This window comes from Balaenoptera musculus, chromosome 4, assembly GCF_009873245.2.
Source record: "Balaenoptera musculus isolate JJ_BM4_2016_0621 chromosome 4, mBalMus1.pri.v3, whole genome shotgun sequence".
NCBI classification, from domain to species: domain Eukaryota; kingdom Metazoa; phylum Chordata; class Mammalia; order Artiodactyla; family Balaenopteridae; genus Balaenoptera; species Balaenoptera musculus.
This window is the reverse complement of record NC_045788.1, coordinates 136972772-137223992: the sequence shown is the minus strand read 5'-3', so window position 1 is coordinate 137223992 and position 251221 is coordinate 136972772. Positions and strand designations below refer to the sequence as shown.

The window sequence follows — 251221 nt, the reverse complement described above, 5'->3', positions numbered from 1 at the left end:
CCACACGCACTTATCCTTCCCAATCCGTTATGAGCTGGTCCACATAAGTGAATTTCCAGAAAGCCAAAGCCATAACAATAATAATCACTTCCCCCCCGGCCCTCCCTCACCATCACTGTGATATTCTTTCTGAAATGTACCATATGCTTCCCTGAAGCCACAGGCAACGGGTCATACATATAGTAGCCTTTCTTTTCACTGGTATGTAGGAAACCTGGATTCAGTCTGAGGAGACTGGGATTCTGGTCCTGGTTCCATCCCCAGATGGGCCGTGTGATCTTGAATAAATAAATGAACTGCTTTGAAACAGTTTTCTCATCTTTTAAGAACTTAGTTAACCTTATTTTCTTAGAGCAGTTTTAGGTCCACAGCAAAACTGAGCGAAAAATATAGAGACTTCCCATATACCCCCTGTCCCCACACATGTACAACCTCCCACGTTATCAACGTCCCCCATCAGAGTGGCTACATTTGTTACAATTGATGAACCTATCTTGATTGTCGTTATCACCTAAAGTCCATAGTTTACATTAAGGTTCACTCGTGGTATTGTACATTCTATGAGTTTTGACAAATGTGTAATGTATAACGACATGTATCCACCATTGTAGAATCATACAGAATAGTTTCACTGCCTAAAAATCCTCTGTGCTCTGCCTATTCATCTCTCCCTCACCCTAAACCTTAGCAACCACTAGTCTTTTTACTGTCTCCATAGTTTTGCCTTTTCCACAATGTCATATAGTTGGAATCGTACAGTATATAACCTTTTCAGATTAGCTTCTTTCGTTTAGTAATACACATGTAAGTTCCTCCACATCTTTTCGTGGCTTGGTAGCTCATTTATTTTTAGTGCTGAATAATATTCCGTTGTCTGGATGTACCACAGTTTATTTATCCATTCACATACCAAAGGACATCTTGGTTGCTTCCAAGTTTTGACAACGATGAATAAAGCTGCTATAGATATTTGTGTGCAGGATTTTTATGTAGACATCAAGGTTTTTTTTTTTTTCATTTGGGTAAATACCAAGGAGCATGAAGGCTGGATCATATGATAAAACTATGTTTAGTTTGTTTAGTTTTGTAAGAAACTGCCAAACTGTCTTCAAAAGTGGCTGTACCATTTTGCATTGCCACCAACAGTGAATGATAATTCTTGTTGTTCCACATCCTTGCCAGCATCTGGAATTGTCAGTGTTTTGGATTTTGGCCATTCTAATAGGGGTGCACTGATATCTCATTGTTTTCATTTGCATTTCCCTGATGATATAAGATACGGAGCATCTTTTCATATGCTTATTTCCCACTGTACTTCTTCTTTGATGAGGTGCCTGTTCAGGTCTTTGCCCATTTTTAAAAAATTTTTGTTGGGCCATAGTTGTTTTACAATATTGTGTTAGTTTCTGCTGTACAGCAAAGTGAATCAGTTATACATATACATATATCTACTCTTTTTTATTTATTTAATTTTTTTCTGGAAGTTTGTACTTTTTTAAAATTAATTAATTTATTTTTATTTATTTATTTTGGCTGCATTGGATCTTCGTTGCTGCACGTGGTGCTTTCTATAGTTGCTGTGAGCGGGGGGCTACTCTTCATTGCGGTGCGCGGGCTTCTCATTGCAATGGCTTCTCTTGGTGCGGAGCATGGGTTCTAAGCACATGGGCTTCAGTAGTTGTGGCCTACGGGCTCTAGAGCGCAGGCTCAGTAGTTGTGGCACACGGGCTTAGTTGCTCCGTGGCATGTGGGATCTTCCTGGACCAGGGATCGAACCTGTGTGTGTCCCCTGCATTGGCAAGGTGCTTCTCAACCACTTGCCACCAGGGAAGCCCTCTACTCTTTTTTAGATTCTTTTCCTATATAGGTCATTACAGAGTATTGAATAGAGTTCCCTGTGCTATATAGTGGGTCCTTATCAGTTATCTATTTTATATATAGTAGTGTGTATGTGTCAATCCCAATCTCCCAATTTATCCCTCCCCCCCACTTTCCCCCCTGGTAACCATAAGATTGTTTTCTACATCTGTGATTCTATTTCTGTTTTGTAAATAAGCTCATTTGTACCATTATTTTAGATTACACATATAAGCAATATCATATATTTGCCTTTGTCTGACTTACTTCACTCAGTATGAAAATCTCTAGGCCCATCCATGTTGCTGCAAATGGCATTATTTCATTCTTTTTTATGCCTGAGTAATATGCCGTTGTATATATGTACCACATCTTCGTTATCCATTCCTCTGTCAATGGACATTTAGGTTGCTTCAGTGTCCTAGCTATTGTAAACAGTGCTGCAGTGAACATTGGGGTGCATGTATCTTTTCGAATTATGGTTTTCTCCAGGTATATGCCCAGGAGTGGGATTGCTGGAACCTATGGTAGCTCTATTTTTAGTTTTTTAAGGAACCTCCACACTGTTTTCCATAGTGACTGTACCAATTTACATTCCCACCAGCAATGTAGGAGAGTTCCCTTTTCTCCACACCCTCTCCAGCATTTATCATTTGTAGATTTTTTTAAATTAATTAATTAATTTATTTATTTATTTATTTATTATTTATTTTTGGCTGAGTTGGGTCTCCATTGTTGCGCACGGGCTTTCTCTAGTGGAGGTGAGTGGGAGCTACTCTTCCTTGTGGTGCACGAGCTTCTCATTGTGGTGGCCTCCCCCCACCACCAAGCATGGGCTCCAGGCATGCGGGCCCCAGCAGTTGCGGCACACAGGCTCAGTAGTTGTGACTCTCAGGCTCTAGAACACAGGCTCAGCAGTTGTGGCACCCGGGCTTAGTTGCTCCACAGCATGTGGGATCCTCCTGGACCAGGGCTCAAACCCGTGTCCCCTGCATTGGCAGGCAGATTCTTAACCACTGCGCCACCAGGGAAGTCCATTTGTAGATTTTTTAAGCGATGCCCATTCTGACCAGTGTGAGGTGATACCTCATTGTAGTTTTGATTTGCATTTCTCTAATAATTAGTGATGCTGAGCATCTTTTCATGTGCTTTTTGGCCATCTGTATGTCTTCTTTGGAGAAATGTCTATTTAGATCTTCTGCCCATTTTTTGATTGGATTGTTTGTTTTTTTGTTGTTGTTGTTATTGAGCTGCATGAGCTGTTTGTATACTTTGGAGATTAACCCCTTGTCGTCACTTTGTTTGCAAATATTTTCTCCCATTCTGTGGGTTGTCTTTTTGTTTTGTTGATGGTTTTCTTTGCTGTGTAAAAGTTTTTAAGTTTAATTATGTCCCATTTGTTTATTTTTGTTTTTATTTTCATTATTCTAATTTATGTCAGAAAGTGTTCTGCCTATGTTTTCCTCCAAGAGTTTTATAGTATCCAACCTTACATTTAGGTTTTTAATCCATTTTGAGTTTATTTTTGTGTATGGTGTTAGAGAGTCCTCTAATTTCATTCTTTTACATGTAGCTGCCCAGTTTTCCCAGCACCACTTACTGAAGAGACTGTATTTTCTCCATTGTATACTCTTGCCTCCTTTGTCATAGATTAATTGACCATAGGTGCATGGGTCTAATCTCTTTGCCCATTTTTTAATCAGGTTACTTTCTTATTGTTGAGTTTTAAGAGTTCTTCATATATTTTGGATAACAGTCCTTTATCAGATGAGTCTTTTGCAAATATTTTCTCCCAGTCTGTGATTTGTCTTCTCATTCTGTTGACAGTGTCTTTTGCAGAGCAGAAATTTTTAATTTTAATGAAGACCAGCTTATCAATTCTTTCCTTCATGAAATATGCCTTTGGTGTTGTATTTTAAAAGTCATTGCCATACCCAAGGTCATCTAGGTTTTCTCATATGTTCTCTTCTAGGAGTTTTCTAGTTTTGCGTTTTACATATAAATCTATGATTCATTTTGAGTTAATTTTTGTGAAAGGTGTAAAGTCTGCATCTAGATTCTTTTTTTTTTTTTTTTTTTTTAGTTCCCTGACCAGGGATCGAACCCTCATGCCCTGCATTGGAAGCACAGAGTCTCAACCACTGGACCACCAGGGAAGTCCCCTAGATTCATTTTTTAAAAATATGAATGTACTGTTTTTTCCAGCACCATTTGTTGAAATAACTATCTTTGCTCCATTGTATTGCCTTTGCTCCTTTGTCAAAGTTCAGTTGACTATTTATGTGGGTTTATTTCTGGGCTCTCTATTCTGTTCCATTGATCTGTTTGTCTGTTCTTTCACCAATACCACACCATCTTAATTACTGTAGCTTTATAATAAGCCTTGAGATTGGGTAATGTCAGTCCTCCAACTTTGTTTTTCTCCTTCAATATTGAGTTGGCTATTCTGGGTCTTCTGTTTCTCCATATAAACTTTAGAATCAGTCTGTCAATATCCACAAAATAACTTGCTGGGATTTTGACTGGAATTGCATTGAGTCTGTAGTTCAATTTAGGGAGAACTGACATCTTGGCAATATTGACTCTTCCAATCCATGAACATGGACTATCTGTCCATTTATTTAGTTCATCTTTGATACCTCTCATCAGAGTTTTGTAGTTTTCCTCATACACATTTTGTTAGATTTAAGCCTAAGTATTTCATATTGGGGAGTGCTAATGTAAATAGTGGTGTGTTTTTTATTTCAAATTCCACTTGTTCATTGCTGGTATATAGGAAAGAAAGTGATTGACTTTTTGTATATTAACCCTGTATCCTGCAACCTTGCTATAATGGCTTATTAGTTCCAGGAGTTTTTGCTTTATTCTTTCAGATTTTCTACATAGACAATTTAGACAATTATATCATCTGCAAGCAAAGACAATTTTATTTCTTCCTTCTCAATCCCTCTAAGCACTGCTTTCACTGCATCCCACAAATTATGATAAGTTGTATTTCCATTTTCATTGAGTTCAAAATATTTTTTTAATTCTCTTGAGATTTCTGCTTTAACCTATGTGTTATTTAGATGTGTGTTGTTGAATCTCTAAGTACTTTGAGATATTTCATCTATCTTTCTGTTATTGATTTCTAGTTTAATTCCACTGCGGTCTAAAACAGACATGGCATGATTTCTATTCTTTTAAGTTTGTTGAGGTGTGTTTTATGGCCCAGAATGTGATTTATCTTGGTGAATGTTTCATGTAAGCTTGAGGGAAAAAAATGTGTCTGCTGTTAGTTTCATCTTTTTCAGCAAGTATTTGAATCCCACAGTCTCTGCGTCTATGACTCAGTATCTGTTCCGGTCTACATCACCATCAGATCTGGTCTATACCATCCTTCCTTACATTAAATAGCCCAAGATGGTTTAGCTTTAAGCCTTAGCTGCTTTTAAGAGTTTCACTGATTCCTTTGCTGGCAGCAGTGAAATTTCATCACCACCCATATGCTTGTCTCCAGCATCCCCTTGCCAACCACATCCTTCTCTCCTCTCTTTTACCACCACTAAACCTGTAGCAAATAAACAAGTTGTGAGTGTGAGTTAGGTACCTTCTAGACAAATGAGGTATTACCAGAGAAGCACTATACTCTCCTCTACAGTAGAAAAAGCCCCAAGGAAGCTTAGCATCTTTGATAGAAAATAAGTGCATGCCTACATCTTAGGTTCATCCATGAACAGCTCAGTCAGCTCCAGCAGGTTATTGGCAACTTATTTTTAACCTGAATCCAACTCTACGTTTCCTGAAGCATGCACCTGGGATCCCAGGCCAGCCAAAAAAAAAAAAAAAAAAAAACTAAACCAAGCAGAACGTAATTAAGGAGGCAAAAAGCTTACACCATAATAACATTTTCATTCAACTGCTTTATTTCAACCATATCACTCTCTTCCACTATTAATTGAAAGATAATTCATTATGTTTGTCTTTCCTAATAAAATAGCACAATACTAAGGCCCCAAACATTTACTATGGCCCTATAAAATATGAGGTTGTTCTGTGAGCCATTTCCTAAGATAGAAAGAAAACTATTCTGGAAAGTTCACTAGTTCAAAAGTCCTAAGCAGTGCCTAAACTTCAATAGTCTTTTTAATCTGAATCTGTGAAATTGAGGGTAATTCTTAATCTGGTTTGAGCATTGCATGTTTGTAGACATCCATGTTTCTCTTGACCTGGAAGTTCTCATTCCTACCATCACACAGAAATGTCAGGAACTATTTAAACAAAACAAAGAACGGACGCTCCCAGGACCAGGTCATCAAGCTGGGGTGTCACTGGGGTGCATGTTGGTGTTCCAGGTCCAGTATCCATTCCTAGAGAATGCAGGTCTTCTAAAAAGAGACAAGGCTCAGACATACTTGATCTTCAATGTTTTTCCCAGAAATTCTTTTAAGAACTTGAGTTTTTGATAAATTTCTCCTACAGAGAAATAAAATATTTCATTTTCAAGGTGCACGAAGTTCACCAATGCTGGGAGCAGGCATGCACTTGTATTTCCATTCTCAGGGATCTAAACCACCAACTGAAACTAGAAAAAGAAAGAACTCTCAAAATATAGAATACTCAAAAGAAAAAGAAAGAACTCTCAAAATATAGAATACTCAAAATATTCTGAAAGCTGGCTGATGCTCCATATTTTATTATTCTATATCTACATGAGCTTGACTGAGTATTGGCCCATGAAAAGTTGTAGTACAGTGGGTGATGCCCTAGGCAAGTTACTCTGAAGACTAAGAAATGGTGACTTCTTCCTCTGCCCTCAACAAGCCTACAACCTCATGGCTACCAGCTCTCACCACGTGACAACACGTGCTGAGTGCATCAAGCCACACAAAAGCCTGGTAAGCAAATACTGACTCCCACTTTACAAATGAAGATACTGAGGCCTAAGAGGGAAATTAACATACTCTAGTTTTAGGAATAAGACAACCTAATAGAGAGGGCAAAACAACTGTTCTGAAATTTAAAGAAAGCAGATCAGCTTCCATGTAAGCCATAAGGAGTGTTTTCCTGGGAAAGGAAAGGATATTTGTCTTGACATTCCTTGAGACTAAATGGGATTTGGAAGATAGAGATCCAGGAGGGAGGGCCTTCTTTTCAGTTTGAGGAGCTAGCATGAGAGAGGGTCCAAAGATAGGCATACACAAAGCCAGACTGGGAGATGGTACCTAGGCCAGCCTAGATGGGTTGGGATGGCTTATTGTAGATTTGACGAAATATGCATTTTGAAAACTGGTGCTAAATTGTAGAAGACGGAATTCCAGGCTAAGGAACACAGACCACAGAAAGAATAGTACAGCAGCATTTATTAATAAACCCACCATCGTGCTTAAAAGGCTCTTAAGGCTTTAGGATTGAATTTTTTTAAAAGAATAACTTTCACTAGAAAAAGGCAAAATGTCCTTGACAAAACTGTCAAGCACTTTGATATGATTCAGTGAATCTGTGGAAACAGAATAAATCATTGGTGGAATTTCAAGAGCATTTAGTAGTAAATTACAAGTCCAGAAAAATCATAAAACAAGGGTTATTATAAGAGAGATTTTTAGATATTAAATAATACAATGCAAAAAATGAAGTTTTACTTGAGCAAAACCAATGATCCTTTAGTGATAAACAGAAAAAAATAAGAAAATGCATCTTTCAAATAATCTTACCAAGGCTTCTGACTTTTCCTCGTGATAAGTGATTAGACTGGCTTCTGAAGTCAGTATTGCCAACCTTCCCGCCACGCTTTCTGGAAAGGAAAGCCAGGTAGGGCTCAAGTGCTGGTTTGGCTCCTGACCCACCTTTCAGTTCTTTTGTAACTCAACTCCAAGTACATCTGTGCACAGACAATGAGGCGAAAGCATGCATAATGAGAAAGCACAAATTATGTATTGAGAAATCACTACAATGCCAAATTTTTTTAGAATAAAAAAATATATCTTTAAGAACTCGCTGTGTTAGGGAAACTGTTTACATATTGAGGTGTTCCTCTTTTTTTTGACTGGAACAATAAAAGAAAAATTTGATATGTCCTTGGTTTCTTCTTTGTGTGTGTGTGTGTGTGTGTCCAAAGAAGTCAGCCTTTTCTGTATGTGGGAACATGAACCATTTTTGAAGTGCCATATCCTTTCACAGGACCAACAGGATGTCAGATCTCCCCCCATATAAATCAAGGACGGTGTCATGGGTTTGTAATAATCCTTTCCCTCTCTCTCCTTCTGTCTGTCTCTCCATCTCTGGCTCTCTCCCCCCTCCCCTCCCCCACCCACCTCTCCCCACGCTCTGCCTATGGCCAGATCCCTGCACTGGGGCAGCCCTGCTCCTTCCCACACCTGCCCACCCAGGCAGGACCCATTCTATACCCATCTGCTGTGTGCACCTCATGAAACTTTAAAAGATGAAAGGGACCTCAGGACTCACAGAGCAGTTCACAGCTGCTTGTCACAACTCTAAGTGTCTTAACTAGAGGAGTTTAACAATACCAGACAAAGTCCAATGTTGAACTGAAGAAACGTTCCTAAGAGAGTTTTCCATGTTCTCAGTGTTCCATTTTGCATGGGGTTGGCTTTGCCCAACTCCAGCACCTCAGCTCTGACTCCAGAGGGCCTTGGCCCCCAGCCGCCTCTAGGGAGGCATGAAAGAAGCCCCTGGGTCCAGCAGAGTTTTCAAATGGCATGTTGGTCGCCTTACACTATAACATGAACAGAAGACGTTGTGTAAAAATATACCTGGGTTATATCATTTCCCAGAGCCTGCTGGATGTGAAATAAAACCCTCAGGACACCATCATTATTTCATCCCACTTTTCCTAGTGTAACCTCCCCCCAGGTCTCGCTGCTGCGCCTGGTAGAGTTACTAACCTGTCTTCTGCATCCCCCAGCCCCTTACACATCTGTCCCACTTAGCACTCACCAGGCCCAGCAGAAACCCATGGGCATGTCTCCATCCCTTCAGGTACCCAAGAGAAGAGCCCCTGTCCCTGCTTCTAGCTGACTCCCCTGGAGCCACCCTCCACATTATCCTGGAGCGATTGTCTAAAGCAACTCCCCAGCCAGAGCCATAGCTGGAGCCCCCTCATCTACTCTGGTGGTTTCCAAACTAAGCTGCGGAAACTTTTCTCTGACAGAACTCTCAAGCAGAAGCTCATTATTTGAATTAGACAAAAGATGAGTTGCCCAGTTGCAGCAAGGGTGGAGCTTACAAGCCCTGCCCCTCAAACCCAAGTGCCCTGGGCCCCTGTCCTTGGAGCCCAGGTTAATAATCACTGCTGTGCAGCATCATTTCCAAACCTCTTGCTGGGCCTTATAAGGATGGGCCAATATTCCACCCCACTAGCCCTCTTTATCAAATGTCTACATTCCCCAACAGGGCACGCCCTCCCAGGCCACCTAGACTTTGAAAACATTGCTTTTTCTTCCTGGAATGTGAATCTGGGGCCATCTGGGGAGCTCAGACATCTTGCCCAAACTCCTTCGACCCCAGCAGGCTTCCGAATTTCCATCTTCAGAGCTCATAAGCTAGCACTGCACTGTATATTAACTCTTCCTGTCTGTCGTCCCCAGTAGAGAGCAAACTCCTTACAGCCAAATATTGTCTCACTCATCTGTCCCCAGCACCTTCCACAAGGCTTGGTACTTAGTTGGTGCTTTTTTGTTGGATGGATGGATGGATGAGTAGGTGGATGGGTGGCTGGATGGATGCATGAGTGTGTGGATGGATGGGTAGATGGGTGGGTGAGTGGGTGGGTGGATGGATAGATGGATGGATGAGTGGGTGGATGGGTGGATGAGTGAATGGGTAGATAGATGGGTGGGTGAATGGGTAAATGGGTGGGTAGGTGAATGGATGGTTGGATGGATGGAGTAGAAAGAGTAGTACATTCATAGTTTGCCATTCAGGCAACTACAGCAGCCACAGAAACTCCTATTATTGCTTTCACAGTTGCAGTATATTTTGAAAATCTCACTCTTTGCCAACCAGGAATGATCTGGTGCTTCCTTCCATCTATGGTAAAATGGTTTATCCTACCAATTACATGATCTGACATTTTGACAAAACGTGCTGCACTGCTCACATCTTACCACACTCTAATGGGTAATTTCTGTGAAATTCATTAGTTTACATTTTTAAAAGAGGTCCTCCTGAGCAGAAGCAAGAAGAACTACAGTCCTGCAGCCTGTGGAACAAAAGCCACATTCACAGAAACATAGAAAAGATGAAAAGGCAGAGGGCTATGTACCAGATGAAGGAACTGATAAAACCCCAAAAAAACAACCAAATGAAGTGGAGATAAGCAACCTTCCAGAAAAAGAATTCAGAATAATGATAGTGAAGATGATCCAGGACCTCGGAAAAAGAATGGAGGCAAAGATTGAGAAGATGCAAGAAGTCTTTAACAAAGACCAAGAAGAATGAAAGAACAAACAAACAGAGATGAACAATACAATAACTGAACTGAAAACTACACTAGAAAGAATCAATAGCAGAATAACTGAGGCAGAAGAACGGATAAGTGACCTGGAAGACAGAATGGTGGAATTCACTGCTGCAGAACAGAATAAAGAAAGAAGAATGAAAAGAAATGAAGACAGTCTAAGAGACCTCTGGGACAACATTAAACACAACAACATTCGCATTATAGGGGTCCCAGAAGGAGAAGAGAGAGAAAGGACCCGAGAAAATATTTGAAGAGATTATAGTCGAAAACGTCCCTAACATGGGAAAGGAAATAGCCACCCAAGTCAAGGAAGCACAGCGAGTCCCATACAGGATAAACCCAAGGAGAAACACGCCGAGACACATAGTAATCAAATTAGCAAAAATTAAAGACAAAGAAAAATTATTGAAAGCAGCAAGGGAAAAACGACAAATAACATACAAGGGAAATCCCATAAGGTTAACAGCTGATTTCTCAGCAGAAACTCTACAAGCCAGAAGGGAGTGGCATGACACATTTAAAGTGATGAAAGGGAGAACCTACAACCAAGATTACTCTACCCGGCAAGGATCTCATTCAGATTCGATGGAGAAATCAAAAGCTTTACAGACAAGCAAAAGCTAAGAGAATTCAGCATCACCAAACCAGCTCTACAACAAATGCTAAAGAAACTTCTCTAAGTGGGAAACACAAGAGAAGAAAAGGACCTACAAAAACAAACCCAAAACAATTAAGAAAATGGTCATAGGAACATACATATCGATAATTACCTTAAACGTCAATGGATTAAATGCTCCAACCAAAAGACACAGGCTTGCTGAATGGATACAAAAACAAGACCCATATATATGCTGTCTACAAGAGACCCACTTCAGACCTAGGGACACATACAGACTGAAAGTGAGGGGATGGAAAAAGATATTCCATGCAAATGGAAATCAAAAGAAAGCTGGAGTAGCAATACTCATATCAGATAAAATAGACTTTAAAATAAAGAATGTTACAAGAGAAAAGGAAGGACACTAAATAATGATCAAGGGATCAATCCAAGAAGAAGATATAACAATTATAAATATATATGCACCCAACATAAGAGCACCTCAATACATAAGGCAACTGCTAACAGCTATAAAAGAGGAAATCGACAGTAACACAATAATAGTGGGGGACTTTAACACCTCACTTACACCAATGGACAGATCATCCAAAATGAAAATAAATAAGGAAACAGAAGCTTTAAATGACACAATAGACCAGATAGATTTAATTGATATTTATAGGACATTCCATCCAAAACAGCAGATTACACTTTCTTCTCAAGTGCGCATGGAACATTCTCCAGGATAGATCACATCTTGGGTCACAAATCAAGCCTCAATAAATTTAAGAAAATTGAAATCATATCAAGCATCTTTTCTGACCACAACGCTATGAGATTAGAAATGAATTACAGGGAAAAAAACGTAAAAAACACAAACACATGGAGGCTAAACAATATGTTACTAAATAACCAAGAGATCACTGAAGAACTCAAAGAGGAAATCAAAAAATACCTAGAGACAAATGACAATGAAAACACGATGATCCAAAACTTATGGGATGCAGCAAAAGCAGTTCTAAGAGGGAAGTTTATAGCTATACAAGCCTACCTCAAGAAACAAGAAAAATCTCAAATAAACAATCTAACCTTACACCTAAAGGAATTAGAGAAAGAAGAACAAACAAAACCCAGAGTTAGCAGAAGGAAAGAAATCATAAAGATCAGAGCAGAAATAAATGAAATAGAAACAAAGAAAACAATAGCAAAGATCAATAAAACTAAAAGCTGTTTCTTTGAGAAGATAAACAAAATTGATAAACCATTAGCCAGACTCATCAAGAAAAAGAGGGAGAGGACTCAAATCAATAAAATTAGAAATGAAAAAGGAGAAGTTACAACAGACACCACAGAAATACAAAGCATCATAAGAGACTACTACAAGCAACCCTATGCCAATAAAATGGACAACCTGAAAGAAATGGACAAATTCTTAGAAAGGTATCACCTTCCAAGACTGAACCAGGAAGAAACAGAAAATATGAACAGACCAATCACAAGTAATGAAATTGAAACTGTGATTAAAAATCTTCCAACAAACAAAAGTCCAGGACCAGATGGCTTCACAGGTGAATTCTATCAAACATTTAGAGAAGAGCTAAAACCCATCCTTCTCAAACTCTTCCCAAAAATTGCAGAGGAAGGAACACTCCCAAACTCATTCTATGAGGCCACCATCACCCTGATACCAAAACCAGACAAAGATACTACAAAAAAAGAAAATTACAGACCAATATCACTGATGAATATAGATGCAAAAATCCTCAACAAAATACTAGCAAACAGAATCCAACACACATTAAAAGGATCATACACCATGATCAAGTGGGATTTATCCCAGGGATGCAAGGATTCTTCAATATACACAAATCAATCAATGTGATACACCATATTAACAAATTGAAGAATAAAAAACATATGATCATCTCAATAGATGCAGAAAAAGCTTTCAACAAAATTCAACACCCATTTATGATAAAAACTCTCCAGAAAGTGGGTAGAGAGGGAACCTACCTCAACATAATAAAGGCCATATATGACAAACCCACAGCAAACACCATTCTCAATGGTGAAAAACTGAAAGCATTTCCTCTAAGATCAGGAACAAGACAAGGATATCCACTCTCACCACTATTATTCAACATAGTGGAGAAAAGGGAACCCTCTTGCGCTGTTGGTGGGAATGTAAATTGATACAGCCACTATGGAGAACAGTATGGAGGTTCCTTAAAAAACTAAAAATAGAATTACCATATGATCCAGCAATTCCACTACTGGGCATATACCCAGAGAAAACCATAATTCAAAAAGACACATGCACCCCAGTGTTCATTGCAGCACTATTTACAATAGCCAGGTCATGGAAGCAACCTAAATGCCCATCAACAGACAAATGGATAAAGAAGATGCGGTACATATATACAATGGAATATTACTCAGCCATAAAAAGGAACGAAATTGGGTCTTTTGTTGAGACGTGGATGGATCTAGAGACTGTCATACAGAGTGAAGTAAGTCAGAAAGAGAAAAACAAATATCGTATATTAACGCATATATGTGTAACCTAGAAAAATGGTACAGATGAACCGATTTGCAGGGCAGAAATTGAGACACAGATGCAGAGAACAAACGTATGGACACCAAGGGGGGAAAGCTGTGGGGTGGGTGGGGATGGTGGTGGGATGAATTGGGCGATTAGGATTGACATGTATACACTGATGTGTATAAAATTGATGACTAATAAGAAGCTGCTGTATTAAAAAGTAAACAAAATAAAATTCAAAAATTTAAAAAAAAAAGAAGAGGTCCTCTTGTCTGATCATCGTCCATCACTGTGACCTGGGCATTTACAACCAGTGGGCTACAATTCAGCCACCTAAGGTCAATAGATATCCTACAGAAAGGTAAGTGTTTCTCATTCATCACTTGGCAGGACCCATCAGGAGGGATGGACGTTGTATCCAGTGGGATGCAGAACAGCCAGCACCTCCCACTGCTAATGCTTTCCCGAAGCTCACCTTAGGCTTCTTTAACCAACACAATGCACACATCCTTTCACATGCTTTGATTGTATAATATGATCTTTCTTCTCTTACAAAGAAATGCATTATTTTGGGTCTTCTCAGTAATTGCTCAAGTTACAGTTTTCCTAAATCACAACATCATGTTTCTTTTTCTCAAAGCCCTGAAGTCATATCTAGAAGGAAGACTTGGGAGTTCAATTCCATCCACAAAAGATGCTTTGAGCAGACCAGGTTCTGCCTCTCTGCCCTCCAGCGTCAAGGAATCCCAAAGACAAGAAAATGAGAAGGCCAGTTCCTCAAAACACAGCTTGTCCCTACCAGAGCTGGTAAAGAGGTGACAGGGCCGCCTTGCTGAAGGCCACTGTCGATACATTGTAGCTCTCCATTCCAGCTTCTTTTCCACAGGCCAGTCTCAAAAAACATGGTTTTTCTACTTTTATAGACTCAAGGCAAGCCGATGATTCTTCCCTTTTTGGACTCTGATTGTTTGATTGTTTGATGGCAGAACCACAGAAAAAACCCACCGCTTGTTAGCACATTTACATACAGGTGCAAGGAATTCCATATCCTGATAGCCCTGCAAAATCAGTAATATTAGTCCATTCTCTAGCTGAGAAGATAAAGGCTCAAAGATTATAACACTTAGTCCAAAATGACATGGCAAGCTGCAGTGATAATATTGAATTGAAAGCTATACTGCCAATTATGTGTTAAACATTCAGAGATGACTCAGCGAATACACAGATTCGTGCTGAGAGGAAGAAATGGAAACCAGGACCAACCATCTTTACCCACGTGGTGACGGGGTCATTAGGCTCGAGCCAGGAGGGGGCAGCAGAATGTTAGCCAGGGAGCCAAGACCAGCAGGGGCCCAGCGCTGGCTGGTGATGAAGGAAACTAGCTGATGGCGTGCCCGTGACCTCCTCAGCAGGGTCTTGCCACTAACGCCACGCCTGGCTGGGTCTCTCCCCAAACCGGCCGTCAGGGAGGGCATCCAGCAGTACCGCATCAGCAGGCAGAGATGGGGCAGGCCGACCAGGACATAACAGGTCTGAGGACACTGGTCAGCTGCCTAATCAAGGAGCCCAAACTCCCAGCGAGCCCACTCCCTCTCCACAGTAACCTCACAGGAACTCCGTCCCACCGAGGACAGGCAGGGATTTCTTGGGACCAGAGTCGTGTCTGTCGACTCCTCCTGTCTCGTGTGCCAAGCAGGTGTGAGCTCAGTAGGCATTTGCTAAGTGATGGAACAATGGACTTGGGGATCGCATGTGTTTACTGTTCCAGCTGCCCAGCCCCACCAAGAGGCGGGGTGATGGGACCTCATCCAGGCCTGCGCAGTGATCGTGTACCCTCGCTGGTCCCCAATAGACGCCCCTCTTCACCTGCACCTGAGAGAGGAGCTGAAATCTTTACCTACCAGTTTATTGGGCCACTTTTCAAAGAGCTTCCTCCCCGACCCAGCTGGGTGACCAATCTTGTCTTGACAAAATGCCCCAGGTATGTGTTTCTCCACGTGAAGCCACCCATAGAGGCTTCAAACAACCATTTATTTTGCTCACAGTTTTGTGGGCGGGGGAGCGCGTGCGGGGATGGTGTGTCTCGGATCCGTGAGCCGTCAGCTGGGCGCCTTGGTTTCCTCGCCCAGCTCTGTCTCCACGTGGCTGCTCATGGCCCAGGAAGCTCACAGCCACCAGACTCAGGTTTTGCCCAGCGTGGATGTCTCCAGGTGTCCCACTCCTCCCAGGACAGCGCTTCCAAGAGGCAAGAAGCCCACACCGCTCAGTGAAGGGCAGCGCCAATGCTACTGACCAGGGTTCTAGGATTCTTGAATCAACAGAAATTGATCAGAGGCCAGGCTAGGAACACGGGCAAGGCTGTACTGGGACTCGTGCTGCATCACGAGGGAGAAAAAACAAGTAACAGGTTCCCTTGCTCATTCCCCGAGTGTGGGCGAGCTGGTTCCTTAAATGGGGTGGAGGTAGGGACGGATCGGTGGGTTGCGCCCAGAGGGACGGCTTAGGTGGACTGCCCACCCCCTGGGTTGTGCTGTGTGCAAGGATCATACGTAGTCCCCTGCTTTTGCTCCTGGCACATCAGAAATGGCAGTTGGTTTGTGGCCTTTTTGTATCTTACTGTTCATACATTGCCCCAGCTGTGCATGCACGCAGTTATTTTTAGTCCCTTATAGTTTCTTTGTATCTGTTGCTGGAGGAGATGTTTGTCCAGGTGCAAGCCCTGCAGTAAAGGCCCCCAGGTCCCAGCCTGTCTCACCAGGAACTGAGCCATTTGTCACCACGCTCCGCTGGCCCAAACAATCACAGTGCCCACCCTAACCCCAGATCCAAGGAGGCAGAGACTCTACTCCACCATGGGGGAGGGGCAAGTTCACTACCCATTGCCCTTGTAGTAGAAAAACCCGGCCTGCCCGCATTGCAGTGCACTGCAATTGCCTTCTAATCCTCCCGACAATAGATCTGGAAGGGCCCGGTGAAAGGTTTAACTCCCTCAGCCCAGGTTGGACACTGTCCCCACCCCCTCCCACGTCCTTCCAGACAACATGCACTGAGGCCCTCCTTAACTTCCTCCCCCATAATTCACACATTCCTTCTATCACAAAAAAAAAAAAGAAAGAAAAAATAGCAACAAGGAAAATAGAACCGTATCATATTCATTCCATTCCTGTTAGAGCATTATAGTGGCTCTCTGATGACAACACAACAGCCAAGACCTACTCAGGTCTTTCCTGAGTTTCTACCTGTGCTGGAATCACAAAGAGCTGCCTTATAAAATGATCCTTATGACAAAAAAAGAAGCAGACTCACAGACATAGAGAACAAACTAGTGGTTACAGTGGGGAGAGGGAAGGAGAGAGGGGCAAAGTAGGGGTAGGGGATTAGGAGGCACAAACTATTATGTATAAAATAAGTTATATATACTGTACAAGGATATATTGAACAACTCAAGGAATATAGCCAATATTTTATAATAACTATAAATGGAGTATAACCTTTAAAATTTTTGAATCACTATACTGTACACCTGTAACATATAATATTGTACATCAACTATAGTTCAATTTTAAATTTTTTTTAAATAATAAATTAAGCTGAATCACAAAAAAAAAAAAGATCTTTACTCATATGAGATGCACGACTGGCTAATGGGCCTTAACAAGCCCTAGATGGGAGAAGCCCAAGATGAGAAATGCAGTCAGACAGCTGCCCTGATGGCCCTAGGACACAGCTTGACCAAGGTAATTGATGTCAAACAGAGTCCAAACAAACAGTCTCTGGGGTCTTGTCCACTCCGGGAAATGCTAGAGGGAGACTGCCAGGGCCAAAGATGCACGAGAAACAAATTAGCTGGAACCACCACCCCCATCACTACCCCGCCCCGCAACCATATCGCCAGCTACTGGAGGAGGACCAAACCTTGGGCTGTGCCTTCACCCACCATGGGCCAAAGAGGTCACTCATCCACTTGCAACTAACATCTCTGTGCACAAAGAGATGACAAAATTCTGCCTCTAAGCAGTGAAGTGCTGCATAAGCCCATTAGGGCATACGAACAAAATACCACTAGTTCCTAAAAGGAAAGGAGTCTTGTCCATAATTGCCTGCCAGAACCTGCTCCCTAAGGGCTGCCAAGACCTGGAGATCTGTTATGTGTGCACAAAGCCAGCAGAATGAAATCCCCGCAAAGCCCAAGATGGGCGCAGAAACAGACAACAGAGCTGAGGGGGGCAGAACAGACAGACTTTGGTTTGGGCGTTTTTGCAGCCCTGCCAGTTTCTTGATTTATATATGGTGGTTATCTCTGTGTTCTTTTCAAATTTAAAATGTTTTGTTTTTAAACATTTTAGCATTTTAAAAAATTATTTACCCTCTCAGAAGCCACAGCATTCAGACACAGCTTTGGTTTCATTGTAGGGTACTTGGGATGAAAGAAAAATAGGAAGATTTCAAAAGATAAGTCTGCAAGAAGAGTCAGGGAAATGCCAGTGGAGAGCAAGAGGGAATTTCTGAGCTGCTTTAGGCTCTGGAGAAAGAAAGTAGAGGAACATTCTCCAGTCTGGTCAGCCTGTCTCAGGGCCTGGAGGAAGGAGCTTCCAGGCCACCGGGGCATGAATGTGTGGTTACCCCATGCTGTTAATAACTGTAGTAGATTGAATAGTATTTCCCAGAAATTCATGTCCACCCAGAAACTCAGAAGGTGACCTTATTTGGAAATAGACTCTTTGCAGACATAATTAGTTAAGGTTGAGATGAGATCATAAGGTGGGCCCTCAATCCGATGACTAGTGTCCTTCTACAAAGAGGAAAAGGCAGACACAGAGGTGAAGGCCAAGTGAAGACAGAAACAGAGGTTGGAGTGATGTGGCCACAAGCCAAGGAATGCCAGGAGCCACCAGAGGCTGGAAAAGACAAGACGGATCCTCCCCTGGAGCCTTCAAAGGAAGCCGGGGCCTGTCGACACCTCGATGTCAGACTTCTGGCCTCCAGAACTGTGAGATAATACAGGTCTGTTGTTTTAAGCCGCCCCGTCCATGGTAACTTGCTACAGCAGCGCTGGGAACTGAAGATAAAGCCCAACCCCCAGGTGTCCAATCGGCAGAGAAAGGGAAATCCAGAAATAGAACCACACACACAAGGAAAGGCAGCCGCACTGTCATGTCAGGAACCCCTCGTGTTTCCCCTGATCTTGGGAGACCTGAGGTTTGTGATTCTCCAATCTGAACAGGAGTGATTTGATCGGTGTCTGGGCTCCACCAAGAAGACACTGCGGGGGCACCCTGATGGCATCATGACAATGACAGTTCACCTTGATAGTTTTCTATATGACAGGCACTGTCCTCAATTTCATGGGAAAAGAATGAAAGAGCACACACTGTCTCTCTTCCGCCCACAACACCCGAGTGGGTGGGAGCTACTGGTACCTCATGGAACGGCTCAGAGGAGATGGGAGCTCAGAGGGGTTAAGTGACCTGTCCACTTAGAGGTTTGCTGGAGGCTATGCCAGGGTCAAACCCAAGTTGTCAGACTCTGGGGTAGGAGGCTTTTCTTTTACTGTCCAGGTTACTGTCACCAAAGCAGAGGGCATTAACAAGGAAGCAGGGGCTGAAACCCATGTATGAATCCCCAATGGCCACCAGGAGAGAAGGACATCCCAGGTGGAGTCTTCTCTATTAACCAGGAGAGGGCAGCGGGCAGAGAGGGAGGGGGCGAGGGAGGGACAGAAGGGACAGGAGACAAGGGATTCAGGGACCTGCCATTATCCACCGGAGGGGATGTCTTGCATAACTTGGAACACGGTCTAAACATAAACCACTTGTAGAGCACTCGGCAATCTCCACCATTCAGCCGATAAAAGGCGCTAAACTTTGCAGGCTGCCACCCTTCAGAGGAGATAATGAGATGACTAGAAAGGTCAACCGCGCTCTGAAATGCGTCGTGGAAGAACAGAAGCGAGCCCGAGGAACGGTATTCGCTTTTCCTGCATGTCTCTGTGTTTAGTTACACTTTCCTGGTGCATTTTTTAAAAGGAAAAATACACAGTGTTGAGGTTTGTTTTGCCTTCCCTTCAGGCTACAACCCATCCTCCGGGGGTCACGGTCTGTCTGCATGAAGCCAGAGCACAGGCTTAGGAGGGGTCTCTGTGGGATGCAATCCCCCCCTTCTCATCCACTGATATCAGGGGGTCCCACAAGGGAGAAGGGAGTCTGGGGTCCCTCTGGAGTTCTTCATTCCCAGGAGGAAGGAGGGCAAGGGGAGCAGCTCCTCTAAGAGGGAGGCAAAGGTATCCAGACTCTGTGACTCTGTGACCCTGGGCATCCAGGGCTGGTTCTGTGGGATTGCTGGACCAACTCACCTGCTTAGGTGGCACTGGGACACGCCAGGCTTGCACACATTCCCCAAGGGCAGTGCAAGGCTTGGGACCAGGGCTCAACCAGGTAAGTATCAGGGTTGATGCAGGGCAAAGCCAGGGCTCACCTGGGGGAGGACCAGGACTGCCTGGGAGCAGTGCAAAGCCCGGATCAGTCTGGAAAGCACATCATGCAGCCTACAGCTTGGCAGAGAGCACCAGTGCATCCCTGGCTCCATCTAGCCACGTACGGCTTCCTTTTTTCCTAAAATCCTACAGCACACAGAGACCTAGAATTGTAAGGATTTACATCAGAAGGACATAGCCCCATTCCTCAGGCCAGAAGAAGATGCAGATGGCTGAATGTCCCCTTTCCAGTGGTGACAGTCAGAAGCAGGACCCAGACCTCCGGCCATCAGTCCACCAACCCCGCTTGCATGCACCGCGCACTCCCACCCGGGATGGCGCTGTTCTATGTTACCTGTGCCTGTCGACTTTGCCAGCTCCTTGAACACAAGGTCCAGGTGGGCTCACAGCCCAGCAAGCAAGCCTAGCTCTGTGTCTGCTCTGAGTTTACAGAGGCCGCAGTGGGAATTGACCATGGCAGAAAGCCCTGGAGGACAGAGCAGCACAGTGTTTACACGCACCTGCTCTGGACTCAGGTGTGTATCTGCCATACTCTGTGCATCTCTGGGCAAGTCACTCAACCTCCCTGAACCTCAGCACCCTCGGCAGGACCTATCTTGAATGGTATTGCCAGGATGGATGAGTCACTGTGAGCGAAAGCTTAGCTAAGTGCCTGGACCATACCAGGATTCAACAATCACAGTCAAGAAGTATTATCATCAATTACCTTTCAAGTTACTGCACTGGAAAAATCCAAGATCCCTACTGAACTTTCCACCCAAGAGAACTGAAGCAGGGAACCCCAGAGAAGGGACGGGAGAGTGACCCATGGCTACCATCCCAGCCCAGGACCTGCATTCCACGACCCACCCTTCTACCCTCATTGAGCAATTGAGACCAAGTCAAATCATGCTTGGTGTCATCTCCCCGGTCCTCCCCGGCGCCACCCCAGCCTGAGGGGCCAACCTCAGCACTGCACAGCATGGAGAAGGAAGACTGCCCAGCTACAAATTCACTTTTTTCCTGACCCTGAAAAATTTGGGAACACATCCCCAGAGCCTAAATAGGCCCTCCCGGAACATGCAAAAGGAGAAAGCCAATCACAGCACCCCCTGACCTTCTAGGCTTTCCAGACTGTAATATCATCAGTCTCCAGGAGGCCCTGCTTTGAGCAAGCAGCTTCCTCTAAGTCTAGAGTCTTAAGCCCTTTTCTCATCCATCCTTCAAAGAAAGAATTTGAACGAAGAAAAGCAGGCTGCCCACGTGATCATGGTCGACACGGAAAGTTCTGCTTGTGAGCACCTGATCACAGAGTAAAAATAGAAGCTACTTGGCCTCCAAATACTGGGCACTGGGCTAAGTGCTTCACGTACATCAATTCGTGAGATTCCCCACAACCCCTGATGAGCTAGGTTTGATTACCCCCATTTTAGAGATGAGGAAACTGAGGCTCAGAACCTTTCAGTAACCTGCCCTGGCTTCATAGCTAGCAAGAGGGGGAGCCAACATGCTACCCAGCTCCAGATCCAGCATCCACACAAAGCATCCTGGGTGCCCTCCCCATGGATGTTCAGACCCCTCCGATGTCTGAAACTAGATTTCTAGGAACCCACGGTCCATGAGCTAACAGAAATTTCTGGAAGCTTTGAAGGTTGTAATGGCCATAATCTGTCTGTAAAATAATTGTTTCAGGTGGATCTGGCTGTCCAAATGCCTGTCAGCCTCATCTGTCACCCCTAATTAGGAATGTCCGCTTTATTAAAACTGAGGAAACTTCAAGCAGCCGCTTCTAATTATTTCATTAGCAACCCACCACCACTTCTCACCACCCTGAAACAAATATTTGGGGCATAATTGAAAGTTATCATTTCTTCCATAAAGTTGCTCTCATGTTAGCTAATTCAGCACCTAAAATAAGAAGATTATGCATATTAGGTTAAAAATGGAGAATCTTATAGCAAAAAAAGAAGCGAAAGTCTGCTTTCTAGAAGAGTTCTCTTCTCAGAAAGGTGGACCCCTAGCTCTGCGGATGGAGCATGAGACGGCATGCAGCTGAGAACCAAAGGGCTCACCATTTCATCACCGCGTTCCATCCAGATTGCCCAACACCCCAAATCCTGGCAACGTTACAACACCGTGGCTAGTGCGTGATGGTGCACCCCCTAAGAACCTAAAAGTGAAAGAAGTAAGACTGCTCCCTGAGCTTTGAACTGTGGTGTCAGCGGGAGGGGAGAGGAGGGCAAAGCCACCCAAGACACTTGGCATCCTTACCCGACGTTATAGGGTTGAGTCAGCAAGATCCCCCCAGCGACACCTTTAGCCAACTCGGCTAAAGTACTATGGGGTTCAGAGAGCCGCAATATGGGGATGCAGGGCTGTGTGTCTCCACCCTCCACTTACCCTCTGAGGCCAGGCTGAAGGGTTGGGGCCACTGACCATCCTTACGGAAGGGCTGACATGCTTGTGCTAGGTTTTGAGAAGATTCCTCTAAGAGCAGAGGGGTCTGGGAGGCTAGTCAAGGCTGGTGCCGTCATCCAGAAATGGGTATAAGGGACGATTTGGGGTTGTGGCTGGGGGAGGATAAGGAGTGATGTACACAGGAGGTGCTGAAGGAGGACTCACCGGGACGTGGGAGGGAACAAAGAAGCAGGATTTGGGGTGACACAGAGTGGGCAGATGGGGGGCGGGTAATGTGACCGGTGTGGTCAGTCTAAGGGTGATTTGAGGTCAATTCAGCACAGTCTCAACCTACAGATTCCATTAGCTGTCCCTCCCTCTCGGACTTCTAAATGCAAACGCTGTGTTCAACTGAATCATTAGGAAGCGTGTGGTTTCAACTCTCCACAAAGAAAGCCCTCCTTGGATTCAGAGATAATACGATGCTTTCAGCTTTCCGAAACAGGATGCTGCACGCCCTCAGCCGGTCCCCAAAATGCGGACTTCCGGGCCAAGGGGAGAGAGGATCAGGACAGGAAACAGGTGCTGGGGACGTTTCCCCGACGTCGCCAAACTAGCTGCAGACCTTTGTCATCACACTAACCTATGGCTTTTATGTTGTATTTTAAAAATAAGGCATTTATGGGCTTCCCTGGTGGTGCAGTGGTTGAGAATCCGCCTGCCGATGCAGGGGACACGGGTTCGAGCCCTGGTCTGGGAAGATCCCACATGCCGCGGAGCAACTGGGCCCGTGAGCCACAACTACTGAGCCTGCACATCTGGAGCTTGTGCTCTGCAGCAAGAGAGGCCGCGACAGTGAGAGGCCCGCGCACCGCGATGAAGAGTGGCCCCCGCCCGCCGCAACTGGAGAAAGCCCTCGCACAGAAACGAAGACCCAACACAGCCAAAAAATAATTAATTAATTAATTTTTTAAAAAAAATAAGGCATTTATGGAACTAAACCAATTTCTCCCTTTTGCCTTTGCTGCCAGTGAATTCAGTCCTCGATGCATTCCTGGGGCCAGAATATAGTTATTTCTCAGTCTTGTCATTAGAAATTTTTCCTTTCTTTTGTAATTGTCCTATTACCTATGCATTTACCTTTATAAGCTGCATCCAAGCTTTTCTGAAAGTAGGCAAGGAATGTGTCGCTAAAAAGATGCTCTATTCCGTGCAGCTGCTTCCATGCATCAAAGAGCCCTGAGCAGAGTATCAGACACACAGGAACCCCTACTGTCTAGTGGCCCCACCTCACGTACAAGGTCCTTGTGTGGGTTATATTGTGTCCCTCCAACAGGTATGTTGAGGCCTTAACTCCTGGGTACCTGCGAAAGTGACCTTATATGGAAATGGGCTCTTTAAAGATAAAATTAAGATGTACATTAGGGTGAAGTCATACTGGAGTAGGGTGGGCTCTTCATCTGATAAGACTGGTGTCTTTATAAGATGAGGAGAAGAGACACAGAGACAGGGATGCAAAGAGAAGGACACCAAGTGATGACCAGACACACAGAGGGATAATGGCCATGAGATGATGGGGGAGGGGGGAGCGGAGGTGGGAAGATGTTAAAATTATGCTGCTGTGAGCCAAGAAATGCCAAAGATGGCTGGCAACCACCAGGGGAGAGAACATGGCCCTGGCGGCCCCTTGATTTCAGACTTTCAGTCTCCAAAATTGTGACAGAATACATTTCTGTTGTTTTAAGCCACCCAGTTTGTGGTCTTTTGTTACAGCAGCCTCAGGAAACTGATACAGCCCTTCATACTAGAGCAGACGCTGCCATGACCCTCTCCACCAGCTCCATCCTGGCCCCATTTGCCTGCTTGCTGCTCCTCAAACCCTCAGCAAGGGTCTCAGGGCCCCCCCCACAAACCTGCCTTGGCAGCTCTTCCCCCAACATCCCAACATCTGTGGGACTTGTTCCCTAGTATCTTTCAGGTCTCTGCTCAGACATCACCTTCTAAGGGAAGCCCTCCTTGACCACTCTCTATATACAAACGTACCCAATCCTGCCCTCTGTATTCTCTAATACCTACCTGTTAGAGGTGGAATTGTCTCCTCTCCGGCAAAATATGTTGGAATCCTAACCCCCACTTACCTCGGAACCTTATTTGGTGATAGACACTTCACAGAAGTAATCAAGTTAAAATGAGACCATTAGGGTCCCAATCTCATATGACTGTGTCCTTGTGAAAAAGGGAAATTTGGACGCAGAGACAGACACACACAAAGGGAAGATGATGTAAAAACGATGAAACAGAATGACCACGAAGCCTGGAGCAGATTCTCCTTCACAGCCTCAGAAGGAACCAACCCTGCTGGCACCTTGATCTCCGACTTCCGGCCTCCAGAACAGAGAGACAGTACATTTCTATTGTTTAAGCTGCCCAGTCTGTGTATCTGGTTAAGGCAGCCCTAGCAAACTAATACACTTCCTGATCTGCTACATGTTGATTTCTTTTTTTTTTTTTTTCTTTGCTCCCTATTAGAATCCAATCCCACGTGGGCAGGGATTTTTTATATTTTATTCACCACCCAAGTGCCTGGAACAGTGTCTGGTGTGAAGCAGTTGTGCAATAAATATTTGTGGAATAAGTGAATTAATTTGTTAATTGCTCCCTCCATGATGGCACCACACATACACTACGTACAATCCTGAGAGATTTTTTTCCTCCTGATCCCAAATATGTGGTGTCTTTTCCAACACCACTTCTCCAACTCTCCAACACCAGCTGGATGGCCAACAATTCAATTCAGTTCTGACACTCTCTACCTGAAGTCAGTTAAAGGGGTCATTCGGTCCCTCAAGACTGCCCTCCCTTCAGACATCATTCACAAATCCTGGGCCACCCAATCTTCTGACCAAACAGCTATAAATCAGAAGTTCCCAAGACCCCCTCCTCAGGTTTGAGAATCCTCTAGCACAACTCACAGAACTTCAGGAAAGCACTTCACTTACTATATTACCAGTTTATCATAGGGGATACAACTCAACAATGGCCAAATGGAAGAGAAGCATGGGGGTTGGGGGTGGGATATAGAACTTCCATGCCTTCTCTAGGGAGGCCACCCTCCAGCACCTCAATGTGTTCAGCAACGTGGAAGCTCCCTGAATCCCATTGTTCAGGAGTTTTTATAGAAGTTCCATTACATAGATGTGATTGATTCAATCACTGGTCATTGGTGATGACCTCCAGCCCCTCTTCTCTCCCCAGAGGTTGGGGGGGGTGAGGCTGAAAGTTCCAGGCTTCTATTTCTGGTGTGGTCTCTCTGGAAACCAGCCCCCATCCTGAAGAGGTAAATACAAGACCAAGAAATATATAAAAAGATGGCCAGTATGATTAGCAGATGCAAACTTTTATATATAGGATGGATAAACAACAAGGTCCTACTGTATAGGACAGGGAACTATATTCAATATCCCGTGATAAACCATAATGGAAAAGAATATTTATATGTATAACTGAGTCACTTTGCTATACAGTAGAAATTAACACAACATTATAAATCAACTATTTTTCAACAAAAAAATTTTTTAAAAGATGTTCAATATACATACTAATTAAGGAAAGGTAAATTAAAACACTGAAATATTTTATAACCACCCAATTGGAAAATATTCAAAAGCCTAACAATTTCAGTATCAGCGCAGATATAAAGCCATGGGATCACTTACACATGGGTATTTGAAGGGAAATTTGCTACAATCACTCTGGAAAGAAAAGACTTGCTCTTCAATCCAGCGGTTCCGTTTCTAGGAAAAGAATAGAAAAACTCTTACAGAAGTTCCATAGGGAAAATGGCACAAGAGAGTTTATTGCATTATTTGTTTGTCATAGAAAAAATATACACAGTATGACATCAATAAAATACATTTTGACAACACAAAAAAAATAGGGATTCACATATAGGATGTTAATAGAATTTTCAAATGCCATTCTAGGTAAACACCAAATTCGAGATGACAGTTCCCCTCTGGGTGAGGGACGGGGAAAAGAAAGGGATCATGGAAGGATATACTGGGAGCTTTGCCACCATGTATGTTCTTTCGGTTCTTAAAGAAATAGGAAGCAAGTATGACAAAATGTTGGAACTCGCTAGAGCTGGGTGGTAAATGTGCTGTGTTTGTCATGAACTTTTCTGTGTATTTGAAATCATTCATATTTTAAGAAAACCATTCAAAAGTGTGCCTTTTAATGTAGTGACTCTTTTTCTCTTGAGCAGGACCTCTTTTATCAGTCCCACGGTTGCCACGGCAGCTGCACACGTACTACGCCCCCTGCCACCCTCACATAGTGGGCTTTACACTGCCCGGGCCTCTGTAAATGGGGAGAAAAGGATGAACTGATAGTTCTACAGACTTCTGAAGATCGTATGAAACGTCTTCTCATCTCTTTTCAAAATGGGCTACCTCCTGCTGACCACTAGGTAGGACACCGGCTTGCCAGTTGCTGAATAAAAACGATACATAGAGAATCCTTGAAGCAGCCTCTGTTTCTGCAGAGAGGACCACGCTCAGAGAGCTGTTCGTGGTGTGCTTCCCGAGTTTGTAAGCAACACCCCTCTGGACTCCCGATGATGACAGCTCATTTGGAGCGCAGGGAGTAATAGGTTGCTAATTTGCGCACATTTAAACATATACTCAATTAACTGAAATTTTCTTTGATCCATGATTGTTTTTTTTTTCTGGCTAACTGTGGTTGGGAGAAGGAAGAGGAAAAAAAATGGAAAATAGCACTGATTTGATGTCCATTATGTGCCAGGAAGCAAATGACAGCTTTGTCTCCTGTGACCCTTGGGCCTCTCCTTGAAGGAGGAGCATCATTTCAGTTTCAAAAGGAGGAAGCAAAGGCTCCGAGATGTTAGGTGCCTCACCCAGTATCCCACACAGGAGCAACAGACAGAAGGTCTGAACCCACCTCTCTCTTCCAACAAAGCTTGCCCTCTTTCTGTCATACTCCTTCTCCAGAAAGCCTTTGCAGTGAAAGTCTGAGAGAGAGAAGGCAGAGAATATATTTAGTGTAATTTAAACATCTGTAGGTACAGCTATAAGAGAACAGATTATAAGAAAACAGACAAAAGGTCAGTCACCTCCGAGTTCTGCCTGAACCAAGATCACAAAATAAAATGAAAAATATTGTAGCTTATTCTTCCCACAAAATGAGTTTTTTAAGGGAGTAAAAGGTCTAGGGAGCTATTCTTATGTATCAAGAGGGAAAATAAGGTCCTGGTATGGTCTTTTGACTCCAGACATGGTGAACTGGGGACAGATTCTCACACGCAGTGTGCGCATTTGTTTGTTGGGTGGGGGCGGGGTTGGGGGGAGCGGGTTGAATCACACTAGGGCTGCCATAGCAAAGTACCACAGACTGGGAGGCTTTAAATTGATTTATTCTCTCACAGTCTGGAGGCCAGAAGTTTGAGATCAAGGTGTCAGCAGGGTTGGTTTCCTCTGAGTGCCTCTCTCCTTGGCGTGTAGACGGCCACCTTCTCCTTGTGTCTTCACATGGTTGCCCTCTGTACTTCTCTGTGTCTGAGTCTCCTCTTCTAATAAGGACAGCAGGCCTATTGGATTAGGGCCCACTCATATAACCTCATGTAAACTTAATGACCTCTTTAAAGATCCTATCTCCAAATACAGTCACATTCTGAGGTACCAGGGATTAGGACGTCAAAACATAAATCTAGGGGAAACACAATTCAGCCCAAAACAGGGAAAATACAAGGTGTGAAGGAATCAGATCAGAGTTTGTGGGATTCTGTGAAAACAGTCATAGATGGTGACATAGCCTTGTTTAGCCACCAAACCAGAACAGAACCATCTTCTCTAGAAATATCCCAGTTGACTGGCATCAGAGGTGAATCATCAGTAACACCTTTTTTTTCTTTTAGAATCATTTGAAAATAATTATGACAAGGATTCTGGGGAGATTGTGAGGCATAATATTTCCATCTCTTCAAATTCCTCCATCAAATCAGACCAAGCAATCAGTGTATCAAAATCAAAGACCTTGAACTTCTACAACAAAATAATTAACAAGGTATTCCAATGAATCTTGCAGAATGAGCATGTGGGGTAAATCACCAACAGCTACAAGACCCGTATGGTTGAGGATCTGTGTGGGAGGAAAGAAAGGGATTCCAACAGTACAGAGAACAGAAAAGCCACAACATTGCTCACCTGTATTCACTGACGGCACAGAGGTCCAATTTGAAAATGGTAGCATCCAATTCACAGAGGAGCACAAGGGGACCATGACACACCATTCTGACCATGAAGGAGCAGTCTAGAAGCCTTCAAAAATAGCACAGGGAAGCTACCTGTCAAGACAAACTCCACAAGGAAGAGATCAGGAATAAAGGGTGCAGGGAAGAGAGGTGGTGCAGGAAAAAAGTGGGGGAGGGGATCAGAAAGTCAGATCTCAGAAAATATTGAATACAATATTTTTTGTCACTTTGCAAAAGCAGCAGAAGAGGGAGCACTAGAGCCAGGAAGCTACAAAACCTATTTTGCTGTATCCCTCACTCCTGTAAATACAGAGAAACTCATTTCACTTAAAACCAAAAAACAAAACACAATAGAAAAGGATCATGGCCAATTCTCATATAAAGTTGTTATAAGAGAAAAGAGGAAAAGAACATAATATTGTCCCTACAAACAACGAAAGCAAAACAGAAAGCTATGCTGCACAATGCAGATGAAAATGTAACCTAATATTTGAAATGAGGTGAAAGGAATTAAGCAAATGATAGATGTTATTAAAGTGTAACTTAGGGAATTCCCTGCCGGTCCAGTGGTTAGGACTTGGCACTTTCACTGCGATGGCCGAGGTTCAATCCCTTGTAGGGGAACTAAGACCCACAAGCCGAGCAGTGCGGTTAAAAAAAAAAAAAAGTGTAACAAATCAAAACTAGAAACATTTAGAAGTACAAGGTTTGAAAGGACAGGTGACAGAACGCAGAACAGGATTAGAAATACAAGGAAAATTTTTCAGAAAAAAAATAACTAAATTAGAAGAGACATCAAAAGCAATAAACAAAACAAATAATGGCTTAAAAGAAACAAAATATAAAAGAGCAGATTTTCCAAAATCAAAACAAAATGAAGAGGTTCCACTTCTGGTTAAGATGTAAAAGATCACAAAAGACCACCACTACACCATAGCAATGAGAAAGCACTAGATAAGCTTGAAATTGTATTTTTCTTTAACACCATTGAAGAATTGCAGATTCAAAAGAAGTCTGAATAAACTAAAATCCAGAGAGGGATGAGTCCTTCTTTGTTGAGCATGGCCTCTTCCATGACTGGGGTAAGTTGTCAAGTATGGGAGCCTGGATGGGCTGAAAAGCAAGTTTGCTACTGGTAGAGAAAAACTGGGGGGATAAGGAGAAACTGAGTGTTTAACAGCTGATGTGTAGACTTGAATCTGGTGGAGTCCCAAACACAGAGTCAGATGTCGCTGTCTGCCAACCCTCTCTCACAGAAATTTACTGAGTAAATGGTGGCCAGGAAGATGATACAAGAAAGAGAAATTTTGTGGTATCAGATCTCACAGCACTGCTGGAAGGAGGGTAATCCCACACTCAAGATATTTAGGAGCAGAGGTGAATTAAGTTAACCAGAGTGACAACCCCAGTGCTAATTCAGCTCAACTAATGATTAGATTGAAGAGACCAGATCCTAGACCAAGATACCTGACTCAAAAAAGAGCAAGCACTTCCTGGAAAATATTATAATTTCTGTCTGATTTCACTGCTCTGTTATACTCAAACTGTAGTATTTAATTAAAAAACAAACAAACAACAACAAGAAAAAAAACCTAAAGTACATGTGAATAAACCTGAAAATATGACCCATAAATAGAAAACATAGTCAGTAGAAACAGACCCAGAGATGATCCAGAACTGTCACGTGCAAATAAAGACTTTAAATGTATTAATATATATGTTAACATTTTTAGAGTGAAAAATCGGCAAAATTCGTGAAAATATAAGGAATTGTAGCAGAGAAATAAAATGAGAAACTAGTCTAGTGCAGAAATGATTTCCAGGAACACTCTTTCTGCCCTCTGTTCCAATTCACCTGGCTTGGTGACACAAATATCACAATATATTTGCCTTGAGCATCTCATTTCTTTAATTTCATAGGAGAAAAAACTGCCTTCATAAGACCTAAAGTTGTTAACTACTGTGATATTTTGCAGTAATTATATGTGTTTTTTTTCAGGTTCAAGTGATTGGGTAATTTAAGCACACATTATCAACTGGATTTTTATTTGAAGAGTCTATTTGTAGAGAGATGCTACTATAAATTCATTCAAGCCTTGTAACTTGGATATAACAATATTTTAAGGACTTTAATATATGTTTTTAAAGATACAAGAGAGAAACCCAAACACAGCAGGAATGAGAAAAAGAATTATTCCAAAAAGTTGATAAAACTTGAATATGCCAGTTTAACTGCAATTTGAAAATGTGCTTTGGAATGTTTCAATAAAACAAATGAGAAACTATAGACTCGTATGGACTTGTATAAAAAGTGCCTTTTTTGACACTAAAATTTGTTAAAGCACTGAAAGAAAATACACATAAAAATTAATAGAATATTTTAAAAGCAACAAAGATGAGAAATGAACAACAGAAATCATTCTGCTATCAAAGAGAGAACGTTCATAATGAAAAAGTTTAGATGATCCTAAAAGTAGTCAATCATTAAGACAAGGAAAAAAATTTCTAATAGAAATAATTGTTTCTTGAATGATGTGGTATCCAATTAATAATGAGAAGTGAGTCATAGGATCACACTTAAATAAGATTTCAGTTTTTTGCCTCTGTGACACTGAATACTGACACTGATGAAGATAATGTAAAACTCCTAACACACCACTACAACAAGGACGTTGATGACCATCTGGTTAAAGAGGATCGGTTCAAAGAATACTTAAGAATAGTGAATCACAAGAAAGTTGAAATGCCTTGCAATCTTAAAGCTCACGGGTGACAGAAACTCAATAGAGATGGTCCCAATTTCAACAATCCTAAAACTTTACATGATATTACCAGTAATAGTTGTGAGGTTGTACTCAATAGAGATGGTCCCAATTTTAACAATCAATAGAAACTCAGTAGAGATGGTCCCAATTTTAACAATCCTAAAACTTTACATGATAGTACCAGTAATTAGTTGTGAGGTTGTAATTAATTAACTAATCTTTGCCAAACTATCAATAACAAATATTGATCACAGATGCCGGAGGAAAGACCGACTGACCAACCTATTCTTTCTTTTTAAATATAGTTTAAAATCATTGTCATATGAAGAGGAAAGCAAAGAATATGCAGCCCAAAAAATAGAGAGAGGGGAAAAGAGGTGGTTCGGGCAGCTAACTAATAATATAGTGTGTTACTTCTCTGGACTTTTTAATGGGTGTGTTATTAAATTTATGATCGATGGTGATTTTTTCTCTCCTAAATAAATATTCACCATCAAACCTAACTCCATATTCATAATTTCATGTTATTTGTTATTAAAATGGACCCTCCAATAATACAAGCTTCAGGCCTCGGAAAACCTAGCTCCACCCACACAGAGCACTGGCCAGTCTCCGTGGGCACTGGCCACGTTCCCTGGACAGTGGGGGTTGGGGGATGCAAGGACATACCCTTCAGGTTCTTCTTTTTTGGCATGCGTGGCCTGTGGGATTTAGTTCCCCAGCCAGGGATCAAACCCGTGCCCCCTATATTGGAAGTGCGGAGTCTTAACCACTGGACCGCCAGGAAAGTCCCCAGGTTCTTTTAAATAAGTCACCAATGTCTCTTATTTTTCGTTTGCTGGGTTTGTTTTTATGATTTGTCTTTTTCCCCCTTAAGGAAGGTTGTCGGTCATGTTAATGAAAGTGACAGCATCTCCAAGTGGGAAGCATCCTGGGACCATTTCACCCACCAAGACCACTTCTGAAGCAGAAGGTAATAGTGGTTCCACCACCAAGCCAAAGGGCCCCATGGAAAGACAGAACAAAAAACACGTGCTCCCTAAGAGAAATAAGACAGGCTGACCAGAGAAGGGGTGACAGTAGCCCAGGAGAGGTTCCAACCCCTGGGGCTTCCTGGGCAGGTGGCAGGACCCAGAAGTGTGGGAAGCTAATCTCTGTGAAGGGAACTTTGACAATGGAAGATGGAACAGGAGGATCCAGTGGATGAATTCTACCTGCCTCCCTCCTGAAGGATGGTTCTGAGCAGCTGCACCTTCATACAGCCAGCCCGGAGACAGTGCATGGGACCGAACAACCAGCCAGACTGTCTGGCAAGGCTGGGACAGGTAAGTAACACACCCGCTTGTCTGCTTTCCCTCCTTCTCTGCTCAATCAATTACCCCTACTTCTGGCTTCTCAGGGATTTTCACACACACATACACATATACCCCCAATAAAGTGTTAGCTCATTGTATCTGTTCTTCAATTTTAAAAAAGTGTATCAAGAAAACTGACCTAGAAGCCCAGATATAAAGTTTAGTCAATTCTCCAATCACTTAGCCATGGAAAGCATGATGATTATATAATCAGAAAACAGCCCCTTCCTGTCCTCATGCCCCAGTTGAAAATGGAAAGCAAGATGCCCAGATGTGATAAAGGCTTGGGATAAAGGCCAGTGTCCTAGAGGGGCAAGAGTTACCACAGAGAGGAAATGACCCGGGAGCATCTGACAGCACGTGGGTGAGTTGGATTAAAGATGGAACCCAGTGAGTGATGAGCAAAGAGTTTTGCAAACCTGAATGTAAGTGATATGAAAGTAAGTTTCAAGCAAATGTTGAAATTAGGTTTGGCTGCAAATGACAGAAAATTGTCAAAAGCAACTTTTTCAGTACTCTGAAAATTAACCAAAGACTTGCAACAATTTGAGGAGATTTATTCAAGAAAAATGACTAAATCTTGGTAAGAAATGTGAACTTTGTAGCATTTTCACTTGCCCTGGGCCCATCTGCCTTTTCCCAGCTGGGGCAGTTAGGGCAAGTTGCTTCCCCAAAAAGCCCCATTCCCAGACTCTGCCATTATTGTCCTGTCTGTGAGTTCTCTTGAAATCCCAGTGGCCACACACGATGAAGAAAATAGACTATACACATTTAGTTCGGAAAGTTCGTAAACAAACAGCAGCTGTTGCTAACAGAGCCTGGGAGATGTGATTTCCAGAGTTTCCACAGCATATGATTTAATATGTCCGGTTTGCAACAAAAAAGTTATTAGACCTGTAAAACACAGGAAATATGGCCCACAGGAAGAAAACGCTGTCAGAAACTACCCCTGAGGAAGCCCAGATGTTGAACTTACTAAATAAAGACGTTAAATCAGCTATTATAAATAGATTCAAAGAACTAAAGGAGGCCAAGCCTGAGAACAAAAAGAAAGCATGAGAACTATGTCCCACCAAACAGATAATATCACTAAAGAGATGAGACTTATTTTTTTAAATAAACAAATATAAATTCTGGAGCTAAACAGTACAGTAATTGCAAAGAAAAATTGAAGAGTGGGGCTCAACAGCAGATTTGAAGACAGGTCGGTTGAGATTACACAGGCTGAGGAAGAGAAAGTATCTTAGTCAGCTCGAGCTGCTGTAACAAATACCAAAGACTGAGTGGCTCAAAAAACAGACATTCATCTCTCCCAGTTCTGGAGGCTGAAAGTCCGAGATCAGGGTGCTAGCATGTTTGGGTTCTTGGTGAGTTCTCTCTTCTTTGTTCTCACATGGCAGAGAGAGAGAGAGAGAGAGAAATCTCTGGTCCCTTCATCCCCTTATTAGGACACCAATCCCATCATGGGGCTCCACCTCCATGACCTCATCCAAGCCTAATCACCTCCCAAAGGCTCTACCTCCAAATACCATCACACTAGGGATTAGGGCTTCAACATATGAATTTGGTTGTGTGGGGGGAGAGGAACACAAACTTTCAGTCCACAGCAGAAAGAAAAAAGAATTTTTTAAAAAATTAACAGTGTCTCAGGAGAGCTGTGGGACATCGTCAAGTGTACCAACATGCACTTAATGGAAGTCTCTGAAGGGGACACACAAGACATTTGCACCTACAGCTCCTCTGAGTTGTCCTTCCCTTATCTATCAGCATGGCTCACTCACTTTCCTCTTCCAGGTCTCCACTCAAATATCTCCTCAACATGGAGGTCTTTCCTGACCTCCCTGTGTAAAACAGCAACTCCCTACCCCTCCTCACCATCCCCCAACCAGGCACTTCCAGGCCTCCTACTCTGCGTTGTTTTTCTCTATGGTGGTCATCTACCTGATTGTCTATCTATCTATTTGTTTATTTGTTTGTGGTCTTCTCTCTCTACTTGTGGTAAGTTCAAGGAAGGCTGACAGTTTGCTGTTTCACCACCAGCTGCTGGCCCAGTCCTGGCACCCCACAGCTGCTCAACAAATATTTTTTGAATGAATGAATTCTGTCAGCCATAAAAATATCTGTCTGCTTTGATCCAGTAAACTCAGTCCTGGGAATTTAAGCAAATAATTCAAGAGAAGAGAAAAGTTATGTGAATGCAAATGTCTATTGCCATAGAGTCGTTGGTCAAACTTCATCTTATCAAGGGCATGGGGTAGGTCAATGATGAAAATATGGAGTCAGGTTTTTAGGAAAGTTTCCTCGGAAGAGAGAGTCTTGAGCAGAATCTTGAAGGAAGTGGCAGGTTTGGTTTAGCAGAAGAAAGACTCTGGCCAAAGACCCAGGAGGAGGAGTGGGTCCTGGAGCATGAAGCCTAAAGGACACCAGTCAGTCATCAGCACCAGGGGTCCCAGGGGAGTGGAGTTAGAGAACCAGAGAGAAGTTGGTGGGTGAGGGGGGCTGGAGGTCATAGAGTGCACCCAAAATTCAGTATAAACACCACTGAGCTCTTCGTGCAATAAACATGGGAGAACCCCAAGATATTGTACATGTAAAGTTTGCATCTTACAAAAACTATTTTAAAATACCTGCAAATGGGTAAAATATGTGAGATTCACTCTTCCAGATCAGGAAAGTCATCCTGCAGTTCCTGGCAGATCTGTCAAACAAACTCCCACCTGGTTTTCTAATCCAGAACCAGCACCATCAGCGAGGGCGGGACTTCTTGTCTGGAGAACACCTCCACGCCTATTTAGGATCCCATATCAGATCATTTGGGGGTTGTCGGCATGTTTGCAACTCTGTCAGAAGAGATGTGAGAGTAATTTCAACAGAAAGACTGAAAAGCCATTCCTCTAGGGGAGGTTCCATCATGCTATTCAGAACGGTGCACAATTTAAAACTTATGGATTATTTCTGGAATTTTCCATTTAATATTTTTGAACCACAGAGAGTAATTTCAACAGAAAGACTGAAAAGCCATTCCTCTAGGGGAGGTTCCATCATGCTATTCAGAACGGTGCACAATTTAAAACTTATGGATTGTTATTTCTGGAATTTTCCATTTAATATTTTTGAACCACAGAGAGTAATTTCAACAGAAAGACTGAAAAGCCATTCTGAAAAGCTCAGAATCCGATGTGATTCAGGGAAGGCAGAGCCAGTCGTCAGTAACTTGTTGGTCCCCCAGTAAAGACGCCACCACTTCTAACTATATGGAAGGCCAGTGCACCCAGAACTCTCGGGCCTTTTGCATCTTGGTAAGGACATCCCTTGCCTTTCCTCCTCCTCCACACTGCCCCCTCCCCCCCCACCAGAGGCATGGCACAGAGCAGGTACCCACTGACTGTCCCCTGAGTAAGCACCAGCATCCACAGCTGGGGTGGCAGGGAAGAGAGGCCCCTGATGCGGGAAGAGCGAGCCACCACCTCGGGCCCCAGCCCCACCCTCCCTTATTGGCTCTTCCCACCTTCTAGGGCACGGACTCTGCCTGGTATTTCTTCGAGATCTAAGCGATCACATCAGGGATCCAGGCACAGGTCAGGAGGACAAAGGAGGTAGCAACACTTTATATTCGCACAGCACTTTACAGTCTGCAAAGTACTTTCACATAATTTCCTTTAAGAAGGTTAGCATTACAAGCCCTAGATCAGGACGCTGGGGCACAGTGTTCTAGGCTGAATTGTTTCCCCCTACAAATTCATATGTTGTTCTAACCCCCAGTATTTGGAGAGAGGGTCTTTAAAGAGGTAATTAAGGTTAAATGAGGTCATTAGGGAGAGGCCCTAATCCAATATGACCAGTCTTTGTCTTCCTGAGAAAAGAAGATTAGGACACAGACACACACAGAGGAAAGACCATGTGAACATTTGGAGAACACGGCCATCTACACACCCAGGGGAGAGGCCTCAGAGGAAACTAACCCCGCTGACACCTCGATCTCAGGCTTCTAGCCTCCAGGGCTGTGAGAAAATAATAATGTTTAAGCCCCCCAGTCTGTGGTACTTTGTCATGGCAACCTGAGCAGACTAGTACTCAGAGGACAGTCACACAGCCGTGGAGCGGAAGAGGTACGGTTATCCCCCAATTCACTGATTCCAGTCACAGTATTCCTTCGCCTCCCAGGCAGCATGCACCTCTGCACCAATTAGGAAAAGGCACCCCTTCCTCAAGATACTGCTGACTGCCAGAAAACTGACCTAAGATGAGTGTGACGAGAATGGTGCCCCTGGAGTTGCTCAGTGCATGACATGCACCGCCATACAAGGCAGCCTAGAGTGGAAAACACACTCGGACACCCTCCATGGCAGAGGCTCGCACAGGCCATTGAGCAGGCTGAGGCTTCCCAAGCACCAAACACAATCTACTCTGTGATCAGGACCTAAGATAAAAAAAGCCACTGAGGTCTCACGAAGGTCCAAGCAGCCCCTGCATCAGTAGAGCTCAAAGAAGTAAGGCTTCCTTGTGTGAGTGACCTCAGGGGCACTCACAATACAAAATCGCAGAGGGGCTTGCAGGCAGCCCCGGCTTGCTATGGCATGATGGTTTTAATATCATACATACCGTGAAATCCACACGTACTTTATTAGGTTTGCTTTTTGCCTAAATAATCGGAGGTTTCGATTTAATGTTGATTTGGGTCAACTGGCCCAAACGTTATATATCATATTGTAATTAAAATTGTATCATATTGTTGCTTAAAATTATTTTCAAAAGAATGGTTTTTGAAATAAGAACAAGCTGGGGACGGGGGTGTGGCGGGGGGGGGGGGACATGGTGTGGTCACAGTTTGCATGGCCATTGTCCTAACATCAGCCTTCTCATGAAACAAAAATCTGTCAAAACACCTTATATTTTCTCAGATAAATTACTGAAGGACTTTTAGGAAGTACAACTGTTTCCGGATGTATCCTTTGAAAGAAAATGATTACTTATTTTAAAAGCAATTTTTCTAACAGTGAGCAAAGAAAAATGATTATATAAAATGAAAAAAAACAAGGAGATGCAAATAGCATGAGAGAAAGTTCTCTTAAAAGCTCATGACAGGGCTTCCCTGGTGGCACAGTGGTTGAGAATCCACCTGCCAATGCAGGGGACACGGGTTCGAGCCCTGGTCCGGGAAGATCCCACATGCCGCGGAGCAACTAAGCCCATGCGCCACAACTACTGAGCCTGCACTCTAGAGCTCGTGAGCCACAACTACTGAAGCCTGCATGCTAGAGATCGTGCTCTGCAACAAGAGAAGCCACTGCAATGAGAAGCCCGCACACCACAACGAAGAGTAGCCCCCGCTCGCCACAGCTAGAGTAAGCCCACGCACAGCAACAAAGACCCAACACAGCCAAAAATAAATAAATTAATTAAAAAAAAAAAAAAAAAAAAAAAAAGGGCTTCCCTGGTGGCGCAGTGGTTGAGAATCTGCCTGCCAATGCAGGGGACACGGGTTCGAACCCTGGTCTGGGAAGATCCCACATGCCGCGGAGCAACTAGGCCCGTGAGCCACAATTACTGAGCCTGCGCGTCTGGAGCCTGTGCTCCGCAACAAGAGAGGCCGCGATAGTGAGAGGCCCGCGCACCGCGATGAAGAGTGGCCCCCGCTTGCCGCAACTAGAGAAAGCCCTCGCACAGAAACGAAGACCCAACACAGCCATAAATAAATAAAATAGTGTTTAAAAAAAAAAAAAAAAAAAGCTCATGACAATATGGTTTGTGCACACAAGGAAACAGAAGCTGTATTTTGGGTGTACAGTGCAAAGCAAGTGGAGTGGAGTAAAAAATATTTTTTATTCATCTGGCACCAGTCTCTTAGAGAACAAATTTCTTGTTTGAGAAAAAAAAAAAAAAAAACTGTTACACTGTATGGTAGGTTAATATTTTCTAAGATTGTCAACTGTAATATTTCTGGTCTCACATATCCTTCCAGGAGGTAGCCATACGCCCTTTAGGAGATGGTGTCTATCCCCTGCCCCCCTTGAAACTCAGAGGGTCTTTGGGAATAGAAAGTGAGGACTAGAATGCAGCAGAAGCAACACTGCTGACTTCAAGGCCAGGTCCAAGGGCAGGGGGTTCCCCTTGGTGTTCCCACTTTTCCCAGTGTTCTCTCTCCACCATCCCCCCGGACACATCATCTCCCCCACCTCTCTCTCCACCTCTCTCCTCCTTCTCTCTGTCTCTCCCTCTCTGTCTCTCTCTCGGAATGCACATGCTTAAAACCCAACCACCATGCTGTGCGGTGCCCAGAAACCCTATGGGACCTGAGGTCAGAAGGCTCTCACAGGGAGCGTTCCGGGAGAAGCACGGGAATATGACCATACTAAATTGTAGGACAGAGATCAAGGCAAGTAGAAGTCCAGGGGAGAAAATGCTCTACAAGAAAGGAAATGAAATCACAGTATATGAGTTGGCTCAGCAGGGAACAATTGTTACATTGTCATAATAACACACTGAGAATATAAGGGGAGGAGGTGGGATAAAGATGTTAAGAGTGAAATCCTCCAGTCTAGTAATAAGAAATCAACAGATAATGTGGAAAAGATGGGCGTCAGGAAATGACAGTATCAGCACATATGGACATGTGATCAGCAGAGTAATGGTCCCCAAAAATCCTGGAGCCTGTGACTATGGTGCCTTATGTGATAAAAGGGACTTTGCTGATGTGGTGAAATTCACCACCTTGAGATGGGGAGATGATCCCGGATCATCCCAGTGGGCCCAGTGTAATCACAAGGGCTCTTAAAAGATGGACGAGGGAGGCGGGAGGGTCAAGAATGAGGTGAGACCATGGAAGCAGAGGTCAGAGTGATGTGACTATGGCTGTGAGGTCATAGGAAGGGCCACACTCCAAGGACTGTGGATGGACTTCCGAGGCTGGAAAAGGTGAGGAAACAGGTTCTCCCCCGGCCTCTCCAGGAGGAACACAGCCCAGCCGACACCTTGATGTTCGCCCAGTGAGACTCATTGCAGACTTCTGACCTCCAGAACTGTAAGATAACAGATTTGTGTTGTCGCCACTAAGTTTGTGGTAGTTTTTAAAGCAACCATAGGAAATTAACACAGGAGGTAATGCCCAGAAGCAACAGCTCAAAGGGTGAAACGGTTTTCTGGGAAGCATGGCTATGGGGGAAAGGACTGGCTCGAGGGACAGCCCTCACCGTCTGTGCCTTTCAGTTCTAGATAATTCTTCAAGTATATGCATCTGTTTGATAAACATTTCTTGGCTCAACAAGGGATCCCTCACATCCTAGTCACTTAAAGAGAGGAAGATGTGAGAAAAGGACTGTGGTACCTCCAGGGATGGAGGCTGAACAATTAAACAACCAACAGTGGCTCCACGTGCACCTCTATGGGCCCCCCACCTACAAGGTGGTCTGAGGGATTTTAAAAGATGCCCAGGGACTTCCCTGGTGGTTCAGCGGCAAAGAAGCCACCTTCCAATGCAGGGGACGCGGGTTCGATCCCTTGTTGGGGAACAAAGATCCCACATGCCGTGGGGCAAGTAAGCCCGCGTGCCACAGCTACTGAGCTCAAGCACCTCAATGAGAGAGCCCACGAGCCACAAACTAAGACCCAATGCAGCCAAAAACATAAAGAAAATAAATAAATAAAATTTAAAAAATGATAAAAGATGCCCATACCCTGCACCCAGGGGTCCATCAATCCCACTTGCTTCTCACCTCACAAGACCCAGAGCCAGGCAGAGCTGCCCTGGGTGGCACGGCCCCAAGGCCATGGGCACTGGGAGTCAGCAAAGATCAGCATGGGTTGGTGACGTCACAAGGAACTGTGCTCCCTGGAGGGCCGGCCTCGAGCTGGCCTTAAAGAATTGGAGCCTTCTGATACATGGCAGGTACGAGGGGCAGGTGAGTGCCGTGTGTGTTGGGGGACACTGTCAAGACCACCTGGGGTTCCACATGGATGGGATTCAGCCCGAGGATGAGGCCTAGGAGTGTACAATCCACAGCTGCAGATTTACACCCCTCCCGTATCCAGCCAGCTTTGCCAGACACACTGCTCAGTTTCATTCACAGCGTTGACTTGGAGATTTCCTGCTGCAGTGGGCAGGTATCACTCAGAGGGGCGAGAAGGAGCCCACGGCTCTTCCTCTGAGCATCTTGTCCACCACTCATTCATTCAACAAACACTGTTCCAGCACCTCCACGTGCCAGGAGCACTCTAGGCACCGGGGATCCTGTGACGACCAGGACAGCCTGGGAGCCTGCCCTCGGGGCCCACCGTCCAGTGAGGGAGTGATGCGGAGCACGTGCGTTTATGCGGGGTGGGGTGGAGGAGCGCTTTGAGGAAACGTAAAGCAGCGCGAGGGAAGAGAGGGTGTGCCCTTTCAGAGGGAGGAGTCAAGATATGACTAAGAAGGTGACATCTGGGAAGAGGGAGTGGCAGGGGGTGGGACTGACCTCGACTTACCTATCCTGGCACCGCTGCCGGATCTCCTGCAGGACCTAATGAGATTCTGTGGTTTCTCCCCTGCCTCTGTCGGTAAGACCAGCGACGGTCCCACTGCCACAAGAAACCATTCCAGATGTTTGCTCCCATTTGCAGATGGCTCGGCTGCCCAGCTCTGCTTGCTACAAGCATGTATCAGCTGTTCACCACACCGGGCTGGGCGCTCTCCAAAGACAGACGCAGACACATGGTGACACTGTGGACACGGCGCCTTCAGGAGCGCCGCTCGGTCTGTTCCCGCCCATAGATCCTTCCCGGGGCCTCCGCGCTCTGTATAAGGCACACGGCTAGACACACAGAGTCATCAGCAGGGTTTAGTGTCGCTCTCTTTGGAAACGCCACGTCTTCTGAGTCCCACCCAGGGCATGTCCACCTGTTGTTCTCTTTCGGCTGGGCCTTAGCCTTAAAAAGGCGCACACGTGCCCACGCCACTTAGGCGGAAGGAATCGGGGCACGTGGCCTTGGCGCTCCGAAAGCGTCCTCCCCTTTAAGGGGCTGCGGAGTTTAGGCTAGGTTCAGAGTTCAGCTGGACTTGCTGAGATTTTGCAGCAGAGGTTCCTAAACTTCGGTGTGTGTTGAAAATGCAGATCCCCAGGCCCAGAGACCCAGAGACTCAGATTCAGACGTTCAGTCTGAAGAGGAAGCTGGAATTCTGCCAGTTACAGGCCCCCAGGAGCTTCCCATGCTGTTGGTCCACACAGCACACGTTGAGAAATGGTTTTACTGTTTTACAAACCAAAAGTAGTGTTGGAGGTGAGTTTTTTGAGATGCCACCTCCTAGGGCGGCACACAGTCAGAACACAGAACAGCTTCCTTCTAAAACCAAAGTGCAAACCCCTCAAAACTTCGAGCAGAGAAGCACTCGAGAGGGATCCCGCATAGACAAAAGGTGCATTTTTCAGCTCACCTCCAGGGCTCCCAGGCTCTTCCCTCCAAGATTAATTTTCCCCTTGGAGTGTGGTTGTTGTTGTTTTTGTTAACTCTGATTTCCATGATGCCCATCAAAATTCCAGTCCTAGATCAAAGTCTCTTTCCTCTTATTCCCTGAGGATAACCAAATTAGCTGATATTTGCAAAAGAATGTTAATATAACTAAGAGTGCAGAAAACTAAGGGGAATCCTTATTGAAAATACAAATAGCAACAAACATGCAAGTTTCCAAAATGGAGATTTCTGGTGCTAAGATGAGCATCCACCAGCGGTGAGTGGGTGCCTCCCACCCGCACCCCCAGTGTCCTCGCCTCCCAGACTCCTGCGGTGCTGTATCCCCCTCCCACCACCGGCCAACACCGCCATCACCTCCTCTGAGAACCGAGGCAGGAAATGGAAAGATGGTTTCCTACGCTCTGTCCATAGAGTGACCCCACCCATGCTGCTGCCACCCGAGGGGCTCTGGTCTCTTTAGCCCCAAGCTCCAGGCTCTGGGCTTTGCAGGGACGCATTCGTGCAAACCCCATTCATCGCACACCCGTCCCTTCATGGGTAAGCACAGCATACGTGCCATGATAAACCACACCCAGAGCAGCTCACACGCACGTCCCCTGCAGAACCACTCTGGAATTCCATGAGACACAACTTTCAGAACAGAGCAAAGACTTGAAAAGTGGCCCCTTGAATTTACGTCCAATAAAATACGTCCAGATCGCCAACCAAGAAGTTTAAGCCTAACTCCCCACTTCACACCTTATCAGCAGCCCCACGTCTGACACACACCCTCCTGGATTCTTATCTTCGTAACTAGTTCTTAACCTATAGGAAAAGACCACAGCTACTATGCCTATATTTCCATAACCAAAAAAAAAAAGAAAGAAATTGAGTGATGACACGACAGAGTGTTTGGTTTGGATTTGTGAATTCATGTGTGTGTAACGTCGTACAACTCCATAACAGTAAGCTGCATTTAGACATTTAACAGATCACCTTAACTGAAAAGAATCCAATTCCACAGAATGAAGGCTGTCCTGGAGAAAGTGGGATGTGTGGTTGCCGTAGTAATCGATATCTTCTAGAACGAACCCGTGCTTGGCTAATTACAGCCTTCTATTTTTAAACTCATCTGCATTCTTCTCCCCCCAAGCCCAACATTTCTCACACGACTTCGGCAATAAAATACTATTACTGTTATCCGTACAGACTGTGCTGGTCTCAAAATAACTTGTTTCCAGTCGGCCTCCGCGCGCCATGTGAGGCGAGAGGCCCTTGTCCCCCACGCACATGGAAGGCCAAACGGACGCCTTTGAATGAGCCCAAATGCTTTACAAAAGGGGAGTGAAACAGCAGCACGGAACTCCAGGGCTCCAGCTGTCTCGTGAGCACCCGGGGCCTGGGGTCGAGGCGCGGCCAGCTGGGAAGCCAGCCTACCACCGCCCTGAGCCAAGGCCCAGGCCTCTCACTGTCTCATGGGAAGCTCTTTGCTAACAAACCGCAGAGGTGATGGAACAGGAGCACTGACGGTCAGTCCAGAGCCTATGGGACCATCTCAGGTCATCCCCCGGGCTGTGTCAAGGCCCAGGACCCCTAGCCTGAGAAACGGCTTCTAGCAGCCTTCGACCCTTTGAAGGCCTGGCTGCCTGGGGTCCTGCTAACTCCATCTGAAGACCTGTCCTCCCCAGCAGGGATGTGGGGCTGTGGAAATAGATGAAGACCACCCAGTGACAGCAGGCAAAGGCTCTCGTTTCTTCCCAGCTTGCTATAGCAAGGGAGCTGTATTGGTTTGCTAAGGCTCCTGTAACAAGGCGCCCGCCACTGAGGGTCTGAGACAGCAGAAATGCGTTCTCTCACGGTTCTAGAGGCCAGAAGTCCGAGAGCATGGAATCAGAAGAGTCGTGCTCCCTCTGAAGGGGTTAGGGAGAAGGTTCCCAAGCGTCTCTCCTGGCTTCCTGTGGCTTGCTGGCAACCTTTGGTGTTCCTTGACTAGTAAATGCATCCCCGGGTCTCGGTGCAGATCTCTACGCAGATCCATTTCCAAACGTCTCTGTTTTCTAAGGACACCAGTCGTATTGCGTTAGGGGCCCACCCTGTTCCAGTGTGATGTCATCTTAACTAATTACACCTGCAATGATCCTCTCTCCAAATAAGGTCACATTCTGAGCTGCTGAGGATCAGGACTACAACATATGAATTTCTGGGAACTCCCTGGCGGTCCAGTGGTTAGGACTCAGCACTTTCATTGTCGAGGGCCCGGGGTTCAATCCCTGGTCGGGGAACTAAGGTCCCGCAAGCCATGCGTCAAGGCAAAAAAAAAAAAAAAAAGTGAATTTCTCGGGGACACAATTCAACCCATAACACTTGCCTCTGGCAGAGACTCAAAGGCAAGCAAAGCAGGAAGTGGGAAAGCTTCAGCGTGAACGAGAGGGGAGGCTTCAGGGGGCCCTGATGGGAGGCTGCTGGCACGGGGAGTCTGGAAGCGGCTGACTAGAAGTGGGCATCCCATGTGGCTGGTTAAGAACAAGCGCACGTTTAGCTTTCTCTGGCTGGTCCTGAGCTGGAAGTCAGGGCAAAATTTAGGGAAGGTGGCAGTCACTGACCAAGTCCTGGGCGTTTTGGGCCCGTAGCTGCAGAGGTTCTATTTATATCTACATGGTCTCTCCATGCTATATTCAGTCTCTCAGTGCAAATGACACCTCCTGAGGTTCTCAGGATGCTTCTGGGGCCGGAGTCGGGGGCAGGTGGTCTGGAAGGCCCAGCCCTGGAAAGGCTCAGTGCCCACGAGAGCAGACCCACGATGGGCAATCCCACAGGGCAGACTGGCTCAGACCCTTGTCCAGAGAAGAGGCAAAACGCCCAGGGGCCCCGTCTGCAACCTTCTCTTTTTATTCCCACAAGGCTGAGCACAGACGTACAGTGAGGAAGTGTAGATACTCTGACCCTAGAGCAGCGGTCCTCCGGCTTTTGGGTTTAGCTCCTCCCTTTAAGGACCCCAAAGAGCTTTTGCTGATGGGGAGAATAGCTGTCAATATTCACCACATTAGAACTAAGAGATTTTTAAAACATTAAGCCCATTACATGTTCATGGAAATAACATATTTTATGAAAAATAATTATATTTTCATAAAAGAAAAACATGGCAAGAGTGGCATTATTTTAAATTTTTGCAGATCTCTTAAATGTCAGCTGGAATCTCATGTCCGCTTCTGCGTTCAATCTGTTGGGATATCACACATCATGTGACCTCTGGAAAACCCCACATTACATCCATGAGAATGAACAAAAGCTAATAACGTGGTAGAATCATCATGAAAAGTAGTTTTGACCTTGCAGGCCCTCTGCAGTATCTCGGGGACCCCCAGGAGTCCCCAGATCACAGCCATAGATCCACGCATGTGGACCAAAGTAGAAACCAGACCCGCAGTGAGCCCGGGCGCACTGTGATGTGGGAGGAGGAGGGTTATAACCCGCCCTAGTCAGACTCATCTCACAAGTGAGGAAAATGCCGCAAGCCCGAAAGGAAGGTAAGAAGTGTAAGACGGGTCAATGTCAATGACTGCCAGGATCTTCACCTCCCACCTGAAGATGCAAAGGCAAAAAAGCAGAAATGAAAAATAAATAACCCCTCATTGCTTGTTAGTTCCATTTTTCCTCCACTACTTCCAAAATTACAGTTGTCACTCAGGGTCCAAGGGGGATTGGTTCTAGGACGACATCCCACCCCCAGGATACCAAAACCCGAGGATGCTCAAGTCTCATACAAAACAAAACGGCATGGTATTTGCATGTAACCTACACACATCCTCCCGTATACTTTAAATCAGCTCTAGATTACTTATAATACTGAGTACAATGTAAACGCGATGTAAATAGTTGTAAATACAGTATAAATGCTATGTAAATAGTTGCCGGTGTGTGGCAAATTCAAGTTTTGCTTTTTGTAACTTTCTGGAATTTTTTTCCAAATATTTTTGATCTGCGGTTGGTTGAATTCAAGGGTGCAGAATCCTTGGATGCTGTACGTGCAATTAGAAACTGATTGAACTGATGGATGTTGGGAAGCATTAGTGCCCCCACCCTCCCGACCACACACACACACACACACACACACACACACACGAGTCCTTATTAGACCCACCCCAGCCAGGGAACCCAGTCCAGGAGCCGAAGGGCAGTGATGATGCAGGAGCTCCTTTCTTTTCCAGTCTTCTCCCTCAGTCCCACCCCCTTTTTCTCTAACTGCGCTGGGCTCCTTCTTCCTCCTCCTTCCCCTTCTGACTCTGGCATAGCCTGAATTACACTTTACCATAACATTTAAGATGAAAGAAGTAGCTGGCTGGCCACTTACTAGAGTAGATTAAGACTAGTGGATGAAAAAGTAAAAAGAAAAAAAAATTAATTAAAACTTTTTTGAAAAAACGCAGTTGCTGGAATTCTAATCCTTACCTCATACTGTTCCATCCAGTGGAAGAGAGAGGGTCTCTCCTAGTGGATTTACAGAACGAGGAGAGACTGTCTCCAAGCCCACCAGCCCCAGGAAGATCTCTTTGCATCTCCTTGGCTCTGACTAGTTTATGTGTCCTTCCTTGAACTAGTTATTGATGGCCAGAGGCTTGGGATTCCCTGATTGACTTAGGGATCCTTTCCTGGAGCTGGGGATGGGTTTCAACCTCTTCAAATCATGTGGCTAAGAATGGGGAGGGAAACAAAGGGTTCTGTCCATGAAAGGAGGGGGCTTAAAGAAAAAGAAGACTAACGCCCTTCTTTAAAGTGGTTGATTTTATGTAATGTGAATTTCACTTCATTTCGGTAATAATAATACCCTTATTTTAAGTCTTGTTTAATTTAAAAATTTTTTTAATCCTATTTAAAATGTTTATTTCAGCCATTGATTTAATAAGGAGGAGGAACCTGGAAATTCTGATTCCATAAAATGTGATTAAAAAAAAAGTGTTAATTTTTAAAGAAAATTTAGTGAATCATGTAAAGTTTCCTTACGTTATACTCCAAACGTAAAGAACAACAAATTAAATATGGACACAATGATAGAGAATCAGAGATACTCAGCTCAGTTCTCAAAATGAAGGCTTGAAACTCCAGAAGCCACCTGCTTGATGGACCTCTATCTACCAAAAAGTAGACGTCCAAGCAGGGCTTCTAACTCTATCCCCAAAGGCACAAAGACAGACATGATGGAAAAGCTGGGGGAAAGTAAACCATACAAGGACGAAACTAGAAATTGGAAGTATTGTATGTTAACCAAAATTTCAGAATCGGGGATCTGATTGAAATAAAGAGGCATTTATTTGGGGTTTGTTAGGACTGCAGCCAGGAGGCACGGATTCCAGGGGCACCTGAACTGTGTTCCATAGGACTACAAAATGGAGAAAGTTTGTAAAGCAAAAACTGCAAGGCCATTGTTAGTTACATGAGTTGTTTATCAAGAATTCTAATGGGAGCTGGCAGGAAGGATTGGTTGGGGTCCAAGATGGTTACATAGTTATAAGGGAGAACAGCCTTGAGACCACAAGGCTGCAGTTGGCAGGTGTTGTTTTAAAAATGGCTGATGGTGTCCTTGAGTTTGGTACAGTTCACAGAAAGTCCAAGTTCCCAGGGGTGCAGGGCGTGTCTGAGACCAGATCCTCATGGCCCTGACTCCTTTTTGTATGCCTGAGCTATAATTACTCCATTATGACATCAATCTGTCATCGAGGTCCTATCGCTGCAATACCGTTGCCTAACACACAACCCCAGCACTCTGTATCTTGTTGACTTTTAGATGGTGTGGCAGGTTGGTTGCACTTTGGTGGATCTAGGCTGCAGTGTGGCTTCTGGTCTATTCCCCATGTTCTTTTTATGGTAAATAGCAGGAGCACCAGAGGCGAGGAAAAGCACACATTCAAGACCTCTGCTTGCAAGGGGCGGAGTCAAGATGGCGGTGTGGGAAGACGTGGAGTTTGGGTCTCCCCACAACTAGGGCACCTGCCAGATGCTGGTGGGGGACCTCGATGCCCAAGGAGATGGGAGGAGCCCCCAAGCAACCGGGTAGGAGGGGGGACTGAGGCGGGAGGAGAAGTGGAGGCCAGACAGGACAGGAGCCCCTGAGGGGTGGCTGGGTGGGGGGACATGTCCCCATGCCTGGAGGGACCCTCGGGGGCTCAGATCAGGGGGTAGCAAGCCTAGCATTTTCCCTGCCCAATCAGCGTGGGAAGCCTTCCCAGCTCTTGAGCCAGGTCCTACACCCTCAGAGGCCCACTCTGGGCCATGTTGGTCCTGGGGCATAGGAAGGAGGCTGGCGGAGAAGAGGATAGGCAGGCGGGAGGGGCCCTCCAGGACCGGAGGAGTGGGAGAGGAGCAGAGGGCATATGCCTCACCCACTCGAGCCTGGGAAGCCTGCTGGGCTCCCAGGCCGGGTCCTCCCACCCTCAGAGACTAGAGGCACACCTGGGCCCCTTCTGTAGGGTTGAGCCTAAGCCCCCACCCCCACAGGGCCTTTTCCAGCCCTGTGAGTCCTAAGCATAGGCCCCAGCCACTGCCTAAACCCCACCCCTCCTAAGACCCGCCCCCTCACAGCCAAAGCCTTTTCTGCCTTTTTTTTTTTCTCCTCTTTTTTACTATTGTGGTTCTGTTTTACCTTCCAGTTGTTGTTTCATCTTCCAGTTGTTGTTTCATCTATATTTTTATTTTTATATTTTTTCTAACATATCTCTTAGTTTCCTATCTAATTTTATTTTTTATTCTTTGTTATTGTTCTGCTCTTTTTTTTCTTATTTCTTTTTTTCTTTTTTTTGTTTTGCCACCCTGCACAGCTTGTGGGATCTTGGTTCATGAGCCAGGGGTCGGGCTGAAGCTCCTGCGGTGGGAGCTCCAAGTTCAAACCACTGGACTAACAGAGAACCTCAGACCCCAGGGAATATTCATCGGAGTGAGGTCTCCCAGAGGTCCTCATCTCGGCACCAAGACCCAGCTCTACCCAACAGCCTACAAACTCCAGTGCTGGAAGCCTCAAGCCAAACAACCAATAAGACAGGAACACAATCCCACCCATCAAAAAAAAAAAAAAATGAGATGGCAAAAAAATATGTCACAGATGAAGGAGCAAGGTAAAAACCTACAAGACCAAAGAAATAAAAAGGAAATAGGCAACCTACCTGAAAAGAATTCAGAGTAATGATAGTAAAGGTGATCCAGAATCACAGAAATAAAATGGAGGCACGGATTGAGAAAGTACAAGAAATGTTTAACAAAGATCTAGAAGAACTAAAGAACAAACAAAAGAGATGAACAACACAATAACTGAAGTGAAAAATATACTAGAAGGAATCAATAACAGAATAACTGAGGCAGAAGAACGAATAGGTGAGCTGGAAGACAGAATGGTGGAAATAACTGCTGAGGAGCAGAATAAAGAAAAAAGAATGAAAAGAATTGAAGACAATCTCAGAGACCTCTGGGACAACACTGAATGTACCAACATTCGAATTATAGGGGTCCCAGAAGAAGAAGAGAAAAAGAAAGGGTCTGAGAAAATATTTGAAGAGATTATAGTGGAAAAATTCCCTAACATGGGAAAGGAAATAGTCACCCAAGTCCAGGAAACACAGAGAGTCCCATACAGGATAAACACTAGGAGAAACACACCAAGGCACATATTTATCAAACTAACAAAAATTAAATTCAAATAAAAAATATTAAAAGCAGCAACAGACAAGAAAAAATAACATGCAAAGGAATCCCCATAAGGTTATCAGCTGATTTTTCAGCAGAAACTCTGCAGGCCAGAAGGGAGTAGCAGATATACTTAAAGTGATGAAAGAGAAAAACCTACAACCAAGATTACTCTACCCAGCAAGGATCTCATTCAGATTCAATGGAGAAATCAAAAGCTTTTCAAACAAGCAAAAGCTAAGAGAATTCAGCACCACCATACCAGCTTTACAACAAATGCTAAAGGAACATCTCTAGGCAGGAAACACAAGAGAAGAAAAGACCCACAAAAACAAAGCCAAAACAATTAAGAAAATGGTAATAGGAACATGCATATCGATAATAACCTTGAATGTAAATGGATTAAATGCCCCAACTAAAAGACACAGATTGGCTGAAGAGATACAAAAACAAGACCCATATATATGCTGCCTACAAGAGACCCACTCCACACCTAGGGACACATACAGACTGAAAGTGAGGGGATGGAAAAAGATATTCTGTGAAACTGGAAATCAAAAGAAAGCTGGAGTAGCAATACTCATATCAGATAAAATAGACTTTAAAATAAAGACTGTTACAAGAGATAAGGGAGGACACTACATAATGACCAAGGGATAAATCCAAGAAGAAGATATAACAAGTATAAATCTTCATGCACCCAACATAGGAGCACCTCAATACATAAGGCAAATGCTAACAACCATGAAAGGGGAAATCAACAGTAACACAATAATAGTAGGGACTTTAACACACCACTTACACCAATGGACAAATCATCCAAACATAATATAAATAAGGAAACACAAGCTTTAAATGACACAATAGACCTGATAGATTTAATTGACATTTATAGGACATTCCACCCGAAAGTGGCAGAATATACTTTCTTCTCAAGTGCACACAGAACATTCTCCAGGGTAGATCATATCTTGGGTCACAAATCAAGCCTCGGTAAATTTAAGAAAATTGAAATCGTATCAAGCATCTTTTCTGACCACAACGCTATGAGATTGGAAATCAATTACAGGGGAAAAAAAACTGTAAAAAACACAAATACGTGGAGGCTAAACAGTGTGCTACTAAATAACCAAGAGATCACTGAAGAAATCAAAGAAGAAATTTTTAAAATACATAGAAACAAATGACAATGAAAACACAGCAACTCAAAACCTATGGGACGCAGCAAAAGCAGTTCTAAGAGAGAATAGCAATTCAATCTCACCTCAAGAAACAAGAAAAATCTCAAATAAACCATCTAACCCTACACTTAAAGCAACTGGAGAAAGAAGAACAAAGAAAACCCAAAACAATAGAAGGAAAGAAATCATAAAGATAAGACCAGAAATAAATGAAATAGAAATGAAGAAAACAATAGCAGAGATCAATAAAACTAAAAGTTGGTTTTTGAGAAGATAAAATTGATAAACCCTTAGCCAGACTCATCAAGAAAAAAAGGGAGAGGACACAAATCAGTAAAATGAGAAATGAAAAAGGAGAAATCACAACTGACACCGCAGAAATACAAAGGATTATAGGAGACTACTACAAAGAGCTATGTGTCAATAAAATGGACAACCACGAAGAAATGGACAGATTCTTGGAAAGGTACAATTTTCCAAGACTGAAACAGGAAGAATTAGAAAATATAAACAGACCTATCACAAGTAATGAAATTGAAACTGTAATTAAAAATCGTCCAACAAACAAAAGTCCAGGACCAGATGGCTTCACAAGCGAATTCTATCGAACATTTAGAGAAGAGCTAACACCCATCCTTCTCAAACTCTTCCAAAAAATTGCAGAGAGAGGAACACTCCCAAATTCGTTCTGCAAAGCAACCATCACCCTGATACCAAAACCAGAAAAAGATATCACAAAAAAAGAAAATTATAGACCAATATCACTGATGAACATAGATACAAAAATCCTGAACAAAATACTAGCAAACAGAATCCAACAACATATTAAAAGGATCATACACCATGATCAAGTTGGATTTATCCCACGAATGCAAGGATTCTTCAATATATGCAAATCAATCAATGTGATACACCATATTAACAAATTAAGGAATAAAAACCACATGATCATCTCAACAGATGCAGAAAGAGCTTTTGACAAAATTCAACACCCATTTATGATAAAAATCTATCCAGAAAATGGGCATAGAGGGAACCTACTTCAACATAATAAAGGCCATATATGACAAACCCACAGCAAACATCATACTCAATTGTGAAAACTGAAAGCATTTCCACTAAGATCAGGAACAAGACAAGGTTGTCCACTCTCTCCACTCTTATTCATCATAGTTTTGGAAGTCCTAGCCATGGCAATCAGAGAAGAAAAAGAAACAAAAGGAATACAAATTGGAAAGGAAGAAGTAAAACTGTCACTGTTTGCAGATGACATGATATTATACATAGGAAGCCCTAAAGATGCCACCAGAAAACAACTAGAACTAATCAATGAATTTGGTAAAGTTGCAAGACACAAAGTTAATGCACAGAAATCTCTGGCACTCTTATACACTAACAACAAAAAATCAGAAAGAGAATTTAAGGAAACAAACCCATTTAACATTGCAACAAAAAGAATAAAATACCTAGGAATAAACCTACCTAAGGAGGTGAAAGATTTGTACTCAGAAAACTATAAAACACTGATGAAAGAAATCAAAGATGACATAAACAGATGGAGAAATATATCATGTTCTTGGATTGGAAGAATCAATATTGTAAAAATGACTATACTACCCAAAGCAGGTTACAGATTGAATGCAATCCCTATCAAACTACCAATGGCATTCTCCACAGAATTAGAACAAAAATTTTACAATTTATATGGAAACACAAAAGACCCTGAATAGCCAAAGCAATCTTGAGAAAGAAAAATGGAGCTGGAGGAATCAGGCTCCCCGACTTCAAACTATACTACAAAGCTACAATAATCAAGACAGTATGGTACTGGCACAAAAACAGGAATATAGATCAATGGTACAGGATAGAAAGCCCAGAGATAAACTCATGCATATATGAGCACCTAATTTACAACAAAGGAGGAAAGAACATACAATGGAGAAAAGGCAGCCTCTTCAATAAGTGGTGCTGAGAAAACTGGACAGCAACATGTGAAAGAATGAAATTAGATCACTACCTAACACCATCCACAAAAATAAACTCCAAATGGATTAAAGACCTAAATGTAAGACCAGACACTATAAAACTCTTAGAGGAAAAAGGAAAAACACCCTTTGACATAAACCACAGCAAGATCATTTTTGACCCACTTCCTAGAGTAATGGAAATAAAAACAAAAATAAACAAATGGGACCTAATTAAACTTCAAAGCTTTTGCACAACAAAGGAAACCATAAACAAGATGAAAAGACAACCCTCAGAATGGGAGAAAATATTTGCAAATGAAACAACTGACCAAGGATTAATCTCCAAAATATACAAAACAGCTCATGGAGCTCAATATCAAAAAAACAAACAACCCAATTAAAAAATGGGTGGAAGACCTAAATAGACATTTCATCAAAGAAGACTTACAGGTGGGCAAGAAGCACATGAAAAGATGCTCAACATCACTAATTATTAGAGAAATGCAAATTAAAACTACAATGAGGGAGGAGGAACCAAGATGGCGGAATAGAAGGACATGCTCTCACTCCCTCTTGCGAGAACACCAGAATCACAACTAGCTGCTGGACAATCATCGACAGGAAGACACTGGAACTCACCAAAAAAGATACCCCACATCCAAAGACAAAGGAGAAGCCACAATGAGATGGTAGGAGGGGCGCAATCACAGTAAAATCAAATCCCATAACTCCTGGGTGGGTGACTCACAGACTGGAGAACACTTATACCACAGAAGTCCACCCACTGGAGTGAAGGTTCTGAGCCCCATGTCAGGGTTCCCAACCTGGGGGTCCAGCAATGGGAGGAGGAATTCCTAGAGAATCATACTTTGAAGGCTAGTGGGATTTGATTGCAGGACTTCGACAGGACTGGGGGAAACAGAGACTCCACTCTTGGAGGGCACACACAAAGTAGTGTGCACATCAGGACCCAGGGGAAGGAGGAGTGACCCCAGGGGAGACTGAACCAGACATACCTGCTAGTATTGGAGGGTCTCCTACAGAGGCATGGGGTGGCTGTGGCTCACCGTGGGGACAAGGACACTGGCAGCAGAAGTTCTGGGAAGTACTCCTTGGCATGAGCCCTCCCAGAGTCTGTCATTAGCCCCACCAAAGAGCCCAGGTAGTCTCCAGTGTTGGGTTGCCTCAGGCCAAACAACCAACAGGAAGGGAACCAAGCCCTACCCATCAACAGTCAAGCGGATTAAACTTTTACTGAGCTCTGCCAACCAGAGCAACAGTCAGCTCTACCCACCACCAGTCTCTCCCATCAGGAAACTTACACAAGCCTCTTAGATAGCCTCATCCACCAGAGGGCAGACAGCAGAAGCAAGAAGACTACAATCCTGCAGCCTGTGGAACAAAAACCACATTCACAGAAAGATAGACAAGATGAAAAGGCAGAGGGCTATGTACCAGATGAAGGAACAAGATAAAACCCCAGAAAAACAACTAAATGAAGTGGAGATAGGCAAACTTCCAGAAAAAGAATTCAGAATAATGATAGTGAAGATGATCCAGGACCTCGGGAAAACAATGGAGGCAAAGATCGACAAGATGCAAGAAATGTTTAACAAAGACATAGAAGAATTAAAGAACAAACAAACAGAGATAAACAATACAATAACTGAAATGAAAACGACACTAGAAGGAATCAATAGCAGAATAACTGAGGCAGAAAAACGGACAAGTGACCTGGAAGACAGAATGGTGGAATTCACTGCTGCAGAACAGAATAAAGAAAAAAGAATGAAAAGAAATGAAGACAGCCTAAGTGACCTCTGGGACAACATTAACACAACAACATTCGCATTATAGGGGTCCCAGAAGGAGAAGAGAGAGAAAGGACCCGAGAAAATATTTGAAGAGATTATAGTCGAAAACTTCCCTAACATGGGAAAGGAAATAGCCACCCAAGTCCAGGAAGCGCAGAGAGTCCCAGGCAGGATAAACCCAAGAAGAAACACACCAAGACACATAGTAATCAAACTGGCAAAACTTAAAGACAAAGAAAAATTATTGAAAGCAGCAAGGGAAAAACGACAAATAACATACAAGGGAACTCCCATAAGGTTAACAGCTGATTTCTCAGCAGAAACTCTACAAGCCAGAAGGGAGTGGCATGATATACTTAAAGTGATGAAAGGGAAGAACCTACAACCAAGATTACTCTACCCGGCAAGGATCTCATTCAGATTCGATGGAGAAATCAAAAGCTTTACAGACAAGCAAAAGCTAAGAGAATTCAGCACCACCAAACCAGCTCTACAACAAATGCAAAAGGAACTTCTCTAAGTGGGAAACACAAGAGAAGAAAAGGACCTACAAAAACAAACCCAAAACAATTAAGAACATGGTCATAGGAACATACATATTGATAATTACCTTTAAGGTGAATGGATTAAATGCTCCAACCAGAAGACACAGGCTTGCTGAATGGATGCAAAAACAAGACCCATATATATGCTGTCTGCAAGAGGCCCACTTCAGACCTAGGGACACATACAGACTGAAAGTGAGGGGATGGTAAAAGATATTCCATGCAAATGGAAATCAAAAGAAAGCTGGAGTAGCTATACTCATATCAGATAAAATAGACTTTAAAATAAAGAATGTTACAAGAGATAAGGAAGGACACTACATAATGATCAAGGGATCAATCCAAGAAGAAGACATAACAATTATAAATATATATGCTCCCAACATAGGAGCACTTCAATACATAAGGCAACTGCTAACAGCTATAAAAGAGGAAATCGAAAGTAATACAATAATAGTGGGGGACTTTAACACCTCACTTACACCAATGGACAGATCATCCAAAATGAAAATAAATAAGGAAACAGAAGCTTTAAATGACACAATAGACCAGATAGATTTAATTGATATTTATAGGACATTCCATCCAGAAACAGCAGATTACACTTTCTTCTCAAGTGTGCACGGAACATTCTCCAGGATAGATCACATCTTGGATCACAAATCAAGCCTCATTAAATTTAAGAAAATTGGAATCATATCAAGCATCTTTTCTGACCACAACGCTATGAGATTAGGAATGAATTACAGGGGAAAAAATGTAAAAAACACAAACACATGGAGGCTAAACAATACGTTACTAAATAACCAAGAGATCACTGAAGAAATCAAAGAGGAAATCAAAAAATACCTAGAGACAAATGACAATGAAAACACAACGATCCAAAACCTATGGGATGCAGCAAAAGCAGTTCTAAGAGGGAAGTTTATAGCTATACAAGCCTACCTCAAGAAAAAAGAAAAATCTCAAATAAACAATCTAACCTTACACCTAAAGGAACTAGAGAAAGAAGAACAAACGAAACCCAAAGTTAGCAGAAGGAAAGAAATCATAAAGTTCAGAGCGGAAATAAATGAAATAGAAACAAAGAAAACAATAGCAAAGATCAATAAAACTAAAAGCTGGTTCTTTGAGAAGATAAACAAAATTGATAAACCATTAGCCAGACTCATCAAGAAAAAGAGGGAGAGGACTCAAATCAATAAAATTAGAAATGAAAAAGGAGAATTTACAACAGACACCACAGAAATACAAAGCATCTTAAGAGACTACTACAAGCAACTTTATGCCAATAAAATGGACAACCTGGAAGAAATGGACAAATCTTTAGAAAGGTATAACGTTCCAAGACTGAACCAGAAAGAAATAGAAAATATGAACAGACCAATCACAAGTAATGAAATTGAAACTGTGATTAAAAATCTTCCAGCAAGCAAAAGTCCAGGACCAGATGGCTTCACAGGTGAATTCTATCAAACATTTAGAGAAGAGCTAACACCCATCCTTCTCAAACTCTTCCAAAAAATTGCAGAGGGAGGAACACTCCCAAACTCATTCTATGAGGCCACCATCATCCTGATACCAAAACCAGACAAAGATACTACAAAAAAAGAAAATTACAGACCAATATCACTGATGAATATAGATGCAAAAATCCTCAACAAAATACTAGCAAACAGAATCCAACAACACATTAAAAGGATCATACACCGTGATCAAGTGGGGTTTATCCCAGGGATGCAAGGATTCTTCAATATATGCAAATCAATCAATGTGATACACCATATTAACAAACTGAAGAATAAAAACCATATGATCATCTCAATAGATGCAGAAAAAGCTTTTGAAAAAATTCAACACCCATTTATGATAAAAACTCTCCAGAAAGTGGGTAGAGAGGGAACCTACCTCAACATAATAAAGGCCATATATGACAAACCCACAGCAAACATCATTCTCAATGGTGAAAAACTGAAAGCATTTCCTCTAAGATCAGGAACAAGACAAGGATATCCACTCTCACCACTATTATTTAACATAGTGGAGAAAAGGGAACCCTCTTGCACTGTTGGTGGGAATGTAAATTGATACAGCCACTATGGAGAACAGTATGGAGGTTCCTTATAAAACTAAAAATAGAATTACCATATGATCCAGCAATCCCACTATTGGGCATATACCCAGAGAAAACCATAATTCAAAAAGACACATGCACCCCAGTGTTCATTGCAGCACTATTAACAATAGCCAGGTCATGGAAGCAACCTAAATGTCCATCGACAGATGAATGGATAAAGAAGATGTGGTACATATATACAATGGAATATTACTCAGCCATAAAGAGGAACAAAACTGAGTCATTTGTTGAGACGTGGATGGATCTAGAGACTGTCATACAGAGTGAAGTAAGTCAGAAAGAGAAAAACAAGTATCGTATATTAACGCATATATGTGGAACCTAGAAAAATGGTACAGATGAAGCGGTTTGCAGGGCAGAAGTTGAGACACAGATGTAGAGAACAAACCTATGGACACCAAGGGGGGAAAGCCGCGGGGCGGGTGGGGATGGTGGTGTGCTGAATTGGGCGATAGGGGTTGACATGTATACACTGATGTGTATAAAATTGATGACTAATAAGAATCTGCTGTATAAAAAAATAAATAAAATTCAAAAATTAAATAAATAAATAAGTAAAAACTACAATGAGGTATCACCTCACACCAGTCAGAATGGCCATGATCAAAAAATCTAGAAACAATAAATGCTGGAGAGGGTGTGGTGAAAAGGGAACCCTCCTGCTCTGTTGGTGGGAATGTAAATTGATACAGCCACTGTGGAGAACAGTATGGAGGTTCCTTAAAAAACTAAAAATAGGGGCTTCCCTGGTGGCGCAGTGGTTGAGAGTCTGCCTGCCAACGCAGGGGACACGGGTTCGAGCCCTGGTCTGGGAGGATCCCACATGCCGCGGAGCAACGAGGCCCGTGAGCCACAATTACTGAGCCTGCGCGTCTGGAGCCTGTGCTCCCCAACGGGAGAGGCCGCGATGGTGAGAGGCCCACGCACTGCGATGAAGAGTGGCCCCCACTTGCCGCAATTAGAGAAAGCCCTCGCACAGAAACGAAGACCTAACACAGCCATAAATATAAATAAATAAAATTAAAAAAAAAAAAAAAAACTAAAAATAGAACTACCATCTGACCCAGCAATCCCACTACTGGGCATATACCCTGAGGAAAACATAATTCAAAAAGAGTCATGTACCACAATGTTCATTGCACCTCTATTTACAATAACCAGGACATGGAAGCAACCTAAATGTCCATCGACAGACGAATGGATAAAGAAGATGTGGCACATATATACAATGGAATATTACTCAGCCATAAAAAAGAAACGAAATTGAGTTATTTGTAGTGAGGTGGATGGACCTAGCTCTGAGTGAAGTAAGTCAGAAAGAGAAAAACAGATACCATATGCTAACACATATATATGGAATCTGAAAAAATAAATGGTACTGATGAATCTAGTGGCAGGGCAGGAATAAACACAGACATAGAGAATGGACTTGAGGACATGGGGAGGGGGAAGGGTAAGCTGGGACGAAGTGAGAGAGTGGCATGGACATATATACACTACCAAATGTAAAATAGATAGCTAGTGGGAAGCAGCCGCATAGCACAGGGAGATCAGCTCAGTGCTTTGTGACCACCTAGAGGGGTGGGATTGGGAGGGTGGGAGGGAGGCTGAAGAGGGAGGGGATATGGGGATATATGTATACATATGGCTGATTCACTTTGTTGTACAACAGAAACTAACGCAGCATTGTGAAGCAATTTTACTCCAATAAAGGTGTATTAAAAAAAAAAAAAAAGACCTCTGCTTGTACCACATTTGCTAACGTTCCATTGCCAAAGCCAGCCAACCTGGTCAGACCCAACATCAATGGGTATATCGTGTCCACAGTGACAGGGGGAATTATTGCTCAACAATAATTCACGTGATCAATTTGGGGCAGAGAGGAGAGAGTGGCCACGATGAAATTTGTGGAGCAGCATCTTCCAGAAAACACGAAAAACATGGTGCTTTGATTTAAAGTCTGCAATAGAAAAGACTCATTTTAATGAGTCTTCTAAAATAATAGTATCTTACAAAAATGAAATGTATTTCTAACTCTGCATTTTGAAACACACATATTAAAATTTATCAAATAGAAAGAATGTACTTTTTATAAGAAGAATGTACTTTTTATAAATCAAGTTGATAGGGACAGAGTAAAGGGACAAAGTAGGTGATGAAATAGTTAATCCCACTAGGGGATTGTAAATAGAGAAAAAAGTATGGGAGCCCCCTGTAAGTTAATGATCACTCAAGAAAGCAGGTTTGCTTAACCACAAAACCCAGCAGGCTCACTTAGCAACAAAACCATGCACAGAAGCATGAGACATGCCCCCAAACAATAAAACAATGGTGGCATGAGACCCACATCCTGCCCAGTGAGCTAAGTCAACGATTCCTAGGACATGGTCCTCTGTGCACACTAAAAAGAAAAATATAAGGAAAGAGTGACATTATACTAAAACCTGAGATGATTTACCATTTTTAGCATATACCACCCTTCTGCTAATTTGAATAGTGCCATGATAGGCCCAGTTTGACCATGTAGGGCCAAGAAAACTCCCCCACCCAACGTGGAGGAGGAGCTGATGATGGAAGCTTGATGTCTACTCAAGAATGAGGAAGAAGGTGGTCTTCTCCCCGTCCCCACTTTTCCTTGGATTATAAAACTGTAGCCCACTAAGTCCTGGGCACGGCATCCTCTTGCCCGCCTGCTTGTACTTGTCACAAGTGTCCTATACTAATAAACTCTTTCCTTACCTGTCACTCTGCCTCTCACTGAATTCTTTCTGCGCCGAGACAGGGGAACCTACACTCGACTAGGTACCGAGATGCGCTTCTGTCGGTTTCAAAGTCATCCGACCTCAGGACAAACAGTGAGTAGAGGCCATCTTCAATTATTCATTCATTTTCATTCACACCAGAGGGTTACTGGGTGACAATGTGCCACGCGGGGGCTGGGAGGGGTCCAAGGGGGAAAAAGACAGCTCGCCCGAAGCACTCAGAGTCCAGGCGGGAGGGGAAAAAGGAAAGAAATGCCCATAAATAATTAGAACTTGAGATGAAAAGTGATAAACACTTAGAGAAAATGCTTCCGGGGGTTTAGCAGAGGGAGCGCGTTAATTCCAGATGCTGAATGATAATACTGTGGGTTTTCATGATTGCAAGAAATTCACAGAACTTTCAAACTAGGGAGGATGATGGGTCCAGACTCTTCATTTTACAGAAAAGGAAACTGAGGCCCAGAGAGATGAAGTGCCCTCTCCAAACTCACGTCGTAAAAGGGGCAGGACTCGAATTACCGGGACTCTTCCACTCTGTCTTCTGTAGCTCCGTTTCCACAATCCCCGAATCCACTTTCCTGGCAGCATTTCAATTCTATTCAATGAAAAGTTACTGGGCTCAGAGAGTGGCATTCACAAGGTGTGGGGAGAGGCATAAAGAGCAAGCATGTGGCTGAATAAATGCCAAGCCGGCCAGAAAATAACAAAGGAACCATCAGCCAGAAATGTACGACCTGCAAGTAGTTTCCTTACGTTTTCTGCCATGCATATTCATCCAGACTCCCTGTTCTTTGACCGAAATACCCAGAAACACACCCGTCTTTTTTGGCCCGAGGAGCAGAGATGTCTTCAGTGATCCAACGTGTCTCTTGTTCTAAGAGCCCTTAAAGGATGTGAGTTATGAGGCCTTTCCTCCTGCCATGGTTCCTTTAAATTATGCTCATAGCTTGGCAAAGAACTCTGAACTGCCTGGCCCATTAATCAGGCGGAGCCATAAATTTCTTGCCTCATTGCCCAGTGAAGAATCCTTCTGGAAGATTTTCATGCTGGAGTAGTTCCTGAAGCTCCCGCCAGATCAATGGCCTTGTCAGGCCAGGGCCCCCGTGTGCCCTAAGAGAACACAGGGCAGCCCCAGAACGCACTCCTGAGGAGTTCCCCAACCTGGGTTGAGCCTCGGTCCTCCTTGGCTGTATGATCTAGGACCAGCCACTTCATCACTCTGGGCTCCTCATCTGTAAAGCGGGAATTATCTGACTTATCCCCCAGACTGTTCTGAAGGTTAATGAGATTAAGTGTGTGAACCAGAGGCTATGAGATTAAAAGATTAGAAAATAACAATAGAATATCCTGGAACATAGCACAGGCTTTCCACAAAGACTCCTTACTCTTGGCTCCAGCTCCATGGGAGAAGCCCCTCCTTTCTTACCCCCCAAGCTACCCACAACTTCCCACCCTTGTCATTCAAAATACTGCTGGACCGGGAGCCCCTGCACTGCAATAGCTGAAGAAATAGGCCTGGAATTTGCTGTGGACCAAGCCTATTTCATTCTCTTCCTTTCTCTCTGAAATGCAAAACAGGCAGGGCACACACCACTCAGAGGACCATCCAAGTTGCAAACCCCAGCGTGAGAGGCCGGATCCTGGTTTATTAGGGCACCTTCCTGCAGGAGCTCCAGGCCATCCTTGCAGCCCGGGGCCACTGTTTTTCCTTTTATAATGCTTTTCCTCCCTTAATTTTGGCCACAGCCCAGGGTTTCTCCTTCCGGGGCACTTCTCAGGGTGAGCCGTCCATGGCTGCGGCATCTTTGCTCGGTTTGATTGTGAAATAGTAACACAAGAATGTCACTCCAGATGTAGAGTGTGTATGAGCTGAGACTTGAAATCTCAGTCCCAGCCACAGCTCCTGATGGGTACCAACTACAAGAGCTGCCTTCTTCCAGGGAAGGCAGTCACATCTATCAGGATGTGTAAGTGGCTATTCTACAAGTAGATGGCTGGGGAAAGCAGGGCCAGAATCAGCAGGCATCATGCCCGCAACCGACAGATTGGGGTTGACTGAATATATAATGTCTGTGCTTTCAGAGCCCCCCAGGACTTGCCTCCCTGCAGGAAGGCTGTAGTGGTCCCTGTACTCTCTGGACACTTGTAGGTCTCGTCTTCAGCCGGAAGCTCTGGATCTCTGAGGAGGGTCCTGGGACAGGATCCGACCCCCAGCATCCAATCTGATACAAAGTCATCCTGGAAAGAGACTCCATAAGCGCCCACCTGAAGGTTAAGGTACTTTGGATTCTTAACCCTGCCTCAAAGAAAAGGGTGTGTGGTAAAAAAAAAAAGAAAAAAAAAAAGTTTAGTTTAGGTAGATTCATTGTATGTTTTACGTTTGTTGTGTTAGATAATTCTATAATAAATATAAGTAATGTGAAGACTCCCTTCACTTTATTACGTGTCTGAAGTCAGTAGTGTGAACGTAATGTGGTTGGCTGTAGACCTTTGACCTCCGCAAATCTTTCTCAGAAACTACTCATAGCCCTATATCTTTTCTCAAATTAACTCCTGCTTCCTCCCATAATCACTGTATAATTCAGTGGTAATGCTTTTTGAAAAGCATTTTTGGTGCCCCTTGCATCTCAAAGGTGGCCTTGCCAAGGATTGTACATTTGGGAATTAACCCTTCATCTTCTTTTAAATGTGTTAGGTCTGTTCCTTTAGATTTTATTCCTTTTCTTCCTGTTTTGTTAAGGCAAAATTCACATAACGTGGAATGAACAGATCCTAAGTATACCACTCAACAAGTTTTGACAAATGGATAAACCCGTGTGACTCTAGCCCCAGTAGTAATACAGAGCATTTCCATCACCACGGAAAGTTTACTCACGTCCTTCCTATTAATCTTTCTGCCCCAGAGAAAACCACTGTTGTGGTTTCTATCAGCATAGACTAGTCTGTCATGTCCTAGAACATCATATACAGGACCAAATAGTGTGTATTCTTTTGCATCTGGCTTGTTTTACTCAACAGAATGTTCTTAAGATGCATACGGTTTCATATATCAGCAGTTTGTTCTTTTCTGTAGTTGAGTAGTATTCCATCATATAAATACACCACAATCCACTCTCCTGGGGATGGAAATGTAGGTTGTTTTCAGTTTTTAACTAGTAGAAACAAAGCTGTTATGAAGATCCTTGCACGACTGTTTTAGTGGACATACATTTTTATTTCTTGTGGGTAAACAAGTGGAAATGCTTAGTCATAGGAGAGGTGAATTCTTCACTTGATAAGAAACTGCCATTTTCCCAAAGTGATTGTACCGTTTTATATGCTCATGACAACATATGAGAGTTGTGGTGACTTCATGTCCTGAACAAGCATTTGGTGTTTTGGGTCTTTAATTTTAGCCATTCTCCTGGGGCGTAGGAGTATCTCATTATGATTTTAATTTGCATATTACTGATGAATACTGAACACTTTCTTATGAGCTTATTGACAATTAATGTTTCCTTTGTGAAGTATATGTTCAAATATCTTGCCCCCTTTTCTTTCTTTTTTTTTAATTTTTATTTTTGGCTGCGTTGGGTCTTTGTTGCTGCGTGCAGGCTTTCTCTAGTTGTGGCGAGCAGAGGCTACTCTTCGTTGTGATGCGTGGGCTTCTCATTGCGGTGGCTTCTCTTGTTGCGGAGCACGGGCTCTAGACTCACGGGCTTCAGTAGTTGTGGCTCGCGGGCTCTAGAGTGCAAGCTCAGTAGTTGTGGCACACGGGCTTCGTTGCTCCGTGGCATGTGGGATCTTCCCCGACCAGGGCTTGAACCTGCATCCCCTGCACTGGCAGGCGGATTCTTAACCACTGCACCACCAGAGAAGTCCCTGATTGGAATGTTTTAGTGACCTTGAATTCCTAGAATAAATCTTAGTTGGTCATGATTACCCTTTTTATATGTTGTTGGATTCTAATACCCAATCTTTTGGTAAGAATTTTTACATCTATGTTTTAAAGGACAACCTTCTGTAATTTTCCTTTCTTGAAATGTTCTTGCCTGGTTTGATGTCAGGGGATTCCTTGTCCATTTTCCAAACAATATGCATAAGATGCACATTATTATTTCTTAAATACTTGGTAGAATTGACAAGTGAGCAATCTGGGCCCTGAGTTTCCTTATGGGAAAGTTTATAATTACAAATTCAATTTCTTCAACAGATATAGAGTGATTCAGAGTTTCTATTTTTCTTTGACTGTATTATAAATTTGCATCTTTCAAGAATTTGGCCATTTTAATTAAGTTATTGAACTTATTAGCAGAAAGCTGTTCATATTTCCTTATCTTTTTCATGCCTTTCAAATCTATAGTGATGCCTCTCTTTTATTCCTGATATTAATAATTTGTGGTTTTTTTCTCCAGTCTTTTGAGGCATTTATGAATTTTACTAATCTTTCCAAAAAGCCAACTTTTTGTTTTATTGATTTTCTGTACAGTCTCTCCATTTTTCATTTCACCAATTTCTGCTCATATTGCCTTCTTTCTACTTTTTTGGATTTAATTTTTTTCTTCATTTTTAGCTTTATGGATCATTGATGTTAAACTTTTCTTCTTATCTAATATATGTATTTAAAGCCATAAGTTTCCTTCTATGCATTACTTTACCTGAATTTCACAAATTTTAAAATCCTTTTTAAAGTATTTTTAAAATACTTTCTAATTTTATTTTGATTTCTTCTTTAATCCATGAGTTATTTAAAAGTATGTTGCCTAGCTTTCAAATATTTGGGGACTTTCTAAGTATTTCTTAATTAATCCTATTGAGACCAGAAAGTATTATTTCAATACTTTTTGAAGTGTTGAGTTTTATTCTGTGGTCTGTTCTAGTGACTGTTCAATATGTACTTAGAAATAAGAAGTGTTTTGCTTTTGTTAGGTGTAGAATTTTGTTAATGATAAACAGGTTAAGTGGATCAAAAGGGTTATTTAAATCTTTTTTACCTTTACTAAATATTTTGACTACTGGTTGTATCAATTATGGAAAGAGAATTTCTAAAATCTCCAACTATAATTGTAGATTTGTAAATTCCTCCCTATAATTCATTGAGTTTCGCTTCATATACTCTGAAGCAATTCTTAGGTACATACATTTTTAGGATTGTTAAGTCTTCTTGTTGTAGTGCCCTTTATCATTATAAAATGCCTCCTCATCATTTGTGTTAATATTTATGTCTGGCACTCCACTATTAATATAGCCATTCTGGTTTTCCTATAGTTACTGTTTGTGTGATATACTTTTTTCTTTCATTTAACTCTTAACCTGACTCTGTCTTTATGATAAAAGCATGTCTCCTATAAACAGTTTATCACTGACTCTTATTTTTTTTAATCTAGTCTAACAATCTCTACCTTTCAAATGGAATTTTTATTTCATTTATATTTAGTGTAATTAGTGAAATGTTTGGGTTTAAATCTATTGTAATGCTCTTTGTGTTCTATTTGTCCTATATGTTCTTTGTTCCCTTTTCCTCTTTCTGCCCTCTTTTTTATTAATCAAGTATGTTTTCTTGCTTCATTTTTTCTCTTCTATGCATATTTAGCTGTTCATGAATTAGATGTTTTAATGGTTGCTGTAGAATTATGATATACATCCTTAACTTATCATAATCTACATGAATTAATATTATACTACTTCTGATATAATACAAGAAATTTACAAAAGTACACTTACATTTTCTCCTTCCCTTCGTGTCATACTGTTTCAGAAATTTTACATCCACATTTGTTATAAGCCCTACAAGATGTTAATATTGTTAATTTTAAGCAAATTGGCTTTCAAAGAAATTAGGAAATGGGGAAAATATTTTATACTTTTCCCATATTCACCATTCTTGTACTTTTCATTTTTGTGTGTTAATTCATATTTCCTTCAGTACAATTTCCCTTGAGCCTAAAGAATTTTCTTTAACATTTCTTGTAGAGCAAGCATGCTGTCTACAAATTTTCCTAACTCTTTTGTTTCTGAATATGAATCATTTCACTTTTGTTTTTAAAGGCTATTTTCTCTGAAAATGGGACTCTAGATTCACAATTTTGCCTTTTAGCACTTAAAAAAATGTGCCATTATGCTGCCTCACATTGTTTCTAATGAGAAGTCAGAATCATTCTTATTGTTCCTGTGTATGTAATATGAGGAGTTTTTCTAGCTACTTTTAATATTTTTCTCTCCATCTTTGATTTTTAGCAATTTAAATATGGTACACCTAGATGTGGTTTTTCTTTGTGTTTATCCTACTTAGGTTTTGTTGAACTTTTTGGGAGGATATTTCTCATCAAGACTGGAAAATGTGGGGACTTCCCTGGTGGTCCAGTGGTTAGGACTCCGAGCTTCTATTGCAGGAAGCACAGGTTCAATTTCTGGTCAAGAAACTAAGATACCACAAGCCGTGTGGCATGGCCAAAAAAAAATCTTCATCTTCTATTTCTCTTCTACAATTTCTCCTCTTAGGTATGGATCACATTTTCCTGCTTTTTTTGTTTTTAATATTTGTATTTGGGCTTTTTAAAATATTTATTTACTTATTTGGCTACACTGGGTCTTAGTTGCAACACACGGGATCTTTAGTTGTGGCACATGGGATCTTTTTTAGTTGCGGCATGTGGGATCTTTTTTAGTTGTGGCATGCGGGATCTTTTAGTTCAGGCATGCAAACTCTTAGTTGTGGTATGTGGGATCTAGTTCCCTGACTAGGGATCGAACCTGGGCCCTCCGCACTGGGAGCATGGAGTTAGCCACTGGACCACCAGGGAAGTCCCTCCTGCCTTTTTTGGATGCCTCATAATTTTGTAGTGTTTGCTGGATATTGTTCATGTTGTTATTGAGACTCTGAGTTTTATTGTCTCTCTTTAGATTGTGTTGTATTTTGTCTGACTTAGCAGTTAATGACTGGCAAATCATATATCCACCTGGTGTAACCAATAAGACATATCTAGAACACACAACTAACTCTTACAGCTCAGTAATGAGAAAACAAACAACCCAATAAAAAAAAACACAGGGGCTTCCCTGGTGGCGCAGTGGTTGAGAATCTGCCTGCCAATGCAGGGGACACGGGTTCGAGCCCTGGTCTGGGAAGATCCCACATGCCACGGAGCAACTAGGCCCGTGAGCCACAACTACTGAGCCTGTGTGTCTGGAGCCTGTGCTCCGCAACAAGAGAGGCCACGACAGTGAGAGGCCCGCGCACCGTGATGAAGAGTGGCCCCCGCTTGCCGCAACTGGAGAAAGCCCTCGCACAGAAACGAAGACCCAACACAGCCAAAAATAAATAAATAAAAAATAAATAAAGAATTATTAAAAAGAAAACACAATATTTTAATAGACACTGCACTAAAGAAGGTATACAAATAACAAGTAAGCACTTGAAAAGTTGTTCCACATCATTAGTCATCAGGGAAGTGAAAATTAAAACCACAATGAGGGACTTCTCCGGCAGTCCAGTGGTTAAGACTCCACGCTTCCACTTCAGGGGGAATGGGTTCAACCCCTGGTCAGGAAACTAAGATCCCACATGCCACATGGCGCAGCCAAAAACAAACAAACAAAAAAACAATGAAATACGATTATATGCCTAGTAGAATAGCTAAAATCGAAGGACTGAAAATTCCAAACATTAGTGAGGATGTGAAGAAACTGGAACACTCATATATTGCTGGTGGGAATGTAAAATGGTACTGCCACTTTCAAAAACCACCTGGCAATTTCCTGAAATGTTAAACAAACATTTATCATATGACCTAGTAATTGTACTCCATTTCCTATGAGAAATGAAAATATATGTCCACACAAAGACTTGCACACAAACATTCACAGCAGCATTCATGATGGCCATATCCATCAACTGATGAAGCAACAAATAAAATTTGGTATATCTATAAATAGAATACAACTTAGCAGTAAAAAAGAATTAACTACTGATATGTGTAACAACATAAATGGACATTAAAACCACTTAAGATGTTAAACAACAAAGATATACTGTATAGCACAAGGAATTATACCCATTATCTTGTAATAACCTAAAATGGAGTATAATCTGCAAAAATACTGAATCACTATGCTGTACAGCTGAAATTAACACAATATTATAAATCAACTATACTTCCATAAAAAATAGATAAATAAAAGACATATACCAAAATAGAAAATAAAATATAGCTATGAATACACATTTGAAATCACGTTAAAAAAAGAGATACATCGATCTTAAAAAAAAAAAAACTTAAGTGGAAGAATTCAGACACATATGTCTATACAACTATAGAGACAGAAGGAAGACCAATGGTTGCCTGGAATGAAAGTAGGGATGGATTGCAAATGGGCAAGAGGGAATTTTTGGGGGTAATGGAAGTGTTCTAAAAGCTGGATTCTGAATTTACTGACTCATCAAACTAGGCACTTAAAATCAGTGAAATTCATGGTAAAGCCAAATTACACCTCAAAAAAGCTATTAAAATGTATTATGTTGAGCGAAAGAAAATTTAATTAAAAGAAAGTATTCAATATATACTGTATTATTCTATTCTATGAGGTTTCAGAAGAAGTAAAGTTAATCTGTAGTGAAATATCATAACAATAGTTACCTCTGAGTATTGTAGGTGGGGATTGATTAGAAGGGGTAATCAGGAACCTTTCTGGAGTGATGGTGATTTCCATAACTTGACAGATGTTTGGTTACACAGTTGTATGCATTTGTCAAAACTCATTAAATACGCATTTAATATTTGTGCATTTCACTCTATATAAATTTTACCTAAAAATAAAGACTATAAATAAATATTGAACTCTAATTAATATTATGCATGTTGCAGCTCCCATGCCTGGCTGTGCACTTGAGGCACCTGGGCACCCTTCCCCTACAAGAAACGCCAATGCCTGAAGGAAACTCCAAACCATCTTAGGTTTACATTGACTTGTAACCTACCAGAGTCTACCTAACACATAACATCAAATGAAGGAAGGGTTCTTAATACCAAGGATCCTTATTTTTATTGCTCGTCTTAATGTTTTTTCCCCTTGTCACACTTGACTTATTCCCTCAGTTTGAAAAAAGCACACTATTTATTTGCATTACAATGATTCAAATATTAGAACAAATCCCACAATCAGTGGGTCCCTTTATGTCATGGTGTTTCCCCTCATTCTTCCCGCATGGCTGTTATAAATGAACGGTCCATCTTACCACTGACAATGTCTGACACTCAAAGACATATGGCAGTAGGCACTAAATCATTGTTTGCTGTACCAAACAAAATTACTACCCTGAAATCATAAATGGCTAATACTTTTGAGTAAGGAAGCAAATAAAAAGCCAATCCCAATGAACTCAATTTCTCAGTGTCCCCCTTCTAACAGCCTTGTCATTGCTCACCAAACTCCTGAAGCCACGTCTTCACCTTCCCTTCAAAGGCAAACTGGCTGCAAGTCTGGTCTGTGTTGAACCAAAGGCAACAAGTCAATGAGTCTTTGGGAAGGATGCTCGGTCCCCCCAGCACACTGAGCACAGGCTGGGGAGGTGATGGACCACAGGCTCGACGGGAGAGTCCGGTTTAGAGGACCAGAGAGGAGGCCTTTATACGCACCTCTGCGTTCACAGTGCAGCCAGGGCAACACTGACGACAGTAACACTTAGTAAGAATGAGGTGCCACCACCTTGTCCACTGACATGGAAGAGCTTTGTTAACCTTGTTTTGCCTGTTTGTTTCTCAGCTTCCCTCCCGGGTACTCAGGATGACAGGACAGAACCTCAGGCTGCCTGTGAAAACATCCTGCCCGCAGGGGGACCCTCAAACCATACACATGAGCAAACCGTCCCCACCTACAGCCCCTTCCTGTTCCTTCAGCTTCTCCCCCCTTTTCACCTCCACCCCCCAGTTCTAACTACTCTTGATGGGAATGACCCACAGGCCACAGAGGTTGACACAAAATCCTCAATTCTTGCATTTTCTCAAAAGACACCCAGAAACGCATTGGGAGGAAGGGAAATGTACATTCTTGATCATCTAACAGATCGCAGATGGCAACACAGAAATCCTAATTTGTTATCTTATAAATGTTTTTCCCTTCTCATCTATCAAGAGAATCTGAAGGTCTGGGCAGCATAGGCTGTTTCCCCACCACGTGCTTCAGAACCTACAAGGACACCGCTGCGCCCGTCTCAGTGCCCGGCAGTCACCAAGGCTGCCTGGAGGGCGTCAGGAGGGACGGGATGGGGGCGCCTCGTGTCCAGTGGACTCAGATCTCACCATGCACAGGGGAGCGTAGTGGGAATTCGGCTTCGCTTAAAGACAGCAACCTCTTAACAAGCGTGGGCCCTTGTCCACCACGACTGGCCGAATGACCCTTGTGCAAAACAGCCACTCGTGAAAGTGACAGGGCTTTTAATCAAGCTCCGTTTGTCACCAAATAGCAAACACTCATGTTGCTTGCCGTCTGCAAGAAACACCCTTTTGAGCAAACACAAAAATAACCATGTGTTGACCTGAGTCCTGGAATTAATGAAACTGGGTCAGATGAACTTTAGATGAGAGATTTACATATAATGATTATTATAACAATAATAACTAACGATAATCAGAATGTTTTCAGCTCTTTTGGTCACAAGACCCCCTGGGCTACCTCAGTAAAGGGGTTTCCATGCACAGAAACCCTGGACGACAGCAGAGGTGACGGCCATAGAACAGCCCCCAGAGGAGCCAGGCATGGCCTTCCGACCAAGACGGGCAGCAAGTGTCACAGATGATGTGTCTAGGGGCCCCTCAGTCCCTCTTGCGTGGCCTCTGCTGTTCCCGGTGTCACCCTCCACCTGAATCCTCCTCTCCTCCTGGCGGCTTGACTCACCTGGAGCTCCCTCTTGCCCACAGCTCTTCTGCCTCGTGACGCCTGCATGAATCAACCAGCCTGTCAAAGGGGGAGGTCAAGAGAAACTTGGCAGAAACCCTGAAACAGAAGAAAACATGTGACCTTTCGCGTACCGTGACAGTGATACCCACTAACACGGCCCCTGAGAGGCTGTTCTCAAGAGTGAGGTCACCAAGGTGCAAACGCCATCTGTGTAGAGCAAAGAGTACACCCCCTTGCTGCCTGCCTCCAAACCCTCCTGCCAGCGTGATGATCCGAAAACGGGAGTCACTGCCACCCCGTCACGTAAGCCCCTTGTTCTTGCCCCAAACCCCAGTCTGCCTCCCCGCCTCCATCTTCCCCTCGGACCTGAGGTACCACCAACCTGATCTACTTGGCCTGCCTGGGCTCCTGTGGCTACTGCAACATATGACCACACCTTCACTGGCTTTAACAAACACAGGTGGATCGTCTTACGGTTCTGGAGGTCAGAAGTCTAAAATGAGACTTCCTTGTCCCCTGAACAAACTCGTTTCTCATTCAAAATCCTTCTTAAGTGTTACATCCCCTGTTACCCACTTTGTTCCTCCTCTGATCCTGTAAATCCTTGAGCTGTGTCCATGCTGTGTTAAAATAACTACGTATGTCAGCCCCTGAGACTGAGAACACACACGCGTCAGGAAACCTTTTCCACTGAAGAGAACTGCCTTTGTCACGTCTTAAATTCTATCCATAGACAGTGGGCCGTGTTTCAGGCTTGTGTGTTCTTCCTCGGATCTCGTGGTCTGTCCCTAGACCCTGACTTGGTTTCAGTGGCTTTACAGAACCTTCTGACACCTGGTAAAGCAAGTCTCTCCAGTCCCTATGACTCTTGCTCATTGTGCCTTTCTTGTCTGTCCTCTCAGGAACTGATTCTCCTATATACACTTTAAGGTTGTTTTAACCGATTAAACGCTCTGGGCAAATCAGCGGTTGAGGCAGATGGAAGGAGGGATCACACTGGGAATTGGGGTTTTGGAGGAGATGGAACTGTTATCCGACAACGGTGGTGGTTACACATGTGTATACATAGGTTGAAACTAATCAAACTGTACACTTTTTTTTTTTAATCTCTGTCCACGCTGTGAGGCATGCAAGATCTTAGTTCCCCAACCAGGGGTAGAACCCACGCCCCCTGCATTGGGAGCACGGAGTCTTTACCACTGGACCGCCAGGGAAGTCCCAAACACTTTAAATGTATCCATCCATACCCCGGGGCTGTTGCTGAGAGTTGATGCTGAACGCAGCTAGGACCTTGGCAACTTGGCAAATGAGGGGGCGGTTGGATTGGAACTAAGAAGCTTTGTTTTCCCTCCTTACAAAAGGAAATAAACGCTTGACCTCATATTAATCATTTAGTTCGTTCGGTATGAATTAGTGCTGCTGACTAGTCACGTCTCCTTGGACGGCTGGCAGCAAGTCGCCCACAGGTGGATGGCTTCCGCGGGTGGCTCAGGGCAGAGAGCCGGCAGGTGAGGCGGCCGGGAGCCCCGTGCCCTGGACACACCCGCTCGGCGCTTCGCAGAGGTGCCTTCGCTCAGGATGGCGGCCAGCCAGACCCTCTTCTTGCGGCGCCTCGGCAGCACCTCCTGAGGCAGCCGCTAGGGTTCCGAGACGTGGTACCTCCTTTTGCAGGGTGGAAGGCAAGCACATCCTGCCTGGGGAAGTCCCTGTAATCCCCTGAACTGTGCCTGCACAGCGGGGTCTGGATCTCAGCCCTGGGAGGGGCTTGTCTCAGTCCCAGGTGCGGTGCCGGCTACCTGTGCCTGTTCTTTCTTTTATTATTTTTTTCTTTTTTTGGCCCCAGTGCGCGGCATGCAGGATCTTAGCTCCCCGACCAGGGCCTGAACCCGCGCCCCCTGCATTGGGAGGGTGGAGTCTTAACCCCTGGACCTCCAGGGAAGCCTCTGTGCCTGTATTCTTTAGCGTCCTCTTATTAGCCAGTTCCCTGGTACTCCTGTTCGTATCTCTTTATACTAAGCTTTCCCTGTACACATTTCTCTGTGGTTTCTGTCTTCTGGATGGACCCTGACTGACACACAGGCTAAGCAAACAATTCCGCAGCAAACATCAGCTACCTTTCATGGAGAAGGAAGGACGCCTGAGAAGGTGGGGTCAAAAGCCCAGAGGAACCCAGGTCCACGGAGATGGCCAACGATGATCCCCGGGCCCCAGGACTCCTGCTGCTGTGTAGACCCCTCCCCATTTAGGGACGACCAATAAGATACCGAGGAAATGACAGGGTGAGGAGATAAGTCATAGAGACTTTGTAGCTTCTGCCTAAAGCTCTTGGCATACTGGACTTGGTGGAAGCTAGGTGCTATGTGAGGATGCTATAGGGATCATACCCAGAGATCCCCATGGTGAGGAAATGAAGCTTCTGCCTGAATTCAGTGACTACCTAAAGCCTCTTACCAACAGTCTGGAAGGGAGATATCTTGGCAGGAGAGCCTCCAGGCCCAGTCGAACCTTCAGATGACTGCAGCCCTGATGGACATCTTGACTACAACCTCAGCTCTAGTGACCCCAAGCCAAACTATCCCATTGAGCTTCTCCCAAATCCCTCACCCAAGGAGACTGTGAGATAATAAATGGTTATTATTTTAAAGCCACTAACTTTGGGGGTAACTTGTTATACGGTATTAAATAATGTATACACATAGTCTCAAAGTATCTCCCATCAAATGCTTATGACTTACAAAGGGAAAGCTAATAACCTTACAGTGAAGAAAACTGAAAAATACCACTTTAACCAAGGGATCAAAGTTAACATCACCAGTAATAAGATATAACAAAATCCTATGCCTCCTGGTGTGATGTAATGAGAAGAGCACAATATCACTTCTTGGTATTCTTACCAAAAATGCATAACCCTAATTTAATCACAAAAAAAATCAGAAAAGACAAATCCAATGGAAATTCTATAAAATACCTGGGTGGAACTCTTCAAAAGTGTGAAGGTCCTGAAAGACAAAGACTGGGGAATTGTCCTAGAGTATAGGAGACAGAAGAGACATGACAACTAAATGCGACGCATGATTCTGGTCCAGAAAAACAACGTTAGTGGGACAGCTGATGAAATCTGAATAAGGACTGTAGATCAGTGAATAGTATAGTATTAGTGTTAACCTCCTGATTTTCATAGTTGTATTATGGCTACAGAACATGGTTACTTTAGAGGAAACTGGATGAAAAGTATCCGAGAACCCTCTGCACTATGTTTGTAACTTTTTAATAATCCTGAAATTATTTAAAAATTAAAAGTTAAAACTAATATTCCTTTAAAATGAAGGTAAGGAATAGTTTCAAATATCAAAAACTAAAGTAATTCACTACCAGTAGACTGCAATGAAAAAAACCCGAAAACTTAAAAGGTGTCCTTCAAGCAGAATGAAAACAATCCTAGTTGGAAGCTCAGAGATGCAGGAAGGAATGAAGAGTATGAAAAAGGGTGAATCTTACTGTGGGTAAATCCTACTGACTGCTGACTTCATAGAAAGCAATAAAATCTACTGTGGGCTGAAAATAGACAGAGTTCAGATATGATAATCATATCATGTAAATTGAGAAATATGTACAGTTAAAAATATTCTAAGATCCTTGCATTGTCTAGAAAGAGGGTGAAGTGCTTTAATAATAGTAGCCTTAGATAAATGAGTGTCACACTTTTTAATCTCTATGGTTACCACTAAAAGACAAGTGGAGTGTTGGATAACTTCCAGACTAATGGGGAAAATAGAATGATAATTGAAAAATATACAATCAACCCAAAAGAAGAAGAAAATGACATAGAAGTAGAAATCACTGGGGAAAAAAAGAGTACGTAATATAATTCTAAATAATGTATAATTCCAAATATATTCTTACTTATATTAAATCTAAAATCTAACATATAATTATTATGGAATCAATGTACAATTCCAAATATATCAGCAATTATATTAAATCTAAGTGGATTGAAAGTCCAATTAAAAACAAAAAGACTGGGCTTCCCTGGTGGCGCAGTGGTTGGGAATCTGCCTGCTAGTGCAGGGTACACGGGTTCGAGCCCTGGTCTGGGAGGATCCCACATGCCGCGGAGCGGCTGGGCCCGTGGGCCACAACTGCTGAGCCTGCGCGTCTGGAGCCTGTGCCCCGCGGCGGGAGGGGCCGCGATGGTGAGAGGCCCGCGCACCGCGATGAAGAGCGGTCCCCGCACCGCGATGAAGAGTGGCCCCCGCTTGCCGCAACTGGAGAAAGCCCTCGCACGAACCGAAGACCCAACACAGCCAAAAATAAATAATAAATAAATAAATAAAGTAGCTATAAAATTAAAAAAAAAAAAAAAACACAAACAAAAAGACTTTCAGAGTGGATAAAAATATGTCCAGTCTGACTCTATGCTGTTGACAAAAGACAAATAAAAAACCAAAGGATACAGAAAGGCTGAAAGTAAAAGGATAGTAAAAGATATATTATGCAAACACTAATCAAAAGATAACTGGTACAACTGTACGAATTATAAAGAAAGTCAGGAGTAAGACAAGGAGGTCCACTATGTTTTCTACCACTCCAATAACTGCACTGGAATTATTAGCTAATGTCACTAGATGAGAGAACAACAAAATGATAATCACTGGAAGGAAAATATAAAACATCCCTGTTTGCAGATGATTTTATTGCGTACTAGAAAAGTACAAAAGAGTCCATGGACAATATACTAAAAAAAAAAAAATTTAGTAAGGATATAAAATTAACATTAAAATACCATAAAATAAATAGCCTTCCTATATTCATATAATAACCAATTAGAAGATATAAGGGAAGAGAAGAATCCCACTTACAGTACAAACAAAAAAGGAAAAATACCTCAGTGTAAAATTTAAAAGAATTGTGTAAAACTTTTATGAGAAAATTTTAAAACACTCCTGAAAGACACAAAAGTGGATTTAACCAATGAAGACAGACCATGTCCTTGGATAAGATGACTCAACATCAAAGGGAATCAATTCTTCCCAAGTCAATTCATCATTCACAGAATTTTCTTCTGAAATTAGATATATTTATTTGAAAGGTCATATGGAAAAAAATAAACCAGCAAGAATAACCGGGAAAACTGTGAGGAAAAGAGTGATAAATTGGGGGTACTGGCCTGCCAGATACTAAACCGTGCCACAGAACCTCTGCAATGAAAACAGTGTGCTTGTGGCATATGGATAGGCTTACACACTATGCAACACGTTAGAAGGTACGAAAGACCCAAGCAATTATGACAGTTAACATATGACAAAGATACATTTGAAATCTTTAATTAATGGGAGAAAGATGGACTTTTTAATAAAAGGTGTTGAAACACCCACATAGCCATTTGGGGAAATACAAAATCGAATCCTTGCCTCACGAGATACAATAGAATAAATTACAAATGGATCAAAGATTTAAATGTAAAAAATGAAACTATTAAACATATTAGAGTGGGGAAAACTGTTCTATCACCCAAAATATAGAGAACAAACTTCTGGATCTAAGGAGATTTAAGAAACAGAACAACTAAATGCAATGTCTGGACCTTGATTGAATCCTAGTTTGAACAAATCAGCAGTGAAATATATTTGGGGGACAATGGGGAAATTTGACTATGGACCTGGTATTGGATGACAGTAAGGAATTACTGTTAATTTTGCTTGGTTAAGCAGGAAATTGTCATTTTTTACAGATGCAAATTACTGAAGTAATTTGGGGTGAAATATCATGTTTTCAGCAAAAAAAAAAAAAAAAAAGTAAGTTGAAGTGATTTTGGCATATTATCATAGAAACTCAAAAAGTCTCTGAATGCTTCTAGTTTGGGAAGCTCATTGCCTTTTTGTCCTTACCGCAGTTAGAAACTATAGCTGGAATTTTGTCATAAAAATTATCATTCTAGAAAATGCCCCAAATGGCACCCCAATCAAACTCTAACCAGTGGACATTCACATTCAGCTGTGCCTGATGTGGCTTAGTACCTAAGGATTGCCGTGGCCCCAAAGGCCAGCCAGGGCAGCTGCCAGGGGGATTTGCAAAAGGGAAAGAGGAAATAATTCCTCCCAAGGACATAGAGGCCCAGGAGCCAGATGTGAGGACAGCAAACCAGTGGAATTGTCTGGAAGGAGTCCTGCAGTGGGGCGTGCCCAGAGCTTTCCCAGCCCCCCAGCACTGGGGGCCCAGGGCAGCACTGGGGGCCCAGGGCATCCCTGGGAAAATGAGCTCTGGGGTGAAGGGGTTGCTCCACTTTCTCAGCTCTGCAGATCTGAGGCCAGGCCGCCAGGGAAGTGATGGGCAGCCAGTGCTTTCAGGGCCCGCTGGAGATTAGCCCAGGATGCCTGGAGACGGGCCATTCCAGCAGCAGGACTGTGACGTCACGCTCCGCAGGTCTTGGGGAGACCTAGGGCTGGGCGTGGACAGGTCAGGGCAGGGTGGGGGCGGAACTAAGGAGAGTCTCTCTTTTCACCACAGTTCCTCTTTCATCCCAAGGCTGCTGTGTCTTGGGAGAACTTGGTCACACTTGAACAAACCCTTTCTCAGGGTTGAAAGTTAGTCCAAGAAAGGAGAGAAGATGCAGACTCACCGTTTCCAGGGCAAAAGTCACCACTCAGCTTGAACGGAAGCATCACAGATGGGCAGTTAGCTGGTCCCCTGCAGCCGTGGGTCTTTCTAGAAAGACTGAGCCATCAATGCTCTAGAGGTAGTTTTAAGGTCCAAGAAGTTTCCTGTGACAGTATGTTAACACGTGCTGTCACCTCCCAGCCCGAGGTTTATAGATCTAATCTTGAATAGGGTTTATTTTCATCTTAGAAAACCCTGATGCTGCTCTTGTGACTCTGGTCTATGTGGTGACATTGGGCTTCTGTCCCATGTCTCTCAACGGAAGAGTGTCACCTGGGACCCAGATGGGCACACTTCCCAAGCCCAGACTTTTCATCATCACAGATTTTTTGCAATTTAGGCTTATAAAACATATAACCATTTATTAAATACTCAGAGACCCAAAGAAACTTGTCTATTTTTTAAAAATTGTCTTCAGGTTCAAAAAACAAAATTCCTTTGGTGCAATTCTTACCTATTTTTTTTTGTTTTCCTTCACCCCTTTCCCGGTCTTCGGTGGCGGTCCAATGTCTGTTCCAGCCCCCTTCAAGCCACCTGCACCCCTACCCTGGCCTCTTGAGAGCTGGCATGCCACCCTCACTCCAGCCCCACCCAGCCCTGCTCAGCCTGGATGCTGGATGCACAAAGGACGCCTTCGATGGCCCCCAGCCCCAAGCTTCCGATCTGTGCAAACGAAACAAAAAGAATCTGCCCCAGGGTGGTATCCACTGTAAAACAAAGAATGTTACCCACCATTCAGTTCTACAAGGATTAAGTCCTTAGTCACTGCTGTCGGGACCTGCAGTTCACCCTGAAAGAAATTCAGGACAGAAAACAGGAAGAGGCACTCTGTGCTTTGGAAAAAACATGCCCCTCAGATAGTTGGATGTATATCTATCTCAGAAAGAACTTTAATGAACCCAGATTCTTGCATCTTCCCCTGCATAGAAAAGCACTAAAATCATTAACTGAGATACCTATCCCTTGTGACTAGCAGTAGTGTTTTACCAAGATGTGTGCTTGACTGCACGTATTCCTGAGCCAAAAATCGTGTATATTCTGATTCTCCCCCCACCTCTTTGGAACAGTCCCCTCAGAGCTACTGAGAGGCTGTTTCCTGGGCTATAGTCCTCAGTGAGATCCTTGAATAAAACTTAACTCATAATTCTTACATTGTGTGTTTTTCTTTCAGTCAACACCGTGAATGGAGGTGTAGCACCCCTCTGTTTCCCTAAAGCCAGAGGGGTAGAGGTAGCTAATCCCTCTCTCTGGCCTGAGAATGTTCTGCCAGGTACAAGAGTGAGACATGGTGTCTCTCCATCCGTCATTCTGTGAGCAACTTCCTGCTTCAGGGAGTCCCAAACACACAACCTTCAAAAAGCTTGTGGAAAGAGACTTAACGGGTCCGGCCATATTCTCTTCCTTTCCGGGAAGCAAATGCTCCCATTCATTCTTTTACTCCACATGCATCCCGCATCCTGTATTGACTTTACCCTAAGCATTGGAGAGAGAGGAGGAAGGAGAAGCAGGCCCTGCCCTCCAGCTGCTGGCCAGAGAGACATTGTTAACTTTGACACATTGGTTGATGTCTGGGGTTGCACACAGGAGCCGTAGAACACAGGCAGGACCCTGGGTCATGGAGGGAGGGGGCGCTGGCGAGGACCAGGAAAGCATCACAGAAGATCAGGCTGGGAGCAAAGGCTGATGCAGGCACATTTGAGAGGCTGGTGAAGCTGGAACACAGGAGGCTGTGACTCAGTGGGGCAGGTGGGTGTCAGCTCTTGAATGAATTTTCTAGAACCTTAAATTATATCCTGGCAGTAATGGGGTAGGATTTTAAATGGAAGAGGTCAATGTTTGTCTGTGAGAATGCTATCAGGTAAGTGATGGACCGGGGGCCTAGGAGGCAAGAGACAGAGCTGGAGTTGGGGTGGAGGCTTGGATGGGAGGTGGTTTGGGGTAATGGTGAGTGAACTCGCTCAGTCTGCAAACCTAGGCTTGAAAACTGACTCCAAAATTAATAGTTCTGCGACCTTAGGCCAGTTACTGAGCTGCAGGTAACAGTCCTTACCTTCTGGGCAGCTAGAACAACTAATAAGAACTGACAGTTACTAAGCTCTGCTATGTGCCAGGCACCGTTCTAAGATTATTTATAATATAATATAAATGTATTTAATCCTATAATAACCTACAGGGTGGGTAATAGTCTCATCCCCATTTTACAGATGAAGAAACTGAGACCCAAAGAAGTTGAGTACCCTGGTCGATCAGAAGCACAGGAGTCTGAGAACTTGTGGTTGGCATCTGAAGTGGGGGCAGTCTTGCGGGACTGAACCCTTTAACATGCAGAATCCGATGCTAACTCCAGGTAGATAGTGTCAGAATTGAATTGAATTGTTGGACACCCGGTTGAAGTCTGCAGAGAACCAGAAAAGAGGTTGGCATCAGGAGGAAAAGGTAAACCTTTCAACGCCGTTGCACAGGCAAACGGATGAGTGGAGGTCAGGCATCCGAGGACAGACCTTGTCAGTAGACAAGCTTTGAGCCACAAACTGGTCTATCACTCCTTGCTGCTGGACATGGGGCTGTCCCATTGGTGGTTCTCCGCATCATGGCCTGGTCCTGTACCAACAGACCATGGCCCAAAGACTCTTTGGGGAGCAGAGATTGTTTCTGGGAGTAGGGCCAGAGGGTCCTGGACCCCCGTCCCAAACTTGCCTTTTGGTGTACTCATCTGGAGACTGAATCCACTTATTCTTTCTTTGCTCCATCTATTGTAGGAGAAGGCAGATTTTTATTTATTTATTTATTTTATTTATTTATTTTTGGCTGCATTGGTCTTTGTTGCTGCGTGCGGGCTTTCTCTAGTTGCGGCGAGTGGGGTATACTCTTCATTGTGGTGCGCGGGCTTCTCATTGCGGTGGCTTCTCTTGTTGCAGAGCATGAGCTCTAGGCATGCAGGCTCAGTAGTTGTGGCTCGTGGGCTCTAGAGCGCAGGCTCAGTAGTTGTGGTGCATGGGCTTAGTTGCTCCGCAGCATGTGGGATCTTCCCTGACCAGGGCTCAAACCCATGTCCCCTGCATTGGCAGGTGGATTCTTTAGCACTGCACCACCAGGGAAGTCCCGAAGGCAGACTTTTTAAGAGGCCAGATATTAAATGTCTTAGGTTTTCTGGGCCAAGAGGCAAAACTCTAGGATATTGTGTAGGAATTTATATAATAAACAAAAAATTTAATTGGTGAAAGCCAAATAAAATAATAATTGAGTATAATTTTTGTGTAATACAGGTCTAGTATAAGAATAATTTGAATTCTTTGGGAGGGATAACATTTCACTTAATTGAAGTTCAAAGCTAGTGATCGGTATCAAAATTAATTGTACACCTTTATATGTTAATGCTGATTTGTAATGAGATTTTACATATTTCATGTTTGAAAATGTCTTCCCACAGATAGGTACTTCCCAATACTGATATCAGTCGATGAGCACAAGATTTTTAACTGCACATATTTATCGCTTGAAAGACATTTATAGGGAATTCCCTGGTGGTCCAGTGGTTAGGACTCCACGTTTCCACTGCAGGGGACATGGGTTGGATCCCTGGTTGGGGAACTAAGATCCTACATGCTGCGTGGAGTGGCAAAAAAAAAAAGAAAGAAAGAAAGACATTTATAGAATTCTATTAGATTTTTCTCTTGATGTTTGCTTTTTAGCAGATTAATCACTTCAATTGAAGGTTATGTGGAAGCTCCTCAATTGCAGTTAATGGATTTTGAAATGTGCACATTTCTTTTGGGTTTACATTAAGGTCTAAAAACGGCTCCTGGAACTGTAGTATGAGCTCAGATAATATACCTGCTGCAAATGTGTGTGGGAATAATGGAACTCTTGCTTCTTGTTTCAACTTTTGACAACATGTTAACATTAGTTGTGATCCCAACAACGTTAGTTCTTGTTGAAATGACTTTACCATAGTGTGAATTCCATGTATAAACAGTTTTCCCTTGTGATTTTAGATAGAATTCATTAAGAAACATTATCAATCTGCAGCAAAAGCTAATTTCCAAAGCTATTCAGTGTTTGACAATAGTGGTTGAGGGCAGTTCTTCTTATTCAGAAAAGTTTCAGTCTTGGTCCTGAGGTCAAAAATTGAAATGAACTTTACGACTACTAAACCATTGAACTGCTGTGTTATAGACCAGGTCAGGACTTTCAGCTACTATTTCTGACAAGAATTCATGGAACTGTTGCCAGGTAAGTCCACAACAGCAACTGAAGTTCACTGTTGACAATATTGGTTCAATAACACATGATTCAAATATTTTCCACAACATACCCTTTGATTTAAATAATACAACAAATAACCCTACACTTTAACACCTTATATTATCGCAAGCATTGTAAGTTTGTCCTGTTAATCCTTTTTCTACTCTTCACATATTTTTTCCACCATCAGTTGTAGCACATCTTAGCAGATTCCACTTCAGGTTGTACTCAGTTTCTCAACTTTGAAAATATTTTTGCCTGTAGTTGTTACACCACAGGCTATGGACAAAGGCTAATTTCCAACTTAGCACAGGCTCCTCTAGTAAGCTAACATACATCACTCTTGTTACAAGAGTCACAGAAAAACACTCAAAATCATTTGCTTTGTTTTTTAATTGACTATTGATGTTACTCCTGTTGTCTGCAAAATCTTGGAGCAACTGTTATCATTGAAAGGCTGGTAGTTCTAAAAAGGCTTACTTTCTCTGGTGGTGTTTCTTCAGCTGCTGCATCACACACGATTGAATTAACCCACCATAGGTAAGTGGCTTTCCTTGCTTGCCTAATAAATGAGCCAATCAGAAACTGACTTTGGTTGCAGCCTCCTTTTCAATTTTTATTTCTGTGAAGGAATTCTGTGATTAGATGTTCAATTTTAAACTTTCTAATTTTCCTGACCATTGCTTTCTTGTGAGTTAGAAGTCATTTGTTGGACGTTTAGACTGGTAATGCCAACATGTATTGGTAATGCCAACATATATTGTATTCTTTGTAATGTGACAGCTACCATGTCATTGTGTGTTGCCACTTAATTCAGGAACAGAATAACCCACACTCCATCATGTCTTAAAAGCTGTGATATTTGAAATCCACTTTCCTCTTCTCTTGTTTTGACATAATGACCACACTGGTAATAAAAAATAAATGCGTGGCATGGTAAAATATGCAGCACTGAAAATGCTGTTGATTTATAACTGTCACTGCCACGTGTAGGGCACCAAACAGCAGGGCAAAATGAGTGTGCCACGCATGCTCTCTGTGGCAACTCCTCAACACTGCCAGTGTAGCAAAAAGCAACCGCAGGCAATACGCAAATTTTAAAAAGTGGCAGTGTTCCAATAAGACTTCATTTATGGGTACTGAAATTTTAAATTTCATATAATTTTCACAACGTGAAATGTTATTCATTTGATGTTTTTCAACCATTTAAAATATAAAAACCATTCTTAGCTGGGCGGGCCATACCAAAGCAGGAGGGTGGCTGTAATTTGCCAACACCTAATCTTTGGCGACAGACAGGAAGCAGAGGCCAAAGTCATCGCCGCTTTTCCAGAGTCTCCTGTTCCTGCGGGGCCCACCGCCCTGGAAAGATGTGTTGAGGGCTTGCTGCCAGCCACATGTGGGCAAATGCAAGTAACAGCAGCAAGGAGCGAGCAAGCTGAAATGCTTCAGAGAGAAGAAAAAAGGGAAGGCTCCCCTGATAATCACTAACACAGAATGAATCTCCTTGTTTTGTCTTCCATTTACAACTCTATTTTTACCTTTGTTCAGAGAGTCTTCAAGAGCCTCACTGAATCCAGAGGCATGGGCTGGGGGCCTGAATTACAGTCTGGATTTGCACAATCTGTCTGGACTCGGCGGACAGCTGGGAAAGACAAGAGGGGCCTATGGCTGCCACGTGGGAGAAACAGTCTCGGTGAAGGGCTCCCGACTTTGTCACATGACACCCCAGACACCAGCCTGAAACACCGCCGGGGAAGAGGTGAAGCCGGAATAAGAATGCTGGACCCTGGAAACCAGAAGGAACAAAAATGACCTCGGGAGAAAGGAACGGGGGCTTGGAGCAGCATTTAGAGGAGGAGCAAGGGGAAGCAGCAGGATCTCCGTCTTCACGCTTCAGAGTCTCCCAGGAGCTATTTTAGTTACACAGTTAAATGAAAAGACAATCAGAGATAAACCTGTTCAACATTTCCAGGTTCAGGAAAGCCATGTCTATCGTGGTTCATGGGAATAATGCAGTCCTTCCGGAATAACTAAGCTTACTCAGCCCATAAGCCAAGAGTCTACATGAATTGATATTGGTCTCACCGGTAACTTCGCTTCGGGTGGTCCCAGCAGCTGGAGGGATCTTCCGGCTGCAGGTTGTGGTATGTGATCCCCAAAGTCGAGGTCATCGTGGTGGCCAGAGCCTGGCCTGGAAGTTGGAGGCCGTCACTGGTCAGGTGTGGCATCTTGAACAAGTTGCTTCAACTCTTAGGTTTTCTCCAAGGCTTCTCTTAGGTTTTCACCTCACCCAGCGAGGTGCCAGCCAGTGATTCTCGCCCTTGCACGTGCGTATGAATTGCCCACAGCCGTTGTTCATATGCAGGTTCTGCGCAGGTCTGGGCCGGGCCTGAGCATCTGCATTTCTAACAGGCAGAATGGGCGGTGCTGACGCTGCAATCCCCAGACTACGCCAGGTGGCGAGGGCCTAGACGAGCTCTCTGCCCTCGCTAGTCCTAAATCAGCCGAAGGCTCCAGGCAGGCGTGGGCTCTTACTGTTCCGAGTATACAGGTTTCCCTGGTGAAAGTGCCCGGGCTCTCCTCCCACCTCCCTTTACGTCATCTCAGTCACCATCACCTGCTCACAGAAGGACCAAAATCTACCACCCCAGGCCTCACCTTCACCCCTTCGACCTGTCCTTTTATATCAAATTATCTACTTGACATGCCCACTTAAATGTCCTGTGAGCCCTTAGCACTCAAAGTCCTGAACTGCAGGGAGATGGTGTAGGAGACCTGCTCTACCTCAAACGCTCCCGATACCAGTAACAGCACGGCCGCCACCAAGCTGCGCAGGCCAACGCCTCCACTCCGGCCCCCCGCCGCCCCTCCCTCTGTCCGAGCCACACCCCAGGCCTGCCAGCTCTCCTTCCTAAGCGGCTCCGGACTCCATCCGCTCATGAACAGATACCTGTAAGGCCTCTCACTTCCTCATTTCGTCAGGCTCTGAACAGACTCTTTCTTTGAGATTCTAGAACATTCCCACCACCTCCTGGCTAACTCCCATTCACCCATTAGATTAGCAGCCTAACCCTCAATTCCTCAGGGAAACCCCCTCCAGCCCCTGGACCAGAAGCGGGTCCCTGTTCACACCCTGACCCTAATAACACTCAGCTCAGCTGGAGTTGAGCCCCACCCCCAGGGACAGTGATGGACTTGGCCTCACCCCTAGGACGTAGCCAAGTGCCTTGCACAGGACAGGTGGTCATGATACATTTCTCCCGTGTAGTCCTCATGTCACCTGCCTCAAGACATACCCCCTCCCTCCAGCTAGTAAGACATTTTACTTCAGAGTAGGACTTTCCGTTTATAAATTCTACTTCCAGGGTTAGTACTGATTGCTTTCCTTGATTCGCAGTGTCTTCTGCAGGCAGCAGGGGAGATGTTTCAAGTTCACTCCGGTTTTATCCGACCAGTGAGGGGAGTCACCGCTAGCGCCCCGCTCCTCGTGAAAGCCAGGCAGGGCCCTCACCCACAGAGCAAGCCGAGCTGCGGAGAAGGACCGCAGCTGGTGACTACGGGGGAAGCCTCACGGGGCAAGTCCTAACTTGACCCCTCCTGGACCAGTACAGATGTGAAGTCATTGCCCTTACACGTGGGCAGGAGGCACCTTCAGAAAAGTGTCCACGGTCTCAGCAGCGCCCACCTCCCCACGCCGGGGGCAGGACCTGGGCGACAGTCGTACTGAGTCAGAGTGGTGGTGATGAAGGCCGTGTGAGCCCCCTGCAAGCGGCAGAGCATCTCTCAGGTCTGACAGCAGTCTTAGATTCACCCCATCCTACCCTGATCCGAGGTGTGCAGTCAGCGCCAGGGCTCCTGCTGCCCAGGCCCTCACGCCAAAGGCATGTCCGGAGGGCGGAGATGTGCCAGCAGGTCAGGGAAAGACGGAGAGCTATTAAGAGGCACAAAAGCAGCCCAGTTTGGTTTACAACAAGAAGGCTGTCTATTGTATGTGAAATTTAGGATCATGGGGAACTCTTGTCTCCCCAAAGCATTGTATCTACTTCAGGGAAACATTTAAATCCGTTATTAGATCCATCGTGAGCTCCATCCAGCTGCAGCCACAGGCCACGTTAGGCACGTGCTCCTGTGTGGTAATGTCTACCACATCCGTATGTTCTAACTCGAAGGAACAGACTTTCTGTCCTCAGACATTTCTGTCCTTATGCTTGCTCTGAGGAAATGAGGATGCCTTAGGAATGAAGAGAAAAGGGGGTCAAATTACGGGCCCGCAGGCTGGTGGAGGTACAGAGTCCTCTAACATATGAACAAAATAAAGAATAAAAACAAAAAAACACAAGCAGCAGCTAGCTCCTTAAAGCTTTTAACATGTGGGTTATAACTAAGTTCTGAAAGCTTCCCCAATTATATCGCTGTTTATGAACTTGGGAACTTGATTTTTTACTTATCCTCCTTTCTCCCTAAGTCAAATCTCTGAAGGCTAAACATGTAAGATATGCCTTCAAGTGGGAAAAGGGACGTGGCGAGAGGCCACCGGACACATGACGGCCAGGTTGAATGACAGTGCTTGTTAAAAAATGGGCCCTTTCCATAGTTAGGCCTCCAAACAGCTTCCTTTAAGTTACAGAGAAAAATCCTTTAAAAACATTTAAATATCACACATTATTATCAAAGCAAACTACAAAACACACAACCTCAAAATTCTAAAATAGATGTAGGTACTGTGCAGTAGCAAAATCAAGTAGTAAAGCAATAACATCCAGTTACAGACTCCAGAAATAAAAGTAAACTGGAAAATAATCCTATTTAATCATTCATAGAGAACACTACTCAGTTTCCCACAGGATGCTTGTTAAATTTATATAGAAGTAGATCCATTCATACTGTGGACTCAAGCTCTCTAGTTACAAACTATACTTATTGAGCACTCCCTACATTGTGCTAAGATTCTTATGTACATTATCTCAGTGAAGCCTGCGTAAAATCCCAGAGTGGATACTACAGTTATTCCCATTTTACCAAAAAAAAAAAAAGGAAAGTGAGGCTTAGAGAAGTAAAACAACTTGCCCAGGATAAGAGCAAGGATAGCAAGGATTTGAACCCGATCCTAGAGTTAATCCCAGTGGCCACTGCACTGTGGAGCCCTCCTGAATGTCTGCACCCTCAGATCAGGTGGCTCATGCTCTGGAGAATCCGCCACTGGGCCAACAAAGACCACGCGAGACTGAGGTGTGAAGCAGCATGGCCCAGCCCCATCTCTGGGAAATAAACTTAACACATGCCAGTTCTCATGGGACATCTGAGAGCTACTGATAGGATGTCACACCAACCCCTTCCAAAAGGGAAGATGACAAGAAACAAACTGTGAAAGGTTTACACACTTACATCTGCCATTTTCTGCCTTTCTTGGAGGTTTGTTTATAATATTTTATAATGCAGGCTAAGTTGTGAATTTTAATTACCCATTGATATATATTTAATTATATACACTTCAATAATGAAACTATTTTAAAACGTTCTTCAGTTCAGACTCCTGTCCGGTTAGCCAAGCCTACCTCTGGGCCCTCCGAGTCATCCTATGCAAGGGCACGGTCACCTGTAAAGCCACTTAAAAAGCAGAGACCCAGGCCCCACTCCCAACTCTCTGAATCAAAAATTCTGGAGCATGATCAGCACAGCTGTGACTTTATAAAGTTCTACGGGTGCGTCAGATGTGTGGCAGGGTTGGAAACTCGTTTTAAATTGATGAGCACTGATTTAACAGTTCGGTTAAGATCACCCAGCGCTCACCAAACACACCGTTTCTTTCCCCTAGATCTTGCTTACGGATTTGCTGGGCAATTAATGGAGCAGTGACTGAAGTCAACTACTTCACCCAGCTCAGGATCCCCTGTATCATGTCACCTCTTCAACAGACTGGGGCTTGCCTGCGATGTAGATGAAAAGACTTTCTCCTTAGGGTCACTATTTCACTGCATTGTGCTTTAGATCTTTAAAAACATAAATAATCCTTTGACACCATCAGAAGTCATCTTAGTGTCCAGGGAGCTGACAAGCCCCATCCTCACCCAGCCTGCTATTGCATTCCTATGCAACAGTGAGTCAAGGGTGACTCACCAACTCACCATCCTGGGCTCTATTTTAACCAACTCAACACTCTCCTGGCAAAGCTGTTCCTTCTTGACAGACCTCGCTGGGCCCCAGCCCTGGGCGCAGCTGCTCAGCTGGTGTCACTGGCCCTGCCTGAGGAAGAACTGCCACACACCCAGGGCCTACCCCTCTATTTTACCTTTGGCTCTGAATCCTCCCCTTTGGCTGCAGCTTCAGCTAAAGACCTCCTGAGGCAATTATAGTGATTAATGAGTAAATATTGGGAGTAAAATTTATAAGAATAAAATAAAAATTTACAGAAGTATTTTAAATAAACTGTGGTCTTTAAAACAGACGAATGTATATAATTCCTACATGGCCTTTCTACATGTTGCAACCTGAAAAATCCTCAAGTATCTTTCTAGAGCTGAGAGCACACAGTTGACCACGCCCGAGCCAGCATCACCCAAGGGCCCCACCTTCACCGGGAACAGGTGTGCGCTCACTCACGGCCCACCTCCTCCATCCTTCACCAAGAGCTTTGTCACCCATTTTTCCTGCCGCACATTTAAACTGCATTTATACCAGCCAACAAGATTCCTACCGCAGTACCTCTGTTCCTTCAGAACCCAGTTGTGACTGGACAATGACATCCAGTTAAGGCACAAGAAAGCGAACTGAAGGTTCATCTTCCCTCCTCGCTGCTCTGAAGCAGCGTCCCCAAGTCCTGCTGCAGGTGGCAGGGAATTCATGACATGCCAAGACTGAAACTTAGTCTTTCCCACCGCTCTCTTTAATAAAAGGTCATACCCTCAAGGTGTGAAATTATTTAAAAAACAAAACAAAAACCTTGTGTTTTCATGTAAAGAAGCTGATATTGAAACCTATGGGGCTCTACCTAGTTATCTGGTACACATTTAAATCATTGTGTTTTAGTTGGAAAAATACTTTCGTCTTTGAAGATCTCAGTTAAGAAACTGGAAAAAACTGATGACAAATACCTCGGGCTGCCTCTGTGTTAAGGTGAATGTTATCCCCAAAAGTTATGATGCAAGAACACCTTAGCTCTTTTATCATGTTTTCCTGTGAGCAGCTGAAACCAGGGACCTTGGCTGTACATAATGCCAAAGAGAAAGAAAAACGCACAAACCAACAAGACCACTTACCGTCCTAAATGAGTCTTCCACAAAAAAATAACAAGTGCTTTAAACACAGGGATATGTAGGAATGACTACTAGTGCGAAAGCCCAGGTGATACCCACAAGACGGTTCTCAGGGGACGGGGAGACAGGTTACTGCTATGCATTATGAGGGATGGTGAAGAATAAGCTGTGTTCTTAGGGTTTTCTTGTTCTTTGTACTAAAAATTACTTGATGTACGTTTTCACCCTAGGAAACAAGTCTAGGGAAGGAGATCCATGGTTAAGAAAATGAGACCTTCTACTCTGCACTTCCTGACACCAAAGGCTTCCCAATGTCGAGCCATCCCAAGGATTCTAAGAAATCTGAATAGACTCAGTATACCGATCGGTTTTTCTCCTAACCCTAATCTTAAGATTTCAACCTTTTTTTTCCATATATGGCACTAAGACCAAGTTCTGTATCTGGAAGGAACCATCTGATCTGTTAGCTTTGGTCACCACTACAAAAATGGATATAAAAATGAGTACTGAACTTGTATTCTTAGAGCTAACAAAGGCAGGCCAAAAGGAAACTGGAGAACTAATCTAGAAGAAATTTAGCATTTACTATCTCATCATTGTATTGCCTTATTATAAGACTTATTATAACAATAAGTTCAACAACACAGGAGCTGGGAAAGACGATACAGCAGTAAACAGAGCAGTCATCTTGTGGGCCTTATATAATTATTGTAGCCTTAATGATTCTTCACATGTATCAATAGTTCTAATATTCATTAAATAAAAATAAGCCTACGTTTTTTGGAGTCTGATATACAAAATGTGCCACTTACTTATCAAATGCTCATTACCCTAAGAAAAACACTAAAGGAAGTTTCTTTCATACATGTGGTAAGTGCACTTTATGTAGACAATCTGAACTTTACAAAATCACATTTAAATTTGCAGTAAGTTTTTTGCTTTCTGAAAGCCACCTTAATGTATACTTACGCAGGCTAACTTATAAAAAAGAGGAGACTTTAGGTTAGGATTAATGCACTGTGGCAGGAATTCTAGACTTCCTTGTATAAAGTCCCTGATAGGCCCCCTCAAGGATCTGGGGAAAGAGGAACGATACTATTTGTATTTCCTCTTGCTTCCAAGCAGGTCAAATCCTAGAGAAAATCATCTAACTCTCACATCCATCCTAAACATGACAGACTATGAGCACTTTGAATCAAAGAGAAACTGTGAGTATCAAGTAAAGAAACAATTTAAAAAAATCAAAATGGTCTGTTAAACCTCCAATGTTTACTTTCCAAGATTTCTGAAGCCTACGTTGATGTAACTACTGTTCTCCTTTCCACACATTTGACTAAACTTATAGTCAGTATACCTACCAGACCATTACCTGGACCAGGTTAACTGCATAGGAAGATTTCGACTATGTTTACATTTTTCTTAAATTAATTTTAAAAAAGCATAGTAAAGAGTCTGAGGACAAATTATTCAACTGTTTATCATACATAAGACCGCATGACTATAATACAAAGGGGGGTTCTTTTTCATTTAACGTTACAATATACACAGCAAGTCCGGACCAGATCTTACAATCTGCACACAGGTATTTAACCTTTTCCATGCTGTTTATGTTTACAATGCACAGAAGTCCTGTAACCAAACCGTGTAGTAAAGCACACAAAACTGGACTGTAACGTAACACACGATGCAGAAGCATTGGATTTCATGACTTCCTTTATGTAAAGAGCGGCTTAAAAACTGCTTTCGTTTTTTGGTGCTTGCTAAGATGTGGCAACCAGCACAGAAAAAAATGACCTGACCCATGTATCTTCACCTTATATTCCTAAACAGCAGTAACTACTGAATTCCTTTTGATATTGCTAGACTCAAGAAGATGTTCTTTTATTCACTGTAAACTTTATGAACTACCGAGTTCAAAAATCCATCCACAGGCTTGACATTTAATTACAAAATAAATATGGATTTCCTGATTAACAACAAAAAAAATTTTTGTGGTTTATAAAAACGGATATTCCCAAGTTTCCATTCACATTCACATAGTTTTAAGCCTTTTTTCTTTTGTCACTGTTTACATATAAAAACCTGCTTTTGTTCAGAAAAAATTGACCTAGTCAGCCACATGGAATTGACCAATAAAAAGTAATGTGGTGTTTCTGCTGAGTTGTTCTGAACAGGGTTATCGGCAGAGGTAGATTACTGCTTCTTTTCTAGGCTTCTTTGATCCCGGACAGGTAAATTCCTTAATCTTCATTCTCCCAACTCAACCGCTCAAAAGCTTAACACCGTAAAATTGGTCAATTTAAAATGGGAACACAAATTTAGCAACTGCCAGACCGTGTTACATTAAGGCAGCATAATCTCAAAACTAGGCACCTGTTACACACCAGCCTGTTCCTTTCAGGTCATGCATGGAAGTTTTGCTTTACTCGTGATCATATTTTGGACCTGTTGGTGCAACCAAGGTCTTGCTTTCAAGTTTACAAGTAGGTTAATCAGGAATACAAGAATCAACTGCTGGTTCCACAGCTTCTGGATCCAGTGTCCCTTTACCTTCAGAAGCCTGAACACATTTAGGATGTAACAGCTGTTGTAATCTTGAGTTAGATGTCAATCTATTATGTTCAGTACACAGATTGCTGTAAATGTATTGGCTATGGATTCAACAACAGTTCCAGTTTTGTTTAAGCAATAGTACAGCCATAATTTTCAACTGACATTTAAAAATGGTCTAGTTACACCTTGTGTCAAAGTGCAGAACTGCTACATTATTGGTTACAGACATCTATGTGCTATAAAAACAGCTTTGGTACAATAAATTATCAAAAAAGAAAATAAATTTTTGTAAAATTCACAGCATAATTGTGAGGCAAAAAAGCAGTCACATAAAATTCTGCATTTTTTTAAAAATGTTCAGGATGAACAGAAGACATCTTTGTGCAGAAGAAATGGTGGAGATACCACGTGCCGAGAAAAAGCAAAAGAAAAAGTAAAAAGCATGAAGGGACACAGCTGTAGCTATTTCCATCAAAGCAAACCACTACTTCTGTGACCTTCAACCAATAAGGAAGTCAACTTTATGACACACGCAAAGTGACCTTGCAATACCTTACAATTAGTGGGTCACAAAAGTCTATTTGAAAAGAAAGGCCTCTTGAATTACCCATTCTCTGTGTTTTCAGCATTAAGGACTGTCTGCAAAAGCATGTCCAAAAGTGATTGCATCTGAAATGGTAGGCTCTTCTAATTTCGAGTCCAAATCCATAAGGCCAAAGGTTATCCCAAAGACCACCACTCAGACCTCCCCAGGACTGGCCACAACTGACCCGTTGATTGCTTCTCAGTGCACCTTGGTTAGGAGACCAGTCACGTTCCGTTACTATCTCACTGTGGCCTCGACAACGGGAGACCCACAGGATCCCAGGCAATTGCTGCTTTGCTCCTCAGTAGGTTCAGACAGGAGAGTTCTGATCCCGCCACTTAGCATGCTTACTGCGCCTTACAAACTCCAATACAACCGTCCCTTCCATACAGCTGAAGGTGATGTTTGTGTGAGCTGGAGGTCCCTCTTCCTTACAGTACTGCATTTCCGTGCCCAAGTGTGTTTAGAGGACTTAAAAACCCAAATTTCCCACCCCCCACCCTAAACAAAATGAAAACAAAACAAAAACGGGAAGGAAAAAAGGAAAGACAAAAAATGAAGGAAAAACACCCTCATGGGGCCCTTTATGCAAATTATGTGCAGTGCCTTTTATTTTAAAATTAGTTGGCAAATGATTAAGACCAACATCTGAACAACAACTTCTGTGGAACAGAAAGACAAAAACCCCACTATGACTGGGATGTGGCGAGTTAAAATGGGGGAGGCAGAAAGAGGACACCTCTGAGCTATCCGCGAAGATGGGTTTGGACATGGCTCTTTTAAAAACTTCATTGTCCCTTTGCAATCTTTTCAAGTTAAAAAAAAAAAAAAAGTCAGCTTTGCCCTCTTGTAGCGGTTCAGTGTGTTAATCTCCTTCTGATTCAAGCAGCTTTGCACTTTGTTTTTTTGGAAAAAAACACCACTTCTATAAAAACACACAAGAAACAAACTCAAGTTTCAATTTAGTCACGAGCTAGCTACAGGACTCTGTTGCACACAAACTCCTGTCATGGGGGACTCTTCTCTATCAGCCCCTTGCCTCATTGTCAGATGTCCTTCAGTCATGTAATGTGCAGGACCTGTATTAGCAGAAAATTGGTATGTTGGATGTCCAGCTATGCCAGTCTCTTGGCGGGGATTGGAGTAGACGGTTAAATTAACGTCCATAGCTCCATTCTGTCCAAAGTCCAAGGTATTAGCAGCCACTGGGCGATTCTGGTAGGCCTGATTGCCTTGATTACCAGTAGAGGAGGAAGATGTAGAGGAAGAAGTAGTTGAGGAAGACAGGGATGTCATGGAGTGGTGACTATGGCCAACCTCCATAGAATCCTGGGTAGAGGAGCTATTTGTTGGAGAATTGTAGACCCTTGGCCTGGTCCGGTTGCCCAAGGCTTGTTGTCCATGGTGGTGGTGGTGATGGTGGTGGTGGTGATGGTGATGGGAACTGTTTCCATGGTGATGATGCAATGCATTCTGTTGAGGGGCTACATGAAAGGTTGTTTCTTGAACGGGATGAGTTTCAACAGTGACTTGTGTAGGAGCTTCAGTGCCTGACCAACCAATGGGAGCAGGAAATTGCTGACGCACCTGTAAGAACAGATTTTAAAACCATTTATTAGAACTGCAGACAGTTCTATAACACAAACTTCCAAATGTGTTCAAGAGTGAAAAATATTTTATTATCAAAGCTTCAATTTTTAGCAAGTTACACCCATGCTCATATATTTTACTCGCCACTTTCTTTCCTTGGGAGCACTGTTTATGCCAGGGGTCAGCAAACTTCTTCTGGAAAGGGCCAGATAGTAAATATTTCTGACAGGTCAAAAGGCATTCTTTACTTCCCCCCTAAAGCTCCTCCTCTCTCCAATCTTTCCTGTTTTAATAGAACCACTAGTACCCATCTAGCTGCTCAACCATTCCTCCATCCAAACAATCAGCAAGTACTACTAAAGCTACCTCCAAAATAGAACCCAAATCTGGCCTCTTTTCTCCATCTCCACCACGACTACTCTATCCTAGGTCACTATCATCTCTTGCCTAGACTAATACAACAGCCTCCTAAATCAACTCCCATCTTCCATCTTTGCCTTTTTCCAAACCATTCTCCAAAGAGTAGCAAGAACAGTCTTTTTAAAACACAAATCCAAATTAGGCAAGAAAAAGAAAAGTCATCCACATTGGAAATAAAGAAGTAAAATGGTCACTACCTGCAGATGATGTAACATTATATATGGAAAACCCTAAAGACTCCGTTAGAAAAACTGTCAGAACTAATAAATGAATTCAATAAGGTTGCAGGATATAAAATCAATACACAAAAATCGACTGCATTTCTATACACTAATAATGAAACAGAAAAAGAAAACAGTCCCATATACAACTGTATCAAAAAGAATAAAATATCAAGAAATAACTTTAACCAAGGAGGTAAAAGACCTATAGAAGAAGAAGGTCTGGAAGAAGAAGACACAAATAAATGGAAAGACAGTCCATGCTCACAGACTGGAAGAGTGTAAGAATCAATGTTGTTAAAATGTCCAAACTACCCAAAGCAATCTACAGATTCAATGCAATCCCCCACAAAATTCCAATGTCATTTTTCAAAAAAAAAAAAAATAGAATAATCCTAAAATTTGTAATCCACAAAGAAACCCAAATAGCCAAAGCAATCTTGAGACAGAAGAACAAAGATGGAGGCATCATGCTCCCTGATATCTAACTATACTACAAAGCTATAGCAATTAAAACAGTATAGTACTGACATAAAAACAGGCACATAGATCAATGGAACGAAAGAGAGAGCCCAGAAATAAATCTACGCGTATATGGTCAATTAATTTATGACAAAGGAACCAAGAATATACAATGGAGAAAGGACAGTCTCTTCAATAAATGGTGTTGGGAAAACTAGATAGCCACATACCAAAGAATGAAACTCAACCACACTATCTTACATCAAACAAAAATTAACTCAAAATGGATTAAAGACTTGAATGTAAGACCTGAAACCATAAAACTCCTAGAAGAAAGCACAGGCAGTAATAAGCTCCTTGACATAGGTCTTGGTGATGATTTTTTGAAGCTGACACCACAGCAAAAGCAACAAAAGCAAAAATAAATAAATGGGACGACATCATACTAAAAAGCTACTGCCCAGTAAAGGAAACCATCAACAAAATGAAAAGGCAACTTACTGAATGGGAGAAAATATTTGTCAATCATATTATCTGGTAACAGGCTAATATCCAAAATATATAAAGAACGGATAAAACTCAACAGCAAAAATCCAAACAATCTGATTGAAAAATGGGCAGAAGATCTGGCTAGACTTGTTTCCAAAGAAGACATACAGATGGCCAATAGGTACAGGAAAAGCAGCTCAACATCATGAACCATCAGGGAAATTCAAATCAAAACCACAACGAGATATCACTTCACACCCGTGAGAATGGCTATTATCAAAAAGACAACAAATAGCAAGTGTTGGTGAGGATGTGGAAAAAAGGGAACCCTCATGCACTGCTTGGTGAGAATATAAATTAGTGCAGCCACTATGGAAAACAGTATGGAGGAGGTTCTTCAAAAAATTAAAAACAGAACTACCATATGATCCTGCAGTTCCACTTCTGGGTATTTATATGAAGAAAACAACAACACTATCCTGAAAAGATATATGTACCCCCATGTTCATTCACTTCAGCATTATTTGCAATAGCCAAAATACGGAAACAACCTAAGTGTCCATTGATGGATGAATGGATAAACAAAATAATCCAAAATCCATAAACAATCTGGCCAATGCTCATTTCTCCAACCTTCTCCTCTAGCCATCCTTCCTCTTGCTGCCTAAGTTCCTACTACACAGGATCTTCCTTCTATTCCTCTACCTAGTCAACATCTTTCAAAAGCCTCAGGGTGTTTGTACTTACTGTTCCCTTCTGCCTAGAATGCTCTGATTTCTAATTTCTGCTTGGATGCTTCTTTCTCATCATTTCAGTTCCAGAGTCTTCCCTCACCACTCTGGCTAATGCTCCCCCAATTTCTGTGGCAGAGGTTCCGAACTGTCCTCAAAAAACATACTCTTCTTCCTGAGCAAAGGCTGCACCCCGCTTACTCCCCGGCCTCCCCTGTACAGACACGGCCATACGACTGTTTCAGTCAATGGAATATGAATGAAGGTTCCTATGTTACAGCCAGATCTGGCCCACAAAATACATCCCAAGTCCTTCTGCCTGCCAGATGCAGCAGACAACTAGGCTCTTGGGGATGGGGCAGTCATAAGATGGTAGGAACCCAGGATGTGGAAGAGAGCCACACCACTAACCTGAATACCCACTCTGGACTACTACATAAAAAAGAAACTGCACATTCTTTAAGCTACCATATTTTGGGGGGGTCTACCTGTTATCAGTTCGGCCTATCTGAATTAATACATCCCACCCAACAAATCACTATTCTCTATTACATTATCTTGTCTTATTTTCTTTTTAACAGTTAATAGTACTTGCAATTTCTATTCATTTGATTTGTTTTACTTATTTTCTGTGTCACGGTAAGCTCTAGGAAGGCAAAGCCTGTGTCTTTATCACCAGTGGCTAGCACAGATCATTAAGACCACTCAACAAAGGTGGTCTCAGAATCAAAATTCAAGAAATACTATTGAAAATAATCCGGTAGAAAAATAGGCAGAAAGTTCTCAGAAAATACTAATGGTTCTTAAACTATGAAGCTACTTAAATTCATGGAAAGAAAGAATAAGCAAAATGTAACTATACTCTGTCCAATACCAGGTTTTTCAGTTCAGACTGATCCAAAGGTGATCACACTGACTGCTTCTCCAAACTCTGTTAGTGGGAGGCTAAACTGGTAAAACTATATGGAGAGCAATTTGGCAACAGCTATCAAAATGACAAACCACATTACTCTTTGACCCAGCAATTTCACATCCAGGAATTCATACCACATATAAACTGCATGTGTGTGGATGATTTATACATAGGGTTACTTATTACAGCATTATTTGCAGTAGTAAAAAAGATTGGAAATAAGCTAAATGTCCATTAATAGGGAACTACTGCAATGACTTGGAATATCTAAAACAATGGAATACTGTGTGACTGTTAAAAACAAAACAAAAAGAATGAAAAAGCTCCCTATATAATGATACAGAAAGAGCTCCATAATATATATTTTAAAACATATGTAAAACATGTTAAAATAAAAAAACAAGATGTGAAACAGTGTGCACGGTATGCTACCATTTGTGTACAAAGGTTAGGTGAAGGATATACATTTGTATTTGCTTGCATATGTATAAAACATCTCAGAAAGACTACATAAAACTAATAACATTAATTTAGAAACTAGGAGAAAGGGACGGAAGAAGGAAGGAAGGAAGGAAGGTCGTTCTAAAGAATTAGGGAAAGCCTCTGGCAGTGATACTTAAGACCTGAAGGATATATAGTAGTTACCAAAGCAAAGACGGAGGAAAAGCTTATTCCAGGCTGAGCACGGTCAATGTGAGAAATGTGAAAGGGAACGTGGTATATAGTCTGAAAAATGAAAAAAAAAAAATTCCAGGAAGACCAGAATGAATGAAGAGGAGGAAGGATGCCTGGGTAGGGGCCAGATCACAGAAATCACTGAATCCTTTGTAAGAAGTCTCAATTTTTTTTAAGTACAAGAGAAAGCCAGAAACTGGCTGAAAGCAGGGGAAGGGCTGGATCAGACTGCTCTACTGAACATTCGCTTGGCTGCAGAGAAGAGAACAGAGGTGGACTGGTGAATGAAACTGGACGCTGGAAGTCCAGCTGGAATAATCTTTACAGTAAGATAAGCTAGAGATGATTGTACCAAGGGGGTGAAGTAGAGAGAACAGACACATATGCAGGATATTCAGAATCCATACTATTTACCATTGGATTCAAGGTCGGGGGTGAGGGAGAGAGGAGTCAAGGATGAACTCCCCAGGTGCCAGGTGTACGACCTGAGCAAATGGATAAATTCAGGGCCATTTGTATTGATACAGATAAAAGCAGATGAGCTGTGGTGGAGGAGAAAATGGTGACATCGGTTTATAGGATGCATCTGTAGGTTTGTGCTGTAGGGACTTCCAAAGCGGTATTGATAGTAAATGATTAGAAATAAAGGCGTGGGGCTCAGGAGTGAAGTCTAGATCAGAAATAAAGACGTAAAGTGACCGACATCGAGATGGTAGCTGCAGTCATTGGTAAGAGCAGGTGAGGTCACCAGGAAGTGTTTAAGGTGAAAGACAGGGCACAGACCACCCACGTTACGTGGCCGAGGGGGAGAAGAGAATCCGAAAAGGAGGCAGTGAAGGAAGGGGGTGGGCCGGGATGAGGGCCATCCTGTCCGGGAAGGCAGAGGAGAATGCTACAAAGAGCGCGGAGAAGCCAGGGCTGTGTCAATGTGAGTGAGGGCCAGAGAGAGACAAGCGACTGAGTGTCTGCCGGGCTCCTCAGTAATGACCACTGTGACTCCACAGGAACAGTTTCCTGAGTTGGGAAGTAGCCCAACTGGAGCAGCTGAAGACTTCTTAAAGGGTGAAGTAATAGTAGCAGAAATGTGGGGCGAGGAAGACAAGGGCCAGGGAAAGGTTTTGCTTCGGATGGGAGAGAGCTGGGGATGATCAGGTGCTGACGGGGAGGAGGCGAGCAGAGGACACAGGGGCCAGCGGCTGAGCAGGCCGAAGTCCTGTGCGGGGGGGAGGAGAGGGGCAGGGCCCGAGGTGGCTGGCCCCAGGCAGGAGCTGCTGCCCCTGCTGACAAGGGGCGGGGGAAAGGGGACGGGCACACATGGAGGCTGGGCGAGGTGGCTGGTGACACGCAGCGAGGCGTTCCTTTCTGAGGACTGTCCCTTACACAGTGAGGAGTGAGGGAGAACAGAGAAGGGGAGGCAAAGGTTTCCAGCAAGAGTAGAAGAGTCTGAAGCAATTATTAAACAGAATGGGAGCACGATGAGATGACCTGAGAAACATGTAAGCTTGCCGAAGTAGATGCTGGTGACTATGAATTAACAAGGGTAACAATGCATCTACAGGTATGCCTTTCTCCACCAGCACTCAGCTGCCCCAGTCCCAAGAATGGGCAGTGATACTCATCAACTTCCATTTTATTTCTCATTAGATAATATACTTGCCTCTCATTATAAACATCATAACGCAGTACTCAGTATGAATTAACTTATTATTTTACAAAGAGTGTTTAATAAATATTTTGACTGCCATCATCTGCTTCACCCCTTTAAAAAACTTACTTAATTAGATTCTCCTTAACAAAAAACCTTCAAAACAAAAAATGGAGGTGAAAATCAAACACAAACTGATTCAGAATCTAGGACTATCAGTGATAGCAGATCACGAGAGGCAGTGGAGTGCAGTAATTAAGATCACGCACCTCGGAAAGTTCCCTAAACCTTGAAGTCACAGTTCCCAAAGTAAAATGAAAATCCAAACAGGGCAAGGCTCAAAATGCTGCCAGAGTAAACGAGATAAACAAACACCTGGAGCAACAGCTGGTATGCACTCAATAAATGGCAGCTATTTCTAAACGCGGAGGGAAAAAGTTGCAAGGATGTGTAAGTTAGAATTCCTTACAACCAAGGAAGCTATGAACCTTTTAGAGTAAATGACGTTATCATTCTAAAAACACTTGGCATCCAACACTGGTACCCCCAGGTACAGTGGAGGGCGTGAACGAAGGGCTGTGTGACCGCTCACCTGGGGGCTGTGTGTCTCACAGTCCATGGCCTGGACGGCGGCCGTGAAGTGCCCGCCGCTGTGCCGATGCTGGTGCGTTGGGTCCGACCTGGCTCTCCCACTGTTGCTCGTCCCCGATGATCCACCTGAAGTATCACAACACGGTACACCTTGTGAGTGTAAAGTTAATTTTGTTCAAGTATATATCCTAAAACTATAACGAGAAGTGAGTCACCAAAAAAAATCTGTATTAACCTGAAAGTATACCAGGAAGGCTTCCAATTCTCTATGTCCTTTCACATCAACCACTGAACTAAAATATGACCAAGTTTGGTTAAGTCAGGGGAAAACTCAAGCATGTGAACCAAGTATTTCCATTTTAAAATTTGGCTAATAAAGAGTATTGTTTCCAAGCAGAATTTATTATATGCATAATTAAGTATTAAAGCTTTGGGGGAGGTGAATTTTTTTACTAGCCACAAAGAATAGATTCGGGAAAAATAATTCCTCCCACCCATTAACAAACTTTAAAAAACTTTAAAATAACCCCTACTTTGTAAAGAAAAGAGGAAACATTTCAAAGCCTAATATAATATCAAAAGAACAGACCTGAGCTTGAAGATGTACTGGAGGTGGTGCCCGAAGACTGTGACTGCTCCATGGCAGGACTCGTGGATACACTATTACTTGTATTTGTACCTTCGTCAGCTGTTTTCTTGAAAAAGCTGTGCTGCAGGGCGTAGTAAGGTTGAATCCGAGTTTTGGGGTCATAATCAAGCATCCTTAAAATGAGGTCTTTGAACTTCAAGTAGTCAGCTACCGTATGACCCGATTCCCCAGCACGACGCCCACCAGGTCCTCCTGTTTCTACTCCGAGAATATTATGAAGTTTGCGGGTTCCTGGTGGTTTATACTCCTAAAGAGAAAAAAGATAAAAAGGCTTTCTCTAAATCTGATGGAATATGTAAAAGCCTACATAATGTCACATATGCTTACATGTATGATAATATTGAGGCCTTTATTAAAAATATGCTTTATAGTTAGATCCTCTATATTTTCACAAGTACTATTCCGAACACACTGTAGTTAGGAGAAATTCAATTTTGAGACCAGAAATGACTATAAAGATCATCTAGCCCAGAGATCAACAAACTATGGCCTGGCTCAGAGCCTCTTTTTATATAGCCTCCACTATGAATGGTTTTTGTATTTTTAAAGATTGTAAAAACAAACAAAACCAAGTAAGAATACGCAACAGAAGGCCACAAAGCCAAAACCTTTACTATGGGGTCCTTTACAAAGGAAGTGTGCCAACCAGTGATTGTGAACCTCTTTTCTGCCCAGTACACCTGTGAACTCAGGGGCACTTACTCAGCAACAGTGGCTCATTAAAGCTTTAAAAGTCACTCCTAATAAAGAATCATGGGTCTAACCCTACCTGCTCATATGCAGATAAAAAAATCAAAAGTAAATTATTTATGCCTCATTTTATTGATAGAAAATATGTTTAATAATAAATTGCCTTAACATGTGCTGAGATTTTCTGGGAACTCATTTTAACAGATAACAGTATAACCTTTAAAATCCCTATGGATACTGAATTTATTCAGAATAGTATCACTGGATTGTTGCTTCTAGGTACAATGTAGAAATTCACAAGAGACCATCGCTCTTACTCTAAAATCAAGAACAAGCCAGGCAGGCAAACAACAAAATCACTGCTTTTTAAAAACCTATCAGAGAGCTGAGGACTAAAGAAACCAGATTAACTAAATTCTAGAAAATTAACAGTCTTTCCTAGGAAAGAAGAGACTTATGGTGAGAGAAGGAGCAAATGCCACAGATGTGACTAAGAAGAGTCCAGCCCAACTCCCAACCAACTTCTAACAGCCATGTGTGGCTGGGCCAAAGGATGGGACAGGCAGATGACCCAGGGAGGGTCCCCCAGGGCGCCGCAGAGCTGGGGCCAGAGCAGCAGTATGGACACAGGTCACCCCGAGGCACCAAGAGTTAGCAGCAGGTTGCTGGCTGGGCAACAATGCATAAAAGATCTCTCCAGTTTCCAAACACCGCTTACAACCTAAGAAGACAGTGGAGAACAGAATCTAAGTCAAGCAAACAAACAAAACAAACTAAGCCCAGATTCAGCTAAACTACAAATGAAATTGACTCAGTCTCATCACACTAGTAGCCTGACACAGTAAGTGGCATGCCTCTTTCTAAAGGGAAATAAGATTTACTTCCATCTCAACTGTTCTTAAATACAGCAAGTCCAACATACATATAAAAAATTACAGACACATGAAACAAACAAACAAAAAGCGTCCATGATCAAGTGAAAAAAATAGTAGAAAACCCACATATATAAATGACCCAAATGTTGAAATTGACACACAGGTATTTTAAAATAACTATGGGGTTTCCCTGGTGGCGCAGTGGTTAAGAATCTGCCTGCCAATGCAGGGGACACGGGTTCGAGCCCTGGTCCAGGAAGATCCCACATGCCGCGGAGCAACTAGGCCTGTGCGCCACAACTACTGAGCCTGCGCTCTAGAGCCCACAAGCCACAACTACTGAGCCCATGTGCCACAGCTACTGAAGCCCGCGCGCCTAGAGTCCGTGCTCCGCGACAAGAGAAGCCACCACAATGAGAAACCCGCGCATCGCGACAAAGAGTAGCCCCCGCTCGCCACGACCAGAGAAAGCCCGCACACAGCAACAAAGACCCAACGCAGCCAAAATAAATAAATAAATTAATTTTTAAAAAATAACTATGATAAAAAGAATTTAGTTCAAAAGCTAGGTAACGTGTGGATAGATTGGGGGGGGTGTTACTTAAAACTATTTTTTAAAGAAAAGATAAATTAAGTGAAAACACTAGAACTAAAAAAATGCAGAGAATCCATTTAATGGTTTTAACAGCAGACTGGGCTCAACAGAAGAAAAACAATCAGTGAACTAGAAAGAGCAAAGAAATTACCTAAACTAACACACAAAAAGAAAACAAAATGAATAAACCAAACAGAGACCTCTAATAGTAAGCACTATAACATATATTTAATTGAATAATTAGCAGGAGAAGAGAGAGTGAAGCAGAACAAATATTTGAAAGGATGATGTCTGAGCACTTTCAAAAATTGATGAAAGAGATTAACCCACAGGTCTAACAAACTCAGCAAACTCCATGGAAAATAAATACAAGGAAAACTATACATAAGAACCTAATAGTCAAACTGCTGAAAAATCAAACATTAAAAAAAAAAAGCAAAAAAAAAAAAAGAGGTTGAACGAAAAGATCTACAAAATTCATACCAGCTTTTATATGTCATGTTTGAGTGCGTCACCCAAATTGCTTGCTTCTTTACTCTTCTCTTCCACAGAAGATCCCTGTGCTAAAGGCATTTTCCTTCTTCGCTATATCCCCAACTTCTCTTTCTCAGCGTGAGAGCGTGCTAAGCGCAGCTGGAGAAGACCTGAGCTTGCTTTCTAGCCCTACCATTCCTTGCTGTGGTCGCCAAAGAATTTATTTAACACTCTTAAATCTCAGTTTTCTGATGTGTAAAAATGAAACCAAGAATATCTATTATTACTATCGTCATCTTCTTATTGTGAGAATCAAATAAAAACATCTTAAAGTACAATAATTAAAAAAAAGCATCAAAATCAGCCAGGGGGAAGAGAGAGAAATATTTCATAAAGAAAACAATGCTTAGAAAAACCACTGACTTTTCTTCAGAAACAATGTAATACAGAAAACAATGTCATTAACATATTTAAACAACTTCATTTTCTTTTGCTGAAACGTAAACCTAAAACTCTATATCAATTTGTAATTTCCATATCCATGGAAAATATCTTCCCAAAAACGAAGGTGAATAAAGATATTTTCAGATAAACAACTGCTGAGAGAATTCATCAGCAGAAGTTATTCACTATAAAATAAAAAGTTAAAGGAAGTTCTTCAAGCTGAAGGAACATAATACAAGACTGAAGTCAGGAACTGCAAAAAGAAATGAAAAATTCTATGGGTAAAATGAAAAGAACTTTTTTTTTCTTTTGGGCTTGCAGGATCTTAGTTCCCCAACCAGGGACTGAACTTGGGGCCACAGCAGTGAAAGCTCCAAGTCCTAACCACTGGAACACCAGGGAATTCCTGTTATATATAACATATAACAAGTGATATATGACGACAAGAGACAGAAGTGGTTAGACAAAAGCACGTGGTTATCACACGGTTTATCAAGTGATATAACATTTTGTTAAGCTCAACTGGTATGTTAAAGATGCATGTAGTAAAAGCAACACTAAAAATTACACACAGAAGAACAGCTAAACAGTCAATTAAGAAAAGGTGAAATAAAATACCAAAAAGTACTCAACTCAAAAGAAGGCAGTAAAGAAGGAACAGGGAACAAAGAACAGATAAAACAAATAGAATACAAATAAGGCAAGAGTCTAAAACCCAAACCCCTGAATAATTAAATAGGCTAAATATTCATTGTGAAAGAAAGATACTATTTGACTAGATTAAAAAGGATGACTCAACTACATTTTGTATACAAAAGTCATACTTTACATACAAAAGTGTGAACAGGTTTACAGTAAAAGGGTAAAAAAACAACACTATAAAAATGTTAAGAATTAAAAAGCCAGTATAGCTAGAGTAATATTAGACAAAGTAGACTTAAAGACAAAAATATTATTAGAGATAAAGAGGAATATTTCATGGTAATGAAAGACTGAATTTATCACCAAGTCCTAACAATACTAAATAGGTATACCTATTAAGAGAGCTTCAAAAAACATAAAGCAACTGAAGGAGATTAAGACAAATCCAGTATCATCACTAAAGATGAACACTCCTCTCAGTTATTGATAAAACAAATATACACAGACAGACACACACAAAGGAAGGATGTAAAGATTCTCGAAGAAAGATAAGGCCAACAGGCACATGAAAAGATGCTCAACATCGCTGATTATTAGAGAAACGCAAATCAAAACTACAATGAGGTATCACCTCACACCAGTCAGAATGGCCATTATGGAGAAGTCTATAAATAATGAATGCTGGAGAAGGTGTGGTGAAAAGGGAACCCTCCTGCACTGTTGGTGGGAATGTAATTTGGTACAACCGCTATGGAGAACAGTATGGAGGTTCCTTAAAAACTAAAAATAGAGTTACCATATGATCCTGCAATCTGACTCCTGGACATATATCCAGAGAAAACTAATTCAGAAAGATACAAACACCCTGATGTTCACTGCAAGACTATTTATTGGGTTGGCCAAAAAGTTCGTTCGGGTTTTTTCCATAACATCTTGCAGAAAAACCCGAACTTTTTGGCCAACCCAATACAATAGCCAAGACATGGAAGCAACCTAAATGTCCATCGACAGGTGAGTGGATAAAGATGATGTGGGGTGTATCTCTCTCTCTCTCTCTCTCTCTCTCTCTCTCTCTATATATATATATATATAGCAAAATATTACTCAGCCATAGAAAAGAATGAAATAATGCCATCTGCAGCAACATGGATGGACCTAGAGATTATCATACTAAGTGAAATAAGCCAAAGAAAGACAAATAGATCACTTATATGTGGAATCTAAAAAAAAAAAGAAAAGAAAGATGCAAATGAACTTACTTTCAAAACAGAAATAGACCTACAGACATAGAAAACAAATTTATGGTTACCAAAGGGGAAAGGGATGGGGGAGGGATAAATTAGGAGTTTGGGATTAACATATACACACTAGTATATATAAAACAGATAACCAACAAGGACATACTAGATATTTTGCAATAACCTAGAAGGGAAAAGAATCTGAAAAAGAATGTATGTAGGTAGGTATGTATAACTGAATTACTATGCTGTACATCTGAAACTAATACAACATTGTAAATCAACTACATACACTTCAATTTAAAAAAAACTTTTAAAGGAGAGCATCTTCATAAACTTGAGGAAGGTAAAGACTTCTTAGAATACAAAAAACACTATTCATAAAAAAAGAGATTAAATTTCCTGCTCATTAAAAACTACTAAGAAAAGAAATAGGCGAGCCGCAGTCTGAGAATAAATACTGACATATATGTGACGAAGGACTTATATCCATTACATGTTAAAAAAAAGAACTCCTACAGCTCAACAATTAAACATCCCAATAACAAACAGGCAAAAGACTGGAAAGACTATCACAAAAGAAGATACATGAATGGCTAATGAGCACATGAAAAGGTGGTCACTATCATCAGTCATGGGGAAATGCAAATGAAAACCACTATATACCCATTAGAATGGCTAAAATCAAAAAGACCAACCACATCAAATGGTGAGGATGTCATGCAACTGGAACTCTCATACCTTGTGGGGATGCAAAATGATAAAACTGTTTGCTCTTTTCTTACGAAGGTAAACACACATACACCCTATGATCTGGCAATTCTACTTCTAAGTAGTGACCCCAGAGAAATGAAAACTTAAGTGTACAAAAGTTGATACAAGAATGTTCCCAGTAGCCTTATTCATAATAGTCCTAAACTGGAAACAACCCAAACATCCACTGACAGGTAAATATAAATACAATATTTCCATTCAATGAAATACTATGAAGCAATAATATGGAGTAACTTCTGAGACACAATATGGATGAATCTCCAAAAACAATGTCTGTTAAGTGAAAGAAACAAAGTAATAAATACTATACAGATCCCATTTACATGAATTTTTCCTATGAATAGCCAAAACTAACCTATGATGACAGAAATCAGAAACTGAGGGTGAGATGACAGAAACGGATATAAGAGGTGGTGGAAGTACTCTATGCCTTGTTTTAGGTAGTGGATATATACTGTTGTATTTAAAAGCTAAAAAGTTAGAACACTTAAAATACTCATCTTACTGTATATAAATTATACTTCAACAAGATAGCATCATTTATACTCTTAATTCTTCATCCCCCTTCCCCACCAAAGGAAAAAAATAGATAGTAGGTATGGATTTCATTACTAGGAAGCTAAAATGGGCCCTTGAAACATAAAATGAGAAATTAAAAGTAAAAATAACATCACTAAGGGAATAAAGCAAACAAATATACCCAATGATAGTGCATGCACACCTGTTTATACTTAGGGTTAAAATCCCCAGTGCATCGTTATAATGTAACCATTTGGTTATGGATTTGATTTTTTTGTTGCTGAAAATTTATTTCTATTTAAAGAGAAGTAATTATTTTACACTTTAAAAAATAAAAGTTTCTTAAGTCAGTTGCTTAATTGCAGCTGAAGAAAATCTCAATCTATGGTTAATTAATATGTATTAAATGTAGGTCAAGATACTCATTTTCAATTTTAAGGGAAAAGATTTAACTACTCTTTTCTGAAATGTCCTCCCTAAACAATTTAAAATAATTATACCTGAATTTTGGAGAAATGATAGGTTACAATTCACTGTGACTTAACTGTGGTTTTATAAGGCAGAGATTAGGGAAATGGAATGAGATGAATGTTTCATTTAGAAAAAGGAAAAAAAACAGCAGAAGAAGAAGGGAAAAAAAACTTCAAACTGGAAAAAGAAGTGGCAGCCTGTATTGCAGAGAGATAAAAACATAAAGAAGGCTTCACCTCCTCCATGCCAATTAAAATCAACTGGCAGGAGCAACCCTGAATGCTGCAGAAGCTCAGGACTCCTAGGCTGTGTTTTGGTTCAATGGGAAAAGGGGCCATGACTGATAAAGCTATGTGGACAAAGGCAAAAGGATTCAGGATGTCTTGCTTGGTATTTTCCATCCCTTCCTTACGGGGAGTAGGCATAATTTAGCTGCCGGATATTACAATGCCTGGAACTTCAGAGAATAAGGCAGAATGCAGTAAGTTACAAATCAATTGTGAAAGATACAATTTTATATATATATATATATATATATTTTTTTTTTTTTAATATTCTTTAAAAAAAACCCATTTGATATTAAAAGTTAAGACTGCATAGCTGAAGGTGAATTACAGCACGTAAGCATCATCTTCAGTTCACTGGAAATGACACCTGGTGGCAGCATCGCTAAAACGCAAGGGCAAAATAAAAAGTGTGGCAAAAATAAAATCTCTTAAGTGTTGAAAATGCAAAAACTACAATCACAAGGTGTCTGGTATACGTATCACATACAATCACATATTTATAGATTATTTTCATCTTATACTAGAAACAAACTAGATTACAAAACATGATTATTTTCAGATATATAAAACAAAGATGTAAATCAAGATGCAAAACTGTTATCATTTACTCTATTAAACTGACATAGTTTAGGTATCTGAAAAAAGTTCTCAGATAAAAGAAAATTACTAAAACGTACCTAACGTGTTAAAAACCTCACTTAAATTTTAAAGATTTTGGAGATGTGAAACTCCTGTTACCCAAGCTAGGAATCTGAAATCTATCAAAGGACCATTTAGTCACTTCATATTCTTGCCACAAACTGCTTAAGTCAAAAATCCTTTTCTCTCATCTGAACTTAAAAAAAAAGAGCCATTTACTGCAATTATGACTTCCACTGTTCACAGCTGCAGTATTGTTAACTGTGACTTCACTATATACTCAAACTATGAGAAACAAAAGTCAAACTTACTAATTCTACTGTGGAAACAAGGCATGGTGATTTGATCAGCTACCTCAAAAGGCAGACATATAGTTTCAAAATGAAGCCTTAAAGAGCACTAAGCAAACACTGGTCCATACAGATAGTTCAGGTCAAACTCTATAACCAACTTATGAAGAAAATATATACCTAAGTTATCAATGGAACTACTGTTAATAACTGACTTCAGCAACACTGATTTCAAGTAAATACAAAATGCGCTATATAGAGACAGCTCAGTAAAGAAATAAAAAAGGCTCAAAAAAATTATTTCCCTATTTTACCCGTTTTCCATCTTTGGTCTTCTTTAAGTTCCAAGTGCCATCTGGCAACTTCTCAAAGAACTTTCTTGCTTTTGGTGCTTGGTCAAGAATATGAGCAGGTGGAATACCCAGAACTTCCACTATTTTATTCATCTGATCTACCTGTATTAAAAATAAAAACAAAAAACCTGTAATTTCTACTGTAGGACATCCTATCTGTGCTCATCAATTCATTCATTCATTCATTCATAAATTAGAAATAAATAAATCAAGCATCTCCTGTGTGTTGGGCACTCCTCGGGGCAGTAAGCATAGAATAATGAACACAAGAGATAAAGTCCCTGCCCTCCTTGAGCCCCACACTCCACAGAGGGGAGAGCACACAATTAAGCAAACACGTATATCCATGGGATGGCAGGTGGTCATGGATACAATGGAGAGTAAGGAAATGATTGGAGGGAGTTTTAAAGTTTAAGTTTTGGGAGAATTTTAGTTAAATAATCACACACACAGAAAAAAAAACCCAAAGGCTTAAAAGTGTGGACCCAATAAAAGTATTTTTTTTAAGTGCAGATTAATTCACTCAAATACTGAGCGTCTACTATATGCTGGAAACCATGCCCACTAGAACACAGCAATAAACAAAACAGACAAAAATCCCTGCCCAAAAGTTTGTGTTATAGAGGAAGAGATCACCAAGAAGCAAATACATAATAAGCAAATAAATATCAGATGACCACTAAGAACCATGGAGAAAATTAAAAGGGGATGGAGAGTGAGAAGGGCACTGCAACTTAAAACAGGGTGTCACGAAAGGCTTCCCCGAGAAGGTGACATGAGAGCAAAAACATGAAGGCCGCGAGGGCAGGAGCAAGAGCACTCCAGGCACGGAGGAAAGAATGAACGCAAGGGCCCTGGTACAGGCCTGTGGTTCGTAGGGACCTGAGAGAGAGTTGTGTGTGCTGGGCCGGGAGATGGAGCAGGGGACAGGGGACAGGACAGCAGGGAGAGGTGGAGGGAGAACAGGAGACAGAGGGAGTAAGGGGTGTTCAAGCTACTCAAAAGGGCTCTGGCTTTCACCGTGAGTGAGAAGGAAGCCACTGAAGTTTCAGATGCTCCTAATATTGTTTAAGCCCATGAAAAAGGTACTATTACCTTTATATTATTTATTATTAAAAGAAAACCAAAGACACACTTATGGCAGTTCTGCCGAAGAGCAGCTCACTGGCTAGAGTGAAGTGAATTAAAAGGAAGGAGGAAGGGACACGTTTCTGACACTATTTATTGACAGTTGTATAACCCAGTTCAAGTCATGAAATTTCATTAGTCTTTCTTTTCTCACGTATAAATGAATGGACTGATCACGATCTGCAATGGTTAACTTTTCTTTAAAAAACAAAACACAACAGGATCCCACAAGCAAATAGTTTTAAAACCAATGAAAGCCCATTCCTCTGACTGTAAGGGAGCTTGGCCTCCCTCTCCCTTGCCCTCCCTCTTCCCAGGCACTGCCTCTGACCTTCAAAAATCTTCTAAGAACACAGAATGAACACCTGTGGACTTGCTCTAAAATTCTATAGTCCTAATTTACCCTGAATTATTTAGATCAAATATTCATCAACCCTACTAGTCATCATTTACTTTAATTTCAAATCATACTCTCAGAATTTACACTGATGTTTACACTGTTTTTAGGGTGGTCCTCATTTCTTCATTATCATCTTTTTCTGTTCTTATACTTAAAATCTGTAAAATTTACACCAAAATACTTAACATTTTCTAATCTAATTTATTGTTCTCCTCCACTGGCAGATAGAAAGATCTCGCTTCCCATCTCGTAATTCTGAACTCACCGTTACATAATTGAAAAAAAATTAAAAATGGATAAAATAAGTTCAAAACTGACCTAACACTTGAATGATTAAAGTTGGTAAATAGACATCTTTTCCTAAAAACAACTTTCAGATTATACTGTCAGAGATTGAAAACAAAAACAGAGTTTTTCAAGCGATCCATCATATACCTCATTGGCTCCACTGAACAGAGGTTCTCCAGTGTGCATTTCAACCAAAATACACCCAAGGGACCACATGTCGATAGCAAGGTCATAAGGCATTCCCAGTAGCACCTCTGGAGACCGATAAAAGCGACTCTGAATATATTGGTATATCTGAAATATATTTCAAAATAGTATTAATTCCAAAATAAGTTTTGTTTAACTGTGGTCAACAATGAATTAAGAACACAAGTCTAATATTAACAGCAAAAAATAACTGGGTTATTAGAGTTCGATTTACTGATTTCAACATTAGACTATGAATACTGTTAAAGAACTAAACGTTTTAAGGGAGTGGTAAATCTGACTGTGAAATGCAAAAAAAAAGAAAAAAAATATATATATATATATAAATCAAGCCCTTTCATTTAGTTCAATCCTAACCGGTAAACAAGATATATCTTAAAACAATTATGCCTTATTAGAAGAAAATATTATTGAGAACAATTTATCTCCCTATTAATTATTCTTTCCTGCTATGGCTGGTACTTGGTTTACCATTAATTTAACAGCTAAATTGTATCTAAATTAACCTGAAAGACTTTTTTCAGGTTAATTCAAAGCATTAAGAAAGACTCAAACTCAGCACAATGTAATTGAAATTTCAGACATCTGTACTGTACCAGTCTCACAGATAAATCTAGAAACACTGCCACGTAAAGATTCAATTGGGAGTCGTTTCTGACTAATCACTTCTCTACCCTGTCCCCCTCCATCTCATTCTAAGACTTCTTAGAAAAAGAAATCTTGAAATGGATTATTTTCGATGAAGTAATCTGAGATGTCTTCAGAGACCAATTCATCTTCACCTGGCCATTTAAAATTTATATCTAGAAATACTACAAAAGCAAAGATAGTTTTACTTAAAAAAGGGAGAAAAACAAACAAAATCCTCCTACCCAAACTTCCTAACTTAACACTCAAACGAGGCAGCCAGCAGCATGGAGTCGCTTCTCACAAAAGCTTCTGTGACCTCCACGACTCCAGCCAAATCTGAGAACCATCCCATGCCTCCACAAGCAGGTCAGCCCAACCTTAAGGCCTGCTCAGAGTGAAGAAAGTCTAACTGAAAGGGACCAGGAAGAAGTATTACATTTCCAAGTTTTTATACGCCAACAGCATCGTGAAGCCCCAAAGACTCCCTACTACTGAGACTTATTTCCCAGCTTAGGAAAGGAAGTTTGTCACCTACCTATCCAGCTGCTTAAAGCAGTAGTTGGGCTATCTACAAGCCTGTGCGCCAGGATCGCTGCCTGAGAAACTTTTTCTGAAACATACTTGCCCTGCCACCTTCTAACACTGAGCCAGCAGACCTAGAATAGGGCCACTGTATGTCTGTTTTGGAAATGACTTCCCATGGGATTCTGATACACTCACATAGTTAAAAACTCACTGAGCTAAAGGTATAGCTGTTTCACTTTGGCTGGAGAGAGATAGTAGTGCTTGATATCAGGGCGGCATATATGATTTGGTTTAAATAGGAAAAAATTTTACAAGTCTAAAATCTACTCAAATGACTCTCAAGATGGGCACATATTTTCCATTTACAATATACTTTATCCCTATTAACAACTATGAGCATCTTTTGATTTTCAGAGGCATCCGAAACTGCAAACTTTGCTTCCTATTCCTTCCATTTTTAAAAATTATTTCATTGTAGCATTGCTACCATAAGATAATTTGCAGAAAATAACAAAAAGACAATCTTGTTAACTGACCATAAACCTTCATGATTAAATTAACTACTGTATTTAAAAGCTGGAATAAAGTTGGATAGGAAATTTCACTAATTTGGAAAAACAAGAAATGGAAAGCCAATATGAAATAGGAATATCTCCATGTTAGTTATGTTTTTACCTTTTTTTTTTTAAGAAATGCAGTTTCAATACTTAAAGTAAACAGGAACAACATTTTAAATGAATAAAGTATTATCAAATGGTGACCCTAGTTGCTTTCAAGAAGAGAACATCCTGTAACTTCTATTTTATATGCAAAACACTGTGAGAGTAGCTTTCATAATGCTAGAAAGAGCCGTAGGAAAACTTTGTTTTCCTAAAATCAGCTAAACCTAAATCTATTTATTGCTATGGACATGTCTGTTTTTAGCACTCTAAAGAAAACTAGTTCAGTGTCATAATTTATAAAACAAAAAAAGGATTTAAACTTATTTATCAAAACAAGTATGTCTATCAACCTAGTAATTTACACTGTATTGCTGTGTGTAATGTAAAATTACCTGCATTTTTTTTTACCCATCAGCTTTTGAGGAAAAACACTTATCTTGACCTATATTTAGAGAAATATTTTACAGCAAGGAGTCAATGTTCTATTATTGGAATTTCCCCAAATTTATACTAAGGACCTCTATTTGGGAAATACAGTTACAACAAATCACCTAATATTTAATATATCCATCCCCTCTTTTCTCTTAGACTTTTAGCATACACATAATTTTTTAAGATAAACTTTGAAAAACTAATACCTTCTAATTCAAAGTTTACTATTTGCATTTTAAAAGGTATTTCCCAAAATAGGTATCAACACAAGGTGATTCAAGTGCTGCATTTTAAAGATAACCATCCTGTAATTACCTCCAAATTGTATACAGATTAATAACATTTCAAGTATCTACTCACACTGTTTTAACCTAATTCTAATTTTAATTCACAAGTCCTGAAATATACTTACCCTCTGCCCCAACTGACAAGAACTGCCAAAGTCAACAATCTTGATTGCACTGCGTTTGGGGTTACACAGAAGGATATTCTCAGGTTTTAGGTCACAGTGAATGATACTAAGTTCTGGAGTCGCAAGGAAAAGCAGTGCAGTGCACATCTGCTGTGCAAACTTTCGTGTTAGGTTCAAAGAGACACCTCGAAAATTGGTGTTCCTCAACAAGTCATAGAGGTTGTAGGACAGCATTTCAAAAACTAAACAGAGGTGGTTTCGAAACATAAAGTGGCGTTTTAAATGCACTGAAAGAGAAAAAAGTTTCATTTTAAATTATACATACCAATAAAATGAGAATAACATGCATTTGAACTCTCCAACAATCTGTAACATGACAACGTCAAATGCAGAGTGAAAATCAAGTTAAAATCTGGCGATCGGCATTCTGTACTAAACAGCACATTCTTTAATCAGTTAAGAATATCTAAATTGTTCATCTGCTGAATTAATATATTAGTGTATACTGTCTGCCAGTAAGCAATATAATGCAAGAAGTACCACCAAAATGCCTTGCTTAAAAAAAAATTAAGTCAGGTATGAAAACGCAAGTAGCAAATTGACAAAGAGTACTGAGAATACTTTGATAATTTTATCGTCACTTGTAAGAGAAAACACGTTGTACTCCCTGAAAGCCCTACCTCACAACTTCATCTAAGCTCCACCCACTGGGATGTCCAGCTTGTGACGACGCTGTACTTGGCAGCCCTCTCTGGGAAGGCTTTGATACATATACACAATCTGCTTTGCTGAGCCTTAGATTTCACTAGTAATTTTTTGAAACAATTGTCAAAGGAAGACAGATTTTTTTTTTTCTTTTGGGCAAATACAGCAAAGGCTCGAAAATCACATTGTAAGGTACTAGAGTTCATAATCAAGGCATTTGATTATTATGTTCATCAAACTGGTACATGGGACACCCTGTCCAAGACTGAAGGTTTGGGAAAACTTCAAAATAAAGCTCAATCACAAGAAATTATGAGTAGGCTTATGAATGGGTAAAGACTAATAGAATACATTACTTGGTATCACTACTGATCCTCTACAAAGGCTTAACAGTCGACAAACTGCTTCGAAAAGTTGTGCTTTAAGTATTAACACTGACTTCACATCAGATGAAGTCATTCAATAAAGAACTGCCCTTCAGTATAAAAATTCTTATACACACCAAACTGAGCACCTAGAACTCAACTGGAATGATATAAAACAACCATTTGTCAAGGCTACCTTCATTTTGGTCTTTTAGTATCATGTAAAACAGAGGTTTCTCTACAGATTTATCTGGAACAACTAGGACAGTATTCAATGTCTGGTCCCTGAGAAAGGGGATACATTGTGTTGTCCTGGTAGTAGCCCTGAACTGTCTCCCTGGAAGCAGTGCATGTCAATATTGCTTTTAGATCACTCCTGATACACATGATCTAAAATTAGGATAAGTAACACAATACAACTACTACATGGCTCTCTAGGAGTCCATAGTACAACTCAACTCTCACCAACAGTTACATAAGAATGTATAACATCTGCTCTTAATCACTGAGTTCATAGGTTTAAAATTAAGAACACAGCTCCATGTGACATAAGACACCCCAGAGACATGGTCCAAACAAGCGTTTTGACCTGGTTAAGCAGCAGCCGCAAAAGGAATGCAGAAGGTAACTGGTGTCAGAATTCAAACGTGATTATGACAATCCCTCTAAGAAGCTGTGATCAGAATGTTCTTCCAATGGAAGATCAATCCACTCAATTCCACTAATTCATCATTCATTTACTGAGTATCTATAATGTGCTGAGCACTAAAGACACTGTCAAAGAAAGCTCAAACACAAGTATATACGTTCAGTTTTTTTAAACTGAACTTTGAGGAGAACGGACGGTTGGCAAGACTTTGTTCTACACTTAAACTGAATGTTCTTTTAACTAGACCATGGCAGGTACCAAATAATCCAGATAAGAAATTATGCTATGTGGTAAAAAAGTAAGAGTTTTTAGAAGTTCAAAGACTTAAAGACTATACAACTCATGAGACTAAATTATATTGATCAAATCACTTCAAAATTAAGTTATTTACGTTATAAAAGAGCAATACAACTTCCAGACACCTTAAGTTTAACGTATCAACTCGACTGCCATGGCTGTGTCTAAATCTAAAGTTCTTTTTGCTTGCTTTCCAATATAGAAAACTCAGTTTCTTAAGACACTGTGCATGAATTCACCTTCTTCCTAAATAAGAACCTTTAAAAAAAAAAAAATCATCCAAAAGAATATCTGTAATAACTGATGCAATTAATGATCATTAAAGTCAGTTTATTAAAAATAAAAATGACAGCCATTATTATAACATAACCAAGTAACTAACATTTAGTGTTTTCTTTCAACAAGGCAGAAATAAATTGTTATAGTAATGCTATCAACATTTTCTCTACTACTTAAGAAAAATTCAAAATAAAACACACAAGAGTGAGAAAGAAGAAGGGAGGTATGTTTAGAGACTGTAAGTCAAGCATCCTTAGAATGTCCTTCTTGGCCTCCTAAGCCCCTTGAATGGAAATGTGCTCACCTTACACTAAGTTGTAACTGAAAGTAAACAGCAAACATGCAGTATGAAACATGCAGTGTGAACAGACTTGAAAGACAAATGTTATTACTGTGGGTTATATCAGATATCTAACAGAGAAGGCACTAAGGAAGAAAAATTAATAGTATAAGCTCATTTTATTGCAACAATGAGGAATGAAGGGTGTTTCATAAATGAAATCTAATCTGAATATGTGAACCTTACACCTTTAAACATCAATTTTTTTGTTTCTGTTATTTTGGGGGGACTAAAGAACCATAATGCTGCCCTCCCTTCATTTCTTTTTATTTTTTTTTAAATAAATTTATTTATTTTATTTATTTTTGGCTGTGTTGGGTCTTCGTTGCTGCGCACGGGATTTCTCTAGTTGTGGAGAGCAGGGGCTACCCTTCGTTGCGATGCACGGGCTTCTCATTACTGTGGCTTCTCTTGCTGCACAGCACGGGCCCTAGGCGCACGTGCTTCAGCAGTTGCAGCATGCGGGCTCAGTAGTTGTGACTCACGGGCTCTAGAGCACAGGCTCAGTAGTTGTGGCGCACGGCCTTAGTTGCTCCGCGGCATGTGGGATCTTCCCGGACCAGGGCTCGAAGCCAGGTCCCCTGCAGTGGCAGGCGGATTCTCAACCACTGTGCCATCAGAGAAGCCCTCCCCTCATTTCTTAAAAAGGAGTTTGCTAATAAAACTTAACCTCATATGTTTTTCAGGTAAAGTTAGCATTTATGAATGTGAGTTGCTAATACATGCCTATACAAAAGTCTGTAATTAATTGATCCTAAGGTCTCTATCTTAAAATTGACATCATCTTGTTTTTACAGGTGGCAGCAATTTGTTTCTTGGTGGCACATAAAATTATGGTGTCTTAGATTTGATTAAGAATAGTATTAAAGAATGTATAATCAGAAGATGTTTTATCCATATATCAATTGGCCCTAGACTTCACTATTTTCATAATTCTTCTGTCTCCTCTTTTTGTATTCAGAAGAAACACCATATGACAATGAAATAAACACAAGCTCTGGAGTTAGGCAGAGGTAGGTTCAGACCCTAGCTCCAAGAGCCCTAGGACCTTGGGTATGTTACTCTTTGTACAAACTACCTGTAATATAAGGATTTACCACCTTCCTTTCAGGACTGCTATGATTACAGATGATGGAAGAAAAGCACAAGGAATATGGTAGGAGTTCAAGAAATGTTGGCTATTATTTCTCGAGGAAGAACCTGAGATCTTGGCTCAGACATTCCAAAAATGGTTCTGTAACCATTAACAACATATTAGCTCACTTCTAATTTCTGAGCTATATTAGAAATGGTTAAAGTTAACACAAAGTGGACTCTCTAGATAAACATGCACCATTAAAGCAAACAAATGACGCTTGTTTCAAAAAACAAACAAAAAGAAAAAAACAAACAAAAAAACCCAAGAAGACACTATTCCCATTTGTTTTTATACTATATACCACCTAGAATGCACATTCCCAGAGATTTAAAATATTACTGCCAGATCAAGTAACATATATAAATCTATGCCCTCCAACAGAAATAACTGAATTTTTACCCAATCACTTTAAGATAAAATCAACATATTTTCATACAAAAATAACAATTAACTCAAATTTGTGGTCTGGGTTAGGGCACACTGCTTTGTTTGCCTGTTTGTTTGTTTACCTATGTAGTATTTCATTTCAGTGTCATGTTTGTTCATGAGCTCAAGAAGTCGCACTTCTATCTGGGCTTGATTCAGAAAAGCCTTCTTGTTCTTTATTATTTTAATGGCAACCCATTCTTGCTCCACACGATCATATGCCTTTACAACCTAAAAGAGAAAAAAGATAAATGATACCTATTTCATTAATGAACAATTTAACAACAGTTTACAGTTCACCTTAATTGTACATTTATCTAATTACCCTTTTTCTGACCTTCCTAATTAAAAGAGATCCTGTTCGTTTCCATTCGATAGCATCCATTTACTACTTTATTGTCACTTTAAGTCATTTTTCAAATGGATTTCTTTTGCATCCTTACAGTATTTCTAAACATCCACAAAATAGATAACTTTCTTAAAATCAGATTAACTATTTTCCTCCTTCAGAAATAAATTATGAATCTTGACAAGTGCTTTGGGGTTTTTTTACCTTTCTTACTAAATAACATTATAAAACAATTCTTCTAACTATTCTTTTAATAAGAGAAAAACCTGGTTTAAAACCCAAGCATATGTGTGAGATACTTAAAAGGTTGTAAGTCATCTGAAAAATGTAGATAACTTCCTAAATTTAACTTAGATTTTCATAGATAAAAACTTAGGCATATACCAGAAGAATTAGTTTACACTTATTCAATAAAAAAAATATCAAAAACAAATAACCAGGAAAAAAGTTTAAAATGTCATAATTAGGGGATTTTGAGTTTTAAAAAGAGAAGGAAACTGAAACATTCATGTGCAAATCACCATGCACACCTCTCATTTAAAATTTTACTCATTTAAAACAAGTTTCACACTACTAATAAATTTATACAAAAATTAGGAAATATACAGATAAAACTATATCTCTACAAATCAGAAACTGCTATAAGTGATTAAATATTATTATATTTATAATATTACATATAGTCTGAATAGATAATAGTTTTAGATACATTTTCTAGCATATTCAGAAAGTACAGAGATGCAGGTAGAACTCCAAGTGATTCCAATGTGTTGGCTGAGTACCACTGGATTAGAGGAAGAGAATGGAACGCATGGTCCAAGATCACATCAGTCAAGGTTATTGTCAATCACAGATCATAAATCGTTCAGCTGAAATCAAACTTGGAATGAAAAGTGCAGTATCTCTGGTTTTACCCAATTCTAAAAAAATACTATCTATTGTCTTTTAAATCAGAGGCGACCCATGTAAACATCTGACCAAGTGCTTCTGATATTCTTCTGTTTCACTGACCATATTGACTGTACCAAGAGTTGCAGTTCAGTGCCCATATCCTAATGGTCTCCAGGACAAAGGCCACTAACATGGACTCAACTATTTACTGACTTAGCAAATAGTTCACTTGCTCAATGCTAAAGCAATGATTTGCAACCCTGAATATCACACATTCAGTAGGCTGTTTTCAAAAACACCAATGCCCAGAATCCAGTCACAGAGATTCGGATTTAATTGGTTGGAGCCTAAGTATCCATCCTCCCCTCCCCACCCCACCCCCAATCCCCAAAGCTCCCTGGAAAATTTCAATGTGCAATCAGGATTGATGACCATTGGCTTAAGAAATGAAGGAGCCGCTTCTTTGACAAGGATCTGGCAGAGAATTTAGAGGAAGTCTGACCAAGTCGGTAAGGAAGACTTTATTTGGTGAGTGACAGGTCCTGACCCTGAACACACCTCAGCCCAGGAAAAACGCATCAGTCAGTCTGATCTGGTAAAATGGATTTTGATGTCAAATAGGCCTATGTTTTCACAGGTTTACTATGCTGACTTGCTCTTAGGAGTCAGAGTATGAGAAAATTAAAGGGGAGGGGGAAACATCACAGTGAGCTCAAAGACTGAGTATTTAAGGAAAACTAAGTTTAGAGAACAGGCCGTATAGCCAGTTTTCATGGTGGACATCACAGAAGTTTGAAAGGTGTCCTGCTGAGAGCAACTGCCTAAACGTTAGTGTAATTTTGAAGGTGGAGATGACACTCAATCCAGGGTGTTCATAGCCTTACTTAAGAGGTAGGCCTCAGAACTGCCTTTCCTTAAAATTAGCTCTGAAAGAGAAGCAGAAGCTGCTTCTGACAAAAAGTAATACTTTCTTAAAGAGGGACTCCCCACACACTGAGAATCCCCTGACTCAGGAGAAAAAGAGGTTACAAATCAAGGGGAAAGGCCCTGAATTACGTATAATTACAAAAATTCTGTGAAATCACGGACAGGGGCAGACATATTATACATGGGACACCAGGGCCTGGTAGAGCCACACCAGAGTTAGGGGTCTTCTAAGAAGCTTGTTCGTATTTCCCTATAGGTTTAACAGCTTGATCTGTCTGGGTCTAGAGCTGTAGCTGCTAATGGCCTGTAGTATACTTTTTGTCCTAAGCGTGATTAAGACTGACACATGATGAATTTTTCCTCACAGGTTGAAAAGAGGCATACTTTGCTTTCTCTCAGGGCAGGAACAGGTAAGTAAGAGTACGCAGGTTCCATAGTTTTAGAAAAAACAAAAACAACCTCCAAAATCCAAAATATTGTCCAAGTCAAAAGAAGTATTTGGATCACAAGTTATTATAGTAACTGACTCGCAGCACAAAAGCTACAAGGCAAAGGAAGCTGGGATTAACAGTAAATCATACCTCAAACAAAAAGGCTCTGTGACTTGATGAGATTAAGATAGGGAGATTTATACGTGGGAACAGCTGGGGGATCCACAGCCAGAGAAAAGCTTTTTTTTTTTTTAATATGTCAAGTGTTTATTAATTAATTTACTTTTTTAAAAATTATTTTTGGCTGTGTTCGGTCTTCGTTTCTGTGCGAGGGCTTTCTCTAGTTGCGGCAAGTGGGGGCCGCTCTTCATCGCGGTGCGTGGGCCTCTCACTATCGCGGCCTCTCTTGTTGCGGAGCACAGGCTCCAGACGCGCAGGCTCAGTAGTTGTGGCTCACGGGCCCAGCTGCTCCGCGGCACGTGAGATCTTCCCAGACCAGGGCTCGAACTCGTGTCCCCTGCACTGGCAGGCAGATTCTCAACCACTGCGCCACCAGGGAAGCCCCTGAGAAAAGCTTTTTAAAAGTGCAAGGAGGAAGGTCTGACAGCTCTTGGTCTGGGCGCAGCTGATGTAAGAGGCTAATGTAGTTAGGGTTTGTGCTTTGTACTGGGATAGGGTGGGCAAGTGAGGAGAAGAGAGCTGTGGGTGGAGAGAAGAGGCTAGGAACGAAGAGAAAAAACAGGTCCACTGGAGTTCCTCCCTCACTCTTCCGGGTAGAAGCAGTCTGAACAATCCCACCATCGGAACAATGCCAATCACAATATTAGCAACGCTGATGCCGTGAGGACTTAAGAGGAGACCCTGGAGACCCTCTGCCCACTTAGAGGCCTGATGGAGCTAGAAGAGGAGCTGAGGACAAACTTAGGGCACAGCCCCTGGTGTCCCAAGTCTCCAAAGAAGCGAGAGGACACCCGCTGTGCCAGCTGAAAATGGTAATTTTTTTCTCTTTGAGGAGGAATATCAGACAGGAAGGTAATTATCTCTATCATACATAACGAAGAACCATCCAGAGACTAAAAACCCCATATGAAAGAGGCAATACTGTCTATTAGTGATTAAAATCAACCACTTAGTATTAGTAAAATAACTACTTGATAGTTACAGAAAGTTTTTTTTTTAAAAAGTCTAATGGAGTTTTTATAGCTGATGCAGTTTTCTTACCTTTAGAGAAAACTATAATAATCCAAATACTTACATATCCGTTGTTTAGATCTATCTACAAATATCAAAAGTGTACTACTGAGAAAAGGATATAGTAACATGATTCACTAAGACGTTCTTTCTAATTTAGGAAATTCAGCATCTTCCACTAAATTACCTGTCCGAAGGAACCTTTGCCTATCAAGGAGTCAATTTCGTAGCGATCCATCCACTTCTCTCCGTTTTTTACGATATAATCATAGTTATCATCGTCATAACCATCATTGTAAACCTTCCGCTCCTTCTTATGACTAGAATCGTCACCCTGGCCCTGCTGGTGTCTTCGCTTCTTTTTTGCATAGTAAACCTGAAATGAGAAAATACAGTGTCAGCTGTGCAATTAAAAATCATTGGGGACGGGGAGCAGTGAGGGCACCATATATCGAGTACATACAAGACACATCTGCTATCAGTAGGAAACTGATTAATTTTTATTCTTTATAACACACACAAAAATGAAATAAAGAATTTTCTATAGCTGCTATTGGAGTTACAGAATAACACTGATATATAACAAATGAAAAATATCTACAGTAAAATTCACTTCAGAGTTACACTGTTTATACATTTTTTTAAATAGGAGATGTTAAGTGACCACGCCAAAGTCTCCCATTCAAGAAGAGTAACAGGACCTGATTTATATTTATTGTCTAAACTAAGGTATAATTTATATACAGTGAGATGGTATAGATCTTAGAGAAATGCAAATCAAAACCACAATGAGGTATCACCTCCCACCATCATCAAAATGGCCATCATCAGAAAATCTACAAACAGCAAATGCTGGAGAGGGTGTGGAGAAAAGGGAACCCTCTTGCACTGTTGGTGGGAATGTAAATTGATACAGCCACTATGGAGGACAGTATGGAGGTTCCTTTAAAAACTAAAAATAGAATTACCATATGACCCAGCAATCCCACTACTGGGCATATACCCAGAGAAAACCATAATTCAAAAAGACACATGCACCCCAATGTTCATTGCAGCATTATTTACAATAGCCAGGTCATGGAAGCAACCTAAATGCCCATCGACAGAAGAATGGATAAAGAAGACGTGGCACATATATACAATGGAATATTATTCAGCCATAAAAAGGAACGAAATTGGGTCATTTGTAGGGACGTGGATGGACCCAGAGACTGTCACGCAGAGTGAAGTAAGTCAGAAAGAGAAAAACAAATACTGTATATTAACGCATATTTGTGGAACCTAGAAAAATGGTACAGATGAACCAGTTTGCAGGGCAGAAACTGAGACACAGAGGTAGAGAACAAACGTATGGACACCAAGTGGGGGAAGCGACGGGGGGGGGGGGGGGGGGGGGGGGGGGGGGCGGTGGTGGGATGAATTGGGCGATTGGGATTGACATGTATACACTGATGTGTATAAAATGGCTGACTAATAAGAACCTGCTGTATAAAAAAATAAAATTCAAAACAAAAAGAGTGTATAATATGAAGGACTTCGGAGAAAATGTATATGCTGATGTAATCAACATATGCTAAACGAAATAAAGAACATTTTCATCCTCCTTATATTTCGAGTTCCATCATGCCCCCTTCTAGTCAATCCCAATTTTATATTTGATCCTAAAGCAAAAGATTTTAAAAATGAAAGTTTAAATGTATAATATATGAACTGATGTGTTGCTAATATAAAAAGGGCCTGAGACACGCCTAGTTCTGAAGCCTGTAATAACATATTAATGAAAAACAGCCATGCCCCTCCCCCCACACAAAAGGTCGTAAACCTTGTGGCTGGTCACAGATTGAGTTATTTTCCTTACATCTGTTTTTCTTATAAAATAGTTTCTAAGACTAGTAAAAAAGAATAGGTGGACTAGGCAACAGTCCAGGTAACTGGTAATAACTTTGAGGAAATTATAAATTACACTGCACAGAGCAACATCAGAAAAACTAGTTTACAAGGTGCCAAAACAGTTAAAAACAAGCTTTAACAAAGCTACTGTTAACAGCTTAACGATTTATCAGATATTAACAAACTGACATTAATCAATTGTTAACAACAATTTATCAGATATTTTCAGATGATCAAAAGTTAGTTTGGTGCCTCTTTTATAACATATAAATTGCATGCAAAATCCAATTTAGAAATGTTCCTCATTGAGTTCACTTCAATTTTATCCTGCCACATTGCCACAATAATATAATACTGGCATTAAACAGCATCAAACTGCTATAAAATTTATACACACATAAGAACATCTTTTTAGTTAAATGGCTCTAAAGCTGGTAGAAGATAAGTCTTTAATGTGAAAGGATGTAGGGCCCCACTGGAAGAGGAAAGAAAGCACAGGCGTGTCCACACTTCTCCAAAAAAGCTCATTTAATAATTCATTACAGAGCTAGAGTTGGGGTTAGAAGCAAGTAACAACCAAGCCAAAGGTCTAAGACACCAGAAAAATAATTTTTGAAAGCAGAGTCAAGTTGAAAGGTGAGTAATTCAAAGGGCTGTCCATGTTTTTTATCCTACTTACTTCCACCAAAAAGGCTTTCAGATATCTTACAATGAAAAAGATACAGATTAAAAGAACACACATTAATTTAAAAAGAAAACTTTAAACCACATAAATATAGATAGATCAGATAGACTAGACCAAATGCCTGTTAACTGGGCATTAAATACATCTCAGAGTTTCCTGACATCCATGGTAAAAGTAGAAACAGATATGTAAAAATTTAAGCAAAATTCTGTAACATTTTCATACTTTTATATTATCATTATTGCCTTCCTTTCCCCTGAAGTTTTGGAGACGAGGTTATTATAGAAATGACAACTCAGCATATATTAAATATAACTTTAAAAAGAGGGGAAGTTATCCACAATTATCTTAACTTTTTGCAGTCCTTGTTAATATATCTTATTTGTTTTACACAATTATAATTTTGTTATCTATAAATCACTAACTTACCAGTCTTCATGATAATCATCAATATGACAATCCTTGGGAGTTAAAAATAATTTTAGTATGTTTAAATATGCTACAAAATAACTTTTTTTCCCTGCTCTATTGCAAAATAGATGCTGTTATAACAAATCAATAGTCTTACCTCATTAATATGCTTATATGTTTTGATCAAGTCAACAGAAAGTTTTCTCAGGGGAGCAGTAGCTGGATCACGGAAGGTTTGGGGCATCCGCCTCTGTAACATGACAATATCAGGCATCACCTTAAATAGACAGAAAAGACTAGCACTTTAACTATACTGTACTGGTATGAATTCCCTCTTCTGTAACCTGTGTATACGTATTTTAAAAAAAAAAAAAGACATCTACGTTAGAATAATATACATGCTCTCTCGGTCATCTCTTTCATCCGGAATCCACTGAAGACAACCACTGGAACAAATAAACGAAATTAGAAGATAATATGCCCAGTTACCAAGCCTTCAATTTTGCTCCCCAAATTCAACAAGAGGATTACAGATATACCCCTGGTCCAGGAGACGTGCATGATGCTGCCCAAGAGGGCTTCTCCACCATACAGTTAGCCTAAGGAAAAATGTCTTCTAAATTATTCCTAAAGCCTGACTTGGTTCACAACAGGCAGATGAAGACTAACCTACCTTTCCAGCTTCCTAATACAGGAGTTTAAGACCCAGCTGGCACCACGAAGCAAGCTGCTCATGGAGCAGAGATGGAGCTTGGTGCTGCAGAACTGCAGTTCCTAACACCCCCAGACCCTGCCCTCTGACCAGCACCTGCCTGTAAGCAAGGCTGAAATCTTCACTCACTTCTTTCACATGACTGAGTAAAATATGCCCTCCACCTTAACACATCCGACCTCACCCTCCACATTCCCTGTGCCCCCAGCCAGCAGCACTTTTCAGCACCTGACATACTGGTATACATTTACTCATTTACTGGGTTTAGTTTTTTCTCCTTCTCCTTCCACTACAAGGAAAACTCCATATGGAGCAGGGATTCTTTTCTTCAATGTTGTATTCCCTTTGCCTAAAACAGAGCAGGCATAGTGCCTTAAACACAGTAGGTATTTAATAAATATTTGTTGAATAAACAAGTGAAGCCATAGTACCAATATCCCTACCTATGATTACACTAGGAGCTGACCACAAATAAGTTCCGGAGAACACCTTAAAGCTAATGAAACTTTCTTTTAAAAAACTCATTTCAACCATACTCCCACCCCGAAACTAACCCACGTCTCTTTCATCGTCAGTAAGCAGTCAGGGTTCAACTGTGAGCTTCCTGATAGAGGGGGGATAAAGCAGGAAACAAACGTCCTCCAAACATAAATACGCCCAGGATGCTGCAACTAGCACACTCGTGATCCTGGACGGCTGTTCTCGCCCCACTCCTCAAGCCTCAGCAAAGGAGTTCCCAGAAGGGCTTCTCGCAACCAACAGATCCTCAAAACCAATTAATGACATCAAGGTACCTTCAGTCACTACCGCTAGTCATCCTTGGGCTCCTGCCTAGCTCTCCTGCAGACACTTACACCAGCAAAACAACTGAGCCAGAAGCCCCTGATGCAGCCCCTTCCAAAGGCACTGTGGTCAGTCAATCTGAGGGGCAGAGAGCCAGAAAAGACATCATACTAAGGCCTCAGAGAAATGTCTGGAATCTTGGGAAAATTAACCAAGTTAACCCACAGTAACAAAAAAAGAAGACAGAAGGGTTGTAAGGACAGAACAGAAAAGAATCCCCATCCCTGTGGCATGAAAAGATGGTGTGATCATAGCAGTTACCTAGCTGGTACTCTCTCTCTCTCTCTCTTTGTTCTATGAAAGAAGTGGAAATTTGAGCCAAATTTGAGGATTATAACCTGGGAATAGCAACTCAGCTCCGAGAACTGTTCCGACCCTGCACTTTCTCTTAAACCAGTATTAACATCAGTTTCTTCTGAATCTATACTCAAACTCTAAAAAGTTGTTATCCGGATGGTAAGTTCACTGAATTACTGTATTAAGTTAATAATTATTACCTCTTCCCATGATCCTCTCCTTCTTAAAGTTCCAAATAAGGTTTAAGGGGAAAAAAACCTTCAATGATTATAACTATTTGTCTGAAAATATAGTAAGACAATAAGATCATCTGAATTAATGTATTAAATATATATAGTTTTATTTTTCTAAATATGAACAGGTACAGTTAGGTTCACAGAATATTTGGTTCTTATACCTGTCCTTGGAGACTTAATTTAATGAATAGACAATATCAGTAATAAGCATGTCAAATACTTTTATGTGAATGAATGCTATAAGCATTTAAGGTAATGAAAGAGGTTTCCCTTAATGTATTTCCTTTTTTTATTTTTTAAGACCCTGACTGTTTTCAAGCAGGTAACGTACTTGGCAAGACCCTTCTTGGACTACTGGAGTGTAGCCTCACTGTGAGGTTTCACGAAATCTGAACCAGTGAAATACTTCTTTACCTTTGTCACAAGAGTTGATAGAAGGTATAACTATTGTTAGAAACAACTGAATTACTTAAGTAGTGAATAATAAAATAATAATTATAGCAGCAAATATTTGCTATACACTATGCTTTGAGTATGCAGATTTTTACTCTCTCATGTAATCCTCTCAACAATCTCATGAGAATAAGGAACGTAAGTTCCTGTCACTATTTTACAAATGAGAAATCTGAGTCTCGGATGTAAAGTTTACTTGACCAAGGTCCTAGAGCCAGTAAATAACAGAGATGAGAACTGAGGCAGTCTCCCACCTAAGCCTATGCTCTGAACCACAGCTCTGGGCCAGGAGCTCCCTGTTAATTTTAGGTCTCTAGTCTATCCTCTTGTTGAATCATTTTTAGGCTATTTGTTGGACAAAATAATTGAGTCATGCATAATAAATACCAATAAAATAAACATATGCATTTATTAAAATTAATTATGTTCAAAACTGTAAATATGCTTTTTTTAACTTGCCCACTTACAATTCCACGGGTACTTCAAACACTGGAAAAAATGTGACTAGTGACTACATCTTTCCATGAGTAATTATGCTCTCTTAAAACACCAAAATCCCACAATCAAAAAAAAAAAATTAAATGTATATAGGACATGCATGAAATTGGATATGAACGTAATTTTGACTGACAATCTTTTTCTGCACTCAATAAATGAGTGTGTGCTATGGTCTTGGCATGTCACACAATATTGCTAACCTCTTCCACAATTGGCCAAGCTGCCTAAAAGGCCAAATCAATTAGCTAATTCTAAATACATCACTTTTCTTATATTCTTCTGGCAACAGAAGTTACTATTTCAGGGGCATCTGTATATATAAACCAGATGAATTCTACCCACAAAAAACTGGCCTTTAGATCAGGCTGTATTTCAGTGCTTCAAATAGTGCCTTGTGCAGGCTAGGCACTCAAAATATATGGAAAGAACAAATTAATTTCGACAAACCAAACAACTCTTCCTTCACAAACTTTCATTGTGATTTCATGTTAGGTAACCAAACTTTCTGTTTTTCATTATTGTGGTGCCATAAGCACCAATCCAGAATTAGAAAATTAACTTGTCCAAATACACACTCAGTTACAAATCTATATACTAAGACTCAAGCCAGCCCTAAGCATTTGACGCTTTGTCCAATTCCAACTTCTTATGGTCACATAGTCATGAGAATGTAATGTAGCAAGCTCCCTCCTTCCCTTCCGCAGCCGGGCAGAAGTCCCACAGTGTTCAGAGGACCCAGGGGCTCCCTGAGCCACTGCAGGTAGCCAGTCCCACCACGGCCTCCACACCGCCCCCAACGCCCTCGCTGAAAAGGCAAAGTTGTTGCGCTATTCTCCTGCCGCTTCAGCCTTAAGGCTCCGGGAGCCAAAAAAAGTCACAACCCCAACGCTCCTATCTCTTGACCTTTCTGTGTGATGATGACACAAATCACAAAGCCAAAAAAAAAGAAAGAGAAAGAAAAGGAAAAAAAAAAAAAAAGGCAGTAGTTCACACCTCCTGCTTAGAGAAGTTACAAGAGCTAAAACAATCTTTTTTTCTTGAAAAGATTCCATAGTGTTAAGTACCAGGACTTTATTTAAAAATTGTTTTCTAGTTTAATAATACCTATTCCACCCATTTTATTTATGTTTACCTCATATTTTCATATATATAGTGGAGAATGAGAAACACCATGTCCTGCCATTCTTGCTATTTTGAGAGCTATTAATAAAGCTGAAGAGCATATGTAACACATCTCCAGAGTACATAGCTTAAGAACCATGAAAGGTACTGTGAAAACTGTAACAGCCCAGAGAGACTCAGCATTCTGAACATCAATCATACTTTTCTACATTTACTTTTACTGTATTTATCTTTTGAACAAAACCGTATTTAAACTCACATGAAACACACTCACACAAGAAAGATTAACTACCAGAAATAAAACGTTATCTCCTTTCAATTTACTTGTACAATAAACCTTACGTAAAAGGCACTGATAGGATGATTATGGAAACTGAATAATGAAATTACAGAAGTTCAGAGCTAGAAAGTACTCTTCTGGAGGGTCTAGTCTAAGGTCCCAATCTTACATTCAAGGAACAGAGAGAAGGGTCCATGTGACCTGACTCAAGTCACACAACCAGATGAGTCAAGACCTGGAGCCCATGTCTTATGACCGGCAGACCACGCCACATCAGTGCACAGTTTCAGTGCTTTACACTTCAGTTGTAAGTAAGCTTTTAATCTGACTGCCTTATTAGGTTCCAAAATTTCTGGAGTTTGGCAGAAGTATCTGGCTGAATACTATTACTTAAAAGACAGTCTTTTTACATCATATGAATCTTTAAAAATATTTTACAGCTTACAATGGAAATACTAAGTAACTTATCTCTTATTTGAAAATAACCCTCAAATAAGATGTTAGTTGTATCTAAAAATAGGTACTTTGCTAACTAAATTACCTACTACAATAATACAAACATAAAATAACTTGAAAGGACTGGATTTTTTTCCTAGCCTTCCTTAGACGCCAGGTGTTAGAACTGAAAAAGCACTGTATCTAAGAAGAAAGAAGCCTGGGCTGGGCCCCAGAGCCTACTGCCTCCATACTTGGAGAAGTCACAAATGGGAGCTCAGTCCCTTCAGCTGTAAAAAGAGACTAAGAACAGACACCCTACCTGATAGGCTGCTCTTGAACAAGCGGGAAAATGAATCCAAACATACTTTGTTTCTTAAAAGTACAGTGCAAAGACTGTGCTATTACTACTTTTTGGATGTCCAGAGAATTTTCTTCTGGTACACAATTAAACACTTTCCAATTCTGACCAACTGCTCCAATTCTCAAACATACAACTTCTCCATTTACTGCCTAAAACAAATTCTTATGTCCTGTCATAATTTATCTTACTATTTAACTGTGAATGTTATTCACATGCTATATAATTTTATAAATGTAAAAGTCAGTTCAACTATTCACAAGATCTTATTATAATACATATAAGGGTGTCCTCAAATAATGATGTTACTTAACTGTAGCCCATAGCTCATTAAAACCAGGTATTATTGAATTAGAGAAAACACATTTCCTTCAAATAATCCAGTATAATAAATACTTTGAAATTTTCTAAGTTTTTGTTCATATTGAAAGACCTAAACAGTGACAAACCAAATTCCTGAGTACATGGAAAAACAGCCATTTTCAGCACTCATCACACACAGTCTCAGTGGAGAAAGAAATTTTACCACAACTACAGCTAGTTAAAAAAAAAAAAAAAAACTCCCGAAATCAAAAATCAACATAGTGGACGCAGTTAATTCAGGAAGATATTAAAAATACACACACATACACACATGCATATGTGTATGTATATCAAGAGATTTCAGCATTTATTCACTTTACACTATCCATCTTATGGAAAATTGCTGAATCTCTAGTCTGAATATTAGAATGAGCAGCATGGTTAATTTACATTTTTTTCTTTTTAACTTTAAGGAGTTTCATATTTATTTTTATAAATGTGTACTAAAGTAGTTTATAACAGTGTAAAATCACCTCTTTAAGTTTCCTGTAATGGAATCTGACTTGTTTTCCTGTAACTTATATTTTTCTACTTAATCGCCTTCCCATAAAAATAAGGTTTAAGTTTTTTTATTTTAATATTCTTTAGAAGTAACTTTTCCCCCATCGCAGAATGAGAGAATGTGGTTATGTTTATAAGTGTTTTTCTAATTAAAGTGAAATACATAGAAAAAAAACAAGAAAACAAACCAAAAAAACCAACAAACTTTTAAACGCAAACTCCTTAATATCATATTCTGTCAACCCGGAATCCCATGGGACATGTAAACCGAAAACCATTAAGGCATTCTGCCTATTTACTATTTTACCATTTTAATGAATAAATTACCATTCCAACAAATCATTTCTGATACGTCATAAACTTACCTGGTTAGTTAGAGGTTGCTGAATCTGGTCAGAATAAGATAAGGCAGAAACCTGTTGGTCACTTATGTTTGGCTGGCGACGGTCACTGTACTGATGTGAATGGGGCATCTGTCCAGCCATCTGAAGGCCAGCAGCATGGAATGAAAATGACGGTGCAAGCCGAACAGATGAAGGTTTGCATGCTGAAGTCTCTCCTCCTACAAGAAGATAATAAGTGAGGTTTAAAGGATGCATTCATATCCTAATGTTTGTATCTTTTGACTTATCTGATAGTTCTTTAAATAAGGACTTTAGGATGTTCAATAATATTAAAAACCTTTAAAACTGCAAACAAGGGTATGACACTCAACACAGCTGTTGTACAATAAATGGTATAAAATATAATAGTGATTAAAATGAATATCTAAAAGTCTGTTTTAAGAGAAAATCTTAAGCAAATCCTTTTGTAAAGCAATGGAAATAACCTTTCATACTTATTTTTACATATGAGATTTTCATCAATTGAGAATCATAAGTTGCAAGAGTAATCTCTGAATTCCGGCAAAGGGCCTGTCCAATGGATCAGCTCTTTAGAAATCAATTCAAAGGAAAACTGCTGAGACGCTGCTTTGCACCTGTCAGGTGTACGGCAATCAATAGCCCTAGCATCTCCCAAACCAGGTGAAAAATTTGTCCTAATGGTGCTCACCACTGACACAGGTAATTAAAAGTTGAGCACACAATACATGGAAACAAATTCACAGGCTGCTGTATTCCTCTGGACTCTTCTGACACAGTCCTAAGAGAACCTAGACCAGGCAAGCTTGTCACAAAAACGAACAATCAATTATTATCCCACAGGTAGGCTGGGACCATGGTCATGATTTTCATAGTAGAAATGGAAAATTAACATTTTGGTCCTAAAAGTATTTGGTAGCGAGCTAATAAAAGTTAATTTTTCTTTAGGAAAAGAAAAAGACTTTTCTTCTTATATGCGACCAAATCTGCAAATTTGCAATCACAGACTAAAGCCAGAAAACAAAGCACAAAACCCTGGTCAACCAACACTGGCCCAGAATACATGTGCCTGTCTTCCTGAGTAAACCAGCAAACTCTCACCACACAACACACCACACTGTTCAGCACCAGAGTACTTTTTCTAAAGTCAGCTTGTTTTGAAACACACAACAGCGCTGGCCCCAAAGTGAAGACCACAGATTCTTAGCCAGGCTGCTGCAGTTTGAACTTTCAGCTCCACGCTTACCAGCTGTGTGGCCTTGCACACCTAATTTCCTGATAATGATAACAGTATCTGCCTCAAACAGCTGTGGTGAAGGTTAAGTGCTTTAATGCATGTAAAGTACTTAGAACGGCTCCGGCAATTAGTAGATGGCTTAATATCAACTGCAATTACTGTACTGTAATGCACAGTACAGGAGATGGGAAGGAAGATGGGGCGAGTACCCTTCTTCTGGAGCATACAGTCTCCACCTGAATGTTGCACAGATTCTGCAAACTAACGAGAACAAAGCTCAATTCCCCCCAAAAAATATAAGTTCCACTTTTATATCCTACACAGCAAATGCCACCACGCCACTGTCTTCTACCCAGTCAACCAGAATCAAAGCTCTGAGAGTCACGCTCGAGTTCTTTTCCTCCAGACGGCCTCGCGCAAATGGCAGCCCAATCTCACTGATTCTACTGCCCACAGAACGCTCAAACACAATCTCCTCTTTTCATTTCCATTACCCCATGCCTCACTTAGATGACTAAAATAGATTCCTAATAGATCTCTCTCTCTTCACTTTGCCCATGTGCAACTCCGCATTTCTTCAATAAGATGGCTAGAGTGGCCTTTCTAAGGCGCAAATCTCAAGTCTTCACCCCCTACTTAGCGTTGCTTTTAGACCTTAGCTTCTATCTCCCTCCGTTACAGCATGCGGTCCTTAACTGACCCAGAGTATATGATTCATAAATATCTGCTGGGTAAGTACAATGTTCCTACGATGACAGATGGGATAACTTCTCTAAACATTATTCATAATTAAAAAATACATTCAGTTAATCCAATTCCATAGAGCGAATTTGTTCCGTGAAAAAAAAAATTTATCCTAAGGAAATAATAGATGATGTGCACAAAAATAGTAAGGGAAGAATGTTTATCTTGGTATTATTTACAACAGCAAAAGATTGGAAACCTAACTGTCAAATAACTGGGGGTGGGTGGGTGGGGGGGTGGGTGTGTGTGTGTTAAATTTGCATGTTAAAAACACAAAAGACTGGGAAGGAATATAAATATAAATGTATATGAAAAGAATTGGGGTCCTTGATCTATAAATAACTCAAATAGTAAAAAGACTAAGGCTCTGAATGACAAACGACTTAACCATTCTGGGTCCTAGTTTCCCTACCTATAGCAGAGGTATTATTACACTAACCCTGTTCCTTTAGGACTGTTATCAAGTTTAAACGAGATACCAAAAGTTGACATACAGAATAGAACCTGGTACATAACATGCACTTTTTAAGAAACACGAGCTTCTGTTTCTATCATCAATGTCATTATTATATATTGTGTTTAAACTTGTTTGTTATAATATATAGAAAAAAGTCATTAGTATATAGCTTAAATAATTATCATCAATTGAACCTGTGGGACAAGAAAAATAAAACTTGCCATCATTCCAAAACCCCCACCACCACTCTATGACCCCTCACAATCAATACCTAACTCCCTCATCCCCAAAAGTTACTAGTATCTTGACCTCCAAAAACAGATTAGTTTTAACTTTATATAAATGAATTTGTTTGCTTAATGTTAGGCTTATGAACTGTAGCTTGTTCATTATCATTACTTTATCCACCCTACTTTTGATTGACATGGGATTATTTCCAGTTCAGAGCTATTATGCATACTGCCACTAGGAAGATTCTTAAGTGATTTTCGGTATATACAGAGATGCTGTTCTGTTGGGTTTTTCCCAGTTTTTTGTTTAATCAATCTATTTTTTCCCTAGTAGTTTATGAAAATTCCCTGCGCTCCATTCCTTCACTAACACTTAGAATCATCAGTATTTCTAATTTCAGCCACTACAGCAGGTGTGTACTCCACTGTGATTTTAATGTGTATTTTCCTTGTGACTATGAGCATCTTTTCATTTATCAGCCACTTGGGTATCCACTTAGGTGAAATGCCCATTCAGATTGTTTTTCAATTTTTCTATCAAGAGAGTCTTTTTCTTACAAATATCTAAAACCTAAAAAAATTAGATTTTTTAACATATTTTGGATATAAGCCCCTTATTGGTTATAGATGGTTTACACTGTCACTCTCTTAATGTCATTTCTTAAATTAACTAATTTATTTTATTTATTTTTTGGCTGCATTGGGTCTTCATTGCAGTGCACAGGCTTTCTCTAGTTGCAGCAAGCGGAGGCTACTCTTCGTTGCGGTGCATGGGCTTCTCATTGAGGTGGCTTCTCTTGTTGCAGAGCACGGGCTTCAGCAGTTGTGGCTCACGGGCTCAGTAGTTGTGGCTCACGGGCTTAGTTGCTCTGCAGCATGTGGGATCTTCCTGGATCAGGGCTCAAACCCATGTCCTCTGCATTGGCAGGCAGATTCTTAACCACTGCGCCACCAGGGAAGTCCCTTAATGGTATTTTTTGACGAACACAATCTTAATGTTACCAACTTTTGGTTTAAAATTAGTACTTTTGGTGTCTGTTTAAGAAATCTTTCCTTTATACCAAAGTCATGAAGAAATTCTATGTTATCTTCCAGAAGTTGGGTTTTACCATTCACATCTAAAGATGGGCAGTGCTCTTGGATCTGATTTCTGTGTGTTTTCGATAGCAATCAAGTTTCATTTCCCCCCAAAATGGACATCCAATTAACCCAGAACCAATTATTAAAAAGAAACTTTCCCCAATGCCCTGTAATGTCAAGTTTATCAAAAATCACATACTCATACATACTTGGATCTGTTTTTGGATTCTTTATTCTGTTATGCTGGATAAAGACTTACGTAGATTTCTTACATCTTTGTGTAAGAACCAAATATTGTCTAAATTATGATAGCTTCAGAAGTTTTAATATGTAGTAAAGAATTTTTTTCTTCTACAAGAATGTTTTGGCTATTCTTAGCCCTCTCTGTGTCTATGTTTTAGAATTAGCTCATCAAAGTCACCAAGACAAATAAACGCATGCTGGGATTTTGGTTGAAACTGCATTGTCTGGAACAGCGCTGTCCAACAGAAAGTTCTGCAATGACGGACTTATCTGCACTGTTTAGTAAGCAGCTACTAGCACAACTGGGCACTTGAACAGCCTTTTCCCCCCTCCAACCTTTATTCTTCACTTTGCCTCATTCTACTTGCTGCCACCTTCAGTACAGTGGTGATCGGAGGAGGAGGCACACGTTCTGCTGTCTTATTCCCAATCTCAGAGGGAAAGCTTTCTATATTTCTCCAGTATCGTGGTTGCTCTAGGTATTTAACTGATAACCACTATCAGGTTAACGAAGTTCCCTCCTAGCCCCAGTTTGCTAAAACCTTTTTCTCATGAACTGACGCTGAATTTTATTAAATGCTTTTTCTGAGCTCCACTGAAATGACATGCGTTTTCTTATTTATTTGGTTAATGTGGTGAAATACACTGATTGGTTTATGAATGTTAAATCAACTGCAGCATTCCTGGAATACAATTTGGTCATGATTATCCTTTTGTAGTAAATTCACTGGTGACATCATCTGGACGTGCAGTTTTCTTTGTGGGTAGGTTTTTCAATTAAATTTCTTAAATATGACTATTCAGATTTTACATTTTCTGGTGTGTCTATTTTGGTAGGCTATATGTTTCCAATAGTATTTACTTCGTCTAAATTTCAAATGCATCGTTATCAACTTCTTCATAATATCCTCTCTTATAAGCTTTTCAATCAATGTAGATATAACTGTAGTAACAGCCGCTTCACCCAAGACTGGTTAAAAAGTCCTTCTCTTTTCTTCTTTGTGATCAGTCTAATCAAAGGTTTATTAATTTTATTAAGTATTCCTCTTTTACTTGTATTTTCTATTTCTGTACTTATCTTATTCCTTCGGTTAGCCAGAGAGGTATATTAAAAATCTCCCATTTAGGTTATGTACTGAATTACATAAATTGGAAGGTTTTATACCTTCCTGATGAACAAGACCTTTTATCATTATAAACTGCCCCTGTTTCTTTCCAATAATGCTTTTCACCTTGTCTGACATTAGCATGACTACACCAAGTCTACCTCTTAATCTTCGCATGGTATGTCTTTTGTTCATCCTTTTACTTTCAACCTTTGTTTCCTTATATTTTAGGTTTGTTTCTTGTTAAACAGTATGTAGTTGGGTTTAATTCATGTATGAACACTAATAACCTTTCTATACTTATTCCAACTGTTTTATGTTCCTTTCTTACCTTCTGCTGGATTAAACTTTATACGCCCTCCTTGCATGCAGATTATTTTTTTTTAAGTTATCTTATACATTACAATATGGATTACATATCCTTCACTCACCAAAACCTAATTACTCCTTTAATTTGTATACTATTGTTGACTTATGTACACACACACACACACCACAAGCACACGATCACAAGACAGTGACTAATCAATCATCCAGCATGAGTAGAATCAGACTCAAGAATACATTTTGGGTGACGGATCAATAACTTTTTGATATCCAGACAGCCATGAAAGAAATACAATGAACTAGATAGCTGCTGCTTGATTATTACTGTTACAACTATCCTCCTAAAATACTTGTTTCATTTTCTGAATCTAGATCTAGTCAATTACATGCACTAAATTCAACAAGCACTCAATGAGGGGTAACTAAGGCATTGTTTTGTGGGGGTGACAATGCCACCCACGATCTATAACAGTGAGTCTCAAACTTTAACGTGCTTACAAATCGCCTTTGAATCTTGTTAAAACTGCAGACTGACTCAGTAGATCTAGAGTAGGGCTTGAGAGTCTAACAAGCCACCAGATGAGGCCAATGCTGCTCTGAATAACATCTAAAAAAATTTAACTGCTCATCTTAAGAAAGCTATCTTTCAACTAATGCAAGTAGCAGATAGTCCAAAAACAGGCTATGTTCTGACTACACAATACACCGTAAGGCTTTTCCCTCCGAATTTTGGGGTCTGTGGGTTTTTTTTTTTTTTAAAGACTAAAACACATTCCCGTCCTAAGAGTGGTATGGTAGGTGACAAAGAATCTGATTTTCCTTTAAAATTTGCTGTAGGTAATCTAAATGTGGGTCAACAAGAAATAACTATGTTTTTCACTTGTGGGATTTTTTTTTGGCTGCACTGGGTCTTCGCTGCTGAGCGTGGGCTTTTTCTAGTTGCGGCGAGCGGAGGCTACTCTTTGTGGCGGTGCATGGGCTTCTCACTGCCGTGGCTTCTCTTGTTGTGGAGGACGGGCTCTAGGCGAGTGGGCTTCAGTAGTCCAGACACAGAGGTTCAGTAGTTGTGGCGCAGGGGCTTAGCTGCTCCGTGGCCTGTAGGATCTTCCAGGACCAGGGCTTGAATCTGTGTCCCCTGCACTGGCAGGCAGATTCTTAACCACTGCACCACCAGGGAAGTCCCTGTGGGATTTTTTCTAAAGCTATTTACTATACCATCTGTTTACTATAAAATCTATTATAACTACTTAGTAACATTACCAGTTATTTAGCGAAGTGAAAGAAAGATTAAGCTTCTAGCACTAAGGCCTGGTATATAGGTGGTGTCTGCCACATGCTCACTGTCTCCTTTCTTAGTTCAACTGCTCCGTGTTAAATCCAGAAAGAGACTCAAGTTTAGTTTCCTCCCACAATGCCAGAAAGTATTTAAGGTATTCACTCATTCATTCCTCTCCTATTATAAGGCTCCAAGAAGACAAACTAATATGGGAATTTCCTGTCAACCTGATTTTATAATTAAGCAAATCACCATGGTTTTTATTCTTTCTAAAGTTTCCATCTTCCTTTTTAAATCTAAATGTTAATGAGGAAAAAGACTCCGTTCATCCTATAACAGAGATGATGATAAAGAATTAGGTTGAACTATATGAAATTGCTGATATTAGACCTCCTTTGGCCTACAACACAGCAATTTCATATGGTTTAACCTGTATCTGCCATATTATATATAACCCTTATTCAACTAAATTAAAAATAATATTTTAGCCCAAGAATGTATCATAAATACATGTCGCAATAGCAGATATTTTAATTTAATGATAAACTTATAAAACTTAATTCAAAATTATCTTCTTTTTTTTTTAACATCTTTATTGGAGTATAATTGCTTTACAATGGTGTGTTAGTTTCTGCTTCAAAATCATTTCTTGGAGTTCAACTCCAATGTAATATTTTAAATTGCTGCCAAATAGTATAAAAGGCAAGTTGGAGAAAAGTATGCATGTAAGGTCCTGTCTTCCGTTTTTACATCCTTCTGAACTCTATGGATCTTTTTTACCATAAGCATATCTTCATAAATTTTAAAAGTTCATAAAAATGTTGTTGGTAAATAGTTTATTAAAAAATGAAGCAGCTTCCTCACTATGTTCTAAAAAGAAACTTTAACAACTAGAGACCATAACACTAGTAGAGATTAGCATTGATTCTAGAGAGAAACATTCCATGAACAGATCTCAGAGATTGAGAGACGGCAAGACAGAGGCAGAAGTAGACACAGAGGAAATACCAAACAAAAAAGCCTGGGAGAAGACCCTGAGTGAAAATAACCATCATTTATATCTCTGATATAAGACCCACATGTAGCGCCACTTGTAGCTAACTTGAATTTTTTTTTATTAATATACTGATAGGAGACCATCCTTGTGACAGTATTAATCCACATTAGATTTTAAAGAGACAGAACAATATTAAAGAACAAAAATAAATGAAAACAATTCAAGTTAATTAAAACTAAGACATTCAAATGCAGAAACTTTTACGAGGCCAAGTTTCTGAGACAGAATCCCCTAAGAAATGACAGAAAGGCAACCAAGCGTAAGTGGGAAGAAACCTGCAAGGCCCCTAGCAACAAGATATACCCATAGCAAAAGAGAAGAAAAACGTTAAAGGAGTAGCCAGTTGCACTTTTAATGATGGCTGGCAAGAAAAATACACATTAAGAGGGTAACTGAATGGAAGTCCACGAGTAAGATATTAGTACTAAGAACAGTGCCTGGGACGTGGCCTGCATTCAATAAATATTTGTTCAGTGAAAGAATGAACTGAATCCAACAGGAATATTTAGAACCTGAAGAAATGGTTCAAAAAGGGAGGGAGAAAGCTGAAGGGGGTAAGGATGAAAGAAGTATTTTTAAAATGGGGGCTCGGGGCTTCCCTGGTGGCACAGTGGTTAAGAATCCGCCTGCCAATGCAGGGGACATGGGTTCGAGCCCTGGTCCGGTAAGATCCCACATGCCACAGAGCAATGAAGCCCATGTGCCACAACTACTGAGCCTGCGCTCTAGAGCCCGCATGCCCCAACTACTGAAGCCTGTGTACCTAGAGCCCGTGCTCCGCAACAAGAGAAGCCACCACAATGAGAAGCCCGTGCACCGCAATGAAGAGTAGCCCCCGCTCGCTGCAACTAGAGAAAGCCCGCACGCAGCAACAAAGACCCAACACAGCCAAAAATAAAAATAAAAATAAATAAATAAATAAATAAATAAATAAATAAATAAATAAAATGGGGGCTCATGAGCCAGAAATAAAGAACAGTCTAATCACAGCACAGGCTACATCTATTGCTGACAGTCAATTTCTCTTACTCACTTTTTTTTTTTTTTTTTTTTTTTTTTGTTTTTATAGCTACTTTATTTATTTATTTTTGGCTGTGTTGGGTCTTCGGTTCGTGCGAGGGCTTTCTCTAGTTGCGGCAAGCGGGGGCCACTCTTCATCGCGGTGCAGGGACCGCTCTTCATCGCGGTGCGCGGGCCTTTCACTATCGCGGCCCCTCCCGTTGCGGGGCACAGGCTCCAGACGCGCAGGCTCAGTAGTTGTGGCTCACGGGCCCAGCTGCTCCGTGGCATGTGGGATCTTCCCAGACCAGGGCTCGAACCCGTGTCCCCTGCATTAGCAGGCAGATTCTCAACCACTGCGCCACCAGGGAAGCCCTCTCTTACTCACTTTTATATCCCAAGCACATATGACAGTACCTGCCTCCACAGGTGTTAAATAAATATACATTAAGGTGAAACTATGTTATGATTCTATAAATTATCTAATTTTAAGAACAAATGAACTGATTTCTTATTACCCTCTAGTTAGTGGCCAATATGTATCACCACAGAATGCATGTGTACGTGTACACACACACACACACACACACACACTTTAACCTACTAGCCAAAACAGCATGTTCAATTGTCTACAAACAGGATGAAATTGCTCATATGAGACCTAAACAAATGCTCGGGTTTATCAATATGAGATGTTAAGTAAATCTGTGCATTAAATTGTTAAGAATGACAATGGGATAGGGATAAAAATATTTCTCTTTAAAGCCTATAATATCAGACTTCCACTTCTGACCATTTTAGAGCACCTGGTCCCGAACTACCTCACTCACAACAAACCACTACGCAACTGGTCAAGACAGATGAAATATCTGTTTTCAGACACTGGACGATAGGCCACACAGAACAACTTCTTTGTGTGCCTAGTGATCACCGAGAAAAGGGAAACTTGGTGAGCCCCACAATCACTTGGCTTTCTATCTGGAGACAATTTCCAGAGTACAGTGCAGGGAGGGGGGCCCAAACAGAACACAGTGGTCTTGCTGAACTGAGGAGACAGAGATGAGAGTTCAAGGCTACCGAGTTGGCTGGAATCTGTGGGGCAGGCAGTAGAAATAAGGGAGTTATGCAGAGAAGGAGCTCCATTAATCTATACCTGGGGATGCCCTTGACTGTGTGGCCAAATACTAAGCTGCACAATCGTCAGGCGAAGGTCCATGAGGCCACTCAAAGAGCAACAGGCAGGGAGCTGAAAGCTGAACAACTACTAGAACTTGCCCCGGACTGGGAGACAGTAAGTGTTCTAATCACTTAGGGTGGAGAAACCCCGACAAACACCACAGACATTCAACAGAGACGCCAGAAAATCCACACTTCAGGAGGAAAGCTATACTGGCCCTATAAAAGGCAGTCCTCCACTTGTCATAACAGAGACTGTAACAAACCTCAAAGGATCAAGATGATCAACAAGTAAGCTAACCGCCCACCAGGACAAAATTCAACACTTCTTAAAAGGAAGACAACAAAACCCAGATGCTCAACAGCCTAGCATTCTTAACGCCCATATCCAATCAAAAATCACTAGGCACACAAAGAAGCAGGAAAATGAGGTCTGTATTCAAGAAGAAAATACCTCATTAATAGACCCAGAAATGACAGAAATAATGAAATTGGCAGACAAAAAATAGATTAGAAATCTTTTAAAATATAAAGGAAATTATGGACAAAATAAAAGAACAAACAGCAAATCTTAACAGATAAATGGAAAATATAAATAGGAACCAAAAAGAAATGCTAGAAATGAAAAACAATTGAAGTGAAAAATTCACTAAATGGACCTAATAGGAGACTAGACACTGTGGAAGGAAAAAAAAAAAAAAATCAGTGAATTTAAAAACAAAGAAACAGGCCTTCCCTGGTGGCGCAGTGGTTAAGAATCCACCTGCCAATGCAGGGGACACCGGGTTCGAGCCCTGGTCCAGGAAGATGCCACATGCCGTGGAGCAACTAAGCCGGTACACCACAACTACTGAGCCTGCGCTCTAGAGCCTGCGAGCCACAACTACTGAGCTCACGTGCCACAACTACTGAAGCCCACATGCCTAGAGTACAAGACACTATAACTTAAGGATGCATGTGGTAAGCCCTCAAGCAACCACTGAGAAAGACTGGATGGATGGATGGATGGATGGATAGATGGATGGATGGACAGATGGATGGATTATCCTCAACTAGATCACAGAAAATCTTACTTAGCCCTAAGTAAGACAGTAAACGGTCCTTTACCCTTTCAGTTACTAAAGGCAAACCAAATTCTTATAGCTGAAGTAAAGTGTCAAGCACTTATTTTTAATAATAGCATCTGGAACACAAAAAGGATTAAAATAATCACTCAAGATACAGCTGCCAGACTCTATAATTATTATACTGTACATAGTATATATAACACGTAATATGTGTAAATTTATATTTCTCCCAATATTCTAAAATTATAAAATATGTTTAAATAGAAAAAAATAAATAAAACAGATAATACTACCTGGTTATTTTATGGGTTATCGGCAGCTATGAAAAAATTCCAAGTGGAAAAAAAAGAAATCCCTTTTTTCTTATACTGTCCACTAAATTAAAATGTTTAATCAGTAATAAGCCCATCTAAATAAAAAATTTCCCCCTTTAGTAGGAAACAAGGTGTCAAGCAGCCTTTGAGCCCTTAATTTTTAGGAATGGGGGGTTGGGCTGAAACAAAGGACAAGTAAACATACACAATGTCTGGAGAGAAATTTTAGAAGCGAGATTAAACCTTTCAAGAGATCAATTCCAACCACTTGAAGAAAATGAAGATCAGTGATTTTCTACCTTGGCCTGGTAGCTACTTAGTGACTGATATGGATGAGAAGCCAGTCTACCTCCCAGTGCAATAATGTTACTGAAACACACACTCCCCCTGCCCTCCTCCAGCTTTGTTCACTACTGAATCCCTAGGACTTAGAACAGTGCTCAACATGCAGTAGACATGCTGTAAGTAACTGCTGCCTAACCAACTCACTGTGCAGTATAGAAAGAGCACAGACATTTACAAATTTATAAATATGAATCTGCCATTAGGAGAAGATTTAGAAATGCCAACACAAAAGATTATGTTACAATAAATTAAGCATACAAGCTGCTGAATTTTAGGTATGATTAACTGGTAACTGATTGTAAATGACTTCAACAAAACTTTTCTAAAACTTAAAACTAAAATTTTACTGGAAAAATTACATGCTAAAGAAAGCAACATACTTAACACAGCAACCAAAATAATGGCCACTTCAACAAAATGCTCACAAACATGCTTTTGAGGCAAATTAAGTTTGAAGGAAAAACAATAAAAAAATGGTTTATCTTCATGATGGTAGCTGCATGATCCTTGTTAGCTCATAACTGTTTCAAATTTATATAGCCTCTAACCCATCCACCCCACCCTACTCCAGTCCTTTGGGGAAACAAAAAGCAAACTTGTTTCTGATAGTTTAATTTTAGATGCTGTTTCACCGGACAGCCCTGCAGAGGGGCAGAAAAAAGATGCCTGTTGAACGAGCAAAATCCAGCTCTCAGCACAAGGGAACAGCAATGAGACAACAGCTGCTGCAGCAGCCTTTTCTGGCAATATCAGTGTCTCAGTATAAAAACAGTGTCACCTATAAATATAGGACCTAATTTACATAAATTTCTTTCTAGCCACAGTATGAGAATAACATGATTTATTCAACAGGTAACTAATCAGGCTAAAGGAGACCAAGATTCTAAAAAATCTACTACCACTATGAGAATAAAAGTATTTTCAAGAATCTAGAAGATCTACACAGGACAGTGCTGATTGCTCTATCAGGCGTCCGGGTTAATACCAAAGAAAATGAGCAAATAACTGGGGTCCTGACTAGAATGCTTGTATAAGTGCTAAAACACTTGTTTAACTGAAGGATTCACATGTTCACTGCAGTCATCTGGCCTTCAGTAAGTTTAACTTTCATAAATAAATAAAGATACTTAAAGTATTACAAAAATGATGTAAGTCATTCAAACTGACAAACTATGCTGGTTAAAATCAAGAAACAATTCTTTCAAGCAAGCTAAGGAACTATCATCATTCAATTAGACGGTAAGCCAGATCTGAGAGTCTAGCGTGTCTTTCAACGAGAAGGGACGACAGTGATCATGTAGCTCAAGGCTATCAGACAGCTGTCCCTCATACTAGTACTTGTCAGATGACGTATCCTTATTTATGGTTTAGCAAATACAATCACCTGAGACAGGGTTAGCGGTAGTTGACAACGCATGAAACAGTCAGCCTAACCAGCAGTAACGTGACATGTGCATTCAATGAACGCCACTTCCTATTTTCAGTCAGAAGATGGGGTTTTCATTCACCTCCTCTCAGGTCAGAGTCATCTGTGGGACAGTTAAGGGAAAGCACTGGAACCATCCAGATGGGATAACTGTAGATCTCAAGCTGCTCATAACCACCTTTGTGAAGCTCTGCTTTCCATATCTCAGATTCCTCTGTAACAGGCAAATTTAGCATATTCATTTACAAAACAGGTAAAATGAGAAATACACCAGGAAAGTTCAAGCTTGCTACATAGAAATACACTGAACTAGGATTTAAGACTTGCTCTCACTTGCTGTAACACCCGCATAAATGCAGCATGGTAACAAATAAGTCAGTTTCCTCATACATGAAATGAGATGGTTCATCATCTTGTGCAGTCACATAAACGCAAAGTATTCCTTCCTTTGTAAAATGCCATGGATTTGAAATGTTACACAGATCATTGCCAGAGGAAAGGAAAGGCTGTGCTCAAAAGTCTCTGTTTAGAGCTTAAATGACACATTTTAATAAATGGTGGTTAGATTCTAATTTATTTCCTTTTTAAAAAAATCTACACAAAAACATAGTAAAATACTATTTATCTAAAAACAACTTTAAATGTTTTATATATACATATATATACACACACATAAAGTATATACACGTGTATACATACCCACACAATGTATGAATATGTTCATACATATAAAACCTGAATTACCCAAAGATGCTCCCTCCCCAACCCCATTCCAGGATTTTTCTTCAGATCTCTTGACCATGACTTTGCTAGGGCCCATACACACTACAGTTGCCTTCCAGAAACCTGGAAGTACAAAAGGAAGAGAAACCATATATTACAACACATCTAAAAGCTGAAACATTATGAAGCTATTAAAAAGCTGAACACTGCCTGCTTAGCTGCCTTCCCCTCCAGGAAGAAGAATCAGAACACAGAGAGAGGCCGCTAGGAATACGACACAGGCGGAAATGTCACCTACCACAGGCTGCCATCACTTCAGCTATGCCACAACCATGCCACTTTAACAAGTGTCTGGAGATGCTACTAAGTTTCAGGCACATAAAGTTTCTCTGGAAAGAAAGCTGCCCCATACGTTCCCTCATCTTTGCCTCTGCCTTCTCCCAAAGCAGGCACAGCAACAGCAGCTGAGAAAGAAAAAAACACTTTTAAAACTCTTTCCCTCTCTGACCCCAGGCGGAAAAGAGGAGAACCATACACATAACTCCTCTCCTCACTCTTTTTTCATTCTAGCTAGACAGCTGTTAAACATACAAGATATTTTTAAGTCTAGTTAAGTACTTAGTTGGGTACCTATATTGAATTGCAGCATAATACTTAAAACTATCCAATGAGGCAATCATTTGGCTTTGTGATTCCAATTAGAACACTGTATATTTACAGGGATTTTCCATTACAAAATGCCCCAAAGGCAAGATATTTATCTGACCAGAGACACTTTAAAAAGTTAAGCACTGAGCAAACTGTTAACTGTTCACAGAGGTTATAAAATGTAATAATATTAAAAAAAGGAACACTTCATTAAAAGTATATTTATGTAGCAAATAAATACTTCATTTTAGAGCTCATCATTAGTTTTCCCTCTTCCATATCTACTGTGCAAAAGTGTTTAAAATTTGCATCTGAGTTCCATGCCAAATGAAAACAGTCTGGAAAATGTTACTGTCCAAAGTGTTATACAATATCCTTAAATATATAAAGCTCTCTAACGATACAATTAAAAACACTAAAATCTGCCCCCACCCCCCGAAAAAAGGCAAAAGATGCAATTCTCACAAACCAATAATAAGCATATGAGAAAACTTTCACTCGCTAGAAGTCAAAAAGTAAGTCAACAGGTAAATAACAGTGAGATTTCATTATTTACCTCTCAAACAAGCACATTTTTCCAAACCAAAGAGAATACCCTCAGTAGTAATAGTAAGAATAAAGCAGGTTTGTATGACCCTTTACCAGAATGCTCTGTCAATAGTTTTTCACAACTAAAGAAAAAGTAATAAAAGTAAAAAATAGTAACAACATTCATTAAACTCTTCTTCCAAGCCAAGTTTTGTTCCAGTATGCCTCACATCCACGAAAGCTCCAAGAATTAGGCGGCATCATTACAGCATCTGCTACACTTTACACAGAAAGGAACTGAAGTCCAGCAGCTGCACAGGGGCCCTAAGTGTGGTGGCCCCACGCTCATGGCTGGTCAGTGGTAACACAACCCAGGCTCTGCAGAGTCCACTCTCCTCACCAGGGGACGCCTCAAAGATAGAAAGAGCGGGGAAGTGCTCAAGAGACATGAGAAACACCTCCTACAAGACGGGACTGCTAGGTCCTCCCTTGCAAAGGAGTGAAGATAAACTGAACTAGCAGGGCAAAGATATGGAGGCTGAGAAAGAGCACCCTGCTTGAGGATGTCCCTTCCCAAGTACAACCTGCTTAAAGTCAAGTGAAAATAAATGCAGCACGGATACGTCCAAATGGATGGCTGTGGCCAGAAGAGAGGGGAATTTAAAAAGGAATCTAGGAAAAACATACACTTCACATCAAGCTTTACAAAAGTACCTTCCTAAAAAAGCCAGTTCTCAGTCTCCATGAATCTTGTGAAGAGCTCACGAAAATGTCCTGTGGAAAAAGACAAGACCGGGAAGTGGGCCACAGTCCAGACCGACCTTCACCTGCAGCCTCACCCTGCGCAGGCCCGCCCTCAGGCTCCAGCCCCAGCTCTCCCAGGCGCACCCTCCGCTCCTTACTCTGCTGCTTTGCCCGACCAACTCCCACTTCTCTTCCAGACAGCGGTTCAAACGTCACTTCACGTTTGGCTGGAGAACACAGACAGAGGAGTAGGTTACAGATAGAAAGGCAGGCTGGACCAAAGGGTCTTTCTGCCAGGATAAGAGATTTGGATTTTGTAAAATAGGTAAGAGGGTGCCAGAGAAAGGGTGCCAGGAGTGACACCACTCCAGCTGTGTTTTCAGCTATAGAAATAAACACTCTGGAGCGTCTGGATTCAATTTTGCCACTTACTACCTAGCTACTGAGTGACTGGATAATTCAATCTCTGCCTCCTTTTCCAACTGCAGAATGGGTTAATAACAGTGCTTGAACCTCAAGACTATTATGAAAATTACAGACAATGTTTTAAACCAGGGGTCCCTAACCCCCAGGCCACAGACCATTATCGGTCGGCAGCCTGTTAGGAACCGGGCCGCACGGCAGGGGGTGAGCGGCGGGCCAGCAAGCGAAGCTTCACCTGCCGCTCCCCGTCGCTCGCATTACCGCCTGAACCCTGCCCCACCCACCCCACCCCCGTCCGTGGAAAAACTGTCTTCCATGAAATCGGTCCCTGGTGCCAAAAAGGTTGGGGACCTCTGTTTTAAACAATACCTGGCACATGGTAAGTGCTCAACAGATGTTCTATTACTTAAGCTTATCATAATTGATGTGTAATACGGATTGAAACAGAGAGAAACCTCAAGCAGAAATCAATTAGGGACTTATTTCAACAGTCCGAGCAAAGGACTGTGAGAGCCTTTAGGAGATTAATGTCGAAAAAAAAGGGAAGATGTATGAACAGACACCATGGGATAGAAATGACAGGACTTAAAAACTTGTTTAAAGATGCAAGATGAGAGACAAGCTGGTTTCAAAAATGGCTCAGTGGTTTTGAGCCTAGGTGACTTAGGACACAGTGGTGACAATGAGAAAGTCTGAAAAGGGCACTAGGTTGAATGAGCACATGTCCTTAAATGTAATGACTTGGTCAAAGACTGCTTCCTAGTACATCTCAGCAGTTTTCATGCTATCAAGCACATGACAGTTAAAACTTTGTTGAAAATAGAAAGGAGAAAAGGGTACAAAAACAATAAAAGGAGAAGGAAAAGAGTGTGGCAGAGAAAAAAAAAAGTTGGCCTGGGGAGGAGAAGCCCACGGTTCTGGTCCAAATTCAGAGGTTAACCACGTGACATTGGGGAAAACATGCCACCTGTACCAACAGCCCCACCCCGTCACATACCCTACTGCGTCACATACTGAGGAAGTATCACCATCTATTTGGGGCTTCTTCAAAATATACACATCACTCTCCTTTCTTCCCCATCTCTGAAGCATTTTCCTAGAAAGCCTCTGTTTTTGACAGGTGTTAACCTGCTCTGGATTCTTGGGCAGAAAAAAAAGGTTGAACACCCATGAATAACCACCTCCCCAGTCACTTCCAGCCTCGACATTATCATATTTGCCTGAGCATACCTCAGTCAGGAATATACGACTGTCCCCAAAGCAAGAAGAGCTCACATTTCCCAACCAGACCATGACTACAGGCGTGCCTTGTTCTACTGCGCTTCACTTTATTGAACTTCGCAAATATTGTGGTTTTTACAAATTGAAGGTTTGTGGCAACCCCGAGTCAAGCAAGGCTATCGGCGCCATTTTTCCAACAGCATTTGCTCACTTCACGTCTCTGTGTCACATTTTGGTAATTCTTGCAATATTCCGAACTTTTTCATTATTACTACGTTTGTTATGGTGATGTGTGATCAGTGATCTCTGATGTTACTATTGTAATTGGGGGTTTTTTTGTATTTTTTAAATCAAGGTATGTACTTTTTTAAAAGACATAATGCTATTATTGAACACTTAACAGACGACGATATAGTGTAAACATAACTTTTATATGCACTGAGAAACCAAAAACTTCATGTGATTCACTTTAATTAATGTGGTGGTCTGGAATCGAACGCACAGTATCTCTGAGGTGTGCCTGTGCATATCTATCTATATACATGGGAGGTGTCCATCACAATATAGTCAAAAGCCTACTTCCAATCTTCAATACCAGTTTCTTGTCCTCATTAGATTTCCTTTAAAGTCACCTAGGTTTCCCAGAGCACATAATCTTAACTTCTAAACTGTTTTAAAGGCAACATTTTTTGAATGACCATCTGACACTATAACTGGATATATTATCCCAAGTAACAGTAAGATTAAAAACTTTTTAAATTAGAAGAGTTGATGTTTTCCATTAATTCTACGGGTATATTCACGATTTCTACTTATTACAATACTTTAAAAAATGGTCTTTAAAAGTTTTACTTACAACATCAACACCTGAAAACATGAGATCATGACCTTAAAAATCTGTTAAATTTCTCTCCCTCACTTTGAACAGATTCGTTACATCAAACGATCTCCATAAGCATCCCAAACTACTACTGAAAGCAGTTCCCCCATGCTTACATGTCATCCTCAAACAGACCTCTATTATTCAAATAAAGTAATGAACAGTAATAGTATACCCCATAACAGAAAAGACAATATAAAAGACTGTTTAAGAACTCAAATATGTAAGGACTGAGGAATAATTTTGGGGAAATAACCTTATTTTATATTCAGACATGTACAATGCAGATAATTTTAATCCCAAATATAATCACAATGCTAAAAACTAGATTTAAGTTAATTTTAACACAGAAAATACTTCTTTTTCTAGTCGAATGACATCAAAGAAAGAATGTTGATACATGTCAATAACACTTCTTCCCACTTCCCACCTAAAAAGATGTTTTTCTTTTCCTTTCTTTTTTTAATTAAAAAAAATTTTAATTGAGGTATAATTGACATACAGCATTACATTAGTTTCAGGCGTATAACATGATTCAATATTTTTTTAAGTCATTAGGGAAACCACTTTTAAGATTTTTAAAATAACTCTCAACTATCTAATATCTAAAATGAGGGGAAGAAATAGTTATAACACAATTCCAATTAGAAATTTATGCTAAACAAACTGGATTTGGGTTTCTGAAAATATCATTGAAGAACATACCTCTTCAAAGGAGGTAAGATAGCAGAACATCTCTCATCCTTCCTACCTGGGCTGCTAGACCCCATTTCCAACCACCTCCTCAGGGGCCTTCCTCCAGGGAACTTCCTCCATCAAACTGCCCCTCTATTATCATCTACCTCTCCCTTCCAGTTCTGTCAAACATATAAATATGCTCTATTTCCTTACTGTTAAAACAAAATCCTTCCTGGATTCTACATGCCCCCTTAACAACCAATCTATCTTCTAATTCATTCATTCAACAAATATTTACTGAGCCCCTACTATGCTCTAGACCTAAGCTGTCCAATATGGCAGCCACTAATCACAGGTAGGGCTACTCAGTGCTTGAAATGCATCTGGTTGGAACTGTGATGGGCTGTAAATGTACAACAAATGTAAAACATGCAAGATTTCAAGGACTTAGTACAAAATAACAGAATGTAAACTCAATAATTTTTAACTTTAAAATAATATTTTTCAGATGTATTGGGTAAAATAAAATATATTACCAAAATTAATGTTGATTCTTTTTTCTGTTTTTTAAACTGTGACTCCTAGAAACTTAAATTACATAGGTGGCTTACATTATATTCTATTGGACAGTGCTGTTCTAGATAAAGTTCTCAGCATTAAGGCCAAAAATGTGAAGATGAAGGGCAAAGTCTCTGTCTTCCTGGAGTTCGTATTTTTTTGCTGGTGGGGGGAGGGCAGGATCCCTGAGACAATAAGTGAACTTGATAATATCAGAAAAAATGTCAGATTAGTGTTCTGAAGAAAATAAGACAAGGGAAAGAGAAACTGGGTGTGGAGGGGAGCTGTGTCTTCTCTGCACTTCCCATCCCTCACAACAGAGAGAAGGCAGCCAGGATTCCCCTCTAGTACAAACTCAAACACACGGGCAGTGGCCATCTGGAGCGCATTCGGTCACAGATTCCAAGGCTAACTAGAACCTCGGTTTACAAAGCACGGCATGCTGTGTCTGCCCAGGCTGGAGCAGAGAGGAATGCCAAGTGCAACTCACTTCTATAAACTGCACCCCCCCATCCATCCACTCAAGCTAGAGACCGCAGAGCCTTATTCACTGTCTCATTTCCCCCCCCTCCCTGTGCACGCGCATGCGTGCACACACACACACACACACACACACACACACACATATATATACACACACACACACTCACACAATCCAACTACATTCTATGAATTTGGCCTCAGGAATGTCTCACAAATCCATCTGCTTATTTCTATACTCTTTGTCAAGATCTCAATTCAGAAGAAAGTGCTGGGGAGGATTCTACAGTACCTGCGCCTTCTCCCCACGGCTGTCAAAGTTTGCTTCCTTAAAAAAGTTTCAAGATCCCAACACCTTGAGACATTCAGAGCTTCCAGGTTTAAGTGTTTACAGCTCTCATCTCATTGCCCACCATTCCCTCCATCCTGTCCCCTCATCACACAGCCTTTCTGTCAGGTGCACTGACAGTGTCTGAGCAGAAGTTTTCCCTCTATCTAGAATACTCCCTTTTCTCCTTTTTTCTGCTCCTAGAAATCTTGAACTCAAACTTCAAAACCCAGATGTAATGTCATCTTCTCTTAGAAACCTTCCCAGAATCTTACAGCGAGCTGCTCCCTGCTCCATTTCTTTTCCGACTATTCTGCTGTTAGCACAGCAAGCGTGTTCAGTGCGGGAGTAATCAGCATGCCCTCACAGTTAGCACCCTAGAGGGAGGACTGGTCTTATTTGTTCACGTATCCTCATAAATACAACAATGCAAAGGCTTAAAGTAGACACTTTAATAAATGAATGAGTGAATGAAGCGAAGAGAGATCCAGGAATCCCCTGCCCACAACCCTCTAATCTGGATAAGGGACTCCTCATGAGCTGCCATCCCACCCTAACTGCATTAGAATGATTTCTGTGCTCATCCACTGAACTACGAGAAGGCCAGGATGTCTCTCTCACTCACCTCTTTTAAGCCAGCACATAAAGGCACTCAATAAATATTTTATCCAGTGAGTGAGTGGATGAACAAATATTATCAGGCATCAAGTTCCCAACCTCAGTTTACAGAGGGGGCACCTGCAACCCAGAGAGTTTTAACGACTTGTCCAAAAAGGTCAGTGGCAAAAATCAAGACTGGAACAGTCTCCTATCTTACACCAAAATATGGGACATTTTCTCCTGATGAAAAGGTGCTAAAGTAGGGGTTTGTCACTGTTTGGTCACTTGGTCTCTGGACACCCATCACGGTTTGTGGGAATCACAGAAGACAAAAGAAGCCATGCCTCCTACTATAAAAGCTGAACAGTAGCAAAACCCTGCTCTTCCTCACTCCTTGGTAACCAGGGCTTCGCTAGCAACCCAAGTTTGAACAGTCAGAGCGAGCATCTTGAGGAGTCACTTCTGAAGGTGCACAGACGGTGAGAGCACACTCATTGTGGGGACGGGACAGACAAAGCTCACGTGGCGACTGACCGTGAAGTGCCAGGAGTGGCATCCTAACCAGACCAGGCCTGTGGCCTGACCTGGCTGCGTCCTCTGCTGCCGGCCACTCTGGTTCCTACTTATGTTTCCAGCACAGTCTCCAGCTTCCCAATCAATTCTGTGAGCTAACTTATAGCCTTCCATTAAATTCATTTTCATCCCAAATTAGGAAAGGATCAGTTTTTCTGCATCCAAGAACCCTGTCACACATAAAGGAACAATGAAGGACAATCACCCAGAATGGGGGGGGGGGCACGTGGGGGAAGTAATTTAGCAGAATCATGGGGGGAAGGAACAATGAAAGAAAAAATTACATAGACTAAATCAAGGTCTTGCTGGTCATATTTATGGTGGCTGCATTTGCCACGTGGACAAGACTGCTAATCGGTAACTAAAGGCACTTTTTTATTTTTCCTTACTGAGGCAACTAGTCACTTCCCAGCTTCTCTTGCAGCAAGCATGGCCCTGTGACTAACCTCTGACCAATGGAATGTCAACAGAAGTGATGTGTGGTACTACCAGGTCTGACCCATAAAAATCTCCCATGTAAACCTCCGTGCTCTTTCCCAATCCAACGACTGAATGCCAAAGCCCAGGGTGACCTTTAGACACCACATATAAGATAGGAAAATGTCCACAGTTTGGTCCCTGAATAACTGTACAGAGCAGAACAGTTATCCCCTGATTCAACAGTCATTGGGCTACTACATGAACAAGAAATAAACTTCTAATCTAAAATCACTGAGGGCTTCCCTGGTGGCTGAGTGGTTAAGAATCCGCCTGCCAATGCAGGGGACACGGGTTCGAGCCCTGGTCCGGGAAGATCCCACATGCCGCGGAGCAACTAAGCCCGCGCACCACAACTACTGAGCCTGCGCTCTAGAGCCCAAGAGCCACAGCTACTGAGTCCACGTGCCACAACTACCGAAGCCCACGCGCCTAGAGCCCATGCTCCACAACAAGAGAAGCCACCGCAATGAGAAGCCCGCGCACCGCAACAAAGAGTAGCCCCCGCTCACCACAACTAGAGAAAGCCCCTGTGCAGCAACGAAGACCCAACACAGCCTGAAATAAATAAAAATAAATAAGTTTTAAAAAAATTATTAAAAAAATAAAATAAAATCACTGAAATGTTGGGTATCTTTGTTATACCAGTTAGCCTACCATAATGAATACAGGAAGTAATACCTACCCAGAAAGGTTAGTAAATACTTAAAAGAAATGTTATTTCCCAGTTTGAAAACAGTGATCAGATGTATGCCACCTCCCATTAGTAAGGATCTGGGCTAATACAAAGCTACCACTCAAAGGTTAAGAAATGTGTTTTTGGTTTTGAGAAGGTAGGCTTTTTCTTGGTGAATAAGTACAAAAGCAGAGGGTGGGAGGGAGTGAATTAATGTGAATCTTCAAATCAAATGAAATAATCCCTGTCTTATATGTATTTCCCTCCTTTGTTCAATATTTCAATTCAAAGAAACTCAGTATACAGATTTCTTTTTTCCAGGATAAACCATGAACTATATATACTAGAAGCATGTAAAACCTTACCATTTTCCTATAAATTTTCATTATGAAAACAAAGTTGTATTATACAAAGTGCTACCTACTCAATAGCTCACTTGGGGGACATCCCAACCTCTAAAGATCTCGAGTCATTTAGGTCTGAAATGGGGACCAGACATCAATATTTTTCAAAGATTTCCCAGGTGATCAGATTATGGGGCGCCTCTACTAGAACGAGAATTTTGATTAAAATTTGTGAGATTTAGAACAGTGATGATATAGTACAAAGTACTTTAATATTTGGCATGAAAGCATAATTTTAAAAATCTACAATGTCAATTCATCAACTGATGGGGAGGCTTCTATTAAAATCCTTTCTAATTCTTTGCATTTTGAGATGCCAAGTCAACTAAGGGGTCACAATGTAAAAGAAGATAATCAGAAAATCAATTTTTTTAAAACTCTTGGGTAGAAGGGAATATTTAGACAGCGGTTAAAATCCATGTCTTAACAGCCCTTAAGGGACTTCCCTGGTGGTCCAGTGGTTAAGGCTTCACCTTCCAATGCAGGGGGCGTGGGTTTGATCCCTGGTCCGGGAGGTAAGACCCCACATCCCTCACAGCCAAAAACCAAAACATAAAACAGAAGCAGTATTGTAACAAATTCAGTAAAGACTTTAAAAATGGTCCACATCAAAATAGATCTTTAAAAAAAAAAAAACAGCCCTTAATAACGAATATTTCTGAAGAATGGGACTCTAGGGTAACAGGAGCAACTCCCATCATCTAATTTATATATACTTTTATTACGTCATTTTTATTTATTCATTAATTTATTTATTGATTTTTGGCTGCATTGGGTCTTCGTTGCTGCATGCAGGCTTTCTCTAGTTGCGGCAACCAGGGGCTACTCTTCGTTGCAGTGAGTGGGCTTCTCACTGCGGTGGCTTCTCTTGTCATGGAGCATGGACTCTAGGCACACGGGCTTCAGTAGTGGCAGCACGCGGGCTCAGTAGTTGTGACTCGCGGGCTCTAGAGTGCAGGCTCAGTGGTTGTGGCACACGGACTTAGCTGCTCTGCAGCACGTGGGATCTTCCCGGACCAGGGCTCGAACCCACGTCCCCTTCACTGGCAGGCGGATTCTCAACCACTGTGCCACCAGGGAAGTCCTTATTACATCATTTTAATACACATTTTTTAAATCACCACATACAATTCACACTTACTAGAAAACACCAACAATAAATGCTTTTCTGCAAGCATAATAGGTTCCCTACTTCGAAACAAGTTATTCAGTCACCTCCACCTTTGGAGCTACCACAGTGATCCCACACCTAGAGGATGGAAGCTACCCTCTCCGCCCCAAAGTTCCAACCATCTATCATCTCTGTTGGCTTCCCAAATCAAGCTTTATTTTCTAGCTCTGAAGCTGAACCAGTACCTTTGAGCACAATGGCTGGCAAGATCTTGAGCAAGCAGTGAGCCAACTTCTTCTTAAAGCCAAAGTGTGAATATTTTAGGCTTTATCAAGCACACAATCTCTGCTGCAATTAATCAACTCTGCCCTCACAGCACAAAAGCAGCAACAGACAATACATAAACCCGTGAGTGTGGCTGTGTATTATAAGAAAGAGGCAATAGGCTGGATTTGGGGTCTTGCGACTTCAGAGGCAGCAACGTTAGCGTGAGGCACCCTAAAATTATACACACACACGCTTATATATCTGTATGTTACGTATCTACATGTATAATATAAAATATTGTGTATTTATGTATTTATTTATATAGTACATGTGTTTGTGTTATTATCTGTTTTACCCCAACTATAACACAAGGCCCTGAAGGATGGAACTGCTGCTGCTTCAGTCACTGGCATATCTTCAGTGAACGGGCACATAATGGCACTCAAAAAACATCACTGCCTGGCTCGACTAACTCACCTCATGAGACTCAAACACAGATTAACAGGAAGGAAGGGGATACAAAAGAACCAGTTTCTCCTACTAGGAGTAGAGAAATGGTAAGTGCCCTCTGGTCCCCTCCCAAGCTGTCACTGTCACCGACAAGGAGGACAAGTGCTAACAAAGAGGGACAGTCATAAGACTAGTATCAACCAGAGGAGCAGTGACTTGTATCAAGAATTCCATGCAGCAGAGTTATCAAGGGGGTACTGAGGGACAACTCACTCTGCCCATCCTGGGCACGGTGCTTCAACAGCGAGGAGGAGAGCCAGCCGGGCCTTCCTAGTTGTGACGTCTACAGTGCCTGTGGCATACGACAGGCACTGAGCAAACACTGCACTAAAAAGAGTAAGCGGATTCTAGCCTCAAGCTCTACTCTCTCTCAGTGTGACCCTGGCCGCCTTCAAGGCTCGGCTGCCCTTCCTTAAAGTGGGGATGATAAGTCATGCCAACACCTATGAGAGGGTCATGTGAGCTAACACATATGAACACAGACTTTGTAAACTCTAAAACACTGCCCAAATTCAAAGATGAAGGATTTGAAAGCTGCCTTCATGCTGTGAATTCTCAAACTCCAGGATACTAATATTTTAATAGCTAGAAAATAGTACCAATTTTCCTATTAACTACTTTATTGAAAAGAAAACTAATGTCAATTAAAATGTTTTTTAAAAGTCCCCCATGGACCTGAATAGGCTATTTTCATTTCGAATTTTTGAAAAATGCAACCTGTCAGCTTTGTTTCCTGAGTTGCACCCGCTACAGTGAGTATTTAATAGTAATGCACTTAGTTCAACACGTTTTAGAAAAAAAGTTATTATGCTTATGTTTTCAGAGATATTACAATACTTAGGAGATGGTTAAAATAAGTGCAATATAATCCATTTTATGCAAAATGAGTGAATTGAGAGGCCTAGCGCTCAGGAAAACTTTTTCAAACTTTCAGTTATAAAATGTTCTTCCACGTTAACTATCAAGAAATATCGATGGTGTGTACGGGCAATAGCAAGGATTTTCCTGCACAGCGCTACATTCTTTTCTTAACGCTGAAGACGTCTGTGGTAGCAAAGTCTACTCACTGTTTTCAAAGCAGGGAAGTCCTTACCACCAAATGAGTGATGTTTAGACTGCTAACACTGACAAGAGCAGGATGCTAAGTTCCCTCCCTCCCCCGGCTCCATGAGGAGATGCACTGTGATTACGAATGACCACTCTTTTACACAGAGCTTCCTGGGCTTTCACATGGACAACTATCATTCCTCTACTCCAACTGGGAAAAAATATTAAGTTGTTCTACATACAAGAATACGTTTGCAAGATCTTATGCAGGACTGTGGTTGGAACTATAAACTAGACTATCCCACAGACACATGTTCATTTGAAACAAGTCAAATGAAACTGAAGTAAAGCACTCCCTTGGAGAGACCATCCCTGGCCTTTCTAGTAAAAACTGTACCTCCCCCAACCATCTACTTGTTTAGATGTTTACTGTGTATCTCTAGCCATTAGAACGTAAGCTCCATGACAGCAAGGACTCTCTGTCTTATCCACTAGTATATATTCAACACCAAGATGAAATGCTTGGCACAATAAATGCTCAAAAACGTATGCTGCTTATCTCACTGTTTTCTTAAACTACCTGACACCCAGCAGAATATCCCTTAGCTACTAACTGATCATATATAGTTCCATTATTTTCAGGTATGCATTCTGTAAGTTGTATAAATTTAACAGAATTGCTGGGAATTCCCTGGTGGTCCAGTGGTAAAGAATCCGCCTTACAATGCAGGGGACGAGGGTTTGACCCCTGGTCAGGGAACTAAGATCCCACATCCCGCGGGGCAACTAAGCCCGCGCGCCACAACTACTGAGCTTGCGCACCTCAACTAGAGAGCCCGCGTGCCGCAAACTACAGAGCCCACGCACTCTAGAACTCGTGCGCCACAACTACAGAGCCCACATGCCCTGGAGCCTGCGCGCCACAACTAGAAAGAAGGTCATGCACCGCAATGAAGAGCCCGTGCACCACAACGAAAAATCCCGCGCGCCTCAACAAAGAGCCCGCACACTGCAACTACGACCCAACGGAGCCAAAAAAAAATTTTTTAATAAATAATAAATAAATCTTAAAAAAAACCCAGAATTGCTTTGGTTTCCCTATATTTATTTTTACTCCCACCTTCATTAAGTGACAAGTGAGGATGATGTTCTAACTTTGTAATAGTATATTATAGTTTCCTTACGAAAAACTTTAACGTGTTAAATAAGTGAGTACATTTAAAGAAAAATATTAGAGGCAGCATGGAGTAGTGCCAGAAGCACAGATCCTTGAGCCGCGATACCCAGTTTGAATTCCAGCTCCACCACTTACTAGTTGTGTCCTTGAGCACCTTTCAACTTCCTGTGCCCTAACTCCCTCATTAGTAAAGTAGAAATGATCATCACAGTATCACCTCCCAGTTCTCCAGCCCTTTCACTCTTCCTCCAAACATTTTCAGAATATCACCCCTGCTGGCGACTCTGTCAGCCCCTCCCTTCAACTAACTGCTCATGCTCTCTCTCCTTTTCATGATAAAGCAAGACCAACATCAATGAATTCACTATTCATTTCTGAATTTTCTGCAATCTGCAATTTCTACTTAGAGGTTCTATTTATTTATCCAGAAGCAAACTAACTTATCTTTTCCCCCGAGAAAAGAATGTCCTTGCCTGACTTGAAATTTCCACTAACAATACTCTCCCATTCATCCAGGCTTGACATCATGCTTCTTTAACTCTTCTTCATCCTCCACCTTCGTGACTAATCATTCTTTAAGTTCTGTCTAGGGTTCCTTAGGAAATTCCTTCATATCCACCTTCTCTGTTCTTTTACCTCGTAATTGTTCATAGACAGTAAGTTCCATGAGAATAGTGGCAGATTCTGTAATTTTCACAGGTCTATCAATTCCTAACACCTAGTAAAGGGTTCTGTATCTAGTAAGCTCCGTAGGTATTTGTTTAATAAACTAATGTATGGCTGGCTTACTATAACCACCTCCTAAATGGCTTCCATGAGTCCAGACTCCAATCCTTCCTAAAGTTATTAATCTTTCGTAAAATGCCTCATACCTACAACTTGTCTGCTCAGACACACTCATTAATATACTCAATTCAAGTACCCACTAATTATAAGATACTACAGGCGGTACTGGGGAGGAAAGAAAGAACTGGGGCACAATTCCAAAAATGAGTCCTCTCCAGTTCTTCAAAAATGTTGCAAGTATGTGCAAGAAACAGCCATGTAAATATTTATAATAAAAGGTAAATAGACATTAATTCTGATTAGTAGGTAGTTTTTAATTAAGATAAGCAAAGGAAAGGAAAAGGAGACATTCCAATGAGGGAAGAACATAGATAAGAACGTAAGAGCATAAAAGCGTTACATTCAGGGACTTCCCTGGTGTTCCAGTGGCTAAGACTCTGCGCTCCCAATGCAGGGGGCCCGGGATGGATCCCTGGTCAGGGAACTAGATGCCAAGTGCCACAACAAAAGATCCCACATGCTGCAACTAAAAGATCCCACATGCCGCCAGGAAGATCCCTCGTATTGCAACTAAAAGATCCCGCGTGCCACAAAAAAGATCCCACGTGTCGCAACTAAGACCCGGTGCAGCCAAATAAATAAATAAATATTTTTTAAAAAAATTAAAAAATAAGAAAAAAAATTTTTAAAAGGGGGTACGTTCAAGGAAACACCACTGGGGGAGGTGGGCAGTTACAGGTTTAACTGTGTCCCCTCAAAATTCATGTTAAAGTCTAACCCCAAGCACCAGAGAATATGACTTTACTTGGAACTGACCTTATTTGAAAATAGGGTCACTGCAGATGTAGTTAGTAAAGATAAGGTCATTAGGTTGGGCCCTAATCCAGTATGGCTGATGTCCTCATAAGAGGAGAAAATTTGGACACAGAGACAGGCACACAGAGAGAACACCAGGTGAAGATGAAGCCAGAGATCAGGGTGATGCAGCAGAGGTCAAGGCATGCCAAAGACTGCCAGCAAACCACCAGAAGCTAGGCAACATACACACCAATCAGACTGGGAAACATCAAGATTCACAGAGCATTAAATAAATTACACAGGGTACTATCTTCTCAGTAGTGAGGAACAATCAGACTAAACACTGTGCTGGTCTCACATACAAAACCTTAAGTACAACTCAAAAGATCAAATTATTTCTAAGAAATCTAACTGTCCCAGAAAAAAGATCACAGAAATGTATAGGTATGTAAAACTACCCAGCACTCAACAAAGTAAAAATTCACAGATGTCTGGCACACAATCAAAATTACCAAGCATGCAAAGAAGCAGGAAATCATAACCTATAATGAGGAAAAAAAAAAAAATCAATCAATGGAAATTAATCCAGAATTGACACAGCTGTTAAAGTTAGCAGGTAAGGACATTAAAAGAGGTATTATTATAACTACATTCCACATATTCAAATAGTTAAGGAGGGTTGTGGAAAATATTTTTTAAAAGATGCAAATTGAACTTGTATAAATAAAACTGCACTGTGCAAGATTAAAAACACATTAGAGGGACTTCCCTGGTGGCACAGTGGTTAAGAATCCACCTGCCAATGCAGGAGACACGGGTTCGAGCCCTGGTCCGGGAAGATCACACGTCCCGCAGAGCAACTAAGCCCGTGCGCCACAACTACTGAGCCTGCGCTCTGGAGCCCGCAAGCCACAACTACTGAGCCTGTACGCCACAACTACCGAAGCCCGCGCTCCGCAACAAGAGAAGCCACTGCAATGAGAAGCCCGCACACCGCAATGAAGAGTCGCCCCCGTTCACCGCAACTAGAGAAAGCCCCCGTGCAGCAACGAAGACCCAACACAACCAAAAATAAATATAAATAAATTTTTAAAAAACACACATTAGACATTGCAGAAAAAAAGATGAGTGAACGTGAAGACATAGCAATAAAAAGTATTTCAGAATTCCAACTGACTATTCAACACCTGAAACTGGCTGTCAAAACAAAAAAAAATATAAAACAGATTTTAAAAAAGAGAGAAAATAAAATATAAAATTAACAGACATTCACTGAGTTCTGGGACAACCTCAAATATCATAATATACATGTAACTAGACTAGAGAGGAGAGAATGAACAGAAACAATTTTGTAAATTTTCCAAATTTGATAAAAAACCACAAACTGACAGATCCAGAAGTTCAACAAGCCCCAAGCGCAAGAAACATAAAGAAAACCACACCAACCTGCTCAAAACTAATGATAGAAAGAAAATCTTAAAAGCAGCCAGGAAAGAAAAAGGACATATTATACATAAAGGAACAAGGATAAGGATTAAAGAAGATTTCTTAGAAGAAACAATGCAAGTGAGTAGACAGTGGAGTAACATCTTAAAACTGCTGCAAGAAAAAAGTATCACCTAGAATTTCTATACCCAATGAAAATATCTGTCAAAAATGAAATAAAATGCAAACATTTTCAGATATACAAAAGGTGAGAAAATGTGTCACTAGTAGACCTGCACTACAAAAAATATTAAAGGAAGTACTGAGGATGGAGGAAAACGCGACCAGATGGAAACAGGACCTAGACAAAGAAATGAAAAGCATCAGAAAAGGTAATCACATGGGCAAATGTATAAGAATTTTTCTAATTAGTTAAGTCTCATTAAAAGAGTATTAACTGTTTAAACAAAAATAATAATGTAGTGTGGGGTTTTAACATACATACAAATAGAATCTGTGAAAAAGTAGTAAAAAGACCAGTAAAAGATAAATGAAAGTATTCTATGGTACGGTCAATATGCCAAATGTGATGTGATGTAAGTACTAGTATTTGAAAGTAGACTGTTATCAGATTAAAAGCAATCACTGAATTAAAAAACAAAGGGTTAAAATGAATAAGCCAACAAAGGAGAAAAAAATCAAATAATAAAATATATTCATTTAATCCAAAGAAGACAGAAAAAAAAGAGAAAAGGGGGAACAAAGAACAGAGGGGACAAATAGAGAATAAATAGCAGCCTGATTTAAACTGAAACATATCAATAATCAAGAGGCAGAGATTTGCAGACTTGTGGGGGGCCGGGGGGGAACAAGACTCAACTATATGCTGCCTATAAAAACACATTTCAAGGGCTTCCCTGGTGGCGCAGTGGTTGAGAATCTGCCTGCCAATGCAGGGGACACGGGTTCGAGCCCTGGTCTGGGAAGATCCCACATGCCGCGGAGCAACTCGGCCCGTGAGCCACAACTACTGAGCCTGCGCGTCTGGAGCCTGTGCTCGGCAACGAGAGGCCGCGATGGTGAGAGGCCCGCGCACCGCGATGAAGAGTGGCTCCCGCTCGCCACAACTAGAGAAAGCCCTCGCACAGAAACGAAGACCCAACACAGCCATACATACATACATAAATAAAAAGAATGTAAGCAGACAAGAATAGCATTAAAAATAATAATTAAAAAAAAAAAAAAAACACATTTCAAGGGCTTCCCTGGTGGCGCAGTGGTTGAGAATCTGCCTGCCAATGCAGGGGACACAGGTTTGAGCCCTGGTCTGGGAAGATCCCACATGCCGCGGAGCAACTAGGCCCGTGAGCCACAACTACTGAGCCTGTGCGTCTGGAGCCTGTGCTCCGCAACAAGAGAGGCTGCGACAGCGAAAGGCCCGCGCACTGTGATGAAGAGTGGCCCCCGCTCGCCGCAACTAGAGAAAGCCCTCGCACAGAAATGAAGACCCAACACAGCCAAAAATAAATAAATAAATAATTAATTTTAAAAAAAAAAAACATTTCAAAAGAGACATTAACACATTAAAAGTAAATGGTTGAAAAAAGATATATCATACTAACACTAATCAAAATTAAGACAGAACAGTTATATTAATATGAAACAAAGTATTCTGTAACCCAAGGAATATAATATATGACTAGGAATGAAGGTCATTTTATAATGATAAAGATGCCAAATCATCAAGAGGATATATTCATTCTGAATATGTATGCACCTATTAAAAGAGTTTTAAAATACACGGAGCAAAAAAAGATAGAATTGCAAGAATAGGCACAATTATATTAGAAAATTTCATATCCTTCTCTCAATAACTGATAGTACAAGTAGACAGAAAGTCAGTAAGGATATAGCAACAACACTATCCACAAACTTGACCTAACCAACACTTAGACAATACTCCACCAAAGAACAGCTGAACACACATTCTTTTCTAGCAACACAGCACATTTACCAAGACAGACCATATTATGGGTCATAAAACAAATCTCAACAAATTAAAGGGAATCAAGTCACACAAAATATGTTTTCTGACGGCAATGAAATCTGAAAGCAGTAATAGGTGTATGGAAAATCCCCAAATACTTAGAAACTAAATGACATACTTCTAAACACCTGTGGCTCAAAGAAGACATCAAAGAGCAAATTAAAAGTATTTTTTTTGAACTGAAAGAAAATGAAATACATTATACCAAAACTTGGGGGATACAGCTAAAGCAATACTTAGGTAGAAAATTATAGCACTAAACACCTCTATTAAAAAAGAAGACATTTGATAATGGAATGGACAAAAACACAGTACTGTTTCTAATATAGCAAATAATGTCCAGTAGTACCTCTGTTGTGTGAATTAAATATATAAATGGAAATAGAAAATATAATTTGAACTAAATATAAAATATTTTTTAAAAAGAAGTTCTGAAATCAATGGCTTCTGTTTTCTTGATATACAGTGAGCATGATGAATCTGAAGAATCAATATTGTTTAAGATGTCAATCCTTCCTCCAAAATTATCTACAGATTCAACACAATCCCAACCCACATCCCAGTAGGCTTGTTTGTAGAAACTGACAAAATGATGTGCCGATTCACATGGAAACTCAAAGGACCTGGAGTAATCATGACAATTCTGAAAAAGAGAAAGTTGTAGGACTAACACTACTACTAGCAGATTTCAATACTTATTATACAGCTACAGTAATAAAGGCAATATGGTATTGGTGTCAAGACAGACAAACAGATTAATGGAACAGAAAGTCCATAAACAGACCCACACACATATGGAAGACTGATTTTCAACAAAGATACAAAAGTAATTCACTGGAGAAAGGGTAGTCCTTTCTTCAAACGGCCCACTTGCAGAAAAAGTGATTTTTTAGCTACACCTTGCAGCACCATTTACAAATATTAACTTCAAATGGATCACAGACTTAAATGTAAAACCCAAAACTATAAAATCTGGAGGGGGAGAAAAAAACATAGGAAACCTTTTAGACCTTGGGACAATCAGGCAAAAGTTTTCCAAAAGCATGATCCATAGAAGACCAAATCAATGAAACAGACTTCATAAAAATTAAAAACATCTGTTCTTCAAGACAAGTTTAAGAGAATGAAAGAGTTTAAGAGAATGAAAGAGTAAGCCATGGACTAGGATAAATTATCTGCAAATCATGTATCTGCTAAAGGACTTGAATCCAAAATAGGTAAGAATTCTCAAAACTCAATAATAAGGAGAAGAAGAAAAAAAAAAAAGGTTGGACAAGGATTTGAACACTTCACCAAAGATGACATACAGAGCGCAAATAAGCATTCCTAAGACCATGTGAAACACCACTTCCACCAAGAATCTTTTCCTAGTCCCAATCGAAAAAGGATCACCCCCTCTTCTGAATTTCCACCTCTCTTGTAGCATGGATATTTCACCACTTTGCATAACTATACCATACAGTTATATAAAGACATACCTCATCCACCTCCATTAAATTATAAACTCCCTGAGAGCAGGAGCCTATGTCTCTCTGACTATGGGAACGAATAAAGAATTTCTATTCATTTGTTTTATTTTATTTATTTTTCTTCCAGCTTTATTGAGATATAATCGACATAGAGCACTGTGTACATTTGTTTTAGAATACATCTTCAAATATGCCTAGGAAAAATAATAATCAGATATTAAGGTTTAATTTTTGTTTACATTCTTTGCAAGGCTGTAAGACTGTGCAATTAGCCTGTCTAATTTAACCAGGTCCTTAAATAAAAGATATAACAATTAAAGGGGTAAACTTCTTAGAAAATTTGATATAGACATCTAAAACTCAAATGGATTATTTTTGGTGCCATCTTGTGTTTCAATGCTTTAGGGCCAAGAACAAGGGAGGAAAGAAAGTTTAAAAGCCCTATGCTTTAAGCAACAGACACAAAAGGTGAAGAGCACTGGTCGCCACAAAACCAAGTGAAGAAAAGCCAAAGAAAATTAGAGCTAGAACAGTAAAACAGCAGTTCTTATTTTAAGGGAATGACACCAGCTGGCTTAGAAATTCAGGCACTGAAACATCTAAGACACTGAAGCCTTAATCACTGTGACCACCTATACTGGATAACAATAATATCAGAATGTTACTTTTGTTCAATTGTTATCTATTCTTCACACTAAAATGTTCTTCCTTCCTATTATTCTCCGGCTATTTGAATTAAGTCATACTTAAAACCTTAACAAAGTTCTGTGGGCTTTCTCAAAAGCCTTTCCCAGACCACTCAACCCGTTTCCCATGTCCCTATCCTCAAAAAGCTTGGTGATTTCTTTTTACCTGTACTCTCCCAGATAAATACTCATGGCACTTTCTGTATGACTGCCTTATATTTTCATCTAACTTTGCATGTGTTTACTCTTCACCTCTTTAAGTTCTTTGAACAAAACACTGAGTTTTTAATTTCCTACAGAATCTCTCACCTAACTACTCAATAAAAACCTAATGTAAACCTAAGATAGTATAATACAAGCAATAGTTAAAACATCTGACTTAAATCAGAAAGGTAATAATAACAAGAGGTGGTGCGTAACAACCTGATCTTCCAAGTGAACAGAAGAACATGAACAGGGGGGTTCCAGTTATGTTCCTATTTGCTAAGATTACATGAGCAGTACAAGATAAATTCTGCCCCAAAGCTTGCACCTATTTATTAAAAACAAACATGTACCTTTACAAAAGGTCAAAATCATGAGAAATATCAAATATGCTACTTTTTGCAATGGTACTATTTCTAATCTGAAAAGAAACAGATCAATTTTACTGAACAGAGTTTTAGAAAGCCTGTGCACAGCGCTGCTCCCTGGGTTATATTTTGGCAATGCTATTCCCTTTCTGTTATAAAGTATTTAATTAGATAAAGATTTTATACAATTTAACTTCTATAATTTAATACACATATTTTGGTTACAGGTATTTAACAAAGCAATTAAATCCTTATTTCCACTTCTGTTCTAAAATCCGCCTGCCCGCAGCGAGTGGGAACTGCTGCAGATCATTAAACGCTCATTTATCAATGTCTCTCACCAGGCAACACAACGCAGCAGAACAGCACATAGAAACCATCCTGAACCCCAGCAACAGCGGCTAATTAGCATAGCCTACCACTAAACCGACGCCATATGATTGGAACTGTTAGTCGGAATGCTAGCCAATCAAACTAGGTTATGCAAATAGCCTATTTTAGTTGCCAGGGCAGAGCTACTTCCAATTGTCCAATAGGAAAACAAGCAATAAACAAGAAATGAAATTGAGCTTTGTCACATTTTCAAGTTGCTGTTAACACTTTCAGGTTTAGAGCAAAATTAACAGCAACTGTAAAGGATTAGAATCATATTCTATTTTTCACTCCAAATGAAATCCAATGGCAATACACACAGAATACAGTTAATGTAGTGTATGTGTTATAATTTTAACTTTTTACTATATAGCTATGAGTTTTTCTATCAGAAGCTGCCATCAACATTTTAACTTTTTCCCCCACCTACTCAAAGGCAGGCATTATGTAAATGTCTTTCTATACATTCAAATAGATTCTCATTTTAGAGAAATCCTATAAAGCATTTTTATTCTATTATGGAAAGCCTGAACAAAAAGGTGGGCATAACAGAACACACGGCTCAGTGGAAGTCTGAAACAAGCTTTATCAGACTGAAGAGAAAAAACATTTTGGTTTTGGTTATGATATGTGTTAATATACAGTTTCAAAATAATTTTAAAATAATAAAACCCACATTAATTGTTAACCTATAGGGCTCAGAATACACAAATTGGGACCAAGAAAATAATACTCATATCTTGGAACCAAGATCAAGATATGAGCAAAATATAAACACATTATAATCATATGTAAAATTTCTAATAATGAATAAAACATTAAAAAAAAAACTTCTACTCTGTCAGTACATACTAACAGCTACAAATATGGCCTTAAAGAGCATCAGTGTCCTGACAATTCTTAGTGGTTGAGAAAATTTCTTTAATCTCACATATTCAGAGAAATGCTTTGAAACATGTCAAGGAGACACAGTTCCCATTTGTGCCTTATAACTGTATCTTTATAAAAGATACAGTTTTATTTTAAAATAGATCAACTTGTCCCACCTATCCTAGCAATTATCTCCTTCTAAACAGGAGTACAGATTCATCCCACACCAAGAAGTCAGTGATTTTCAAATATATTTTCCCACAGAATGTCTGTAAATGTCTCCAGAAAGACTGCTAGCATTTGTAAAATACATTGAATTAAGACAAAGAGCACATTTCAAGCACCAGATTCAAAGAAAACAGCATGTTGCTCCTATCTCTACCACTGCAAACTATCTTCCCCCTTAAGAAAACTGAAGCCACTTTTCCACCATCTCCAAGCATCCATCACCCATACTTGTCTCCTAATTTCTTCTCATGTTCTCTCTACTTAGCAGTTCTGGATGAAAATAATTTAAAAAGTCCAATAAAACCACAAACCAGAGTCAGCTTGTTAGAGGGAGGAACTTTAAAGCTGGAAGAAACCTGAAAGACTGTCTAACACTAACCCCTTGTTCCATAAACAAACTATACTTTTAGAAAAATAGTGCATAAGATCCTACAGATGAAAATCAAAGCCCTCCCAAATAATCTTCTAACAGTATCTATAAATAATCAATATATCCGTCAGGTACCAGGTAAGTCTCATGGTTTGCTGTTCATATGAAAATATATTTAAATATAAATGTTCAAAAAAGATTAGCTCAGAATCATTCTCCATGCCATCATATGACAAAAGCATCTATTAACCAAGGCTTACTTAAGAAAGGGTTGAAAATCACTAACCCAAAGCATTTAATCCATTCCCTGAAAGACACAATCTCATTTCACTTCAAACTTTAGATATCATTTGGTGTGTTTTTTAAATACTTGGAACCCTTTACAAGCCTCCTTTAATTCCTAAAGACAAGGGCAAAAAAGATTTTTAAGCCAATTTCATTCATACTCTTGCTCTTGCCCATGAATCTTTAATATCTTGGTCATTTCTCCCAGGTTCAAGCTTTTCTTACTTCCATCACATTAAGTGATCTTAAATCCAGCCTGTCTTCCAATATACAGCAGTTAAAAAAAAAACAAAAACAAAAAAAGCATTTTCCATATAAACAAAGGCTGTTTCCTGGCCCACCTCTTAAACATTTTTCATAGGACAAAATTTTCCCATCCTTGAAGAAGAAAAAAAAAATTAAAACCTTGGATTCTTATTTTCCTTTGGGGCCTAGAGACACAAGGAAATATCATCTGCCTGGTGACAGATGCTCTAGGATAAAACATCCTGAATTTAAATGTTGTTTAGTTATCAGCAGTTCTTTTAAAAGTTACTTAATTTGTGGAGTTTAGGAAAACGTCAATGACTACTACTTTCAGAATCAGAAATAAAACATTTAAAAAATGTTTAAAAATAGTTAACTCACTAAATTAGAATCTTCATTACATAAAATATGTATTTTAGAATTCCTAGTAAAGAAAATGGTAAGTTTTCTAAGTATACAATTAATCATTAACTTTTTAAAAATATAGTATTCCAGTTATGTTTTCTCCCCTATATTCTAAGAAGAAACATATTTAGAATATATAACTAGTAACTTCTCATCTGCAATTAATGATGCTCAAGACATGTAAACAGCCTCTATCCTCTCAATGTGTAAGAGACCATTATTATGCCACGTAACAAATCATCCAAGATTATCTCAAATGACAAATCACACCATACCAACAATTTTGCATTTTAGGGAGAAATACAATGTAGCTTTATAGTTTTGAAAAATGGCAAGTATTTTCCTTTTTTAATTTGAAGCCATCTAATCTGGAAAAATATTCAAAAATTTCTGAGCAACTACTTTGGTCAAGTTTGTAATGCCTCATTCTATAAAGAGAGGCTGCCACCATATTGTTTAGCTGGACATCCTTTACAAAAGATTAAGTCCAGTAGATTCTCTCCAACTTAAGAGCAATCCTGATGCTTTTTTCCCCTCCTTCTCATGAGTCTGCTTATAAAAATAGAAGGTAAACTGTTATTTAAATCTGGATTATAGACATAAATTTTTAAATCTTGGACTATTCTCTACTCTTGTGGATCAACTAATTCACATTTGGGAAATGGCCCCATCTTCATCCTCCTTCCCCTCCCAAACCAAAAAAGGCACCCAAAACATTACAAATACTCACTGCTGTATATTAAATATACTTTTACTCCCTCATCAGGTATCATGGAAATATAAAAAGCTGACTGATCAAGCCTTTATTTAGCTAAATGTTATCATAATCAATGCACATTGCCAAAACAAACAACAACAACAAAAAAAGATTCTTGCAAATTAACTTTGGGGTTAAAAACTTTCTTTGTATTGTGCTTATCAAGACAATAAAATATAGTAAGTTTCATCTTTCTTAACCATCTTCACCTATACAAACTACATTAGGTATTTTCTTATCAATTTCCATGTCATATGAAAACAGGTGGACAGATTTAACACATTTAGTGGTTATATTCAGTTTGACTTTAAAAATGAACAGTATGAAAAATTCACTTTCAAGATGGTTATGTTCGAAGCACCTGAGATAAGCAGACATCCTCCCAAGCAGCTGAAACCTAGGTAACAAGGAGAGGCCACGTGGAGGTAATGGGCAAAATGTGGACAGAGAAAACAGTGCTCCCAAACAGAGCCCAAACCAAAAGTCACAAAGGCAGAAACTGAAGTACAGGTACTGACTCTCAAGAGAGCTATTTCTCACAAGGGCAACTTTAAGTGCTATACTACAGGTGGGTAGTAGAAGGAAAGTTTTACTGAGACCACGAATGCCACCTAGTTCTTAATATTTACTAACAGAACTCACTAGTAAATAGAGAACCAAGGACAGCCAGAATTGGAGTAATGCTTGAAAAATCCGTTAAGACTACCAGCAAGACTTGAAGGAACCGACGCCACACCCAGAAGCTCAGTTTCCTAAATTGAGGGTGGAAGGTGCTTTTAAAAAAAAAATCTACAGCACTAGATAGACTAAGCATACCGGTTCATATCCTCCATAATATCCGCCAACACAGCAGTCAAGAGTCACAAAAATAAAATCAATTCATTAAAGCATGGGATGGAGAAATACCAGTGAGCCAAAGGTTCTGACAGACTTCTTCAAGATAAAAGGCCAACAGGATCATACCAATAATCCAAAGAGTATCAGAAAGACCCAGAGCCGAAAGCTGACACCAAGAACCACAGCAAAAGTGGCAGGTGCCATTCTGAGTGGAAAAGGAAAACTGGAGGAGAAGGACGGGCAGAAGTGGGCTTGATCACCAGACAACTACCTGCTGCGTGGTCAGCCTGTCCCAACAGCTCCAGGAAGTGTCTACCACACGGTCAACACACTGAGACTCAGACACTCAAACACAGATGAACAGTCACCCCCAGGCTGAGGCCAAAGAAATGCCCCGGAAGACATTAAGCCACCTGCCTAGGAAGGGCTAGACAGGAGCAGCACAACTCCGTACTGCTCACTTTGGTCCCCCACCCTGGCAATGAAAGGATGAGAAACCTCTTGCCAGGACCCCAATTCACAGCCACTGAACTGAGGCCATCGGTCCAGTGTCTCACCAGAAACACCAAATCTGCATTCGTCCTCCCACTTGGGAGAAAAGGTGATAATGGCAGAGGGAGTTCAGGTTCTTGAGTTGGGCAATAGAGGTTACAAATATTTTTTATTAAAATAAAAATTACAATTACTCTGCATCTGAGATTTCAAAAAATTTTTTTCCTAGTGAAAACTGAATGCACATCATACAATGAAATCATTTTTAAAAATCATCATGACAGCAAAAACCACAGTTACAGAAAGATAGAGAAGATGAAAAGGCAGAGGGCTATGTACCAGATGAAGGAACAAGAAAAAACCCCAGAAAAACAACTAAATGAAGTGGAGATAGGCAACCTTCCAGAAAAAGAATTCAGAATAATGATAGTGAAGATGATCCAGGACCTCGGAATAAGAATGGAGGCAAAGATTGAGAAGATGCAAGAAATGATTAACAAAGACCTAGAAGAATTAAAGAACAAACAAACAGAGATCACCAATACAATAACTGAAATGAAAACTACACTAGAAGGAATCAATAGCAGAATAACTGAGGCAGAAGAACGGATAAGTGACCTGGAAGACAGAATGGTAGAATTCACTGCTGCAGAACAGACTAAAGAAAAAAGAATGAAAAGAAATGAAGACAGCCTAAGAGACCTCTGGGACAACATTAAACGCAACAACATTCGCATTATAGGGGTCCCAGAAGGAGAAGAGAGAGAGACAGGACCAGAGAAAATATTTGAAGAGATTATAGTTGAAAACTTCCCTAACATGGGAAAGGAAATAGCCACCCAAGTCCAGGAAGCGCAGAGAGTCCCATACAGGATAAACCCAAGGAGAAACACGCCGAGACACATAGTAATCAAAGTGGCAAAAATTAAAGACAAATTATTGAAAGCAGCAAGGGAAAAACGACAAATAACATACAAGGGAACTCCCATAAGGTTAACAGCTGATTTCTCAGCAGAAACTCTGCAAGCCAGAAGGGAGTGGCATGATATACTTAAAGTGATGAAAGGGAAGAACCTACAACCAAGATTACTCTACCCGGCAAGGATCTCATTTAGATTTGATGGAGAAATCAAAAGCTTTGCAGACAAGCAAAAGCTAAGAGAATTCAGCACCACCAAACCAGCTCTACAACAAATGCTAAAGGAACTTCTCTAAGTGGGAAACACAAGAGAAGAAAAGGACCTACAAAAACAAACCCAAAACAATTAAGAAAATGGTCATAGGAACATACATATCGATAATTACCTTAAACGTGAATGGATTAAATGCCCCAACCAAAAGACATAGACTGGCTGAATGGATACAAAAACAAGACCCATATATATGCTGTCTACAAGAGACCCACTTTAGACCTAGGGACACATACAGACTGAAAGTGAGGGGATGGAAAAAGATATTCCATGCAAATGGAAATCAAAAGAAAGCTGGAGTAGCTATACTCATATCAGATAAAATAGACTTTAAAATAAAGAAGGTTACAAGAGACAAGGAAGGACACTACATAATGATCCAGGGATCAATCCAAGAAGAAGATATAACAATTATAAATATATATGCACCCAACATAGGAGCACCTCAATACATAAGGCAACTGCTAACAGCTATAAAAGAGGAAATCGACAGTAACACAATAATAGTGGGGGACTTTAACACCTCACTTACACCAATGGACAGATCATCCAAAATGAAAATAAATAAGGAAACAGAAGCTTTAAATGACACAATAGACCAGATAGATTTAATTGATATATATAGGACATTCCATCCAAAAACAGCAGATTACACGTTCTTCTCAAGTGCGCACGGAACATTCTCCAGGATAGATCACATCTTGGGTCACAAATCAAGCCTCAGTAAATTTAAGAAAATTGAAATCATATCAAGCATCTTTTCTGACCACAACGCTATGAGATTAGAAATGAATTACAGGGAAAAAAACGTAAAAAGGACAAACACATGGAGGCTAAACAATACGTTACTAAATAACCAAGAGATCACTGAAGAAATCAAAGAGGAAATCAAAAAATACCTAGAGACAAATGACAATGAAAACACGACGACCCAAAACCTATGGGATGCAGCAAAAGCGGTTCTAAGAGGGAAGTTTATAGCTATACAAGCCTACCTAAAGAAACAAGAAAAATCTCAAGTAAACAATCTAACCTTACACCTAAAGAAACTAGAGAAAGAAGAACAAACAAAACCCAAAGTTAGCAGAAGGAAAGAAATCATAAAGATCAGAGCAGAAATAAATGAAATAGAAACAAAGAAAACAATAGCAAAGATCAATAAAACTAAAAGTTGGTTCTTTGAGAAGATAAACAAAATTGATAAGCCATTAGCCAGACTCATCAAGAAAAAGAGGGAGAGGACTCAAATCAATAAAATCAGAAATGAAAAAGGAGAAGTTACAACAGACACCGCAGAAATACAAAGCATCCTAAGAGACTACTACAAGCAACTTTATGCCAATAAAATGGACAACCTGGAAGAAATGGACAAATTCTTAGAAAGGTATAACCTTCCCAGACTGAATCAGGAAGAAACAGAAAATATGAACAGACCAATCACAAGTAATGAAATTGAAACTGTGATTAAAAATCTTCCAACAAACAAAAGTCCAGGACCAGATGGCTTCACAGGTGAATTCTATCAAACATTTAGAGAAGAGCTAACACCCATCCTTCTCAAACTCTTCCAAAAAATTGCAGAGGAAGGAACACTCCCAAACTCATTCTATGAGGCCACCATCACCCTGATACCAAAACCAGACAAAGACACTACAAAAAAAGAAAATTACAGACCAATATCACTGATGAATATAGATGCAAAAATCCTCAACAAAATACTAGCAAACAGAATCCAGCAACACATTAAAAGGATCATACACCACGATCAAGTGGGATTTATCCCAGGGATGCAAGGATTCTTCAATATACGCAAATCAATCAATGTGATACACCATATTAACAAATTGAAGAATAAAAACCATATGATCATCTCAATAGATGCAGAAAAAGCTTTCGACAAAATTCAACACCCATTTATGATAAAAACTCTCCAGAAAGTGGGCATAGAGGGAACCTACCTCAACATAATAAAGGCCATATATGACAAACCCACAGCAAACATCATTCTCAATGGTGAAAAACTGAAAGCATTTCCTCTAAGATCAGGAACGAGACAAGGATGTCCACTCTCACCACTATTATTCAACATAGTTCTGGAAGTCCTAGCCACGGCAATCAGAGAAGAAAAAGAAATAAAAGGAATACAAATTGGAAAAGAAGAAGTAAAACTGTCACTGTTTGCGGATGACATGATACTATACATAGAGAATCCTAAAACTGCCACCAGAAAACTGCTAGAGCTGATTAATGAATATGGTAAAGTTGCAGGATACAAAATTAATGCACAGAAATCTCTTGCATTCCTATACACTAATGATGAAAAATCTGAAAGAGAAATTATGGAAACACTCCCATTTACCATTGCAACAAAAAGAATAAAATACCTAGGAATAAACCTACCTAGGGAGACGAAAGACCTGTATGCAGAAAACTATAAGACACTGATGAAAGAAATTAAAGATGATACCAACAGATGGAGAGATATACCATGTTCTTGGATTGGAAGAATCAACATTGTGAAAATGAGTATACTACCCAAAGCAATCTACAGATTCAATGCAATCCCTATCAAATTACCAATGGCATTTTTTACGGAGCTAGAACAAATCATCTTAAAATTTGTATGGAGACACAAAAGACCCCGAATAGCCAAAGCAGTCTTGAGGGAAAAAAATGGAGCTGGAGGAATCAGACTCCCAGACTTCAGACTATACTACAAAGCTACAGTAATCAAGACAGTATGGTACTGGCACAAAAACAGAAACATAGATCAATGGAACAAGATAGAAAGCCCAGAGATTAACCCACGCACCTATGGTCAACTAATCTATGACAAAGGAGGCAAAGATATACAATGGAGAAAAGACAGTCTCTTCAATAAGTGGTGCTGGGAAAACTGGACAGCTACATGTAAAAGAATGAAATTAGAATACTCCCTAACACCATACACAAAAATAAACTCAAAATGGATTAGAGACCTAAATATAAGACTGGACACTATAAAACTCTTAGAGGAAAACATAGGAAGAACACTCTTTGACATAAATCACAGCAAGATCTTTTTTGATCCACCTCCTAGAGTAATGGAAATAAAAACAAAAATAAACAAATGGGACCTAATGAAACTTCAAAGCTTTTGCACAGCAAAGGAAACCATAAACAAGACAAAAAGACAACTCTCAGAATGGGAGAAAATATTTGCAAATGAATCAACGGACAAAGGATTAATCTCCAAAATATATAAACAGCTCATTCAGCTCAATATCAAAGAAACAAACACCCCAATCCAAAAATGGGCAGAAGACCTAAATAGACATTTCTCCAAAGAAGACATACAGATGGCCACGAAGCACATGAAAAGATGCTCAACATCACTAATTATTAGAGAAATGCAAATCAAAACTACAATGAGGTATCACCTCACTCCTGTTAGAATGGGCATCATCAGAAAATCTACAAACAACAAATGCTGGAGAGGGTGTGGAGAAAAGGGAACCCTCTTGCACTGTTGGTGGGCATGTAAATTGATACAGCCACTATGGAGAACAGTATGGAGGTTCCTTAAAAAACTAAAAATAGAATTACCATATGACCCAGCAATCCCACTACTGGGCATATACCCAGAGAAAACCGTAATTCAAAAAGACACATGCACCCGAATGTTCATTGCAGCACTATTTACAATAGCCAGGTCATGGAAGCAACCTAAATGCCCATCAACAGACGAATGGATAAAGAAGTTGTGGTACATATATACAATGGAATATTACTCAGCCATAAAAAGGAACGAAATTGAGTCATTTGTTGAGACATGGATGGATCTAGAGACTGTCATACAGAGTGAAGTAAGTCAGAAAGAGAAAAACAAATATCGTATATTAATGCATGTATGCGGAACCTAGAAAAATGGTACAGATGAGCCAGTTTGCAGGGCAGAAGTTGAGACACAAATGTAGAGAATGGTCATATGGACACCAAGGGGGGAAAACTGCAGTGAGGTGGGGATGGTGGTGTGCTGAATTGGGCAATTGGGATTGACATGTATACACTGATGTGTATAAAACTGATGCCTAATAAGAACCTGGGATTGGGATTGGGATTGGGATTGACATGTATACACTGATGTGTATAAAACTGATGCCTAATAAGAACCTGCAGTATAAAAAAACAAACAAAACAACTAATACTAAACTTTCATTGGGTTATTTGTATGGAAATATGTTAATATAAATGTTTCAGACATTACATGAAATTTCTAAAAATCTTATATTTGTATTTGTATGGAAATATGTATGGAAATATGTTAATATAAATGTTTCAGACATTAAAAAAAAAAAAAAAAAAAAAAAAATCATCATGACATTGCACTACACCTCCAATCTTTGTGTTAACATTTCTTCTATGAGTGGAAGGAGCTCAGTGACATAGTATTACATCTCCCTCTCTATAGGTCCTAATACACTATGTGGTTTTTCCAGTATAGCTTTTTCTGTTTTTAATTTTCAACAGAACCTCAAGACAAAATCATGGAATTCAACTGCAGTTAAAGAAAGATATCTAAGTGTATATTCTTATATACAATGTAAAAGTCATTCTCTGTGAGGTAAAAAGAAAGGGTACTAAAGCCCTCATTTTATATCTTGGGAAAACAAGAGAAACTGTCTAAAACTGACAGGTCGAGAAAGAGAGGTTTAAATCAATTTTATAAAATTTTAATAATAACAGAAAAACTTTAAAATAGTAATAGAAATTGGCAGAAAGAAAGGTAGCATAGAGAGCTAGCTATCTGATTTCCTCTTTCTGGGATGACAGCCATTAGTTTCTTAAATAATAAAATAGATCTATTACTCTATTTAAAGTGATGTAAGTAACTAAAGGAAGAATTTAAACACTGAAGATTAAAAGGCATTTTACCACTAAGGAGTGAGAATGAGGAAAAGGAAAACTGATATTTCATTTTTTACTTCCAGAATTGATTAAGGTTTATTAACATATGCCCATAAATTTAGTAATTAATGAGTAATTAATGCTTAATATAGAAGCAAAGTACAAATATGATTTTAACACGTCAGTTAAGCATGGGCTAAAAAATACTACTACTAGTAGGGGAAAAAAAGGTTGGTTGTAACCAGGAGGTTATAGAAAAGGCAAGCATTCAACAAATTTTTTTTAGCTTTTATAACTTTATACAAAGCAGACCTAGGTTTCTATTAACAAGATAAATATTTACATTTTCAAGTGTCTGCTTTTTGAGTACTTGATCCCATGTATATTTTGTGGACAGTGTGTAAAAATGGAAGTAAACTTATTTGTGCGTCTCTCTAATCTCTAACATAGATCCATTTAATAATATGGACCTCTACACTTTTTAATAAGACTAGCGTTTAAAGGACACCCCAGGCCTCAACCAAACTAAAGAGGGACCAGTAAATAGTAGCCTGATGTCAAACGAAAAGGGAGAAAAAGCACTTAGAAGTGCAATCTTAAATTATACCTTTGGAGTAGCTGATCTACATTGTCAAAACCTTTAGCACTAACTTTTTTTTTTTTTTTTTTTAATTTATTTATGACTGTGTTGAGTCTTCGTTTCTGTGCGAGGGCTTTCTCTAGTTGCGGCAAGTGGGGACCACTCTTCATCGCGGTGCGCGGGCCTCTCACCATCGCAGCCTCTCTTGTTGCGGAGCACAGGCTCCAGACGCGCAGGCTCAGTAATTGTGGCTCACGGGCCCAGTTGCTCCACGGCATGTGGGATCTTCCCAGACCAGGGCTCGAACCCGTGTCCCCTGCATTGGCAGGCAGATTCTCAACCGCTGCGCCACCAGGGAAGCCCGCACTAACTTTTTACATCAGCTTTTTTAGTTTGGGTTTTCCTTTTAAAGGATCTTACTGCTCAAAATAAACCAAAATTTATTCAAAAAGCCTTTTAAATAATGGCCAAGTCTATCCATTTTCTAAAACTACAAAAACCAAACTCCATCAAATTATTCCTACACTCAAAACAAATATTTCATTTCACTTGAATCTACAATTCAAATCCCTGTCGATAATATACATTCTTCACCGCTCATATTTGCTTGTTTAAGAACACATGTTCCTTTTTAAAGCAGTAATTATTTCCACAGACTTTCTAGAAAAGCTAATACAGATAAGCTTATTGTATCTTATCAAAACCAAAGAGTAAATTATTTATGAAGCCCTTGGGAATCCCTGTAAAAGAGGATATACAATACACAAAGTAAAAGGTCACCACCACCAACAGATTGTTAATGGGTTTATTCTCATTTGTTCAACAAATATTTGAGAATCGATTATGTTCCAGGCATTGACCTAGTCCCTCCATACAAAAACTTAGAGCTCCTGTATAAAATAATACTATGAATTAAATTAAAACACAAATATAAACTGCAAAATTATGACAAGTAACAAAGCAGGAATATACTGCTTAAGAGTTGGGAGTCAAGCTCCTGGGTCTGCATCCAAGCTCCATCCCTGACTAGCTGTGTGACCTGGGGCAGGCTACCTAACTTCTGGCTGGGTTAATCATCATACCTATCTGAGAGTTATCATCAAGAAAAAATGAGTTAATAAATGTAAATCGTTTAGAATGGTTCCTGGCATATCATCAGAGTCAGTGAGGAACTCTTAGAAAATGAAATTTAAAAAAAAATACCCAAGAGAAGTATCAGCAAAAAATATTAAAAGGAAATTCACAGAACATATACAAACATATTCAATCTCACTATATTCAAATAAATGCAAATTAAAATATTAAGTTACGTTTTGTCTATTAAATTGGCAAATATTTTTAAATACTCAGGATTCTAGAATGTGGTAAAATTCTGCTGTGTAGCTGGGAAAAGCATAAACTGTTCGTTAAAAGGACATTTGAAAATATGTATCTTAAAAATGAACATATCCTTGGGGCTTCCCTGGTGGTGCAGTGGTTAAGAATCCGCCTGCCAATGCAGGGGACACGGGTTTGAGCCCTGGTCTGGGAAGATCCCACATGCCGTGGGATGTTTCCCTCGGATGTAAGCCCTTGTGCCACAACTACTGAGCCTGCGCTCTAGAGCCAGTGAGCCACAACTACTGAGCCTGCGTGCTGCAACTACTGAAGCCCGCATGCCTAGAGCCCGTGCTCCACAACAAGAGAAGCCACCGCAATGAGAAGCCCACGCACCGCAACGACGAGCAGCCTCTGCTCGCCGCAACTAGAGAAAGCCCGCGCGCAGCAATGAACACCCAACACAGCCAAAAATAAACAAAATTTTTTTTGAAAAGTACATATCCTTTAACTCAATAAATGCAAGTTCTAGGAACTGGACCTAAAGCAATAAATCAAACATGAACACAAGGACTACCACAGTAACATTCACTTAAACATTATTATGAACTAATTAGCAACAATGGGGAATAGTTAACTGATTTGTAAAATACTACTCATTAAAAATGATGCTATAAAAGAATATTGATGGAGAAATGTTTAAATTTTAAAAGAAGACTAGAAAAAGTAAAATGTGACCCCATTTTGTTTCTTCAATACTGTTTGAAGGAGCCACATGCACATAAGGTATAACAGGCAAAAATATATAAACTAAAAAAATACAGTGATATTCTGATTATTTGGATTACTGCTGATTTTTATTTTCTTCTTTACAGAAGTTCTATTTGAACTTGAATTATTTTTAATTATAAATATACAAACTTGGGCTTCCCTGGTAGCGCAGTAGTTAAGAATCTGCCTGCCAACGCAGGGGACACAGGTTCGAGCCCCGGTCCAGGAAGGTCCCACGTGCCACAGAGCAACTAAGCCCGCGGGCCACAACTACTGAAGCCGGCGCGCCTAGAGCCCGTGCTCCGCAAGAAGAGAAGCCACCGCAATGAGAAGCCCGCGCACCAAAACGAAGAGTGGCCCCTGCTTGCCGCAACCAGAGAAAAGCCCGCGCGCAGCAACGAAGACCCAATGCAGCCAAAAATTAATTAATTAATTAATTAATTAATTAATTAAATACACACACACACACACACACACAAACTGGACTGTTGTGGTAATAGCTGCACAACTGTACAAATTCACTCAAAACTCAAACTTACTCCTAAGATGAATTTTATGATATGTAATTTGTGTCAGAGAATATTTACACACACAAATACACACATACTTTACTTCTATAAAAGGTGAGGGATAGGAAAAAAGTCCTTGCCCTCAAAGAGAGAAAAAAATTACATTTTGTGTTTTATTGAATGGGGAAGAGGGAAAACTAAAGTACTTCAGATCTCTTTCGACAATAAATTTTCGTTGTAACAAAATCTTTTTCTACTAGATTCATGTAAAAATGGATGTTAGATAATCATGTCAAGTATATCACTATGAAAAAACAAAATGTTATTAGCTTTTCAGGTAACTTGGTTCCCAGAAAAAACCCTTTACCCCTATTACATTTTTTTCCTATCTACCCTGCTCCTGCAAATAAATCCTTTCTGAATAATTCCAATAAGTAGGAAAAAGAATCAGCATTAATTCCAATGCCTAATAAATAAAACAGTCCTTCAACACAAATTTTAAATTATGTAAATGAGATGAATTTGAATTAACTGTAAGTCTGATAAAATTTGAGACATTAAATATGTAATTTGAGAAGACAGGCCAAATTCTCAAATAAAGAGGAAATTTAAGAAAATGCAAACCCTAAATATTCATAAATAGTATGGTAATAAAAATTGAGAGGGGAGAGAATAATAATAATTAAAATAGAGCACATCTATCAGGCATGTGCTATGTATGTGCTCAGCACTACCTTGTGAGGTTTTATTACCATTATTATGCCTCCTATTCCCCATATGAAGAAAGTGAGATTTGGAACTTTGTATTTTGTTCTCATGGTTACCCAAATCCCTTCTATTTTCCTTTCTTTTCACTATGTGTCTAGGGGTGAAGGAGTATGACCTACTGTTTCCCCTACTTAGAATACCACTGAAACTTAATTAGTAACTTTTCCCCTCTCCCTTCCCTCTTCTCCAATTTGAAGTAATATTCTTTTATTTCCCATTGGTAACAATGAAGCAATCAGAAACTTTATTCTACCTTTTTTGTTGTTGTTTGTACTGTATCTTCATTGCAGAGAATCTAGCCATTACATATTACACTCACTCATAAGCATCCTTTAAGTTCCACAAGTACCTATTTAAAGCTCCCCTTATATCAATGTCCCTGCAATCTCTCTGGTTGCCAAAGTTTAGTCTCTGGTAGATTCCTTAAGAAGTGCTCAAAGAAAGAACAGCCTCCAAATTCATACTCACGTTCATAATATTTTCTCTGTTGTCTTTATACTTCAGTCAATTTAGCTAGATATAAAACTCGTGGCTCTTATCTCCTTTCCTTGTGAATATGAGACGCGTTACTCCATTGCTTCCAGAATAAAGCATTGCTATCAAAATCAGATAATCTAATATTCTTCCTTTAAAAACTTGGGTCTTTACCTAGATACCCCGAAGAATTTTCTTTAAAGTCCAATAATGTTTAAAGAATATGTCTACATGTTGGTCGTTTCTGTATCGATTTATCCAAGTATACAACATACCCTTTTCAAATGTAGTGGCAACACTTTTTTTTTTTTTTTAATTTCAGGAAATTTACTTGAGTTATTATTATTAGAATTTATTAAGTTTCATTGCTTTGGTTCCTCTTCAGAGACTCTTATTATTTGTGTGTTGAAACTTCTTTGCCTCTCTAGTAAATGTCACTTTCTCTAGAATGCTTCTTTATTTTTCTTTAATTCTTTTTTGTCAAAATTTTTTTTCTCCTATTTATCTTCTGTTTCTCTGAAGAAATTTTCTACTGTTTTTTCACTCTTGTGTACCTTCTAGTTTAGACTTCACCTTTTAAATGATTTTTTCTTTTATTTCTCTTTCCTTAGTTATCACCACATTTCTAAGATTTCCTTATTCAGATTTATGTTGCTCTTCCATATTTGTACCATTTCCTAAATTTCTCTGAGTTCATTTAGAAACATTAGATTATATTTTTCATTTGTTTCATTAACATTTCTTTCTAGTAGTATGCTTTCACTGTCTGCAGAAATATTATTCTCTCCTTATTCCTTTCTTCTTACAAAAGCTCTGTGGGGAATTTGACTGTGATCCTAGTCAGTTGCTCTATTTCATGTAAAATAAAAAACTTTTAGGAAACTGGAGTAGCTTTTCCGGTTTCAATAAGAGTCCTCTTCTGTTTTCATGAAGAGGAAATGAAGGACACTGAAATATAGTTTCATGAATGAGGTCTCCTGTACTTTCACCTTCCCCCTACTTTATATGTCCTTTTTTCCCTTTTCCCCACTGTCTTCATCCTCCTTAATTTGGATTCTATTACCAGCAGCGTCTCCTTAGTGCAGGACTTTGACCAGGAAGGGAACTTCAACTGGTAAGTTTTGAAAATTCACAGGTACCAGATGGATCTAACCCACAGAATTCACTGTGGGCCCCTGGTATCCTGAGAACTCAAACACATCTCTTAATTTTAGCTTCTGTTCTCCAACTTGCTTGCCACACTTTCCAGGGACTTTTTGTTAGCTAGCCTGGGGTTCTCCTGTTCTCAGGTCCAACAGATTCCTGCTGCTCCCTTCTGCATCTTTCTGTACAAATGCTGACACAATGCAGGTCTTGTAGTTATTGGAGATTTGTCCCCACCTACTTCTATTAGGGTTTGTAGTAATACTGTTCACCTAGTCTTACAGAAAGAGTCCGTGAATTTTTGGTTTTGTTGTGCTGGTTACTCTGTTTTTAGGGAAAACTGTGAAGATTCAAACAACTATGCCCTGCTGTCATCTTCCCAGAACTCAAACATTGTTTTGGAGGTACATTTAGTAAGTCCCTAAAATCTAAAATAATGAATATGAATCTATTTGCTTTCGCCTAGGTCTTAAATAAAGGCACTAGGGTCTAAGAAATTCAACTTTACAACATGGCTAACCTCAGGTTTCCCATCATCTCCTCTATAAATATCGTTATGTTCTCTTATGAGATACATATATGATGTAATCATTATTAATTGCTTTCAATCAGAAATCAGAAACTTAATAAAAATATGAAACATAAAAGGATAAGGAAATGGAAAATAATACAGAACTCTTAAAACCATTTGAAGAAATTTATTAAAGTAGACATTCAGAGTAAGATATTTTTAGGCATTAGTAGCATGACAAAACGTGGTTTTTTTCTAAGTGTTCGTTGAGCACTTTCTATGTCACAGGAACCCTGCGAGACACACACAGGAAACACAAACAGGATAAGCCACGGTCCTCTAACTTTGAGAATCAGACTAGCTGGGACCAAAAACTGGTAAGCAAACATATGCAAATGCCATAAAAGCATTAAATACAACCATTTGCTAGAAAGAATCCTGGGAGGAGAATATTTACTCAACTATATTAGTTTTGTCACTTTATACATTTCTGAAGCAATTGAACTTTTTCCTCCACTGAGTACACACTATCACTTTTATATTTTCTAAAACAGAAGATTCTTCTTTTTGCCAGCTGAATTAGAAACTTGTTTTTAATTACAATACTCAATGCTCACAAATGTATATTAAAAGACCAACATTCATCTAATACTAGTGAGTATAAACTGGTACATATTACCAAACACCTTTCTGAAAGGCTGTATGAAGGGCCTTAAAATTTTCCAAGCCCTATGACCTAATACTTACGCTCCTAGGAATAAATTACAAGGAAATAATTTAACATACAACCAAACACTCATGCACAGATGTCAGTACTTTAAAATAAAGTGAAAAGGAAAAGTTTAAAAAAAAAAAAAAAAAAAGAAAATGTCTAATAAGAGAGAAACCTAACTTAACTAGGAAATGAGCATACAAAGAAATGGTTTCAACTCAGCATACTTTAAAATAAATTTCTAAAATAATTCACCTGCAAAAAGTTATAGTTCTGAATACTCTGAATTTGCTCCAAGTTCAAAGGAACAGCAGATCACTATAGTTAGTAAGTTTTTGATGACATAGGGAAATGTTCACAATATAATGCTAGGCAATAAAAGAGAAAATATAAACAATATAAAAATAGATTCTACCCAAGCACACCAACCTGAACAGATATTCAGATGATCTTAATTAATCAAAAATGGCATTGCAAACAAAATACTAGAAGGGAAAGTGCCATAGTGCAATGGGCAGTAGAACTCTGGGTATGTTTCCTTCCACTTACCTATACTCTTATAAATTTCCAAATTTTTTCACTGATGCTGTATTACTTGGTAAATACAAGTATTTACCAATTTTTTCTTGGGAGAAAAAATTAAAATCTGAGAGCAAAAATAAATCCACTAGATTTACCATTCACCAAAACCCATCAATTCATTGAATTATTAAGCACAAAATCAGACCGCTCAGGGTTAAGAAATGAATGACAGCTAAAGGAGGGAAAACACTTAACAGAAAAAGACCAGATACGCAGGACCACATGAAGAACAAGTCCAAAAGGAGGAAAATGGGCAATACACTCCCAAATATCAAAATGTACATACCCTTTTATTTCCCCCAGTGCACCCTGTATATGAATGGAATTACAGAAGTTGGTTTTATTTAAATATACAGATCTGATTTCTAATTGTTCTGTAATAGTATGCCATACTCCTGTGACCACTGAGGTATACAAACTTTGCCCTACAAAACTCACATTTTAATCTAAAATTAAAACTCTGCCACATCAAATGGTTTTAAGCACTTAAATTCATAGAAATATGGCAGACAATATGAACCAATGGCAGAATTTAAAATAAATTTCCGGGACTTCCCTGGTGGCGCAGTTGTTAAGAATCCGCCTGCCAATGCAGGACACATGGGTTCGAGCCCTGCTCCGGGAAGATCCCACATGCTGCGGAGCAACTAAGCCCACAACTACTGAGACTGCACTCTACAGCTCACGAGCCACAGCTACTGAGCCCACGTGCCACAACTGCTGAAGCCCACGCACCTAGAGCCCGTGCTCTGCAACAAGAGAAGCCACCGCAATGAGAAGCCCACACGCTGCAACAAAGAGTAGCCCCAGCTCGCCGCAACTAGAGAAACCCCGCGCGCAGCAACAAAAACCCAACGCAGCCAAAAATAAATAAATAAAATTAATTTATATTAAAAAAAAGAATTGATTTTCAAAATAAATAAATTTCCAATGTTATTCATCCTCAAAGAGTTACAGTTCTGTATGTTCTAGAACTATTTCAAGTTTTAAAATGACTAGCCTATCACTATTGTTAAAAAACAATTTCAGTTGTTAAAGAAGCCCAACAAATAAAGAACAGTATCAACTGCTGTATCCAACAGCTTTTCCCATTAATGTTCCCTTGGATGTTAACAGGTATAAACAAGAAATAAAAGGAAGGTGAGGTCCTTTTATCAAATAAACTGGAAAAATGCAAACGCCTTTATGTTAATGTCCACAGTGATCTCTGAGGCAGTGCATTTTCCAAATTTAATCTCCTAAGTGATTTCTACATTCTAAATAAACAGAATTTGGTTATCGCTTAATTCAAAGCGGTAAAAAGTAGCTCCTAGGTTCCCAAGATGACAGTGTGCTTGGGTAGAATGGTGTCACTCATCGCTAACAGGGGTAAACAGGAGAGGAGGGAGTGTGTGCAGGAGAGACATCTAGGAGGCAGTTACATGAGTCTGGAGCTCAGAAGAGAAGAGTGGGACACAAAGGTAGATTTTGACAACATCGGCATGAAGGTATCAGGTGAAGCCATTACTGCAAATGTTATTAACCAGAGAGTGCTTTCTGTTTTTACTCTAGATGGCTTGAATTCAACAGACAAGTGTTCAAAATTTATCATAAACATCCACTGCAAAATTTGTTATATACCTGCCCCCTCTTCCAATTGAAATGTGCTCCTATGTGCTCCTTGATTCTAAGTACAGGGATCCTTATGAGCAGAACACTATTACAGTACCTGGTACAAAGCAAATGTCAGCCAAATAAAATGTTTGGTCATAAATGATTTTTTTCCAACAATCAAAAAATAATCTAATTTTACCTAATTTACATTCTAACTATATTTTAAAATATGCAAAAATACCCTCAAATTAAGTAAGTACAGGAACACCTATATACACACGTACCAGAGATATATTGAAGTTTAACTTTGGCTTGCTGTTCAGTAAAAATCGATTATTAAGCTGTGGCTTTTGAAAGACAGTCAGTCAAAGCATACTTCAATGTCCTTTCTAGCATCCCTGAACCTGCACCTAAAATGAAATGGTATGAGAGAGTAAGGTATCATCACAGCTAACCAACATAAAGTCAGGACCATGAATGCCTGGGGAAACAATATTCACTTTCAAGTAGGCAAAAGCATTCTAGAAATAACTTTCAATGAAAAAGCTCCTTACAAGCTTTTATGTGTTAAAATTCTATCCGTTGAAGAATAAATGTGTGCATAGTAAAACCAGAGCAAACTTCATTAATTAATGATGATTGTGAAAGCTGTTAATTTTACATTCAAAAACAATTATTAACTTTCAAACTGTTGAAAGGGAAATATGCCAACAGCTAATATGTATATTAGAGAGAGTCAGATCTTTCTTCTTGAGTTTTTTCCTTTATAAGCCAGTAAATGTTGGTAATTTTTAAAGACTACGAGGCTGAGTAAGAGACTAGGTTATATCATAAATCTAGTATTTGTAATTTTTTTGTGTGTTCTAGCATTCATAAAATTAACTAGATAACCTTTATAAACTGGATATACTCTTTAGATATTTCATTTCATCCATAAGCCTTTCAAGAAAAAGAGTTATTTAGAAACTCTTCATATCTTGTGAAGGTAAACTAGAAATAAAATAGCAACTTTGCCACCTCAAAATTTCTTAAGGGAACATCTCCAAAATCATTAATATTCATGGTTAAATCTATGAGATGCCCCCAAAATACTCTGTCCCTCTACTGACCTCCGGTGAAAGTGGGCATCTACCTGGTAGAGCCCATGTGCAGCATGTGCCCACAGAGCAATCCGGGAGCTGACAGTGCTGAGCAACTGTTCCTGCACCAAAAGGTCAAACTTATAAAATCTGACAACAAAATTTTCATAGAATTCTATAATTTTTTCTGTAAATATTCCGATTTATTCCTCTATGACACTGACATTCAGCCTCAGCGTCATGTTGCTTTTGTCAGCCACTCAGCCAGAATGTGTACATGGTGTACCTCTAATATGTACAGGCAAATATACATGTGCACCCCGGAGAGACAGATTACAGAGATAATTACTCAAACACCTTTTACTCAAAAAAGAATTATCATCAGATTCTTTGAGTCCCTCATGAATGTAAAATATGATTTGATCTATAATTAAATTTAATATATATTCAAGCACATTTCTTCATACAAAATGGCACACCTGAGACATTATTTTTTAAAATCCCAAGCTGAAGTCAAAAAATGGTAATTTTTTCTTTTTAGAAAACAAAGATCACCTAAATAAAAAGCAATCACAAAAACCTTAACACCTTCACCAATAATGTAATTAAGCATCTATCCAAGATTTATGTGGTTACTTCTTTTCCAGTTAAAGATCACACTTTCAGTTTATAAATCAAATAAAACTATCTCTGACCAGGTCTGCAAATATAAGCCACTTGGTTCAACAAAATACCTCCTCATCGGCCTGATTTAAGAACATTCAAGTTCAAAAGTTAGTAACACTTCATCCATTAGCTACACTACATTTTCAAGAGCTCAAACACAGCCACAGATGGAACAGCCTCCATTTTTCCGTGTATAAGTTAAGATCACCTCAATTAATTATAAAGCAATCAAAAATATTCTTTCAAAAATGCCTTCTATACTGCTTCTCCTGTATAAATACAAATGACAAAAGGAGAAAAGGGAAGGAGAAAAGGGAAGGAGAAAAGGAAGAAAGAAAGGAGAAAGAGAGGAATGAAGGAAGGGATGGAGAGGCAGGAAAGAAAAAACAAAACCCCAGACCATATTTTTTAAGGAATCATACATATGGGTATAATATCCTTAACTGAATTGTCAGAGACTTAAGACACACTACTAACATCTACTCCCTATGCCTTTAAAAGATTTGCTCTCTTCTAACAGGGATCTGGGGGAACATGCATTCAACCATAAAGGTGAATATTTTATTTATTTTTAACAGAAATACTTCAATTCTCACCAAAGTATTAGCCAACACCCCTTTTGAAAAGGTCAAGTACTAGCAATCACTATGCTGTATTTGTATTAATACCACTATCTGTCACTGATTATCAAACTGATTCCCAAAGTCAAGTTTAATAAATATTCCAACTATCTTTGCATTTATTGATCAAAATAATTCTCCCCACTAATGCTGTTTATCAGAAAGCTCCCGCATTCAAAATATACCACCAGTTCCCACATTCTCTCAGACAGCCACAGTTTTACTGTATTTCAAAACTTGAGTCACCTGTATGCATCGTCTTCTTTCAAGTCTCATATCATCCTGATGGGGTGGGGGAAGGGAGGGAAGAGTCCAGCAGCAAAACTATAACACTGTGTGAAGAAAAACAGATTATGATAAGAGATAAGGATGCAAGACAATTACCCCTAATTGAGGAACATCTAATGTAAATACAATCCCCAAAACATAGAAATAAAATTACTGCAAATTCATTTCCTCACATTTATTTAAGCTTACTTGAAAATAATTTTCATTAATGAAAATCAATTATATATAAAATACTTAATTGTCAGGGAGAAAAACAGTTTTAAAATCTGACTACTACCAACAAAAATTTCACACATTTCTAGGGATGAAATAAACTGTCAATATTACACTATTCTATGTAATTTTATCCGAATAAAAAAATCTACATTTTGTAATCTACATCAATTCACAAATCAGTAAATGTGAATTCACTTTTCACCATGGCTTACTATCAGAGGTAATGAAAGTTACTTTATAGGAACTATCACATGTCAATCTACCAATGTTACTGGTAAATTAAGTTTGGAGACACTGCTTACCAACTGTTCCCCTAAGCCCACAAGCCCTCTTTTGCTCTCCGAGTGGCTTCTCGTACTTATTGTAATTCTTTCACTTTACTTCCTACTTATTACTTCCACTGCTATTTTATGATTGGCCAGCAAATTCCATGACTGATGGGAAAGCAAAAGCAACCTTGTAGCTACTGTCAACTGAGAGCACTGATGACAGACAAGACAAAGACAAGCACAGGCTGAAACCTAACTTATAAATGAGTTTGGTCTAAAAATCTATTTTTCAAATTGATGCTGTGGAACTAAGTATTATTCCTAATGAAACAATGTTGCTTATGTTGGCCAAGTTCCCAGACTAGCCAAAAGACATCTATTGAACCCAAAAGATATTACACCAGCCATGGGCACTAGGGACCCTGCAGAAGAAACATAGAAACTTAACCAACTCTAGATCCTCTCTTTATCCAGACAAATTCTGAAGTAGGTTGTTTTCCTTTGTTAGCACTCTCTCAACTCCTGATGCCTGTAATTCCCTAAATTTTACACTGACATTCCAATCATCCTGCTAATAACAATGCTCTCCCCTAAGTATGTTCCTAAATTACCACCCAAAGCTCCTATTGCCTCAGTGTAGTTCATTTCAGGTATGTGATAGGAAGAAATCAACAGGACTGAAATAATTCACTTTAATATTTGCAGTTTTCAACAAGGATGCTAGCTAGTTAGCCCAAATAAACCCCTAAATGGTAGAATTCTAACAGTGTTGCAAAATAATGTTAAAAACTACTGAGGAAAAAAAAAAAAAAAAAAAAACTACTGAGGTAGTTTGAGGAAAAACATTTTTATCCAAGTGGGTCATAATATGGATTTGACTCTATATTTATTGCCACCAAATATTTCTGCTTTTCACTTATTTCTGCTTCTACTTACTTTTGAACCCCAGAAGTTCTTTAAAAGCTCAAATTCTGTACTCCAAATAGGAGCAACTGAAAGAGCAGCTCAGGGAAGGGGTTTACATGTATGAATTACTTGTAAATTAGGAACTACCTGTGTCTGAAATCATTCCCTGGATTCCAGATTCCATTCCTGAAGAACCACTTTTCCAGCTTAGATGCTGCTGTGGTATCAAGGAGAACCCTAGGCATGTGACCAATTAGTACCCAACTTGGGGGAAAGGGGATATGGACAGATAAATGGATGAACATTAAAGTAGTGCATCAAACTAGTTTTATTTGCAAAAATAATATTTGAATCATCAAGATTCAAGATTTTTACTTCCAAGACATAGTTTTCTAATAATTTTCCCCTCATAAACGGTAAGTCTTTACAATTCTAGCATAAACTAAGGTAAAGGAAAATGTGAATTTTTAAATCTCTTGCCATGAACTGCACATTTTCAAATCCTTCAGGCTCCTGACATTATATTCTTCACCTGTAAAATGTCACAATGCTACCTATACCCTGCCAACTTCAATGGTTTCAATAGGAAAAGATGAGTGGGCCAGTGGCACAATGGATAATGCACCTGACTCTGGATTCTCAAAATGGTCTCACCCTAAAACTGACATCTTTTAGAAAAAAAATCAACCATTTAATCACACTCATTTGAAAAGCAGCCTTTAGCAAAGGGTAAAGAATTTCTGTAAGTTACAGAATCTGCTGCTGACATATGCAGCAACTAAACCATCATATACTGAGAAATGATAAACTCCTCAAGTCTTGATCTTGGATTACTTTAAATAAAGATTCTAGTGATTATTCCAATATATCCTTCAGGCTGGTCACTTTTCAAAAAATAGATGTGAGTTTTAATGACAATAAGTAGGTAACAGTGAACAACAAATGTACTTGGCCAATTATAGATACAATTTTCTTTCTAAAGAAGCTTACAAATCCAGACAGTCACATTTTAATTTTTTCTGAGAAAATCCTACACTGAATTTTTTATCTTTTCCCCCACAAATGGAGCCATTCACAAATTATGGAGCAAAATTAGATGCCAACGAAAAGCATCTACTATCCTTACCATAGGAACCTCCCATAGTCCTCAAAATCTTTTACAGTATGTTTTAGCTCACACTTTGCCCAAGGCAATACAAAGGTCTATGAACAATCTAGGAACCAAGCTTAAGTGGTTTTTGAAGCTAAACTTACAAACCAATTTTTAGTTGTCTGAAAATCACTGCATAAAATTAACCTACAGCACATCTGCAGGGATAACAGAATTTCAACAAGCTGAGTTTACGTGCATGGTATGCTCAGGAAGGTATCAGACTCGGTCTCTTTGTGTCTGTCTCTCTGTCTCAAGAGGGGTGGGGGAGATGAGAGGAGGGGAGAGAGGGTGGGAGGATATCGAGACACCTAATCAAAAGCACTGTCATGCTGAGATTTATAAAATTACTACAAATCTGAAAAAAACTAGAGTGGCAAAACTATGATTGAAATGAATGCATTAGCATGATATGGCAAATCCAGATTAACTAAAGAGTTAATAAACTAAATGGCAGGTACTGATGTATTCTCTAATGACACAATGTTTTGTACTGAGGCAAAACTAAAAACTGTACCTAGTTTTGTTTTGTTTTTTAATAATTTCATTTATTTATTTTTGGTTGTGATGGGTCTTTGTTGCTGTGCGCGGGCTTTCTCTAGTTGCGGCAAGCGGGGGCTACTCTTCGTTGTGGTGCGCGGGCTTCTCGTTGCAGTGGCTTCTCTTGTTGCGGAGCCCGGGCTCTAGGCATGAGGGCTTCAGTAGTTGTAGCACGCGGGCTCAGTAGTTGTGGCTTGCAGGCTCTAGACCGCAGGCTCAGTATTTGTGGCGCCCGGGCTTAGTTGCCCCGTGGCATGTGGGATCTTCCCGGACCTGGGCTGGAACCCATGTCCCCTGCATTGGCTGGCGGTTTCTTAACAACTGCGCTAACAGGGAAGCCCTGTATCTAGTTCCAAAATAACTAAAGTAGTAGGGAAGTATTATAAGCAGCCGGTGAAAAAAATCAGTCTGATACAAGCTTCAGAAGATACTATTTTATTTCTGGTAGATACTATTTTATTTCTCAAGCTGGGTACAAGTATACAGTTGTTTTTTAATGACCTTTTAATTTTACGTGTTATATCAATATATACTCGCATATATTCATATATTCACAATTTAAAAAAATTTAACCCACATGAAAATATAAAATATAATGCACAATGAGATTTAAAAGGACAATTCTGATAGTTCAGAAGATGCCAATTAAGAATAAGCTACAAAAAAATAAAATAACAAGCTACAAAAATGAAAACAAAGTTGAGAGAGTGGCATGGACTTATATGTACTACCAAATGTAAAATAGATAGCTAGTGGGAAGCAGCCGCATAGGACAGGGAGGTCAGCTCCGTGCTTTGTGACCACCTAGAGGAGTGGGATAGGGAGCGTGGAAGGGAGACACAAGAGGGAGGAGATACGGGGATATATGCATATGTATAGCTGATTCACTTTGTTATAAAGCAGAAACTAACACACCATTGTAAAGCAATTATACTCCAATGAAGATGTTAAAAAAAAATGAAAATGAATTTTAAATACCTAAAATTTGATTTCATGGATCAAATTACAATGTGATTATCTTAAAATTATACTCTGTGACTAGCTTTCCTTATAAACTTCTGCTCACTTACACTAACAGAGCAAGGAAGTGATAGAAGAAAATGTCTTTTTTCCAAATAATAATTTTAGAAATAGATTTTCAAGAATTATAATAACCAAAGGAGTCATGGGGGAAATGTTTTGATACCTAACACACAAGGAAAATAAAAAATCTATAACTCTAATTCCCAATAAGATGATCAAATGGCATACACAGAAAAAAGTCCTTTCACTAACTGGGGGTTTCAAGAGAAATCCTAAAAACCAAGAACATTTATGATTTCCCCCAGGATCCCTAGGAAACCGTCACAGTCTTAAAAAAAAAAAGTAAAAAGGCAAAAAGCGTAAGATGATATCAAATCAAAATTATGTGTAAAACTGCAGGGAAAAAGACATTTGCTATACACCATCAGCTGAGACACTTCACAGACGTTGACACACACCCTACAAGTAGGCACTGTTATTTCATCAGTGGGGAAATCAAGGGTCAGAGAGATTAACCCGCCTGGCCTAAGGGCACAGCTTGAGAACTCCGGTCCCACACCAAAGTTCACTACTTTCCACCACTCCAAGATGCCTCTCATTAGGGATCACTGAAATGGTTATGAGAAAATTGCAAACCTGCAAGAATCTAGGTGACTTAGTCTGATTTTAGACTCACCACTCTTCTGTCTCAACCATACCAAACATAAAATAAAGCTCATAAGCAGTAAATTAATTTGTATAAAGTATTTCACTTTAGGGGAATGGAAAAGTAACTCTCCTGAAAAGTCAGTCTAGCAGAGAAATTCTGATTATAGTATGTAACAGTTTGTTATATATTCCCTTTACCAAAAAAAACCAAAAAAATTAAGGAGACAAGCTGAAAAGAGTGTAAAAACCAATAGCAGATAAGTTGTTTTTGCACTAAAGCCTCAGGCAAGATAAAAAGAACATGAAGGACTGAAAACCTGGGTCTTGGAATATATGACTCCAATGGCACGCTGCAAGTGGAAGTAGCTGATACATGGGTTTAAGGGGAAGAAGGATGTGATTTCTCATGAAACTGTACATAAAGAACTAACACAACCCTGAGTGAGCACCAGAGAAAAGGTTCAAGAAGACAGAGCTGAGTGGATTAAATAAATATTGCCCCAATTTTTGCTACCTCAAGCACCAAGTTACCTGGCCTCTCCAGGACTATATCTGGGCTAAACTGAGACAAAATTAGGCACTGAGTATTCGTATATGGCAATAAATACAGGAAAACAGGAGGGAAATAACTCATAGGCATATTATCTGTTACAACGCATAACGCATTGACAAATATCTTTTTTAAGACTGGTGGGCAGAGACTGAAAAGTTTCTAGGAGTAAGCTATGACCAAAAAAAAGTACAGGTACCCTGCCACTAATTCAAAACATATAGGGACTTCCCTGGTGGCGCAGTGGTTAAGACTCCACCTGCCAATGCAGGGGACACGGGTTCGAGCCCTGGTCCGGGAAGATCCCACATGCCACGGAGCAACTAAGCCCGTGAGCCACAACTACTGAGCCTGCGCTCTAGAGCCCACGCACCTAGAGCTTGTGCTCCGCAACAAGAGAAGCCACCGCAATGAGAAGCCCGCGCGCCGCAATTAAGAGTAGCCCCTGCTCGCCATAACTAGAGAAAGCCCGCGCACAGCAATGAAGACCCAACACAACCAAGATAAATAAATAATTTATTTTTTTAAAAAACATATAAACTACCAGTGATACTTTATTTTGCTTGCCATCCTTTGTCTCCTTTAGTGAGTGTGAAAACAATGATTTTCACAGGTTTATTTCAACCTTCAAGTCTATCAACATATCTGCATGTATTCTCTTATACTCCAAGTTCCTCAAACATTAATATTCAGACCACAGCACTTTTCAGGAACCTAACTTCCACTACTGGAGAGTGACTACTACTATATAAAGTAGATACTAGGAAATATCCCTTATCATAAGCAGACCTAAGTTCCAGAAGGCTCATTTCTAAGATTTGGTTGAAAGGCAACATTAAGTACCCTCTTAGTTATATGTGGAATTAAGCAGACTGAAAACACCAACTTGCCTCTAGCCCACCTCTCTCCTTTAAGGTTCAGGCCCACATTTCTGAGAGTCCAGTGAACTGAGCTTGATTTTGTTTCCCAGTTATTACTGCATATGAGGTATCTTATATTTAATGTACACATAAACATTTTCCTTTAATTCACTTAATTCCCATTACATAAGTTAAGTAGCACTATTACCCGTTTTACAGGTGAGGAAACTAAGACCCAGAGAAGTGAAGTCGCCCCAAGTCACACAGGACGAATTGTAGAGAGATAAGATTCAAATCCAACCAAACAGACTCCAAAGCCGCTGATCTCAGGTCCCACATTAAACTGAATTTGTCATTTCCCCACTCTTCTCTCTTGATCAAAAAAGAAGAGGAATGACCAGGCAGGACAGGAAGAAAATCCACTTCTCCTTCCTGTAGTCTCAGTTTTGGTTAACGGGTATCACCACACCTCAATCTCCCAAAATAAAACCCTAATCATCTAGGACCTCTTTCCTATTGCTTACCCCACATCCAGTCCACACAAATTCTTGTGTTGAGAAATTCCCTGGCGGTCCAGTGGTCAGGACTCGGAGCTTTCACTGCCAGGGCCCAGGTTCGATCCCTGGTTGGGGAACTAAGATCCCACAAGCTTCGAGGCGTGGCCAAAAATGAAAAAAACAGAAAAGTGAGTTCTGTGAGCCATTCTAGGAAATGAATCAAACCTAAGGAGGAGGTCACAGGAACCTCCAGTTTGTAGCCATTCAGATGCCCAGGTAACAACCTGGGCTTGTGCTTGGTGTCAGAAGTGGAGGGTCTTACAGGACTGAGCCCTTCACCAGGTAGATAGTGTGAGAATTGGGCTGAATTCTCAGACACCCTGCTGCCATCTGAGAACTGATTGGTGTGAAAAAGCCCCTCCCCCGTGAAAAACATACACACACACACACACACACACACACCCTCACATGTTGGAACTGGGTACAGGAACCCTTCGTAAATAGGAATTAAAAGCAAAGTAATATGAACAAAACAAATTTTTTCAATCTCTTCTGCTGATGCGCTTGCTTCATATCACCTACACATAATGTACTCAAACTTTCTATTACTCAAATCGATCCTGCTCATAAGAGGAATTAAAAAGGGGTGGCCCAACGACGTCTAGGTGCTTTGAGAATCAAACAAGGTTGAGATCCAGTGCTTAGTGTCATCCCCCGTTACATTTCCCTCCCTAACCTGAACATCTGGGGTGATCTCGTGCATGCATGTATTCCAGAAACAAAGCATATCTATCAGACAGAAGACACTTAGGAAGAGTATGTTCAATCAATAATAGTCTGCGACCCCTTCTCTTAACTAGTTTCTAAGAAATGCAATAAAAAACTACTCTGCTCACTCTTTCCTTTCTGATAGTACTGACTTTTCTAAATAGGATGGTCTAAAGTATTTATATATATGTGTTTCTAAAATATTTTATATATACACAATTTTATTTATAAAATATACATTATATATAATTAATTTACATAAGTACATGCACACATATACTTAGTTGATTATCTGTACTTTAATACATATAATTAGATATAATTTTATGAACCACTGTTTTTTAATTATCCTTGAATTTCAAAAATACGGAAAAACAACAAGATCCAGAAATAATTAAAAAAACACACACTATTATTAACAGCTTACATTTTCTTCCAATAAGCTTATTACTAAGAGTAGTAAAATGAGTTTAGTTGTACTTATTTTCCCTGCTAGACTTTTGTGGAACTTAGAGAAATGCTACCTCTTAAAAAATTCTTAAAATGTGTGATCTTGTATTTCAGGGTACCAATCATCCTCCATGTCTCTTTCACCTTTGGCCCCAAACTCAGGTGTCACTCTCCAGTCCCATCGTCTGGCCCCTCCACTCATTTTTCTATACATCTTTCCCTCTAAAAGAAGCACTTCAAAGATTTACTCTGAACTAATAATTCCAGACTCTCTTCTCCACCCTGACCACTCACTCAGTATCTAGTCCAACAGCTGCTGGATGCTGCGTGCAGTGCCACATTCCCACCTCAACTCACTATGCCTAAAAGGCGTCCTCATCCCTTCCTTACACAGCTCACACTGCCACCTCTACACGTGCCCCCGACACCACAACCATGCTAGAAACTGCTGACTTCTTTAGCTACTCTAAACAGTCTCACTAAATTCTATCGATTTTCAAAATGCCTCATGCCTTTCCATTCTCGTCCATGCCTACTGTTATCACCCTGGTCCATGTCCTTATATCAGTCCCTATTTCACACGTATTACAGATGCCTCCTAAACTAAGCATCTCCTAGGCCAGACAGTATGTCAGAAACAATACGGGAGGTTGCCAAAACTAGACTGCAGACTCCACCCCCGAAGATCCTGATTCAGGAAGCGTGGAGAAGGACTCAAGAATCTGGCTGTTTTTTAAACAAGAACTTTCAGGTTACTCCTGAACACAGCCGGATTTGGGAACCGTTTTACTTAAAGACAGCGCATCCCTTGTCCCTTTTCATCGCACCTTTAGCTGCCACGCTTACATCCCTGAAGCAGACTTTCAACCTGGATTTAACCCCTCTGTAACTTAGGAACATTAGATCAAATCTTATTGCCCTGAACTCAGAGCTCAGCATGGCATTCTATAAAATGCCACTTAACCTCCTTCTGCATCAATGCTCAAATCATTCCCCCTGCCTAAAACTTGCCCTTTCTTTACCTAAATCCTATCCACTCTTCAAGAGCACCTTAATTCTCCCTCAACCAGCTTAAAGCCACTCCAATCTCTCCTCTGAACTTGTGTTTACTTACCGACCACTATATTTTAGTAATTATTTATGTTATATTCTTACTCAAGTGATAGTATCTACTGCTTGGTGAATCTCAATCTCATATTTCTACTATAGCCTAGTAGATGTTCAATAAGTACGTTAGAATGCTAGAATAACAACATGGAAAATACTGTCTTACATAGAAAAAGTGGGCTATAAAGCAGTATGCAAATATATTCATTTTAAAAAGGAGAGAATAACTGTGTGCAGAAAAAAAAAAAAAAGACAGGTTATACACAAAATGCAAATAGTAGTTATCTCCAGAGAGAGGAACTGCAGGAAATTGTTATTCTTATCTTCAGTATTTTCTAAAGTTTCTAAAATGAATGTGCATTTTGTAATGAAATGAAATCTTAAACCTAGAATCTTAAACCTTAAAATCTTAAACTAGAATTTTCTTGATCAATGGAAATTCTGTATAAATGACTGGCATTGGGTATCAGCAGTCATACTGTCACAATCCTAACACATATGACTGATTTGTTAATGTCAACATTTCCCAACATATATTTCAAATTCCGCTGGCCTCACTAGACTGGATGTTCAACTTTGGGGACCTCATTCACAGTCATGCAAATCAATTACATACACGGGCATGCTATTTTGCTAGCTGCCCGTGTGGAGTTTTATTTGTTTGTTTCTTGTTCTGGTTTGTCCTTTCAATCAAAACTGCAAACTTTAACATAGTAGTGCTGCTCTCATATTGGAATATCAAAAAAGAAACATACAACAGGTAAGAAATCTAGAACTAATATTAAACTAAATCTTAGAAATAAAGGTCTAGTTATACCTTTAAATCGTCATCTTAAGCACCCCTTCCTCCTTATGCAGAACAAAATCCTAAATGTATAGTGAAAATCTACCCATCTCCAAGAATAATTCTCATGATAAACTATACCGAGAATTTTCAATCCTGAGTCACAAACTGTATGCTAAATTCCTCTATGCTAACTTAAGTTCATGTTTTTTTATGTACTCTGAAGAAACAGAAAATAACTATACAAAGCCTACAAAACACTCTTCAGATGCACAGAGACTTATTCCTCAGCTTCTTCTCCAGCTGAACATCAAGACACTCAATCTCTCTTCTCAAATGTAATTAGCCAGTCCCAGTCTATTTTTCTTGCTCGAATCTTATGCTTTATTTCTCAGTTTATGATCTTCAAATCTATACACGGTACACTTGAACATGAGCTTCGGCAAGAGTAAGTATTATTCCCATACAGTTTTCTTCATGTAACACTGATGCACATTCTCCTTGTAGTCTATTTTGCTTCATATTCAATCTCTACTTTTAGAAATACATTTCATGATGAAACATACAAAATTTATACACAAAAGTGCATCATCAAAAATAAAAAATCAGAAACAATAAAAATGTTCAACACTTTCAAAAGAAAAGATGACAAGGATTATTGTACATTCACATGATAAAATATTATGTAATCATTTAAGTTCTTAAAACAACTATATTACATGAGGGAAAAAGTCATGCATTGTATTTTATCAGAAAGAACTCAAAATCTTCATCAAAGCATAGTCTCAAGAAAGTTAAAAAAAAAAAAAGCATAGAAAAAACTCTGGAAGAAAATACATAAAATTATTAATAATGAATGTCTTTGGCTAATAAAAGACTGGATGGTTTTTACTGTCTTCTTTACACTTTTCAGTGCATCACATCTTTTATAAATATGCACGTTTTATAATCAGGAAAAAATGGTCCAAGAAATTCAGCCTCCATCTTAACATAAAAGTCGTCATGGAATCTAGCTAAAGCCACAACTATGAAACAACCTTTAAGAACCTCCAATTTTTAAAACTCCAGTAAAGGTGAAAAGCTCATGAAAATAAACTATTAAAATTCTTTGCTTTTAAAACTCAGTTAATATACTGCTAGGTCACTGTCCATGTTAGGACCCCCAAAAAGTGCTTTGTGTTGCTTAACCTGGTGTTCAAGGCCCAAAGCCGTCAGGCTCCGGAGTCAGCCTGCCCTAGTTTAACTCCTGGCTCCACAACTTACTAGGTGGCCTCATGCAAAGTTCTAAACTAGTTGACTAAGTGCCCTCATTTACAAAGTGAAGATTACCCCATAAAATAGTGCTGTTATCGATGACACAGCACGTGTAAAGCATTTAAAGCACTGCACAGTAAATGCTCATTACCTGTTCACTTCTTCATACTGTCATATTTTATACTGTCATTATTATCTCCACCTTTCCAGTCTTATTTCCTACTATATGCTTTCCCCAAATCTACACTCTAGCCACGAGGAACAAAGCTCATTCCCCCAACATCACTTTTTTGCTCAGACTCCATGCGCCTTCCTTCCTTTTCCACCTGTCAACACCAATGCCTTCTCCTCCAGAAAGTCTCCCACCAGCAACCTCTACAGTAGACACCACTTCCCCTCAACCCTGTCACAGTATTTATACCATGATTAAGGCCCTAATCCCACTCTGCCTTCAACTGCAGCTAACAAACTATATGCTTGACAGCACCTAGCCCCAGGAAGTGGGAACAGCCTGTTCAACTCACCCTCCAGATGGCCAGCTTCCTCAACTATAGCTGACTCTCAATACAGGAGGGAAAGGAAACCAGTATCATCAAACTATATCATCTCCAAAAAAATATCTGCTTTTGGTTGCTTTGTTGAAACAAATGAGTTAATTTTTTTAAATGTTTAAGACAAGATTATAAGCACAGTTAAGTCATACCTGCAATCTAATGATGGAACAAATGACTTCGCTAATTCATTTCAATGCGAAAGGCACAAAATTGAGTATTTCTGATACAAAGAATGGTATATGAACTAAAAAAATATTTTATATAATTATCAATTCTCTATAAATAGCCATAATCAGATAAAGCTTGGGCATAGTTTTTGTTTCTTGTTTTGAGTTTGTTTTTTTTTTTTCCTCTTAAACACCAAGCCTCTTTTCTAAAGAGAATATTTTTAAATGTGGTATTATTTATATTGAAAATGTTAGCAAACCAGGTGGGCAAAATAGTGATGACTGTGGAAGCAGGAGGACAGGGACATGAGGGTTCATTATATTCTCCACTTTTATGTATGCTGGAAGTTTTCCATAATTAAAAAAAATTTTAAATAGAAGTGGTGATATATGAAAGAAGTATTAGAAATACAATTCTTTAAACTATAAAATGAGTGAGATACTTGACAAAAGCAGCTAACTAAAAGAAATTTAAAGATTTGATATTCTATGACAGAGAACTTAAAAACATACCATGACTAAACAAAATTTGCTTTTTTTTATCTTTTGTTTGTTTCTCTTTTGGGAGAGGAGATAGGGGTTAAAATTGCTTGGGAAACTATTTTACATAAAATGCTTTATATAAATCACTAACAAAGATTTACCTATGTAAACTTCGATTCCTATAAAATTTTTCACAGGGACATTTATTGTGTTAATAAATGTACAGCTGTGATGTGAAAATTCAGGGAGTTGGGGTGAAATTCCTTTTAGGGTGCCATCAGCTAGCTCTGAGGGATCAATAAAGCACAAACTTCCTAGTGCCAAAGTCCACAAGACAGATAGATCCCACTACTAGTTTTAGCAGCTAACATTCTCTAGCCACTCTTGGAGAAAAAAAAAAATTGAACATTTTAACAACTTGCCCCAAAATTTCCTCTTGCTACCCAAAGTCATAACTGATGTTTGACCTTCCTGTTTTTTCAATATTACAAAGAATAACATGTTTTTTTGTGGTAACTAATACATGTGAATTATACAATAACATTGAATTTAGTATCAGATTGAGAGCAAGAGGTCTTCAATTTCATTTAATTCAAATCAATCCTTTAGTAGATGTGGAAACTCAGGTCTAGAGGTTATGTGCCTTACTTAGAGTATGTGAAAGTAAAATAAACAGATCAGAAAAGATCTGATTATCAAACCAATAATAGCAAAATAATACTTAATTGCCATTTTAATTGAGCATTCAAATTCCACTGCTACAAAGAAATATGGGCAAACATATATCTGTACAACAACAACATAAGCATACTCGTTTCTTTTCATATAAATGGAAATACACAGGAAAATGTCCAGAAAGATACCTGCAAACCTTCAACAGCAGTATCTGTCGTCAGGACAATGGGACTGAGAAGGTGGCTGGGTAGGAATGGACAGGAATGGACAAAGTCGAAAGAGGGACAGCCATACATACTTCTGCATACAATTCAGAAGTGCCATCACTTACGCCTACTGAAACAACCGAAAAATAATTTTAAATAACTGCACGCACACAAATAATATCTTAAAAATCAGATGATGTCATGACATGATGAGTTTCAAATTTATCATTCATTTCTTCAACAAATATGTGCTGAGAACTGGAGACATAAGGGTGAGAGTTACTGCCACTGTGTCTGCCCTCAGGGAACTCACAGTCCAACGTGGGAAACAGGCAAAATCACACTAATATATAACTACAAACCATGCTCACGATTATGAGGGGGAAGTACAGATTGCTAAAAGAGAAAATTAACGAGAGGAACCAATTTAGATTTGAGGAAGAGGGAGTATCAGAAAAATCTTTCCAAGAATTTGACAGGTGAGACCTGGATTTGTAGTCTTAGTATGTGTAAGGCTTCTGAAGCTCACAATTCTTTCAATTTCTAGATCTACATAAGAGAGGCGGTGAAAATTCAGAACTTCTGAGAAAGTAATTAGGTGAGTGGGGATCTGGAAGCACCAAGGACGTTCAGCCAAGACAATGAAAGATTAAAGGACCAGTGACTAGACATCTCCATATAATTTAGCAAGTCTCAAGGATGGAATGAACTGACTTTGACTCGCTCCCCGTAAAGAAGATAAGACTAAGAGTAAGAAGAATGTTACAGGAGAACAAGTGGCAAATGAAGGAAAGAATGAAGGCATCCATTAATGGGAGAGTTGTTTCATGAGTGACAGCCCCTAGTCATTGCACCTGCAGAGCTTGCAACCCATGGCATCTGCCTTGGCTATGGTTCCAACACTAAGAGGGAAGCGGGGTACAATTTACTCTAGAGCCCACCCCTCTGTCCTGACCTTCATCCAAAGGTCCACATCACTACAACATTATTTAAAAGTCTGCCTACTCCATGAAATATAATCAGGGAAACAGAATTTTTAAAGAAAACTGTCTCCTCCACCTACCCTATTTTTTTGCCCTGGTTCTCTGGGGACAACTTCCCAACATGGTGGAGGGAGCTAGAATCCAAGCAAAGCATGGGGGTCCTACTGAGATGTGAAGGTAAAGATTAGAGTTCCAAACAGCTGAAGCACCTGGAATCTTTGGGGGACAGGGTAACAGAGAGAGAAGAGCTATGCAGAAAGGGGTCTCCAAAAGTCTGTAGAGGGGTCCCAAGAAGACCAGAATGTACATGGGGCAAGGTGAGACAAGCTTAGAGCAGAGTGACTGCTAAGAGGTTGAGAGCAGAACAGAAATGAAAGAGAATGGGAAATTTTGGAGTCTTTGCCCAGCCACAGTGGAGAGATCTCTTTAACAGAGGTTTACTGTGTCAACTTGACTGAGCCATGGGCTGCCCAGACAATTGGTCAAACATTATTCTGGGTGTGTCTGTGAGGGTGTTTCTGGATAATATTAACATTTGAATCTGCAGACTGACTGCCCTACCTAATATGGGTGGTCCTCATCCAGTTGGTTGAGGGCCCGAGTAGAATAAAAAGGCTGACCCTTCCACAGGTAAGAGAGAACTCCTGTCTGACTGCTTTGAGCTGAGACTTCAACCTTTTTCCTGCCTTTGGACTCAAACTGAAACATCAGCTCCTGAATCTTGAGCCTGCTGGTTTTCAGACTAGAACTTAAACCATCAGCTCTTACGGTTCTCAGGCTTCAGACTCCGACCGGAACCACACCATCAGCTCTCTGGGTCTCCAACGTGCAAAGTGCAGATGTGGGGACTTCTCAGCCTCCATAACCACACGAGCCAATTTCTTACACTAAATCATATGCCTCCTATTGGGTCTGTTTCTCTGGAGAACCCTTACTAATACACATCTTAACATCCTTTCCCCCTTTCAAGACTTAAGGACCACACTTTTAGAGTACAGCCTACTCCAGACCAAAACTAATAATGTCTAAAACCAAACCCAGACAAGATCCACAGGAAGACCCAGTTTGGAAGTCATGTCCCACCATATTAGAGGGGCCAGGCATGACCTTGAGCTTTCTATAGATCTTGAGTAATAAAATACAAAACCAAACATAAATAAATTCGAGGTGACCAACCAGCTTTGTAGAACAAACATTAACATTCTCAAGAAGAAAAAAACAGTATTCAATCAAAATTCAGTAAACAAGAAACAGAAAAATGTGATCCACAGTCAAGGGGAAAAAAGAGTCAATAGAACACCAACCCCAGGTTGGACAAGACGTTAGATATAGCAAACAACAACAGACAAAATATCTTTAAAACAGGTATTTTATACAAAGAATTAGAGGAAAATGTGTTCAAAAACTTTAAGGAACAATTTCCTCTTTAATGTGTGAACGGACAAGAGTATCTCAGCAGAAAAATTGAAACTACAAAAAAAAAAAAAAGGAAATTATAAAATCACAGAAGACAGTGAGAAAACAGTAGAAAAATATTTGAAGAAATCATGGCTAAAAAAACCTCTCAAACTATAAGCACACCCAGGCATGTCATAGGCAAACAGCTTAAAACCAAAGATAAAGAGAGAAATCTTGAAAGCAGCCAGAGAGAAAAAAGACAGTATACACAGAGAAAAGAACAAAACAGTAATTATCACTAACATCTCACCAGACACAAGGAAGCCAGGAGACAGTGGAAAACCACCATTAATACACTCAATGACAACAAGTATCAATCTGGAATTCTATATCCAGTTAAAATAACCTTCAAGCACAAAGATGAAATAAAGACAGAATTTTTTACCAGCATACCTGAACTACAAAAACCGCTAAAGAATGTTCTTCAGACTGAGAGGAAATTATACTGGATGGAAACACAAATCTATGGAATGAAGAGTGCCAGAAATGGTAAATAAGTAGGTAAATTTTCATAAATGAGTATTTTTTCCTTCTTGTAATTAAATTAAAAGATTTTTTAAAACAAAAATTAATCATAAATTGGAGCTTAAAATGTGCTTAAAGCGAAAATCATAAAATTGTAACATATGTAGGAGTAACACATGTAGGAGGAAAAAAATGTGGCAACAACTGCACCAAGTGGGAGGCAGGTAAACAGCATGATAGTGTTTACCGTTATTACACTTGGGAAATGGGAAATGGGGAATGGGAAGTGGAAAGTGTCACTGACTCTAAATATTTAAACACAGATATGAACTTCCCTCGATACACACAACACCTTCAGAAGTTCCTGTGAAGAAGAGCTCACACAAAGTAATTACAAACACACAAAGAAACCCTCCTTCACAAGAGAAACTCAGCTACATGCCCTTACAAGTGTGCTATGAGAGAGGCAGAAGGACACGCGACACACCGGCAGAAGAGCAGAAGGCAGAGCGACCATGGAGGCAGAGGTTGGAGGGATGCAGCCGCAAGTCAAAGAATGCTGGCAGCCGCCAGAAGCTAGGCGAGGCAGGGAAGAGACTGTCTCTTGGAGACCCCCTGGGCCTGCTGACACTTTCATCTCGTTTCAATGGTACTGATTTTAGACTCCTGGCCTCCAGAACAAGGAGAGAATAAATTTCTGTTGCTTTACGTCACTAAGTCTGTGATGTTTTTACAGTGGCCACAGGAAACTAATACAAAGAGGTAAGAAAGACAGTTTCAAATCTTCTTAAAATACGTACATTTACAAATGTCACCTATGAAAAACGCTCCAATCTGTACTTGTATTCTTGGAGGATGTGGAAAAGTACGCTTGATTTATGTCAACATCTCATTTGGAATGATTTGCAATCTTACTGCTTTTTTGTGAGTTCCTTCAAGATTTAAAAAGACATAACCACTGGAAAACATATAGTGTAAAATCCCCACCACTTTCATGCTCAGTGAAACCCAATACTGAGCTATCCAATCTGTAACAGTTCAAGAAAGCTTCCACATGTTCTATCACAAACAGCAAATGTTAAAATGTCAAACCTAGGCTGTCAATGACGTGAGGGCACAAACTGTATTTGTGTTTTTCACTACTTTATCCCCAACTTTTGGTACATTATCAGATAAATCAGCCTTTGTATTTCCTGTCACGATTCCCTACCACCATATACTGCATGTCTTCTATACCACTCTTCCCCTTCCTTTACTCTGCGGCTTAACAATGAGCCCCCAGACCTCCACCCGTAACATCTCAGTGGGTTAAGCAGCAGCCATGCCCTCGTCAAAGCCAAGGCAAACCTAACATGCTGAAAGGAAGGAACAGTCTGACATGTCCTGTCAAGTTGTTTCACCAGGAAGAAGCCACTTACTTGAACATCTATGCATAAGCCAGATTTGGCTCCAACATTACCAACTGCTTCTAGGCTTTAAAGTCCCAGGCTCCTTCCACTAAAGGACATGGCCTCTCTCAACTCACAGAACTGTTGGAAGTGATTAAGGTGATATACGTAAGTGCCTAGCACATGGTTTGCATTATCACGTTTAGTTCCACTTCCCTTTACTTCAGAGAAGGGAACGTATCCTTAACCTTCACAAGCTTCTCAATGATGTTACTTGCCTTACAAGGTCCAGGCAACTGCAAATGGGGAGAGAGAAGAGTCCTCCTAGTACCTGACAGAGGCTGGTCCCTCTGGGGTAGAAAGAAAAAGGGAAGTCACTCCTCCTGTCTCAAGCTGTGCTCTTCACCTTACGTGACCTCTCCCATCCTCTGAACCTGAATATCATATTCAGAACCTGCCTTGTAACAGTTGTAGAATTCATCCCTTCAGAAGAAAATGTTCTTAATAATGGTATTGTGATTTGTTTATAAGTCTTGTCTTCTCTACCAGGTTGTGACTTCCTTATGGGCAGAGATTATATCATACTCAAGGCCAAAGTACAAAGCACAGTTTCCCACACAGATGACAATGAAGTCATCAAGTCGATATACAGTATCTTAACACTACGTCTAAACAAAAGTATGTAAATTATCTGGCTTGTTCTGCTATTGGTAGTCATGCTGAGCAGATAACTTTTCCAGAATCCCTGTTCAATTAGGCAAGGATCAAGAAGTCTAGATTTCTATCTCACAGTAATTTCCCAGCTTACTTCTAAAGAGAGATATGAGCACTTAACTTTATTTACCAAATAAATTAGCACAATACCTGGCACAGACTTAACTTATAATGCCACCTAACATTTTTTAAGATACTTTTTAATTTATGAAACAATTTCAAGTACAACTCATGTCATGCTCCCTGAACCCTGTGAAACCAGGTAGGTATAATTTTGCACTTTTACATGTGAGGCAACTGAGGTGCAGACTATCCAAAGCAGTGGACATCCCGTACCACTGACAGCTGCATCAGAGTCACCCTGAGGGGCTTGTTAAAAATTCAGATTCAGAGACATAACCATCAGAACCTCCAGAGGATAGGGCCTGAACCTATATTTTGAACAAGGGCCCCAGGCGATTTTGACACATGGCCAAATTTACAAACTTGCAAGAATTCAGAGCCCAAGAGGCCTGATGGTATTTAAGAAGGAGCTTCCTTCTGTTGGGCTAGTTTACCGAAGTGAACTATGGACTACTCCTCTGGAAAACTGAGATGTCACTTGTGACTGAATGTGCACCTAGGTGTTTCTAGGAACACAGAATGCAGCAAAGATTAAACGACTCTTTACCTGGCTTGTACTCTGAGGACACAAAGGTATAATCCGTTAGAGCTGGTTAGTTTTATGTTCCTAATTAATTTCAAAACTTGTCTTTTAATATACTCTATTTAGCATTTTAATCCAAGGGCCAAAATAATTTCCTCTTTGTGTTAATTGTAAGATTTTTCCTAAACAAAAACATTAAGTAAACAGCTTCCCCCAAAAGGGTACTACTAAGAAAGCTGAACAGTTTCATCCACACTACGTGTGGCAGACAGTCATCTCCTTCCTCCATAAATAGAGTCAAGCACACAACTGCCCTGCTAGGTTACACTTCCCAGCTTCCCTTGCAGCTGGGTATGGCCAAGCAACTAAGTTTTCATGGACAGAATGCGAAAAAAAAGCGTGGGGTGACACTTTTGGTCTTTTAAGACAAGGAGTGAACACTTCTCTGTCTCTTCACCTGCCTGTGAGTTGGGGCAAGGACAACACAGATGAGGACCGTCCCCTAGGGTACTGTGAATGATCAAGGCGGAAGAAACGTGTCTCCGGATGACCCACTGAGGTAGCACCCCCCGCAACCTGGCCATTCACCTCGAGATGATTCTGTGTTCTCAGAGCCATCAAAGTGCTGGCTCCCACTTACAGCAGCTTAACCGTGGACCCTAATACGCTACTGTGTGTGTGACAACTAGAACTAATCCCCTCTAACAACTATTCAATACATCAGCTGAGGACGTTTCTAAGGTGTTTGATAATAAAATTTTGGATGCTGAAGGGCTCTTAGAAGATCATCTATGAAAGTCTAGAGATTAAAAGACATGGCAGGAAGAACACTGGACCCTGGGACTCCTAACTTCCCAGGTCACTCTCCCTTTAACATTATGTTAAGCCTGGATTCTAAAATCATAGAAAATAGAACTGCATTTTTTAAAATAACCTTTGGATTAATTTTATTCATTGATTCAACAAATAATCTACCCCAGCATCTGCCAGTTGCCAAGCGATGTGTTTTCAGGTGAATGCAGATTTACAGAGGGCTTTCGTTTTCTGGCTGTACTATGCCTTTAACCCTCCTGAGCCTGGATCAATTACACAGAAAACAAGTACAAAGACATTAACACTACCCTGAAGGACCCAGAAATACTCAAATCAAAATTTGAAGTTTTCCTTATAGAAAGTAATATATTAGAAACGTCTCTTCTACTTCTGCTACTGCCCTGTAATAGCCCCCATCCCAAAAAAGCATTTTCATTTGTACCCAGTCCAAAGCAAAGAAAGAAGTCAGTAAACCCAAGTAACAGTATTTGGCCTACACTCCTTCCCAGAGAACAGGGGCACTGGGGTCCTGCCTTCTCACCCACCCTGACCCCCCAGGGCCTGCACCATACAGGAGACAGAGGCATGGGAACAGGCCTCACTCCCAGGAGAGACAGGAACGCCTCCTTTCCCGTGGCATAGAAGAGATCCTGGTGAGCTATGTGATAAAAAGCTGAAGAACAGGAAGAGCTTTTGTTAGAAAGCTAAAAGGTTTCCAAATCCCAGAACAGAGTCCATTCCAACAGTGCTTTGTCCATAAGGATAAGATCGATCTGCCTGGATGCAAAACTCCATAGAGTAAAATGCTTTCCCCCTCTGGATTTTTAAAAGAAAATCTATATGGTGTAGGTAAAACCTCAGTATTAAAAAAAATTATCCAGATCACATACTAAGGTTTTCCAGGATGGGGGAGGTGGCTCAAGTCCTGTGGGGCAGGCACTATGTAGGAATAATTCTTACAGAGTAATGTTTCTCAACCTTTTTTCCTTCATTCCCACCACCAGGAAGAAAAGTTTAAATTAAACTTCTCCTTAATGAGAGAAATTAAATATTATGGAATAAGACTCTGTCAGGTAAGGCTGACTTACTGTAACATCTAAGATTTTTTTCACTCCCTCACGCCCAAGAACAAGTTTTCCCCCTTGGGGAGTGATATCACCCCCATGGAGAATGCGTGTCACAGGACCTAAAAATGTGATCCTCAAACTTTACACATCACCCAGACCCTTTCTCAGACATTTGGATATGCTAAGTCTGGGGGTAGACCCAAAAATCTGCATTTCTTTTAAGCTTTCCAGAGGACTCCAATGTATATGGTCAATGAGCCACAATGTTTCTGACAAATTTCCATTGTTACACCCAAGCCCAGTAACAGGATGACCTCAATATGAGAACTATTTAAATGAAATGAAACACTGTCACATTCCCGGCATTAAGGAGATCTGTTCAGGGGCAAAAAAGAAAAGACTTGAGCTACAATTACAGGAGATGTGATTATCTATTTCTTCTTTCTCCTGTACAAAGGACAATCGCAGGATTACTGGAGAAATACTTGAGATATTTTATGGACTGTAACATGTGACCCAAAAGGAGGTTTACATCACTTATTTCACAAAGTACATATTCAGAGTTCTTATCTAGTACTTTGGTACTTTAACTTAGGTGTAATTTGGAGCTGAGAAGACCATAACGTACTCATTATCTCTTTTACCCAATCTCCAAATCTGTATTTATAAACCCTACCAAAATTATCAAACCACAGTTTAACTGAATAAGACAAATTATGTTAATATTATACAGCTATCTGAATGTAGTTACAGCAAAAAGGCATACAATCACATCAGTGCATTATAAAATGCATAAACTGGTCAGATTAGATAATAAAAAAACAAAACAGAAAAGTCACCTTTTTCCCCTTCAGAAAAATACTTGGTTCGTGTAGTGGGATGTTCCTTGGTGGTCCCAATAAACCACTCTTGCCAGTGTCCACACCTTGTACAGTCCCCTCTGCTTGAATCTGGACAGGCCTGTGACTTGCTTTTGGCCTAAAGAATCTGGTGAAGATGACATTATGCCAGTTCCAGGCATAAGTCTTAAGATGGCCCAGTGGCTTCTGCTGTTGGCACCTCCAGAATCCAGTCACCACCTCTGGAATCCACCACCACGTACGAAGTTCAACTACCCCAAGACGATGCTGTGAGAAAGCCCACGGTAACCAGATGAAAAAGTCACAAGGAGGAAGATGTCTCAGACACCACACATGTGCCGGAATCCAACATCTCAGACTTTCCAGTCCCAGGAGACACCATGTGGAATGGAGGCAAGGCCTGCCCAAATTGGAGAATTGTGAGCAAAGAAAAGAGTATTGGTTGTTTTAAGCCACTCAGATTTGACATGGTTCATTAAATAAATATAGATAACCTCAACATTTTGTATGCAAACAAACATGGAAGAAAAGTTACAATGTACATGTTTGGAAAATGTATGAAAGTAAACACTCTACATCTGAAATCATTTATCTTCTTGAACTGGAAAAAGGCTGGTAAACTCTGACACCTTATATTGTATCAGCACACTTCTTTAACAAGTAACTCAGGACTCCTACGAGATGGTCAAAACTGAGGAGAAAAGGGAGTCAAGACACCATCTCCAGACTAGAGACGTATACATACCCACAAACAAACTAGTTTATTAAACTTCAGTAAAAAACTTGCCTATAGATAATCTCTTTGAGAATATGTCCTCCTGGCTAAGATACAGAGTGGAGTTTTTTAAACTGGTTTGTATCCTTACACAGAGGCATTAATGAGTACTGAAAAGTATTGTTACCTGCTATCAGTAAACGACAACCATGGATAAGTCTTAATATTAATGGGTTCAAACACTTATTGAGAATATTAGATATACTATGGGCCAGGCATCCTGGATACCAGAAAAAAAACAATCCCTGCCCATAGCTGCTCAATCTAGCAAAGGCCCCAAATACAAATAATGATTTTATAAATGCTACCTAGAATAAAACTGTGCACAAAAAGGAACTAACGAGAACACAGAAGACACAGCTATTCTTTCTACCCCATTCCTGCCTCCTTCCAGAAGCGCTAGGAGAAACTAAAAGAGATGACATCTGAGATGAGTAACTAAGGTTATGGAAGACTTTCCCCAAAACCCACCCCACAAGGAGAACTTTCTAATATTGGTTCTATTAAGGGCACATTTGTCTGCTTTGTCCCCCAAGTGTCTCGAGCATCTAAATCAGGGCCTGTCACAAAATAGGTACACAAACATCTGTTAAATGTAATTTAACTCCTACAGTTATGACCTTGGACATTTCACTCAGCATCATTTATAAAAGATGAATAATGGCTTACAGAGTTGCTTTGAGAATTAAATGAGATACTGTATGGTAGTATTTGGAAAATGATAATAGGTCAATAAAAAGTTTGGGTGGTATTATTATTTCAGAGGAAGCAGCATTTGTTTATGTATTTAATGCCTCCAGTGCCCACTATATGCCAAGCTCTGTGCTCTATAGAAAATGCTGTAAAACTAGCACAGACAATGTGCCTCAAAGGAAAACTGAGAGGAAAGGAGCAGAAAGCGTAACACACGTGGGGAAATGAAAGCTACTTAGAATAGCTCTGGAGTGGAGCAAACACGGCAGGGTTACAGATAAAAAGACTGGAAAAGTAAGCTGAGGTCCAACTATAAAGAGAACCTGAATATTTTAATAAACTTGGTCTTCATTACATGGAAACGAGAATCACGGATGATTACAGGCTGTGGCGAAACAGCACAATCAGGGTGAAAGCAGCTATAGTAGGAGGAGGGTAAGGCTGACAAGTGTAAAAAAAAAATAAAGACAGAAAAAAAGATCTGAAAAGGAAATACTACAGCTTCAACAAGTACACATTCAACACAGTGTATAGTCCATGCATTTACAATTATTCTCTCACAAAGCTCCACTGAAAATAAAATCAGAATAGAAGTCAAAAAATAATAATAATAAAAGAAAGTAATGGACAAATGTTTAGATAACGAAATAAAACATAGACAGTGGTAGTAGACTTAGGAGAATGAAGGAAGGCACAGAGTAAGTGTCTACACTTGGAGATACCAAAGAAAATAGTTAATGTACCCTGAAACCTGGAAAGGCTTAGGACACACACATATTCTCTATGTCCACTGAGACCTGGAGAAGATCCACACCCTAAGAGCAACAAGCACACCTAATGCTCAGGTTTTGGTTTCTAATACCATTCTCCATAAAAAAGAACCAGAGCTCTAGGCAAAGAGCTCTCACACTTGACACCATATGCATGATCCATAAAGGAAAGATTTAATAAACTGGACTTCATCAAAATTCAAACCTTTTGCTCTGAAAGACTCTTTTAAGAGGATGAAAAGACAAGCTATGGACAGGGAGAAAGTATTTTCGAACCACATATCCAACAAAGACCTTGTATCTAGAATACATAAAGAACCCTCATAACTCAGCAGTTAAAATTTTTTTAAAAAATCCAATCAGAAAATGGGCAAGACATGAACAGATATTTCACCAAAGAGGAGACACAGATGGCAAGCAAGCAAATAAAAAAATGTTCAACATCATTAGTCATTAAAGAAATGCAAATTAAAACCATAACAGGGTATCACCACACCTATTAGAACAGCTATAAGTAAAAAACAGTGATAACACTAAATGGTGGGGAGGATGCTGAGAAACAGCATCCCTCATATAGTGCTGGTGAGAACAATAAAGTGGTACAGACACTATGGAAAATAGTCCGGTGGTTGCTTACAAAACTAAACACGTGCTTACCACATGACCCAGCAATCACACTCTCAAACTTCTACTCCCAAAAATGGAAAACAATGTTTACACGAAAATCTGTTCTCAAACATTCAAAGCAGTTTTATTCATAATATTATACAAAATATTGGAAACAATCCCGATGTCCTTCAATAGGTGAATGGTTGAACAAACTTGGTACATCCATACAACAGAACACTACCCAGCAATAAGAAGGAATTAACTATTGATATACATAACACCAAATGGACCTCAAGGCATTATGCTTTGTGAAAAAGATTGATCTCAAAAGGTTACTATTGTATAATTCCATTCCTATAACATATTGAAGTGACAAAACTACAGACATGGAGAATAAACAAAATGGTGGAGGGCGGTGTTGGGAATACAAAGAGGTAGCAAAAGAGTGCTTCTGAAGTGATGGAACAGCTCTGTTATCTTGATTGTGGGGCTAGCTACACAACTCTGTACATGAAATAGATAAGTTACAAAAGACTATACGCACACGCAAATGCAAGCTTAAAAAATAATGAAAAGTGAGTAGTTCTGTAGTGCAGTTAACAGAAATGTACCAGACATATCAAATTTCCTGATTTTGATACTGTAGTAGGGCTACACAAAACTCCACTGAAGGGAGTTGGATGAAGGGGGTACATGGGACTTTATATTATTTTTCAACTTCCTGTGAGTCTACAATTATTTCAAAATAAAGGATTTTTTAAAGGGGGGGGGGGGTCCTTGGAAAAACAGCCAATTCCAATTCCAAGGCTGAGACAGTAGTTCAAGGTGAGCCTGGAAAGTGCTCCAAAAAATGATGGAGATATGCTAAAAGGACACAGAAGCAAACTTGAAGGGGCTTCTACTAGCAAAATCTGGGACAAGTGAGGCATCAAAATAAATAATTACAGTAATGGATTACAACCCACTGCATGAAACAGAAAATCAGGTACTCATAGTGATATAAAACAAGTGAATAAATAAGAAGTCTGATTACTGATGGAATATTTACACAGTCTCAAAGTATCTCTACACAAAATATTTATTACAAAGAGGGAGGAAAAGTAACTTTAAAATGGATAAGCCTTAAGGCACCACCATAATCAAGTGATCAAAGTAAACGTCACCAATAATGGAACGAACTGAAATCATATGCTACCTGTAGTAGGCACAATAATGCCCCTGCCCCAAGACTGGTCCACATCCTAATCCTTAGAACCTGTGAACGTGTTACTTTACATGGCAAAGGAGAATTATGTTTGCAGAAGAAATTAAACTTGCCAATTAGATGACTTTAAAATTGAGATTATCCTCAATTATCCCAGTGGGCCCGATGTAATCACAAAGGTCCTTAAGAGTGAAAGGGTGGGGGGAAAGAAGAGTGAGAGATGGCAGCATGAGATGCACGAGGTCCAAACTAGCTGGCTTTGAAAAGAGAAGAAGGGGGCCATAAGCCAAGAAATGCAGGTAGCCTCCAGAAGTTGGAAAGGGCAGGGAAAAACATTATTTTGTAGAGTCTCCAAAAGGAATGCAGCCCTACTGCCACCTTGATTTGAGCCCAGTTGAGATGCATTTTGGACTTCTGAACTCCAGAACTGTAATATAATAAATGTGTGTTTTTTAAGCCACTAAATTTGTGTTAACTTTCTTACAGCACAAACAGAAAAACAATAATACACCATCTAACAAAATGCAATGAAATTAATATAGCATCACTTCTATGATACTCCTGGCAAAGACGCTTAACCTACATCTAATACAAAGAAACATCAGACAAACTCACATTGAGAGTGATTCTATAAAATAACTGGCCTGTATTCTTCAAAAATATCAATATCATAAAAGAAAAAACAGTTGAGGGACTATTCTAGATCAACAGTTGAAGAGACGTGACAACAAAATGTGTTAAGTGATCCTAGATTGACTGTATCCTTTTCCTATAAAGAACACCACTGGGGCAACTGCTGAAACCTGAATGGAGGCTTAAGGATCAGACAGCTGTAATATATCAATGTTACATTCCTGCCTTTGTTGGTTGTATTGTTGTCAGGCAAGAGAATGTCTGTTTGTAGGAAACATGCACTACAATATTCAACAAAGAAGAGACATCATGTCAACAACTCTCTTTCAAAAGATTCAGGAAATACAAGTTATCTGTATTTTACCGGCAACTTTCCTGAGTTCGTTTTAACAAATAAGTATATAAAATAAATGTAGTAAAACCCCAAATTGCAGCCCAAACCCTATACAGGCTGGCAACTATCATGTCCCCAAACAGACCAGAGGCATGCACGCTCTCTGAGGAAAATGCGAAGAGGCTCTACACGTTGAAAGATCAAGCACAACAGAGAACTGGTTTGAGGCAGAAGACTAAAAACAGAACTGAGTAAGAGTCTCTATACGGAACTGTGGACTCTAGTCCCCTTCTCCAGTTCTGCTTACAGAACATCAGCAAGAGGAATACACGTTCCCTCTCCCCCAGGCATGGGATTTACAGTTTCAATCAGGAGACACCAAGAGCCCTGGAGTAAAAGCCCTAGGGTTACTCATATTCATGGGTCCCTCAAGCACCACACTAAGCCTTCAGTGAACAAGCCTCAACCTCACAAAAAGCTTCCTTCAGCTTTATTGTAACTTACTCCTAAATACAAGCCACCAGCCCAGGGATGGCCAGATATTTGAGGAAAGCTGCCAAAACTCAAAGACAGAAATCAAAACAAGCAGAAAAACAGGAATCCAGAGGAAACTGAGACAATGCCATGAAAGGGGAAAAAAGGCAATTAACCATAATATGAACGTGCTTGAAGAGGCAAAAGAATATATGTAACCCTGAAGTAAAAACAAAATGCTAGTGGGGGGTGGGGGGGAGGAGCAGAGAACATAAAAAATACCCTGATGGAAAATAAAAGTTGAAAAATATCTCCCTATAAGGGTAAAAAGTAAACAAATAGAAAATAGACAAGGTAACACTACAAAACTTCAGAACACCACAGATGAAGATCAGATCCTTAAAACTTCCGGGAAGTGGGAGGGTTCATATAAAAAGGACCAAATTTTCTAAAAATTTAATGGATCTATATTAATATTTAGTAGCCACTAACATCACAGAAAGTCAGATATTTTGTGCCTCCTAAAGATAACATACCACCCATGCAGTATTCTCCCCACTCACCACCTCTCAAAAAAAAAAACAGAGAAAAAGAAGAAAAAAACAAAATTTTATCAAGATCTTACTGCCAAGTACAGGAAATACACTACAAGGGACGGGGAACACATCAATGACACCAGAGTTTCATTCAACAACATCCAGGCTGCAGAAGACTACAAGACAGATGATACACTTTCTTCAACAAATAAAACTCACGGGGGAAAAAAACAACCAATAGATTAAGAGACTTAAGAGATTTGTCAATCAATGACAATTTATGGACCTTACCTAGATGCTGATTTGAATGAACTGTTTAAAAATATAATTATGAGACAATCGAGGTAACTTGAACTTTAACTGGATATGTGAAGAATTACTGTTAATCTTTTAAAGGTACGATAATGCTACTGGGGTTATAGTTTAGAAACTAGTCCTTACCTTTTAGAGATATATACTGAAATATTCAAGAGTGAAATTATACATCTGGGTTTGCTTGTATAAAATCAAAGGGAAGAGAGGTAGACAGGATTATGAATTTTTTAAAAGTGGCCATGAGGGCTTCCCTGGTGGCGCAGTGGTTAAGAATCCGCCTACCAATGCAGGGTACACAGGTTCGAGCCCTGGTCCGGGAAGATCCCTCTTGCCGCGGAGCATCTAAGCCCTTGTGCCACAACTACTCAGCCTGCCCTTTAGAGCCCACGTGCCACAACTACTGAGCCCACGTGCCACAACTACTGAAGCCCGTGCGCCTAGAGCCCGTGCTCTGCAACAAGAGAAGCCACTGCAATGAGAAGCCCGCACATCACAATGAAGAGAAGTCCCCGCTCATCTCAACTAGAGAAAGCCGGTGCACAGAGACAAAGACCCAACACAGCCAAAAATAAATAAATTAAATAAATTAAAAAAAAAAAAAAAGAGCGGCCACAAGTTGATCAATGTTGAAGTTGGGTGATAGATACATGGGAGTGCATTATGTTCTCTAACTTTTCCATACTGTTTTTTTTAATGGAACCCAGAATACAAATTATATCTGCTATAGAAGCTAGAAAACCATGAAGCAATCCATTCAGAGTTCTCAGTAAAAATTATATTCCAATTGCAATTCTGTACCCAGTCAAAACTTTTACTCGTGAGAGAAAGCAGATTAAAGATATTTTCAGATGATGTCTCAAAAAATTAACCTCTCTTGCACCCTTTCTCAGGAAGTACTGAAAGTTGTGCTCTGGCAAAAAGAAAGATAAAGGCAGGAAAGATAAAGGTCAGAGAACTAGGAAACAGGAGACCCAAACCTGTTGGAGATACACAAAGGAACCCTATTAGACCTAGAGAGCAAGAATTCCATACAGACTAATAAGGACCAACTGTATAGCACAGGCAACTTTTCTCAATACTCTGTAATGACCTACATGGGAAAAGAATCTAAAAAAGAGTAGATGTGTGTGTATGTATAACTGATTCACTTTGCTGTACAGCAGAAACTAACACAACATTGTAAATCAACTATACTCCTATAAAAATTAAAAAAAAAAAAAAAAAAAAAGAATTCCATTCAGGAGTAGTTTGATGGAGCGCCCCTTAAGAACGTTCTTAAGGGAGGGGGTTGGGGGTGAGTGAGAATGAGGACCAGGACAACTAATTATCTGATATTTGTGCAAAACTATATGGAGAGGCTATTAGAAGGTACAGGAAAACTCAGTCACTAGTACCTAGAAAACAAAGCACAACAAAATTATACGAGGAAAACAAAACAGGAAAAACAAAATTATACAAGGAGGGAAATGTAATCATAGTATACAATTTTCCTCCATGGTGAACAAGACTTACATAATCATCATTAAACACAATACATTTAAAGAAAGAATATATATATATAAAACTATAATGGACAGATGGGAGAAGACGTATAAAACAGGTGGTTTAAAGTTAAATATTCATCTACCTTAACAGAAAGTCAATAGATAATATCTTAAATTTTAAGTCAAATACCAAATTAGGGTCAGAGTTACCTACCCAGCCTCCACTCTCCCCCTTCTTCCTTTCTAGCAGAAGCTGATTTTGTCCAGAACCGATTTGCACACCCATCCCTTTAGGCATGTTCTCAGGGAAGGCGCTCAGTTCCAGGCGTGTGCCTAATTGGTCTAAATGTAATTCCATTTCCCTTTCTAGTGAGTCTTTCAGAAACAGGCATATAACCCAGGAGGTAAGTCTGCCGGAGTTTCTAGGCAAAGTTTCCATATTCTTATACAGCTACAAGAAAAATAATTTTCTTTCTCTGGACACTGCTGGATCTGGGTACAACTCCTGAAACTGCTGCAGCCATCTTATTAATTTGAGGATGTAGCCGGCCAATGACTAAAGGGGGAGATAGAAAACTGGGTTCCTGAAGACATTATTGTGCCACAAAACCAACTGCCCTAGAACCCACCCTACCTCTGGACTTCCAACTGTGATTTACACTGAAGCCAGTTTGGGTCGTGGTCTCAGTACTACCATCCAAAAGCATCCTAACTGATAAGCAACTTATTTAGAAATAGATAAACAGCAGAAGAAACAGCTAAGAGTTGAGGAAAAAGTGATTACCTACGGGGCAGAGCTTGCCAGCTAGTGTACATGGCACACAGTGCCACTAATGTTCCAGAAGTGCCAAGATCCCCTAAAGACCTCAGGACACCCAAACAGCCTCTTCTATTTTGCCCATACAGACTCTGAGGTGGAAAAGTTCGGGAAGCACTGCTCTCCGGAGCAGGACTAGAGTAATGAAGGGTGTGCCTGGGGACAGGTTTTTTTCATCACAAGCCTTTCGGTAGTATTCAATTTTGATTATATGCATATTAAAACTGAAAATTAATTCTTAAAAAAAATTACTGCAGTAAGCAAAAAGAAACTAAAGATCTGATCTGTAGAGAGGTCATTAACAATAATGTAAAGAAAGAGCTTAATTGAAGACTATTTCAGAAACAAAACTCAAGAGGGCTGGGTAATAGAGTAAATTCAAAAGTAACTGAGAGGAAGTTACAAGGAGTCAAAAGACTACATAGATGTTTCTTCTTTAGGGACATAACTACTCCATCACTGCAAAGTGGAAACACAAAATTACTTTCTGTTGTAATCCACTGATTGGATTATACCAGCTGCTATCTACAAAACTCTCTTCAAGTTTTACATGGAATTCAACTTGGGAAGCTGAGATACAGTTTAAAATACCAGAAACCCTTCATTCAGCCATGTATTAACGGATAAGCAAGATACTAGTCCTAGATACATGACGAACAAAATGTACAAGGTTCTGAGACTTCCCTGGTGGCGCAGTGGTTAACAATCCGCCTGCCAATGCAGGGGACACGGGTTCAATCCCTGGTCCGTGAAGATCCCACGTTCCGCGGAGCAACTAAGCCCGTGCGCCACAACTACAGAGTCCACGCTCTAGAGCCTGAGAGCCACAACTACTGAGCCCGTGTGCCGCAACTACTGAAGCCCACGTGCCTAGAGCCCGTGCTCCGCAACAAGACAAGCCACCGCAATGAGAAGTCCGTGCACCGCAATGAAGAGTAACCCCCACTCACAACTAGAGAAAGCCTGCGCGCAACGAAGACCAATGCAGCCAAAAAATAAATTTTTTCAAAAAGGTACAAGATTCCTGCTCTCATGAAATTAATATTTGCTAAAACATATTCCACAGAAGCAATACAAATAATAACTAAGAGTGAGGGCCGAACCTGGTTTGAATCCTATCTCACCAACCACTAGGGAAAACTACTCCACCTCTAAACCTAATTTTTATCATCAGTTATTTGAAAATAATACCTTACTAGGTTGTGATATGTGTGTGTTTATAAAGTATTCATAGCAAGCTTAATAAAGATTGCCCTTACTATGTTAACAGGTTTCCTATAATATGCTAATGTGTACTGTGACTCTCCAAGAAGGTAATTTTCTCCAAGCTTATTTCCTTCATACCACACCATGGAGTGATCTGCAGAGCACATTTACAGCAAGAGAAACTCCCTACTGTGTACCCTACTTCTAATCCACTAGGACTGATTTTTACTACTGTATCCTCATACTGTCAGCTTTTTTTTTTTTTTTACCACTTTTTAGCATCCACTCTGCAAACCTCTTCAATCACAGTTTTAAGACTATTATGCCTCAGTCTCCCATGCTAGATCCTGACCATCCTAGAAACAGAGGGAGTATCTTTTAGACTAACTGCTCCAGTACTTGGAAAAACACAGTATGGTAACACTAAAAATGCCATTTCAAAGAAGCAGTGCATGCAGTTTAACCTCATTCTTTCAGTTATTCAGCAAACATTTATGGCATTTTCTATACACCAGGCCCTTCTACGATTCTATGCTAGGCCCTGAAGAGACAGCAGTGAACAAAGCAGATGCAACTCCTGCTCTTAAGCAGCTCAGTCTAAAGAAAACAGATACAAAAATAAATAAACCGAACAGGTATCAAGTTCAGGTGGAACAGTGTGAAGCAGTGATAAGGAAAAGTTCAAGGTGTTTTGAAACCTAACCTAGACTGGAAGGAGTCGGGGAAGGTTTCCCTGAACACAGACATCTCAACTGGGATGGGGAAGATGACTAGGAGTTAGTAGGATGGAGTCCTAAGTGCTTTACAAGCATTCTATTACTCTTCACAACGCTATAAACAGTAGGCGTATATTATCCCCACAGGGAAACTGAGGCTCAGAGAAGTTTTTATGGCTGGGAAAAGGCAGGGCTAGGATTCAAAGCCAGATATCTAGATCAGACTCCAGGGAATGTACAAAAATGTACGGCATCCAATCAAATGTACAGCATTTCTTTCCCACTACACTCTACTCTCTGTAATGGACAGACTCTAAGACGGCTCCCACAACACAGCCTCCTGCTGTTCATGCCCTCCCACAGACCCTTCCTTTGAACCAAGACCTACGACTTGCTTTTAACCAAGAGAATACAGGAAATGTGAAGGGATGTCACTTCTGTGGTTATGATACACGAGACTGTATATCTGTCTAGTGCGAAGACTCACTCCTTCACTGTCTTTGAGAAAGTAGTGGCCATGCTGGAAAGGACCACACAGCAATGAACTGAGGGCAGATGTCTGCCAATAGGTAGCAAGAAACTGAGGCTCTCAATCCAACACTGAACAGGGTACTGAATTCTACCAACAATCATATGAGCTTAGAGGAGACCTTCCCCAGTTACACCTTAGATGAGACCAAAGCCCCATCAATAACTTGACCAGAGCCCTCTGAGACCCAGCTAATTAAGCTAAGCTGTGCTCAGACATCTGACCTACAGAAACTGTGAGGCCATAAATGTACTTGTTTTTAAGTTTCTAACTTTATGGTAATATTGTTACATATCAAGAAATAACAAACACACTGTTACACAATAAAGTTTTTCCGCCATATCCTGGTGCTTTGCTGAAATAATGATTTGCGACTACTCTTAACTACACATCAAGCCAACTTCAGGTAGCAGTCACAGTTGCTCTTTTTAAGCAAAACTCATGTACCAAGATGTCAACATTAACCACAATCTGACCCTGTGTTTTATTTGTATTTTTTATTGAGATACATTTGACATAAAATATTAGTTTTAGATGTACAACACAGTGATTTGACATTTGACTCTGCATTTTATTGTAGCCATTTTTTAATAACCTTGCCTGCTAATTCCATTGTCTCTATCATTTCTGTTTCTCCTGAGTTTTCTCTTCTGTCTTCAAACTCACTAATCTTCTCTTCTGCCATGTCTAATCTGCCATTAATGCCATCCTGTATATTTTTCATTCCACACATTAGTTTTCACCTCTAAAAGTTTTATTTGGATCTTTTTATACCTTTCATAATTTCTAACTTTCTGAACATATGGAATACAGTAACTGCTTTCATGTCCTTACCTGTTAATTCTAATATGTCAGTTCTAGGTTGGTTTCAATTTACTGATATCCTAATTATAAGTCACATTAACCTACGTCTTCACACGTCTAGTAATTTTTGATTGGATGCTAGACATTTTACACTGTTGAGTGTTGGGTTTCTTTACGTTTCTTTAAAGACTATTGGCCTTTGCAATGACTGGCAATTACATTACTTTCAAATTACAGGTGACCCTTGAACAACAGAGGGGTTAGAGGTGCTGACCCCCCCACACAGTCAAATCTCCAAGTATAAATTCACAGCCAGTCATCCATATCTGCAGTTCTGCGTCCATGGATTCAGCCAACTGCAAATCATGTAGTACTAGAGTACTGAAAAAAATCCACGTATTAAGTGGACCTGCACAGTTCAAACTGTGTTGTTCAAGTGTCAATTGTAGTTTGCCCCTTTTAAGGCGTGTTTCTAAGATTTTTTTCAAACATATCTAGAGTAACCTTTATTTTAGGACTAGTTTAGCCCCATTAAGACATGACCCTTTTGGATTCTCAATCAACACAGCATATAATGAGATCTTTCTACTTTGGCTATAAAATACTCAAATATTTTCCAGCCCTGGGTGAGCTCAGAAAATTGTTCTGCTTACAGCTTCCCAGTGGATTCCTTCCCCAGAAATGTTTCCTTCATGAAACTGTACCCTACACATGCACCACAGATTGGCATTCAGTCAACATTTAAGGGGACCACTAAGAAGATTTATGGAACTCTTTCTCTGCATAACTCTCAGCATAAGTCCCTTCTTTCCAGAACTCTGCTCCTCAAATCAGAACCATTCTGGCCTCCCCCAACCCCAATCTTTCTTTCCTCAACTCACTGGCTTTTTTGGGGATCTCCTTCCCCGCACTGAGATCTGCCTCCAGGCAGAAAGCTGCACCATCACAGGACCTCCTCGTTTGTTTCCCATCTGTTAGGGAATGTGGTTCCGCACTGCCTATTGTTTAATATCTGAAAACAGTTGTTCCATGTATTTTGTCCAGTTTCCTAGCTGTTTATGGTGGGAGGGTAAATTCAGAATGTTACTGCCCCACAGTCAAAAACAGAAGTCATGACTCCTGACAACAATTTTAAAGTAAATGTTTTGTAAGATACAACTCCTAAACATACACACACACATCATTATCACATTACCCTGTCTTTGTTTTTATCATGATATGTACATGATATGTATCACTCTTGGTCAATTATGTTACTTGCTTTCTTGCTTATTCTACATTTCACAATAGAACGTAAGCTCTGTGAGTACAGGGATCTTACCTACACTGTCACTCCTGTATCTCCAACACCTAGAACATATCCTGGCCTAGAAAAGGCACTCAAATTCAGCAAATGCATTAAATCAATAAGCAAAGTGTTTTACGAGTATTTCACTTAATATATATTGTGAACTCTTCTACTTAGTAAATTCTAATCTAGATACAGGTAACCCTGACCATAGAGAGTTCCTTAGAATTGTCTATTGTCGTAATTACCAACATCTGAGTAAAGGTTTTTAGTTGCAAACAAAAGAAACTAACTCTAGCTTTGTTGAAACTGTAAAGGAAGTTATTAAAGTGTATTAGGCAACTCACAGAAAACCCCAGGAGGGCCAGGCTGGAAGGCTGCATAACCAAGAACACCGAAAATCCAAACCACAGATCTGGTCCAGTGCAGACAACACAGGATTCGGTCCCTGTGATTTGTACAGATACCACTGACCCTGGAACTAAATGCTACAACTGGATCTGTCACTGACTGCCTCCAGAAGAGCCGCAGCTGCCATCCCCCTTGCACTGCAGAACACAGACTTTGCAAAGTGCCTGCTTCTGCAAATCACTGGCTTCTGAGGTAGTGGAATGGAGGTCCCAGGTCATATGATTGCATCCTAACCCCAAAAAAATGCAGAGAAAGTGAGCAACTGGCTTTCATAATGGAAGACATCTACCTCCCACCAAGATTCTTAAGGTAAAGAATTCCCCAAACATAGAAAGCTACTAGATGTTCTGGTTAATTATCTGAAAGACTAATGAACCAGTAGCACAAAGCATCAATCCCAGCATACCAGAACTTTTATCTATTTCTTCAATTAATGGGTTATAGAAGCTCTATGTTCCTTTTTCTTTTCTATCTGAATGTTTAACTTTAGGGCCTGTAACTGTTCACTGGGTTTTTTATTATCTGGAAGCAGCATAAGCAATCTACTACGATTAACCTTAAGCAAATTTACTTCCCTGCATCTCAGTTTTCTAACTTATAAACAGATACTATCCACCACCTTCTAGGGCTGCTGATAATATTAAAATAACTAATAATGAATATGTAGAGTCTGGCCCATAGCAGGCAATCAATATTAGCATTATTTAATAATGTTACCATTATTAGTTTGTTTTTTTTTTTAATTTTTTATTTATTTTTTTATTTATTTTATTTATGGCTGTGTTGGGTCTTCGTTTCTGTGCGAGGGCTTTCTCTAGTTGCGGCGAGCGGGGGTCACTCTTCATCACGGTGCGCGGGCCTCTCACTATCGTGGCCTCTCTTGTTGCGGAGCACAGGCTCCAGACGCACAGGCTCAGTAATTGTGGCTCACGGGCCTAGCTGCTCTGCGGCATGTGGGATCTTCCCAGACCAGGGCTCGAACCCGTGTCCCCTGCATTAGCAGGCAGATTCTCAACCACTGCGCCACCAGGGAAGCCCTAGTTTATTTTTTAACAAGAGAAACTCACTGATTTACATGAACATCTCTTTTTTAAAAAGAATCTGCCAATGCCAACAAGCTGAAGATCCAAGTTTCTATTTTACATTGGTATTATAAATGTTATCCCCCTTAGCCCCTTTGTTATCAGAGATGAAGCAACAATAAGGTAGTCTAACATGTTGCCACCAGAACTAAGTTCAAGGAATACATAAACAGATGGACAAATGGACAGCTGGATGATGGAAGCACATCAAGCCACGCCTCCTTTAGGGTTCTCTACAGCGAACTCCAACCACACTGGAGGGCTTCATGGCCATGAACGGGACCACGTACGTCCACCTAACTCACAACTACGTCCCAAGGGCCTGGCAAGGGGCCAGGCAAAGAGCCAAAAAATGAAATCTGAATATTTGCTTTTCTAAATATTTACTACAGAAACTAGTCCCTGAGAAAGGTTTCAGAACTGCTTTAAAACAAGTCCCTTTTAAGCTTTTAAAAAGATCATTCACCTGACAAGATCAAAAGCTTCAGTAATTTTCTAACTACAAGACTCAATTCTTTTGAAAATCCATCCGTACAATGAACTTTCCCTCAATCATTCTTCTTGTTCTGTTGTCCAAATGTGAAGAAAAAGTAACGCCAAAACGCATCCAAACCACTTTCTTCACTTTTTTTTTTTTTTGGCTGCATTGGGTCTTCATTGCTGTGCACGGGCTTTCTCTAGTTGTGGCGAGCGGGGGCTACTCTTCATTGCGGCGCACAAGCTTCTCATTGCGGCGGCTTCTCTTGTTGCAGAGCATGAAGCCTCAGTAGTTGTGGCACATGGGCTCAGTAGTTGTGGCTTGTGGGCTCTAGAACGCAGGCTCAGTAGCTGTGGCACACGGGCTTAGGTGCTCTGCGGCACGTGGGACCTTCCCGGATCAGGGATCGAACCCATGTCCCCTGCACTGGCAGGTGGATTCTTAACCACTGCGCCACCAGGGAAGTCCCTTCTATCACTTTTTAAATGACGCCAAAGCTAGAGCTTATTTTACATGTGAACCCGAGAGCTACTGCAAATGCTGGATTGACATTCCAGATATAACTGTTGAACGAAACTCACTTTGCTGGCTAAAAATCATAAAGAACATCCAGCCTGATTCCCTCCACAATTTAAAACCATTCCAAATGAAACTAAGAACTGTATCTATTTCAATAAACTAATAAAATTATGTACTCCTTTAATAGAGAAGGCACAATCTTTCAACTCCGTAATACCAACACTGAACTTCTAACAACCAGTAGGTATTTCATATGCACTTATTAAATTAATCCATGAGTAAATAACTTTGTCTTTTTACTGGCTACATAGAGTTTTCCAAGCTTATCTTTAAAAAGACAGGATTCACCTTTTTCTTCTTCTTCAAGGCTCCCATATTCCCTGTCTAACTCTTACTCCAAATGTACATTCCCCTTATGTAATCATTTGGTCCTTGAGACCAACTAGTAAAGACCAAAACGTAGTTCACTGATGCATTCAACAAATGTTTACTTGGTACTCACCACACGCCAAACACTTGCCGATCTCTTAGAATGCAAGGGGGAGCAAAACACCACTGCTCCTGCTCTCTGGAGAGTATTAATAAAACAAGCGCTAAAAAAATTACCACCTGTGATAAGCATTGTGAAAGGAAAGTACAGGGAGACATGAGACATTAAAAAAGAAGAGGTGACTAGGACAGGGCTCTGCTTTCCCTGACAAAGTAATATCTGAACTGAAAATGAAGGAGGAAAAGAAGTTAACCAGAAGAAAGAAGGGATGATGGCTGGCCCAGGAAGCAGACATGCAAAGATATGGGAGACAAGACGGCTTAAGTCAGCTGGAGCCAGATCATCCAGGTAAGGAGTGCTATGACTAGTCTAGTCTTTCCCCTAGAAGTCACAATAAATCATTAAAGCGGTTTTTTTTTTTTTTTTAAAGAACTGAGAATTCCTGTTCATCCATTTGTTCAAGTCTCTCCATTTCTATCCATTCTATTGAATTTTATTCCTTGACCTTCCCTATATGCCCACATCCTTTACTTCACATGTCCGTATCTTTATCTTATTCAGCAAACAGCCTTCTTCCAAACATCTCCCATGAATCCTAAGACTTCTGTCTTCAATTTCCTCCCTTTGCAGAGCTGACTCCAGTACTGCTGAGTAGCTGTGGGCCTTCAGGCCAATTCTTAGGTAAATTTATCTAGCATTACTGACATTTTGAACTGTACCACAGAACCACTACAGGGAAATTCAAAAATTGAAATTAGATGGCAAAATATGCTGAGATCCTAATAATTTTCTTACCATTGCTCTTTTGGAAAACTTTAATGAAACAGTCTTTTGTACCATAGTAATGTCTCTCAAAAATAAATGTGTTTGATGTAAAGGTGAAGTAAAACACACCACTGTGATGACAGCTGTTCTTTTTCAAGGGGAAACGATCAAATCAGAACAAATTTTTCAGCAGACAGTATTTGTCTTAGAAACAGCAGTCCTACTTATATCCAAATAAACTTTAACCTAAAATTAACTGTCAAAGGGACTCTTAAAAGGAGACAAAAATTTTGACCTTCAAAAAGCAACATCAAACATTACTCAATTTCATAGACTGTGTTCCCTTTAATGAAAATTCACATGTACTCTAGACTGCGTCCTTAAGCCTACTCTGGATTAGGAGCAGGCTATTAAAGATCCCCCGCTACAACTAACTTCCATGATGGCACATACGGCAAGGGTTTTATTTCAGCATTGATTCCCAGGCCCTAGTGCCATGTTTGGCACTAGTAGGTACTCAATAAATAGCTCTATCTGCCTCACAAGATAAATGCTTTTTAGATGATTGGTCTCCCAATAACAACATATGTGAACATAAACAATAAATATGGTATTTTTCAGGAAAATACTAAGACACTCAGAATAAATTAAACTCTCACATGTTTAACTACTCTATACTTTTCAAACCATGAACTGTGATACAACCTTTCCCTTTCCAGAATCACAGCTTCTAACACTGCCTTCTCCCACTGCCCCATTTTTTAGCTCATTTTTAATGGTGCTATAAATTATTTCCACCTGTCACTAATGGAAGGTTTGAACTACAATAATAATTCTATCTTCTGTTCTTCCACAGTTCCTTCAGGACCTTACTAGGAAATATTCTCAGCTGTCCCATTAAGTCAGTCATTCGACTCCTTATGACCTTTACTATACTGCCACCAAAGCTGAATTCTCTCCTTTCTATCTCCAAAACCTGGGTCACATTGCTATTTGAATCCAGAAATATTCACTTTGTTCTGTTGAAAATTAAATAATTAAGAACTCAAGATGTTCCTAACTTGGCTCTCCCTCTGCCTTGTTTTTCCCTCTCTTATTCCTCATGCCTGTACACCTAGAATGAGCCTTTCAAAAGGCTGTCATCTCCCTAACCCATGGATCTGCCATTATCGCCCTGACGAAAAACCTTCAACTGCCCCAAATTCAAATTCCTTTTAAGACCCATTAACTCTCATTTCTCACTGCAATTGTTCCTATCCCTCCCCCAACATAACACACACACACACACACACACACACGCTCTTATACTCCAGGCACACCCACCACAGGTGCCCATATGACTTCTTCCAGCCGACTGTCACTTCCCCAGGTTCTACTGTAAAAAGCCCATCCATTCTTCGAGACCAAGCTCCCATCCCTCCTCCTCCACAAGGCATGCTCAAATCCCCAGATCTGTCTGACTTCCCCGTGTTCTTCTAGTTAGTTCTCTGTATGGCAATACCTCTAATTGTTAGCAGCCATGGTCTTACCTGTGCTAGTTTTGCCTGTATACACACAACTATCTCAACACTAACAGCACAGGTCACCAAACCTTATTCACTTTTGTAGTCAAAGTTTCTACCACCGTAATTCACATATCTTATACAGAGGACAGGCAAATGTTTCCTCAGTTGAAGAGGAACAAGAATCCCCTTTTACAATTTATCCAAGCATTTACAATTATAAGCATTTACAATTTATTTATAAGCATTTACAATTTATCAAAACAGTTTTTCATTCAACAGAATAAATAAATACAGGAAAATCACAGAACAATTTTAACTAAACAACAAAGAACGAATACTTTGTTATTTAAAGTACAAGACTTACAGTACAGTGTAAGATGCTCAAATTCACTCATAAAGAAATGCAAATTCAAACAACTAGACTTCACTATTCACCTATTAAATTGACAAAGATTTAAAACTTCGATAACACCAGTGTTGGTGAGATTTGGAAAACTATACACTCTCAGACACTGCTGATGAAGTATGAATTGGTGCTACTTCTTGGAAAACAATTTGGCAATACATATTCAAATGTGCACATACCTGGTGAACCAGCAATTTCCCTTATAAATATATACTCTCTGGCTAACGCTCACAGGAAAGTTACATGTACAAGGATGTACACTGCAGCATTGTTTAAAAATAGCAAAAATAGGGAAAAAATATTTAAATGCTCTTTAATGGAGACTGACTCAATTGTGCTGGATCCATAACATGGAACACTTCCCATCCGTTAAAAAAACAGGGAAACTCTACCACCTGATGTGGGAATATTTCTAAGATGATCAAGAAGCTTAAGTTGCAAAACTGTGTGTTTAGCATGATCCCATTTGCTTTTGATTTTAAGTACACAGAGTGGATATACACACACACACACACAATGTCACACTAAAAAAAATCAGGATCGCACTAAATATACAGCTTTGTAACAGACGTGTATATACTAAATGTTTACATATACAGTTGTACATTTGTATGTATAGAACATTTCTAGTAGGAAAAACTAAATAGCTATTACTTATGGAGCACAGGGGGGTGGGGGGTGGGGGGTGGGGGGTGACACCATTCTACCAGGCTGGATCTTTTTTTTTTTTAATCGTGAAAATACATAACTTGTTGATTGTTAAGAATTAAAATTCTCTAGATCAAAGTGATACCTTTTATGTCTGATATAAGACTGCTCAAATAGGAGCCCTAAACAGATGAAAAAACACTAAGAAAAAGAGAACACTCCTACTCCAATGACTCCATATTCCATCAAGCCCAGTGGTCCTCAGCAAAATTATCCACAGTCCCATTACGGACACTCTTATCAACAGAAGGCCAGCAAGTGCCAGTCTAACGCTACCAACCTCCGGCCACCAGAGAAGCCTCCATGAACCCTTCCAGGACTGCACCACAAGCAGGTATTTCTCAAACATGCCCTTCATTTTCCTTGGGCAAGGGCACATGTGCCCTACCCTTCCCTCCCTGTCCCAAAAAGCTCTCTTATTAGTGCAGGTGCTACTCTCCAATGTTTACAATGACAGCCAGCTAAATGATAAAAATAAAGTGTTAACCTGATAACAGATAAAGGATATTCCTCTGGGAATATTTCCACTTTAAATTAGGGAATCCAGCTCTTACCTTAATTTAAAGGAATGAATTCAACAGTGAGAACTGCAAGCAAACCAGAAGAAAAGGAAAGTAATAATTTGAGGACATGACCTCCCTTTGTTCCTTCTAAACATGCCAGGTCAAAACCTACCTGTCATCTACCCTAACACTGGAGATACACTACCCTACCCACTACAGCACCGACACTAACTATACCTGATTTAAAACCTCAACTTCCCACCTTTAAATACTCATTTGACCAAGTCAGGCTATTCTTCTAAGAGGCTAAGAAGACAGGTAAGTGAGCCAACCATTCACTACCAATGAGCTCACACATAAATAGCAACATATTTGAAAACAACAGATCTTCCTATAAAATCAAAAATGCAGTTGTACTCTAGTCTCTGTCCCCTCTTCTGTAGAAAGAACAAAGAACCAAGAGTCAGGAAAACATGTGCTAGTCCCCCAGACCTGCTTATTCTGAGGCACTGGTTAGTCATTTATTTTCTCTGCATCCCTTTCCTTCTCTAAAATGAGAGACGAACTATGTCAATGTTTCTCAAAATGCTTCTACTGCATCAGGATTACCCGGAGTCCAAATTAAGAAAGGGGATTCTAGAGTGTCACCCATACCTACAGAAAAAGAAGTATCGGAGCTTGGGAATCCCACAACTTTGACAAGTTATCCTGAAAACTATTTGAGACCCATTAGTTCCTCAGGTCTCTACTTGACCTAATTATACGCTAGTTCAAAGAATCCTAGACCTTCCTCTTTCGTCAAACCCATGAAATAAAGAGGAAGATACTGGACAGTAAATGTTTAAATATCACTGCTATCATCCTCCTTGCAACTTCAGTGATTCAAACATTTACTGAAAACCTAACAAGATACTGCGATACTAAATCACAATATCCTAGTATTGCCTGCTGAGGATGTGAGCACAAATACACACAAAACGGTCAAGGGGACTGCTAAAACTAAATCCAAGAGCTTAGATTTCAAATACTGTTTACTGCAATAGTCACAGCAGTCAAGAATCATGTTTCTATCAGAAAATACCGTCAGTAAAATAATGTGACCCAAAATTCCTTCACTACTAGTAGTTACAATTTTTGTAATCTGACTACACATGTATATATTCTATATACTATGTACTGATGGTCTATTTCAATTTGTACACCATAGTTCAAAAGAGTAATGAGCAAATATGGAATATAAACTTATTAATTAGTGCAATAAGTTGTTTTTTCAAAGTTCATTTCTGTAAGTTTCTCCCAAAACATTTGAAAGTGTGACAGGCAATGTTTCATAATCCCCCCCCATTCTCTTCTTTCAGTAGAAACAGATTTTCAGCCAAACAGCCACCTACTGAAGACCACATATCCCAGCCTCCTTTGCAGCTACATGCGGCCACCTAAGTTCTGACCAATGGGTGTGAACAAAAGTCCCATATGCAACTTCCAGGTCTGTCTTTAAAGAGGGGATGTTCTCTCCCCACATCCTGTTCCTGGACTGTGCATGTGGAGAGGAGCTGTCCTCAACTGTATAGGAAATGGTGCCCCCTTAAGCACAGGAAAACAAGTCAGAAGGAACCAAGCTCCCCTATATCTTGGAGCCACCACATCAGCCTTAGACTACTTACATGAGAGAGAAGTAAACTCCTTGTTTAAGCCACTGTATTTAGTCCGAACATAGGTCCAATCTTGTGCTCTAACTAATGCATATAGAAAGATTAAGTTACTAATAAATATTACAAAACAGCTACTTACCAACTCAGTAAGGCTGAAACTCTAATTATAAATTCTTGGGTAATCTCACTACTGAAATTATTGCTACGTACCAACTTACATTTATATAACATTTTACACTTTTTGCAGAACACCGCATTACAGTACCTCATTTCACATTCTCAAAACCCTGGGCAAGGCAGCGGGTGCTCTGCACATTTGGACACAGGACACTAAAGCTCGGAAGCTACTTTGCCCAAGGTTGCACAACTAAGGAGTGGTGCTCAGGCAGGATTTGGCACACAGGTTCCTCATTCCATCGTCCCATGTACATGTACATTTAGCTACACCTGTTATGTGCCAGGCACTGGAGTTACAGAATTATTCCTGTCCAGATGGACCTTACAGGTTAGTGGAGAGAGGGAGAGACAGACAGTAAATGAGTAAGTGTACTTATGCGTACATATGAATAACTGTATAGCAACTTTTAGTAATGGCTGTCAAAAAAAGCAGAGTCTGTAAGAATGCATGGCCAAGGAATCTTACTTAGACTGGGGTTTAGAGGAAGGCCTCTGAAGAAGTAGCATTTATGCTGAGACCATAAGGATGAGTATCAATGAAGAAGAGGAAAAGAGGGAGAAAGCTATTAAAAAATGTATGTGTGCTATCTCAGTCTTCACAAGAACCCCATGGTAAGTACCATCAACCCCATTTTACAGATGAAGAAACTGATACTTAGCAAAATCACTGTGCCTTAAGTCCACACTGCCAGTGAGTGGCAGGACCTGAGATTCCAGACCTGCCTGACTCAGGAGGCTCTGCCTGGCACCATCTCACAGGCCAATACTCTCTCCACAGTTATGCTTCTTCAACTGCTATCTCTAACTTGCTATCAAGCAGATTGTGGATAGATGTCACAATTTCAGCATCTTCTTACCCAAATGCATGTGCTAAAATGCCAACCTTAACCACAAATATCCATAAAACTTAAAAAAATAATAAACTCTTTCCAGTCGAAATTTTATATACTTAGAGAAATAATGGGATTATTTAATGAACAGGTATGTTATTTAAAATAGAGGTGATGCTGAAACCAGTTTCATTCCATGTTAAACCAGTTCACTAAGCCCCTCTCCACAAAATCAATTTGAACAAGCAATTCAATTATGGTGAGATAAAACTAAAAATAATTCATCAAGAGTAAAGATACATTTTAAACTATTATGCACTATATATCAGATATGGGCACATGTCCATCAAACAAACAAAACTTTAACAGTACTACAAACTTTTAAAAGTCACCTTCTAGAAGAGAGGATACATAGCTCTGGGAGAAGAATCAATTGCTGAAAAGACAAAATGGTTCTGTATTAGCAAAAAGTATGCCTACAAGGAACCACATCATCTTAGATGTTCAATGTACCACAAGTTATCTCCAATAAAGAATTTTAACTCGTTATACAACTCTGGAAGTAGGATTTCAAAGCAAAACCATAACTTTTTAAAAACATTTAGCTGGTTTATACAATGCAATATTACCAAGTCATTTTGTTTTCATATACCAAAAAATGAAACTAAGGCTGCCTGTAGCCACTAGGTTAGGAAACAAGACTTGTCTCTAATTGCCTAATATGAGCCTTAAATTAATTACTTTAGTCATGTGAAGTCAACATTTCACTTTCACATAACCAATGGTAAACTCCACAGCTCTAGCTTAACATTATAGCATTGACATAAGACAAGATTTCAAATGATTTCTTTATTTAGAGGCAACTGGGGAGAAATTTTAGGTAGTTTAAAGTAATTTGATGATTTTTCCAAGTAATTAACCACAAATTTTAACCTCCTCCCCCTAAATTTTTAATCCAAAACTGTGCACGCCTTGGGTTATGAATTACTATAATTTCTCCAGCCATCAAAACATTGCCCATTGTCAAAATGATATATGGTAATAAGTCTTTCAAAAAGCATAACCACTATGTATACACGTAAGGTGCTCACACAAAAGTAACAAAGTCACGCATTTCACTTTACAGGGCAAAGTGTGTTAAGTGTCAAGTTTCAGGTGATCATGTTTAATAGTTTCAAGTAATATCTTTACTTCTAAGCAGAAAATACACACAAGTATCTGGAGGTAAAACCACCAAAAAAACTCAACAGAAAATAGTGATTCTTAGCTCACAGTTTAAATTACTGATAGTAATACAACAAAATTCTAAGACTACTAAAATTCTGGGAGAGAAAAATCAAGTTCTTTATAAAGACTCTGGAAGTTTTGGGGTTCTGCTGGATTTAGATAAAGTTTTTCTCGGTGGGGGGATAAAAAGAGAAACTGCTTGCGGGTGGGGGTGGGCATGTAGGAAATGTGAAAGTTCTCTGAGACAAGAGAAAAGTGAATGTTAAAGCAAAGAAAATTTGACACACACCTTACCACAAATAAAGTCACAAATAAAGCCCCCTCTTCTATTAAGCTTATTTTTAGATCATGTAGAAGGCAATTAATTCCCTTCTCACTCATAATAAAGTTACTTCTATTCAAGTTTTCTCCCCATGACTAGATAGTTGCCAAGCATAAACATGCATGTGAAAATATCCCTGGGCATTCTAAACTTCTAAGCTTTTTTTTGTTTTGTTTCCAAGTAGTACCCAAGATTCAATACAAATTAGCATCTTCTTTCTTTGTATAGTTTCAAAACAAAACATATGCCAAAGGTCACTCTCACCACGTATTATAACAAGTTATCTTAAATTTGGTTTCACGGGGATTTGTAGCTCTACAAAAACCTATGTAAATTCTTTAAATACCAGTTGTTGCACTTACCACACTCCCCACGGCAACATCTCTAAGTCATACACACAAAAAAATCTGCATAAATGAAACTAAGGGGCAGACATCAGACAATATTCTAGAGGAGGAAAAAATTCTAAGCCAGGTTTTTTTTTAACATCTACATTCCCAAACAAGACACTGCATTACAATGAAACATCTTCATTTGTTTTGAATGTTAGTGCCCTTAAAAGAGGCTGGATTAACTCAATTTTTGAATCCCCAGGACACAGTAACTATGTATGTTTGTTAAGTTTCCATTAAGTCCCACCAAAAAGTCTTTAAAAGAAATGTAAGAAACGATCTTAAACCTAAATTCCATATTCCAAACAAAAACAAAGATCTCACTAGATCACTTAGTCCATCTCCCACCCCTACCAATAAGGACCATCCACTCACTTAATTCTATTCAAATCCATAATCTTTTTTAGATTTCAAAGGAGTGAGTCTTCACCTTACAGACACAGGAGTGACCCTTCCTTCCAGGATAAATAACTTCTGAGCTTACGCTTCTTATGAACTTTTTATACTCAGTTTTACATTACAACTTGCTGTACACATTGACAGGACTCAACTTTTTGGCAAGGTCTGAAGTCTAAATGAATTTGGACAGCCACCATAAACATCACTGTTATTCCAAGGCAAATCCTCCAAAAGCACTGGGGTACTTTAAGTGTAAGTCATATGTATACTAAAAATCTTAATATAACTGAGTGAACTTTTTTCATAACTGCAGTCTCTTTGAAACTATCTTCTTCCATTTAAAATCTTAGCACCTGAAATTTTAATTCTCTTTCCACATTTACACTCTAGCTGAAAAAAATATTCTCGTAACTAATCAAGATGAGAAGTTTACAAAACAAAAGCTAAAGGTAATTCCACTGAATTATGAAAACGCCCCCAAAATCAAAATATTAAATATATCCACTCTTAAATACTTTGTATATGTAAAGTGTAAGGGATCACAGAGAAAACCTTAAGTATTCAAAGATAAAAAATAACTAAAAATAACTTTGCACAAAACTTTCTTATGACTCATCAATACTTACACGACTATAATTAAATTTAAGTGTGAACAAAACGCACTGAAGAATATTTTTTAATTCCTTCCATTCAAAAATTGTCTATGTAGTTTGCTTGGGAGCAGGGGAGAGGCTGACAAGTTAGTTTCATTCAGAGGCCCTCACCTCAACCTTTCCTTTCCTCTTCCGCAAACTACAAAGTTAATTCCATGCAAAACACTATACGCGGACAGAAGCTCTAGGTTAGAACCCTGAGTCATTACACACAGATCGCTCCAAAATCTGCCAATATTTATAATAATGAGTTATACCCTAGTGATTAAGAGCCCAGGCTGGCTACAGACTCCTGGTCCCAGCTGTATGACCTTGGATGAGTCACCGCTCAATTTCCTCATCTGTGAAATGGGTAACAGTTCCTACCGGGAGAATAAGCGACTTAATTAATACACGTAAGGCCCTGAAGAAAAGTGCCTGGCACTATTCGTCCTAATCTTTAAATCAGTGTGAAAACAATGTTACAAGGTGTATATTCTGACAACTTGGGCGGAATTCGAGAACCAAATGGTGCTGGCATTCAAGTACTGCACCTAGATTACAAGATTCACATCATCCAAGGGTTGGACGACAGGCACAGAGAAGTGATCAGAGTCACTCACTCACTAATTCTGCCATTTTTAACTATTTCGGACCAGGGAGGGGCCTTTCGCTAAGTGTGAAGCTATTCAGCAGCTCCGGTGGCTCTAAGCGAGAGTAGATCTCTGCCTATTAACAGACTTGTGAAGTTTCGTTGCAATACCCAGGTATCAATTATAATTTACGCATCCTCAGCCACCAATTCCTCCAGCTGCTAAACAGGTCATCAATCCACCTCGAGTGGCCGGGCTCACTTGCACTCACTGCACAACTTCGGAGCATGCCGAGTGCCCTGGCTCCAGCACACACCCCAAAGGGCCGCGCGGGGACCGGGCTAGCGACCTTCCCCGGCGCCTAGCCCGGCAGCCAGCCCCATTTTCTTAACCCGCGCATTGTCCTTGCGGAGAACCCCGGCCGTTCCCACACTGGTGGGGACCAAGAGGAGGGACGAGGGAGGAGCTGGGGGAAGAGGATGAGGAGGAAGAGGAGGAGGAGGAGGAAGACAACCTCCTCCCCTTCGCTCGGGCGACCAGTGAAGGTCTGGCGCTTTCTCCGGCCCCCAAGCCCCGGCTCCCGGGAGGCCGCGGCCCCATCTCCCGCCCTCCGCAACTTTCCCTCCGCTCGCACCCGCCTCTCCTCCGGGACCGGGCCTGTCGGGCTCCCTCCCCCGGCGGCCGGCCCCGGGCCGCGGCGCCTCCTCCTAAAATGGCAGGTCCCTCCCTCCGCCCGGCCGGTCTCGGCACGGGCCCGGCTGCAGGCCGCGGGGGGAGCCGGGCGCCGGGCCGGGCCGGGCGGGGCCGGGGCCGCGGCCGGGCCAGGCCGGACACTCACCGGGACGATGGCGGGGCGCTCGCGCCGTTCCCTCCGGTGAGTCTCTGCCTCGGGCTCTCGCCGCTGCGCTCTCGCCGCGGCCTCCGCAGCCAGCGCCGCCCCGGCCTCCTCTCTCCGCCCCCGGCGCTCCCGGCTCCGCGGCCGAGCCGCAGCCTCCTCAGTCTCTCTCCGGCTCGCGGTTCCAGCGGCGCCCGGGGCCGGGGAGGCGACAGCCCCCTCCCCGGCAAATACCGCAGTCCCCGGACCCCGACTCCCAGCGGCGGGGCCGCGAGGCCCGGCCCGGCGCGGAGGGCGGCGGCGGCGGCGAGGCCGGGCGCCGAGTCGCGGCCGCTGCCGGTGGCTTCTTCCCGAGGAGGATTTTGTAAATTTCACAAAATGGCGCGCGCTCCAAACCTGCGCAGCGAGAAGCGCCGGGGCCCGAGCGGCGGCGGCGGCGGCGGCGGCGGCTCCTCCGCCAGGAGAGCCCGAACCGCCCGCCCCCGAGTCCCCGCACAGACAGACACTCACACACACTCACACACACACACGCACGCACACTCGTCCTCGCACACGCTCACGCACACACACACTCTCTCACACTCACACCGGTCCCGCCCGCTCGCCGGCGGCGGCAGCGGCACCAACAGCAGCAGCAGGAACAGCAGCAGAAGCGGCGGCGGCGGCGGCGCCCGCACCCCCCGCTCGGGGTGTACGCTCCCTGAGCCCGTCCCGGGCCGCGATCAGCAGCAGCGACGGCAGCAGTCTCCCCGGATCCCCCCGCCGCTCTTGCCGCCGCCACCCCCGCCTCACTCCAATGGGGCTTTTTATTATTATTCGGGCGGGAAGCGAAAGGGTTTAAAAAAAAACCAACCAACAAAATGGCGACGGACCGACCCGGTCGCTATAGCAACTGTCAATCAAAACGCAAAACCCCGGCTGACGTGCTAACGTCCTCCTCCCGCCCCCCGGCCCCAAGCCGGCGGGCGGGGCCTGTTGCTCGGGCAACGGCAGATTCCGTTCCCTCCTTTCCCTCTCCCCCTCCGTCCCCAACCAACCACCCAACCCCCTCAGGTCACGTGAAGGATAAATTCGGAGTTCGGGCCCGCTACGAGTGTCAGAGGAGGGCGCGTGATTCGCTCGGGGGAGGGGAGAAGAGGGGGATGGCCGGGCCGAGGTAGGGAAGGGGAAGAGGAAGGGGGGCGAGGCGGCGGCCCGGCCTGTGCGCGAGCGCCCGCCTCTTCCCCGGCCGCCCGGCCGCGCCCCGCCCCGCTCCCGCCGCGCCCGCCGCGCCCGCGCCGACTGCGGCCCGCAGAGCGCGCGCGGCCCCCGCGCCACCGCCCTCGGAGCCCAGAGCTTCCGCGTCGTGCGCCCGCAGCCCCGCCCGCCCCGGGGGGAGGGGGGCCGGACTCTGAGGCCGCGCGGGGACCCGGGGAACCCACCCCCCGCGCGCCCGGGCAGGGGGCTCTCACCTTCATCCCCGGGGAGCGCGCCAGCCGCGCACGTCCGCGTGCTTAAGCTGTTCTTCGAAGGGCTCGCGTGCCCCCCTCGCCGGAAAATGCCCACGGAGGCTGCGGCGGGGGGTGGGGAAGAGGCCGCCTCCGCGTTTCAGACATCTCAGGAATTCCGGACGCTTCGCCCGCATTCAGGATGCCCCTGCGGCTGACACCTTGATTAAATCCTGTCGCTCGGTCTTTGAGGTGGCCAATGCAAGCGTACAGAAATTATGGACGGAGCCATCATAAAAACTTTAGACTGTGCAGGCTCTCCCAGGCGTTCCCACGGATTTCAACCCCCCTCCCGCCTTTCCGGGCACAGCCTTCCTTCCCCGTCGGAATTCCCCGAAAATTAATCGTCTTAAGCTGTTACTGTATCTTTGTCCAACTCCCTGATTTTCTTTTTCATGTACCGTCTCAGTTTCCAGATTCTAGATCCGCCCACAATTTATTAATATTCTGGCCTTGGTTTATCTTTGTTTTATCTAGACCTTCTGCCTGACTAAATATTGCGAGGTGTGCTCCCCAGGCATTAAAACCTAGGTATGCTAGTAGCCCTGCTGTGCTGGCTACTGTGTAATTAGTAGACAGCCACTGTCTGAAATTATATTTTGTACCAAGCCTAGTAAAATGGCATTTAATATTATGGTAAAAAGGATATTATAGATATTATTTTACTCTTAGTCACCAGTTTATGGATTTATTTCTAAGCTTGTTTTTGCAATCTTATGATAATGTTCATATCAATTTTTTCTTAAGGTTAAACCGTTCATAAGTACAATGGCTGCAGATACAACCTTACAGGTGTAAAGAATCTAAAAAAAGAGGGGATGTATGTATATGTCTAACTGATTCACTTTGCTGTACACCTGAAACTAACACATTTTAAATCAACTATACTCCAATAAAAAAAATGTTTTTAATCTTTTAGTACAAATCAAAAGAAAAAAAAGGAAAAACAACCCCGTTATAAATACTGGTCTCTAGCCTGTGTGACTGGAGAAAAGACACTTGAGTTTTTCCAACAAATGTTTCCCTCCTACAGTTATTAGAACCTTGATATACTAAGGCAACCATTCAAATTAGCACAGGCCATGAAAGAAACCAGACTAAACTTGAGATAAATTAGGCAAAAAGTAGGCAAATAACTTACTTCAGACTGATTCTCATGGTATCAAAAGTTACCATGCCTATCAAAAGTTCTTTTAGAGTGCCGACTTTTTCAAAATTAGTAATGCAGTTGAAGTCCACATTCAACTTGATTGTTTTGAAGGAAGTGGCGAAGACTGTCCCTATTGGGGTGAGAGATTGCAATCTTAACTCTGCCCAAACTTACACTTCCACCTATACAACCAACTCCTTCCTCCCTCCTGCTTCTCTTCTCCGTGCTCCCACCGCCAAACCCACCCCCGTTCACCACAGTTTCACTTCTATCAGGACACTTAAGCATCTGCAACCTTTAACACTAAATTAAATTTGAGTCAATTTTTTATTGCTGGTGGGACTTCCCTGGTGGCGCAGTGGTTAAGAATCCGCCTGCCAATGCAGGGGACACGGGTTCAAGCCCTGGTCCAGGAAGATCCCACATGCCATGGAACAACTAAGCCCGTGCACCGCAACTACTAAGCCTGCGCTCTAGAGCCCACGAGCCACAACTACTGAGCCCGCGTGCCGCAACTACTGAGCCTACATGCTGCAGCTACTGAAGCCCGCACGCCTAGAGCCCGTGCTCTGCAACAAGAGGAGCCACTGCAATGAGAAGCCCGCGCACCACAACCAGAGAAAGCCCTTGCACAGCAATGAAGACCCAACACAGCCAAAAATAAAAATAAATTTATTTTAAAAAAAGTTTTATTGCTGGTAATGAAGGAAACTTGCATAAGTAATCTTCTAGATAACCTGAAAAGAATATGACAATGTCTCAAGAAACGTGCCCTTGTCTTCAGTCAAGTCCGTCTAGAAGGTTATCAGGGTGAAGCAGAATCTTGAGCTTATAGTCATGCAGTAATAGAAGGCATTGCTGGTCTTCATATGTAGAAGGCTGCACCCTTTCTCCCCTCCACCCCACCACCACCACCATCCCTCCTCCCAGTATGACAGCCTTAAACAACATTGATCAATAAGCTGTCATGTCCAGGTTGGAATGCTGTAAAATGGTTTTATACAGGCTTCACCTAAAAAGTAACCTGTGAATTATGCTGATCCCAAACACGTGAACACATGTAGGCAGGAAGGACTCTGGTATAGATGCCAGTTTAGTCTTGACCAGGTTCAGTGATTAAATCCTTGCTCTCATCTGAGAATCTTTCCATCAGGTCCACTGACAGATGTATTACAAATATATCTAATCATAGAAATTAACGTCTACAAGCAAAGACCCCCAAATCACAGATGGTAACAGCCTGCACATACCCAGCACATTCTAGGGTATCTCTAAACCTCAGCAACTTTACATCCCCATTATACCAGTGAGAAATCAAGTCCTGAATAATTAAATAACTTTCCCAAGGTCATACCACCAGTAAGTGGTGAAGCCAAGATTTAAACTCATGTGTAATTGCAAAGCCTATGTTCTTTCCACCACACCAAAATGATCCAAGATTATCTGGAGATCGGGTTTTTACAGAGGTAATCAAGATAAGGTCATTGGAGTGAGCCCTAATCCAATGACTGATGTCCTTATAAAAAGGTAAAATTTGAACACACAGACACACACAGGGAAGATGATGTGAAGACACAGGGAGAACGCCACCTACACCTGAGGCTGCCAGAAACTGGTAGAGAGGCTTGGAACAAGATTCTGTTTTGGACTTCTAGCCTCCAGAACTGTGAGACAATACATTTCTGTGGTCAAAGCCACCTGGTTGGTGGACTGTTATGGCAGTCCCGGCAGACTGATACACTGATCTAAGTCAAGATGCCAGGGTTTTTTTGCTGGTTTCCAAATCAGCTCACGACCACTCTTGGTGGTGTACCATACTAAGCCCAAAAGTTCAGTAGTTGGAACCCCACTGGGAGTTACAACCCAAACATTCCAAGGATAAACAAGTTAACCAAGAATCCTATCTTTGCGCCTCATACCAGGTGACAAGGTGCACAATTTACAATTCATGCCTGGGCAGTGGTGAGGATACCCTTGCTCTTCTCACAGACTTCCGAGTGAGAGTGCTTGACTGTTCCCTCATACAAGCTTTATTGTTTGTTCTGATTTTAAAAGTAATTCATGTATATCAAACAGATTAAAAAGAAACAAAATAAATTAAAACAAGAGAGGGGCCTTATTTAAGCTGACAAACGTAGTATGCTGAATGGACCGAAAAGTTAACACTCAGTTCTCTACAGTGGAGGTCCAAAGCCAAAAAATAAAAGTAATATATGGGGCTTCCCTGGTGGTGCAGTGGTTGAGAGTCTGCCTGCCAATTCAGGGGACACGGGTTCGAGCCCTGGTCTGGGAAGATCCCACATGCTGCGGAGCAACTAAGCTCATGAGCCACAACTACTGAGCCTGCGCGTCTGGGGCCTGTGCTCCGCAACAAGAGAGGCTGCAATAGTGAGAGGCCCACGCGCTGCGATGAGGAGTGACCCCCGCTCGCCGCAACTGGAGAAAGCCCTCGCATAGAAACGAAGACCCAACACAGCCAAAAATAAATAAATAAATAAATAAATTTATTTTTTAAAAAAAAAGTAATATATGGTCATTACAGACAGTTTTACAATATGGAAAACAATAGAAGTAAAGATTATTCATAGATACCACCCAGAGGTAAACCTTATTATTAGTTTCATACTGGAATAAGTCCTCCCAGATTTTCTTAGGGAGACATGAGCTCACACACACACATACAACATACAGAGGTACCTTTTATGCCTTTTGCCTTTTTTACTTAATGTTGTGACCAAATTTTTGTGTTAATCAATTGAAACTTAGATAATTATTTTAAAAGCTACAAGTATTCCACCAGTTGAATGAACCATAATTAATTTAATTGCTCCTCTAGTTTTTTTTTAACGAAGTTTTCCTCTTTTTTTGTTATTACAAATAAAGCTGCATAAACAGCCCATATATACATTTTACACACCTGTCTAGTTATTTCCTTAGTATTAGGGCATGTATCCTTAAAAGGCTTGACTCATGTTGTGAAAATATCCCACAGAAATGATTTCACCGATTTGCACTCCTAAAAGTAGTATGTGAGAATGGCTTTTTCCCACACTCTACCACACTCTCTTGTTTTAATTTGCATTTCTTTGACCATTTAGTATCTTCTTTGTGTATATATATATATATATATATATATATATATATATATATATATGTTTATTAGCTATTTGTGCCCTGCTTGTGTATATCCTATGCCCATTTGGGGGAAAAGGAAATATATAATGTCATCTTTTTATCGATTTCTTTTTTTTTTAGTTACTGCAAAGAATAAGGAGGAGGAGGAGGAGAAAAAGAAAGGAGGAAGCGGGGAGGGGATGAAGGAGGAGGTGGAGGAGAGAGGGAAGAAAGGGGAGGAGGAGAAAGGAGGCGGGGTGGGGGGGGGAAGAAAGGAAGTAAAGAAAACTGGCAGGCCATATGCTGTTGTTAAGCTAGTATATGATATCAACACCAGATATTCATCACCACAGTCAATTTACCTGCAGCCATCTCTCCTTGGATGTAGCCCAGACTTCTTTCCTGCTCTCAGCCTCACTGGCCTCAGCGTCCCTGCCTCCTCTTAACCAGGCACTGGGACCAAGTGCTCTGCTGCCATTATCCTAGCATCATAAGGTTGCCTACAAGGTTGTTTTATCCCAAGATGGGGTTCTAATGTTGTCATTTTTTAAAAGGAGGACCATGCAATATTCATTACTTTCCTAACATGTAAGAATGTTTACCAGTATTATTTCATGAATTATCATTAACATTTTCTTTTTCTGTGACATCAAGATAAAGGTTGAATAGAAAATGTGAAATTGTGGATTAAACTGGATATTTGCACTGTTTGGGGATATCTTGAAACAGTATTTTGCAACATTTTGGCAAGACTTGAAAAGAAATACACTTTAACATATTGATTCATATATATATAACACCTTCCTTGAAATGAACAGGATGAGGAAAAATACCCTAATGAAACTGTGAAAAACAATTAAGTACATGGAATTAAAAATTAAGTAGGAGGCCCAGAAATCTACAAAGGCCACTTACTCCAGTGGTTCATTAGCTCAACAGTTTTGGAGAACTTTGGCTATTTTCTTGGCATTTTAACGTAGGTATGTACTGGACATCATTTAATATTCCTACAGTGTTTTTTGGTATGTCCATTTCCTGCTATTTTCCAATGTTTGCTTCAATTCAGTGCAAAAGATATTTATGTGAGTATAGCAGTGATATTACTTTATTACATTGTATTTGCATGTCTAAACTATAAGTGCTTTTAGGGCAAGGTTCCTATATTTTCATCTTTATATCACCATATCTGGCATACCATAAATACTGTTTTGTTTTGTATTGTTAAATGAATGATGATCTACTGCTATTTCCTTCCTGTTTTCCTACGTGAGGTTTTTGGCAATCATGAAACTTTACGAGAAACTGTCCATTGATTTGTATAGAAGTGGGAGATGTTCTCTTCTGATCTTAAAATGGATAGAATTTCTCTAGTGCTGGAGGAAAGATTGTTGCAGGGCAAAGCTGGAAGAAGAAGATTCCACTGAAGAGATACTGTAATGTTAGTGATCACCATGGAGCTAGTTCTATTTCATCAGTGTTTCTCAAACCAGTGTTCCTGCACAGTCCGCAGCTCACCCCAAGTACCTCCAGTTTGAGAAGCCATAGATTAGGGCATTCTCATTGGACAGGGGTTTAGGCAGCGACTCTGTGTGGCTGAGTCTTTTAGCTTCTATATCCCAAACACAAAAATAACAGCCTTCTGTCTGCTTGTACTATTAGCAGCTTAAGGGCAGAGTCAAATAGCCAAACCATTTGTGAAGGTCAACAAACACGCCTGTCCCTTCCCATGTCTGAAAGCAATTCCAGAATTTTAAAAGCAAAAATTATTTATTATGTTTCCTTTTTAAATCTATAACATAAAGAGTATAAAGACTAAGACAAAAGGAACCACTAATCCCATTATAATGACTGTTTATTTTAAAAATAAAAACAATTCAAGCTTATGGTTTGAAAATCCAAACAGAACAGAAAAGAATGACATAAAGAGTAAAAGCCCCCTCCCAGCCTCTCAGCTGGTTCCTCCTTCCCCCTCCTCCTCAGGGCTGCAGAGGACTCTTTCTCAAATTCAGTATAATATCACCTGCTAAACACCTAAAGGGCTCTCACTGCTTTGGGGATAAGACTCCTACTCCTCAGTTTGCCACCCAGTCCTCTCATGATCTGACCCTCAGGCCTTCTTGGCAGAGGCACCCCCAAACTGAGGCCCCCAGAGCACTGTTCTCTCTTTTGGAAGGTCTCATTCCCTCATCAAAGCATTTCTCTTCCTGCATCTTCATCGTAGGTTTCCTTTTCCATCTGCCAGGAGGAAAGGAAGCTCTTCAAGGGCAGAGACCTAGCTCACTTGGCTTTTTTTTACCCCCAGTGCTTGAAATATACTGGCAACCAAGTAAATGTTTTTGTAAGAATGGAGTCACCATCGAATTGCGAAACAGCTGAAACCGGGAAATGGTTAAAAGCAAGAGAAGCCCACTTCACTCTGGGCTTGAAAGGGGGTGGCCATCTGCTTCCGGCCTTCCTCTCTGTCCCACGGTGGATGCAGGCTTCCTGCAGACTTGGGGGGAGCCTGCGTGGGAGAGTTATAAACCCAGAGGTGTTTCCAGGGAAGTGGGTCAATATCATGGGACCCGCTGACTTGCTTTGCTAGAAAGGCCAGGTGGGGAGGGTCCCCCAGGAGTGCAGCTGGGAGTCGCTCACCGGAAGATGATGCTGGGCAACTTCCTGGAGCCAAAAGGGAACCTGACATTTCACTTCAGTGCGCCAAGCGCAAACAGACTAAGAGGAAGGCAAGGATTCGGGGTGGATGCCAGAAACAGGAATAATTTCCTGGGCTATGTGCTTTCCAGCTAGACAGATAAGAGTGGAGGCTCAAAGCCCAGTGTTCCGGGGGTCTGAGTTGACAGGGTCGAAGGTATATATGAGACAGAGGGATAATGTGGCAGGTATAGTCATTCAGACCGCCAGGGACGGGGGCCCTGTCCTGAGCAGACGGCACCTGAGACATCATGGAATCCTAGGATGTTACAGTGGGAAGGAGCCCCGCCCTCACTTGTCAGACCCCTAATCGTGAAGTCGCTGCTGTGGTGTAGAAAGGACACACAGGAGACCTTACCTGTTAGCTGTACAGCGACATTCTGTTCACATTAGTCATTGGGGACATTTTCATTGCCTTGCAGTGAAGCAGGGCACAGGCAAAGTCCTGTGAGTCTGGACTTTCAAGAAGGGACTGCTGACCTTAACAGAGTAATAATAGCAAGTGGAAAAGTGAGTGGTTGTAGAGACTGTGAACGTGAGCCTCTGGTCCAGCTCCACTACCTCCCAGCTGTAGAAACTTGGGTGGCTTACTTAACCTCTCTGAATCTGTTCTCTCATTTTATTTAATTTTATTTATTTATTTTTAGGTATGTGTAGTTTATTGTATGTATTTATACTTCAATAAAGCTACTACTACCAAAAAAAAAGCCTGCATTCCTAACTTTGTTCTCTCATTTTAAAAGGGGGATTCTTTCTAATACTTTGTGAACTGTAAATTATTATATAAATATTGGGCCCTGATACAAATAATAATAAATAATAGATTTGCCTCCAAATTTTTAATTTGAAGCCTTTTCCATGACATCTTCCCCTTCAAAAAATAATGAATAAATTACTTCTTCTGTGTTTTCAAAACTCTCAGGTCTTTCTACTGTAAGCGTAAGTGATTTTTAGTCTGCGTTTAAACATCTTCATGAGCTGGAAACTCACTACCTCCTGAAGCTGCCCTTAACTGTACACACCATGAATTGACCCCCTCACACTTTCCACCCACTCTTTTGGGACCACAAAGACCAAGTCTCACTCCTCTTCCAAATACCAACCTTCAAATATTGGAAGAAAGCTGTGATTTTCCCACCTGAATCTAGTTTTTCTCAGGCTAAACGTCTCCTTTTCTTTCAGCACTTGCCCTGGCCAACCCACCACCCTTCAATCAACTCCCCTCGAGGGCATCCTTAAGTTGAAACATTGGAAACAACCTAAATGTCCAGCAGTGGGGGCTTGACTAAAAAATGTGGCAAATCATGTCAAAATAGGGACTTCCCTGGTGGCCCAGTGGTTAAGACTCTGTACTCCCAATGCAGGGAGCCTGGGTTCGATTCCTGGCCAGGGAACTAGATCACTCGTGCCACAACTAAATGAGCCCACATGCTGCAACTAAATGAGCCCGCACACCGCAACTAAAGGAGCCCGCACGCTGCCACAAAGATCCTGTGCACCCAATAAATAGATATATTTTTTAAAAATCATGTCAAAATAGAACACATAATAAAAGAATAAATAAAGTAGTAGATTTGGTATGACTTCAATTTTGTAATTAAAATTATATATATTAAAATAAATTTTTGTAATATTTATCATCGGGTGGTACAATTATAAGTGATATTTCTCTTTTTTGTGCCTTTTTTCAAATTTTCTACAATGAATTATTGGTGATTAGGAGAAAAAAATAGACCCTATGTCCCTATAGTTTTTAACCTAATGACTCAGGTTCTAAATCTTGGGAATATCATAAAATAGGCCTCTTCCCACGTCTCATTTCAGAAATAAACATGTGGCAGTAAGCCCAGAATACCAGGAGTCTAGCGGGCATCAAGCAAGTATTTGTTTCCTTCTTTACTTCACTAAGTTCTTGAGAACTATTCTCATATCCTCCCTTCTCATTAAAATTTCCTTCATCTGCTTCCTATGCCTGGATTTCGATTCCATGTTACAGAAGACATTCTCTGTACCTCCAGCTCTGTCCAAGCAATTGATTTGGGGGGAGGGGAGGAGGGGGCTCTGATAGACACCAGCTCCAACAACAAGAAAGAAAAAATTGGACATTTCTTTAATACTCATTTAAGAGCGGGAAAGCAATTAGAGAGTAGATCATTTAAGTAAAGGAAGATGGGGAAACACCATCAAGTCGGTATCCAGCCAGTTATTCAATAGGATGATGGTACAAATCATCATGCAACAAATATCGTCTCTTGCTTACCCCAAAGTTTAAGGAATTGGCTCATTGAGTTTTTAGCAGTAACAAATTGGAGAGGTGAGTCAATCTACACCTCCCACCTCCGTCCTTCTCACAGATGAGAAAATGGCAGCCTAGGGGGGCTATGAGATTTGCCCCAAGTTGACCCACTTAACTGCAGAGTCGGGGGAGAGACAGGCCACCTGATGCCCAGTCCAGGGCTCTCTCCATCTCTTCTGCCTTCCTTCCATCGGGTTTTGAGAGAGAATTTACAAAGTGTTTGCAGCAATTTGAAGGAAATAACACCAGCACTGTTGGCCTGAATCACCAACAGTCTTGAACCTGGAGGCTCCACGGTAGGGGTGGAAGGACTTTTGCCCCACCTTCCTAGGTTTGATAGCTGTGTCTGTGAAATAAACAGATAGCAGGTAGATTGTAAGCAGAGAAGGTGTACACACATTTATTTTTAATATTATGTGCATGGGGCATCACAAGAAAAAAAGTGAATACTCAATAAATTGGTGTGATTTGAGAACTTAAATACCATCAAAAGGAGAAGGGGAGGATGGATGTAGCCAACTTAGGGGAGAGCAAATGATTTTCAGGAAAGATGAAGGGGCCCTTAGAGGAACAGATGGGAGACACGGTAGTTTGTGAGGACGTTTGTCTGGGTGTGGTGTCGACTTCTGGTCTCTTCTCCTGTGGTAACGGTCAGTCTTCCCTGCTGATGACACTCCTGGGGAGGGCACTTATGACATTTGAGTTTCTTTTAGAGTATCTGACTTTAGGCAGATAAGGGGAGTTCAGAGAAAGCTATTCCCTGTATTTGCTGTTTTTCCAGTGGTTTCAGCTCAAAATAATATCCGAAAGCAACATTTTTGGGGTGGTGTGTCCTGAACCCCTTCATGAGAAACAATCTTTACACAAATTTTTCCTCCTGCAATTCTCCTGTGCACTCACTCCCAGGCAATCAAGGTCACAAGATTAAAGCTGGAATGGTGGATGAACCCAAAAGAGTATATATACAGAGTGAGAAGCTTCAGCCCACAGACCTGGGATTCCCCCAGACAAGGTTCATCTACTCCTTCCTTTCTTCCCCAGAACTGATCATGTTATAGTTTATTTGTCTCCTTGTTGGTCTCCTCCACCAGTCTTAGACTCTGTCAGGATTGGAACCCAGTCTGATTCATCTTTGTATCCCCAGCACTGATCAGGGTATCTGACACAGAACAGACACTCAAATGCATGTGGGGTCAGTTAATAATAATGCACTTCACTGTAGGTAACTTATAATTCAATCTGTTAAAAATGCTGGCTGGATCCATGAAAGCGTCACCTAAGAGAGCCAGTTAAGGAAGAAGATGAGTTCTGGTTTGACAAGTTGAGATCTCTGGTTTTTTGTTCCATTTACTTATGTTTGAATACTCACTGTCTAGACCGCCTTTTTAAAAAAAAAAAAAAAAGCACACCTTTAATACACAAAGTTGTGAACAGCATACCATACTTGCTTTTCTCTCTCCAGGGCAAATAATTCCAGTCCCTTTGGAGATCCATTGATCAGAAAATATACTCTAATACGACGTCACGGGTATGATGGAAGAATTAACTCCTGGCTATTCTACTTTAATATCCTGGCATTTTAGTACCTTAAGAATACTACAAAATGGTGGAGCTGGCATTTCTTTTATGCTTTTTTTCTTCAATCTGCCTGCTGTCAGTTTATTTCAAAGGCCCAGCTATCGAACCTAGGAAGGTGGGGAGAAAGTCCTTCCACCCCTACAGTGGAGCCTCCAGGTTCGAGACTGTAGGTGATCTCAGGCCACCTTTAGTGCTGGTGTTATTTCCTTCAAATTGCTGCAAACACTTTGTAAATTCTCTCTCAAAACCTGATGGAAGGAAGGCAGAAGAGATGGAGAGAGCCCTGGACTGGGCATCAGGTGGCCTGCCTCTCCCCCGACTCTGCAGTTAAGTGGGTCAGCTTGGGGCAAATCTCACAGCCCCCCTAGGCTGCCATTTTCTCATCTGTGAGAAGGACGGAGGTGGGAGGTGTAGATTGACTCACCTCTCCAATTCGTTACTGCTAAAAACTCAATGAGCCAATTCCTGAAACGTTGGGGTAAGCAAGAGAATATTTGTTGCATGATTTATACTATCATCTGATTGAATAATTGGCTGGATACCAACTTGATGGTGTTTCCCCATCTTCCTTTACTTAAATGATCTACTCTCCTATTGCTTTTCCTCTCTTCAATGGGTATTAAGGAAATATCCAATTTTTTCTCTCTTGGCTTATAGCCATGGCTTCTTGTCCCAGAGGTTTCTGAGCCTGTGAATAATTATCTGGTTTAAGTTAAGGATGTCCTGAAGGTAATAACATACTTTGCTCATGGTTCAATTTTGCTTGTACTTCCTGTGTAAAGTTCTCCCCTCGAAAACAATCTGCAATGATAACGTTACCAACAATACCACTTTACATTTATACAGAAAGTTTTGCTGGAGTATCTTTCATGTTTCTTATACCAGTGATCAATACAGGCTTTAGCAAGGAATAAGGGCAAGTAAGTGTCCTCAGTTATGTTTGAGTGGCTCCTTAAAACAGTTTTCTAACCCTACCATTTCATTTTCTGATTAATTTGTGGCAAACATATGGAAAGAATTGATTTTTCTATATTGACCATGTACCCCAGAGTTTTGCTTAATTCATTAATTAGTTTTAATAGATTGTAAATTCCTTTAGATCTTCTGTGTCCACAACTTCTTATCTGTAAATAATACTTTTACTTCTTCATTTTCAAACTGTGTGCTTTTTATTTCTTTTTTCCCATGATTGTACATACTTGAACCTCAGTATAATGTTGAATATAAGTGGTGGTAGCAAACATTTTTGTCTCGCCTGATCCTAGAGGGAAAAGCACTCAGTATTTCACGGTTCAGAATTTCATATATTAGCCATAGGCTTTTCAGACACTTTTATCAAATGCAGGAAGTTTCCTTCTCTTCCTACTTTACTGAGTGTTTTTGTGATGAACAGGTGTTGAATTCCACTGAGTGACTTTTCTGAATCTACTGAGAGGATCGTATGGCTTTCCTCCTTTATTTTGCTAGTGATTGTTTGTTAATAATAGCTAATTTTTTGTTTAAGATTTTTGTGTTCATCAGAGATATCAGTCTGTAACTCTCTTACAATGTTCTCATCAGGTTCTGTTCTCAACGTTATGCTGGCCTCATAAAATGAGTGAGGAAATATTCCCCTTTTCTCCTTCCTGTGGAAG

The 251221-nt window shown here is 40.5% G+C and overlaps 1 protein-coding gene and 1 long non-coding RNA gene across 18 annotated transcripts; one reads left to right on the top strand and one right to left on the bottom strand.

The window, feature by feature from the left end:
• Window positions 1-90699: 90699 nt before the first annotated feature.
• On the bottom strand, window positions 90700-239595 carry DYRK1A (dual specificity tyrosine phosphorylation regulated kinase 1A). Of its 17 annotated transcripts, XM_036851137.1 has the most exons (16): window positions 237275-237511; window positions 233264-233307; window positions 188616-188701; window positions 186289-186414; window positions 145291-145456; window positions 144352-144483; window positions 131189-131385; window positions 124880-124999; window positions 121924-122112; window positions 118031-118178; window positions 113749-114035; window positions 111028-111174; window positions 109026-109166; window positions 100714-101020; window positions 100126-100274; window positions 90700-93974 (listed from the first exon to the last, which is right to left on the bottom strand). In XM_036851137.1, the coding sequence occupies exons 5-16, from the start codon at window positions 145412-145414 to the stop codon at window positions 93354-93356; spliced, it is 2562 nt and encodes an 853-aa protein (XP_036707032.1). In that variant the 5' UTR covers window positions 145415-145456; window positions 186289-186414; window positions 188616-188701; window positions 233264-233307; window positions 237275-237511; the 3' UTR covers window positions 90700-93353. The 17 variants fall into 17 exon arrangements, with proteins under 17 accessions (XP_036707032.1, XP_036707025.1, XP_036707026.1 ...); XM_036851130.1 differs by lacking the exon at window positions 186289-186414; XM_036851131.1 differs by lacking the exons at window positions 186289-186414; window positions 233264-233307 and adding an exon at window positions 210138-210558.
• Window positions 118993-121988, top strand: LOC118894701. The gene is made up of 4 exons (XR_005019735.1): window positions 118993-119696; window positions 120482-120524; window positions 121323-121537; window positions 121897-121988. It is a non-coding gene; the product is annotated as an uncharacterized LOC118894701 (long non-coding RNA).
• Window positions 239596-251221: the final 11626 nt, after the last annotated feature.

Bases quoted from the DNA above. Each gene is read 5' to 3' on its own strand.
- DYRK1A (XM_036851132.1), bottom strand. From the start codon at position 188,645: ATGAGACTTGAAAGAAGACGATGCATACAG. The intron at 114,036-118,030 runs GTAAACAAACAA...TTTCTCTTTCAG, and splicing joins TGAAATGAAATACTACATAG to TGCATTTAAAACGCCACTTT. The intron at 100,275-100,713 runs GTCTGTTCTTTT...TACACTCACAAG, and splicing joins CAGTACATCTTCAAGCTCAG to GTGTACCGTGTTGTGATACT.